At 57.7% G+C, this 267,500-nt stretch overlaps 1 protein-coding gene across 5 annotated transcripts; it reads right to left on the reverse strand.

The window, feature by feature from the left end:
- Positions 1–17,361: 17,361 nt before the first annotated feature.
- Positions 17,362–184,367, reverse strand: Myt1l (myelin transcription factor 1 like). Of its 5 annotated transcripts, none has more exons than XM_042666936.1 (20): positions 184,313–184,367; positions 184,104–184,137; positions 182,378–182,440; positions 154,672–155,078; positions 136,460–137,431; positions 132,123–132,257; positions 125,344–125,434; positions 123,770–123,877; positions 117,379–117,593; positions 106,776–107,026; positions 103,364–103,600; positions 98,384–98,505; positions 97,549–97,617; positions 48,154–48,216; positions 36,281–36,364; positions 34,554–34,775; positions 24,124–24,215; positions 22,338–22,441; positions 17,804–17,947; positions 17,362–17,502 (listed from the first exon to the last, which is right to left on the reverse strand). In XM_042666936.1, exons 1-20 carry the CDS (start codon positions 184,365–184,367, stop codon positions 17,362–17,364), a joined length of 3,609 nt encoding a protein of 1,202 aa, XP_042522870.1. The 5 variants fall into 5 exon arrangements, with proteins under 5 accessions (XP_042522870.1, XP_042522869.1, XP_042522868.1 ...); XM_042666935.1 differs by having other exon boundaries at positions 136,454–137,431; XM_042666934.1 differs by having other exon boundaries at positions 22,332–22,441; positions 136,454–137,431.
- Positions 184,368–267,500: the final 83,133 nt, after the last annotated feature.

The following is a 267,500-nucleotide window of genomic DNA, read 5'->3' on the forward strand; positions in this document are numbered from 1 at the left end:
CCTCGGGGCGTGGCCGCGCTCCCGGGCCGAGGCTGGGCCCCCGCGGCCGATCGAGGCCCCGAGTGGGGTCGGGGCGCTCGGAGTGGGCGGAGGCCGGGGTCGGGGGCGGAGGCCGGGGTCGGGGCGGAGGCCGGGGTCGGGGCGCCCGGGGTCGGGTGGAGGCCGGGGTCGGGTGGAGGCCGGGGTCGGAGCGGAGGCCGGGGTCGGAGCAAAGGCCGGGGTCGGAGCGGAGGCCGGGGTCGGAGCAAAGGCCGGGGTCGGAGTGGAGGCCGGGGTCGGGGCGGAGGGGCCGGGGTCGGGGCGCCCGGGGTCGGGTGGAGGCCGGGGTCGGGTGGAGGCCGGGGTCGGGGTGGAGCCGGGGTCGGAGCGGAGGCCGGGGTCGGAGTGGAGGCTGGGGTCGGGTGGAGGCCGGGGTCGGGCCGATCCTGCGCCCTTCCCCGGTGCTGCGTGACGGTTTGGCGCGGTTTCGTTGGGTTCCACGCGCCGAGAGAGCTTCCCGCCCTCGCTGCCTCCCCTCCCGCTCTTTCCTCGTTCCCCCTGGGGAAACTGAGGCCCATCTCAGGGCTCCGAGCAAACGCTGCAGATTCAGAAGCCGGCAGCTTCGGGGTGAATGGGAAGAGGCTCCGCGTCGGCCCCGCCCCCCTCCCCGCCCCTCCCCGCCCCTCCCCGCCCCTCCCCGCCCCTCCCCTCCCCTCCCTGCCTCTCCCCTCCCCGCCCCTCCCCTCCCCTCCCCTCCCCTCCCCGCCCCTCCCCTCCCCGCCCCTCCCCTCCCCTCCCCGCCTCTCCCCTCCCCTCCCCGCCCCTCCCCTCCCTGCCTCTCCCCTCCCCGCCCCTCCCCTCCCTGCCTCTCCCCCTCCCCTCCCTGCCCCTCCCGTCCCTGCCCCTCCCCTCCCCACCCCTCCCCGCCCCTCCCCTCCCCTCCCCCGCCCCTCCCCTCCCTGCCTCTCCCCTCCCCGCCCCTCCCCTCCCTGCCTCTCCCCTCCCCTCCCTGCCCCTCCCCTCCCTGCCTCTCCCCTCCCCGCCCCTCCCCTCCCGTCCCCGCCCCTCCCCTCCCCGCCCCTCCCTGCCTCTCCCCGCCCCTCCCCGCCCCGCCCCTCCCCTCCCCTTCCCTCCTCTCCCCTCCCCGCCCCTGCCCTCTCCTCCCCTCCCCTCCCCTCCCCTCCCCGCCCCTGCCCTCTCCTCCCCTCTCCTCCCCTCCCCTCCCCCCCCTGCCCTCTCCTCCCCTCCCCTCCCCTCCCCTCCCCTCCCCGCCCCTGCCCTCTCCTCCCCTCTCCTCCCCTCCCCTCCCCTCCCCTCCCCGCCCCTGCCCTCTCCTCCCCTCCCCTCCCCTCCCCTCCCCTCCCCGCCCCTGCCCTCTCCTCCCCTCTCCTCCCCTCCCCTCCCCTCCCCGCCCCTGCCCTCCCCTCCCCTCCCCTCCCCTCCTCTCCCCTCCCCGCCCCTCCCCTGCACGCGTCCCGGAAGCCAGGCCCCTCGGGGCGAGGGGCGGTGCAGTCGGGAGGAGGGAGCCCAGCAGCCACGGTGGAGGCGCAGGGCAGGTCTGGAGAGGACTCGGTGGAGGGGGAGGCCGGCCGCGTGGACGCGGCTCCGGCTCACTTTCGGGACTCCTCTCCATCCAACAACGCCCTGCGCCCCACGGATTGAAATGGCACACCGGACCCGGCTGTCCTGGGGCGCTCAGGACTTTTGTCCCACACTTAAAGCTCCGCAGGCCAGGTCTGGCCAGACTGGGGCCTGAGGTGTGTGCCTAGGAGTCCCGAGTCAGAGGGAAATCCCCCCGGAGCACACTCCTGCCCCAACACTGTCCCGAATTCCGGGGGTAAAACACATCCCTTTCTCTAAAAAGTGTATTTTGGGGCCAGTGCCGGTGGCTCCTACCTGTCATCCTAGCTCTTCAGGAGGCTGAGATCTGAGGATTGCAGTTCAAAGCCAGCCTTGGCAGAAAATTCCCCAAGAGACTCTTTATCTCTAATGAACCCCTCAAAAACCAGAACCAGAAATGGTGCTGTGGCTCAAAGTGGTAGAGGCCTAGCCTTGAGCAAAATTTGCCCAGGGATAGCACTCAGACCCTGAGTTCAAGCCCCACAACCGGCAAAGAATGGAAGTAAGTGTATTTGGGGTCATGCAGCCTATGCTCATAACCAGCAGCCTGGAAGACACTCTCTCCACAGGACTCCCCAGCCCCATCAAGTCAGAACCAAATCCCAGCCCCACTCAGGGCCCCCTCGTGGCCCCCCACGGGACACCAGCCCCCGAGCCCCTCCCTCCTTCCTTCCACCCAAATCAGTCACCATTTTGGCCCTGCCAGTTTGACCCAGGTCCCCTGGCCTGGCTCCAGCTACAGGACACAAAGGGAATGCCTGATGACCCCTTCAAGGCCCAGCTCAGTCCAGTCCCTGTGTCCCTCATGAATCCCTCCAGGACTCTGTCCTGCTCCTCCCGGCAGCCATACTTGCTTCTAGAGCAGGCCCCAGGCAAGGATGGATGCCCGTTGGCTAATTGTGTGTCCTCCTGGCTAAGCTATAAACCTAATGATTTGATCAATCCATCTAGGTGTTCCTTGGAAGCCATTTTCTAGATGTGATTAAAGTCTGTAATCAGTGGGCTTTAAGAGATATTGAGGCCAGATAGATGAGGGAAAAATGAGGGCCGATCAGCTTACAGCCAGTATGGGAGGTGTGGCTTCGTATACCTCCCTTAAGATTAGGGAGCAAAATCATTTACGGGAAAAGAAACAGGATAACTTGAGAAAAGCCCTGAAATACGGATCTAGAAACAGAGAAGTGCCATTTTGCTTCAAAGACAACTGGATACATCCCTTCCTGAGGGGTGCATTCCTCACCCCAAGAATGAACACTTGTCCAACAGGATGTATGCCTTCCTGAGAAAATTGCTTCCCCAAACTTAAGTAACCTCCTGCCAAAAATGCAGCTCGCAGGGCACCTCCTTATCTCCAGGATAAGAATCTGTTGGTGGCAGGAGGCATTCTTCCCTGGAGAGTCAGACCAGAGCACAGACAAAGCACCTATGTTTGCATAACTTTGAAGCCAGACCCCCTGCCTTTTCTCTAGAAATACTCCAACAACCCAAGGAGCTGTGTGTCTTCTCCCGGAAAGAGCACCCACTCTCTGCCCTTCGGAATGTGGGTGTGCCCGGCACTTCTGTTTGTCTTTTTTTTTTTTTGTCAGTCGCGGGGTTTGAACTCTGGGCCTGGGCGCTGTCCCTGCGCTCTTCAGCTCAAGGCAAGAGCTCTACCACTTGAGCAATAGCGTCACTTTTCTGGTGTTAATTGCAGATAAGAGTCTCCTAGGCTTTTCTGCCCTGGCTGGCTTTGAACCGCAATTCTCATATCTAAGATGACAGGTGTGAGCCATGGGCACCCGGCTTGTCTGTCTTTTTGCCTGCTTGTTTCCTCACTCAATAAAGCTCCATCAAGTTCTCTTACCATCCTGCCTTGTCCAGAAATTCTCATTCTGAGATCAAAGTCAAAGACCCAGGTGAAGAGCTCCTATCTTTAAAGGGAAGCTTCACTAAACCCTCCTGCGTGCATCCAGTGTCAACAGGACCCTCAGTCCTGGGCAGGGCCTCAGAGCTCAGCAGTAAAAGATGAGGCTTCCCACAGAAGTTCAGCTTCAGGAGTGAGCAGCAACTCTTTCCTGAGGTTTCGGTCATTGCCATCATCACGCCCGTCTCTTGACGGTCACAGTAGCTACTGGTACAGCAGCAGATGACGGGGCTGGTGGGCAGTGGAGACATTACCCTGATTGAGGTCGCAGAGACCTGGTGCTTGATGCGGCTGCTCTTACAGGAGCCGCGCTTGCCTTCTGGCAGCATGCGTCTGTCCTCCGGAGGCCACAGAAGCCCCACGGCTCCAGTGTCCTCTCTGGGGATGAATTACTCAAGACTCGGGAACACGTCTTCCCACTTCCCTCTGAGGGCCGCTCTCCAAGACCTGCCTGCAGTCCTTAATCTGATTACTTGTCCCACAGCACGCATTTCCTTCCGGAGATGCCTTACCTACTACGGTCTTTCGGTGTTTCCGATTATGCACAGAGAGGCCAAGATGCATGAAGCGACACTGCCTTCTAGTATTTCCACTCAGAACTGCGGGAGCCAAGCTCAATGCTAGGTCCTGGAGGCAAGAAAACCCGTGGCTACATTGTCTCACCCTGCCCAGGTGTGCAAATGTCATCCTCCCTTTTGCAGATGAGAGACGAGGGGAGGAGGGGAGGAGGGCGGGGAGGGGGGAAGAGCCTCATCGGGGCCTTGTCCCCCGTGTGGGCCCTGTCCTCCGTGTGGGCCCTGTCCTCCGTGTGGCCCTGTCCCACGTGTGGGCCCTGTCCTCCGCGTGTGGGCCCTGTCCTCCGTGTGGGCCCTGTCCTCCGTGTGTGGGCCCTGTCCCCCGTGTGGGCCCTGTCCTCCGCGTGTGGGCCCTGTCCTCCGTGTGGGCCCTGTCCCGCGTGTGGCCTGTCCTCCGTGTGGGCCCTGTCCTCCGCGTGTGGCCTGTCCCCCGTGTGGGCCCTGTCCCGCGTGTGGGCCCTGTCCCGCGTGTGGCCTGTCCTCCGTGTGGGCCCTGTCCTCCGCGTGTGGGCCCTGTCCTCCGTGTGGGCCCTGTCCTCCGTGTGGGCCCTGTCCTCCGCGTGTGGCCTGTCCCCCGTGTGGGCCCTGTCCCGCGTGTGGGCCCTGTCCTCCGCGTGTGGCCTGTCCTCCCTGTGGGCCCTGTCCCCCGTGTGGGCCCTGTCCCGCGTGTGGGCCCTGTCCTGCATGTCTGCTGCAAGGCGTGGAGAGGCGGCCCCCTGCTGCCCCTGGGCTCCTCCCCACCGGCCACCGGTGTGTGTGGCAGCATTCTCTAGCACGCCCTCTTCATGCAGCGCAGCCGTGGCTGGCTCTGCCCGGCAGGGCCTCTTCCGTAGCTTGCGGGCGCCCCGGGCTGAAGCCTCACCCTTGCGCAGCCTCCACTGCCTTCTCTACTCAGTGGTCCCGAGGTCTCTTCACACCGGTGCCCACCCTAGGATGGAAGGCAGATGAACTCTTCAGTGCCCTGGCCTCCTAGGTATGGGGTCGTGGCCCTTTTCTTGCTCACAAGGCTGATCCTGGGTTCTGGAACGCGACACATGGAGCAGTAGCCACGCGGCTTCCAGTTCTGTGACCTACAACTTCCTTCCTTCCCTGGACCTCGGTTTCCTTATCTGTAAACAAGGAGGGTGGCTACACAGCGAGCCCACACATTTCCTCAGCCGGCAGCCATGGACCAAGACTGTGAGAGACCATGACACCACCTCCAGAAGCTTGTTGGGATCTGCCGGACGCCAGCCTGGAGAAGGCCGAGGAGCTGCTGGTCCAATGGCGGCTTACCTCCCATAAGACCGGCGGTCTCCACTGCTCCTCCACCGGTGGCCTGGCACAGCCCAGAGCCAGAGCAGCCCTGCCTGCCTGCATCCCCCCAGCACACACACTCCTGCAAGGGGTCATCTCAGGGCAGACAGAGAGCCTGAGACCAGGCAACACAAATAACAAAAACACACCCTCCCTCCCACGGTCCTGAGCCAGAGGCCTGGGATGGAGGTCTGGCCAGCTCTTCTCCCTGGAGCTTCCCGGGAGAATCTGTCCCAGACGCTGCTTCCGGTGATGCCACCCCCTGGCTTGTCCTGTAGACCATGTAGACGCACGCGTCCCGTCCTGCCTTCCTCCCACAGCACTTCCTGGGGGCTGACACAGGCCACCCTGGACTCTCTCCAGTTTACGAATTACATCTGCCCAGACCAGTTTCCAGGCCAGGGTCCGCTGGAGCCACAGAAGGTACACAGGTGCCAGGGCCGCCATCAGGCCTGCTCCCCGAGCTCCGACAGGCCAAGGAGAAGACCAGGTGATGAACTCCATGCACAACGCGCAGAGAAAGGCAGCAGGCTCGGAGAAAGCGAAGCAAGGTTTCCTACCTTGACAGGCGAATGAGGAGAACAGCAAGCTGGCATCTCAAAAGCTGCAATCTCCCTGGCCCAAAGGGGAAAGCAGATTTGTAATGGACCGCCCAGGAGTTCCCACCCTGGAGCCCGGTCTTCTGGTTTCATGGTGCACCGCGGGTGGTAAAGTGCTGGGTTGGGGGAAGGCAGGGAATAGCACAGGGGACTGGAACTCCCCGCGAGCTAATCATTCATTCAAGATAAAGCTGATTAAAACTTTTGAAAAGTATAAAGTTAGCCGGGCGCTGGTGGCTCACGCCTGTAATCCTAGCTACTCAGGAGGCTGAGATCTGAGGATCGCGGTTCAAAGCCAGCCCGGGCAGGAGAGACCGTGAGACTCTTATCTCCAATAAACCACCAGAAAACCGGAAGTGGTGCTGTAGCTCAAGTGGTAGAGCGCTCGCCTTGAGCTGAAGAGCTGAGGGACAGCGCCCAGGCCCAGAGTTCAAGCCCCATGACCGACCAAAAAAAAAAAAAAAAAGAAAAGTATAAAGTTAATAAAGAGGTATTATCTCGATCTTAATGAACTTGAACTATAAAAATAACTTTTTTCTATTTAGAAGAATATCATACAGCTGTGACAGGTGACATGCTTCCATGGAAGAAAGAATGAAGGGCTGGGAAGGTGGCTCAGTGGTAGAGCGCTTGCCTTGCATGCGTGCGCCCTGGGTTTGATTCCTCAGCACCACATAAGCAAAAAGAAAGAAGCCGGAAGTGGTGCTGTGGCTCAAGTGGTAGAGCACTAGCCTTGAGCTGAAGAGCTGAGGGACAGCGCCCAGACCCAGAGTTCAGGCCCCACAACTGACAAAAAACAAATAGGAAGAAAGGAAGGAAGGAAGGAAGAAAGAAATGGAACTAAGGTTCTGCCCAGCCAGCTTCTCCTGGAGGGGGAGGGGTTCTGCCCAGCCAGCTTCTCCTGGAGGGGGGAGGGGGTCAGCTTCTCTCATGGGCTTTGTCTCCCAGGACTCAGCTCTGCCCCAGAGCTCAGCTCTGCTTATTGAGTAGGCATCTGAACCTCTAAGGGGAAGCAGTGCCTGCATGATGGTGGAGGTCCTTGCGCCCCCAAGTCTCTGTGCAGAGCCCGAGCAGCATATGACACAGGTGTGGTGCATTCGGGCACAGAGCCCGTGTCTGCCCAGCCGCCGCTCCCCGGGCCATGTCTGTCTTGGGAGGCTGCATCCTCTCTGTACTGTGTGCCCACGGGGCCGCAGGTCTGTCACTTGTGTATCTCCACACATACCCGGCACACAGGCTGAGTAGCAAACCCTAGCCCAGAGGTGGCTTCAGGGTGGCCCAGGACGGCACCAGCCACACAAGGAAGGTGTACGTAGGGCTTTCAAACGCAAAGTCCGTTGTCGTCAGCATCCCCTCTGAACACAGCTGCCATCTTCTTTCTGCTCAGCTGAAGGCAGCAGCCATGATGTGTTGTCTCCCAGGGCCCCCAGAATGAACTGAGCCCAGCCGGAGCCCCCCGCAACATGCGCACAATAAGTCCTGCCACCCTCAGGTGGGTTTGCCCAGTAGCTGGTTGCAGTGGCATGAGACTGACTGAGCCCGAGGCGGGCTCCTCTTTTGCTGCACCCACCAAGTGAGACAGGAGGCTGGGCTAGTCTCTGCAGACCCTCTTCTAGGCGCTGCCGTGTGTCTGCAAGCTACACGCCAAGATGGAAGTTGCCATGGGTGGCGTGCAGAGGCCCCAAGTTGTGGAAGGGATCCACATCGCTACCAAAAAGGCAAACAGCACTTGCAACAACAAGACAGAGTCTCCCGTAGAGCCCCACCCCAATTTACCCTCCAAGCCTTCAGAATATGCAGGCCTCTAGACCTTTCTGGAGATCAACAGTGCCAGGCTGCTCCATCGCAACCATCCTGAAAAGACCCCCGGAGTTCTCAGTGCAGTGGATCCCAAACCCTGGGCTGCTCGCTTATGAAAACTGTGGAGTCCAGCCTGCCTGCTCTGTGGGACACCAGCCCTGGGAACATCGCTCTGGGTGCTGCCACGGGAGGGCTGGAGTGGGAGCTCCCCTGGACCACAGATGGGACAGGAAGGGGCAGGGAGCAGCTGCTGCCAGCCACTTCACCCAGAGCTCTTACAGCTACATCTCCTTGGCCAGGCAGATGTGGGGAGGTGGGTCTGAGAGAGGCCAGCAGCCCGGGCCAGGCATTCAGGGCTGCTGTATCTGCAGGTCATGCTGGAAACAGCTGGGCCAGGCTGTTGCCAGTGAAGAAGGGGTTAAAGCCTGGCACGCTGGTCTTGGGCACAGGACTCCTTGCTGTACATTCCCACCTGGAGCAGGGCAGCCCGGCAGCTGCTTCTATGCTATAGCAACCCCGGCTCCAAGCCTCGCCCAGGGCTCTGGCCTTTATCAGGAGAACGGACAGGGAATGTGGCCAGTAGCAGCCGATGACTCTCATCTGGTGAGCCTGCGCGGGACAGTCATGGACGGCTCATGTCCACCTTGGGCCCATGGCATCCTGGGCACCCAGCTGCCATCTGTGAACAGTGGCCGTGCGTTAGGGACCAGCAGCTGAGCCAAGCTCCATACAGGGTTACTTGGTGTCTTTATGACTGAGGCTGTGTGTGTGTGTCTAACCAATCCTGTTTGACAGCTGAGGAATCAAAATCAGAGCCACGGGGCAGACTTCTAGGGTACATGACCAGTAAACACTAGTAGTGCTTCATGTGAACCCAATTTGACCACACAACCTGGCCTGCACCCCCGTTGGCCTGCATCCCCCCTTGGTTTTCATCAAGTGCCACCGTGCCCACACCACGTCTGTCCCCACCGTTCCCGTGGGAACGCTAGCCATCCTTGAAGACCCTGACCCCTGCCTTCAGGTCTCTGATTTCCCACAAGCATGCAATCCCTCTTTCTGGGCTACTGGAGTGGGGTTTGGTGTTCAGAACAGCCACCATTCCCCCTAAAATTCTCTAAGCACCTTGGATCTAACCCCCAGACTGCTTATCAAAACGCAAATCCAGGACAACCCAGGGTTGACTTTGTGCCCTGGACACACGTGAATCTCCCCCCACAAGCTCTGAGGATGACAAGTCTTCCTTCCCTTCCTGGGAGCTAGTCCAGCCCTGCTTCAGATCAACAGGGAGACGTGGAAATGGAGGGAAAGTCAATCGTGTGGTGAGCCCTGTGTAAAGTGGACGGAACTCCAAGGCCAGAGGTCACCAGGAGGCCGGGCAGAGCCGGGAAATGGGCCAACCGGAACCTAGGTGTGAAAACCAGGGCTGCAGCCATGCCAGAAGGAAAGAAACACCAGCCAAAAGGTTCCATGAGACAGGAGAGCTGAGAACAGCCAGATCGGACCCATGGGACCCCACTCCGACCCGTCTCCCAGCACCATCTCCCAATGGCCCTGACTGGCCGTGGCAGGCTCTGGCTGGGTGTCCACCCACAGAACCCCTCTTGTGCCAGCATCCAATAAACTTCTGTTTCCCCTATCTTCCTGTCTTGGGATATTCTTTTTCCAGCGATCCACCTCAGCTCGAAATACCATGACAAATACTGCAAAGAATGCCAAACGATCCTACATGTTCTGGATTTTCAAGAAATGTTAAATGCTTTCTAGATTTGAATGGCAAGAAATATAGGATACAAAATTAAAATATTACATTAGTTTGCAGTAAAGTTCATGCCTGTACTTTCACTTCTCTTGACCAATGTCTCACAAGACAGCTCTGCCCCCCGCGTGCCAGACTTCCCAGGCCTCTGCCTAGAAACAACCAGAGATAAGAGCAGGTCCTTCTGCCTAGAAAGTGCCAGACACAAGCAGGTGGGGAGGCCAGGCAGAGGGAGCCCCTGGTCCCGTCGGACCTGAGGACCTGCGGCTCTGAGGGATTGGCTCTGTGAAGGCACTGAACACCGCTGTCCTCTGGGTGTACGGCCGGCCCCAGCTCGCGCAGGACGAGATTTGGTGAAGGCCACCAGAGGCGAGCTTCTCTGTCCACCCCCAAGGGGCCCGGGGCAGGCTAGCAAAACCACCCTGACCACTGAGGCCACGCGGTGTAGCATCTGAAGCTGTTCCGGAGGGCCGCGCGGGAAAAGTCCCTGCCCACTACTTGGCAGTGGGACTTTGTCGGGCAGCTCCTCCACACCGGCCCCTCTCGTGCCCGGTCATTCAGTAGGGGACCATGCCAGACAGAGTGCAGAAGGCCCACGCGGGAACAGCCCTGGCACCCACAAACAAATACAACCCCCAGGCCAGACCCCCTGATTCAGGATCAGTGTTAAAGACACTGGGCTTGGTGAAAACCTGCCTGGCAAAGCCGCCCGGATGAGGCAGGAATGGCCTCACGGGGTCAGAAGGCAGTGTACCGCGCCCACCCCACCGCCCGCAGGACGAGCTGGGGACTGGGCCCAAGGCCTCTGCAGCACTAGAGATTCACGTTCCTCTGGAAAGGACGGGAGAAGCCGACTGAAGAACAAGAGAAAGTGAGGCCCCTCCCGGACTCTCCGCGGGGACTCTCCCCCTCCTGGACTCTCCGCGGGGATTCTCCTCCTCCTGGACTCTCCGCGGGGATTCTCCTCCTCCTGGGACTCTCACTCACAGCAACCTGGGGGCTGTTCCAGTACATTCCGTCCTGCACCCCAGAGACACTGCCAGCCCGCGGATGGGGACTCCATCTCCTCCAGCCGCCTCGCGGAACGGTGGTTTCTAGGCGAACGCTCCACCTGAGGAGCTCAGCAAGCCTCGGTGCCCACCAGCCCAACCCAGGGAGTTGCCGGAGGTCCTGGTGCCGCCGTCTGCCTGGTCCTGTGTCCTGAAAGAATTCAGGCGAGGTGGGAAATCAAAGAGACAGCCACTTGTGCCAGAGAGAGAAATGTCAGGGCCGCCACTCACGCCTGGACACCAAGGAGACGTGAGAAAGGAGGCTTGTCTGCACAGCCTGCCCCGGGAGCCGCGCGTCAGCTTCCCTGCGGCCATCTTCAGGGGCAGACGCGGGCTGTCGCTTGGGTGAGGGGCAGCGGCATGCATAAAGACTCCTAGCTGCAGCGTGCGCCGTTGGTTTGGCTCACCCCGGTTTGGTTCTCCGGCTTCCTGAGTCACTTGTGGGGAGTAAATCTAATTCCGGTGAGAGGACTCAACGGCTCCAGCCTGGCCGTTACCGTGAATGGTCCTCATTTGGGGTGGGAGGTGGGGGGAGGGGGTTCCTACCAGAGCCTGCCCGTCCTTAAGGGCAGTTTTAGTCCCTTGTCATGAAGATGTTGGCAATCACTGTCTTTCCTGGAATCCAGAGTGATGGCAAAGTGACTGGAGGAAGGACTTCCAGCAAAAACAAGATGGAGGCATGTTGCCAGGTGTTTCTCCTGCTTTTGGTAAATTGGTGGGTCGGGGGAGGAGTCACTGCTTACTAGTGAAGTGGTGTAAGAACCACTGACAAATGCACTTTCACTGGGCATAAGGTGTGTGGTTTCTGGTGTGAGAGCACGCATTTGCTCACCTGTGGGCCTTGGGTGGGGGCAGCCGCCATGCGAAGTCAGACCCACTGCAGCCCCCAGCGCAGGAGCAGCTCCTGGATTCATGCGGAGGGAGGCGCAGAGGCGTTGCTCTTCAGGCCGGGACAGAAATCCCGCTGGAGTCCATGAGCTGCCAGCTTCCTTGATTTCCTCCTGCAACAGGGCTTCTACCTGACACACTCACCGCGTCCACTCCACTATTCCTGCTGCCTTCCTTCCCTTCCCGGCCCAAAGAAGCAGCTTAAGGAAACTTAAAGGATTCAAACAGCATTGCGAAAAGAAAGACCATCCATGTAGTTTGAAACTAAGAGAGGGGGCACTTGAAGGAAGTATGGAGTCAGAGTCCAGACAGCACAGCCTCCCTGTACCAGGCTCAGAGCCAGGCCTTGCTGGACCGCGAGGCCCTGGGCGGCCCTTAGACACGGTGCACGGATGCCCAGGAGCTGGCTGTGGGTTTCCTCACTGGGCAGGCAGTTTGTCCAGCCAGCTCTGCTGTGGCGGGCCTGGTCTCTGTGCTGATTTTCCCCTTGTGTCCGTAGTTCCTGCAGTGGCTAAATCTGTGTGTGTAACTTTGCGTTTTACGTTGCTTCGGGTTTCAGATCCCAGGCTCCTCTGATTCTTGCTGTGCTGAGATGCCCTGCCTGGTGTAGCGAGGGCGGAGCTGGTCCTGCTCACCGGCTGGCTGCCCATGAGGCCCCCTGACAGGCGTGACTGCCAGTCTACTGCGCCAGGCTCAGGTGTGCAAGGGGTAGAAATGGCATCTTGTACATTTGGAAGAGCAGTTTCCTGCGATGGGGGCTGTCAGAGGACACTGTCCTGTCCACCCAACGGGAGGAGATGCAGCCAGGCTCCTGGCTCCAGCAGGACATCCCTGGACAGGCTTTGGGTGGATCCATCACCCACAGCCACCCACGGCCTGCCTGGAGGCCGTTTCCTGCTTGGCGTCTGCTCTTTTCCTGTCTCTGTGTCCTGAGTTCTCTTTACTCTGCAAACACCGAGGGGCGGGGCGGGGAGGGGGAGGGGGAGTTAGGGGGAGGGGGAGGGGCGGGGAGGGGCGGGGAGCCCACACACCCCTACACCCCTCCCCTGCATCGCCCAGCCTAGGCCTTCCTCTCTGAACGGCCAGGTGCTCCCTGTTCTCTGGCTTCTGGGTTGTCTGAGGTGGGGGAGGAGAGATGGAGTGGTCCTTCGGCTTTGTAAGGCAGGGCAGGGAGTGTACAGCCAGGAAGCCGCAGACAAAGACCAGACACAGAAGGCTTCTCCTTTCAGTTTATCTTTTTCTTTCTTCCTGGGCTGGGCTCTCCCTGGAAGTGCTTTATGCAGTGTCTAAGCTGTGACACCCACCCATCTTCTCCTTCCTCTTGTTCCAGAGGCCCCTGCCCAGACATCGTCCCTGTAACCTGGGAGGGGCAGAGCCCACTCACTCAGGACACACTCTCCGTGTATCCACAGCTCACTTGTTGACCGATGGGCCTCGTTTTAATAACCTCATACTGGTCTTCAAATATGCTTTCCTTGGGTCTTGGAACTGGGGCTTGAACTCAGGGTCTGGGCTCTGTCCCCTACCACTCAAGGCTGATGCTCTATCACTTGAGCCACAATTCTGCTAGGCTGGCTGTGAACCATGATCCTCAGATCCAGACTCCTGAGAAGCTGGGGTTTCGGGTGTACGCCACTGGTGCCTGGCTTTCCAGTGTGCATTCGTAATCTGTTTACTTGTTCTAACAGGATATCATAGCTTCAAATTTTACTTTGGTTCATTAAAAAACCGTTGGCTATTTTAAGCATACACTTGGGGGAATATTGAACTAAAATAATTTTTCTAAGATTTTTGGGAATAATTTTAACGGGCTGGGAAGGTGGCTCAGTGGTAGAGCGCTTGCCCTGCGTGCATAAGGCCCTGGGCCTCAGCACCATTTGAACAGAAAAAGCTGGAAGTGTTGCTGTGGCTCAAGTGGTGGAGCACTAGCTTTGAGCTGACCAAAAAAAAAAGGGGAGGCTGGGAAGGTGGCTCAGTGGTAGAGCGCTTGCCCTGCGTGCCTGAGGCCCTGGGTTCGATTCCTCAGCACCACATAAACAAAAAGAAAAAAGCCGGAAGTGGCGCTGTGGCTCAAGTGGTAGAGCGCTAGCCTTGAGCTGAAGAGCACAAGGACAGCGCCCAGACCCAGAGTTCAGGCCCACGACTGGACCAAAAACAAAAAGGTGGCACTTTTCAGGCACATTTGATGATCAGGTTGGCCCTCCCGGGATACCCACACTCACCTTGAGAATCATCTGTCCAGCAGGCATCCTTGTACCAGTCCCTGCCCTGTAACAGGAGGACGGGCTTCAGCGGCAGGCTGGAGGGCCAGTGCTGCTCCCGGCGGCCGTGCACACCGGTGGGGGAGGGGCTGCCCCGCTGGTCTGGGGTCTTGAGGCAGCAGGGCCCCCTGGGAGCAGGGGGGTCACTTTTGGAATTAACACAGAAGGTGGGGTCTCGTCTTCAAAATTTGTAGGGATGATTGGAGGGTAGTCTGGCTTTTAAATCATTCATAAAGGTAGCTCATTGTCAGTCCTATTTGAAGGGAAACGGGTCTCGTGGGTGATGCCAGTGCTTAGGTCCTTGCTTTCCTGGGAACCACGGACAGGGGACCAGTCCACAGCACCGGACACCATTGGGCCGGCCCTGGAAGTGCCCGAGCTGTGGGAGAGGCAGGAACACTAGGCGCTGTCCCAGAATAAGGGAAGCAAAGGCACTGGGGCAGACAACGCCCCAGGTGCCAGCACGTGCCCCTGAACCAACCCGAAGGAAAACCTGGGTGGGGGGGGGCGCTAGCTTTAGTACAGACACCCCTAGGTCCAGACCTGCGCTCTATGGAAGCGCGTTGTTTTGTGGTGGTGTCTGTGCTATGGCGGGCGGGAGGATTTCTGTCACTCAGGGGACAGCTGCCTCACAAAGCATGGTCAGACTCACACTTCTATCAGCCTGGGATGGAGAGGAACAATAAACGCCACACGGGTAGAAGCATCACTCCAAGAAAGTAGGGCCTGGTCAGCTCAGGGTCCAAGTACTCAGAGAGGGAAGTCATTGACTCCGGTGTACCTGGGGCTTGGGGTCAAACACTCCGATATGCCTCAAGGTTCCCGTCGAACACAGCCATGGAAACAAAGACAAGTAAATTTGCTGTAGGGGTGGGGTAGGGAGGGAGGGGAGAGGGAATTGGGGCCCCAGGTGGCATTTCCAGGCTCCATTGAAGATCCAGACACAGCGAGAGATCGTTCGTGCTACAAACGTGGCAACACCTTTTTATTCAGAGTAAGATGTGTTCACATCAGCATGACAAAGTTTGTACAAAGTTCACAATTTAAAAATGAAGTATCACAGGAACTTGTGATTTCACACATTTATAGCAAAATTAAAGTGTCAACAAACCCATGCCGTGTAGTACAAAAATAAATCAAACTTCAGTTCCACAGAGAGCACAATAAATAGTTTATACAAAATTCTGTCTTAATAAATGATTACTTAAATTAACTTAGAAATGAATATGAACAATAAGTTATAATAAATAAGCTCTGATGAGTCACGATAACCCCGTGTGGAAGTCAGCATTCTAACATGTGACACTTGGTGATCCCTATATAATATCACAGATAACTTTTGATTTGATAGCATGTCCCAACGTTACATGAGCAGCAGATTTGTGCTTAGAGTCCCTTTCCATTGTACATAGGTGATAACGATAAGAATCCAAACTGATACTACCTATTACTCTACTAAAAGCGTTACTACATCGGCCAGGAAGCTGCAGAGGAGACCAGTGGGAAGTGCATGTGCTAGTGTGAACAAGGTCCTGGGGAGAGGCGGGGCCGCCGGCCGGCCGAGGCCGCCCCCGCAGTATGGCCTCAGGTGTCGGGAAGCACCTTGCTTCGGCTCTCAGAAAAGGCAATTCCGAGCACGGCAGCTACGACTAATCGCACAACAGAAAGGGGGCGCTGTACAGACAAGGTCCTGCAGAGCCCCAAAGTAATTACATAATCCTTTTTTGTTTTTTGTTTTCCCCCCCAGCTAGTTATTAAAGTCCTCGTGGAAAACTGTAAGCTTTTGTACACTGAACAGTATAAAGTGCCGCTGGGGTATTCATATATTTATACATATATATATATTTATATATTATACCGAGGTCGAGTATTGTATCAGAATGTTTGTCGTGAGATCCCTGTAGTCTCCCTTAGCCACTGTGTGGGTCAGCCGTGAGGGCCTCCGCCATGCTTCGTCCAGCTTCAGTGTGGAGAGGCGACTGACTCGGGGGTGCACACCTCTGTGCGGGTGGAGAGGACAGGGAAGTGCAAATCGCCAACTGGCACATCGTGGGGCAATGACCCTGTAAGTCCTGTTCTGCTAAAAATAGTTTTATATTTTACAAAACCCATCTTTTATTTCATAACAAAATCTCGAAGTACTTCCGTACTTCCTGCATAACATCAGACATGGAAGGGAGGGGGCGCTTCTAAAAGGAAACACAGGAGACACAACACGGAGTCGAAGGACCACTACTCAGGAGGGGACGCGGCAGTCAAAAGTGGTCTTATGCATACATATAGTGCAGTCGTTTGGAATAAAACAATCAAATCTTGAAGGTATAAATAAGTCTAAGATGATCTAGTTTAAAGCAAAAAAGTGCCGAAGTATATTTCATTAACTTTTAATAATCTGATTGCATTCATTCTTAGAGTAGGTCTCGATCAACCCCACAGGCTATGCAAATGCTACGTAGTAGGTCCTTTCCAAGTGCTCTGAGCGGGACCCAAGGCTAGTTCAAAGTCAGTGCCAGGCGGGGTGGGGCGGAAACCTGTACCCACCCCAGCCCTGTCCAGCAGAGAATTCTGTCCAGCGACCAGAACACTCACAGCCAGTAGCCTTTACCCCTCAACATAGGAAGCAAGAGTAACAAGAGTGGGTTTTTTTTTTAAGTGAAAAGGGGAAATAAATGCTCTTAAATGCTCTTTTCGCTCAAATCAGAAACGCTCAGCTCCTGAGAGGTGAGGTGCGGGTGCAGAGGGGCAGCAGCGGTGCTGGGAGAGGAAGGAGCAAGGGAAATCTTCGTGTTGTCCACCTCTGACACGGGCCTGTCTTATGGAGGGTCCATCATCACACCATGTAATGCTTAGGAGTTAATTAAAAGTGCTGTGTAAGCTGCTTTGAATCTTCTGCCAAGTTTCCATGGTTTGATGTTGTCTTACAATAAATTACTTTATTTCTTACAGTTAATCCATTTCCTTGGAATGCAAAAAAACCTCACTTTTACAGTCCCCACCACACACCATCCTCCTAAAACAAACAAACAAAAAAGTCACATAATATTTCCAGGCATTGTTCAAAAATAAAGCATTTCTGCAACCAATTCTTCGCTATGAAACAATATGCACACAAAAGGTATTTCTTTAATTCCATAAAGTCCTCCAACATGAGGAAAATGGTCATCTAAAAAGTGGCCAGGGCCACAGCATGGTCAGACAAAGCTGTGTGTGTGTGTATGTGTGTGTGTGTGTTTCTTTTTCTTTTTTTGTCCATTTCAGTTCAAAATACTAAAACGTTTAATCACTAAAGCATTAAAAAGAATTTACACTCTATCCATTTTTCATCAGCTTACCTCTTCAGAAATATATATAGATATAGATATATATACCCCCCATGTGCATACAGGAGCATCTATAAACATCACATGATATGTCACACGATGTCAGCTCATATGAAAACGTACAAAATGTGAATGTATTCAAAAACTATTCTGCAGGTACTATCTTTAAAGCAAGACATAAACCATTATGAAGTCTTGTAAGCATCACACTGTTCCAACAGAGATAAATAGATAACACTTTCTGGTTAAGTACAGCAGCAAAAAACAAGAGGCATCCTTTTTAAGCAGGAGAGTCAGCGTTAGAGCCGCTGTTCACACCTGAATTCCTCTCACAGCCTGCTTTACATTTTCCAGTAGGGCTTTATTTTCTGGACTCTGATAACGATCTTGATTTGTATACATTTCCGTCAAAGTAGTCACGTAAGCATCAAAATTTTGTTCATTGATTGGATCCTACGAGATATTAAATAGTAGTTCATATACAACTTTTACTTCCGGAATATTCACAAAAGCATCAAACAGTATCACAGCATAGAGCCGGGGCGGAGCACCGACTGGCGGGACAGCGCACGCTTAGCTTTATGGAAGCCCCACCGATGTGTCTAGCGGTTAATGTTATGGCTTGGGGGAGGTGACCAAAAACATCCAAAGGTCGAAGAACCATGGGGTAATGATTAAAAAAAAAAAGAGAGAGATCTACGTTATGAGGCGGTGAGGAGGACGGTGCGTCCGTCCTGCAGGCTCAGTCACTTACCATGTGTGGGAGCTGGATGTTAGCCAGGCTGTGGATCAGGGACTGGCTCAGGCTGGCCAGCTCGTGCAGGAGGGACTCGTTCTGCTGCTCGATGACCTTGTTCTCCTCTTCGATCGTCTTCAGGTTGCTCTCCATGGTGGTGATCTGAAACACACAAGTGCACGGGGCATGTAACAGGAGGCCGGGCTGAGCGTGCGCTCCCGCAGCGATTGTGGGATGGGTGTGCTTGGGGCCCAAAGGTGCAGGGGGCGGGCCCTGCGTGGCCCGCGGAGCCCCGGGACCCCCCCCCCGCGCGAGGTCTGGGCTTTGGGTTCTCGCTCTGTGCCTTTGGGAGTGGCCGCGTCCCGGGGGCTCCGGTGGCCCTGCTGTCTGCTGGCTTCGGGGACGGCGTCAGTTCTGGGCTACACTACTCATTCTTCGCAGGCTGACCCAACTCCCGCTTGGTCAAGTCCTCTCTGCCTCCGTTCCTCAGTGAGGTGTTGGCTCTGAGGGGTGCCAGGTGCCACACCTGTGCCCTGACCCAGCCGGCCCTGCGCCTGCACCTCCCCGGAAGTCCCAGGGGCACTGTCCTGGGCACAGGCTCTGTGTCTCCATACCAGCGCTGACAGAGGCGACTCGTGCTCTTCTAGAGAGAAGGCCACCTCACGTGGATCTGATTTCCAAGCCTGGGTATCACGTAGGGAAGGGGCAGGGCCTCAGGGTCCTGTCTCTCAGGGAGAGACAGAGCAGAGGGCAGGAGCGGCGCTCCCCACATGTGCCCCCGAGGGCCCTGCCTGCTGACGGGCCACACCAGGGGTCCAGAGCCCCATTTCCCCCGCCCCCACCTCCCAGTGCCCAGGGACCCACGGCCTCCAGGGGGTGGCCTTCAAGCCTCTGCATGCCTCCACCCTGCTCCTCTCTGCGTCTGGTCCTGGCCAGTCTCCAGTCCTTCATTCACAGTCCAGGCTGCCCACTGCAGGGAAAGGGCCTCAAGAGAGACCCGAACCGCAGACCCCGCCCGGCCCCTCTGCCAGCACCCACAGCACTCGGTCACCTTCTCCTCCTGGCCTGTGTCCTCCGCTCCAGGGACTGGTCCCTCCAAGGAGGTCAAGGAGCTCAACCCGTCCCAGGGCCGCACTGAGCCCCACACCCAGCTGGGTGCTCCGTGCACTGACCCAGGACCTGCCACCTGCTCTCTGCTCTAGGTAGTGCAAATGTCCTGTGCTTCACTCGGCAGGGGGGGAATTCCCAGAGACCAGTGAGCATCAGGCCAAGGTTACGAAGGCCTCTTGTGTGTGTGTTTGTGGCCAAGGGCGCTGAGCCCAGCCTGGCATCTGGAAGTGGCGGGGTCAGTGCCGGACACCACACCTCCCTTCCCAGAACAGTCTCAGTCTCTGACTATAAGCTAGCGGCATCATCTGCAGACTCAGTCCCCTGCCTGAAGCCTTGCCAGGACGGACTCCTCAGGAGCTGTCAGCCTGTGCTTTCCTGGGCTAGGCAGACAAACGGGCTGTTTAAGCAGGAGCCTCCTGTGGATGTGTGCGGCTTGTAGGGAGCACTCAGGACTCGCCTAGAGACGTGCCGGAGGGCACGCCCCTCCTGAGACAGGCCTGGGGCGGGGCTGCTGCCCAGAGCCACCTTGGCCCTCCGGGAAGAGGGATGCTGGCTCCTGGCCCTAGCGTTCATGCCCGCAGGAATCTGAGTTCTGAGGACCGCCTGGTCCCCTGTGGCAAGGACAGGAGCCCCTGGGACGGGCGGCTGGCACGTGGGAGCCCCAGGACGGGCCGCTGGCACAGGGGAGCCCCGGGACGGGCTGCTGGCACAGGGAGCCCCGGGACGGGCCGCTGGCACGCGGGAGCCCCGGGGACAGGACGCTCACACACGGGAGCCCCGGGACGGACCACTGGCACAGGGGAGCCCCGGGACAGGATGTTCACACACGGGAGCCCCGGGACGGACCACTGGCACAGGGGAGCCCCGGGACGGGCCGCTGGCACAGGGGAGCCCCGGGACAGGATGTTCACACACGGGAGCCCCGGGACGGGCCACTGGCACAGGGGAGCCCCGGGACGGGCCACTGGCACAGGGAGCCCCGGGACGGGCCACTGGCACAGGGAGCCCCGGGACGGGCCGCTGGCACGCGGGAGCCCCCGGGACGGGATGCTCACACACGGGAGCCCCGGGACGGGCCGCTGGCACAGGGGAGCCCTGGGACGGGCCGCTGGCACAGGGGAGCCCCGGGACGGGCCACTGGCACAGGGGAGCCCCGGGACGGGCCACTGGCACAGGGAGCCCCGGGACGGGCCGCTGGCACGCGGGAGCCCCCGGGACGGGATGCTCACACACGGGAGCCCCGGGACGGGCCGCTGGCACAGGGGAGCCCCGGGATGGGCCGCTGGCACACGGTTCCTCCTGAGGAGCCCTCCGTGCTTGCCACAGCCAGCCGTGCGTCCAGGCCAGGACTGGGCGTTTGCTGTGTGTCCTGCACCATCTCCCTCTGGCGTGAATGTCTGGCGAGGAGTTGCTAAAGGTCAAACTCGGCCTGAGCTGGGCTTTGAAGGCTATGACTGGCGTCGCTTCTTTGGATGGCTAGAGGAATGACAGACCACGTGTGGTAATTCTACCGAGAGCCAAGGCCAGGACGTGGAGGTCTGAGGACAGACAGTTCGGGAATAAAGAAATTCTGGGGTCTCCATGTCAACCACTGGGTGGGTGCAGAAGTTCGCACCTGCCACCCCAGTGACCAAAGGAAGTGCGGATGGAAAGAATGGGAAGATCTCAGCGCAGGCCAGCCTGACTCAAAGCAAGACCCTCCCCTGAAAATAACCAACGCAGAAAGGCGCGTGTGCGCAGGCCAGGGGTAGAGTGCCTACTTAGCAAGCCCAAGGGCTGGAGTTCAGACTGCTGCTGTCAGCAACTCAAAAGGATGACACTATTTGTGACACACACACACGGGCCACCGTCAGCTCACATTCCACGCTGAGCCCCTCAGGCAGCAGACCGGCCACACCACGGGTGCCCTGAGGAGGCTCCGCGCCAGGCCGGGCAACTCTGAGAGGCTTTTGTTAACCTTACCTGTTCTGCAGAAAGGGGGTGCGGGGAGATGCACAGGGCAGGGCGCGGGAGGGCGGGGCGCGGGAGGGCGGGCCGCGGGAGGGCGGGGCGCGGGAGGGCGGGGCGCGGGAGGGCGGGGCGCGGGAGGGCGGGCCGCGGGAGGGCGGGGCGCGGGAGGGCGGGGCGCGGGAGGGCGGGGCGCGGGAGGGCAGGGCACCGAGGGCGGGGCGCGGGAGCTCAGGGCTGCCTCCCTCAGTGGCTACACCCACACCAGCTTCCTACAGGACGGCTGCCGGCAGGTGCGGGAGGGCCGTGGGACCCTGGCCTCCCTGAGCTGGCCAGGTGACAGCAGAGAGGGCCAGCCACCCCGAGCCCCCATTCAGGCCTGTTAGCTTGTCACAACCCCTGTGCCCTGTGCAGCAGGGACAGTGAGTCATGTCTGGGAGGGGCAGCTCGGAGCTGGCTCTGAATGGACATGGGGGAGGGGCAGCTCGGAGCTGGCTCTGAATGGACATGGGGGAGGGGCAGCTCGGAGCTGGCTCTGAATGGACATGGGGGAGGGGCAGCTCGGAGCTGGCTCTGAATGGACATGGGGAGGGGGAGGGGCAGCTTGGTGTGGCTCTGAATAGACATGGTGTGTGCTCCCCACAACAGGCCGGGGAGTCCCCTGGGAGTGCTCACCACAACAGGCCGGGGAGCCCCTGGGAGTGCTCCCCACAACAGGCCGGGGAGCCCCTGGGAGTGCTCCCCACAACAGGCCGGGGAGCCCCTGGGAGTGCTCCCCACAGGCCGGGGAGTCCCTGGGAGTGCTCCCCACAACACGCTGGGGAGCCCCTGGGAGTGCTCCCCACAATAGGCCAGGGAGTCCCTGGGAGTGCTCCCCACAATAGGCCGGGGAGTCCCTGGGAGTGCTCCCCACAGGCCGGGGAGCCCCTGGGAGTGCTCCCCACAGGCCAGGGAGCCCCTGGGAGTGCTTCCCACAACAGGCCGGGGAGTCCCTGGGAGTGCTTCCCACAACAGGCCGGGGAGTCCCTGGGAGTGCTCCCCACAGGCCAGGGAGCCCCTGGGAGTGCTCCCCACAACAGGCCGGGGAGTCCCTGGGAGTGCTTCCCACAACAGGCCGGGGAGTCCCTGGGAGTGCTTCCCACAATAGGCCAGGGAGTCCCTGGGAGTGCTTCCCACAACAGGCACACACAGACAAGTGGGTGGGAACAGCAAATTGTCACAACTTCAGCAGAAGACCAAGACACCAGGTAAGAAATAAAGAGAAAAGGAGCAAAGTCAAGGAGATGACATCTATCTGTCCGCTGCGTTTCCCTGTGCAGACAGCACAGGAGACCGGGAGTCTCCATTAGGACTCCATTAGCTGGGCTCCAGAACTGCACGCCAGAACCAGAGTTGAGGCTCTACACTAGAACTGGAGTTGGGGTCCCGTGTTGGAACTGGGAGCTAGAACTGGGACACCACACTGGGCTGGGATTGGGGTTCCACACACTGTTACCTGAGTTCTGAGTTTGATCATATCAGCCTCCATCTGGGAATTGGATTCATTTAGCTCCTTGATTTCTTCGTCTAACTGTTTGATTTCTTCATCGTTCTCGATTCCTGTAACAGCAAGATGAGCGTGTCATCACAGTCATGCCTGAATGCGCAGGAGCTAGGATTTTGTGTTTTCTTCTTGAGTTTTCCTCGTCCTTTTGATGTTTTGTATTGAACTTGTTTAGGAAATATTCCCTCGAATGAACGAAAAGGTAGGATGAACAATCTTCATGTCTTCTGGGCTTGTGGGAGCCTCCAAGACACCGAGAGAGAGGGAGGGAGACCTGAGCCAGAAGCTGGCGCTGGCAGGCTGGGCCCCGGTTCACAGCCAGGTGGGAAGCTCCAGGCCTGCCCTTTGACCCTGGCCTGCTGCCCGGTGGTGGGAGCTCTGTGCTCAGCCCTGCCTCCCCCCTCCCCCAGTAGGTCCGCCCGGGTCTCATCCACACCACGCTCCGGACCCAAGCAGGGTTGAACCTGACTGCTGGGTGGTCGAGTGGGCAGGGCAGGCAGGCCCAGCCTCCTGGCCAGCCCAGGCCCACGACAGGGCCCGTATGGACGGAGGGGCCCGGCAGCTCCGTGGCTGCTGAGCTGTGGTGGCCGCAGAGCCCTGCGCCTGAGGACGGTGGCAGTCCCTTCTGCCTGTGGTCTTGTGGCCTTGTGAGCAGGTTGCTCACAGAAGGAAGGAGGGGCTGTGACAGCTCCTTCCGTTCCGTGGAGATGGAGATGGAGAGAGCACTGGCAGCTTGGCCCGGCAGGGCTGTGGTGAGCCCACTGCGGCTTGGCAGCTCGGCCCGGCAGGGCCGGGGTAAGCCTGACGCATCCCAGCAGCTCAGCCTGGCAGGGCCGTGGTGAGCCCGACACAGCCCGGCAGCTCAGCGTTCCTTCAGGGCACTAGCATGCACAGAGCCCTGGCTTTCTTTTTGGTGTGTGTGTGTGCGTGCGTGTGGCCTCTGGGTACCTTGCTCTTGTCAGCTGACCAACAATTCATTGTGTACCATGGGTGTGTGTATCTGATTAAACTCCCCCGGTGCATGTCTTTTGCTCATGGATTGACCCTGCACAGCACCAGAGGAAAGCGCATCTGGCGCTCTTGGTTTCCTCCACGAGCTACGTCACAGCTGCTTAACCTCAGGAGCCTAGACAGTGTGGACTGCCGTGACGAGGGGCCTCTTCTCACAAGATGCAAAGGGTGTTGCTAAACGGACCACGTGAGCAAGGCTGCTCACAGTGGGAGAGCGGATGCTGGAGCTCGGAGCATCGCCCGGTTCTGAGTGGAACTGGAACCAGAGCCTCAGCAGGGAACAGCCCTGGATAACCACAGAAGTGCTACAAGCTGGTGCTGTGGCATTGGAGTCATGCCCGGGGCCTGCTCACAGTGCATTGTCTTTCCAGACCTTTGGTTCTCTCTTAACTTCGCATAAGGGAAACAGGTGACAGCAGCACAGACACCTGGAAGTTGCTTTCCTTTGCAAAGGAATTCAGTAAATCAGGCACTGGGCGAACTGGGGGTGCTGAGAGGTGAGAGGTCGGGGGGGAGATCTGGGGAGAGTGCAGTGTGTGTGTGTGTGTGCGCGCACACGTGCATGTGCTTGTGAGCACTGGAAGCCTCTCCTGGCCAGGGCCTGGGTCTGAGGGCGCCAGCAGGAAAGGGGGCACCATGGGTGTCAGGAGCAGCCGCCCAGCCCTGGAGACCCTGTGGGCTGTGGGTCATGGCAGGCTGGGCCACTCGGGTTCTGCCGCGTGGTTACCATTGCTGGCCCGCTGCTTGATCGTCAGCATCTGCTCTCCAGACAGCTTGGCCTTCTTCATGGCTGACGTGGCCCTTGGACACCCCGACAAGCTGCGGAAGGACAGAAGGTGGCCGTTAGCACTGAGGACCCGCTGGCTTCCGCCAACACTCAACAAGATCAAGAAGACAATCAAGAGGAGGCCCCGGCAGGGACCCCTCGGACCCATCCCCGGTGCGTGGTCCGGGAGAGGACCAACTCCTGACCAGGCCCAGCAACATGGTGTCTGACGCTGCCATCTGGGCAGCTGTCCTGGTTCTCCTGCCTGGCTGTTGGCTGAGCCTCTCTATGCTCTGCCTGCCCATGGCCCTCTACCTCCGGGCTTTCTTTCCTGCCCAGCCCTGTTCACCTCACTGCCTGACTCACACAGAGCTGTGCAGACCATGGCGGTCCTGCTCCAGGAAGCCGCCTGCCTGGTCCTGTGGTGCAGCCATCCCAGGCTCCTTCTCCCCAATGGGGATCCGGCCCTACCCATCCCCCTGCCAGCTCAGGCCGCAAGGTGGGCACACTGCTAGCTGTCAGTGGTTCTGGCGTTTGTGTCAGTGACACTGCGTGAAGTAGCACGCTCCTTCAGCAGCTCTGCCCCGAGAGCTGTGAGTGCTGTCAGGGCAGACCCGCATTCCTCTTCAGATTTCAAAGCTGTTGGGTGGTAGAGATCACCAACACTCCCAGGGCGCGTGCTGTCCAGGCTGGGGCTCCCTTCTTGGGAACACAAGTTACTTAGGGTCTAGAACCTTCAGGACAAAGCTGAGATGGGCTCCGGAATCACACTGTGCCATGTTGTCTTCCTCTGTAAGATTGGCTGAAAACCAAACCAAAGCTTCCTCCTGGTCCTAGAGGTGGGGTTGTGTTAAGATGTGCTGTGCTGGTTCCAGTGGGTACTGGAGACAGGGTTGTGCTGTGCTGGTTCCAGTGGGTACTGGAGACAGGGTTGTGCTGTGCTGGTTCCAGTGGGTACTGGAGACAGAGTTGTGCTGTGCTGGTTCTCCTAGGTACTGGAGACAGGGTTGTGCTGTGCTGGTTCCAGTGGGTACTGGAGACAGGGTTGTGCTGCGCTGGTTCCAGTGGGTACTGGAGACAGGGTTGTGCTGTGCTGGTTCCAGTGGGTACAGGAGACAGGGTTGTGCTGTGCTGGTTCCAGTGGGTACTGGAGACAGGGTTGTGCTGTGCTGGTTCTCGTGGGTAGTGGAGACAGGGTTGTGCTGTGCTGGTTCCAGTGGGTACAGGAGACAGGGTTGTGCTGTGCTGGTTCTCGTGGGTAGTGGAGACAGGGTTGTGCTGTGCTGGTTCCAGTGGGTACTGGAGACAGGGTTGTGCTGTGCTGGTTCCAGTGGGTACTGGAGACAGGGTTGTGCTGTGCTGGTTCTACTGGGTACTGGAGACAGAGTTGTGCTGTGCTGGTTCTCCTAGGTACTGGAGACAGGGTTATGCTGTGCTGGTTCTCCTGGGTACTGGAGACAGGGTTGTGCTGTGCTGGTTCTCCTGGGTACTGGAGACAGGGTTGTGCTGTGCTGGTTCCAGTGGGTACTGGAGACAGGGTTGTGCTGTGCTGGTTCCAGGGGGTACTGGAGACAGGGTTGTGCTGTGCTGGTTTACACTTTCAGACGGCAAGCCTGCCAGCTGGGATGACCAACAGGGTTGTCATGGGAGGAGAACCAGGCTTGAGTGGGTTTGGGGAACTAAATTAGGAAACAAAGGCAGACCCGGAGAATGATGTGTTCCGCTCAGACGCGCCTCCCTGGGCTCCGTCCATTCCAGTCTGGTGAGTACATCGTCTCGTGGGTCAAATTTGGAAGTGAACCCCGCGGGTCCTTGTTCAGGCCTGGGCGGCGGCGGGTCTCCCTGAAGACACTGCCAGCTGGCAGTGGCCTGCGGCTCCCTTCGTGCTGCCCAGCAGCGTGGAGCGGGGTGGGGAGGAGTGGGGGGGAAGATCTGCCCTCACCACCTCCCCCAGGGAGGGAGCCAGGGCCCGCTTCTCTCAGAGGTGACGTGTGCTTCAGCCTGTGGACTGATCTCAAGGCTGGGAAGCGGTTAACAGCTCCCCCTCTCCCAGCCCGGACGTCTGGCACCAGGCACCGTGGCAGGAATTCAAGAGCAGGAGCAGCCAGGGCTTTGGTGGCTGCCCAGGGAGGGCTGGAGGCCCAGGTTTGATCAGGCTGTCAGCCCAGAGGGGCTTTTCCTGGAGAACACTGGCGGGAGACAGCCGGCCTGGTCAGCTTCCCGGGGTGGACCGGAGGACGGCCGCTCGTTGAGAGGAAAGAGCTCGGCCGTGTGGAACAGCGCACCGAGCAGACTGGGGTCCGGGCGAGGGGAGGCCCTGGTCAGAGCCCAGGAGCCCGCAGGAGCCCGCAGGAGCCCGCAGGAGCCTGCAGGAGCCCGCAGGAGCCCGCAGGAGCCTGCAGGAGCAGGCCGCGGCCGTGCCCAGGCGGGCTCCTGGTCCGGCCCACGCAGAGCCGGCTCTGTCCTCTGGCGTCCTCGGGAGCTGGGCCTCCTCTGAGCTGTGGCTCACCTTCCTGCACTTGCAGCTTCCTCGTGGTGTCCTCATGCGATGGTGTCCTCGGCGCACCATCACACAGCAGGGCCCTGCTGGCACTATCCACGCCGAGTCATCTCCATCAGAGACTGGCGGAGGGCAGCGAGCACTTGTCCATAAGTGAACACTGCCACAAGAAGAGAACACCGCTTCCCCAGTGGCCTTCTCATGGGTGAAGTCCCCATGGTGGGGGGGGCAGAGGAGCCCGGAGGGAACTCCTGCCCCGCCCGGGGCCCCGCCCCGCCCTGGGGGCCCTGCCCTGCTCTGGGGGCCCTGTCCCGCTGGGAGGGGGCCCTGCCCCACTGGGAGGGGGCCCTGTCCCGCTGAGAGGGGGCCCTGTCCCGCTGGGGGGGGCCCTGTCCCGCTGGGGGGGGCCCTGCCCCACCCCAGGGCCCCCACCCAGTCCATCCTGACGTGACCCCTTCTTGGTCTAGTACCATAATCCAGAGGATTTTCTAACCCCCACAAGTCTGTGCACAGCTGGGAGCCCTAGTACCACAGGGAGAGAGATGTTTCTAGAACAGTGTTGAAAAGCCACTGATGGAGTCTGAAGAGCTGAAACAAGCTATATCAATGGCCCAACATGGCTCAAAAATCATGATTTCAGACTAACTTGGCAGCAAGGTCCGTTCCCAGAGTGCTCAGCTTGGAGTGTCATCACAGAAACCTGGCCCCGAGTTCCAAATCTGCCACGGGCTCCCGAGGTGAGGCCACGGGCTCCCGGCGGGTCCGGTGTGGGAGGTGGCATCGTGGCTCCCGGCGGGTCCGGTGTGGGAGGTGGCATCGTGGCTCCCGGCGGGTCCGGTGTGGGACGTGGCATCGTGGCTCCCGGTGGGTCCGGTGTGGGAGGTGGCATCGTGGCTCCCGGCGGGTCCGGTGTGGGACGTGGCATCGTGGCTCCCGGCGGGTCTGGTGTGGGAGGTGGTACTCTCTGCATGGGGCTGGGTGTTGGTGTGAGTTTATCAAGGACCCTGCACCCGGTGACACACACACGGCTCGGGATCTCCAGGGCAGTGTGCACAGCTGAGGCATGCTGCGTGGCCTCCCGCGCCCCGGACGTGTCCAGGCCCCAGGCCGGGCCTCCCCACTGGCAGCACCAGGTCACAAAGTGTCTCTCAAAGCTGGAGACAACAGGGCCGCATGCAGCTCCGAGGTTGGCATGGGCCCAGATCAGTTCTGAAGCTGCTACGCTCAGCGGTGAACAGCCAACCCCCTGGGAGGTGCATGGTTTGTGCCCAAGGCAGGACTAGCGTAAGTTCTATCAGACTATCTCAAGACCAAAACCCAAACACCCTTCTAGGAAGCAGGCTGCAAGGAGACATTTTAAGCGTGGTCTTGTGGGCACTGAATGTCCTATCGGATCCTTTCCTCAGCAGTGTCCCTGCAGCACTTGCATGCGGCGGGAAAGCTGGACCAAGTGGGTCAGTTGGAATGCTGGGCCACCTGGGCCAGGACCTCGGGGGCAGGCGTGTTCCTGCACTCAGGGGGTCATCGTGGGCCCCGGGGTGGGTGAGGGACACAGGACTTTCAACAGGATTTGGGGGCTAGGAAGGTGGCTCAGTGGTAGAGCGCTTGCCTTGCATGCCTGAGGCCCTGGGTTCGATTCCTCAGCACCACATAAGCAAAAAGAAAAAAGCCGGAAGTGGCGCTGTGGCTCACGTGGTAGAGTGCTAGCCTTGAGCTGAAGAGCTGAGGGGCAGCGCCCAGGCCCAGGGTTCAGGCCCCACGACTGACCAAAACAAAACAACAGGATTTTGCCCTCAAGGTGCTTGTGTCTCATGACAGCCACCGACTCCTATTTTTTATGGCGGCCTCATTTCCACAAGGCCATCTACACCGCGGTGTGGCTACATTCTCAGGGGCAGCCTTGGCATGGGGGCCAGAGCTGAACACCAGGATCTTGATTTTGGGTGTGATCTGGGTCGAGTGATCCTGGAGCTGTGAAGGAGGGCCAGGGGCCTGAACGGGGTCAGACTTCCCTGCAGGGACCCAGCAGGAGGGAGCATTTGGTGAGGCCTGCTGGGAGAAGGGGGGGACATTTTCTGCTGGAAGACTCACACCTGTGGCCCCGCGCCTGCACCGCTGGTGGCATTGGCCCCTATGCTCACATGGTCTTTTGACCTTAAATCGGTATCAGCTGAAATCAAACAACTTGGCTGGCTCTCTTTCCCCAGACCCAAATTTTAAGGGCCCAGAGGCTTCTGAGCCTGAGGATGGGCATCCGGCCTGCAGGTCTGGGGTCTCTTGGCTCCATAGGGAGGCCATGGTGGCCATGGTGACGATGGCTTGCCCTTGAGCCCTTGAGACTGATTCCAAGCAGAGAGGCTCCTCCCCTCAAATAGCAGCAGGCTGGGCTCATTAAAGACCACACGGGGGATGCGGTAGTGGAGCCTTCATAGATGGCATCTCGCTCACGCTGTCAGATGTCGGATCCAGCCCACTAGGTGTTTTCTCTGCTTCAGGCAGGGCTTTCAGAGTGGGCAGTGCTCCACTGTGGGGCAGCAATATTTCCAGATGTTCTATACAGAGGCTGGACAGAGGAAACTCACAGGAGCAGACTGACAGAGGTCTGGCCAGGGAGACTGAGACAAGGCCCAGGATCATCTCTGCCCCGGGAGACTGAGATGAGGTCCAGGATCAGGGCTGCCCAGGGAGATGGAGACGAGGTCCAGGACTAGCTCTGGATCAGGGAGATGGAGACGAGGTCCAGGACTAGCTCTGGATCAGGGAGATGGAGACGAGGTTCAGGACTAGCTCTGGATCAGGGAGATGGGGATGAGGTCCAGGATCAGCCCTGGCCAGGGAGATGGAGATGAGGTCCAGGATCAGCTCTGGATCAGGGAGATGGAGATGAGGTCCAGGAGCCGCTCTGGGTGAGGGAGATGGAGATGAGGTCCAGGATCAGCTCTGCAGGGAGATGGGAGACAAGGTCCAGGATCAGCCCTGACCAGGGAGATGGAGACGAGGTCCAGGATCAGCCCTGGCCAGGGAGATGGAGACGAGGTCCAGGATCAGCTCTGGATCAGGGAGATGGAGACGAGGTCCAGGATCAGCTCTGGATCAGGGAGATGGAGATGAGGTCCAGGAGCAGCTCTAGATCAGGGAGATGGAGATGAGGTCCAGGAGCAGCTCTGGATCAGGGAGATGGAGATGAGGTCCAGGAGCAGCTCTGGGTCAGGGAGATGGAGACGAGGTCCAGGATCAGCCCTGTCCAGGGAGATGGAGACGAGGTCTAGGAGCAGCTCTGCTCTTGAGCAAACCTCAGGCTCTGTAGGCAAAGCTTGTACAAACAATTCTGCAAATGCTGGCGAGGGTCCTGAATCTAGGCAGGACACGTCCAAAGGCCGCCTTTTGCTGGATGTGGGTGGACTCCAGGTGAGAAGGAGGAGGGCATTTTTATGAGGGAGTTGTGCACAGATCCCGCTGGTTTCTAGAGAAGGTTGATGGGAGTCTAAGTGGGAGCTGCTCTTTGTTCCTTCCCTGTAAGCCCTGTTGCCTACCTGCCAGTCTGGGAGCAGGGAAGAGGAGCTGGATCCAGGGCTTGGCTGTGTCTTAGCTGCTGCACGTGCCTTGTTCCCATCTATGGATCGCGCCATCATCTTCCCTCGAGGAACACCGTCAGGGGTGAAAATCAGGGAAAAGGTTGAGAGAATTCCAGGCTGAGGCTGTGGGGCTGCTGGTCCAGAGATGGCATGGACGCCTGTTCCGGAGCCATGGGGGAGGTCCGGGGGAAGGGCAGGAGATGGGGAGCAGCCGTGCCGGGATGGAGGTGCCTGGCACTCGCCTGCAGTCACGGAGCTGCAGAGACGGAGCTAGAGAGCGGGGCTTCTGGCCGCATCGGCCTCAGGAGCTTCTCACTGCCAGGGAGGCCTGGGGTCTGGGGCACAGCAGCATCGGAGAGGCCGCACTGCCCACTTCCGGTGGAGCGGAGAGGCCGTGGGGCTTGGCGAGGAGAGAGGGAAGGAGCAGCGGCATGACGGAGGACCACAGGGAGTAAGGACACTCCAAAGGCGGCCCCTTGCTCCGGGGTTGGGAGGGGAAGAGGCGCCAGTCTCCAGAGGTGAAAGCGTCATTTGCGGTGCTGGGCTCAAACTCGGGGCTCACGCGAGCCAGGCGCGGACTCGACCACGGACCTGCCCCTCGTCCCCAGAGCCCCAAGAATGCTAAAGGTCAGAGTCTCCATCTGTTTCTTGGAGATAAAGCATCTTGAGTGCACGTTGGTTTTTCCCATAAAACGAGAACAGGGGCATGGTCGAAGGCTCTGCCGACGCCTCTGTGTTTCTCCGGCATCGCCGGGGCTCCGGCATGGCCGTGTGCCGGACGCCTTGCTGCCTGGGCAGAGGAGGACCAGGCCACAGATGAGACCCGTGGCCTCTGGCATCCGTGCGGTCCTGCAGGATGCACAGGGGAGACTTTTCTCTCCCCAAAGCTTTCTGTCAGACACTAAAACTGCTGAGCTGAGAGGAGCAGAATGCTGGGGCAGGTGCAGAGGTGGCGTGGCGACCGGGGCTTCGGGAGCCTGCGGTGGGCCCCCCGGCCACGGAGCCCTGGGGAGCAGAGTGGGAGCTGGCCCCAGAGTTAATGGATGCAGGTGTCCCACAGGCCTCCTCAGAATGACGGACTGACGGCGCAGCCATTTGTGCAGCCGGGGAGGGGGAGATGGAGTGAAGCTGGGGGGCAGTGTGCATTCTCGGCATCCACAGCACTCACGGCCCCTCCCCGGCGGGTGGCGGGGAAGGGTGTCCCTGCAAGAGCCGACGAGTTCCGGCCCCGTGAGGCGTCACGGTGAGCTTAGAGGATGTCTCTGCTGGGCTTTGAGTGGACGCCGCCCGTCCAGCCTCCCGCAGCAACCAGACCCATGCAGGACCGGCCAAGGGCCTGTGGGGCATGGCTTCCGTCTCCGCCGTGGACGGGGCTCCCTGGTCAGACGGAGGCAGGGCTGATCTGCGGGTCGTCTGGGGAGGGAGGGAAGGTGTGGGGGGCATAGCCAGGCCCGGGGATCTGCCCGTGGCAGGGATCCGAGTCCCAGACGCAGGGATCGTACAAACCCCAGGCTGCTGCGGGACCTGGAGGCTTCCAGAGGACTCCTGGGTGGAGAAGATGTGGAGTGTGCTCGGTGTCCCCGGTCTGCGTGTGTGGTCCAGCCGGGATGGCCGCAGCCTTCACCCTGCCAGGCTGGGGAGGGCCCACCTTCACGACGGCCTGGGAGGAGACCGGCTGTCCTGCGGGCACCTCCAGGCCTCTGTGCTTGCAGCGGAAAGCAGGAGCCTAGCAGGAAGTTGTGTGAGCTCAGAAGTGGCCGAGGAGGGGCACGTGCTGTCAGACAGGCAGGCCCATTCCTGGGCTCCCCCTCTGCTGGGGGATGGACGACCGTTGAAGCTATGTGACAGCGTAAAAACAACTCCAGAAGAAGTGCTGCACGTGGCAATCCGGTCTCCCTGTGGTTCTTGAGGGAAATATGAAGAAAACCACACATCCCTGTGGCCCAGCCCGCACGTGGGATGGCTGCCGTGAACGGAAAGTGGGCCGCGGCACGGCAGCTGAGGGGAATGCCCGCCGGTCAAGGCTTCTCCACGCCGGGACCTGCTCCTGGAAACAATCCTCAGAGGGAGGGTGGAAGCTTCCTGAGTTTCCTTCGGGGGGAGGAGGCTCGAGAGACGGGTCTCTCCTTCGGACTCCTTCCAGGAGTCAGCCCTTCCCTCGGCACCCGGGGCGTCCGGCCTCTGCTGCCATGATGCCACAGCTCTCCCAGGTGGGTGAGTGCCAGCGTGGGCTGTCCCAGACCCCTCCTGCCAGGCCTGGTCCAGACAGCAGCAGATCAGGCGAGGCTCTGGGCAGAACCCGCTCTCTCAGGGGCTCCTCCTTCTGGCTCCCCCATTTCCAGATGCCTAATGAATGTGCCTCACAAATCTCAAATGAAAATATCGACGACCAAACCATCACGGATCCCCTGTTACGGCCTAATGTCGGGGTCCCGCAGGAGACAAGCACTTAACAAGATCATTAAGGTCCGACAAGGTCATAAGGCGCCCGGAACCGATACTAACAGAGGCCTCCCATGCAAGTCAGGAGTGAACTTCCCTGGAGCCCCTCCTGCTGGGCCTGGGTCTCCCACCACAGCCCCCAGAGCCCCGAGAGACTGCTGTGCCCCAGGGGCCTTTGCTGGTAAATCGCACAGCCTGGACCTTCTGCTGGGGCGCAAGTCCCTGGCGGCCACTCCCTCCCCGCTTCTTCCTCTGGCGCCCTTGCTTTGCTGTGCAAACCTTTCTCAAGCCTTCCTCCCCCAGGTGCAGTCGCAGTCCCAGAGCCTCAGCAAGGCTGCGGCCCACGTCTGCCTCTCAAAGATGTGCTCCTCCTCCTTCAGCACTGGTCTCTGGTGTCCCGACTCCTCCACACCCAGGGACCAGGGGCCTCAGAGACCCTGGTGCGGGCCCTGCTGTGGCCGCCGCCACCAGGTTACACTCCCCTCCTGAATTAGGAAAACAGAGGCCCTTTGGCCTCTTCTTGAGGCTGGGGAAGCTTTCCTCCAACGCACATTGAGAGCACAGCTGTTTTGAGAGACAGATTTCCATGGAATTCTGTTAAGACCCAGCAATTCCCGAAGTCAAAACGAAGGGGTTCCTCTTAAGATCAGCTCAGGAGACCCCCAGCTTCGGTGTCAAGAGGCAGGGGTTGCTCCGGACGGCCTGAGGCTGGGCTGAGCGGTGGGGACCTGGGATGTGTGGAGGAGTGGCTTCAGGCACAGCAGGCCCGGGGGCTGCGGACATTGCTCTGTTTCTGGTCCCTGCTTGTGCGCCGGGGAGGCGAGGCGCATCTCCGCGTCTGCATCTCCGCTGGGGAGACGTGTGAAGAGGGAAGGGGTGGGCTCCCCACCCGTGGGGGTGGGGGTGGGGGCCCTCCGCGCCTGCAGAGCCAGGTGGCTGTGACACTCCCCTGGGATTGCAGGAGGGCCAGCACCTAGTCAGCCTCTCTGCGGTTCGATCCACACCGGCACACACGGTCCTGCTTTTCCTCCCGGGACTCAGTGGCCAGCGGCCAGGGACTCTGTGCCTGAATGTGACTTGGAGCCTGTGTCTGGCTCTACTGCAGGGCGCCACACTGGACACGGCGTCTGTCTGCGATAGAACGGGGGTCGCTCTGGCTCCCCGTCCCACACAAGTCCTAGTCTACCTCCTTCCCGGCACCTGCTGCCACCCGACCATCATTGGGTTGGGGTGCGGCCACTGCGCCATTCCCTGGACGTCGTGGTCCCCATAGACCTGGGGCCCAAAAGGGGATCGGCTGAGCCCCGGGTGCGGGGCGCCCACAGGGAGCAGCCGCGGAACCTGGCTGAGGTGCAGATGCGTTTCCAGCCTGCATGCAGAGTTTGTTAAGATGTGTCTGAGTCTCTGTCAGCTACTGGGGTGAGGAACAGGACAGGCATTCAAACCTCACAATGCCCAGCGCCATCTTCTCTGCACGCTGGGCTGCCTTTTAGTTGTAGTCAAGATGAATGCTGCCCTCCACAGAGAGCCCCTGGGTGCCGGCGGGCACCTGCAGGCTTAAAATCTGCTTCTTACAGCCGATCCCTTGAAGACACTGCCCAACAGGGTTGGAGGGCTCTGTGGTTTTCAAACACACTGAGAGCTTTGCCATCCTCTCCTAAACATCCCAGGTTTGCTGCAACCTGCGCTGGGTTTCCAGGGGGAGATGCACCAGGGACCCTTTCTACCCAGCACCAGCAAGGCCAGGTCTCCCAGCAGGACTCAGGGCCAGGACCCCCACAGGAAGGACCCTGGCCAGGCTCGGACCCCACCTGCAGTGTCAGGATGACCCCTGTGGTGGGTCAGGATGACCCCTCCCCGCCCCGCACCCTCACCTGCGGTGCGTCAGGAAGGACCCGCTGACGTGCCCAGAGCCGTCGCAGCCCGGGGTGGGGCAGGACATGCCCTCGGTCTTCACGGACTTCCAGGAGAACTGCGAGCCGTTGAGGTACCCGTCCTTCTGCCGCTTGGCGGCCAGCGGGCAGCCGGAGGCGCTGCGGTGGGACGCGTACTTGCCCGTGATGTGGCCCTGCCCGTCACAGCCGGGCACCGGACACCTGTGGGGACACGGACGGACCGCGTTAGCCTCCTGGCCTGACTTCCGGGGCCGAAGGAAGCCAGCTGGTGTGGGAGGAATCGAACCCCTGTCCTCCCAGCCCAGAGAAGAGGAGGACACAGCAGAAAGAGGGCCCAAGGCACCCCCTAGTGGGAACATGAAGTATTACTCCGTGGGGAGAAGGTTCTGGAAGGGGTCTGGCTTTGAGGGGCCCCTGGTGTAGAGGCTGTGAGGGTGGCTGGACAGAGCCAGGGCAGGGAAGGCGTGGGGTGTGGCCAAGGCCAGCCCATGGGTAGAATTACCACCAGAGGGGCCTGCTACACGTGGCCACCAAGAGCTGGAGAGCGCTCTGGAGGACACAATGCCCCAGGGGGCCGCGGGATCATAGGTCCTCCCTGAGGCCCGGGGATGGAGGGGCAGAGGCAGGGGATGAGCTGGGCAGGGGCGGGGCTGGGGTGTCCAGCTGCAGCTGCAAGCTCGCTAGGCAGATTTCCTGGCCCTGGGCAGGGGCTGAGGTGCCGGCTAGGAAGATGACTTCCTTTGTGTCTCTCTTCATGGCTCTGGTGACCTAGCCCACACATTTACCTGCATTTCTTTTCTTTCTCTCTCTCTCTCTCTCTCCTTCTCTTTCTTTCTTTCTTTCTTTCTTTCTTTCTTTCTTTCTCTCTCTCTCTCTTTCTCTTTCTTTCTTTCATCTTGGGGTCTGAACTCTGGGCCTAGGCACTGTCCCTCAGCTCTTCAGCTCAAGGCTAGTGTTCTACCACTTGAGCCACAGCGCCACTTCTGGCTTTTTCTGTGTATGTGGTGCTGAAGAATCGAACCCAGGGCCTCGTGCATGCGAGGCAAGCGCTCTACCGCTGAGCCACCTTCCCAGCCCCTGCTTTTTTCTTTTTGCTTATGTGGTGCTGAGGAATCGAACCCAGGCCCTCAGGCATGCGAGGCGAGCGCTCTACCGCTGAACCACCTTCCCAGCCCTGCATTTCTTTCGATCATCTGTGTTATCATTCCACAGCAACTCGTATTTCCTAGGCATTTTGATACGCTTTAATTTCTCTTACCTCTTAACTTTTAGACTAATATTTGTCTCTAAAGCTATTGAGATGGACATTCCAGGAAGCCCCCCAGCTCTTCTTGTGGGTTTCTGAGACACAGCCACACAGGCTCGGACAGGGCCGGCACTCGCTCGGGGAGGGGGGGGGCCTCCGTGAGTCAGCCTTCATGGGGTGTCATGCTTAGTCCCTCTTTCAAGAGTCTGATGTCCCCAGGAAACCCTGTTGGGGGTGGCAGAGTCTTATGGTTTGGGGTACACAAACACTAGTGGGCAATGTCACTGCTTCTCAGCCCGCCGGCAGGCACCCTCTGCGTTTCCCGGCCTACTAGCCTAGTGAAAGCCCAGTCAGTGCCTGCTGTGGCCTGCCCACTGTGTTTTCTGGGACTTCACCGGGTGCTTCCACATCCCAGCCTCCACGTCCTGGCCTCTACATCCTGGCCTCACTGGCCACATACCTGATGGGCTCCTGGTCTTCCTTGTCTTCTTTGCTCTGTGCTATCCGAATGCCACTTTTCTTGGCCCTCGGGCATCCTGAAAGGCTAAAGGTAAAACATGTTTTAGAAACAGCCCACCTGCAGATTTGGCACCGTCTCCTAGCCTGGCCTGGCTCTAGCTCAAGTTTCTGGGGAGACAGGATGGAGGTCCAGAGAGATGAGTTTCATCTGCTGCTCCTGGAGGCCAGGAGCCTGGGGAGCTGGGTGCCGCACTCAGGGCAAAACAAATGGCCTTGAAACGGGAGCCGTTGGTGGACCACCTCTGTAATCCCAGCCGCTCAGAAGGCTGAGGTCTGAGAACCATGGAACCGGCCTGGACAGACAAACACACAAGACTCATGTCCAGGTAAGCAGCAAAAAGCTGGAAGTGAAGATGTGGCTCAAGTGTTAGTGTGAGCCTTGAGTGAAAAAGCCAAGAGGGAGAGCAAAGAAGTTGGTGAGCTGAGACTGGCCAGAAAAGATGTCAGGAGAATGGTTCCCCAGGGAGACAGGGGAGGAGGCGGAGCCAGAGCACAGCCCCAGGACTGGGAGGGGGCGGAGCCAGAGTACAGCCCCAGGACTGGGAGGGGGCGGAGCCAGAGTACAGCCCCAGGACTGGGAGGGGCGGAGTCAGAGCACAGCCCAGGACTGGGAGGGGCGGAGCCAGAGCACAGCCCAGGACTGGGAGGGGCGGAGTCAGAGCACACAGCCCCAGGACTGGGAGGGGCGGAGCCAGAGCACAGCCCAGGACTGGGAGGGGCGGAGCCAGAGCACAGCCCCAGGGAGACAGGGGAGGGGGCGGAGCCAGAGCACAGCCCAGGACTGGGAGGGGCGGAGCCAGAGCACAGCCCAGGACTGGGAGGGGCGGAGCCAGAGCACAGCCCAGGACTGGGAGGGGCGGAGCCAGAGCACAGCCCAGGACTGGGAGGGGCGGAGTCAGAGCACAGCCCCAGGGAGACAGGGGAGGGGGCGGGGTCAGAGCACAGCCCAGGACTGGGAGGGGCGGAGTCAGAGCACACAGCCCAGGACTGGGAGGGGCGGAGTCAGAGCACAGCCCAGGACTGGGAGGGGCGGAGCCAGAGCACAGCCCCAGGGAGACAGGGGAGGGGGCGGAGCCAGAGCACAGCCCAGGACTGGGAGGGGCGGAGCCAGAGCACAGCCCCAGGACTGGGAGGGGCGGAGCCAGAGCACAGCCCAGGACTGGGAGGGGCGGAGTCAGAGCACACAGCCCAGGACTGGGAGGGGCGGAGCCAGAGCACAGCCCAGGACTGGGAGGGGCGGAGTCAGAGCACAGCCCAGGACTGGGAGGGGCGGAGCCAGAGCACAGCCCAGGACTGGGAGGGGGCGGAGCCAGAGCACAGCCCAGGACTGGGAGGGGCGGAGCCAGAGCACAGCCCAGGACTGGGAGGGGCGGGGCCAGAGCACAGCCCCAGGGAGACAGGGGAGGGGGCGGAGCCAGAGCACAGCCCAGGACTGGGAGGGGCGGAGCCAGAGCACAGCCCAGGACTGGGAGGGGCGGAGCCAGAGCACAGCCCAGGACTGGGAGGGGCGGGGTCAGAGCACAGCCCCAGGACTGGGAGGGGCGGAGCCAGAGCACAGCCCCAGGACTGGGAGGGGCGGAGCCAGAGCACAGCCCAGGACTGGGAGGGGCGGAGCCAGAGCACAGCCCAGGACTGGGAGGGGCGGAGCCAGAGCACAGCCCAGGACTGGGAGGGGCGGAGCCAGAGCACAGCCCCAGGACTGGGAGGGGCGGAGCCAGAGCACAGCCCAGGACTGGGAGGGGCGTGGCCAGAGCACAGCCCCAGGGAGACAGGGGAGGGGGCGGAGCCAGAGCACAGCCCAGGACTGGGAGGGGCGGAGCCAGAGCACAGCCCAGGACTGGGAGGGGCGGAGCCAGAGCACAGCCCAGGACTGGGAGGGGCGGGGCCAGAGCACAGCCCAGGACTGGGAGGGGCGGAGTCAGAGCACAGCCCAGGACTGGGAGGGGCGGGGCCAGAGCACAGCCCAGGACTGGGAGGGGCGGAGCCAGAGCACAGCCCAGGACTGGGAGGGGCGGAGCCAGAGCACAGCCCAGGACTGGGAGGGGCGGAGCCAGAGCACAGCCCAGGACTGGGAGGGGCGGAGCCAGAGCACAGCCCAGGACTGGGAGGGGCGGAGCCAGAGCACAGCCCAGGACTGGGAGGGGCGGAGCCAGAGCACAGCCCAGGACTGGGAGGGGCGGAGTCAGAGCACACAGCCCAGGACTGGGAGGGGCGGAGCCAGAGCACAGCCCAGGACTGGGAGGGGCGGAGCCAGAGCACAGCCCAGGACTGGGAGGGGCGGAGTCAGAGCACAGCCCAGGACTGGGAGGGGCGGAGCCAGAGCACAGCCCAGGACTGGGAGGGGCGGAGCCAGAGCACAGCCCAGGACTGGGAGGGGCGGAGCCAGAGCACAGCCCAGGACTGGGAGGGGCGGAGCCAGAGCACAGCCCCAGGGAGACAGGGGAGGAGGCGGAGCCAGAGCACAGCCCAGGACTGGGAGGGGCGGGGCCAGAGCACAGCCCAGGACTGGGAGGGGCGGGGCCAGAGCACAGCCCAGGACTGGGAGGGGCGGAGCCAGAGCACAGCCCCAGGACTGGGAGGGGCGGGGCCAGAGCACAGCCCCAGGGCTGGGAGGGGCGGGGCCAGAGCACAGCCCAGGACTGGGAGGGGCGGGGCCAGAGCACAGCCCCAGGGCTGGGAGGGGCGGAGCCAGAGCACAGCCCCAGGGCTGGGAGGGGGCGGAGCCAGAGCATAGCCCCAGGACTGGGAGGGGCGGGGCCAGAGCACAGCCCCAGGGCTGGGAGGGGCGGAGCCAGAGCACAGCCCCAGGGCTGGGAGGGGCGGGGCCAGAGCACAGCCCAGGACTGGGAGGGGCGGGGCCAGAGCACAGCTCCAGGGCTGGGAGGGGCGGAGCCAGAGCACAGCCCCAGGGCTGGGAGGGGCGGAGCCAGAGCACAGCCCCAGGGCTGGGAGGGGGCGGAGCCAGAGCATAGCCCCAGGACTGGGAGGGGCGGGGCCAGAGCACAGCCCCAGGGCTGGGAGGGGCGGAGCCAGAGCACAGCCCCAGGGCTTGTCCCTCAGGGGACCCTGGAGGCTGAAGCCACTTATTTCCTTGCTGGTTTTCCCTCCTGTATCGCCTTGTCCACCCTGCCCAGGTAGCGCAGATGCTGACCCCTAGAGCTCCTGGTTGGGGGCAGCGTGGCCTCTCCCAAGGGTGCCGTTCATCGTGGTGCCCCGCCCCCACGCATCCGGTCCGAGCGTCACTCTCCGCTCTGCTGACCGCTGACATGCTTTCTCCCCCAACCCTTCATCCCGCCGGCCTCCCGCCCGAGTCTGGGTGCCCTTCCCTATGCTGTCCCCTGCCTTGGAGTTGGATCCTCCAAGGCGCCTGCAGCCTCCCTACTTTGAGAGTGCCACGAGGCCCTGCAAAGCCCGCCCTCTGTTCTCAGGGTCCTCAGCCAAGGGAGGCGAAGCCTCTGGTGCCCGAGCCCAGGCCAGCTTCCCTCCCCCCTCCCGGCACAGCAGGCTGACCGCGCCCGCCGCGACCACCGGTGGCACCGGAAGGACCTCAGAGTCCTTTCTGCTGCTGGCAGAGGTGCGCCTTCTGAGAACATGGTGCTAAAATGACAAGGCAGCGGCCTGACAGGTCCACCACGGCCCCAGGTTTGAGCCCCCCAGGAAGTGGCCTGTTCTGTCCTGGCGGCTCTGGGGGTGTCCAGGTTCTGTGCTCTAGGGGCGAGAGAGAGGTTCCTGCCCGCTGGAGCTCACGGCCCCGTGTGAGGCTCCTATCAGCACCAGGGTCCATCTCTATTTCCTCTGTGACTCGCGGCCTCCTCCCCTCCCCCCTTCTCTCTCCACTCGCCTCTGTTGTAGGCCCCAGCCTTTTTCTTTTTGTTTTTCCTCGCCAGTCCTGGGTCTTGAACTCAGGGCCTGGGCGTTGTCCCTGAGCTTCTTTGGCTCAAAGCTAGTGCTCTCCCACGTGAGGTGAGCCACAGCCCCACTTCCAGCTTTTTCTGCATATGTGGTACTGAGGACTTGAACCCAGGGCTTCATGCATGCTAGGCGAGCGCTCTACCACTGAGCCACCTTCCCAGCCTGGCCCCAGCCTTTTTCAACACACTTGTTTGCTTTCCTGCCCTGCCCTCCAGTGGTCATCTGTGGAGGCAGGGGTACTCTGAGACGCCACACTTTCCTAGCGTCTGGTGGATAAACAGCTGGGGGATGTACTCGGTTTCTAGAATTCTGTGTGGACATTTGGAATGATCCCAGATTTCCCAAAGAGACACTGCTGGCCACAGTTCACTGTTTTCATGTACGGTCCCAGTATGTATCTACATTTTCACGTGAGATGTAGGTGCTCGACTCACTGAGGACGTTACAGAGGTCACTCGGTGTTGGAGGACGTTACAGAGGTCACTCGGTGTTGGAGGACGTTACAGAGGTCACTCGGTGTTGGAGGACGTTACAGAGGTCACTCGGTGTCATGAGGACGTTACAGAGGTCACTCGGTGTCATGAGGATGTTACAGAGGTCACTCGGTGTTCAGAGTATTGGTGTTTATGGCTGTTCCTGCAGCAGACCCCAGTACTCCAGGGTAAAAGTCAAAATGGAGTCACTTTCATAAGTTCAGGTCCCCAGTGGGAGAGGGCTGCTTCTGTGACCTGAGGTCAGGGATTAGACACCGCAGCACTGTGATCTGTGACCTGTGGTCAGGGATTAGACACCCCAGCACTGTGATCTGTGACCTGTGGTCTGGGATTACACTGTGATCTGTGACCTGTGGTCTGGGATTACACTGTGATCTGTGACCTGAGGTCAGGGATTAGACACTGCAGTGCTGTGATCTGTGACCTGTGGTCAGGGATTAGACACCGCAGCACTGTGATCTGTGACCTGTGGTCTGGGATTACACTGTGATCTGTGACCTGTGGTCTGGGATTACACTGTGATCTGTGACCTGAGGTCAGGGGTTAGACACTGCAGTGCTGTGATCTGTGACCTGTGGTCAGGGATTAGACACCGCAGCACTGTGATCTGTGACCTGTGGTCTGGGATTACACTGTGATCTGTGACCTGTGGTCTGGGATTACACTGTGATCTGTGACCTGAGGTCAGGGGTTAGACACTGCAGTGCTGTGATCTGTGACCTGTGGTCAGGGATTAGACACCGCAGCACTGTGATCTGTGACCTGTGGTCTGGGATTACACTGTGATCTGTGACCTGTGGTCTGGGATTACACTGTGATCTGTGACCTGTGGTCTGGGATTAGACATGGTAGCACTGTGATCTGTGACCCGTGGTCAGGGATTACACTGTGATCTGTGACCTATGGTCAGGGATTACACTGTGATCTGTGACCTGTGGTCAGGGATTACACTGTGATCTGTGACCTGTGGTCTGGGATTACACTGTGATCTGTGACCTGTGGTCTGGGATTACACTGTGATCTGTGACCTGTGGTCTGGGATTAGACATGGTAGCACTGTGATCTGTGATCTGTGGTCAGGGATTACACTGTGATCTGTGACCTATGGTCAGGGATTACACTGTGATCTGTGACCTGTGGTCAGGGATTACACTGTGATCTGTGACCTATGGTCAGGGATTACACTGTGATCTGTGACCTGAGGTCAGGGATTACACTGTGATCTGTGACCTGTGGTCTGGGATTAGACATGGTAGCACTGTGATCTGTGATCTGTGGTCAGGGATTACACTGTGATCTGTGACCTGAGGTCAGGGATTACACTGTGATCTGTGATCTGTGGTCAGGGATTACACTGTGATCTGTGACCTGAGGTCAGGGATTACACTGTGATCTGTGACCTGAGGTCAGGGATTACACTGTGATCTGTGACCTGAGGTCAGGGATTACACTGTGATCTGTGATCTGTGGTCAGGGATTAGACATGGCAGCGCTGTGATCTGTGACCCGTGGTCAGGGATTAGACATGGCAGCGCTGTGATCTGTGACCCGTGGTCAGGGATTAGACATGGCAGCGCTGTGATCTGTGACCCGTGGTCAGGGATTAGACATGGCAGCGCTGTGATCTGTGACCCGTGGTCAGACACCACAGTGCAGCCCCTCTGCCTGGCCCCCACAGCTGGGAGACATGCGAATCCTTGTTGTGCTCCCGCCTTCCAGGAGACCCGAGCTCATGGGCCTCTGCCTCCCAGCCTCTGGCCGCTCGAGCGCTGCTGTTTGTGGGGTGACGTCACACAACCCTGGAGCTGACGTAAGGCCAGTTAGGACCTTTAGTGGCGGTGTCCACCATAGACAGCGCTAAGTGTCTGGGACACCTGCCGTCTGTGGGTGAGAGACAGCCTGGGGCCTTGGTGGCCCACAGCTCCAGATGGGGTGAGGAGAAGCTGCGGGAGCTGGAGGCCGGAGGCCGGAGGCCGGCTTCTATGCCCCGCAGAGGACTCACATGCACAGGCCGGCAATGCTTCTGGGCTGGCCGTCAACATGGGCAGAGGGCAGAGGCAGCACGGGCCGTGAGCAGGCCCAGAGTGGTGGATGCAGCAGCACGGGCCGTGAGCAGGCCCAGAGCGGTGGACGCAGCGGCGCAGGCTATGAACAGGCACAGAGCAGTGGACGCAGTACAGGCCGTGAGCAGGCCCAGAGTGGTGGACGCAGCAGCGCGGGCCGTGAGCAGGCCCAGAGCGGTGGACGCAGCAGTGCAGGCCGTGAGCAGGCCCAGAGCGGTGGATGCAATGCAGGCTGTGAACAGCAGGCCCAGAGCGGTGGACGCAGCAGTGCAGGCTGTGAACAGCAGGCCCAGAGCGGTGGATGCAATGCAGGCTGTGAACAGCAGACCCTAGTCATGAAGACTTTTCCTGTCTCCTGGCTGTCTCAAGCCTGGTGTTTCATTGTCCCAAGATGTCTGCTTACAACAGGACTTAGGATTTTCCAGGGACACAGGAGAGACTGCCCACTTTCAGACGGAGCCCAGGACAGGGTCCAGGACGGGAGGAGGAGTGGTAGAGAGGACGGGGGAGGGGGGCTCCCTGCCTTTGTGTCTCCTGGGCAGGTAGGACAGCAGTGACCCTGAGGAGGGGACGCACATGGTGAGAAGCTACTGCAGGCTGGCCAGTGGCCAGCGCTCGGTGGGCCGTCTCCTGTGCCGGCGGCAAGCACTCGGTGGGCCGTCTCCTGTGCCGGCGGCCAGCGCTCGGTGGCTAGTCTCCTGTGCAGGTAGTAAGCGCTCTGTGGCTAGTCTCCTGTGCAGGTAGTAAGCGCTCTGTGGCTAGTCTCCTGTGCGGGTGGTAAGTGCTCTGTGGCTGGTCTCCTGTGCGGGTAGTAAGCGCTCTGTGGCTTGTGTCCTGTGCGGGTAGTAAGCGCTCTGTGGCTAGTCTTCTGTGCGGGTAGTAAGTGCTCTGTGGCTTGTGTCCTGTGCGGGTGGTAAGCGCTCTGTGGCTTGTGTCCTGTGCAGGTAGTAAGTGCTCTGTGTCTAGTCATCTGTGCGGGTGGTAAGTGCTCTGTAGCTAGTCTCCTGTGGGGGTAGTAAGTGCTCTGTGGCTAGTCTTCTGTGCGGGTGGTAAGGGCTCTGTGGCTAGTTTTCTGTGCAGGTAGTAAGCGCTCTGTGGCTTGTGTCCTGTGCGGGTAGTAAGCGCTCTGTGGCTTGTCTCCTGTGCGGGTGGTAAGCGCTCTGTGGCTTGTCTCCTGTGCGGGTGGTAAGCGCTCTGTGGCTTGTGTCCTGTGCGGGTAGTAAGCGCTCTGTGGCTTGTGTCCTGTGCGGGTGGTAAGCGCTCTGTGGCTTGTGTCCTGTGCGGGTGGTAAGCGCTCTGTGGCTTGTGTCCTGTGCGGGTAGTAAGCACTCTGTGGCTTGTGTCCTGTGCGGGTGGTAAGCGCTCTGTGGCTTGTGTCCTGTGCGGGTGGTAAGCGCTCTGTGGCTTGTGTCCTGTGCGGGTGGTAAGTGCTCTGTGGCTAGTCTCCTGTGCGGGTGGTAAGCGCTCTGTGGCTTGTGTCCTGTGCGGGTAGTAAGTGCTCTGTGGCTTGTGTCCTGTGCGGGTGGTAAGTGCTCTGTGGCTTGTGTCCTGTGCGGGTAGTAAGCGCTCTGTGGTTTGTGTCCTGTGCGGGTGGTAAGCGCTCTGTGGCTAATCTCCTGTGCGGGTAGTAAGTGCTCTGTGACTAGTCTCCTGTGCAGGTAGTAAGCGCTCTGTGGCTGGTCTTCTGTGCAGGTGGTAAGCGCTCTGTGGCTTGTGTCCTATGCAGGTGGTAAGTGCTCTGTGGCTAATCTCCTGTGCGGGTAGTAAGTGCTCTGTGACTAGTCTCCTGTGCAGGTGGTAAGCGCTCTGTGGCTTGTGTCCTATGCAGGTGGTAAGTGCTCTGTGGCTAATCTCCTGTGCGGGTAGTAAGTGCTCTGTGGCTGGTCTTCTGTGCGGGTGGTAAGCGCTCTGTGGCTAGTCTCCTGTGCGGGTAGTAAGCGCTCTGTGGCTAATCTCCTGTGCGGGTAGTAAGCGCTCTGTGGCTAGTCTTCTGTGGGGGTGGTAAGCGCTCTGTGGCTAATCTCCTGTGGGGGTAGTAAGTGCTCTGTGGCTAGTCTCCTGTGCGGGTAGTAAGCGCTCTGTGGCTAATCTCCTGTGGGGGTAGTAAGTGCTCTGTGGCTAGTCTCCTGTGCGGGTGGTAAGCGCTCTGTGGCTAATCTGTGCGGGTAGTAAGCGCTCTGTGGCTGGTCTGTTTCTGAGGCTGTGCCAGAAGCCAGGCATGGGCATCAGGAGCAGGCAGCCTTTGCTGGGAGCTTTGTGGCTGTGGAGCCTGGCCCAGGGCCTTGAGGTCCGTTCTGTGTGTGTGTGGTGCTGTTGGAAGGCCAGTGGGCAGTGGTTCTGCGTGGGGGCATTCCTGGAGAGTTCACGCTGACCACGAGGAAAGAGAAGACCCAAGGCAGGGTGGGGAAAGATGTGCACAGCAGCCCGAGGAGAGGTAGGGCTGCCTGCGTCTGCCGGGCAGCAAGCCTGCTGGAGACGGAGCTGAAGTGTGTGGCCTGGCGTCTCCCTGCTTTGCTGAGGACCAGGCGCTGGGGAACCCTGCCCGGTGGAGCGCAGGAAACGTCACAGACTCCGTAGATGTTTGTTAAAGTCATGGGAGGAGTTCCAGATCAGAGGTGGAGATGGAAAGCTGCGCCATCATTAAGAAACGCCCTTTGTAGCCCCCAAGGGCTCAGGGTCCAGCTGGAGGCAGAGCTCAGGCTTGAGTTCCAGCTTTTCTTCACTTCTGAGTCTCAGTCTCCTTGGTGTCAGACGCAGTGGGCTCACCTTTGGTGGGCAGGAAGGGCAGGCCTGGCGGGCCTGGACAGCTCCGGCACGAGGAAGAGCAAGCCTGCGTCCTCCACGGCCCCAGTCCGGGATCAGAAGCGTCCTGTGGGTCAACCGTTTGTCCAGAGCGGCATGAGCTCTAGGTACCAGGAGGGCTGGAGAGGGCTCTGCGGCCCCGGGGCCGGGGTGCGCCTTCTGGGACCTCACCCCTCACCGGCGTGCACAGGGGTGCAGGGCTCTGGGCTCAGCAGGCGACGCACTGCTGCCTGCGTGGACTGGTCCAGGTGGCTCCTGCAGTGTGTGGGCCCAGCTCGAGCTCCCGGGAGGAGTGCCAGCGTGGCAGGAAATTCTCTGCCGTGCCAGGGCCGCTGGAGCGGGCCTGGGGAAGGGCGTCTGTGTGCTCTGCGCAGCCGATTCACACGGACCTCTGCTGGCGACCCTGGGCCTGTCTTTCTGTTGACTGAAGGTGACGCGTTTGCATAACAAAGTGTCCAACCGCATCGAACGCCAGAATTAGCAATATTTCAATGTACTCTATCTCCTATAGGCCAAAACCCCGGCAGGGCTATATTTGCCCCAAACGAAATAAAATTTACAATCCTCGGGTCACTCAGTCCAGTGCAGATCGTGTGTCATACGGGCGGACGCACATGCACACCCACCTCAGCCTGCATCGGTGTTGCATTTATGGCTGTCTGAGAGTTTTCCAACGCAGCTTTAGCTGGCCTCTTCAGTTATGACCCCTTCTAGCCCTCCCCAAGGCTAGCTCTAAATATATTCCAGTAACACAATCATGCCATGCAAAATCACAACACTCCAAAACACCTAAGAGACATGAATTATAATATGTACACTCCCTTATGACTAAACTTCTATGACACCAAAAAAGTCAAGAGAGGAGCAGACACTGGACTTGACAGAGCCCTCCAACACCCACTTCCAGCTGTGTAGACTGACAAAATGCTACAAGCACTAGCTGTGTGAGGATGGAGGTACTGATTTCCTAGGGTATTAGAATAAAAACCAGTACAGAATGTGCTTGGCTTTTTATAGTTATCTCAAGTGTTACTGTTCCATAAGCTAAATAGTCATCTACCCTGGAACCCTTTTTGGACTGGACTCACTGGGTCCTGCGTGCCCAGAGGCCCAGGGGCAGCCTCTCCCGAGCCCCGCCTGCGGATGGAGACCCCGGAACTGCATAGTGGACCCTGGTGCCTAAGACAGGCCCTGCCACAGAGAATTATCGGCCCCCAAAGGCCTGCGGTGGCCAAGAGCCTGGGCCGGCCACTGCGCAGAGCTGGCCACAAGTCAATTCCTTCCGTACTCTTCCCCAACACACACCGCTTCTGCCTGACACCAGCACATGGTCCAAGCAGAGCTCCCGAGTGACTGGACAGGACTTCAGGGGACAGGAAGCAAGCAGTGCGTCCCCAAGGCCAAGCGCTCGTGGCCCGCATCCAGACAGGCCCAACCTCACCCCAGCTCCGCGCCAAGATCTGGACACTCAGGCAGGAAACGGCTGGCAAGACGTCTCCACGGCCAGGCTGTGCTCGGGACAGCAAGGTTTCCTGACTTCTGACCCTCACTGAGCTCCCTCCCGTCCTCCCTCCCATACTTCCTCCCTCCCTTCTTCCCTCCCTCCCTCCCTCCCTCATCTCCATTCCTCCCTCCCTCCCTCCCTCCCTCCCTTCTTTCCTTCCTTTTGCCTTCCCTCTCTCCCGCCCTTCCTCTCTCTCTTCCTTCCTTCCTCTCTTTCTTCCTCTCTCCCTGCCTTCCTTCCTCCCTTTCTTCGTCCCTCCCTCCCTCCTTCCCTTCCTCCCTCCCTCCCTCCTTCCCTTTCTCCCTCCCTCCTCCCTCCTTCCTCCCTCCCTCCCTCCCTCCCTCCTGTCCTCCCTTTCCTGTCTGAATCCCACTCCTTGCTTGCAGGCCCTGTTTGCTGTCTTTGAGGAATCAAGTGTGGGCTGGCCTCCCTTCTTCACGGGGAGGCTGGAGAGCAGAGGTCCCCAAACCTGTCTCCAGTGGTTCCCTTGAGCACAGCCAGGCTTGCCATCTTTAGCGAGCGTTTAGATACTCTCTTCACTACACCACGAGTTCCTTTCCAGTCTCTTCTAACACGGGGCCGTCAGGAGAGGGTGTCTGTACAACGCTCCCCACATGGCAGGAGGTGAGGCGTTCCTCACCCGGCGGCGCCTCCGTGTCTACGTTGGACTCTTCCCTTGCTTTGGGAGGCTGGGGTTGTTACAGGGAACCCTTTCTGCAGCATTCGGCTTTGTGTCCTTGAATAACCACGGCGCAGCTCTGCGGCTCAGATCCTAATGCTACGGATAAGCCCCACTGGGAATGGCTGCCTCTCCATAGCTGCTCTCAGAGATGTCACCCTTCTCCTCCACGCTTTCCATTTGGAGAGAAGTCCTGTTGTAAGACTAGAAGTGTTTCCCTGGGGGTGCCAGTGCCCCAGAAAGACATCTGGGGTGTCCTAGGAGCACAGCGGCTCGAGGAGGATGCTAGAATCCAGATTCTCAGCCTGCTGGAGCCAACTTGGCTCCAGCACCCACTCCGAGAAGAGCCCCCATACGCACCTTCGATGAGAAGCGTAGTTGCCAGTGATGTGTCCGGAGCCATCGCAGCCAGGCGTAGGGCACCTGGAAGTAGAAATGCAGACAGGGAAGCTTACTTGGAGGGAGTGTGGATCCTGGGCATTTAGCTTTCCTCTTCTCCAAAAGGCCAAGTCTTTCCGCTCAGCCTGGTGGCTGAGAGAGGCTGGCTGAGCTGGGAAGTCCCCAGGCACACCACTGCTTCCTCCCCGACAAGGCCTTGCCACAGGGCCTTGAATTCTGCAGCTACTTCAGACTCCATGGTCTCTGGGACGTCTGTCTAGCGTCCGTGGTCATGAGGCTGTGGATCCCCGCATACCCATCCCCTCCAAGTACCCACTTCCTTCCCTTGTTATTTAGGTTTGTCACAGGTGTGTGCTCACACCAGTCCATACATGAAGCAGGCTAGCACATGGAAGATGCACACCCTGCTGGGGTACGGTCGCACAGATCTTCCACTCCCAAGCTGTGCCGTCTCCTCCCCTCCCTGACCAGCCGGGGCCCCCGGCGCCCAGCAGCCTGAAAATGTACTCATCGCCCCTGGACCCCTGAAGTCTTCCCGTTCACCACGTGAGGGCCACGTGGAAGGACCCGGACTCCAGGCCGGGGGCTCCCGCTTGCGTGGGCACAGCAGGGCCTGGTCTACCTTCTCACCACAGCCGCCCCAGGGCTGGCGCAGGAGACAGAGTCCCGGCCGCTCTGCCCTCCGAGTAACTTTTAAACTATGCCATTGGGGAAGAAGCAGAAAGCACGACACAAACACAGAGCTCTTTCACTGCTTTTCTTCCACAATAAAGGGGGAAAAATTAAGGGACAAAATTCAGAAAAGAAATTATCTTTCACTTAAATTAGTGAGGCTTCCTCAATAACCAGCGTGAAGTGATTGAGTAAAATGACCACCTAGGACTAAGGCGTAAGCTATGCATTCTCTGAATTCCTACCCCAGGAGAGCCTGAATGGCTGGGCTGCTGCGGGGGGGGGGGGGGGGGGGAGGGGGGGCACGGGGGGGGCGGGCAAAGGGCAAAGGGCAAAGGCCGCAGCCTCCAAAGATCTCCCATTCCAGCTCTGGGCTCTCTCCAGGCCGAGTGTCCTGGAGCAAGGCAGGGAGCAGGCCTAGGACACATCACAAGGATAAGAATGTTGAGTTGGATATTTGGGTGTGTTAAACACTGAGGCCATTTTCAGTGTTCAGAAGTTTTCTAATTTCCCTCCCACCAGCCCTAAAAATGGGAATGTGATTCAGAGCAGAAGATATTGGTATCTTCCCTATCATGTCCCACACGAGGCCCGAGCCATGGGAGGGTAAAAACAGGAAAGGAAGGGAGCGGAAGAGGCCGTGTGCTCCTGTGGGTGCTCCGCTCACCAGGACGGGGAGACTGGATTTTGCTGGGGAGCAGAGGGAACGTTAGTTTTCCAGCAGCAACTGAGCCCCAGTCCTGTGCCGTTTCCTGACATTCACACTTCAGTCCTAAGGCCACGTGGGCAACAGCTCAGTACTTCCTAAATAAGAACTTACATGACTGAAGCCGATTTTCCAAATGATGCCACAGGTGTTCAGCCCCTGCCGGGATGCTTACTGGTAGAAAAACTTGGGGGTATTATTATCATTGTCACCAACATAATGTCTGGTGTGGAAATGTGTTTCTACCAGCCTATGTTCAAGGAAAATGATTCTTAAACTCTTCCTAATTTAAGCACCTCTTAAAGGTGACTTTGAAATTTACTCACTTTAATAGGAGACCACATTTTGCATGCCCTCTTTTGGGTGGAGCTGCTCAGATTCAAGGTGAGATATTACAACCAGAATAATGCAATGGGGACCAGATTTTACTACCTATAAAAAGGAGTCAGTTTTGTGTAATTCATCATTTAGTAAGAAAAGAGGTGTTTAAATGTCATTCTCCTTCATGAAAACAACCAAAAAACTCACAATCTTATTCATTTTCTGTTTTTTCTGTGTTGGAAAAACAGCACAGGAAAGACGTTTTTCTTTCTCTCAAGAGTCGCTCTTATTTTCAGGTTTCTAACAGGGCAGATGGGTCTGCACCCTGGCTCTGGGGCCTGCCAGGCACCGAGACTGTGGGGCTGCTCGGCTGCACCAGCGTGTGCTTGGATTAGAAGGGATTTGTGAGGCGGAAGCAGGGGAGAGGCTCTCCCCTGAATCCTGGGAAAGAGTGGGGCTGCCAGCTGTGCGTCCCGTGGCCTCACTGCGGGCACAGGTGAGCCGAGGCTGCTGATTGCTCCGAGTCGCTCTTCAACGTCTCGTCGCTAGGTGGCGGCCTTGGACTGTGAATGACGGCTCCAAGGCCGGCTGTCTCCTCAGCTCTCAGGCATTCATCTCTACGTGATTCTCAAGATGTTGAATCTTTTAAAACCTCAGATGGACATATAAATTTCCCAGCTTTTAGGAACCTCAACGTTGAAAAACCACAAACTTCGGCAGTCATGAAAGAATGAGGATTCGCGTGACCGGGGAGCTCACTGGCCGGGGTGGGACCGGCCCTGTCTACGGAGCACATCTGGCCCACGAAGAGGGGCCCACGCGGGACAGTCAAGGCCCCGTGGGTGGATGGAATTGGAGGCAGCCTGTGCTCACAGCTTGGGTTTTGCAACGGCAGAAGAGACAGGCTGGGTTTCCATGGAAACAGCCCTGGGCTGGCTCTCAGTGCAGAAGTGCGGAGGCCACGGCGGCTGCTCCAGGACCCTGGCTTTCCTGACAGCCACTGCCAGCGACAGCACCTGGGCTATTCTAAGCTCCTGTCTTCGAGGATGTCAAGTTGTGTTAAACAAAGCATTGGCTTCCCCTCTTTTCTACTCCAAAGGCACTATGGGCAAAAACACAGAGAGGAAACGATGAATAATCTATGCTTGCTGCCTTGCAGATAGATTTGAGGCAAAAATATCCTTGATCTTTATCTCTGTTTCGTGTTTACTTTGATTGATTAAGCAATGTGAAGAGAAGATAATTTTGGCAATGCACAGCGCCATCCAGCTGGGAAAATGGGTCAAGAATGGTGATGGAAAATCACAGCACAGGGTTCTAAACGGTGCTTCACTGGGATGGCAGGTGGATTCAGAGGAAAAGTCTTAACAAGAACAAGAACAAAACCGTCAGCAGCAGCCAGACGGGAGCTCTAACCTTGGGCTGGGACCTTTCCAGCCAGGCAGCGGTGTCTCTGTTGCCGCTGTGGGTCTGAGGCCCTTCATTAATCACTACTAAAGAAGCACTGACTTTGGTAAGAATCACCGCTGACCGCTGGGTGGCTAGGTAGGGAGCAGATGTACCTGAGCAGCAGAAGCTAATTTGATGTTGTGAATCAACTGCGTAATCAGAAAACCATTGACTTGTGCGTCGCACACCTCTGGAAGACAGAGCACTGGCCGACACCGCTCGGGTCTGCCTGGACCTTGTCTGTCCTCAGAGGACGCAAACCCTCTGCCCAGCACCATTTGGTCCCCCTTTTATAAATCCCACCCCAAATGGACACAGTGCAAATGGGAATGTTTATCTACTGGCCTAAGCCTTATTGGATAACTTTGTAAAAATGTCTTAGAAACATTTCCTCGATGTTCTCTCCCTCGTCCAAGGAAAGGAAACCTTTCTTGAGGATTAAATCAATGCTCAAAACGGTGTAAGAAGTGCCAACTATGACACTGTGTGGATGGAGTGCTCTCTGGCAGAGTGACCGGAGCTGCCTGGGGTGGGCTTCCGCGGACCCACGCCGGGCTGACCACTTCCTAAGCCAGAAACTGCTGGAAGAGTCCAGAATGCATCTGGCATGGTTTGCAGGGGTTGCATGAGCCCCTGTGCTCTTGATGGACACAACATGGTGAACTGTGAGTCTTCAGGGCTGCCCGGAGCAGTGGGCCACGCCAGGGCTGCTGGGAAGATGCCTCGGGGGCAGGCCCAGACCGGGCCTGGGTGAGTCTGACCTCTCACACCCACCGGGCCAGAGAGAGCCGTACCATGCCGCAGACCCCACAGGCAGCACAGCAGGCAGCATCTGGATGTGGCACAGACGTCTGGTTCTGAGAGAGGCAAGTGCTCGTTTTAAGACTTATAGCAAAAGCTGCACACACTGCTGGCATGGCTGAGCTTGGCCTGGACCAGGCTCCGCTGAGCCTCCTCCAAGGCTGGCCTTCGGAGAAGCTGACGGGCTGGCGGCTGAGATGCACGGAAACACGGGGATGGGGTAATGAACAGGTGCCGGGCAGATGGACTTTGCAGACTCTGATGGATGTCACAGAGAGCTGCTTGAACAGACTTTTTTTACTCTTCTTTGTTTTGGGGTAACCCTATGTCAACAAGTATAAATAAAACAAAAAACTCCACACTGAGTTAGTGCCTTAAAATTTAAAAGAAATTATACAAAGTGGAATTGGAGGTGAGGGCTCACATGTAGCGTGTAGCGTGTATAGCAGTGTGAGGAGCTGAGCCGAGGGCTCACGTGTAGTGCGTAGCATGTGCAGCGGTGTGAGGAGCTGAGCTGAGGGCGCAGCATGTGGCGTGTAGCGTGTGCCGCGGTGTGAGGAGCTGAGCCGAGGGCTCACGTGTAGCATGTAGCGTGTGCAGCGGTGTGAGGAGCTGAGCCGAGGGCTCACGTGTAGCGTGTAGCGTGTGCAGCGGTGTGAGGAGCTGAGCTGAGGGCTCAGCATGTAGCGTGTAGCGTGTGCAGCGGTGTGAGGAGCTGAGCCGAGGGCTCACGTGTAGCGTGTAGCATGTAGTGTGCAGCAGTGTGAGGAGCTGAGCTGAGGGCTCACGTGTAGCGTGTAGCGTGTGCAGCAGTGCGAGGAGCTGAGCTGAGGGCTCACGTGTAGCGTGTGCAGCGGTGTGAGGAGCTGAGCCGAGGGCTCAGCGTGTAGCATGTAGTGTGCAGCGGTGTGAGGAGCTGAGCCGAGGGCTCACGTGTAGCGTGTAGCGTGTGCAGCAGTGTGAGGAGCTGAGCTGAGGGCTCATGTGTAGCGTGTGCAGCAGTGTGAGGAGCTGAGCTGAGCGCTCACGTGTAGCACGTGCAGCGGTGTGAGGAGCTGAACCGAGGGCTCACGTGTAGCGTGTAGCGTGTGCAGCGGTGTGAGGAGCTGAGCCGAGGGCTCACGTGTAGCATGTGCAGCAGTGTGAGGAGCTGAGCCGAGCGCTCACGTGTAGCGCGTGCAGCGGTGTGAGGAGCTGAGCCGAGGGCTCAGCGTATAGCGTGTAGCGTGTGCAGCAGTGTGAGGAGCTGAGCCGAGGGCTCACGTGTAGCGTGTGCAGCGGTGTGAGGAGCTGAGCCGAGGGCTCACGTGTAGCGTGTGCAGTGGTATGAGGAGCTGAGCCGAGGGCTCACGTGTAGCGTGTGCAGCGGTGTGAGGAGCTGAGCCGAGGGCTCATGTGTAGCGCGTAGCGTGTCCGTGCAGCAGTGTGAGCAGGGGAGGGGTAGTCCAGTGCTGCTTCGTACAAGCAGCACGCGGCTGCCAGGAGGCGTATCTTCTACAGTCACGGCACATGCGTGTGCCTGCAGCCCTGTGGCCACGCGTGTCAGCCTCTGTCCCTGCATGCACCGTTTCGATCCCCCGTGTCAGGGTTTGCTCTGGCCTCTGTCTCTTTAATTTCACAAGAGTCTTGGTCATGTTGGTGGGGGCACAGTAAGATGGAAAAGGCACATTCACTCTTATGGTAGAGTGCCAACAACGTCTCTACAAAACAGAAGGAAAGCCGGGCGCCGGTGGCTCAGGCCTGTCATCCCAGCTACTCAGGAGGCTGAGATCCAAGGATCATGGTTCAAAGCCAGCCCAGGCAGGAATGTCTGTGAGACTCTTATCTCCAATAAACCACCAGAAAAAAATGGAAGTGGCGCTGTGGCTCAAGTGGTGGAGTGCTCGCCTTGAGCGAAGAGCTGAGGGACAGCGCCCAGGCCCAGAGTTCAAGCCCCACGACCGACCAAAAAACCTCAAACCCAACAACAAAAACTAAAAACACAAAAGAGAGGGTAAACAGCCTGCTTATAAGCAATAGGTATGTCTCCTGGCCACATATTATCTAAACATCAGGGAAAAGCAACGTCCTGTAGGTTGTTTACCAGTCTGTAAGATAGTGATTTTTCTCTTTTCATGAAATTAGGCGTGCACAACTGGAGTTTCTCTCCTGCTCCATGGAGACAGCACAGGCCGTGTCATGCCTGAGCCTCCGGAGAGACAGGCTGCCCCCCCCTCCTGGGGAGCCAGCCCCGGCCGCCACCCCTTCCTTCCAGGGTCCTATCGGGAAGGGATATGCGGGCTCCACGGGGAGAAATCTGAACGGCACAGAGGACTGCCGAGCCAGGCCCAGCCACGGCTGCCTGAGACCTGAGGGCTCTGAGGGAGCCGGTGTTGGGAAACCTCCCCTTCAAGACCACAGTGGCTGCACCCGCAGCCCTCAGTGAAAGGGTTTTATCTGACACAGTCATGTGCAGACGCAAAACACCTCTGTGCTACCACGTATTTCCCCCTTGTAATGACACTTAAAGCTCAAGATACACATGAAAAACACTTGAAAATTTCCTTCCCGTGGTTTTAAAATTATTTTCCCCTTGGTGACTTAGGACTCCGGGAACTAAGGAAATGTGATGCAGACACAGTTCAGACTCTGCTGCTAGTGGCCCACGGCTGGTGGAGTCCGGGGCAGCAGCTGCTAGTGGCCCAGCAGCGGCTGAGGTGTGTGCCTGGCTGTCACTGACACGGGGATGTGTGGGGAAGCGTCCTCCAGCGATTCGTGCTCAACACCCTGGACTTCTGTGAGCAGCTCAGGGGGCCACACGCCCGGGCTGTCAGGTGTGTGCGTGTGGTCTGCTCGACCCCAGACCTGCACGCCTGTGTGGCATGTGGCCATCCACAGTAAGCCTGTGTGCGTGTGACCATGCTAGAACACAGAACCAGAGCGGCAAACACGCTGAGCAACAGGAGAGCGTCAGCTCCCGGACTCGGTGGAAGGAACCACCACAGAAGATGGGGTCGGCCCAAACTTCGCTCCGCAGCACACGGACAAGTGTCGTGGCCAGATGCGTGTGGTATTGTCACACCCAAGCACAACAGGCTTTCCGCACAAGCCATCAGAGGTAGCCGTGTGACTCTGACTGAGGGAATCATGCATCTGCTGTGAGCATCAGGTGACTTTTGACCCCGCTGAGTGGACCCAGTCCTACCCAGGTCCCCGGAGGGTGTGAGCCGCCCCGCCTCTGGTGTGAGGGCTGCGGGCCCCTGTGGGACGGAGGGGAGCGCGGGCCGCCGTGGGTCTGGCCTGTTCCTGAGCCGGCGGAGCTCGCGTGTGGCTCCTGGCGGCACCGGGCTGTGCGGTCCGGGTTCTCACATTCCAGGCATGTGGGCTGCAAGTCTGAACTCAGAGGTCATCTGTGCGGACCGCGCCGGCCCCGGGTCCCCGGGGGAATCTCAGTGCCAGCACCGTGACCCCGCCGCGTGGGCGGAGGGCACCGGGCGCGGGGCGGTGGCCGTCAGTGTGGCAGCACGTACCTAGCACATCCTGACGTCCCATTCCCTGGACGGGTGCGTCCATGGGGGCTGCTGCCGGAGCACATGCACGCCCAGCAGCAGGGGGCAGCTAAGCAAGAGGCCGGCGGCTGCCGTCACAACTGAGTTGGACGCGGATGACCCATGCAAGAAAACAAATACAAAAGGTGACTGGTGCGGCGCGCCAAGAAGACAGACACCACATTCCTGACCTCCGCCCGAGCGGCCGCCGCGGCTCCGACGTGCAGAGGGCTGGCCGCTGGGCTGGGCGAGGCCGGGCCGAGGGGGGACCCGTACTCACCTTCGGCTGGTGACACATGGGCAGAGACCAGGGCCGGGGTCCCTCAGACAGGGGAGGGAAAGACTCCCCCAGCGCGGCGGGGTGCGGACCTAGCCACACGTACTCTACACAACACGACCCCACGCGGCCAGAACTGTCCCTCGCCCGTGAGTGCAAGGGCGCGTGGGAACACGTCCCATGTGCTTCACACTGAGCGGCCAGTCAGGGAAGGACCGTGGATCACAGGGCCAGGGGGAGGAGGGCTTCGTGGGGGCCACTCCCGCATTGTGCCCAGCAACACCAAAATATGGATGCACTCAAGACAGATGGACATCCACACATCCACCTCCTCCCTGCCCCTACTGCAGCCAGTACAGGCCGCTCCCACGCCACCATGACCACACACCTCTGCCGGGATCACTACACACCTCTCACACACCTGCACCACGACTGCGACCATGTACACACTGCACCACCACGATGCACACGCTGCTCACACACCTGCACCACGACGATGCACACACCGCTCACACACCTGCACCACCACCACTGCAACCATTCACACACCTGCACCATGACGATGCACACACTGCTCACACACCTGCACCACAACCACTGCAACCATGTACACACCTGTACCACGATGATGCACATTGCTTATACACCTGCACCACCACCACCGCAACCATTCACACACCTGCACCACGATGATGCACACTGCTCATACACCTGCACCACCACCACCACAACCATTCACACACCTGCACCATGGCAATGCACACACCACCACGATGATGCACACACCGCTCACACACCTGTACCACCACCGCAACCATGCACAACCATGCACACACCTGCACCATGACGATGCACACGCCGCTCACACACCTGCACCACCACGATGCACACACCGCTCATATACCTGCACCACGACGATGCACACACTGCTCACACACCTGCACCACGACCACCGCACACATTCACACACCTGCACCATGACGATGCACACGCCGCTCACACACCTGCACCACCACCACTGCAATCATGTACACACCTATACCACGATGATGCACACACTACTCACACGCCTGTACCACCACCACCATGCACACACCTGCACCATGACGATGCACACACGCTGCCATGAGGATGCACAGACCACTCACACACCCACACCAGCACCACTGTGACCGTGCAAACACCGCGCACAGCCTGGCTCTGAGGGCGGAGGAACACAGCAGGCCTGGCTGGCTCCACACTCAGCTCAGACGAGGCCTTACAGATGTGTGGATGGAGTCCCCGGGGCTTTGGGTGCTTCCCACCGTTCACGGGACAAACTGTCCTGGTCAGCTAGTGCAGCGGGAGCTCTGTCACAGAGCCAGCTCGGTCACACAGCTCCGGCTCAGCCCGCACGGGGCCAGGCAGGGGTCCTGGACGGCGGGCGGCAGGGAGGGCTGGAGGGTGCCGTCCTGTGGTTTTTGTGCTGAGTGTTGCTTTCTACTTGATTTTCTCTTCTATTTCCCCCTCTGTTTGTGGAAGCTTATTAGTTTAGCTTAAAAAAAGGTTTTTGTTTTTGACTCTCACGAGCCCAGATCCCTCAGATTCTCGGCCTCCCAGTGTGGGGTTACAGGCATGTACACCGCAGCACACGGGGGGGCCTTGTCGCCCTAGCCGGGGGGAGGATGGGCCTCACCCTCTGCGCCTCTGCACCCCGGCCTCCTGCACCCCACATTCTGGGTCCTTCATCATCAGCTGCCCCTCTTTTGCAGGTTGTATTTTCCTCTTTCAGTCTCTTAGACAAAACAAGAAGCATGTTTTACCTTTGCCCCGTGAAGTCTTTTCCACTCATTTCAAATACTGTTGTGTGTGTGTGTGTGTGTGTGTGTGTGTGTGTGTGTGTGCGCATGCGCATGTGCGTGGTTTGTGTGTGTGGTGTGCATGTGTATAATGAATGTATGTATATAGGAATGTATGTATATATGAATGTATGTAAGTGTCTATGTTTCAACCTGACAAGGATTTCCCAGCCTTAGTTTTGGGAGAGGACTTATAACTAGATTCATCAGATAGCCTTATTTCACAGGCAAGGAAATTTCTCCAGCTAGCGCTACTGTCTCCTCGAAGGCCCTGCGGGCCTCTCTTCCTGCCTGTCAGCCTCGCTCTGTGGCCTCAGTGGCCTCCCGCCTCAGTCTTCTGAATGTGGGGATTACAGGCCTGGCCCCCAGTGCCCCTGTGCTCTGTCCACAGTGCTGTCCTTGGTGGTCTCTGGACACCTCTCTGTCCACAGTCCCCACAGAGCCCATCCTTGTCTGGGTTCGTGTGCCCTCTGCCTGCCCCCCCGCCCCCGCTGTCCTCTGTCCTCCCAATTTCACAGAGCAGAGAGTGTATCAAGGATAGACCCTGGGGTCGGGGAGCTGTGTGGGACCGTCAGGAGTGGGGGGGGGAAGGAAGGAGCGGTGTGAGAGGAAGCCCACGGTTTTCAGAGAGGACTGAACGTGTGGGTGGTGTGCACAGGACAGAGGGACACGTTTTCTCCTCTGCGTGTGGAAGTGCATCAGTCCCTGCTCTGATGTCTTGGAGAGAAAAACTCTGCTGCGCAAGGTCCCAGGGTGGGTGCCGGGTACCCCGTGCCCCCAGGGCTGCAGCCCTGCCACGTCTCAGCAGGCCGGCCACTGCAGCCGCGCCCCTGGCCGGAGCAAAGAGCAAGCCAGGGGAATGACCGAGTGAGCAAAGATGCACGTGGAACAGGACAGACGGCGGCTGTGGGAGCAACTGCGGCAGCTGCTGTCGGGGTGGTCGCACAAGAGAAGACGCCAGGACGAGACCTGCACCGCTGGCTCTCCTCCACGAGCGGTAGAAAGCCGGGCTCCAGGGGGGAGAGCTGCCCGCCTGCACAAGCATGGTCTAGAGGCACAGGAAGACACCACGGCCCAGCCACATGGCCAGGGACAAGAAGGAACACGAAGGAAACAAGCCATCATGTAAGGAACACAAAGGTGCCCCTCTGTGAGGGCCAGAGCGGGCTGGCAGGAAGTACTCTCTACCGGACCGCTGACCGGTGGCCTGGGGTGGCCAAGAACAGTGAGAGACAGCGAAGTAGCTCCGGGGCTCACAGCATGGACGGCAGCGAAGCCCCAGAGACGCCCTGGGACCCGGTCTCAGCCTTCTCACAGCCAGACAGCAGGAGGACAGCAGGAGGAGGAGGAGGAAAGCAGGAGGAGGACAGCAGGAGGAGGACAGCAGCAGGAGGAGGACAGCAGCAGGAGGAGGAGGAGGAAAGCAGGAGGAGGACAGCAGGAAGAGGACAGCAGGAGGAGGACAGCAGGAGGAGGACAGCAGGAGGAGGAGGACAGCAGCAGGAGGAGGACAGCAGGAGGAGGAGGAGGAAAGCAGGAGGAGGACAGCAGGAGGAGGACAGCAGGAGGAGGAGGACAGCAGCAGGAGGAGGACAGCAGGAGGAGGAGGACAGCAGGAGGAGGACAGCAGGAGGAGGAGGAGGAAAGCAGGAGGAGGACAGCAGCAGGAGGAGGACAGCAGCAGGAGGAGGACAGCAGGAGGAGGAGGACAGCAGCAGGAGGAGGACAGCAGGAGGAGGACACCAGGAGGAGGACAGCAGGAGGAGGACAGCAGCAGGAGGAGGAGGAGGAAAGCAGGAGGAGGACAGCAGGAGGAGGACAGCAGGAGGAGGAGGACAGCAGCAGGAGGAGGACAGCAGGAGGAGGACAGCAGGAGGAGGAGGACAGCAGCAGGAGGAGGAGGAGGAAAGCAGGAGGAGGACAGCAGGAGGAGGAGGACAGCAGCAGGAGGAGGACAGCAGCAGGAGGAGGACAGCAGCAGGAGGAGGACAGCAGGAGGAGGACAGCAGGAGGAGGACAGCAGCAGGAGGAGGACAGCAGGAGGAGGACAGCAGCAGGAGGAGGACAGCAGCAGGAGGAGGACAGCAGGAGGAGGACAGCAGCAGGAGGAGGACAGCAGGAGGAGGACAGCAGCAGGAGGACAGCAGGAGGAGGACAGCAGCAGGAGGAGGACAGCAGCAGGAGGAGGACAGCAGGAGGAGGACAGCAGCAGGAGGAGGACAGCAGGAGGAGGACAGCAGCAGGAGGAGGACAGCAGCAGGAGGAGGACAGCAGGAGGAGGAGGACAGCAGCAGGAGGAGGACAGCAGGAGGAGGAGGACAGCAGCAGGAGGAGGACAGCAGGAGGAGGAGGACAGCAGGAGGAGGAGGACAGCAGCAGGAGGAGGACAGCAGCAGGAGGAGGACAGCAGCAGGAGGACAGCAGCAGAAGGAGGGCAGCAGCAGGAGGAGGACAGCAGGAGGAGGACAGCAGGAGGAGGACAGCAGCAGGAGGAGGACAGCAGGAGGAGGACAGCAGGAGGAGGACAGCAGGAGGAGGACAGCAGGAGGAGGACAGCAGCAGGAGGAGGACAGCAGGAGGAGGACAGCAGGAGGAGGACAGCAGCAGGAGGAGGACAGCAGGAGGAGGACAGCAGGAGGAGGACAGCAGCAGGAGGAGGACAGCAGGAGGAGGACAGCAGCAGGAGGAGGACAGCAGGAGGAGGAGGACAGCAGCAGGAGGAGGACAGCAGGAGGAGGAGGACAGCAGCAGGAGGAGGACAGCAGGAGGAGGAGGACAGCAGCAGGAGGAGGACAGCAGGAGGAGGAGGACAGCAGGAGGAGGACAGCAGCAGAAGGAGGGCAGCAGCAGGAGGAGGACAGCAGGAGGAGGACAGCAGGAGGAGGACAGCAGGAGGAGGACAGCAGGAGGAGGACAGCAGGAGGAGGACAGCAGCAGGAGGAGGACAGCAGCAGGAGGAGGACAGCAAGAGGAGGAGGACAGCAGGAGGAGGACAGCAGTAGGAGGACAGCAGCAGGAGGAGGACAGCAGGAGGAGGACAGCAGCAGGAGGAGGAGGACAGCAGCAGGAGGAGGACAGCAGGAGGAGGAGGACAGCAGGAGGAGGAGGACAGCAGGAGGAGGACAGCAGGAGGAGGAGGACAGCAGGAGGAGGAGGACAGCAGGAGGAGGAGGACAGTAGGAGGAGGAGGACAGCAGGAGGAGGACAGCAGCAGGAGGAGGAGGACAGCAGGAGGAGGACAGCAGGAGGAGGAGGACAGCAGGAGGAGGAGGACAGCAGGAGGAGGACAGCAGGAGGAGGAGGACAGCAGGAGGAGGACAGCAGGAGGAGGAGGACAGCAGGAGGAGGACAGCAGGAGGAGGAGGACAGCAGGAGGAGGACAGCAGCAGGAGGAGGAGGACAGCAGGAGGAGGAGGACAGCAGGAGGAGGACAGCAGCAGGAGGAGGAGGACAGCAGGAGGAGGACAGCAGGAGGAGGAGGACAGCAGGAGGAGGAGGACAGCAGGAGGAGGACAGCAGGAGGAGGACAGCAGCAGGAGGAGGACAGCAGGAGGAGGAGGGCAGCAGGAGGAGGGCAGCAGTGGGAGATGACCATGCTCCTGACTGAGTGCTGGAGGCTCGATGTCCCCAGGGCAGAGGTGTCCCCAAGCCCCTCCTGAGAACTTGAGGAGCAGTGGCCCGTACCCCAGGTGTAAAGCCCCTGGCTCAGGGAGCCACTAGTGTCCCTGGAGCCTTCCCGCACGGCCGCTGTCACTTGGGCCTGTCTGAGCCTTGGGCACGCCTGTCCTCCGCTTCCTCTCCCTCCTGCTCAGCCTTCCTTAAGCTCTGGCCTGTCCTGTGGGCCTGGCGCGAGTTCAGGCCTTGGGCCTGGCGTTGCTCATGGTAATCAGGAACTCCTCCACGACTTCTCCCGCAGGGCCGGGGAGTGCCGAGGGAAAGGGTCTTCTTTCCTTCCATCTGCGGTGTCCTGTTCTGATTTCTAGCTGAGTTCAGGGGCTCTGTGTGTGTGTGTGCATGCACATGTGTGTGCATGTGTGTGCACATATGTGTATTTTACTTGTCCGCAAGGTAGCTCCTGGGGCCAGGCTGGGGAGTGATGTCGGATAGGAAGCGAGGTGCTGGAGTTCACAGAACCGGTCATTCGACTGCAGCTTGGTCCCTGGGCCTCCTGTGTCCTCTGTAACTGAGGGTCGCCCCTTGGGCTTAGCGGAGCTGCGAGCTGTTCTGTCATTGCGTTGATGCCGGGGTCCCTGCTTTGTGGTTCTGTAGTGCTGTAAGCCGAGTTTCCTGTTGTTTGTGGTTTTAAGGTGCTGTGACGGAGTCCTCTCCTCACCACATTGCTGTTTGTGGTTCTGGGTGCTGGGCTCCTGCTACTTCCTGCAGAAGGCGGTGAGCTGTGAGACTAAGGTGCGGGTCCAGGCTTGGCTCCTGGCGTCTGGGTCAAGGCTGGGCTGGAGGTGGGGGTAGGAAAGTGGAGGCCGCCCGCCAGGTGTCTAGCAGGGCTCTGGGTCATGGTCAGCGCCGCGTGGGCTTGCCTTTGTTTCCTGGCTAGGCTGCAGAGGCTTTGGTGACGGCGCAGAGCCGGCGCAGCTCCGGAGCGGAGGGTGTTGCATGATAGGCCCGTGCCCAAGGAGCCCGCACGCCCGCTCTGCAGCGACGCGCCTGGTCCAGGCAACCTCGTGGCAAGCACCACGTCACGGTGCCCTGTGCCCATGGTTGGCATTCTCCTCGTTCCCCCGCGCATGCGTGTTCTCCAGAGGGCACAGCACGGTGCCCTGTAGTGATCTGCCAAGGCGTGGGGCGTGTGCTGTCGGTGCAGATGAACGAGAGGGGCTGGGACAGCTTGGGGCAGAGCCAGGCTAGGGCCTCGGGGGGGGGGGGTAGAGGGGGAGGGGAAGGGGAAGGGGCCAGCAAGAGCTGAGCCCGGGGTGGGGCCGGGCAGGGAGGGCCGTGTGCATACTGGATAGGGAAAGGCACCGCTGGCAGGGGGGAGGGAGAGGCGTGGTGGGCACGTGGTCATATCCCAGGCCTGGGCCTCCCTGGTGGCTGTAAAGATGGTGAGTGAGGGACAGAGGGAGGTCCTGCAGCGGGCCGGCAGCGCAGTGGGAGGAGACGGCCTCTGGCCAGCCCACCCTACTAATGCAGAGCAGGCGCAATGCGGAGGGGGAGGCCCTGAGCCAGAGAGGCCCCGAGCACAAGCCAGAGGCGGAGGCTCTGCCTGACTCTCGGTGCCCAATGCCCACGTCTACTCCCATCCCATCACTAGAGGTTTGGGTCAGACGTGGCCAGGTTTTCCAAACTGTCAGTCACTCAGTTGAGACAGCGGTCCTCATCCTCCAGGGAGAAGCAGCTTGTCTGAGAGGGGCGGCGTGTTCTGTGGCAGGGAGATGGTAGGGTGGGGGCAGGAGGGGCAGAGCTCACGCCGGAGCGGGGACAGCCTCCTGGGCCCTCCGACCAGGGCCTGCGCTGCTTTACGCACTGTGCAGCCCCCACTGGGGGCAGGGGCTGTGTGCAGCGGAGGTCTGGTGATTAACTACGGGTGCCCTCATCCATGCAGAGGCGTGCACGGGCCACTGGGGGCCGGAACCTCCACCGGCGGCGTCCCCCACAGACATGGAGACCTGAGGCCGCTCCACCGGAGACAGCACCGCCGGAGCAGCCTCTGCCTGTGTGCACTGGCCTCTCTGGGGCCTTGCCTCCAGTTTTAAGAAATTTGCTCCAGAAACGCGGTTGCCTCTGTTCACTTGCTTAAAACAAACAAAAAAAATGTGTTCTTAGGAAAAGAACCACATTAAAAAATGATTTACTGCTATGAGCACTGTGAAAGAATAGAAACAGCTTTGGGGAGGGAGAAGGAAGGAAGGAGGGAGAGGAGAGAGGGTAAAAGGGAGGAGGGAAGGAAGGCAAGAGGGAGGGAAGATGGGAAGGAGGGAGGAGGGAGCCCTGTGTGCTGGTATTCTCGGGAGGAAAGGTGATATCTGACCCTCAATCTTCTCAGAGACCTAGTGGAGCAGCCTCTGGAGACTCCTTCCCACTTGAAAATCAGGGTGGGTCCTGCCTGCCTGGAGGAGAGGCTTTGAAGGCCCCTGCTGGTGGTGGTGTTTTGCGGCCTGCCTGCTCTGGGCACAGCACAGAGGCCTGCCCTGGGGCTGTGAAGGGAGGCAGGACAGGAGTGAGTTGCCTAGCAACCCAGTTGCCAGGCTCCAGCTCCCGCCCTCATCGCCGAGGTGCGGGCGGTCTGTGACGTGGCTCAGCTCCCTGGGTGCTGAGCAGCTGGCACTGTGGGGGGAGGCCGCCCAGCGTGGGGTGGCTTGGGACTGGGGGTACGGGCAGTGGGCAGTGTGGTGAGGACGGGCAGGCCAGGGACCGTTCAGACATGCACGCCAGTCCTCAGGGAGGCCCTGCAGAACCCCGGCCTCGGAGACTCCAGGAACAGTCTGCCCTGAGTGAGGGCGGCCGTGGCACGGGCGGCCGTGGCACAGGAGGCCGTGGCAGGGGCTGCCAGGGGGAGGCCCACCCCATGGACACACCCATCGCCCAAACAGAGTAACCTCCAGGGGAGGTGTGCACAGCCTTCTGGGAAGGGCTCTGTGACTGTAGGCTCCCTGTGTGCTAGGTGGGTGGGTGTGCCATCCAGTACCACGCCCATGCACCCATGCACATCACGTTTGCACGTTATGCACTCTTCATGGATGCATAAATGGTGTGCTGGTGCAGCTGAGCACGTGCGTGTGTGCACATGTGTGTGTGCACGTGTGTGTGCACTTGTGCGTGTGCACAGCTTCCCCCAACCACCACCGCGGGCTTTTCATACTTCACCGGGGCACACACCGTCTGTGCTGAGGGACCTCTTCCAGAGCCGGAGGGAAGTGGGAAGTGGTCCGCCACCTCACGTAGACACCCTTCCTTCCTGAATCTGGTCTCATTGATCTGTAATTTCCCAGGCACAGCATCAGGTATTTAAATGCTAACTAGTGAGTCCGTCCTTATCTCAAGCTTGGAAGATGACTGCTGTCAACATCGCATCATTAGACCCGCTTCACGACAACCGGGAACCAGTAGAGGTGGCCTGCCTTCCTGGCTGCCAGCCCTGGGTGTGCACACCTGGTGTGCACCGCCCGAGGTGGCCGGCGCATTCCTCACCATGCTACCAGCGTCTTTGCTTCGTATACCAGAAACCCTGAGATCCACCGCTGTGCTCCCAGAGCTTACTGCGCACTAAAGATCAACATGGCTGGAGTGCTGTGCGCCGGCAGGCTGCTGAGGAGTGGCCCCCGGTCCCTCCACGCAGACCAGTCAGACGTGCGGAGTGTTACATTGTACTTCATGTGCCACCAAGCCTTAATCTGTGGCTGGAGAGCTGATTGGATAAGCAAGGCTTTCTTCCCAGGGCCATGGGGCAACATTTCACCACAGTGCAGAGAAGATGGTGTCTCTGGCAGAGACACCAGGAGTAGCCATGCCGGGCCAGCTCAGCTCTGTGGTCTGTGGCACGGTCTTGCAGCCGCCTTGTGTTTGAGCGCTGGCCTTCGTCTCCCCTGGGTGAGGACGTGGGCAGGGAGCACCCCTGTGTGGGCCAGGGCGCAGGGGCCCTGCGTCTGCCTCAGGAACCAGTGCTGACTCTGCTGTGAGCTGGTTTGCATCGGAGGCCCGCTCTGGCTGGAGGGGGTGGCGTCCTCTGGGCAGCGCGGGGCGGGCCGGGCCCCCTGGAGACGCCCAGCGGAGGGCACGGCTGTAGGGGACTTCGGGAGGGGCGCTGCGGGTGACGTGGGGTCAGCAGGGCGCGGCTGGTGGGGAGCGTGCCTCCACGTGGCGTTTCTCCTCACGGAGGACCGGGCTGGTCTGTGTGTGTGTGGAGCAGATGCGGTGCCAAGTCACCGACTCGGAGAAGCCCCCTCCCGGTCTCAGCTGTGGACACAGTGCCGGGGTCGGAAACCCTCAAGCCCCGCCAGCAAGGTCATTTCAAGGGCACGCGCCTGCTTGGCACCTGTGAATGCGCCAGGCGCCTTGGTTCCGGTTCCCTGCTCTGCCTTCCACCTCTACCCACGCTGCCCTCCGCCACAGCCGTTCACTGGTGAAACCAACATTTAAAACCATCGCTGCGTGGCCAGGCGCCCAGGGGAGTGGCTGGGCTGGATGGAGCCCACGGTGGAGTGGCATCCTGGGCAGTGGGCTCCTCCACACTTTGGCCCTTCCTGGCCATGTGTTTCCCAAAATGTGCCTCAGACTTCAGAACTGCCCTTCGTAAGATGCTGTGGAATCAAATGACCTCTAACCCAAAGCTACCCATACTTGGGGTGAGGAAGAGACCACCGCGGGAAGACTCTGCCCAGGATGGGTGGGGCGGCGGGTGGGCGGCCCCCGTAGCTCTGCCCCACCTCTGATGGAGATGCCACTGCCCACTCCCAAGAGGACCAGCGCGGGTCTCTCCAGCCTGGCAGTCTGTGGCAGTGGGGGAAGATACGTTGTTGCTTCCTCTAGACTAGACACTGGAATTGGGAAAGCCAGTATGCCTATGGCCAGTGCAAAGGGCCTGCGCCCAGGGCCGCCGGGTCCCCCCCATTCACAGGGGAAAGCAGCGGACCCCAGGACAGCTGGGGTCCCCACGCGGCGTGTGCCACAGAGTGGACACTTCTCATAAGTACTTGCTGATGAGGTGGTGTATAGATCAAATGACACTGCCCATTTTGAAAGAGCTGAAGAACTGGGCACTATAAGATGGCAGATTCTTCACTGCGGGGCTCCGGAGGGAAGCCGGCAGGGTCACTTCGGAGAGGATGCTGGTCATGCAGCCCTGCCTCGAAGACCACTGCTGAGGCCACAGCAGGAAAAGCCAAAGCAGACTTCGCAGGAGATGGGACACACGCAGGAACGATGCAGCACCTGCACCGGGGGTGACAGTCCCCAAGGAGAAGATGGTGCAGGAGCTGGAAGGGCCGGAGTCAGGCCGGGAGAGCCGAGTTGGTCTGCTGTGTAACTGCCGGCCTGGAAAAGGCCAGGCTTGCAATCTACAGAAGACAGGATTTCTCACGGTCTCTGACACTGTCTGACCTACCCTGACTCACAAGGAATAAAAAGCACCCCTGTTTCTATTACGGTCTCATCTCCAAAACACATATCATCCAAAAAAGGCAAGCGAAGTGAAGCAAGAACTCAAGAGTAGCTCGAGAAATAAAGACATGACAGAGAATAAAGACGGTCAAAATATGCCAGTTGGGAAAATGTGTCTGAATGCAGACGGCCGTGGGAGGAGAGTAGAATTAGCAAATGCGGATTAGATCTGAAGGGAATTTGATGGGCATTTGTATTTGATGATTTTAAATATGATTTGCAAGTCTGATATAAGTATCTTTAAATTGTACCACATTAGACAAGAGCGAGCAAAGGACATATTAGGAAAATGGAATTCTTTTATCTTTGAAATATTTTGATCTTGGTTGTTAGAGTTTCAAATGTAAGAAGTTTTATTTCATTCCTTGTTGGAATTAGGTTAAATTTTCGCTTGTTAGTTGTTTCTGCTTCTTTTCTCCTGATACCCTTCCTCCTTGTGGTTGGTCTCTGAGCTCCTATAGCCTGGCCCTCCTTGTTGCTCATGGCTGGGGTTGTGTGGTCTTGAGTCTATCAGTGCGCAAATAAATGTGTACACAGCTGCCCTGGACTCCAGGTGCTACACGGAGTGCTTTGTGTACCCACTTTATGATGGCTGGGGGAAGTGTCTCTGTGCAGTCCCCTCTTGTGGATTAGGGAGGCTGGCTAGGATTTGCAGGACCTGGGTGGCCAAGTGTGCATGCAACACAGGGACACCTGGGCTCTGGTCCCTGCTCTCGCTCTGGCCTTTAGCCGGGGGCTGGGACCCCAGTGGATGATTGCCACTCCACATGTTGGGAGACAACCAAAAGGTGTCGAAGATCTCCAGGTCTTGAGAAATCTTTATCAATTCAGTTTAAATGTTCTGACTAGACTTAAAAAATAGTTCAAATGACACAGATACTAGACTCTATATATGTGCAATGAAACAAAAGTAAAAATTAGATCAATTCCAGTTTAGTCTGAACAGCTGCTCTGTTTGATATCCCTGGGGAATAACAGGTGTGTTTTCTATGGTAAAAATTCTGGTCAAGACATGAAAGAAGAGACATTAGAAACTTGCTAGAGAGCCCAGAGCCCAAGGCAGTCCTTGAGGAGGAGCTGTGCCAGAGCCACAGTCAGGCACACACACCACCATTCAGTCAGACACACACACCACCATTCAGTCAGACACACACGCCACCATTCAGTCAGACACACACGCCACCATTCAGTCAGACACACACACCACAGCTCAGGCACATGGTGACACCATTCAATCAGACACATGGCAACACCATTCAGCCAGACACAAGCACACTGTTCAGTCAGACACATGGTGACACCATTCAATCAGACACATGGCAACACCATTCAGTCAGACACAAGCACACTGTTCAGTCAGACACATGGTGACACCATTCAATCAGACACATGCACCACAGCTCAGACACATAGTGACACTGTTCACTCAGACACACGGTGTCACCATTAAGTCAGGTACAGAGCGCCACTGTTCTGTCAGGCACACAGTGCCACTGTTCTGTCAGGCACACAGCATCACTGTTCTGTCAGGTACAGAGCGCCACTGTTCTGTCAGGCACACAGCATTACTGTTCTGTCAGGCACACAGTGTCACTGTTCTGTCAGGCAAACAGCATCACCGTTCTGTCAGGAACACAGCATTAGTGTTCTGTCAGGCACACAGCATCACTGTTCTGTCAGGCACACAGCATTACTGTTCTGTCAGGCACACAGCGTCACTGTTCTGTCAGGCACACAGCATTACTGTTCTGTCAGGCACACAGCACCACTGTTGTGTCAGGCACACAGCGTCACTGTTCTGTCAGGCACACAGCACCACTGTTCTGTCAGGCACACAGCATCACTGTTCTGTCAGGCACACAGCGTCACTGTTGTGTTAGGCACACAGCGCCACTGTTGTGTCAGGCACACAGCGCCATTGTTGTGTCAGGCACACAGCGTCACTGTTCTGTCAGGCACACAGCATCACTGTTCTGTCAGGAACACAGCGCCACAGATCTGTCAGGCACACAGCATCACCGTTCTGTCAGGAACACAGCATTACTGTTCTGTCAGGCACACAGCGTCACTGTTCTGTCAGGCACACAGCGCCATTGTTGTGTTAGGCACACAGCGCCACTGTTGTGTCAGGCATACAGCGCCACTGTTGTGTCAGGCATACAGCGCCACAGTTTTGTCAGGCACACAGCATCACCATTCTGTTTTCTCCGAGGCTGGGTGTCCCCGCTCAGGGGATGACAGATTTTGTCTCCAGCACAGGAGGAGGGTTGCACTGTGTCACTGCAGTGGCTGCCCCTGGGGCCCTGGGCCGCCACCCTCACATTCTTGTCCCTGCTCAAATGGCGATGGGTGAGCACGCTATCAGCCTTCCCTCCCTGCACTCTCGGGCTGAGTCCCAACTCGCATGACTCCTGCAGTCTCCCCGACACTCACGCTCCAACTCGCACGACTCCTGCAGTCTCCCCGACACTCACGCTCCAACTCGCACGACTCCTGCAGTCTCCCCGACACTCACGCTCCAACTCGCACGACTCCTGCAGTCTCACTGACACGCTCCAACTCGCACGAATCCTGCAGTCTCCCCGACACTCACGCTCCAACTCGCATGACTCCTGCAGTCTCCCCGACACTCACGCTCCAACTCGCACGACTCCTGCAGTCTGACACTCACGCTCCAACTCGCACGACTCCTGCAGTCTCACTGACACTCACGCTCCAACTCGCACGACTCCTGCAGTCTCACCAACACTCACGCTCCAACTCGCACGACTCCTGCAGTCTGACACTCACGCTCCAACTCGCACGACTCCTGCAGTCTCACTGACACTCACGCTCCAACTCGCACGACTCCTGCAGTCTCACCAACACTCACGCTCCAACTCGCACGACTCCTGCAGTCTGACACTCACGCTCCAACTCGCACGACTCCTGCAGTCTCACACTCACGCTCCAACTCGCACGACTCCTGCAGTCTCACCAACACTCACGCTCCAACTCGCACGACTCCTGCAGTCTCACTGACACGCTCCAACTCGCACGACTCCTGCAGTCTCCCCAACACTCAGGCTCCAACTCGCACGACTCCTGCAGTCTCCCCGACACTCACGCTCCAACTCGCACGACTCCTGCAGTCTCCCCGACACTCACGCTCCAACTCGCACGACTCCTGCAGTCTCACTGACACGCTCCAACTCGCACGACTCCTGCAGTCTCACCGACACTCACGCTCCAACTCGCACGACTCCTGCAGTCTCACCAACACTCACGCTCCAACTCGCACGACTCCTGCAGTCTCACCGACACTCACGCTCCAACTCGCACGACTCCTGCAGTCTCACCAACACTCACGCTCCAACTCGCACGACTCCTGCAGTCTCACTGACACGCTCCAACTCGCACGACTCCTGCAGTCTCACCAACACTCACGCTCCAACTCGCACGACTCCTGCAGTCTCACCGACACTCACGCTCCAACTCGCACGACTCCTGCAGTCTGACACTCACGCTCCAACTCGCACGACTCCTGCAGTCTCCCCGACATGCTCCAACTCGCACGACTCCTGCAGTCTCACTGACACTCACGCTCCAACTCGCACGACTCCTGCAGTCTCACCGACACTCACGCTCCAACTCACACGACTCCTGCAGTCTCCCCGACACTCACGCTCCAACTCGCACGACTCCTGCAGTCTCCCCGACACTCACGCTCCAACTCGCACGACTCCTGCAGTCTGACACTCACGCTCCAACTCGCACGACTCCTGCAGTCTCCCCGACACTCACGCTCCAACTCGCACGACTCCTGCAGTCTCACCAACACTCACGCTCCAACTCGCACGACTCCTGCAGTCTCACTGACACGCTCCAACTCGCACGACTCCTGCAGTCTCACCGACACTCACGCTCCAACTCGCACGACTCCTGCAGTCTCCCCGACACGCTCCAACTCGCACGACTCCTGCAGTCTCACCGACACTCACGCTCCAACTCGCACGACTCCTGCAGTCTCACTGACACTCACGCTCCAACTCGCACGACTCCTGCAGTCTCACTGACACGCTCCAACTCGCACGACTCCTGCAGTCTCACCGACACTCACGCTCCAACTCGCACGACTCCTGCAGTCTCCCCGACACGCTCCAACTCGCACGACTCCTGCAGTCTCACCGACACGCTCCAACTCGCACGACTCCTGCAGTCTCACTGACACTCACGCTCCAACTCGCACGACTCCTGCAGTCTCACTGACACTCACGCTCCAACTCGCACGACTCCTGCAGTCTCACCGACACTCACGCTCCAACTCGCACGACTCCTGCAGTCTCACCAACACTCACGCTCCAACTCGCACGACTCCTGCAGTCTCACCAACACTCACGCTCCAACTCGCACGACTCCTGCAGTCTCACCGACACTCACGCTCCAAGCAGCGGCCTCTGTGAGGGGCGTCAACTGGCTGCCCATCCATGGCCCCACCGGCTGCCTGAGTAGCTCTCCACGCAGGGATTTTGGTGTTCTTACAAACAAGCATATTCGGGGCTGGGAAGATGGCTTAGTGGCAGAGTGCTTGACTAGCATGCACAAAGCCCTGGGTTCAATTCCTCAGTACCACATATACAGAAAAAGCTGGAAGTGGTGCACTGGCTCAAGTGGTAAAGCGCTAGCCTTGATCACAGAGAGGCTCAAGGGCAGAGCTCAGGCCCTGAATTCAAGCCCCAGGACTGGCCAACCCCCCAAAAAACAAAAATAAAAACAAAAACAAAAAAACCCCAAACAAGCCTATTCTCATTTACTCATTAGCTTAGTCAGTCAGCTGGAGGATTTACAGCAAGAGGGAAAGATTGGTGGGTGTGCTACAGCAGGGCCAGGGCCGGGGCAGGGCAGGGCAGGGACCAGACAGGGACAGGGGCAGGGCAGGGCAGGGCAGGGGCAGGGACAGGGACAGGGGCAGGGCAGGGCAGGGCAGGGCAGGGCAGGGCAGGGCAGGGCAGGGCAGGCAGGGCAGGGCAGGGCAGGGCAGGGCAGGGGCAGGGCAGGCAGGGCAGGGGCAGGGCAGGGGCAGGGCAGGGGCAGGGCAGGGCAGGGCAGGTCAGGGGCAGGGCAGGCAGGGCAGGACAGGGTAGGGCAGGGCAGGGCAGGGCAGGACAGGGCAGGGCAGGGGCAGGGCAGGGCAGGGGCAGGGACAGGGGCAGGACAGGGGCAGGGCAGGACAGGGCAGGGCAGGGGCAGGGCAGGGCAGGGGCAGGGCAGGCAGGGCAGGACAGGGTAGGGCAGGACAGGGCAGGGCAGGGGCAGGGCAGGGCAGGGGCAGGGCAGGCAGGGCAGGGCAGGGCAGGGCAGGGCAGGACAGGGTAGGGCAGGGCAGGACAGGGCAGGGCAGGGCAGGACAGGGCAGGGCAGGGCAGGGCAGGGGCAGGGCAGGACAGGGCAGGGCAGGGGCAAGGCTTCGGCCTGTCTCCCAGCTCACACTCCACAGCACAGCACACATAAATGCAGATGGCCATGGACCAACACTGGCCAGCCCGGAGTGGAAGTCTGCTCTGTGGTTGTGAGTGTGGGATGAGGGGCTGCAGGAGGCTGGGTGGGTAGCTGACCAGGCTGTCACTGGGCCTGCAAGCTGGGTCAATTTTGGCAAACAGTCAAGGAAGGAGGGTGGAGGGGGCAGGAGCCGCAGGGGTGGACAGACTTCGCAAGGGGAGCTGTGCATGCTTCAAGTGCTATTCTAAGAACGAAGGCAGATACTTCCTATTTCTCAAGCTATTGCCCAATGTCAAAGGTCAAACACTGCATCCCTGGAGCCTGGTAGATCCACCCTCTTATAGGAGAAATGGAAGGGATTCGTCCCACAGAAGGTATAGGCGTGAACTCCCTTTCCCGTGAGCGGAGGCTGGAGCGCAGGCCGCCTTCTGGGAAGGTGCTGGGGGATTCCAGGTGATTCACCCATGGTGCATCATCACACTGAAATCCTCCCCCAGAAAGGAGGATTCAGAGTGCTGAACCCAAGAAGAGGCATGGTGGTCACGTGACCTCCAACAAGACTTCTCTAGATGCCAGCCACATCCTAACAACACTGCAGTCCCACAGCAACGGACATCCATGCCCACACCACACCTGGCTCTGTCTTCTTCTGTGTGCACACCGCCCTCCATCTGCTCCTGTGTGCACACCGCCCTCCGTCTGCTCCTGTGTGCACACGGCCCTCCGTCTGCTCCTGTGTGCACACCGCCCTCCGTCTGCTCCTGTGTGCACACCGCCCTCCGTCTGCTCCTGTGTGCACACCGCCCTCCGTCTGCTCCTGTGTGCACACCGCCCTCCGTCTGCTCCTGTGTGCACACCGCCCTCTGTCTGCTCCTGTGTGCACACCGCCCTCCATCTGCTCTTTGCCATACTACAACTTCCATGGTCTCCCTCCACACTCCCTTCTCCATCTGCTCCCGTCCACATGCCTTCCTCTACGTTCTCTTCTGTATACTCTGTGGTCTGTCTAGTCCTGGCCACCTCTCTCTTCTCTTTCTACTCCTATCCACACATTGTCTTCTCTCTGAGACTTACACCCATCCCACCTTCCCCTGGCCATTATGGCTATGTTCATCATTTCCTGTCCACCCCACCCCACTCTGTCTACCTCTGTTTTTTTTTTTTTTTTTTTAACTCCAGTTGCATTGCAGACAAGGTTTTTGCTGTGGTAATTCAAACAATTCTACATCGGGTGATGCCATTTTTTCTTGGAAACTCTCCATGGACAAATCTACATTCTACCAGATTGAAAGGTCCTACTTGGGCACCATACTTCAGTCAGTCTAGAACTTTTTTTTTGTGGTCATGGGGCTTGAACTCTGGTCCTGGGCACTGTCCTGAGGTCTTTAGCCCAAGACTAGTGCACTACCACTTGAGCTGCAGTGACACTTCTGCTTTTTCTGCTTATGTGGTGCTGAGGAATAGAACCCAGGACCTCATGCATGCAAGGCCAGCACTGCAGCACTGTACCACTGAGCTACCTTCCCAACCCTAGTCTAGAACTTTCTACCAGCCCTTCTTCCATTAGCCTCACCAGGATATTCTAGTCCTGCAAGAATTAGTATTCTGCTCTTTCTAGAGTTCTGAGGACCCAGAGTTCTGGGATGAGTTTTGTGCACTGTGGCTGGGACTTTCCTAAAGATGAATCTGATACAAACGATAGGAGGCTGAGAGCTAGACTGTGGTTTCAGACTTTCTATACAAGAATGCCCTCTTCAGAAAGCAAAGTTCTTTCCTTGGTTTGCCCATGGCGTTGACAACGATAGAGAGATACCCTTGTCTCTTCTTGGCAGGCCAGAGGTCAGCCATGGAGGGCAGGCCTGGAGGGCAGGCTTGGAGGGCAGGCCTGGAGGGCAGGCTAGAGGTCAGCCATGGAGAGCAGGCCTGGAGGGCAGGCCAGGGGGCAGGCCTGGAAGGCAGGCCAGGGGGCAGGCCTGGAGGGCAGCCCTGCCACCAATGGCTGGGGCTTGAGATTGTTGCTGCTGTTTATGACTGAAGCTACAAAGGCTGTTTCCCTTGAGATATAATACATCTATGAAATAAGAGTGTATAACCCATATGTTTAGCAGAAAGACAGGCTTCTAAATTATAGATACACTAAGTAAATAAAAATGCCACAGAGCTATAGCGAAGTGGGTTATACATATTTTTCTTTTCTTTAGTTTCTCAAGTTTTTAAATTTATATTAAGTTTATGAACAGAAAGTCATTTTAAGACTGGCTGACACTGGACACCAGTGGCTCATGCTGTAATCCTAACTACTCAGGAGGCTGAGATCTGAGGATTATGGTTCAAAGCCAGCCTGGACAGCAAAGTTTGTGAGATACTCATCTCCAATTAACCACCAGAAAACCAGAAGTGATTCTGTGGCTCAAAGTGGTAGAGAGCTAGCCTTGAGTAAAAGAGCTCAGGGACAGCACCCAGGCCCTGAGTTCAAGTCCTGTGACTGATACATAAACAAATTTGCTCGCATAATGAGTTATATTTTCTCTAAGCTAAGAAGAAACGTATATCATACATGTGTACACCTGTTCATGTTTACATATACACTATAAATATATTAGTTTAATATAATAGGATTTACACAATACAATCAGACATCATTAGTTCTGGCCAGCAGAGCACCGAGAAGGGACTGTTCTCACTGTGTGCTGGGGTGGTAGGTGGTGGCTACAGCAGAGGCTCCCATATTTGAGCAGGTTAAAAGTTACCTGAATCCAGTCACCTACTTTATCCAGAGTCGTAAAACAATGTGTAGCATAATGATAGCTTCATAATTCAATCAGGAGCGGGATGCTGTGTGCCTGCAGTGTCCTGCCCTGTCCTGGCTCACTGGCCCCAAAGCTTGGAAGGAAGAACCCAAGATGAGGGAGGAAGCAGCTTCCAACAGCCCCAAAGCCTCAGGGTTTTCATTGTCTGGTGATTGGCCAGCGTCCCCAGTCACAGGAGAGGGGGCTCCTGGCCACCCGGCGCTGAGCTTCCCCACCCCACCCCACGTTTCCAATCCTGTGAGCTTGCTTACACCGATGACTGCTCTACCAGCCCAGGAAGCCATTCTCCCTTTACTCCATATTTACTATGTGTGCACCATCCTGCAAGCACTGAAACTCTGAAATTTATGCCAAATGTGAATCTGTCTACAAACTACAGCGATGGGAAACAGAGAACAGCTTATAAATAAGAAGCATTAATTTAATTGTCAATGGCTTAATAGTATAACAAAAATATTGAGAATGAGGCTGCCAAGAACCATGTAAACTGCTCAGATGCAGGAATAAGCATTAGGAATCAATATTCCTGAGCATTTATTAGAAGGTAGAAAAAATACACACCAAGGACAACTTTGGGTCTATGGGCCATTTCTAATATGTGCGTACACTTGATACAGGTGAGCACTTAAATTTGAATTAATCAACATTAATCATGACTAGGCATTCACTTCACAGGTTGGGAAGCTTCATCAAGTGGCTCATGGCTGCCTTGTGGGTCATGGCAGAAGAAGCATTCCATCATTCCAGAAGGTTCTTCTAGATAGTTAGTAGGCACTCCTTTCACACAGATAAATGCTATTTTCACTTTGATCAACAGAAAGAAATGGCTTTGATATTAAAAAAAAAACCAGGTAAGCTAGCTAGGTGTTTGTGGCTTACACCTGTAATCCTAGCTACTCAGGAGGCTGAGATCAGAGGATCTCAGTTCAAAGCCAGCGCAAACAGAAAAGCTTATGAGACTTATTTACAGTTAACCACCAAAACACTAGAAGTAGGAGTGTGGCTTAAGTAGTAAAGCAACACTCGAAGTAGAGGTGTGGCTTAAGTGGTAAAGCACCAGTCTTGAGAGAAAAAGATAACCATTAACAAAAGGCAGAGTTAACATCATGAAAATGGCAATACTGCCCAAAGCAATTTACAAGTTAATGCAATACCATCAAAATTCCAACAGCATTCTTCAGTGAGATTGAGGAACCAGTCCAAAACTCTGTATAGAATAACAAAAGACCCTGTATAGCAAGAGCAATCCTTAGCAGGAAGAGCAGTGTTGGAGAAATAACAATACCAACCTTCAATCTCTAGTACAAAGCCATAGTAATAAAAACAACTTGGTATTGGCACAAGAACAGATCTGAGAACCAATGGAACAGAATAGAAGGCCCAGGAATGAACCCACAGACCTATTAGCTATCTAATATTTGGCAAGGGAGCCAAAAACATAGGTTGTAAGAACGACAAACTCTTCAACAAATAGTGCTGGTAAAATTGGATGTAGAAAACTGAAACTGGATACTTATATATCATCTTGAACCACCATCAATTCAAAATGGATCATTGAAGACCTCAATGTAAGACTGGAAACCATGAAATCTATATAGAATATGTAGGGAAAATACTATGGATTCTGGACACAGGTTGAAACTTTCTAAGATCCAGTAACAACAAATCAAAGACAGGCTTGATCAGTGGGATTGCATCACTCTTGAGAGTTTCTGCACAGCAAAGGACAAAGTCGACAAGCTAGAAAAAAAGTCCACAGAATGTGAGAGTACCAGCTATGCATATCAGAAAAGGGCCTAGTTATCTAGCATATACTTAGAGCTAGAAAAAATGAAATCCTCAAAAATTAAACACTCACAAAAACAACCACCCAATTAATAAATGGTCTAAAAACATAAACAGAGACTTCTCAGAAGAAGTAAGAATGGCCAATAGACACATGAAGACATGCTCCACATCTCTAGCCATAAAGGAAATGCAAATCAAAACAACACTGAGATTCCACCTCACCCCAGTTACAATGGTTATCATCAAGAAAACAATCAATAACAGATGCTGGCACAGATCCAGCCATAAAGGAATGCTATTACACTGTGGGAATGTGAGCTTATTCAGCCACTCTGGAAAACAGTATGGAAGTTCCTCTAAAAACTTAAACATAGAACTACCCTATAATCCAGCAATTCTACTCTGGGAATTTATCTAATAGAACACAAACCAGGTTATAGTAAAGCCACCAGCACAACCATGTTCTTTGCAGTACTATGCATCATAACCAAGATATGGAATCAGCCCAGAAGCTCCTCCGTTTGTGAATAGAACAAGAAAAAAAAATTATATATATATATATATATATATATATATATATATATATATATATATATACACACACACACAATGGAATTCCAATCATCCATTAGAAATAGTATTGTACCATCCATAAGGAAATGGAAAGACCTGGAAAACATTATATTAACTGAAGTAAGCCGGGTCCAGAGAAACAAAGGTCGTATATTTTCCCTCATTTGTGGCAGATAGAATGTGCCTATAAACCTGTAAGTAAATACGTCGGGTAGTATGCAAGGGGTTACAGATGAATTAATGGAAGGATAATAGACTGTATGGTAGCTCAAATAGTATAATCTTCTAGAAAGACTAGGCCAAAGCCCAACAAAATCAAATGTTGAAAGGGTAGCACAAGACTCATTCTGGGGCTGGGAAGCTGGCTCAGTGGTAGAGTGCTTGCCTTGCATGCATGAGGCCCTGGGTTCAATTCCTCAGCACCACATAAGCAAAAAAAAAAAAGAAAAAAGCCAGAAGTGGTGCTGTGGCTCAAGTGGTAGTGCACTAGCCTTGAGCTGAAGAGCTGAGGGACAGCACCCAGGCCTAGAGTTCAGGCCCCATGACCGGACCCCCCCCCCAAAAAAAAGACTCATTCTGTTCACAAACTGCTTTGTCAAATAGCACCTCCTTTGTACAACGACTTAAAGGTAATTTTAAAAAAAGGCAAAAAGCCCCGAGTTTGATCCCCAGTACTAGTACAAAATTCAATAAGGTGAAAACCAAGGCTGGAGGCATGGCTGTGCAGTTCCACATCAGCCTGGCAAGGGTGGGGTTCTGAGTTCACACCCCAAGTACCAAAAACAGCAAGAGTGGGGTTCTGAGATCACACCCCAAGTACCAAAAACAGCAGCAAACCCAGGTAGGAATAGAATTGCTTTACAGTATTAGGGATTTTTTTTCTACTTGTGTGGTCCTGGGGCCTGAACTCAGGGCCTGGGTAATGTCTCTAAGCTATTTGTTCTCAAGGCTGATGCCCTGCCACTTGAGCTACAGTTCCACTTCTGCTTTTTTTTTTTTTTTTTGGTTTTTAACTGGAGATAAGAGTCTCATGGACTTTCCTGCCTGGGCTGGCTTCAAACCTTCATCTTCAGACCTCAGACACTTGAGTAGCTAGGATTACAGGGATGAGGCACTGGTGCCTGGCTTATTAGGAAATCCTTCACTTCTCTTTGTACGTAGGTAGGGTGTTTCTGTCTCATCAATTTAAGAAGAAAGAAGAAAATTTAAGCAGCAGTAGAACTCAGATAATTCTAAGTAGAATTAGATAAGTTAGCAGTGCTGGGTCAGACATCTTCTTGTAAAAGTGCAGAGACCATGTGATTCCCCAGGATTGTCCCTTTGGGGAGATCACAGACCACGCCAAAGAGTATATCTAACAGTAGTGAAATGTATAGATGGTCAGGTCTGCGGATGTGGCCTGGGGGCTGTCCTGCCTGGGCCTGTGCGGCCACAAACAGCCCTCAGTCCCTTCCTGTCCCCTGATCAAGAAAGAGCCCCAGAGAGAATGATTCTCTCTTCTGAAATTGCCAGGGAAACACGTCCTCCAAAATCCTTGTCAATGATTTTCCTGAGGGATCATCTACTTTATTTCTAGTTTCATTCATTTTGCTCTAGGGAACTGTAAGTTAGTGAAGTGTTTCCTAAATTTAAACCTCAAATTTACCATTAAAGGCAGGGGGACCCCCATGTTGCTACCCAGGCCTCTCCTCGTAAGAGAATGCTGGTCTTCCTTCACCTAGGCCCGGGAAGGCCCAGGGTGGACCTGTGTGTGTCCAGTGTGGACCTGTGTGTGTGGCTGGTGTGGATGTGTGTGTGTCCAGTGTGGATGTGTGTGTGTCCAGTGTGGATGTGTGTGTGTCCAGAGTGGACCTGTGTATGTGTCCGGTGTGGACGTGTGTGTGTCTAGTGTGGATGTGTGTGTGTCCAGTGTGGATCCGTGTGTGTGTCCGGTGTGGATGTGTGTGTGTGTCCAGTGTGGATGTGTGTGTCTGATGTGGATCCATGTGTGTCCAGTGTGGATGTGTGTATCTGGTGTGGACGTGTGTGTGTCCAGTGTGGACCTGTGTGTGTGTGTCTGGTGTGGACCTGTGTGTGTGTGTCTGGTGTGGACGTGTGTGTGTCCAGTGTGGACCTGTGTGTGTGTGTCTGGTGTGGACCCGTGTGTGTCCAGTGTGGACCTGTGTGTGTGTGTGTGGTGTGGACCCGTGTGTGTCCAGTGTGGACCTGTGTGTGTGTGTCTGGTGTGGACGTGTGTGTGTCCGGTGTGAACCTGTGTGTGTGTCTGGTATGGACCCGTGTGTGTCCAGTGTGGACCTGTGTGTGTGTGTCCAGTGTGGATCAGTGTGTGTGTGTGTGTGTGTGTGTGTGTGTGGTGTGGACGTGTGTCTGGTGTGGACCTGTGTGTGTGTGTGTCTGATGTGGACCTGTGTGTGTCCAGTGTGGACCTGTGTGTGTGTCTGGTGTGGACCCGTGTGTGTCTGGTGTGGGCGTGTGTGTGTCCAGTGTGGACCCGTGTGTGTCCAGTGTGGACCTGTGTGTGTGTGTCCGGTGTGGACCCGTGTGTGTGTGTGTGTGTGTGTGTCTGGTGTGGATGTGTGTGTGTCCGGTGTGGACCCGTGTGTGTGTGTGTGTGTGTGGTGTGGACGTGTGTCTGGTGTGGACCTGTGTGTGTGTGTGTCTGATGTGGACCTGTGTGTGTCCAGTGTGGACCTGTGTGTGTGTTTGGTGTGGACCTGTGTGTGTCTGGTGTGGGCGTGTGTGTCCGGTGTGGACCCGTGTGTGTCCGGTGTGGACCCGTGTGTGTCCAGTGTGGACATGTGTGTGTCCAGTGGGCTCTGCCTGTGTCTAGTGAGGCTGTCATCCTTGGGGCTTTTCAGTCATAATCTCCCAGAGAGCATGATGACAGGAAAATGGAGCCATTCCCAGTAATTCAACCTGCCATGAAGTATGAATGAATGTGTGTCATGGAAGGAAACTGGTATGGCTTGAATTTGAGCTTCATAACAGCTCTGTGTGTGTGTGTGTGTGTATGTGTGTGTGTGTGTGTGTGTGTGTGTGTGTGTAGCTTATATACATATTTATACACATGTATTTACATATATGTTCATTAATCTGCAGGTACATAAAACGTCTTTATGGCTGCAGTACTTAAAACTATATTAAAGTAAGCTCTTCACATAGCTCGCGTGTAGCAACTAGGTGGTGAAGGCCCTGGAGGAAAAGCCAGCCGCTCCCTAGAAGGAGTTCCCTGTCGGGAGCCAAAAGTTGAGTCTCTCAACATGATAGGCTTGACTATCTCACTGGAACATCTTGAGGCTGAGTTTACAGAATCCGACCCTCATCCTGCCCTAAGCAAACATCCTGCAGCTGCTAGACCACCCTTTCCCCCTGCCCTAAGTAAACATCCTGCAACTGTTAACGACCACCCTTTCCTCCTGCCCTAAGCAAACATCCTGCAGCTGCTAACGACCACCCTTTCCCCCTGCCCTAAGCAAACATCCTGCAACTGTTAACGACCACCCTTTCCTCCTGCCCTAAGCAAACATCCTGCAGCTGCTAACGACCACCCTTTCCCCCTGCCCTAAGCAAACATCCTGCAACTGCTAACGACCACCCTTTCCCCCTGCCCTAAGCAAACATCCTGCAGCTGCTACGGCCAATGAAAAAGCTTCCTTAACGGCCAATGAAAAAGCTTCCTTATTCCAAGCATATAAATACCCCTGTGTGAAAAATAAAAATTGGCAGCTTGGTCAGAATCCCTGTCTTGCTGCCATTCTTCGTGTCTCTTGTCCCTTCATTCCTTCTCGCTTAGGTTACTGCCCTCGTTGACGTCCTGCGGGTCGGGACAACTGGTGCCCAACGTGGGGCTCGAGCCTCTGACTGAGGAAGGAACGCCGTCCTCCGGGAAAACTTGGCCAAGTACAGTCCGAGATCGTGAGATCGCCTCGACAGACCCCGCCGAGAGACAGATCCAGGAGGAGAGTGGGGATGGCGCAAGGTGAGTGACCCACTATGGGACAAGCAATTCGTCACATGATCTATTTTTGTCAGACCTCAAGGAGGCCTTCAAGACAGGGGGAACGCGGGTTAAGAAAAAGGATTTAGAATTATTTTTCTCATTCATAGAGGACTTGTGTCCTTGGTTCCCCCTTGAAGGAACCATAGACGCAAAAAGATGGCAAAATGTAGGAGATTGTTTAAAAGATTATTATGAAACCTTTGGTCCGGAAAAGGTTCCTGCTACCGCCTTTTCCTATTGGAATTTGATTAATGAAATTTTAAAATGTTCTCTATTTGATAATGGAATTTTAAAACTTGTAAAAACGGGAGAGGAGGTTCACCAACATGTCTCTCGGCCCCCCGCGGCTTGCCCATCGGTTGTATTAGATGTGCCTTCTGGTCCATTTACTGAAAATCCTGTTCAAGAATCTAAAACCTCCCTAAAAAATCTTGAAACTCCCTCTAAAAAGGTAGAAGAACATTTTTATCCTGTACTCCAGGCTGCCCATTCCCCTCAGAATAATTTAAATCCCAAGGAGGAGGCCACCCTGGAAGAGGAGGTGGCCCAATATAGTCAGCCTGATTGGCCCCCCTTACTCAGTCACCCCCTACCTCAGACTAAACCCTCTACCCCAAATATTCCGCATCCCTCCTATGCGCCCCCTTCCTTTTGTGGCCCGGCCCTTCAAGGGCCCACTGCCCCTCCAGATGTTTTTTCTCTCCCCCCCCCCTTACCTAACCTGGCCCCTTTACACGAGGCCCTTCAACATAGGCAAGAACACCTTCAACTTTTAAAAGAACTGCGGTGTCTTGATTATGAACTCTGCACACTGGCCGTGGCCGATACACCAAAACCGCCTAATAAAATTAAGGTTAGATCACGCCATCAATCAGTCCTTGCCTTTCCAGTAACTCGGAGCCAGACAGATAGGACCTCAGAGGGTGAGGAGGACGAATCAGAAGAGGAGGAAAAGGAGGATGAGGAACAGGATACTGGGGATGAAGAGGAACAACCCACCCAGGGAAAAGGCCAACAAGAGTATAAGAGGCTTAGCCTCCGGTTTGTTGAAAAGCTTAAAAATGCATGTGCCCAATATGGCCTGACTGCACCTTATACGTTAGCCTTGTTAGAAAACCAAAGTGCGCGCTGGCTCACACCCTAATGATTGGAAGTTCCTGGCCCACGCCACCCTTAGTGGGGGTGATTTTGTTTTATGGAATGGGGACTTTAAGGAACGATGTAGAGAGACCGCACAACCTGGACCTATACTAAACTTTTGGGTAATGCGCCCTTTGATACCAATGCTAAACAGGCGTGCTTTCCTACTGGACTTTTGGCACAAATTCAGAACGCTGGCCTTTATGCTTGGAAGCGTCTCCCTCAAAAGGGATCGGCTACTACTTCCCTGGCAAAAGTTAGACAGGGGCCAGAGGAACCCTACAGTGACTTTGTCTCACGGCTTAACTTGGCTGCGGAAAGGATTCTGGGGCCGAGTGAAAGTGAAAGTGCCTTTGTTAAACATCTTGCCTTTGAAAATGCTAACCCCGCACGTCAAGAAGTCCTCTGGCCACATAAAAACAAGGGTGACCTCTCTGAGTTCGTCAGGCTTTGTGCTGGAGTAGGAACCGCCCACGCCATGGGACTCGCCATAGGTGCCGCCTTTACCAAGGCATTTCAAAGTTCAGTCCCCAGCTTGCGTACTTGCTTTAATTGTAAACAACCTGGCCGTTTTGCGCGCGAATGTCCCATCGGCAAACAAAGTCAAGGGGCAGTGCCCTCCCAAGCTACAGGTAGACCACTCCCTGCCCCTCTTTGTCCCAAATGTGGTAAGGGCTGTCATTGGGCCAACGAATGTAGATCCAAAACAAATGCCCTTGAGCAACCCATTCTCTCTCGTGGTTCGGGAAACTTCCCTCGGGGCCAGCCTCTGGCCCCAACTATCCCCAAGACAAGCCCAGGGGCGATAGGGTTTGTCCCCTCCCAAACTCCCAGTCCTACACAAGCCCCCCACCTCTCTCCACAATTGCCTCCCTCCAGCGGGCAACCCCAGGCAGTGCAGGACTGGACCGCTGTGCCGCCACCGACACAGTACTAGACTCTGTACAAGGACCTCAAATAATAGCCACTGGACATATGTGTGCCCTTATTCTTGGAAGAGCCTCTGCTATTGATAATGATTATACAGGCAGCCTATCACTCAAAAAAGACCCACCCTCACCCTGTGAATTGAAGGAAGGGAGTTTCAGGGAATTTTGGATACTGGTGTAGATGCCACAGTTATTTCCCAAAAATATTGGCCACCAAGTTGGCCCCTTACCTCGTCCCTAACTGACCTTAAAGGCATAGGGCAGTCAAAAAACCTTTTGGTCAGCTCCAGGGTTCTTAACTGGACTAACAAAGAGGGCAATAAGGGAACTGTTACTCCTTTTGTTGTTCCTGACCTTCCTGTTAACCTATGGGGTCGGGATATCTTGACCCAGATGAAAGTTATCCTTGCTAGTCCCAATTCTGTGGTTACACATCAAATGCTCCATATGGATTTTGTCCCCGGTATGGGTCTTGGAAAATCAGGACAAGGAATCGTTGAGCCCAACCAAGCTACCCAAAAAACAGATAAACATGCACTTAGGTGTTTGGATTTTTAGTAATGGCCCCAAGGTGGCTGCCAGAAAGCTTGATAAAACAGGTGAATGGCTTACCACTACCCAGGGTTGGAAAACTTCCCCCTGAGGATGATGCCTTTTCTCTTACAGATGCAGCTAGAACTCCAGACATGGACCCTCCTGTTTGAATTTATTAAATAACAGATTAATCTCTTGGCTTCTAAGCCCATACAGGTTCATCACCATCGCCTTGATATGGCAGAACAAGGCATGGAGATATAGGATTTACCCCAGGCTTTTAATTAGTGTTTTGCCATGAGCTTGTTCCAGTGGGAACCCTCCCCTTCTTTTTTCTTATTTAGAAAACCCTTCTCCTTATTCATAACTCCTGACCACTCAACGGGCAAGACCTATTGCCATAAGGGATAGGTTCGCCCCTCCTCCTATAGGCCCCTCCGCTTGGGGGAGGATGCACCTATGAGAGAAAAAAATGCTCAAATCAAGGGTGCAGGTAAGACTGCAGGGGGATGGATCCACGAGATCCCAAAACCCAAGACCCCTGAGTGGCAAGCTCTGGTGCATGACGGTTGGCATGCATACCCACAAGCCGTCTCCTCAAAAAACATGCCAAGGCCTGTAAAACTCCCCTCTCCAGTGAGGACGCTCACTCGGGAGCGGAGAAAAATCCTGGGCCCTTAGAGGAACAGAGCCTCTGTCACCCCCTCAAAAAGAGCAGCCAACAACTGATGGTCAATTTTCTAAATGAGAAAGGGGGAGATGCCGGGAGCCAAAAGTTGAGTCTCTCAACATGATAGGCTTGACTATCTCACTGGAACATCTTGAGGCTGAGTTTACAGAATCCGACCCTCATCCTGCCCTAAGAAACATCCTGCAGCTGCTACGGCCAATGAAAAAGCTTCCTTAACGGCCAATGAAAAAGCTTCCTTATTCCAAGCATATAAATACCCTTCTGTGAAAAATAAAAATTGGCAGCTAGATCAGAACTCTTGTCTTGCTGTCATTCTTCGTGTCTCTTGTCCCTTCATTCCTTCTTGCTTAGGTTCACGGCCCTTGTTGACGTCCTGCGGGTCGGGACAGTTCCCGCTGCACAGCTGTGTCCAGGCTCACAGTGCTCACACAGTGAGCCTAGCTCACAGTTTATGGATACATCGCTCAAGCGCAGAGATGGGAAATGGGGCAGATCAAAGACTGGAAGGACAGCAGTGCCCGGCGGGCGCAGCGGTCTGGGAGAATGCGGGCTGTTCTGCGGGCCTCCCTCCTGCTATCCTCCTGCCTCTGGGAGGCCCTGACCACGCTCAGCTTCCACTGCCCAAGGCCGAGGCACTCTCCTCTGCCTTCCTGGCGATTAATCTGGTCTTTGTGGAAATGGATAACAGGACATAAATAAAAACATGAGCCTTGGGTCCTGTGTGGGAGGCTGAGGATGCCCACACGGCGGCTGGCAGGCCCTTCTGCGTTCACAGGCCGCTGGTGTGGAAGGCTGCATGCCTGCCAGATATGGCTGTCTGCGGTGTCCCGCAAGGAGACGCCGGGGAAGTGCTGGCCTGCCTGCTGTTTGCTGAAGTCCTCTCCCCTGGCCGCACGGCCCAGCCAGGCACCGTGTCAGCTCTGGGGTGCTGGGATGCACGCGTGCCCTCCCTCCCGTGAAGGGCCCTGAACCACTTCCCAACCTGCACCGTGCCCCTTCCCGGGGCTGCCTGGGGCCCCTTTGCCCCCCCTTCTCTGCAGGCCACTCTGCCACGGTGAGCCCGGCTGGCAGTCCGTGAGGCCTTGCTGAGTTTCAGAAGGTGTGCCACCTGCAGCCCTGGCTGTCTATTCCCAGGTGACACCTCCGTGTCCTTACTCCAGGCCGCACCATTGCCTGTCCTGCCTGTGTCTGGGACGCCCTGCTCTGTGTGCACCCTTGCCTGCGGGGCCAGGCAGATGCCAGCCAGGGCCACCCTCCCCATCCCGCCATCCCGGCTGCCCGCCTGCGTGCCTCTCAGCAGCTGGAGGGGCTCCTCTCCGCCGCCGCGAGTCTGGATTTACCGTACTTCCTGTTGGTCTGCTTTAAATACACGGGCACGAATTCCTGGAGAAAATACTTTATCACGGAGCCGACTAGAGGTTTCCAAAATGAAGGAATGACAACATATTAGTCATGATGTCCCTGGGACATCATGGCTCTGCTTCCATGGAGAGTGAGCAAGCTTGAGGGCTTCTAGAAGTATCCTGGGATCTGAGGACAGAGATAAGGGGAGTGCGGTGGACTCTGGGTGTGAACGGAAGGCACAAAGGCCATAACGCACGCCGTAACACTCACAAAGGCCATAACGCACGCCGTAACACTCACAAAGGCCATAACGCACGCCGTAACACTCACAAAGGCACGCACGCCATAACACTCACAAAGACACGCACGCCGTAACACTCACAAAGGCCATAACGCACGCCGTAACACTCACAAAGGCACGCACGCCATAACACTCACAAAGACATGCACGCCGTAACACTCACAAAGGCAAACCGTACAGCACCGCAGAAGGAGCCTGTGGGGGAGACCCTGCAGGGGGGCCCTGTGGGGGGTCCTGTGGGGGGCCCTGTGGGGTGCCCTGCGGGGGTGCTGTGGGGGGCCCTGTGGGGGGCCCTGCGGGGGTGCTGTGGGGGGTCCTGTGGGGGACCCTGCGGGGGTCCTGTGGGGGGGTCCTGTGGGGGTGCTGTGGGGGGGTCCTGTGGGGGGCCCTGTGGGGGGTCCTGTGGGGGGCCCTGCGGGGGTGCTGTGGGGGGTCCTGTGGGGGACCCTGCGGGGGTCCTGTGGGGGGGTCCTGTGGGGGGCCCTGTGGGGGGGTCCTGTGGGAGGCCCTGTGGGGGGGTCCTGTGGGGGGTCCTGTGGGGGGTCCTGTGGGGGGGTCCTGTGGGGGGCCCTGTGGGGGGGTCCTGTGGGGGGCCCTGTGGGGGGGTCCTGTGGGGGGTCCTGTGGGGGGTCCTGTGGGGGGCCCTGCGGGGGTCCTGTGGGGGGCCGCCCACAGAGCATGGAGGGGCGTCCTGCAGCGTCCATCCCCTGCTTACATGAGCGACATGGAGCCTCCCAACGTCAACAGCTGAAAGCTGCTTGAGTGGCGTTCTCATTCCCACACCGGCGGGGAAGGCGGGGCCAGGCCGTTCAGAACGCGTTCTCATTCCCACACCGGCGGGGAAGGTGGGGCCAGGCCGTTCAGAACGCGTTCTCATTCCCACACCGGCGGGGAAGGCCGGGCCAGGCCGTTCAGAACGCGTTCTCATTCCCACACCGGCGGGGAAGGCCGGGCCAGGCCGTTCAGAGTGCGTTCTGGTCTGCCGCACTGGAGTTGAGCTGGGGGCTGTGTACCTGCTAGGCAGGCCCTCTACCTCTAGAGCCAGACGCTAGAAATGGTAACTTGTGCAGTTCCCTTCTTTTGTTGATGCATTCACCACGCACATAAGCTACCCACTCTGGGACTTCTGTGCACGAATAACATCTACCAAATGCCTATAGCAGCAGTGTCGGCCATTTCACAGACAAGGACGCGGAGGTGGGACATGAGACACTCACTACTCTGCCGGAGGGCCTGTGTGGGCCTCTCCTCTTGCAGCATGCTGACTTGGCTGGGGGCCTACACACCGTCTCTGCCTACTTTCCTTCATCACTGAATCTGGAATTTCACCCAGCCTGCAGTGAACCCCTGGAGACAGCAAGTGATTTCCAAACATCAAACCTGAGCTGCACTTTGCTCCTGGCTGTGGGAGTCTCTGGGGGGTTGTGGGGGGCTCTGGGGGGCCATGGGGATCTGGAGGGCCGTGGGGGTCTCTGGAGGGCCGTGGGGGTCTCTGGAGGGCCGTGGGGTCTCTGGAGGGCCATGGGGGTCTCTGGAGGGCCGTGGGGGCTCTGAAGGGCCGTGGGGGAATCTGGAGGGTTATGGGGAGCACAGGAGGGCAGTGGGGGTCTCTGGAGGGTAGTGGGGGTCTCTGGAGGGCAGTGGGGGGCTCTGGAGGGCAGTGGGGGGATCTGGAGGACAATGGGGGATCAAGAGGGACGTGGGAGTCTCTGGAGGGCAGTGGAGGTCTCTGGAGGGCAGTGGGGGATCTGGAGGGCAGTGGGGGTCTCTGGAGGGCAGTGGGGGATCTGGAGGACAATGGGGGATCAAGAGGGATGTGGGAGTCTCTGGAGGGCAGTGGGGGATCTGGAGGACAGTGGGGGATCTGGAGGGCAGTGGGGGATTAGGAGGGCCGTGGGAGTCTCTGGAGGGCCGTAGGGGTCTCTGGAGGGCTGTGGGGGTCTCTGGAGGGTGGTGGGGGCTCTGTAGCTCTGTGAGGGCTGGCCAGGAGCAGGTGTCTTTCCGGTGTTTGGTTGCTTCTATGGACTCGAGGATTAGGATGAGCCCAGCCCCTCCCTGCCTGGAGCAGTCACTTAGGAGAAGAATAAAGAACAGCCCACACCATAAGGATTTGTGCAGCCAGCCAGTGTCCTGGCTGTACCTCCGGGGGTTCCAGCTCAGAGGGCTCCCCAAGGGGACAGAAAGGGAGACTCTTCTACTTTGGCTCAGTGAGCCAGGGCCTGCCCTGTACTCTCCCTTCAGTCTTCAGTGACTGGTGTACATGTCCACCATGTGTGTGCACACGTGTGTGGCTGTGGCCACAGTCACACACATGCCTCCTCAGGCGTGGCGGCTTCGAGAGGGAAGGCCAGCGTGCACACAGCTCAGCTCGGCTCATGTTTGTCTCTGATGCTGATCAGCTGAGCACCCCAGTCCAGGCTAGGCACCACCTCCACCGAGTGGGCCTGTGCCTCCTGAGGCCTAAGGAGCAGAAGCACAGCCCACCTGGGACCCCGGTATACGTCCCAGCGCAAGCAGGGGTCTCGGGCCGGGGGAAGGCTCGGGCAGAGGCGGGACCTGGCTGTGCAGGGCTGTGGCCCTGGGCAGGCCACGTGCCTGCGGGGGGTGTGCACCGTCCCTCCCAGACCCCACCTCTCATCCTGACACCCATCTTCCACCCAAGGGGCTCCACCAAGATGGAAGAAAATGCCAGAGGGGTGGATAATTGCTAAGAATATCCTCTCCCTAAACAATAGTGTTCTGTGCCTGCCCCGCACCTGCCGGTACTCATGGCTGAACCCAGAGACCCGAGCACAGCTTTCCTACGTTGGCCCAAGTTCAAGTTTTTAATTGTTTGACTTACATTTAAAATAAATGTAACCAGTTATTTTGATATTGTACGTAACTAAAATTCCCGAATGCCTAAGTTAAAGATAGTTAGGAGATACTACAGAGCTCCCAAGAGAGTATCTAGAGGTACAAAGGGGCCCCATATCATGATGATGAACCAAAGGTCAAGTGTCGGAAGCAAGGCTAAGCCACAGCCTAAAATCCTTCCCACAGTAGTCATGACACCAGGACCCCCAAGATGAAGGCCCCAATAAGAAGATGCCTATGTTCTGCCCACCAAAATGCAAATAGCAGCTAGTTTGGGCCCTGCTGTAAGAGCTGATGGTATGTGACATCAGATTGGTTTCTAGGGTGGCTAACGCCCCTCTGGGCAGCAGAGCAGCCTCTGGAGGGGAGAAGAAGCCCTCTCCAGGACTGAGCTTGCCCAGGCAGAGCCCAGCCTGACAGTGGCAGGCTCAGCCAAATTCACGAGAGGAAGACATTCCCCTTGTCAGAGAGTTCTCCCCCAAAGCTCACATTCGCAGCTTATTCTTTTTTGCTTGCTTTCTGGCCAGTGGCCTCAGTGTCACGGCAGGCCATCGTGGGATGTGTGGGGCCATCCTGGACTGTGTCTGCGGAGCTCCATCCTCCCTCCCTGAGCAGCGGCTGAGGAAGCTTTTACACCAGGTGGATAAAGGACCAAGGACGGAAGAGATCAGTGCTCCAAGGTTTGGATCAGGCTCATAGACACAGTACAATTTAATACATGTTTAGTTTACACACTGTACACAATTAGACACAAGATTATTAATTTCTTTTACAACTATCTAATCTTGGTATCCGAGTGTCACCTCAGGCAGTCTATGTGCTTTTGACCTACACTTTAGCTGGTGAAATTCATCTGGTCCAGAGTCAAGATGGCTTACTAATGGACACCTACAAACTCAATGTTGGAAACAAGAAGGAAATGTCCAGAAAATTCCGTGTGTTAGTTGAGGCATAAGAGAGAGCACTCAGGAGTAACTGGGATGTACTTCCTCTTAGGAGTAAGTGAGCAGTGAAGTGACTTTCCTCTCTCAGGCAGGAAGGGACCTCAGGTTCACAAGAAGGCCTGAGTGCGGATTACTCCTGGGGAAGCTGTATCCATGCTAGAGGGCCAGGCTGCTACTCTGCCTGGGAGAGGCATGTGGCACACCTTTCTCTGATCAAATGGTGACAAATGGAGTTCCCCAGTTCAAAGGTCAGAGGGAAAAATTACTAGGAAGATCCATGGTTTCTCAGGTTAGAAAGACACACTGTCAGGTTCAATGTCAGTCTCTTTATAGCAAACATTGGTGGGGTGTTCTTAGTTTTCAAGACCCAGGAACAGAAATAGGTGACTTCTGGCCACTAGTCAAGGTTAGCTTTCACAGCAGGGGTCAAGCAAGGGCAAGTTACTTGCAAGGTCAAGCTTAGAAATGTACGTGCTTAAAAACCTCCAAATCGCGCAAGGACAGGCGAAGGAGTATGAGCGCGCTGAAGAAGCAGCAGGACTGCTGGGGTTTCAGAGCCACATGGATGCCAGCGCGACGTCCAGGGCGCAAACGTGTGGAGCTGACCGCGGGGAGGGACCGCGGGGGGCGCGCGCTGCCTGGGGGCTACGAGGGGAGGGACCGCGGGGGCGCGCGCTGCCTGGGGGAGGGACCGCGGGGGCGCGCGCTGCCTGGGGGCTACGAGGGGAGGGACTGCGGGGGGCGCGCGCTGGCCTTGGGGAGGGACCGCGGGGGACATGCGCTGCCTGGGGGCTACGAGGGGAGGGACCGCGGGGGACATGCGCTGCCTGGGGGCTACGAGGGGAGGGACCGCGGGGGCGCGCGCTGCCTGGGGGCTACGAGGGGAGGGACCGCGGGGGCGCGCGCTGCCTGGGGGCTACGAGGGGAGGGACCGCGGGGGCGCGCGCTGCCTGGGGGCTACGAGGGGAGGGACCGCGGGGGCGCGCGCTGCCTGGGGGCTACGAGGGGAGGGACCGCGGGGGGCGCGCGCTGGCCTTGGGGAGGGACCGCGGGGGCGCGCGCTGCCCGGGACTATGCTGCGGGGACTTGCCCTGCTCCCGCAGTCAGACCTGAGCAACCGGAAGTGGCACTAAATGGAAGAAGTGCCATCATGGCCAGAAGTGAGACCACGGCCGGAAGTGCTAACACAGCCGGAAGTACGATCACGGCCGGAAGTGCCACCACGGATGGAAGTGCGACGACAGCCGGAAGTGCTCCCATGGATGGAAGTGCGACATGGCCGGAAGTGCGATCACGGATGGAAGTGCGACCATGGCCGGAAGTGCCACCATGGATGGAAGTGCGACCATGGCCGGAAGTGCCACCATGGATGGAAGTGCGACTGTGGCTGGAAGCGCCACCGCAGATGGAAGTGCCACCACGGCCGGAAGTGCCACCACAGCTGGAAGTGCGATCATGGCCGGAAGTGCTAACACAGCCGGAAATACGATCACAGCCAGAAGTGCCACCGCGGATGGAAGTGCGACCACGGCCGGAAGTGCCCCATGGATGGAAGTGCCACCACGGCCGGAAGTGCCACCGTGGGTGGAAGTGCCACCACGGCCAGAAGTGTGACCATGGCCAGAAGTGTGACGACAGCAGGAAGTGTGACCAGGGCTGCAAGTGCTACCACGGATGGAAGTGCTACCACGGCCGGAAGTGCCACCACGGCCGGAAGTGCGACCAGAGCCGGAAGCGCCACCCGGCCAGAAGCGCCGCGAAGGCCCCGTCCTTGTCCCTGCCGGCCGGGTAAGCTCCTCCCCCGGGAGCGCTGAGAACCGTCGTGGTCAGGCGGAGCGCAGCCGCGCGGCCACCCCAGGGGCCGGGCCGGGCGCGCCGCGGCCCGCGTGCCCGCAGGGCCGTCCGTCCCGGAGCGGGCGCTAGAGCGCCAGAGGCGAGGGACGCCCGCGCGGCAGGGTCCTCGGAGGTCGCTGGGAGCCCGCGTGGGAGCTGGCTCAGAAGTCCCTGACCAGGAGCAGGTGAGCTAGGGCGCCAGGGCGCTGGGCAGGGCTCCTGCAAGACACGACGGGACGTGGGATAGCCCCGCGGGGGGCCGTGGCGGGGCGCGGGCAGGGGCGCGGGCGCGGGGCAGCACAGCGCGGGCGCGGGGCGCAGGCGCGGGCGCGGGACACAGGCATGGGGCGCGGGGCACAGGCATGGGGTGCGGGGCACAGGCATGGGGTGCGGGGCACAGGCATGGGGTGCGGGGCACAGGCATGGGGCGTGGGACACAGGCATGGGGTGCGGGACACAGGCATGGGGTGCGGGACACAGGCACGGGGTGCGGGGCACAGGCATGGGGTGCGGGACACAGGCATGGGGTGCGGGACACAGGCATGGGGCGTGGGACACAGGCATGGGGTGCGGGACACAGGCATGGGGTGCGGGACACAGGCGCGGGGCGTGGGACACAGGCATGGGGTGCAGGGCACAGGCGCGGGGCGTGGGACACAGGCATGGGGTGCGGGGCACAGGCATGGGGTGCGGGACACAGGCACGGGGTGCGGGGCACAGGCATGGGGTGCGGGGCACAGGCACGAGGCGCGGGACACAGGCATGGGGCGTGGGACACAGGCATGGGGTGCGGGGCACAGGCATGGGGTGCGGGGCACAGGCATGGGGTGCGGGGCACAGGCACGGGGCGCGGGACACAGGCATGGGGCGTGGGGCACAGGCATGGGGTGCGGGGCACAGGCATGGGGTGCGGGGCACAGGCACGGGGCGTGGGACACAGGCACGGGGCGTGGGACACAGGCACGGGGCGCGGGACACAGGCACGGGGCGCGGGACACAGGCACGGGGTGCGGGACACAGGCACGGGGCGCGGGACACAGGCGCGGGGCGCGGGACACAGGCATGGGGTGCGGGGCACAGGCGCGGGGCGTGGGACACAGGCACGGGGTGCGGGGCACAGGCACGGGGTGCGGGACACAGGCACGGGGTGCGGGGCACAGGCACGGGGTGCGGGACACAGGCACGGGGTGCAGGGCACAGGCATGGGGCGCGGGACACAGGCATGGGGCATGGGACACAGGCATGGGGCATGGGACACAGGCATGGGGCGTGGGACACAGGCATGGGGTGCGGGACACAGGGTGCGGGACACAGGCACGGGGCGCGGGACACAGGCACGGGGCGCGGGACACAGGCACGGGGCGCGGGACACAGGCACGGGGCGCGGGACACAGGCACGGGGCGTGGGACACAGGCATGGGGCGCGGGACACAGGCGCGGGGCGCGGGACACAGGCGCGGGGTGCGGGGCACAGGAATGGGGTGCGGGGCACAGGCATGGGGCGCGGGGCACAGGCATGGGGTGCGGGGCACAGGCATGGGGCGTGGGGCACAGGCATGGGGTGCGGGACACAGGTGCGGGGCGTGGGACACAGGCGCGGGGCGTGGGACACAGGCATGGGGCGTGGGGCACAGGCATGGTGTGCGGGGCACAGGCGCGGGGCACAGGCGCGGGGCGTGGGACACAGGCATGGGGTGCGGGACACAGGCATGGGGTGCGGGGCACAGGCGCGGGGCGTGGGACACAGGCATGGGGTGCGGGACACAGGCGCGGGGCGTGGGACACAGGCATGGGGTGCGGGACACAGGCACGGGGTGCGGGACACAGGCGCGGGGCGTGGGACACAGGCGCGGGGCGTGGGACACAGGCATGGGGTGCGGGACACAGGCGCGGGGCGCGGGACACAGGCATGGGGTGCGGGACACAGGCATGGGGTGCGGGACACAGGCGCGGGGCGTGGGACACAGGCGCGGGGCGTGGGACACAGGCATGGGGCGTGGGACACAGGCATGGGGTGCGGGGCACAGGCGCGGGGCGTGGGACACAGGCATGGGGCGTGGGACACAGGCATGGGGTGCGGGGCACAGGCGCGGGGCGTGGGACACAGGCATGGGGTGCGGGGCACAGGCATGGGGTGCGGGACACAGGCGCGGGGCGTGGGACACAGGCATGGGGCGTGGGACACAGGCATGGGGTGCGGGGCACAGGCGCGGGGCGTGGGACACAGGCATGGGGCGTGGGACACAGGCATGGGGTGCGGGGCACAGGCGCGGGGCGTGGGACACAGGCATGGGGTGCGGGGCACAGGCATGGGGTGCGGGACACAGGCGCGGGGCGCGGGACACAGGCATGGGGTGCGGGACACAGGCATGGGGTGCGGGGCACAGGCATGGGGTGCGGGACACAGGCGCGGGGCGTGGGACACAGGCGTGGGGCGTGGGGCACAGGCATGGGGTGCGGGGCACAGGCGCGGGGCGTGGGGCGCGGGACACAGGCATGGGGTGCGGGACACAGGCATGGGGTGCGGGGCACAGGCATGGGGCGTGGGACACAGGCATGGGGCGCGGGGCACAGGCATGGGGCGCGGGACACAGGCATGGGGTGCGGGGCACAGGCATGGGGCGCGGGACACAGGCATGGGGTGCGGGACACAGGCATGGGGTGCGGGGCACAGGCATGGGGTGCGGGACACAGGCGCGGGGCGTGGGGCACAGGCGCGGGGCGCGGGGCACAGGCGCGGGGCGCGGGACACAGGCGCGGGGTGCGGGGCACAGGCATGGGGCGTGGGACACAGGCATGGGGCGTGGGACACAGGCATGGGGTGCGGGACACAGGCATGGGGTGCGGGGCACAGGCATGGGGTGCGGGACACAGGCGCGGGGCGTGGGGCACAGGCGCGGGGCGCGGGGCACAGGCGCGGGGCGCGGGGCACAGGCGCGGGGCGCGGGGCACAGGCATGGGGCGCGGGACACAGGCATGGGGCGCGGGACACAGGCATGGGGCGCGGGGCACAGGCATGGGGTGCGGGGCACAGGCATGGGGCGCGGGGCACAGGCATGGGGCGCGGGACACAGGCATGGGGCGTGGGGCACAGGCATGGGGTGCGGGGCACAGGCATGGGGTGCGGGGCACAGGCATGGGGTGCGGGGCACAGGCATGGGGTGTGGGGTGCAGGCGCGGGGCACAGGTGCGGGGCACAGGCATGGGGTGTGGGGTGCAGGCGCGGGGCACAGGTGCGGGGCACAGGCATGGGATGTGGGGTGCAGGCGTGGGGCACAGGTGCGGGGCACAGGCATGGGATGTGGGGTGCAGGCGTGGGGCACAGGTGCGGGGCACAGGCATGGGGTGTGGGGTGCAGGCGCGGGGCACAGGCATGGGGTGCGGGGCACAGGCATGGGGTGTGGGGCGCAGGTGCGGGGCGCGGGGCACAGGCATGGGGCGCGGGACACAGGCATGGGGTGCGGGGCACAGGCATGGGGTGTGGGGTGCAGGCGCGGGGCACAGGTGCGGGGCACAGGCATGGGATGTGGGGTGCAGGCGCGGGGCACAGGCATGGGGTGTGGGGTGCAGGCGCGGGGCACAGGCGCGGGGCACAGGCATGGGGTGTGGGGCGCAGTTGCGGGGCGCGGGGCACAGGCATGGGGTGTGGGGCGCAGGTGCGGGGCGCTGGGCACAGGCATGGGGTGTGGGGTGCAGGCGCGGGGCACAGGCGCGGGGCAAAGGCATGGGGTGTGGGGCGCAGGTGCGGGGCGCGGGGCACAGGCGCGGTGTGTCCAGGCGCGGGTCGTGGGTCGCGGGGCACAGGCGCGGGGCATGGGGCGCGGGCACGGGGCGGCGGAGAGCGGGCGCGGGGCGCAGGATGCCTAGCGATGGAAACTGAGCATCTGACACCGGGCGCGGCGGCGCAGACCCGGAACTGGGCCATCCCAGAGACCCCTGGTTCTCCTCTTCCTGCGGGACAGGCTGTCTGGCCGCCCCTTACCACACCTGAAGTCCTAACCAGAGTGAAGGGTTTAGGTGGTATTTCTGAAGCTCCCTCCTGCTCCTTGCAACACCTGCCTGGGGCTGGATGTGGGCTCTGACGCAGAGCAGAGAAGCCAGCCTGGTGTGCACATGGGCCACCATTTTCTAGGTTTACACTTAACACTCACAGGCACAGAAGTGGGGCAACTATCAGGAAAGTGTGTGTGTGAGTGTGTGAGTGAGCATAAGGTGTGTGTGAACGGACGGTATGTGTGTGGTTTGTACATGGTGTGTGTGTGTGTGAGTGAGCATAAGGTGTGTGTGAACGGACGGTATGTGTGTGGTTTGTACACGGTGTGTGTGTGTGTGAGTGAGCATAAGGTGTGTGTGAACGGACGGTATGTGTGTGGTTTGTACACGGTGTGTGTGTGTGTATGAGTGAGCATAAGGTGTATGTGAACGGACGGTATGTGTGTGGTTTGTACACGGTGTGTGTGTGTGTGTGTGTGTGAGCATAAGGTGTATGTGAACGGACGGTATGTGTGTGGTTTGTACACGGTGTGTGTGTGTGTGAGTGAGCATAAGGTGTATGTGAACGGACGGTATGTGTGTGGTTTGTACATGGTGTGTGTGTGTGTGAGTGAGCATAAGGAGTATGTGAACGGACGGTATGTGTGTGGTTTGTACATGGTGTGTGTGTGTGTGAGTGAGCATAAGGTGTATGTGAACGGACGGTATGTGTGTGGTTTGTACATGGTGTGTGTGTGTGTGTGATGACACCAAGGCTACATAGGCTTGTGAACTACATCATCATTTCCCCGAGCAGTGTTAGTGACTAAGACCACATTTAGAGGAACTGTCCTCATCATGGTAGAAATTGTTTTTATCCTTAGTGCTATTTAAGTATTCATATTTTGAATGATTATATTCCTCTCTGACTATTAAAGCTTAATTTGAATGTTTAAAATTTTCATTTCTAAAGGTTGGAGTTCATGCAAATCTGAAGAGAAATACCTATGCTTTAGAAAGTTCCAGACAGAAGGATGTGATATAAAAGAACTAGGATAAATGTGAGGAAACAGGTAAGGTGGATGTGAGGGGAAAAGGCAGGCAGGCAGGCAGGATGGATGGATGGACAGGAGGATGGATAGATGGATGTGGAAAGAAGGCAGGCAGGATGGATAGATGTGAGGATAGATGGGCAGATGGATAGATGGATGTGGGGAGAAGGCAGGCAGGATGGATGGTTGGATAGATGGATGAGAGGGAAGAGGGCGGCAGGATGGATGGATGGATGGATGTGGGGAGAAGGCAGCATGCTTTCTCTGGAAGGGCCCTGTCCTGCATGCTACATCATACCACTGTCACAGGAGCTCTGGTCAAGGTACTTTTTCTTTTCATCAACACTCGATTTTTTGTGAACTACCCGTGACCACATTTTCAAAAGCGAAAGTTGTCCAGAAGGCTTACTTGAGTTCTTGTGAGCTGGTGGCCAGCATGCTTCGGATGCTTTTGTCCGCCAGTGGGCAGCCAGACAGACTGTAAGACAGGCCAGGAGGGGCAGTGAGTGACCCTCCAGGTGCAGGCCCGCCCGCCCGCACAGACACCACACAGTTGGGTTGGGAGGCCAGCGGTGTGAGCAAGCGTGGCCAGAAGCCGGGCTGCCGGTGCCCTTGGCCCCGGGGTCAGGGGCAGCAGGTGGGCAGACGCCGAGTAAGCTGGAGACAAGGAGCGGAAGGGCATGCGCGCGGACAGGACACGCCGCGCCCCGGGCTGGCCCAGCATCCCAGTGCCTTGCGGGTTGGGAGCACTTTTCCAGAAACTTTCACTGTCTCCAGTTTAGCTGCAACGTCTGCGAGGGGCGTGAGCGGCCGAGAGAGTGGCCGGCCGGGGCGGCGGGGGCCGAGGGTCAGCGGAGGCGGAGGTCAGCCGCGCGGCCCGCCGGCGCGCATGCCCAGACGGCCAGCGCCTCCCGCTCCGCACCTGACCGCGGCCTGGGAGCCGGACGCCGCTGGCGCGCATGCCCAGACGGCCGCTCCTCCACCAGACCGCGGCCTGGGAGCCGGGCGCCGCTGGCGCGCATGCCCAGACGGCCAGCGCCTCCCGCTCCGCACCTGACCGCGGCCTGGGAGCCGGACGCCGCTGGCGCGCATGCCCAGACGGCCGCTCCTCCACCAGACCGCGGCCTGGGAGCCGGGCGCCGCTGGCGCGCATGCCCAGATGGCCAGGCAGGTGCAGGTCCCGGCTTCGGAAAGAAGCTTCGGGAAGGGGGAGCTAGGGAGCGTCGGCGCCGCCGCGCGCTTACGTTATGAGGTCCTTCTTGCTCTCCTTGCACTGGGGGTACTTGGGCTTGGGGCTGGGGATGGTCACCTCCCCGGGGTACCTCCTCTCCTCCAGCGCCTCCTGGAACGGGTCCAAGTCTTCTGGCTGCGGGGGAAACCAGCTTCAGAGCGCGGGGGGGCGCGGGGGGCGCGGGGGGAACGGGGGCGCGGGGGGGTGCGGGGGGTGCGGGGGGCGCGGGGGGGGCAGGGGGGGCGGAGGGGGCGGGGGAGGCGCGGGGGGGGGCGGGGGGGCGGGGGGTGCGGGGGGCGCGGGGGGGGGGCGGGGGGGGCAGGGGGGCCGAGGGGGCGGGGGAGGCGCGGGGGGCGCGGGGGGGGGGGCAGGGGGGGCGGGAGGGCGGGGGAGGCGCGGGGGGAACGGGGGGGCACGGGGGGCGGGGGGGTCGGGGGGGGCGGGGGGCGGGGGGGCGGGGGGGGGTGGGGGGGCCGCGGGGGCGGGGGAGGCGCGGGGAGGGGCGGGGGGGGGGCGGGGGGCGGGGGGGCGGAGGGGGCGGGGGAGGCGCGGGGGTCGTGGAGGGGCGCGGGGCGCGGGGGGGGCACTCTGGGGGCGCGGTAGGGGGCGCGGGGGGGGGGGGGGGCGAAGGGGGTGCGGGGGGAAGAGGGGCGCGCGGGGGGGGGGGGCGAGGGGGACGAAGGGGGGCGCAGGGGGGGGCGAAGGGGGGCGCTGGGGGACGAGGGTGGCGAGGGGGGGCGGGGGGGCGAGTGGGGTGAGGGGGGCAGGGGCGAGGGGGGCACAGGGGGGGCACAGGGGGTGAGGGGGGTGGGGAGGAGGGGCGTGGGTGCAGGGGGTACGGGGGGCGTGAGGGGGGTGGGGAGGAGGGGCGTGGGTGCTGGGGGTACGGGGGGCGTGAGGGGGGCGTGGGTGCTGGGGGTACGGTGGGCATGAGTGGGGTGGGGAGGAGGGGCGTGGGTGCTGGGGGTACGGGGGCGTGAGGGGGGTGGGGAGGAGGGGCGTGGGTGCTGGGGGTACGGGGGCGTGAGGGGGGTGGGGAGGAGGGGCGTGGGTGCTGGGGGTATGGGGGGCGTGAGTGGGGAGGGGAGGAGGGGCGTGGGTGCTGGGGGTACGGGGGGCGTGAGTGGGGAGGGGAGGAGGGGCGTGGGTGCTGGGGGTACGGGGGGCGCGAGTGGGGAGGGGAGGAGGGGCGTGGGTGCTGGGGGTACGGGGGGCGCGAGTGGGGAGGGGAGGAGGGGCGTGGGTGCTGGGGGTACGGTGGGCATGAGTGGGGAGGGGAGGAGGGGCGTGGGTGCTGGGGGTACGGGGGCGTGAGGGGGGTGGGGAGGAGGGGCGTGGGTGCTGGGGGTATGGGGGGCGTGAGTGGGGAGGGGAGGAGGGGCGTGGGTGCTGGGGGTACGGGGGCGCGAGTGGGGAGGGGAGGAGGGGCGTGGGTGCTGGGGGTACGGTGGGCATGAGTGGGGAGGGGAGGAGGGGCATGGGTACTGGGGGTATGGTGGGCATGAGGGGGGTGGGGAGGAGGGGCGTGGGTGCTGGGGGTACGGTGGGCATGAGGGGGGAGAGGAGGAGGGGTGCGGGGTGCTGGGGGTATGGGGGGCGCGAGGGGGGCGGGGAGGAGGGGCGCGGGGGGGGGGGGGGGCTGCGGGTCGGGGTCGGGCAGGGTCGTGCTGCACAGTCCAATGCCGCTGGGTACGGGACAGTGACAGCCAACCCGCATCAACTGGAAGGAAGGGCCTCACCCAGTAGGCCTGCGCCCAGGCTCCAGTCCCTCTGTCCCTCTGTCCTTTTTTTTTTTTTTGTCGGCCGTGGGGCCTGAACTCTGGGCCTGGGTGCTGTCCCTCAGCTCTTCAGCTCAAGGCTAGCACTCTACCACTTGAGCCACAGCACCACTTCCAGCTTTTTTCTTTTTTTGCTTATGTGGTGCTGAGGAATCGAACCCAGGGCCTCAAGCATGCAAGGCAAGCGCTCTACCACTGAGCCACCTTCCCAGCCCCCGCCCCTCCTGTCTCTGTCTCTGTCTCCTCTGTCCCTCTGTCTCCTCTGTCCCTCTGTCTCCTCTGTCCCTCTGTCTCTCTATCTCTTCTCTGTCTCTCTGTCTCCTCTGTCCCTGTCTCCTCTGTCTCTGTCCCTCTGTCTCTCTCTCTGTCTCTCTGTCTCCTCTGTCTCTCTCTCTGTCTCCTCTGTCTCTCTCTCTGTCTCTTCTGTCTGTCTCCTCTGTCTGTCTGTCTCCTCTGTCCCTCTGTCTCTCTCTGTCTGTCTGTTCTCTGTCTCCTCTGTCCCTCTGTCCCTCTGTCCCTCTGTCTCTCTGTCTCCTCTGTCTCTCTCTCTGTCTCTTCTGTCTGTCTCCTCTGTCTGTCTCCTCTGTCCCTCTGTCTCTCTCTGTCTGTCTGTTCTCTGTCTCCTCTGTCCCTCTGTCTCCTCTGTCCCTCTGTCTCTCTGTCTCCTCTGTCTCTCTCTCTGTCTCCTCTGTCTCTCTCTCTGTCTCTTCTGTCTGTCTCCTCTGTCTGTCTGTCTCCTCTGTCCCTCTGTCTCTCTCTGTCTGTCTGTTCTCTGTCTCCTCTGTCCCTCTGTCCCTCTGTCCCTCTGTCCCTCTGTCTCTCTGTCTCTGTCTCCTCTGTCCCTCTGTCCCTCTGTCCCTCTGTCCCTCTGTCTCTCTGTCTCTGTCTCCTCTGTCCCTCTATCTCTCTGTCTCCTCTGTCTCTCTCTCTGTCTCCTCTGTCTCTCTCTCTGTCTCTTCTGTCTGTCTCCTCTGTCTGTCTGTCTCCTCTGTCCCTCTGTCTCTCTCTGTCTGTCTGTTCTCTGTCTCCTCTGTCCCTCTGTCTCCTCTGTCCCTCTGTCTCTCTATCTCTTCTCTGTCTCTCTGTCTCCTCTGTCCCTGTATCTCTGTCTCTGTCTCTTCTGTCTCCTCTGTCTCTCTGTCCCTCTGTCTCTCTGTCCCTCTGTCCCTCTGTCTCCTCTGTCTCCTCTGTCCCTCTGTCTCTCTGTCTCCTCTGTCTCTCTCTGTCTCCTCTGTCTCTCTCTCTGTCTCTTCTGTCTGTCTCCTCTGTCTGTCTGTCTCCTCTGTCCCTCTGTCTCTCTCTGTCTATCTGTTCTCTGTCTCCTCTGTCTCTCTGTCTCCTCTGTCTCTCTCTCTGTCTCCTCTGTCTCTTCTGTCTCTCTGTCTCCTCTGTCTGTCTGTCTGTCTCCTCTGTCCCTCTGTCTCTCTCTGTCTGTCTGTTCTCTGTCTCCTCTGTCTCTCTGTCTCTTCTGTCTCCTCTGTCCCTCTGTCTGTCTGTCTCTGTCTCTGTCTCTGTCTCTTCTGTCTCCTCTCTCTGTCTCTGTCTCTTCTATGTGTCTTTGCCTCTGTCTCCCTCTGTCTGTCTGTCTGTGTCCCCCTCTGTCTCTTTGTCTCCTCTGTCTTTCTCTGTCTCCCTTAGTCTCCCTCTGCCTCTCTGTTTCCCTCTGTCTCTGTCTCTGACTTGAAGAAGAAAGGCACCAGGTGGGTAGGCGCCTTGCTTCCATCCCCACCAAAGACTTCACTCGGCAGATGTTTCTCCACATTCTGCTTCTGCAACCCACACTGCATTTGATGCCACCTCCCATTTCACTCAGTATTGTTTTTTGTTTCTTTCTTTGTTCCCCCTTGTGAATAAAGAGTCATTATTTGCTGGGCATTGGAGGCTCAAGCCTGTCATCCTAGCTACTCAGGAGGCTGAGATCTGAGGATGGAAGTTCAAAGCCAATCTGGGCAGAAAAGCCCATGAGATTCTTTGCTTCAATTAGCTACCAAAAAAGCTGGAAGTGGAGTTGTGTCTCAAGTGGTAGAGTGTTGGCCTTGGGTAGAACACACCAAATGAGAGAGAAAGGTCCTGTGGTCAAGCCTCAGTACTGGCTTGTGTGCATACATATCCATACACAAAAGGTACCATAATTTTCAAGCTTACACATGGATGAAAATGTCCATCAAAAATGAAGTGATTTTTAGCCCAAGAGTCATTACATCTACCTTAGTGATTTGAATTTGACAATTTGAACTAATGCATGTCCCTGACGTAAGTGCTTATGTGCCATTGTTGATTCAGTCAAGTCTGGAATACAGTCTTCTGAACATTGGGTTCTTAGAGAAGAGACACTCTTGTTTTCAGAGAAAAGGGTTGAATTAGCTTCTCCTCCTTCTCCTTCTGTCAGTTGTGGGGTTGAACTCAGGGCTGGGTGCTGTTCCTGAGCTTTTTCACACAAGGCCAGTGCTCTATCACTTTGAACCACAGCCACTTCTGGGTTTCTGGTGGTTAGTTGGCCATAAGAATCTCATGGACTTTCTTGCCTGGGGCTGGCTTCAAACCCAGATCCTCAGATTTCAGTCTCCTGAGTAGCTAGGATTACAGGCATGAGCCACAGTACCCAGCTTTCTCTTCTTCGCAAGGCAGACTCTCTCTATGTCAGCCAGGCTGGCCTAGAACTTGAGGTCCTCATGCATAATGCCCCCGTGATGCCAGCAGCGGTCAGCCGCCGCACCTGTGGATGCCATTATTTAAGACTTACATAACTCTCTACTTACAAAGAAAACCGTTTCCTTTGAGAATGAACCTTATACATTTTCCTAGATAAATCATTTGTAAGGAAACATACTTGCTAGAAATAAAACTCTGCAAGAATCAGCAGTCTGTTTCAGTGAAAATGATGTCGGTCAGACTTTTCCCTGGGCCATCCAAGTCCATTCCAAGTCCTTGTCAGCTGAGGTTGTGTTTAAAGAGGGAGCTTGTTTTCTGCTAGGGCCAGGGCTCTGCTTAGGGCCCCCGAGTCAACATGGGCAGGGGAGGCAGGGGGAGGTGGTGGGAGGCAGGGGGAGGGAGGCAGGAGGCAGAGGAGGCTAAGGGGAGAGCCGGGGAAGGGGCTGGAGGAGGGGGGAGGGAGAGGTAAGGAGGTAGGCGAGGGGGGGAGGCAGAGTGGGGGGAAGTGGAGGTAGGGGAGGAGTGGGGGAGGCGGGGGTGGGGGGAGGCCTGGGAGCACTCACCGTGATGTCCTTGGGGTCGTCCTCGTCCACCCGCCGGGGCTTCATCTTGGTGTAGTCCACCGGCAGGTCCCAGCAGTCGCCCTCGCTCAGCTGGAAGCACCGGCTGCCCATCACGGCCTGCTGCTGCGGGGACATGGGCTCCAGGGGCGTCAGGACCGGGCAGCAGCTGTCCCTCGGCCTCTGCTTGTTCATGCTGAGGTCCAGGGTGCCGTTCTCGTCCACCTCCATGTCGGGGTTCTGCGGGCAGAGAGACGTGTGAGCCACAGGCTCACTTCCCAGCCCCCGGAGGGAGGGTGGCTGTGCCGGGGAGCTCCGCGCTCCCGCAGAATCTCTCGGAAGACAGTTCTATGTTCCACCACCATCTTCTCCCCCACCCCACCTCTTCCCTCCAGCACTTAGTTTTGTTTCCAGTTCAGATGCCTATATGACCAAATGCATGTGTGTGTGTTGTCTGCACACGTGTTTGTGAATGTACACGTGCATATACAGGTGCTCAAGGCACCCCTGCAAGTCTATGCATGTGCGCACACATGTGAACAGGCACACCAGGCATATTCACACGTATGTAAATATATCCACACAAGCCTTTGCATGTATGTTCAGGTGCTCACACGACCACATAAGTATGACCAATATGTTAGTGTATGCATGTGGAATGCATATGTGTGCATAAATATGCATCTGCTTAAAGTATTCCTTTAGTTTTGCTGATGATAATAGTTCAAGAAGTAGAGGAGAAGCGGGGAGGGTAGCTCAGCAGTTGCCTGGATTCTATCTAAACATGGCAAGTCAAACAAAAGGAGTTAGAAGGAGTGGAGAGAGGCTGGCACTTCTGTTCTATGGACTCCGGAGTCGAGGGGGTGCCCACCCCGAGAGGAGGCACCTCCAGGCCCTGCAGCAACGGTCTGGCCTGCTGGAGGAATCTGCACCTCCACCACTCTGCCAGGAGAGACTTAAGGAAGCACAGTGGTGTCTTCACACTGGCCAGAGCTGCTGAGAGTGGACCCGGTCAGGGCAGGTGAGGGACAGTGAGCCTGGAGAACCCCATTTTTCCCATTGTTCTCTCTCTCTGGCAAAAATGCAGCCCCAGAGCTGGAGTGCGGCTGTGGGGTCCCCACAGGGGACCAGGGCCAGGAAGTCCTCCCCCAGTGGGAACTGCTCCATGGATACATCCTGCAGGGCCAGGCTGCCTAGCGCCATCAACATGCAGTCCTGATTTCAAGCTTCGGAAATGATGCTGCTGGAATTGCTCTCTCATTCTTAGTACAATTTTGAGAAAGTAAAAAAGGAATGGAGAGGGCTTCCTGTCTTTTATTTTTGCCGTGGATTCCTCTTTCTGGCTATTTTTGGTTTTTAGCAGCCTGATCACCCCAAAAATCACTGTCTTGGAGTTGCTGCGCTGTCTGAGAATAAACAAATCAAAGGACAAAGCATTTGCCAAAACGTGGGGCTGCTGGCCTCTCAGTTCACACAGACGAGGAACTGTTGTGCGGGCGGGCAGTGTGCAGTCTTGGGTGCCCCAGGACACGGGTGCCCAGCCCAGAACCGCCTGCCCCAGGACACGGGCGCCCAGCCCAGAACTGCCTGCCCCAGGGCACAGTGCCCAGCCAGAGCCGCCTGCTCCTGGGCACGGGTGCCCAGCCTAGAGCCGCCTGCCCCAGGACACGGGCACCCAGCCCAGAGCCGCCTGCCCCTGGGCACAGTGCCCAGCCAGAGCCGCCTGCCCCAGGACACGGGCACCCAGCCCAGAGCCGCCTGCCCCTGGGCACAGTGCCCAGCCAGAGCCACCTGCCCCAGGACATGGTGCCCAGCCCAGAGCCGCCTGCCCCTGGGCACAGTGCCCAGCCCAGAGCCACCTGCCCCAGGACACGGTGCCCAGCCCAGAACCGCCTGCCCCTGGGCACAGTGCCCAGCCCAGAGCCGCCTGCCCCTGGGCACGGTGCCCAGCCCAGAGCCACCTGCCCCTGGGCACAGTGCCCAGCCAGAGCCGCCTGCCCCAGGACATGGTGCCCAGCCCAGAACTGCCTGCCCCTGGGCACAGTGCCCAGCCAGAGCCGCCTGCCCCAGGACACAGGCGCCCAGCCCAGAGCCGCCTGCCCCTGGGTCTGGGTGCCCAGCCAGAGCCGCCTGCCCCTGGGCACAGTGCCCAGCCCAGAGCCGCCTGCCCCAGGGCACAGTGCCCAGCCAGAGCCGCCTGCCCCAGGGCACAGTGCCCAGCCAGAGCCGCCTGCCCCTGGGCACAGTGCCCAGCCAGAGCCGCCTGCCCCAGGGCACAGTGCCCAGCCTGACCCGGGCGGCTGGGCTTCCCTCGGGCCACCCTGCGGCCGGCCGGGCAGCTGACCCCTTCTCTGCTGCTCTGGTGCTGCACAGGGACACCGCAACAAACGTAACGCTCCCTGCCGACCCCGGCCAGCCGTGGGACCTTGAGCTCACCGGGGCCACCGGCGTCCGAGGGGAAGAGGCGCGATGCCCTTCCTTACTACCCATCTTCCCGACCCAGAATAAACCAGTCCTGGTGTGGGGGCCGTGCGGGGAGGTGCGCGTGTCGACGTCTGGGTGGGCGTCTAAGGGCGTGGCCTGGCCGGGTGGGCGGGGCCCCTGCTGGGGTGGGCGTGACTTAGGTGATGCAGGGGTATCTTGACCAGGTGGGTGTGGCTGTGCACGGCAGGCTGGGATTTTGCATAAAGTAAGCCAATGTAAGGTGGCCTGGCATAGTGGGTGTGGCCCAACCCCAAAGGCTCTGCCTTCCTGTGGGCGTGGCCGAGTGTAGGCATGGATTGGGCACTGTGGGTGGGGCCTGGTCTGGGACGTGGCCTGGAACAGAAGCTGTGACCGGGTTTGGGGTGTGGCCTATCCCGGCGGTGTGGCCCTCCCTGGGGGCTTGGACTGTCCGGGGGAGGGGGCTTGGCTTGTCCCAGGGCGTGGCCTGTCTCAGGGACCTGTCCTGTCCTGAGGGCATGGCATGTCCAGGGGGCGTGGCCTGTCCCAGGGACGTGGACTGTCCTGGAGGCGTGGCCTGTCCGGGGAGGGGCGTGGCCCGTCCCAGGGGCGTGGCCTGCCCGGGGAGGAACGTGGCTGTCCCGGGGGCATGCCCTGTCCGGGGATGGACGTGGCCCATTCCGGGGACGTGGCCTGCCTGGAGGCGTGGCCTGTCCCAGGGACGTGGACTGTCCCGGGGTGTGGCCGTCCCGGGGGCGTGGCCTGTCCCAGGGGCGTGGACTGTCCCAGGGGTGTGGCCTGTCAGGGAGGGGCGTGGCCCGTCCCGGGGGCGTAGCCTGCCGGGGCGTGGCCGTCCCAGGGGTGTGGCCTGTCGGGAAGGGGCGTGGCCGTCCCGGGGGCGTGGCCTGCCGGGGCGTGGCCGTCCCAGGGGTGTGGCCTGTCGGGAAGGGGCGTGGCCGTCCCGGGGGCGTACCCGCGTGGCGCACAGGTCCTGCGGCTTGGTGGACAGGTTCTGCGGCATCTCTCGGCAGCGCGTGGACAGGTTGAGGATGGCGGTGGCCGCCATGTGCGCCGCCTCCATGTCGTGCGTGTAGTCGAAGCTGCTCTTGCTGCAGGTGCTGCTGGCGCTGCTGCCGCCGCCGCAGCTCAGGTTGCTGCTGCTGCTGGGCGCGTAGCTGCTGGTGGTGCTGCTGCTGGGGCTGGCGTTCTTGCAGTACCGCTTGGCTGCGGGGACAGGGCGGCGGTCAGTGCGGCGCGGCGGCCGGCGGCCAGCCCGGCGCGCCCCCTCCCGCCTGATCACGGAGGCGACCCCGGGCTCTGCTCCCAGCCCGCGGACCCGAGCCGGCGCCCCGGGAGCCCGGCCGGGCACGGGCCATGCAGAGGCAGGCCTCACCCTGCCTGCTGCCCGCTGTCAGGGTCCACCCGGACCTCCGGGGCACAGGGCAGCCTGCAGGTGACCCCCAGGGAGCGCTGACCGCACTGGGTGAGTGTCACAAAGACACAGCCTGGTCACAGCCCCTGAACAGCTCCGAGCGCTGACCACACCGGGTGAGTGTTACAAAGACATGGCCTGGTCACAGCCCCTGGACAGCTCCAAACGCTGACCACACCAGGTGTCATGAAGACACGGCCTGGTCACAGCCCCTGGACAGCTCCAAACGCTGACCACACCAGGTGTCATGAAGACACGGCCTGGTCACAGCCCCTGGACAGCTCCGAACGCTGACCACACCGGGTGAGTGTTACAAAGACACGGCCTGGTCACAGCCCCTGGACAGCTCCAAACGCTGACCACACCAGGTGTCATGAAGACACGGCCTGGTCACAGCCCCTGGACAGCTCCAAACGCTGACCACACCAGGTGTCATGAAGACACGGCCTGGTCACAGCCCCTGGACAGCTCCGAACGCTGACCACACCGGGTGAGTGTTACAAAGACACGGCCTGGTCACAGCCCCTGGACAGCTCCAAACGCTGACCACACCAGGTGTCATGAAGACACGGCCTGGTCACAGCCCCTGGACAGCTCCAAACGCTGACCACACCAGGTGTCATGAAGACACGGCCTGGTCACAGCCCCTGGACAGCTCCAAACGCTGACCACACCAGGTGTCATGAAGACACGGCCTGGTCACAGCCCCTGGACAGCTCCAAACGCTGACCACACCAGGTGTCATGAAGACACGGCCTGGTCACAGCCCCTGGACAGCTCCAAACGCTGACCACACCAGGTGTCATGAAGACACGGCCTGGTCACAGCCCCTGGACAGCTCCAAACGCTGACCACACCAGGTGTCATGAAGACACGGCCTGGTCACAGCCCCTGGACAGCTCCAAACGCTGACCACACCAGGTGTCATGAAGACACGGCCTGGTCACAGCCCCTGGACAGCTCCGAACGCTGACCACACCGGGTGAGTGTTACAAAGACATGGCCTGGTCACAGTCCCCTGGACAACTCCAAACGCTGACCACACCAGGTGTCATGAAGACACGGCCTGGTCACAGCCCCTGAACAGCTCCGAGCGCTGACCACACTGGGTGTCATGGAGACACGGCCTGGTCACAGCCCCTGAACAGCTCCGAGCGCTGACCATACGGGTGTCATGAAGACACAGCCTGGTCACAGCCCCTGGACAGCTCCGAGCGCTAACCACACCGGGTGTCATGAAGACATGGCCTGGTCACAGCCCCTGGACAGCTCCGAGCGCTAACCACACCGGGTGTCATGAAGACACGGCCTGGTCACAGCCCCTGGACAGCTCTGAGGGAAGATGCCCTGGATCCAGCCCCCTGGACAGCTCTGAGGGAAGATGCCCTGGATCCAGCCCCCTGGACAGCTCTGAGGGAAGATGCCCTGGATCGCTGTGGCACCGGGCCTGCTCTGGTCACGGCTCTCGGGGGCCTGCTCTGGTCACGGCTCTTGGGGGCCTGCTTTGGCTGGTCTCTGCACAGCGACCAGCAGCTTGTTCTGGGAGGCCGACTCAGTGCTCTCCTCCCAGGAGGAGGGACAAACCCAAACATTAACCAACCACTCATCCAGCCCCACAGGCTCAACGAACAATCCAGGGAGCAAACCCACACCCTCACTTGCAATACAAAGAAAAACCAGAATGGAGTCACCGCTGGCCACCTGAGCTGGGATTCCCACCAAATGCTGCACTCGTAGGATGTTAAGGAGAGGGATGCCATTGGCAACATGTTACACGCTCAGTCCACCCTGACCAACAGAGCCCCAGGTGGGAGCTGGCCATTTCATACCCAGCCCAAAACTTGGAAGCAAGAGACCACTGTTTAGCCTGACCTTGAAAGGTCAGGCTCCCTCAGGAGTGGCGAAATGCATGGAGCCACCTGTGAACAGCCTTGCTCCTGCAGTGCTAGTCCACCTCAGCTGGGCCCTGGAGACCCACTTGCATGCATACACTGGGCACCAGCAGTCAAGGAGGCCCGGGGCCGGGGCTGCTCTGAAAGCCCTGTGCAGGGGGCAGAATGGAACATGGAGTGGGGTGAGTCTAGCACAGCCCATGGCCAGGCTCTGACCCGAACTCCAAGGAGGTGCTGGACCGCAGGGGGCCGGCAGGACACAGCAGCGGCTGCTGCTGTCCCCTGGGCATTGTGGCCACATTGTGATGCCACCCAACCTATCTCTGTCTGTGAAGCAAGGCTCACAATTCTACATCATTTCAAATCTCATATAAAAAGTAAGAATAACTGGACACTGGTGGCTTGTGCCTGTAAGCTGAGTTATCCAGGAGGCTGAGATTTGAGGGTCATGGTTCAAAACCAGCTGGTCAGGAAAGTCTGTGAGATTCATCTCCAATTAACTACCACAAAGCTAGAAGTGGAGCCATGGTAGTGCACTCTACTTGAGGAAAAAATAAAGCTCAGTGCCCAGTCCCCGAGATCAAGCCTCAAGACTAGCTTGCACGCACACACGGAAAATGAGAATTAGAAAGTTAAAGACCATATAGAGGGTTTTTCTTCCTAAAATCTGTTAGTACTGGGGTTTGAGCCCAGAGCATCTTGCCTGCTAGGTGGGTGCTCTACCCCTTGAGCCACCTCTCCAGCCCATTTTTGCCTTACCTGGCCTCAGCCCATTGTCCTCCTACCTACAGACTCCTGAGTAGCATAGGTGTAAATTGCTGAGTCCATCTTTATAGATGGACCTGGAGCATTGCCAACTTTTACCAGGCCGGCCTTGAGCCCAGCTCTCTCAGTCTCTGCCTTCTAATTACAGGTGTGGCTGCTCATAGCTATCTTTCTACTAAAAGAATTGTTATTTTTTTAAGATGAACAAGTATCTGACTTTAAATCATTAATAACATTTCCTGTCTGTGATGGCGCATGGTGGGTGGAGCTGGTATTGTGTGTGCTGAGTCCGGCTCTGGCTTTCCTGTCTGTGATGCCGCGTGGCGGGTAGAGCTGGTGTTGGTGCTCTGAGTCCCACGCTGGCTCGTGGCTGAGGGCACGTGAGCTTGCTGCAGTGCAGTTGACAGCTGGGTGCCTGGCCACCCTTCTCCTTCAGGCCTGACGGAGCCGTGGCTCTGTCAGTGGCACACATGTGTGTCTGTTCCTGAGCGGACGAGCATTTGCCGCACTTGCGGTGCCCCGCGGGGGGACTCTGGGGGAGTGGGTCTGCTTCTCTGCTAGAGGCCAGCAGGTGCTGAGGGCTGGGCAGCAGCTGGCTCGTTAGCACATCCAGCGCCGTGGCCGCAGCGTCCTGTGGCTGGCATGGGCAGACTGCAGTGTCCTGTGGCAGACGTGGGCAGGCTGCAGCCACACTTCTAGGCATTAAGTATGGCTGCCCAGGCAGATGGAAAACCCAGGGCCAAACTGCCAACCAGAACCTTCCGTTGGCCTCTCTACTGAGGTCCACAAACAGTGCTGGCACATCAGTTTCCTTGAGCTCTAGAGACCCCTGCAGGGGCAGACAAGGCTATCCAGAGGGTGGGCAGGCGGGAAGGCGAGGGCTGGGTCCCGCTGAAGCCAGGTGTGTCCGCTGGGGCTGCAGTCACCCTGGGCGGTCTGGGCCTCACCTCCGCTGGTGTCCTCACTCTGTCGGTGCACCACAATCCAGGGTTCCAGGGACACAGGAAGCCTGGCGTTCTGGCAGCACACCGTGGGCTAGGACCTGCAGGGCAGAGGGTGCTCTGGTGGGGTCTGGATTTCCGTCCATCAGCTGCAGGGCCCTGGACACGGTGATGCCTCATGTGGCTCGAGGACCGGACCTCCGCCCACTGGGGCTCACTCTGCGGGGACGGCAGGGTGTCCGCTGGAGGCGTGAGCTGGGGCTGGGTGGGACACGGAGCTCCCTGGGGGCTGCAGAGACTGCCGTCCTGTGTCTCCATTGCGTGTCTCTGTGGAGGGCAGGGCAGGGGCCTGCAGGGCGGCAGGGGTCAGTTGGAGAACCTCTGCGGAGAGTCTGCTGGCAGCTCACTGGGGAGGGAGGGGGCTGCCCGGGGCCAGGAAGCCCTGGGGTTGATGACCTGAATGCAGGCAGGGTGGTGGCTGGCAGGGTGAGAGGGCGGACGGAGAGTGCGGGTGGAGTTCGTGTCTGGAACCTTCCATCTCCTGGGTCTGTGTCTGTGAGATCCCGTGGGGCAGCCCAGGACAGATGAGCGGAGCTGGTTTAGACCAGTTCAGCAGCTCTGCCTGGTGGACCTGAGGCTGTGGGGTTGTCGCTGTGGCTGCTGGGCTCTGCGTGGTCCGGCCGAGGTCTCAGGAGAGCAGGAGGGGCCACGGGCCACTAACGGTGGCCACGGAGGTTTGCCTGTCACCGTTTCCACATGTCCTAAGACATTTTCTTTTCTTCTTCAACTATCTAACGTTATAAACGCCATTTTTTTCCTCAGTAATACTGGGGTTTGAACTCAGGGCCTTGCAAGTGCTCTACCATCTGAGCCACATTCTGCTTTCAGTTCATTTTTCAGAGAGGATCTTGTGTTCTGTACAAGGCTAGCCTTGGGATTTCATTTTGCTCATCAGCCTCATGAACAGCTAGAGTTAGAGCCAGGCACCATCATCCCTCTCTTCCTTTTGAGCAGAGTTGTGTAAACTTTGTCCTACTGGCTTTGAACTATGGCCCTCCTATTGCTGCTCCCCCCGAGTGGCTAGTTCCTAGGATTATAGACATGACCCTTAAGAGCATTCTGTTTTGATTTTGTGTGTGTGTGTGCCAGGACTGGGGCCATAGCTCAAGGCCTTGTGATCTTGCTCAGTTTTTCTTCTCATAGTTGCCACTCTACCACACTCCCATGTCTGGCTCTTTGCTGGTTAACGGGATAAGAGTCTCTTTGATTTGTCTGGGCTGGCCTCAAATCAAGACCACTAGATCTCAGCCTCCAGAGTTGCTGGGATTATAGGTGTGAGCCTCTGGCACCTGCTCATGAGCCATTCTTAGTTCACCACAGGACAAGGGGAGGGAGGTGGGGTCTCGGGTGTGGCCTTCTTGCCTGCACGCCTGTCCACGTCCGCTTCCCACAGAGGTGCTGGAGCTCCACAGAGAGGCAGGTAGGGAAGCAGTTTCCTGTCCGTCCCACAGCCGAGCCCCACTCTCTTCCCAGCCCGGCAGACCACAGGCCCCTGCCCCCACATAGTCCATCCGTCTCAGGACAGCCTCCCACCGTCCCCTTGGTGGGGTGCATCCTCTTCCTCCGTCTGGCATAGGGGCCCTGCAGCTCTGGGCCTGGGCTTGATACACGCTCTCTGTGCAGGTGAGGGCTTCTGACAGACTGACATGTGGGCAGACACTGCAATCTCAGCCATGTCTACAAAGGCAGACGGCTGGAGGAGCCTTCGCTCATCAGGAAGGAGGCTGGCTTTGATCCTACAGCCTGGGAGGTTTAGGAGATGATGCTCAGGCCGCCCACTTCTCTCCTCCATTCTGTCTCCATGGCCTGCCTGTCCCCCTAAGAATGAGGTTTTCTGAGGCAGGTTCAGCCTTCGGTTTCTTCAAGGAGCAGAGGGTTCTTTTCTTCTGCACCGAAGGGAGGCTTGAGGGAGACATCGGAAGTTCTGCCATGACCAGTGGTGCCGGTAACAAAGACCGCTCCCTTGGGCCACAGCCAGGCCTGCAGTCCTGTCCTCATCCTGACCTCTGACCTGCCGTCAGTCCCGTCCTCAGTTGGGTCCTGTCCTCAGTCCTGTCCTCAGTCCTGTCCTGTCCTCAGTCCTGTCCTCAGTCCTGCCCTCAGTCCTGTCCTCAGTCCTGTCCTCAGTCCTGTCCTGTCCTCAGTCCTGTCCTGTCCTCAGTCCTGTCCTCAGTCCTGTCCTCTGTCCTGTCCTCAGTCCTGCCCTCAGTCCTGTCCTGTCCTCAGTCCTGTCCTGTCCTCAGTCCTGTCCTGCCCTCAGTCCTGCCCTCAGTCCTGCCCTCAGTCCTGTCCTCAGTCCTGTCCTCAGTCCTGCCCTCAGTCCTGACCTCAGTCCTGTCCTCAGTCCTGTCCTCAGTCCTGCCCTCAGTCCTGTCCTGTCCTCAGTCCTGTCCTGTCCTCAGTCCTGTCCTGTCCTCAGTCCTGCCCTCAGTCCTGTCCTCAGTCCTGCCCTCAGTCCTGTCCTGTCCTCAGTCCTGTCCTCAGTCCTGTCCTGTCCTCAGTCCTATCCTCAGTCCTGTCCTTAGTCCTGCCCTCAGTCCTGCCCTCAGTCCTGTCCTCAGTCCTGTCCTGTCCTCAGTCCTGTCCTCAGTCCTGCCCTCAGTCCTGTCCTCAGTCCTGTCCTCAGTCCTGCCCTCAGTCCTGCCCTCAGTCCTGTCCTCAGTCCTGTCCTGTCCTCAGTCCTGTCCTGTCCTCAGTCCTGTCCTGTCCTCAGTCCTGCCCTCAGTCCTGTCCTGTCCTCAGTCCTGCCCTCAGTCCTGTCCTCAGTCCTGCCCTCAGTCCTGTCCTGTCCTCAGTCCAGCCCTCAGTCCTGTCCTCAGTCCTGTCCTCAGTCCTGTCCTGTCCTCAGTCCTGCCCTCAGTCCTGTCCTCAGTCCTGCCCTCAGTCCTGCCCTCAGTCCTGTCCTCAGTCCTGTCCTCAGTCCTGTCCTCAGTCCTGTCCTCAGTCCTATCCTCAGTCCTGTCCTCAGTCCTGCCCTCAGTCCTGTCCTCAGTTCTGTCCTGTCCTCAGTCATGTCCTCAGTCCTGTCCTGTCCTCAGTCCTGTCCTCAGTCCTGCCCTCAGTCCTGCCCTCAGTCCTGTCCTTAGTCCTGTCCTGTCCTCAGTCCTGCCCTCAGTCCTGCCCTCAGTCCTGTCCTCAGTCCTGCCCTCAGTCCTGCCCTCAGTCCTGTCCTTAGTCCTGTCCTGTCCTCAGTCCTGTCCTCAGTCCTGCCCTCAGTCCTGCCCTCAGTCCTGCCCTCAGTCCTGTCCTCAGTCCTGTCCTGTCCTCAGTCCTGCCCTCAGTCCTGCCCTCAGTCCTGTCCTGTCCTCAGTCCTGTCCTCAGTCCTGTCCTGTCCTCAGTCCTGCCCTCAGTCCTGCCCTCAGTCCTGTCCTCAGTCCTGTCCTCAGTCCTGTCCTGTCCTCAGTCCTGTCCTCAGTCCTGTCCTCAGTCCTGTCCTGTCCTCAGTCCTGCCCTCAGTCCTGACCTCAGTCCTGTCCTCAGTCCTGTCCTCAGTCCTATCCTCAGTCCTGTCCTCAGTCCTGTCCTCAGTCCTGCCCTCAGTCCTGCCCTCAGTCCTGCCCTCAGTCCTGTCCTGTCCTCAGTCCTGTCTTCAGTCCTGTCCTCAGTCCTGCCCTCAGTCCTGTCCTCAGTCCTGTCCTGTCCTCAGTCCTGTCCTCAGTCCTGTCCTCAGTCCTGTCCTGCCCTCAGTCCTGTCCTCAGTCCTGTCCTCAGTCCTGTCCTCAGTCCTGCCCTCAGTCCTGTCCTCAGTCCTGTCCTCAGTCCTGTCCTCAGTCCTGTCCTCAGTCCTGTCCTGTCCTCAGTCCTGCCCTCAGTCCTGCCCTCAGTCCTGTCCTCAGTCCTGTCCTCAGTCCTGTCCTCAGTCCTATCCTCAGTCCTGTCCTCAGTCCTGCCCTCAGTCCTGTCCTCAGTTCTGTCCTGTCCTCAGTCCTGTCCTCAGTCCTGTCCTCAGTCCTGTCCTCAGTCCTGTCCTGTCCTCAGTCCTGCCCTCAGTCCTGCCCTCAGTCCTGTCCTCAGTCCTGTCCTGTCCTCAGTCCTGTCCTCTGTCCTGTCCTCAGTCCTGCCCTCAGTCCTGTCCTCAGTCCTGTCCTTAGTCCTGTCCTGTCCTCAGTCCTGCCCTTAGTCCTGTCCTCAGTCCTGTCCTCAGTCCTGTTCTGTCCTCAGTCCTGTCCTCAGTCCTGTCCTCAGTCCTGTCCTGTCCTCAGTCCTGCCTTCAGTCCTGTCCTGTCCTCAGTCCTGTCCTCAGTCCTGCCCTCAGTCCTGTCCTGTCCTCAGTCCTGCCCTCAGTCCTGTCCTCAGTCCTGTCCTGTCCTCAGTCCTGCCCTCAGTCCTGTCCTCTGCTGCCCTTCCTGGGTCTCTCTAAAGTCTGTCAGACCAGCAGAATGCAGTAAGACTTGAGTTGTGTGTGTGTTTTCTTGGCAGGCTGGGGTAAGGTGCAGCCCGTCTTTGCTCTGGGTCTTGGAGATCTCGGGCGGAGGTAGAGTTGCGCATTAGCAATGGTGTTTGTTTTCTGGTGGATCAAGGGAAACATGGTGCAGCCCGAGTTTCCCAGGCAGAAGCTGTGTGGGTGAGGGCGTGCTGGGATAGATGGTATCATATGTCTCTTGCTTTGCAGTTGGCAGAGAATCTACACATGGCCTCACCACCATCAACCTTCACAAAGCCCTGCTGGGAAGCTCTCGGCATTTCCCTGGCCATGAGGGGATGGAGAAGATCCATTCAGGCATCGGGAAGCTTCCACACAGCAGGGCTGAGCAGGACTGACAGACTTGCCCTCATCGGTGTGGCCCCCCATGCTCTCCTCTGGCGTCCTCTGCCCAGAAGCCCTCTTCATGCTAAACCTAGAGACCAACCATGGCGATGAGGCCCGGACAGCAGGCCATGCAGAGTAACCACAACGCAGGTTTCTAAAAATGAACACCTAGTAGAAGAACTAATTGAAAGACATCAATGGATTGGAGATTATACTAACAGAATCTTCAATTATATAAATGCAATTTCTTTTTGATCCTTCTCTTGCAATGGAAGGAATGCAATTATAGCAAGAAGATCTGAAATTGGCAATTAATTATTACCAAGCAAACAACAAAACACAAGTAATTATTTCTATTATACACAGCCACTCCTTTCCCCCACGTATATCTGTTTCTGAATTTTAAAAGATTGACGCGCAAGGATAATTGATGTGGTATTTCAAAGAATTATTGAATTTTACTCATCATATACATTCTTATCATTGTAAGACATAACATAGCTAAGAAAGGTGTGCAGCAACTTCTGCTGAATTGAAAAACGGTTTCAGAATGCTATAAACATCCATTTACATATGTTTTCCTGTGGGTTTGTGATTTTGATAAAATACCTTTTTCAGAAGGGAATTCTAAAACTTTCACAACTAACTCCCTCCCTCTGCTGGAGGGCGCCAAGGTGACTTTCAAATGACCTTCAGGCTGCTGCCATTTGTGACCCCAGTGTGCGGAGGTCAGCAGGTGGCTGGGAGCTCAGGGCTGGGCTGTGTGCACAGAGGCTGCCTTCCTCCAGCCCGTCTTTCAGATAGAGAATGAGCCCGGACATAGGCCCTGGCTTGGCAGGCTCTGGCCAGGTGGAGGGCACCAGCGGAGGCTGCTTATTGGTCACCTGGGAATCTTTCTAGAAAGTTGCCCTGGGAGTTTCCAGCTATCCCAGAGCAATTGTTCTGAGGCACAGACTGGGCACAGGAATGTGAGAAAGCCATCTCCTGACATAACTTAAATGCATACCCAGAACAGAGAGCATCCATGAGACGCAGAACAAACTGGTCCTCCCTGGTGCTTGTCTTAGGTCCTGCCTGGTACTTATCCTGGGTCCTGCCTGGTACTTGTCCCGAGCTCTCCCTGGTACTTGTCCTGGGTCCTGCCTGGTACTTGTCCTGGGTCCTGCCTGGTACTTGTCCCGAGCTCTCCCTGGTACTTGTCCTGGGTCCTCCCTGGTACTTGTCCTGAGCCCTCCCTGGTACTTGTTCTGGGTCTTCTCTGGCACTTGTGCTAGGCCTTCCTTGATACTTGTCCTAGGTTCTAACTGGTACTTGTCCTAGGTCCTCCCTGGTACTTGTCCTGGGTCCTCCCTGGTGCTTGTCCTGGGTCTTCCCTGGTACTTGTCCTAGGTCCTCCTTGGTACTTGTCCTGGGTCCTCCCTGGTACTTGTCCTGGGTCCTCCCTGGTGCTTGTCCGGGCTTCCATCTGAAGGGCACTCTCTCACACAGAAGGGCCCTTGGTTTCCCCTTCCACTTCCACAGCCAACCAGGGCACACTGCTGTGGAGTCACTGTGGAAAACATCCTCCTTCCAACCACAGCCTTGCCAGCCCTGCCACGCGCGGCCTCGGGCTGGCCCAGCGCGCCTCTGCCACCCGCTGAGCGCCCCCTGGTGCTGGGGGCGGGACATGGGCACACACAACAACAACATCAGCATGGCGACGCATCTCCCATGTAGAAGAGTGTGCACCTCCTACCATCATCGCATCCTCTGGGGGATATGTCCCTGGTTTGCACCTTGGGAGCTATGGCCCGCTTGCCGTACGTATGGTTGTCGTAGCTGTTGTATTCAAATGACGTCTTGGAGTATTTCTCGAGCTCCTTGGCCAGGTTGGAGCGGGGCGTGGTGGTGGGGACATTGTTTCTGTAGCCATACTGAGGAATCTCCAGCTGCTTCACAAAGCACATGGGCCTGGAAATGAAGGAGACAACAAAAGGGAGCTAGTTTTCTCACGGGCATGCGGACAGCTGTGCACACAGGACTCCTGCGTCTGAATTCCCACACAGCAAGGACACGGCAACTTCATTTCCCGCGGAAAGGACAAAGCTTGCAAAGTGTTACCTGCAAGTAACACCGGGGTAAAAGGGCCCAGAGGGAAAGCAATGGGCGCTGGCTCCTTTTCTCTTTCTCCTCTGCGGCCCGCTGTGCAGGAGGCAGTCCTGTGCTATGCGGAGGAGGGGAAGCTGACATACAGACTTGGTCTTTGTGGGGAGAGGAAAACGTCCGGGAAATCAAGAAGAAATAAAGAAGCATTCCCAGGGGGATCGGCTGAGAGGAAACCACGCGAACACGCGGTAAACCATTTGGCTATGTGCTTCTATAACATGTTCTTATTTTTCAGCTACTGACTAGCAGGTACCATCTGAGCCTTTGGGGTAAACTCTTGCGGGGAGGAAGACCTCAGGAATCTGCCCACTGGTGTCTTGTTTTGTGCGTTCCCGTCTGGGTGGATAGCAGGCTTGGGAGTGAATTCTTGAACGTCTCACTTGGAATGTCTTTTTACATTTGGTTCTTCCTCCAACTTCTGTTTTGCTGATATAGACATGTGTTTACACATGGGATATCTATAATCTGCTTAGCCTTTTAACACCTGGTGTTAAGGCATATAATTACAAAATACATAAAGGCTTACGTGCAGGTTTTGCTGTGCAAGTACCACAGAAAATTCAAGACACTGGTTCCTGGTGATCCCTTCACTTGTGAGTTTATACAACATGTTTAACAAACGAAGACCCAAGAAAGGCAGGTGTCTCAGTAGGAGCACAGAAGACCATGGTGAGTCATTGTGGGAGGGACAATGTTCCCAGTGGGTCCTCTCCTCCACCAGTGGGGAGGAGTTCTGCCTGCACCTCAAGCACACCCTCGGATTAGGACACGGCAGGTGCAAAGGTCAACAGGGCAAGCAGGAATCCAAGGGACATCCTGCCTGTGCCTGGGGTCTGGCCTGCTCCCATCCTGGTTTATGTTCCGTTGGGCGTGGCTGTCTGTCTGACAAACGAATCCTCTTTCTCAACCACATGCATGTTCAAACAGAGAGAGCATCTGGGCTTATTTTAGGGATTAAAAACGTTAAAACCTCTGCGTTGGGTTTTATAATTATGAATGCATTAAGTGATTCACTGAAAAATGTTTAGGAAATACAAACTTTTAGAACAATCACCTATAATTCTTTCAGAGATGAAAAATGGTTAAGATTTTGGTGTATTTTCCTGGTTGTTTTAGTATTTATTTAACTAGATATGATTATTGTATTTCCTTAAACACCTTAGATGTAAGATTTTTACGTATTTTACACTTTGTTTTGCCTGTCCTCTAATTTTCCTTTGAGTTGCTTGGCTTTAACATCAGTTCTTAGCAACTGTAGGGCATTAGAACCAATGAGTGCAGCACTACTCAAATGTTTTCCATCTTTGATTATTACAATTACAAATTGTGCCACGACTGTGACTTACTTAATATGCATCCATACATAAACCTCTTTCTTCTCTTTCTTAGAAATTAACGTTGGTTTAGAGTAGCTGCAACATTGTGATAACTGCATTTTCAATGGGGGACCATGGCTGTCTCTGCTGTTTAGAGGACAGTGTGATAAAATACCCAAATGTCAACCTGTGTATTCTGATCTCCCTCCTCTTTCTTATTTTCCTCTTGTGGAAGAAACAGAACGATGACAATTGGTTGTCTGCTTGGGGGCCTTCTGCGTGGCCGTGTGGAGGCTGGCAGGAGCAGCAGGCCAGCCTTTGCAGGACAACGTCACGCGAGATCTCAGACTGTGTTGAGTGCAGGGGACTTGAGGTGGGCAGGCCAGGCTGGGTGCAGCTGGGTCATGATGAGAAGGATCGGAAGGAGATACTGCAGCACAGTTCACATTGAGGTTAGGGGCAAGAGAGAAGTCTAGAAAAAAGACACCAAACCCTGTGGAACCTCAAGGTGAGGAGGTGGAGAGGGTAAACGCATTCCAGGGCATTCCGGGAGAGACCCAGGGCCCAGCTCGGGGCTGCAATGCGCATTCTCCTGTGGGTCAGGCTGGAGGGCTGGTGGCAGAACTGTCATCTCTAAGCCCGGGAAAGCTTAGCATCCAACAAGAGGGGTGGAGGCGGGTGGGCAGGCCCGGGGAAGGGGGGTCATGGGAGACTGCGTGTGGGGTGCAGGAGGTAGAGTTGGAGTCCCATGAGAGAGGAAGCGCTTCCAAGTCTGATGGAGAACTTACCTGAAGACTTAAAAACAAACCCACTTCAATCACTTAAATGACAATAGATACAGACTACTTCCCCGTTCCTTCCTGTCCATATGGAGATGTGGGAATACAGTGCTGGACAGATCCTGGCCAGCTGGGGCTCACATGGGCACCTTGGGCAAGGCCTGTGGAGTTGGAGGGCTTGCAGGAGCCCTAGAGTGAACGCCATGCATCTCCAGAGGGTTGAGGCAAGGCTGGGCAGTGGGCAGCTCCCACGGCCTGGGCTAGGGCTGGGCTGGGCCAGGGCTGGGCCTGGGCTGGGGCTGGGCCAGGGCTGGGCTGGGCCAGGGCTGGGCTTGGGCTGGCCTGGGCTGGGCCTGGGCTGGGCTGGGCTGGGCTGGGCTGGGCTGGGCCTGGGCTGGGCTGAGGCTGGGCTGGGCTGGGGCTGGGCTGGGCCTGGGCTGGGCTGAGGCTGGGCTGGGCTGGGCTGGGCTGGGCTGGGCCTGGGCTGGGCTGAGGCTGGGCTGGGCTGAGGCTGGGCTGGGCTGGGCTGGGCTGGGCTGGGCTGGGCCTGGGCTGGGCTGAGGCTGGGCTGGGCTGGGCCTGGGCTGGCTGGGGCTGGGCTGGGCCTGGGCTGGCTGGGGCTGGGCTGGGCCGGGGCTGGGCCTGGGCTGGCTGGGGCTGGGCTGGGCCTGGGCTGGGCCTGGGCTGGGCTGGGCCTGGGCTGGGCTGGGCTGGGCTGGGCTGGGTTGGGCTGGGCTGGCTGGGGCTGGGCTGGGCTGGGGCTGGGGCTGGGCTGGGCTGGGGCTGGGGCTGGGGCTGGGCTGGGCTGGGGCTTGTGGGCTGGGCTGGGGCTGGGCTGGGGCTGGGCTGGGGCTAGGCTGGGGCTGGTGGGCTGGGCTGGGTTGGGCTGGGCTGGGCTGGGCTGGGTTGGGCTGGGCTGGCTGGGGCTAGGCTGGGGCTAGGCTGGGGCTAGGCTGGGGCTGGGCTGGGCTGGGGCTGGGGCTGGGGCTAGGCTGGGGCTGGGCTGGGGCTGGGGTGGTGGACAGTACCTATGGCCCGTGCTGGCTCTTGGCTTGTCCAGATCAACTGGACTGAGCCTTCTTTCTGTTCTAGACTCTGTCCCCAGCTGGCACTCATGCCAGCCAGAGGCTCGTAGGAAGATGGCTGGTCCGTCACACTGGCCAGTCCATGGCCTTCTGGTTGCAGCAATACAGCTTCCCAGCCCTCAGCCAGGGCCCCGGGCCCGGGTATCACAACCAAGGCCTGGGTTTGAAGAGGTGGCCTACAATCCCAACACACCTGGCTGGCCACTGCAGCCCAACCTCAGCGGCTGTCTGAAGACACCCTGTGTGGGGCTTCAGGAAGGGCAGGCACAGGGTGCTTTCTAGCCTTAGGGGTCTGACCAAAGCAGGCAGAGGGAAATTAATAATCCCTTCAGGTACAAATTTCCTTCCCCTGTTCTCTAACATGCCCTTGGCATGGCTGCTCTGTCTGCATCGCTGTCCGTGTCTTAGGGTAGGAGGGGTCCTCATGTTGCCCATGACTACTGTGGGTGGGGAGAGGGGGAGTCAGCCCTGGAGCTCTGTGCTGTGTGCTGTGTGCTGTGTGGTGTGTGGTGTGTGGTGTGTGGTGTGTGGTGTGTGGTGTGTGGTGCTGTGTGCTGTGTGCTGTGTGCTGTGTGCTGTGTGGTGTGTGGTGCTGTGTGCTGTGTGCTGTGTGGTGTGTGGTGCTGTGTGCTGTGTGCTGTGTGCTGTGTGCTGTGTGCTGTGTGGTGCTCTGTGCTGTGTGCTGTGTGGTGCTGTGTGCTGTGTGGTGCTCTGTAGTTTGTGGTGCTCTGTTCTGTGTGCTGTGTGGTGCTGTGTGCTGTGTGGTGCTCTGTGCTGTGTGGTGCTCTGTGCTGTGTGCTGTGTGCTGTGTGCTGTGTGGTGCTGTGTGCTATGTGCTGTGTGGTGCTGTGTGCTGTGTGGTGCTCTGTGCTGTGTGGTGCTCTGTGCTGTGTGCTGTGTGCTGTGTGCTGTGTGGTGCTGTGTGCTATGTGCTGTGTGGTGCTGTGTGCTGTGTGCTGTGTGGTGCTGTGTGCTGTGTGGTGCTGTGTGCTGTGTGCTGTGTGGTGCTGTGTGCTGTGTGGTGCTGTGTGCTGTGTGCTGTGTGCTGTGTGGTGCTGTGTGCTGTGTGCTGTGTGCTGTGTGCTGTGTGGTGCTGTGTGCTGTGTGGTACTGTGTGCTGTGTGCTGTGTGGTGCTGTGTGCTGTGTGGTGCTGTGTGCTGTGTGCTGTGTGCTGTGTGCTGTGTGGTGCTGTGTGCTGTGTGGTGCTGTGTGCTGTGTGCTGTGTGGTGCTGTGTGCTGTGTGGTGCTGTGTGCTGTGTGGTATGTGGTGCTGTGTGCTGTGTGGTGCTGTGTGCTGTGTGGTGCTGTGTGCTGTGTGCTGTGTGGTGCTGTGTGCTGTGTGGTGCTGTGTGCTGTGTGCTGTGTGCTGTGTGGTGCTGTGTGCTGTGTGCTGTGTGCTGTGTGGTGCTGTGTGCTGTGTGGTGATGTGTGCTGTGTGCTGTGTGGTGCTCTGTGCTGTGTGCTGTGTGCTGTGTGGTGCTGTGTGCTGTGTGCTGTGTGGTGCTGTGTGCTGTGTGGTGCTGTGTGCTGTGTGGTGCTGTGTGCTGTGTGGTATGTGGTGCTGTGTGCTGTGTGGTGCTGTGTGCTGTGTGGTGCTGTGTGCTGTGTGGTGCTGTGTGCTGTGTGCTGTGTGTTGTGTGGTGCTGTGTGCTGTGTGCTGTGTGCTGTGTGGTGCTGTGTGCTGTGTGGTGATGTGTGCTGTGTGCTGTGTGGTGCTGTGTGCTGTGTGCTGTGTGCTGTGTGGTGCTGTGTGCTGTGTGCTGTGTGGTGCTGTGTGCTGTGTGGTGCTGTGTGCTGTGTGGTGCTGTGTGCTGTGTGCTGTGTGGTGCTGTGTGCTGTGTGGTGCTGTGTGCTGTGTGCTGTGTGGTGCTGTGTGCTGTGTGGTGCTGTGTGCTGTGTGGTGCTGTGTGCTGTGTGGTGCTGTGTGGTGCTGTGTGCTGTGTGGTGCTGTGTGCTGTGTGGTGCTGTGTGCTGTGTGGTGCTGTGTGCTGTGTGCTGTGTGCTGTGTGGTGCTGTGTGCTGTGTGGTGCTGTGTGCTGTGTGCTGTGTGGTGCTGTGTGCTGTGTGCTGTGTGGTGCTGTGTGGTGCTGTGTGCTGTGTGGTGCTGTGTGCTGTGTGGTGCTGTGTGCTGTGTGGTGCTCTGTGCTCTGGGCTAATGACTGTCAAGGTTTCACATGGTGGAGGGTGTGAATTCCACATGGAGGCTGTGAGGTGAGGCTTCCTCCTCAGCTCAAGGAGATAGCTGTGCTTCCTCTCCCTGACAGAACAGGGGTGCAGCCCCTGCCCTGGGTCTCTCCCAGTCTCTGCACTCCGAGTGTCTTTCTTCGCGTGTCAGATGCAGTGGTTCCGCCCCTTCCCTGTGCCCCTGGGCGTCTGAGGGTAAACGGAGACCACGGCTTTGATGGTCTCACGAAGCTCACATGCATGCCAGGCGCACTTGGCTCTCGCATGCTCAGAAACAGGGTCCTGCGGTTGGCACCAAGCTCCCGCCCCAGATCCAGACGCCGTCACCTCGGGCACTGTGTTCATGCCCTAGCTCCCTTCATCAGCCTTCAGAGCACTAGGGAGGGTCAGGTTCCGAGAGGACCCGAGACCCCGGTAACCGTGGGGCTGGGCCCACAGGGACGGGAGCGGGCTGTCCTCCAGGGACCCGAGACGTTGCTCATGCGCGGGGTGGGGGGACACTCAGGCTTCCGGCCTGGCCCCCCTTCCCCCGTGGCCCGGCATGCGTGTCCGCCCCATGGAACACACCCTGGGCACGGCCCCGGCGGCCCCACACCCGCGCGCTCCCGTCGGGTACCTGAGGACGCGGTCCGAGGCCTGGTTGGACTTGGACACCTCACAGCTCTGGTGCTTTTCCTGGGCCTTGGCCAATTTCTCTGCCGCAGCAATAGGGCATCCAGAGAGGCTGCAAGGACAGAAATCGGGTTAGTCGTCCTGTCTCCGATGGCTGCACAATATGCTGATCTAACTGCCACTTCCTCTCCCTCAGCCACGAGGAGCCGGGGGCGGGGCCTGGGAGTGGGGTAGGCCCCAACCCACTGTGGGCAGCCGCGACCAAGGGAAGTGGTTGGAAATGACCTAGCACGGAGGGCCGCAGGGAGGGCCGCAGGGTCGGAGGGTGTGACCCTCTCCAGGGACGGCCGGTCCCGTGTTGTAAGAGGCCGTGGGCCAGTTGCAACCCAGAGGCTCTGTTCTGGAACATTCCCCTCTTCTGGAGAAGAGGCAGCAATGTCTCCTGGAAGATGAGCTTCTCTTCTGAGAGAGGCAACTAATGGGTTGGGCCAGGAGACGGAGCCCAGGCTGGCCCTGAGCGGCAGTGTCACCGGCCTTGGTGCTCTTTCAAGAAAGAAAACAGAACTGCGGAGAGAACTGTTTGCAGGGCTGTGCTCCAGTGCACTTCCTTGGGGTTAATAAGGAAGGGGAGGCTGATGGGAGTGTGTTGGAGCTGCTCCCACGGAATGAGGGCGTCTGCGCGGCGTGCCCGGTGCCTGCAGCCCCATGCCCACGTCGTTGCCAGGTGTGAGCAGCCCAGAACAACCGCCCAGAAGGGACCTCTCCAGTCTCTGCCTTGTCCTCCTACAGATAATGCACCAGGAAAAGCGTGGACTGGCACAGGGTGCAATGTAAATGGAGGACAAGTAACCGTGTTTATCAGGCACACAAACAGAAATCGAAGAGAACAGTTCCCACATTTGGATATAGTCTCTTAGGAGCATGAAAAACAGACCCCGCAGATGGCAGGATGAGTGTGAACCAAGTCTCTTTCCTGCTACTGAAATAAAGAAGTATCTGATATAAACTGAATACTATGGAAACAATATCACTAGCGAGATGCAAAAAGGATAGGAAAGGAGAGCTAGAATGTCCTACACCAAAGCACGCAGCCATGGTAGAAGCTACTCAGCTGGGTAGAACCGTCACCGTGTTTGGGACACCACCAACTATGTCTCTGCTCCTGGCCTGGGGCCCGCAGGAGGTAATGTCCCGTGACACGGTTCGCCGTGCCACACGGCGGCTGCGGTCCTCCTCTCTGTGTGGGGCTGGTAGAGGCTGGCCTCATGCTAGCTGGTGCTGTGTTTGGCTGGGGTCCCATCTCAGATGTCCTACGGGGAGGGCACGGCATGAGGGGTGGAGCCCCGTCAGCATGGGGTAGGTAAGACAAGAGAGACAGCCCGTCTACAAGAAGAGCATCAGAACACGGACCTTTTCTGGTGCTGTGTGACCCAACCGTGTCCCTTGGAAGCCGCTGCCAGGGCTGTTGGGAGTTTGGGGTTTCTCTCGGGGAGAGAGGGGGGCGTGTGGCAGGGCGGCTCCGTGGAGGGGGCTGTGGACAGTCGCTGCCCGCGTGGAGCCCGGCCGTGCGTGGCTTACCTTCTGTGAGAGTTCCTGTTGCTATTCACATGACCGCGCCCCGTGCAGCCCGGAGTGGGACACTTGAGAACATTTTCGTGCATGGCAAGAACTTGACAAGGAGAGGCAGAGAAAACAGCCAGCATTAAAACGGAGAATCGGAGGGCGAGAAGACAAGAACATGCAGTCACGTTCACAGAGGCTGGTCAGTTCACAACATCCTACAAACGTCTGTGATGGCATGATCAGGAGGCGGGGGGGTGGGGGGCCAGGGCATGTTGCCAAGCAGGTGTGCGCGAGAGCCGGCCGGCCGAGCGGGGCTGAGTGAAGCCAGGGCCTCCCGGGGACCCCACGGTGAGCTGTGCACACAGGCGGCCAGGGAGCAGTGCAGCTGTGCCCAGGAGGCCCAGCGCCCCAAAGCCTCCGGCCAGGAGGGAGCGCAAGCCCCACACACTACTTTTGAAAAGAGAAATTTAAATCTCCTTTCAGCTAGGAAATCGTCCTTTGTTGTTCTCTGAGTAGAGTGAGTTGGAGTCCTGAGTGTTGCTGTGCGGGACAGCAGATGACCTCTGTGCGTGAGGCTGCCTGGACTGGCTGGGGAACGCTGGCTCGGCCGGAGCAGCACCCTGGTGCTCTCCTAAGTGCGCTTGTTTATTTACCACTCCGCCTAATTTTCTCTAGTGCAATGTCTTCCCTGGAGAGAGCCAATGCCTTCCAGCCTGGCTATGGTGTGTGGGATGTTGAATGTCTGCCTTCTGTTAAATGGAGGTTGGCCTGGGGTGATCTACCCTGGTTGTGGGATGTGCACACCTGCCGTGGGGTCTGCACACTGGCCCTGGGGTCTGCACATTGATGTGCACACTGGCCCTGGGGTCTGCACATTGATGTGCACACTGGCTCTGGGGTCTGCACCCTGCACACTGGTGTGCACACTGGTCCTGGGGTCTGCACACTGGCTCTGGGGTCTGCACACTGCACACTGGTGTGCACACTGGCCCTGGGGTCTGCACCCTGCACACTGGTATGCACACTGGCCCTGGGGTCTGCACACTGATATGCACACTGGCCCTGGGGTCTGCACCCTGCACACTGGTGTGCACATTGGTCCTGGGGTCTGTGCACTGCACACTGGTATGCACACTGGTCCTGGGGCCTGTACACTGCACACTGGTGTGCACACTGGTCCTGGGGCCTGTACACTGGTGTGCACACTGGTCCTGGGATCTGCACACTGGCTCTGGGGTGTGCACACCAGTGTGCACACTGGCTCTGGGGTCTGCACATTGATATGCACACTGGCCCTGGGGTCTGCACATTGATATGCACACTGGCCCTGGGGTCTGCACCCTGCACACTGGTGTGCACACTGGTCCTGGGGTCTGTACACTGCACACTGGTGTGCACACTGGTCCTGGGATCTGCACACTGGCTCTGGGGTGTGCACACTGGCTCTGGGGTCTGCACACTGGCTCTGGGGTCTGCACACTGGCTCTGGGGTCTGCACACCGGTGTGCACACTGGATCTGGAGCCTGCACACTGGTGTGCACACTGGCTCTGGGGTCTGCACACTGGCTCTGGGGTCTGCACACCAGTGTGCACACTGGCTCTGGGGTCTGCACACTGGCTCTGAAGCCTGCACACTGGTATGCACACTGGCTCTGGGGTCTGTACACTGGCTCTGGAGCCTGCACACCGGTATGCACACTGGCTCTGGGGTCTGCACACTGGCTCTGGGGTCTGCACACTGGTGTGCACATTGGCTCTGGAGCCTGCACACCAGTATGCACACTGGCTCTGGGGTCTGCACACTGGCTCTGGGGTCTGCACACTGGTGTGCACATTGGCTCTGGAGCCTGCACACCGGTATGCACACTGGCTCTGGGGTCTGCACACTGGCTCTGGGGTCTGCACACTGGTGTGCACATTGGCTCTGGAGCCTGCACACCGGTATGCACACTGGCTCTGGGGTCTGCACACTGGCTCTGGCGTCTGCACACTAGCTCTGGCATCTGCACACTGGCTCTGGGGCCTGCATACCAGTGTGCACACTGGCTCTAGATTCTGCACACTGGCTCTGGAGCCTGCACACCGGTATGCACACTGGCTCTGGGGTCTGCACACTGGCTCTGGCGTCTGCACACTAGCTCTGGCATCTGCACACTGGCTCTGGGGCCTGCATACCAGTGTGCACACTGGCTCTAGAGTCTGCACACTGGCTCTGGAGCCTGCACACTGGTGTGCACACTGGCTCTGGGGTCTGCACACTGGCTCTGGGGTGTGCACACTGGCTCTGGGGTCTGCACACTGGTGTGCACACTGGCTCTGGGGTCTGCACACTGGCTCTGGGGTCTGCACACTGGTGTGCACACTGGCTCTGGGGTCTGCACATTGGCTCTGGAGCTGCACACCGGTGTGCACACTGGCTCTGGGGTCTGCACACTGGCTCTGGAGCTGCACACCGGTGTGCACACTGGCCCTGGGGTCTGCACACTGGCTCTGGAGCCTGCATACCGGTGTGCACACTGGCTCTGGGGTCTGCACACTGGCTCTGGAGCTGCACACCGGTGTGCACACTGGCCCTGGGGTCTGCACACTGGCTCTGGAGCTTGCATACCGGTGTGCACACTGGCTCTGGGGTCTGCACACTGGCTCTGGAGCCTGCATATCGGTGTGCACACTGGCTCTGGGGTCTGCACACTGGCTCTGGGGTCTGCACACTGGCTCTGGAGCCTGCACACTGGTGTGCACACTGGCTCTGGGGTCTGCACACTGGCTCTGGCATCTGCACACTGGTGTGCACAATGGCCCTGGGGTCTGCACACTGGCTCTGGGGTCTGCACACTGGCTCTGGGGTCTGCACACTGGCTCTGAAGCCTGCACACTGGTATGCACACTGGCTCTGGGGTCTGCACACTGGCTCTGGAGCCTGCACACCGGTATGCACACTGGCCCTGAGGTCTGCACACTGGCTCTAGGGACTGCACACTGGCTCTGGAGCCTGCACACCGGTATGCACACTGGCCCTGAGGTCTGCACACTGGCTCTGGGGTCTGCACACTGGCCCTGGGGTCTGCACACTGGCTCTGGAGCCTGCACACTGGTGTGCACACTGGCTCTGGGGTCCGCACACTGGCTCTGGAGCCTGCACACCGGTATGCACACTGGCTCTCGGGTCTGCACACTGGCCCTGGGTTCTGCACACTGGCTCTGGGGTCTGCACACTGGCTCTGGGGTCTGCACACTGCCTCTGGGGTCTGCACACTGGCCCTGGGGTCTGCACACTGGCTCTGGAGCCTGCACACTGGTGTGCACACTGGCTCTGGGGTCTGCACACTGGCTCTGGCATCTGCACACTGGTGTGCACAATGGCCCTGGGGTCTGCACACTGGCTCTGGGGTCTGCACACTGGCTCTGGGGTCTGCACACTGGCTCTGGGGTCTGCACACTGGTGTGCACACTGGCTCTGGGGTCTGCACACTGGCTCTGGGGTCTGCACACTGGTGTGCACACTGGCTCTGGGGTCTGCACACTGGCTCTGGGGTCTGCACACTGGCTCTGGAGCCTGCACACCGGCATGCACACTGGCCCTGAGGTCTGCACACTGGCTCTGGGGACTGCACACTGCCTCTGAAGTCTGCACACTGGCCTTGGGGTCTGCACACTGGCCCTAGGGTCTGCACACTGGCTCTGGGGTCTGCACACTGGCTCTGGGGTCTGCACACTGGCTCTGGGGTCTGCACACTGCCTCTGGGGTCTGCACACTGCCTCTGGGGTCTGCACACTGCCTCTGGGGTCTGCACACTGGCTCTGGAGCCTGCACACTGGTGTGCACACTGGCTCTGGGGTCTGCACACTGGCTCTGGAGCCTGCACACCGGTATGCACACTGGCCCTGGGGTCTGCACACTGGCCCTGGGGTCTGCACATTGGCTCTGGGGTCTGCACACTGCCTCTGGGGTCTGCTCTTCTCCTGCCGCTCCTTCTCTTGAGCTGACTGGTATCTGACCTGTGTCCCCTGCTTTCACAGTGCTGCTGCAGACCTCGCCATGCTCCTCCCCAGGTCTCTAGAACTGCAGCCTTTCCTCTTGGGCCCCCTTGAAACCTAAGTGTGGCCTCCAGACCTGGGGCTTTTGCAGAGACACCCTCCCCTCCTGGTTTTCTGGTTCTTCTGCCCTTGGCCTTCCAGCTTCTCTTTCTCATCTTCCTGCCTCTGCATCCTTGGGGGCAAGCTTCCCATACTTGGCTTTTTAACCTCCTGCTTTGTGCCTTTTCTCAGGCCATTCAGTCAGTTTCCCACAATGCCCAGCCCTCAGCTCTCCTGACCAGCACGCCCAAAGCCTGCTGGGAGCATCGCAGAGCCAGTTAAAGGCAAAGCGCATCCCAGGTCCTCTCCCTGCTCTCAGCCCGGCCTGCGGCCCTCCCCCTAACAGAGCCATGGGCGCTGTGCCCTCATGCCTGCTGTCCTGTGTGCTGTGGCCCCGCGTCCGGCCAGCTGGTCTCTGGGCTGTCCCCCCATCTTGTCTGTCTCTCTTGTCTCTGTCTCTCCCTCCTCTGTGTCCTGGTTTTGTGTGGACTCTGCCATTAGCCTCCAGGAAGTGCGGTGGCCCCGTTCTATGCGACATGCAGCTGCTACACTGCCTCAGGGACTCCAAGGTCCTGGTCACCGTGACCTGGAAGCTGTGTGCAGTATCCAGTGTGTGCAGCAGGGTGGGGGCTGCCAGGACGGAGGCCGGGCTGGGGCGGCGGAGGGGTACAGGGGTGGGGGGGCAGGGGAGGCAGGGCAGGGGGGACAGGGCGGGGGCGGGGGCAGGGTGGAAGGGGGGACGGGGGGGGGGGGCGGGGGAGGGGTATGGGGGCGGGGGGCAGGGCAGGGGGGGCAGGGCGGGGGCGGGGGGCAGGGCTCCGCTGCCTGTGGTGCCCTCTGCAGGCCCAGTGCAGCACAGACTCCAGGGCACAGAAACAGCGGCCAGAGCAGCTAGTCCGGAAAAATACAACAATGCCGGGATGGAGTCTTTCCACTGCTAAGAACATTTTTGTGGTACTATAAAGAACTGAGGAGCAAATCCTCAGGATACTCAGGAATGTGCAGTGCTCAGCCTGTCAGAGCCCGGTCCGTGTTCCTCTTAGGTCATCTAGACTGTTCTAGGCACATGTGGATCAGGAACATTTCTCGTTTCTAGTGAGGGTCCAACTCTGCCTTGAAGGCGGCCCATCCGGGCCCTGAAGATGACTCACAGGTAGGACCTCTCCCCCTAAGCTTTGGCTCTCAGCTCTAAGGCTTCGTGCTGTCTGGGGAACGGGAGAGAAGCCCGGGCCACACTGGCTGGGGAACGGGAGAGAAGCCCGGGCCACACTGGCTGGGGCTGAGGAACCGAAGCCCCGCTTTCCTGGCCACAGGCCCAGCCCCACTACTCGCTCGCGGCAGGTGGCTGCTGTCTGGGCGGCTCATCCCAGTACTGCGCCCCTCAGCTGCAAGCCTCTGCGCTGACCCCAGGAGAGGGAGGGGCAGCCTCCCAGTCCCGTCTCGTTGTCTGAAAACCACGGCCAACACTTCCGGTGGGGGTTGATTCTGGGCATCGGATGAATTAGTGCGAGCCAAGCCCGGCCCCTGTGTGTGGGCCGTGTCGTACACCATGCTTCTCCCTGTCATGTAACACACGGGATTGTTCTCACTCCTGAATTTGTTCATTTGCACCACGTTTGTGCTTGTTCTCAAGAGTTAAGAGAAACATGAGCTTATTATTTTTAGTAGACATTTGCAAACCCTTGTAGCCACAAGAGCGCCTACAAAGGCTCACTCGCCTGCTTCCTGAGCTCCAGTACCTCCTCTGACAGATTTGCTCTGCAAGGATTTCATGTATCATTTCTACGGGGTCACTCAGTACTCCTCGGTTGGCAGGTCAGCGTCCTCCCTGAAACTGCAGAGGAACTCACTCTGTGTGCGCGAGGCTTGAAGTCGGGCTCGGAGACCCATTCCTTTCTGAAAATGCTCCTGTGCCCCGAAGAGCAGATTCTGATCAACGTTACGTGGATGGCACACTTGACCGCCACAAGAGAGATCAACCAAAAGAGGTGTATGTCAACCCAGTTCTGGAAAGAAATTAATTTTTTTTCTACAGATTTTTTTTTCCTGTACTACCAGACCCTATCCATCCAAAAGTGCATAAAATCAAAACCCACCTGACTTGAACCTGCTTACTTAAGATTCTCTAGTGTGGAAATACCAGGGTGACTGATAGGAAACTGGCTCTACCAGAAATATGCACAACACCTCTGCCCTCAGTGCTGTTTGGACGATGCGGAGAAGTCTGGTGTCTGGCAGGAGGTACCTCAAGGCCCCTTCCCCTGAGAGTCTACATTGGATGGGGTATCTGAGAGATAGAGAGAGGGGGGGAGAGAAAGAGAGAGAGACAGAAAAAGAGACAGAGAGACAGAGAGAGAGAGAGACAGAGGGGGAGGGGGAGACGGTCTCATTCACTTCTGTACTTGGTGACGAGTAGCAGGGAGATGACCTTCCTGAGGTCATGGAGGGAGTTGAACTGAGGTCAGGACCAGAACCTCCTTCCAGAGAGGGGCTGCAGGGCGGCACTACTCTCCAGGGGGGGTGGAGCGGGCAGAGGTACCCAGAAATCGGGGGCTCTGGGAGAAGGACTCAGAGCCTGCCGTGTCCTGGGGCCTGCCTGCCAGGACCAGGGGCCTGACCAGCTACGGCTGCACCGTGAAGTGCGATGGAGATGAGGTTGGGAGTGACAGACAGAGCCAGGGCTTGCACGCTGGGGAGCGGCGAGGTGTGGACTTACTTTCTGGAGGGACCCTATCTTTGTGCGGGCATCCGGATAGACTGCGGTGATGCGGATAAAGCCCAGTTACATGGCCGGTTCCATCACAGCCGGGGGTTGGACACTTGCTCTCTTTCTTTTCTGTTCTTGAGGGATCTAAAAGTGACAACAGGTGCCGAGAGAATGAGTGTTTACCAACCGAAGACAAATGTGGTTATTCAGCAATCTGAAGAGACCGTGGCTAAACAAGGAAATAAAGCAGGAGTCAGGGCCGGATGGGTCGGCGGACTGTTGCCTGGGTGTCCTCGGCACGTGGGCCATCTGCTCCCTTACACAACGGAGTCACGAATCAGAAAGAGCTTCCGCTTTTATCCGAAAGAAAAAGAAAAGCCTATCCCTGACCTTCCCTCTTGATTAATTGATTTCCCGTGTGTTACATGATAATAAGCTGTGTTGCTCAAAGAAATCAATAGAAATAGTGATGAGACAGTTGCCTTCTTAGAGAACAAACTCCACGCCACTGTCAGTCAGCAATTGCTGGTGAGATTCAACCAGAGGGTGAGATCTGCTCAAAAACCCTTGCGCTGAGTTCCTTCTGATGCAGAGCTCTGGCCGCCTCCGATATCAGCCACGGAATTTGCCTGGCATTGACATCAAGCCCGCTGTTTCTCAGCGCAGCCATTCAGCACGTTTCGTTTTCGTTTTTGTAAGTGAACTGAACTCTCAGAAGGCACTGTAAGCAAATGACCAAAAGGGTGGAAATCCCACCTGGCAGAGGTGGTGGTAATCAAAAATGCTTCAGAAGCCGCCAGAGCAGCCATTGGTTTTGATTTCTTCGTCTGTACTGTGAACCAGAGGAAGGCCCGTGTACGCTGTGCGTGCATGCACAAAATTAAGAGGAAATGCTTGCCTAGAGCCTGGGAGCCCCCCGCGGTGCAGGTCAAGGGCCAGTCAGAGCAGACGTTTGGTCCAGAATTGAATGCTAGATGCCAGAAATGTGACGATATTGCTAATAAAATCATTTCTACACCCAGAATTGACCGCACAGTTCACAATCATGCAGTACAACAGCTCCAGAGAATAGCCCTGATGCGGACCAAACGCTATGTCTGCGTGTGAGGTTGCTTTTGAAAACCAGTTGCTCAGATCACCAATGCAGAGTGGCTGTCATGGTTTGGTCTGGGGAATGGCAGTTCAATTTTCAGCAATTTAATCTTTTACATGGATACTGCATCAACCTGGCCAATCGTGATGGTTAGAATTGTTAACAATTGTTAACAGTTCACTTATTTCAAGGAAAAGCATTCTTGATTTTGAATTTTGTGCCTCTTGGGCTTTGCTCTTAGTCACTTATGAGCCCTGGGGCTTGGTGTATGACTCCTGGCACCTGCCAGTGCTGTGGTGCTCACAGCAAGGCTGGGATCCGGCTGCTGGTCCGTCCTGCATGGTGCAGCCGTCCAGGCTGAGCCTGTCTAGCGAGGCAGCATTGGCTTCTGTCCCGCACGCTGGCTTCACAGCCTCTGCAGACAAGCCTGATACTACGTGGCCATGCCTCGGTTTCTACTATGGCACACATGCGAACTAACTAGCCAGCATTTTGCTGCCTTACAGTGATTTCATAATCATATTTGTGAGATTTAATCAATATGACTATAAAATAGTAATGGTTCCAAAGGAAAGGATTATTTAGAATCATAAGCTGGAGAAGAGAATTTTAACTGGCTCTAAGAGACCATGATTAATCATTAATTTTTAATCATTAAGTGATTGCCTTTAACAGGATCCTTATGAATTCTCGCAAATTATTTTCAAAGTGCTTTGGAATTAAGTACAAATTTCCACAAAAAGCCATGTGGCTCAAAAGTGCTTCTGGCTTTGGAAGACAACAGGTCATGATCTCCTCCCGGTGGGCGAGGCCCGGCTGCCCGTCTGCTCATCTCCATCTCTTATCTGTTCAGATTCCACTTAGTCTTTAAAGGAACACAAAACAACTAAGCACACAGGAGACCAACGTTTAACAAAAGCCTGTCACAACCTATAGGAACAAAAGGTGCGCTGGATTTGGCTTGTGCTCCTGGGTGGAAAAGGCACAGGGTGTCTTTTCTTAGCAGCTAAAACCTCTGGAAATTTCCATCCAGATTTGCACTATCTTTGAGGACTGTGGCAAAGGGTGATGTGGAAGGTGCTGTCTGATCTCTGCTGTAGGAGCAGAGGCTGGTGACACTTTCGACTGTGTGCACATGTGCGTGTGTGTGCATGTGTGTGAGTCATGGTCGCTGCCGTTCAGCGCAGAGGGGATCCCGTGACTGGGTCGTTTTTAAGGAATCTGCATCCGTTTACTTTGCTGGACTCTATTTGGCCCTGATATAGCTACAGACCCATGCAAAAGACACTTGGGAAGACGTGGAAAATACTGATAGAAGACAGATCAACTGCTCTTGTCAGTGGCAGAAGATGGAGACAGAGCGGACGAGGCACGTGCCAGTGCTTTCCAGCTGTGGGAGCATTCCTCCCGCCCCGCCCCACGCCAGCAGGGCAGGGCTGCTCCCCCTCACTTTTTAACGTTACTCCTCATCCCTGTCCCCACTTATTTACAAAGGGGAGACAAACGGTTTAAATGCCATTGCTTGCAAAATAACACTAGAACAAAAAGCTGTCAGAATTTGCTGAATTTGGAGACCAACAGAGACCAAGGAAGCGGAGGCCACACAGGCTCTGCAGGGTCCTCCCCATGCACAAACTCTCAGCACTGACCGGAGAGACAGCACTGTCTGTGATTCCAAAGCAGAAGCTAACACGTGCTCATCTAACAGCAACCACTGCGGGCGCGAGACAAAAGGCACTACTCCTTCCTTGAAGTGCTTGGCTCCTGCATGATTCTCAAAAATCCAACTAGAAACTTCCAATGGATGGTTTGAGCCAATCTTACTCACAATGATAGCTCCACAATTCAGTGCATGGATGCTATGTTTACAGTCTTCCCAAGGCCCCTAGCAAGCCTGAAGCTTCGCCGGGCCAGGACACACACCCCTGCCTCACACCCCACACCTCCAGGGCTCTAGACTTTGTGTCTCCCGCGCCCACACACTGGCCAGCCGGGAGCCGTGTGCTCTGGCGCAGGCTTGTCTCCTGCTTGGATGTGGTCATGGGTTTTCTAGTGGGCCACAGAGCTACGTGCACATCCAGAGGAGAATGCACACCTGTGCCCCCATCGAAATGATGCCTTTTTTTTTTTCTGGTCCTTTGAACTTTCTATAGCAACTGATTTTCAAACTAAATTCCTGAGTCTTGTTATGAGATCCACAGAGAGAAAACTCAGTATTCATAATTCACAGAATTAAACGCAAGACAGAAGAAAGGAACATTTTTGGTGCAAATATAGAAAGATTTAAGAAGTTACCAATTTCATTCTTAAAACTTTTCCTTACTGAGTTCCAAAGGCATCTTGTGCATGAGATACATACGATGCCACGCTTCTACCTGAAGCGGAGGCCTCAAGAAACCCAGGGTCCTTGGTTCAGGTTGGACATCCACGCATGTTACACTTACTGCAGATGTGTATAATGTATGTGTGTGTAGTTAATTCTGTAGATGGATACAGCTACATGCCCGTATGCCTTGCAGAACAAAACTCAGCCGAAGCGATCATGTTGGGTAGTTTTGAGTGTCCCATAACAAGCGATATTTGAGGAAGGAAGATACCGGCTTCTACCGTGCAAAGGGGTCTGTGGGGGGAGGGGTACACTAAAGAAACTGCTATGGATTTCAGCCGAGCCCATGCCGTGGCTTGCATAGCAAATGGTTTCCGTTCCCTGACTGTCTGCGATAATGAATGTGCGGTGCTGACCTTATCTGAAGCCATTGCTCATCCTGCGGTTCGGTTTCTATCAGGGGTGTTTTCCATGGGGGCAGTTTCACCAAGAACTGTCGCTGGGTGATAATTTTATAAATCACACGGCCACCTATCTAATCCAGTTTATCAGGTGTGCGCGCCTCACCTCTGGTTAGCTAATGGCTACAGGACTTCCGTCATTGAACAGGGCTCTCGGCCCGAGGCAGCCCAGGCTGCCCTGCTGCCCTCTAACATGAGTGTGCGGGTGCTTTGGCCTGCCTCCTCCCACTGAGTGTCCTGTGGTGCGTCTGCTCTACCAACAGCACAGAGCGCTGCCTCGTGTGTATCTCCACACAGGTTTCACTTGCTCTCCTGGGATGCTGTCACCGACTAGAGCTGTGGCATAGACTGTCAAAGTGTGCATTAGGGAGAAAACTCGGTGTGGCTGGTACTGCAGGCATTCTCTGCCGCGCTTAGCTCATGTGCTCACGAGGCAACTTACGTTAGGTAGAAATATTACCTTTACCATAGTATGGCTTTTTGACATGACTGTCACTGGACTTGGGCCTCCTGTCCTCCCCAGACGGCTGGCGTGGAGACTGGTCCTCAAAGGGTCTCATGGCGTCCCTCCGCCCGGCGTCCAGGGCCATCTTCTCCCGCATGGCCTTGGCCCGCTCCGTTTCCAGGGCAATGGCCTTCTCCAGCAGGGTCAGGTTGCCCTTGGTCATGTCAAACACCTCCTCAGACCGGTCGGAGTTCACGGAGGCCGTGTCATCCTCCCTGTCCGGACACCCGTCCTCCTTCGCACAGCTGGAGAACGTTCTAGACCGGGGGCTGAGCTGCTCCTCCAGCCGCATGAGGTTCATCATGTCTGAGTAGCTGCGGTCTGGCGTCCTCCCCGGGAAGTCATCCTCAGGCCGCCCGTGCTGGCGCAGGCTGGCGCCGGCCGGCTGGCCCCGGTCCTGCGGGTTGGTCTCGCTGAGCTTCCTGGCCAGGTCGAAGCACTGATTCCGCAGGCACTCCAGGCTGCTCAGACACACCTCCTCGTCGCTCTCCTCCACCACCTTCTCCATCAGCCCGTTGCTCATGGGCTTCCCCAGCATGGCGTAGTTCAGACTCCTGCCGTCCTGCGGGGCCGCGCCGTCCGCATAGCTGCGCTCGCCCAGGCTTTCCGAGAGCACCACCCCGTGGCCCTGGGCCAGCAGCTTCAGCGAGTCCACGGTCTCGCGCACCACGTCGCTGTCCAGGTCCAGGCTCAGCTCGCCCTTCCGCCCCAGGCTGTCGTTCTTGTCGCTGTCGCCCCCCAGGCTGTTGGAGGTGCTGCTGTTCATCTCCGACTCGGTCCTGGCCCGGTGCGCCGCGTCCTCGGCGATCTTGCCCAGGTTCAGCAGGGACTTGGCCACCAGCTCGTCGTAGTTCTCGTACTCGTCGTTGTTGTTGTCATCCTTCTCTGGGTCCTGCCCGACGCGAGAGCTGTGACAGCTCACCGGATGCTCATCTGCAGGCAGAGAGAAGACAGAGAGGAGGAGAAAGGGAAAAGTGGCTCTCGCGGGGCGCTTCCCACAACAGCACGGGCCGCGCGGGGACAGCGCGCCCCACGCACCCGTCCGCAGCCGGGTGGAGTCTGCGGACGGGCCCAAGAACCTGAGGCCCCTTAAGACCGTCATCATGAGCTGCTGGCTCCTGAACTAACCCAGAGGCCACACAGGGGAGCAGCAAGCATCGCTTCCAAGGGCACAGCGCTGTTCTCATCCCCCCCAACCCCCCATCACAGCGCTGTCTAAGGGTTCACGGACTTCCTTTCTTCAGCCTCTGGAACAGATGTTTGCAGCGACTGCTTTGAATGGCTGATTCTCGCAGTCGTACTTAGCCAAGACAGAGGAGAGCCCCAGGCTCCTGAGCCTCTCAGGAGGACCCCGCATGCGCAGAGCCCCCAGCAGGGGGCAGTGTGAGAGCCGAGCCCAGCCGAGGCCTGCCGGCTGGCCGGGCCGCGGTGAAGCAGCCTGCTCTGTGGGGAAGCGCGGCCGTGGAGGACCAGCTCCGGCTGCAGGCTGGGAAGCGGGCAGAGGCACAAGGTCATCCAAGACAGGGCTGGGAGGCTGGTGTGACCGCCACACGTACGCCGTGCCGTTTAACTGGCCGTGTGCTGGTGGAAATCTGCGTGAGGCAGGGAAAGTGGGCATGAAGTCTTACTCACGCCTCTTTATTTCGGAGTGCCATGCTCAACCTCAAGTGCTTGCGGAGCCCCCTCTCCCCACACTATCAGAGCCCCGGCTCCCACCGGCGCGCATCTCCAGCATTTTGTGTGATACCGGCCACAGTGGAAGGCTTCTCTGCTGGTCCGCTCAGCTAGGCTAGCTGTCCACCCTTTCACAGCTCACTTTTCCTCCCACGACTCAAAAAGCATAGTGGGAATTGTCTACATCTAATGCTGATCTGAAGGAATGAGGTACATGGACTTGTAGGAAATGCTGGTGCTCAGTTGTGGATCTTATATGGAAAAAGTTTTTGTAAGTGAAAAAAGAAGGATTTGGAGCTGAGTGTAGCAATCATAGAAAACATCTTTGTTTTCTGCCTAGGACCAGCAGATATCCCAAACCCCAGCAGGCTGGTCACCACGTGTCACTCACTCTCTGAAGAGAGACAGAGTCTTTTAGACAATTACTACAGATCATTTTCCTTATTATAAAGATAAACATAGCCCCAAAGGGCAGCAAGAAGACAGGAAGAGAACAAGGCCATCAAACAAGATCAGAGCACGCGCCTGGCCCCTGGGCCGCTGCCCAGCTCCCGGGAGCGAGGTGATCCTCATCTAAGGAGCGTTAGCAGCGCCTGGCCCCTGGGCCGCTGCCCAGCTCCCGGGAGCGAGGTGATCCTCATCTAAGGAGCGTTAGCAGCGCCTGGCCCCTGGGCCCTGCCCAGCTCCCGGGAGCGAGGTGATCCTCATCTAAGGAGCGTTAGCAGCGCCTGGCCCCTGGGCCGCTGCCCAGCTCCCGGGAGCGAGGTGATCCTCATCTAAGGAGCGTTAGCAGCGACTGGCCCCTGGGCCCTGCCCAGCTCCCGGGAGCGAGGTGATCCTCATCTAAGGAGCGTTAGCAGCGCCTGGCCCCTGGGCCGCTGCCCAGCTCCCGGGAGCGAGGTGATCCTCATCTAAGGAGCGTTAGCAGCGCCTGGCCCCTGGGCCCTGCCCAGCTCCCGGGAGCGAGGTGATCCTCATCTAAGGAGCGTTAGCAGCGCCTGGCCCCTGGGCCGCTGCCCAGCTCCCGGGAGCGAGGTGATCCTCATCTAAGGAGCGTTAGCAGCGCCTGGCCCCTGGGCCCTGCCCAGCTCCCGGGAGCGAGGTGATCCTCATCTAAGGAGCGTTAGCAGCGCCTGGCCCCTGGGCCCTGCCCAGCTCCCGGGAGCGAGGTGATCCTCATCTAAGGAGCGTTAGCAGCGCCTGGCCCCTGGGCCGCTGCCCAGCTCCCGGGAGCGAGGTGATCCTCATCTAAGGAGCGTTAGCAGCGCCTGGCCCCTGGGCCCTGCCCAGCTCCCGGGAGCGAGGTGATCCTCATCTAACGGAGCGTTAGCAGCGCCTGGCCCCTGGGCCCTGCCCAGCTCCCGGGAGTGAGGTGATCCTCATCTAAGGAGCGTTAGCAGCGCCTGGCCCCTGGGCCCTGCCCAGCTCCCGGGAGCGAGGTGATCCTCATCTAAGGAGCGTTAGCAGCGCCTGGCCCCTGGGCCCTGCCCAGCTCCCGGGAGCGAGGTGATCCTCATCTAACGGAGCGTTAGCAGCGCCTGGCCCCTGGGCCCTGCCCAGCTCCCGGGAGCGAGGTGATCCTCATCTAACGGAGCGTTAGCAGCGCTTTATGCCGCACCCCTGGCAGCACCCGTGGATGACAGCAGGAGTACCGTGTACCCCTGTGCCTATGGTGGGTCTCACACACAGGGTCTCTGGGCCCGGGCAGCTGATCGGATCAACTTAGATACGAGAGGACCCGTGAGAGTTGGATCAGGAAGCAGCCACGGCCAGGCAGGAGTTCTGTTCCCCAGACTTCGAACTCTTCACTGGGTCCTGGGGCATCAGAAGGAAGGCGTCGTTGGCCCTGGTGAGCCGCACAAGAAAGTCCCGCAGCTCCTCTCTGCTGCCCACACCGAGGCGCGGGGCCCTGGGCCTCCCTCCCCTTGCCATGGGTGCGGAGGCTCAGGCTGGGTCCCGGGCGGGCTGCCCCCACCCGCCTTCCACTCCCCACTCCCCACCTGCACCTGCTCCGCCGTGTGGCTGAGGGTCAGCCTCACCTCGATACGAGTCTTCCCAATGCGCCGCCGGGGGAAGACGGAAGGGAGACGGACAACTTCCCATGGCTACCCAGTGGATCCATGCAGTGGGAACAGGCTGTGGAGGGAGGTCCTTCGCTGCCTGGGGCCGGCGCGCAGGGGAGCCACTCTGCCGTGATGGGCCAGCGTGACATCATGGGGCCCTCCACCGTCCTGGGCCAGGGCCCAAGCCTTCAGAGCCCACCGTCCTGGGCCAGGGCCCAAGCCTTCAGAGCCCAGTGGCTCATCTGACAGGTGAGGCTGGCAGGGCTGCCTGGGCCTCCCTGCACCCCCGTAAGAACTCCAACAAGCCTGTAATCCTAGCTCCCAGAAGGCTAAGATCTGAGGATTGTGGTTCCAAGTCAAGCCTGGGCAGGAAGATTCTAATCTAATCTCCAGTTAACCATGAAAAAGCTCAAAGTGGAGCTGTGACTCAAGTGGTAGAGTGCTAGCCTTGAGCAAAACTGGTCAGACAGTGCTCAGGCCCTGAGTTCAAGTGGAGAACCAGCACACACACACACACACACACACACACACACACACGAATTCCATCACTGGGACACCCTGCAGGCTCCATTTCTAAGCCCAGCACAGGTGGTAGCTGTGTTATAATGCCAAGGAACAGGAGCTTGTTTGTTGAAGGAATCTGGAAACACAGGCACAGCATGAGTTGGCTTTTCCCTGAGATCAACATCTTGCAGCTGACAGCAGGGAGAAGGGAATGGCTGTAAAGATGGCAGGTGTGGCCCTAGACTTACAGGCCACAGGCAGCCTCAAGTTACCAGTGTGGAGCGGGTTCAGAAGTGAGGCCTTGCCTGGAACTGGGGCCGCTCGGGGAGCTCTGGCTCCTCACTTTCACCCAAGTTGTCTTCCTAGTTATGGCTTCTCTGAGGCTAATAATGAAATGAGTCACACGCAGACAAGGGCTTTGGCAAATAGATCAGAATTTCCTGTGCCAGACAGGATTAAAATATGCTACAAAAGCTCCACGAAATGAGCATTCCAGCCATGAAGTTTCAAGCGTGGCTGGTCTCTATTGAGTGCCTGGTGTTCTATCCCAGAGCACGCTTTTCATGAAGCTAACGTTCATGTGTGTGTGAGCTGGGGGCAGGGCTGTTTAGATAGACGGCCACAGGGACGTCAAAACCCTTCATCTTCCTGCTTGGGCTTTGGAAACCCCCCACTCAGCAGAGCTCCAGGCTCAGACTCTGAACCTCACCCTCTAGCAGAACCCCACAATTGGATTATGGCAGAGTCAGTCTTAGTGGGTGACAGCAGTTCTCCAGGGAATGGCAGAGCTGTCACACTGAGATGGAAATTCTGGATGTTCTGATCCTGCTACCCCCAGATAATGAGACAGAGCCCAGAGCTCAGAGTCCCCCGTGGCTGGGCCTGGGTGACCTCAGCAGAGACTCACCTCCGTTTTATTGCTATAACTCGGGTGATCTTAATCCTCAGGGGAGCTTTATCAAGTAATTACAGAGCTGAACCATCTCCTCTGAGTCAGGTTTTATGAGCAATTTATGCTCTGATGATGCAACCAGTCTGAAGATTTCCCTGCAGTCTCTGTCAGATGCTTCTCCTCCACCTCCAGGTGAGGGCCCGGCGTGAACAAACGGTATGAGCTGGAACTGCCGCAGCCCCCAAGTGCCTCAGAGCCTTAAAGGTAGCTGCTTTCTAAACCAGCATTGGATTGGCCTCAGAAATGAGTATCTAAGTGGGCACCAGGGCCTCAGTCTGTAGCCCATTACTTGGGAGGCTGAGGTCAGAAGGATTCCAGTTCAAGGCCAGCCTGCTCAGGAGAAGCCCAGGGCTATGTGGTGTGCAAGCCTTCCTAGCTGCACGGGGAGCTGGGATGAGGACTGGCTCTAGCCTCAGTCTGGAAAGTCTTCCGACTCAATTTCCCTGGGGGGAAGCTGGTGCGGGCCACGCCTGGCTCCTAGCCGCCACGGAAGCCGGAAGTAGGTGGCCTGCGGCTCAGCCTTGGGGAGGCTGCAAAGCCTCATACAAACGTCTAGTGGAAAACAAGTCTGGAGGCCTTTTAGTGCTAGCTTAACAAGCACAGGGCTGAGCTCAAACCCACCCTGCACAGAACCGTACGAGAGAGGAGAGGAAGGAGAGAAGAGAGGGAAGAGGGAGAAGGAGGAGGGGAGAGAGAAGAGAGAATGAAATATAGACCAGCATCAGACTCTGACTTACAGTGCCGAGATTTGATAGGCCATTGGAAGATGGTGGGAAGGGGGAGATGCTCCAGGAGCAGCTGCGGTAATGGGAGAGGAGAGCTGGTGCGCGGCACAGATGTGTGGTACGGGCCACGCCCCCTGGACCGTGGCGCGCGGTGCCCCTGTGCATTAAGTGACGTTGTCGGGGCAGACAATGCCTGGGCCGTGCGGACCCAGGTGTTGGGGCAGATCTGTCACCGCTGGTGCTCCCGAGGGGCGGGTGCCGGGAGGGCGGGCGCCAGGATGGGGGGCACAGGGCTGGGCACAGGACTCAGCCTCCCTCCACCCTTCGTCCCTGCAGCCTGGACATCCCGGTCCTTGACATAACCTTCCTTCCAGCTCAGGATGAGAGTGCCAGTCCTGCTGGCCGCCTTGCCTTCATCCTCGGTGGACGGGCGAGACTCAGCGGGAGGTCTCCTGAGCTCATGCACTCTGGAGACGCGGGAGGGGGCTCTGGCTGGCAGCCAGTTTCCTCCAACCCAACCCCGTGGCTGGTGGGTTTCCCGGGGTCACGGGAGACTCCGGAGGTGCAGGGCAGGGAGGGAGCTCTGTGTGCCAGGCTAGAGGTACCTGGTCAGTCAGCTGCCACCACGTCCCGGTCAGCTGCCACCGCTCTGTCCAGCAGCGTTTTCATCACACACAGACCCCCCCCCCGCCACCATTTGGAGGGGGTAGGTAGTCTGAGACGGCAAAGCAGAGTTACAGCAAACCCAGATTTCCAAGAAACAGGATCTGCTTCAACGGGAGAGGCCAGCCTGAGCCTGTGTCCATCCTGAGAGCGGATCGGCCAGGACACAGGCCTGCTGCACGCCTTCGTGCACTGCAGCTCCCCCGTCGAGGGAGAGCTCGGGGGTACTGAAGGGAGGGCTCGCCTCCACACCAAGACCAAAGCCACACGTTCTAGCTCTTCCCACTTCCAAGCTACTAGAAGAGCCTCTCTGGCCTGGCTGAGCTTCTTTAGTGCTGGCGGGTGTCCCCAGCCGGCCTGGGTCCCTGCGAGGCCCGGCCCTGGCTCCGCGGATGTGGCTCCAGCCCAATTCTGCCTTCTCTGTCTCTTACGTTCTCTCCTAAACCACAGGGCGGGTCTGCCGCCGCCCGGCTCTGCACTCAGTGTCAAGAGTGGAAACGGCACTCTCGTGAGGGCGCAGGGGTGTGCGGCCAGCTCCCAGGCACGGGTGCCAGGGTGCTGGGGGCCATGACCGGAGGAGGCATCAAATCTGCTCTTGGACACTAGTCAAAGGCCCCAAGGTGTCTCCTAAAAGCCGTTTACAATGAATGGTGGACATCTAGGATAGATTTTCCTACAGCCTGCAAAAGCTATTAACAGACTCAAGCAAGCAATCTTCCTGATTGGACGGCTGGACTGACCAGAAGGCCCCCACGCTCTGCAGGCTCCATGAGCCACCTCCCCTGACATCTGGCGGTGTGCACAACTGTCCTCTGCCCGCACACCGGCTGAGGAACACGACCCGCAGTTACAGCTTCCGGGCCGGCCCGGCGAGGCCAGCCTCCCTGCGGCCAGGCCTCTGTCCCGCTCCCGCCGTGGGGAAGAGCGCCGCGGGCAGGCGGACACGCGGGGCGCACGTGGCCAGGGCAGCATCAGAGCCGGAAGAGGGTTGCCCGTGGCCCCTCCGGCCTGCCCTCCTCTCGAGGCCTGTCTGCGCCATGCTGGCTGTGTGGCTTCTTCCCACAGTAGTGCCTGCTCTTGTGGGGTGAAGCCTGTGGGCGTGGGTCATGTGCAATTGCTTCAGACATCTCTGGCCCGTTTTCCCAATGTTGGGTCAGCCCCCCTGCGGCTATTTCTGGGCTTTGGCCTCTGTGCCCTGAATACCTAACTGGGAAAGCGCCGCTTGCTTATCCGCTGGTGCAGCACACACTGGCCTTGAGTCACTTTGCTCCAACTGCTTGCCGCTGCCTGGTGCCGCTCCCCCCACCCCCCTTGGTAAGTCAACCCCTCCGGAGCAGCCGCCGGCCCCAGGCCCCAGGCCAGGGCTGGGCCTCAACACCCCCCCCCCACCCCCAGCAGCGGCTGGCGGACAAACAGGCAGCACACAGCCGCCTCTTGCAGGAAGGTGCCTCCCCCGAAACATCGACTGACTCTGGCTCCTGTCGGGGCCTGAGGGGAAGTCCACGGCCTGCAGGCGCCAGGCCCCCACTCATGCTGACTGAGCTAACAGCCGCCTGAGAAACGCTGCTGGAGAAATGTCTCTCACAAGAACTCCCTAACACCAGAAATGGTGTCACGGAGCCCTAAGAGAGGACACTTGGCTGTCTCTTCACGGTGAAGCTCATTCCTGAGTGGAACGTGGTCATTTCCAGGAGACAGCCAAAGGAAACCCGCAGAGCGTCCGGAGGGGACCCGCCCCGCCCTCCCCCCCAACGCGGCACGGTCACGGCTTTGCAGGAGGATCCCGCTGCCCCAGGGCAGCGGTGAGCACCAACGCTACTCGTCTGCTCACGTCCACCCCCGTCCGTGGAGTCCCACGGATGCCGCACCCTGTGGTCCGTGAAGACCAGCACGAGTAGAAAACAAACACACAGGGAAGCAGATGGGAAGGCAGGGTCTGGGAGGAGCTCCTGGGGGACCCCGAGCAGAGACGGGAAGGAGAGGAGGGAGGTCTGCTGGGGATGGCACTCAGCGTGCACGAAGGCTGGAGGTGGGCGGTGCTCGTGGGGCCGTGGACGGCCACACAGCAGCGCAGCGTGCGGAAGGGCGGCGGCGGTCAGTGAGGACGGGGATGTGGGCAGAGCCAGAGCGTACCACTGTCAAGATGCTGACCTCCGCCCGCTGACGCCAGGGAAGGTGGCCATGACCTGGGCAGAGAGGTGTCCAGTGTGGAGCTAGTCCCACTGCGTGGACTGCTCTGGGTAGTCTCTGGGTGGTCTCTGGGTGGTCTGTTCTGGGTAGTCTCTGGGTGGTCTCTGTGTGGACTGCTCTGGGTGGTCTCTGGGTGGTCTCTGGGTAGACTGCTCTGGGTGGTTTCTGGGTGGTCTGTGTGTGGTCTGTTCTGGGTGGTCTTTGGGTGGTCTCTGTGTGGTCTCTGTGTGGACTGCTCTGGGTGGTCTCTGGGTGGTCTGCTCTGGGTGGTCTCTGGGTGGTCTGTTCTGGGTGGTCTCTGTGTGGTCTCTGGGTGGTCTGTTCTGGGTGGTCTCTGGGTGGTCTCTGGGTGGTCTGTTCTGGGTGGTCTCTGGGTGGTCTCTGTGTGGACTGCTCTGGGTGGTCTCTGGGTGGTCTCTGGGTAGACTGCTCTGGGTGGTCTCTGGGTGGTCTCTGGGTGGTCTGTTCTGGGTAGTCTCTGGGTGGTCTCTGTGTGGACTGCTCTGGGTGGTCTCTGGGTGGTCTCTGGGTAGACTGCTCTGGGTGGTCTCTGGGTGGTCTCTGGGTGGTCTGTTCTGGGTAGTCTCTGGGTGGTCTCTGGGTGGTCTGCTCTGGGTGGTCTCTGGGTGGTCTCTGGGTGGTCTGTTCTGGGTGGTCTCTGGGTGGTCTCTGGGTGGTCTGTTCTGGGTGGTCTCTGGGTGGTCTGTTCTGGGTGGTCTCTGGGTGGTCTCTGTGTGGACTGCTCTGGGTGGTCTCTGGGTGGTCTCTGGGTAGACTGCTCTGGGTGGTCTCTGTGTGGACTGCTCTGGGTGGTCTCTGGGTGGTCTCTGGGTGGACTGCTCTGGGTGGTCTCTGGGTGGTCTCTGTGTGGACTGCTCTGGGTGGTCTCTGGGTGGTCTGTTCTGGGTGGTCTCTGGGTGGTCTGTTCTGGGTGGTCTCTGGGTGGTCTGTTCTGGGTGGTCTCTGTGTGGTCTCTGGGTGGTCTGTTCTGGGTAGTCTCTGGGTGGTCTCTGGGTGGTCTGTTCTGGGTGGTCTCTGGGTGGTCTCTGTGTGGACTGCTCAGGGTGGTCTCTCGGTGGTCTGTTCTGGGTGGTCTCTGGGTGGCCTGCTCTGGGTCTCCATGACTTATAACACATATGCCACTGTCTGTTTGCAGAGGAAGGAAGGGACCTGGGGTTCTGCTTATGGTTTTAGGGATGAGCATGGGCCCAGCCTCCCTGTGACTCTGAGTTACACTGGGTTGTGTCACCATCCTGCTAATGACCAGCTGCTCCTGCTGGCCTGTCTCCAGTCAACCAGCTCTTCTAGACAGTCCTCATGGGGGAGGGGCCAGCGGAGCCAGGAAGCCAGCCCAGCCCAGCCCCACAGTCCAGCCCAGCCCAGCCCAGCCCAGCCTAGTCCCCCAGCCCAGCCTAGTCCCCCAGCCCAGCCTAGTCTCCCAGCCTAGCCCAGCCCAGCCCAGCCCAGTCCTGCAGCCCAGCCTAGTCCCCCAGCCCAGCCTAGTCTCCAAGCCTAGCCCAGCCCAGCCCAGCCCAGTCCTGCAGCCCAGCCTAGTCCCCCAGCCCAGCCTAGTCTCCCAGCCCAGCAACCCAGCCTAGCCCAGCCCCACAGTCCAGCCCAGCCCAGTCCCGCAGCCCAGCCTAGCCCAGCCCCACAGCAGCTCTGCTTCTGCTCTATGTGTGGCCAGGAGCAGAGACTCAGAGACTCTAGGTTCCTTCAACAGCACAGCATTGGCCGTGGACACCGAGTACATGCCCCAAACAGTGAGCAGCAGGGGTGTGGGGAGGTCCTGACTTGAACCTGCTGAAATCTCTGGTTCTTCTTCAAGCCCTTTAAGGCAGTAGGCCATTTTGGACTCCACAGGAGAGAAAAACAATACAACTAGTGACCACAGACAAGGCCATCTGAACCCGCAAGCCAGAGTAGCTCTCCCATGATTGTGTCACAATAGTAGAAAGCTGGGAATAGAGCAGGAGTCCGTGCACAAGGAGGGGGCCCTGCCGCTCCACTGTGAACTCTGCTCATCCAGCTCCGCTACGCCCATCTGCAGGGCAAAACCGGCTGTCTCCAGACCGGACCCTCTCCATGTCAGGGCCATCTCCAGACTGACCCTCTCCATGCCAGGACTGTCTCTAGACTGACCCTCCCCATGCCAGGACTGTCTCTAGACTGACCCTCTCCACGTCCAGGGCTGTGTCTAGACGGGACCCTCTCCATGCCAGGACTGTCTCTAGACTGACCCTCTCCACGTCCAGGGCTGTCTCTTGAGCAGACCATTAGGCAGACAGGATGGACAGGGTGGGGGAAATCACTTCACTGGTTTTAAATGCTACCTTGTATAAGTTAGCCAGGATCTAAAAATCTTCATTAAAACTAAGTTAGGTGGCTGGGTGGGGCGAGGGGGGGGCAGGGTAAGGGGGGAGGTGGGAAGGGATAAGGAGGGGAAACAAAGGAGGAGGCAACTATGCTTGATAAGAAATGCATTCATTACCTTGCCCGTGTAATTGTAACCCTTCTGTATGGTCTTTTCACAATAGAAAAAAAAAAAACTAAGTGAGGTAAACTAAAGAATAAGAAAACCAACAATGCTCACAAGGGGACCAAGTTGCACAGAGACTTCTAACTTAGAAACTGAGTTATGTTCACTTGGTAAGGTTTTCATTCATTAGGGATCTCAATGAATGGAGAGTGGCTGAATGAAAGCTTGTTTGCTCATATGTTTTGAGGGTGTTTTTCTGGTGTCATTTAGGTATGGGGTTTATCTAAATGTGGGGACTTAAATAAGGTACAGCGGCCTCTGCTCCAGCTGCCAGCTCCGAGGTCACCGGGGACATGCCACCCAGCTCTCTTTCATGTACTTCTGCTTTCTGTCACAGTGTCTGAGTCTGTGTGTCTGCATGTGTGTGTGTGCGTGTGTGTGCCTGCACACAGCCACGAGCGTGCACACACGCACACACACACGCATGTGTGTGTCAGAGCTTCCCGTTCTCTGGCTGGCCTTCAGCAGCACTGGCCCTGCAGGGTGAATCTGCACTGCTACGTTAGCCCGGGCGGGGGGTGGGAGCGTCCCTGAGGAGGGGCACGGCCCGCGGCTCTCACCCCTCCCTGGCCCAGAGCCACCTGGCGGAGGGCAGGGCCGCGTCACTGAGGGCGTCACCAGCATGCCCTCACTGCCTCGCTGTCTGCACCGGTCCACCTGCATCTCAGTCACAGCACACTAGCGCTGCCCTCGTCACGAACGGTGCCATGCCCTTTCACGAGCACACCCGGGCTGTGAACGCGCAGCTTCTGCCGACCCTCAGCATGGCGCGGGCAGGGCTGTGTCAGGTGAGCCCGGCGCTCCGAGGCCGGGACTGCTGTGGCCGTTAGTGCGCGCATGGCGCACCTGGACGGGAGGAGGACTGTCCGCAGGCAGGGCGCCCAGGCCTGGTGCGGCATCGGTGCCTGCTGAGCTCAGGGCTGCGCCTCCCCTAGGCTGTGGAGATGGGGGGGCCGGGCCTCACACCCGGGTCTGCCGGCCTCACACACTGAAGTTCAGGGAGACTCTCAAGATGGGCAGTGGAGCCTGAGCCTGGAACCCACTGCCATCCTAGTTGGCACCCACTCTGAAACACGCGAATGCTGAGAGCAAAGATCCGAAGCCAGGACGCCAGGATTCCTCACAGCGGGCCTCAGTGTCCACCGCAATAGCATCACGTCAGACGCACTATTTTTCACATACAAAGCCTTCCTCTGGCGCGGCACGAGCGCCGTTTGCCTCCTATACAAATGCTGCACTAAAGCTCCAAGTTTCCTGGTGCATACTGAAGTACCCAAACCTTCATGAGATATATGCAATAATTATATGCTATAATGAGGAAGAATTAGCGTGCACATTGCAAGTTTTACCCTGGCTGGATCCCTAGAAAGATCTCACTGTAGAATGATCCACTCCGCAGCCCCGGCCCGCGCATCAAGGAGCCCTCATTCTCTCTGCAGACTCAGGGAGGGGTTAATTTCTAAGATGATCAAATTCCATCCTTTTCTTTCTCCCCACGGTGTCTGCAGCCTCTCCCTGGCGGAAGCCTTGCATACTAAACACATCATCTTTGTTCTGTGCTGGTCTCAGAATGCTCGCTTTTTCTGCTGACTGCAGTAGAAACCGGTCGGCTAATTCTGATTTTCACAGTCTGTCTGCACGTCAGCCCGCTCCCTCATCGGGGCATTTCCCCGAGGAAGACATAAGGGGATAATTGGCTAATCAATATGGAGGGCAGCATCCTAAGGGGAGCGAGGGATTCAGAGGCCGGGGCGCAGCCTGCTCATCACCTTCCCAGCTCTTCCCTTGGGCGCGCCTGCCAGCTACCCCAAGTCATCAAGACACGGTAGCAACCAGGGGCCTGTTTGAAAGAAAGGGTATCCCAGGAATCTCACCATTCAAACTGTTCCAGTAGAAGGAATTTGCATGGTATTGTTTCTGCCTCAAGTTCCTTTAATGGAGTTACTGCAGCGAGGCAGCGCCCTGCTGGAAGACTGTCTCCCGAAAGCTGAGGGAGCAGGTCGGGGCCATCCCAGTTACTTCGGTCGGAGGGAATCCTGTCACACCTGCCCAGCACAGGCCGCACCCCCAGCCCACATTGCTGTCCTGGCTCTGGTCAGCTGCTTTGCCTTGCCTGGGCAGTCTTAGCAGAACTATTCAAGGTTTGGTTCCTTCAAACACCCGCTCCTCCTCATGGGGGTGGAGGTGGGGCAAATAGAGCTGCTAATCTCTACACAGAGCTGCTAATCTCACAGAGCTGCTAATCTACACAGGGGCTGGCTGAGCATCGGCAGTTCTCGTGATGGGCCGGCACAGGTCGGGGCAGCCTGGCGCTGCAGCGGGCAGCTGAAACGAGGAAGCCTCTGAAGGCTGTGTGTCCAAGGAGGCAGCGCACACGCCTTCGATCTGGACGCACCCTCTGCACTCCACAGAGAGCTGTCATGTCCACGTATGGGGAATAAACACGTATCCCAAAGTATGTGCACACACACGCAGATAGAAACATGTATGTGAAGATGTGTGTGCATACTTATGTATTCAAATAATTATTCTTTTTGTTGGATTACCTGGTGAAAACAAAGTATAACTTATGGACATTTTATATCCATTTAATCTACACTTCTATCATAGGAAATCCCTAAAGACATTTGTCAAAATATATTCAAAAATCTGCTAATGAACAATATGTTGACATTGGGATGAGGGAATTTAATCATGTGAAATTAACCACCCCCATGGATATTTTGAAAATAGAATTCTTCGTGTGAAAGACCAATCTATGATAGGTCAACTTTATACTAAAGATGTACTGATTAATTATGAGCTCAGGGTCGTCTGAGATATTCAGCACCTGCGTAAATCCCTGTTATCCTTGTTGTTCAAATTTGCTGCTGTTCAAACACACAGAAATTGTAAAAGAACTTGAGTTCTGTAATAAGAAAAGCTATCAGCTGAGTCTGGCTATATAGCCCCCACTTTCAGAAAATAGTTCAGGACGTGCTTCTAATTAACACAAAGAGAAAACTAGTCTCTGCCCCACTTACCCCATACAATCAACAGAAAGATCAAACACAGCACTTCACATAACTGTGCGCACAGCAAATGCACAGAGTTATTTTGGTTTATGTGCAACTGCGATGCTTAAGGATCTTTGGAGTTAAAAGAAATAATTCACAAGTCTTAAATAATGTTCCTTCCATAATCTATGAGCTCCTGTGGTAATAATTTGATAATTTGTGCAAATTTGTTTTATCCAAAACAAAACCTCTCAATAAACTCCTCATTTCACTTTATAATCGAGGCGGCATCATGGCAGGGATTGGATCATGATGGCGGACGCCCGGCTGCCCCCTGTGGGGCCTGGCGGCCCTCACTTAGGGTCTGGGGGGTGTTGGCCTCCCTGCTCACAGCCCAGGCCCTGTGCTCCTGCTTTTCCTACTTTCCATAGTGCCCCTGTGTGCTGGGAATGAGGCCGGATGGCAGCAGCTGGGGCCTGCAGCTGGCTCCAGGGTCGACAGAGGCCTGGGACCCACCTCAAGACCGCACCAGACAGGGAGACCGGTGCGGAGTACATGGGCCCCGCTCTGTGCCCACGAGCTGGCGTGTGCTGACTGACTTGATGTCCCTTCAACAGGGAGCCAGGTGGAATGCACTCCATGATGAAAACAGGCGGGCCTTCGAAGTCTTACTGCAGTGAATGAACACACCTGGGACTATGCACGTGAACCCTGGCTGCGTGATCCACAGAGCACGGCCGGTCTTTGATCTAGACTCTTCCTGGAGATTCCCGACTCTGGCCGGCAAGGAAGTACCTGAGTGTGACCCACTTGGGCTGTAAGCGGGAGACAGCCACGTGGGCCCGTGGGCTCCTGTGACTGGCTTCACAGCCCCCAGGATCAGGCACTCACAGAAATGTATTCCCAGGAGAAAGTCACAGGCCTAGGTCACAAGAGCCACCACTGCTAACTCTGGATGTCCCCAGACTCTCAGGGAGGCCATCCAAAAGGGGTCAGGCCTGCGCTTTCTACCCAAGAAATCTAGCCATGTGGATGTCTTTGCAGACAGTCCAGCCTCACAGCAGCTCACATTTGAATTCTACTTGAGTCTCCTAGGTGGTCCCCATAAGGTCTCCTGATGTGACTGAGAGGTGGCAGATGCTAACCAAGGACTCTGAACCAGCATCCTGTGGTCAGCTTGGAGCCCTGTGGTCAGTCTCGGAGCCCTGTGGTCAGCTTGGAGCCCTGTGGTCAGCTCGGAGCCCTGTGGTCAGCTTGGAGTCCTGTGGTCAGCTCGGAGCCCTGTGGTCAGTCTCGGAGCCCTGTGGTCAGCTTGGAGCCCTGTGGTCAGCTTGGAGCCCTGTGGTCAGCTCAGGGCACTCCGGTTAGCTTGGAGCCCTGTGGTCAACTTGGAGCCCTGTGGTCAGCTTGGAGCCCTGTGGTCAGTCTCGGGGCCCTGTGGTTAGCTTGGAGCCCTGTGGTCAGCTCAGGGCACTCTGGTTAACTCGGAGCCCTGTGGTCAGTTTGGAGCACTCTGGTCAGCTTGGAGCCCTGTGGTCAGCTCAGAGCCCTGTGGTCAGTCTCGGAGCCCTGTGGTCAGCTTGGAGCCCTGTGGTCAGTCTTGGAGCCCTGTGGTCAGCTTGGAGCCCTGTGGTCAGTCTCGGAGCCCTGTGGTCAGCTCGGAGCCCTGTGGTCAGTCTCGGAGCCCTGTGGTCAGCTTGGAGCCCTGTGGTCAGTCTTGGGGCCCTGTGGTCAGCTCGGAGCCCTGTGGTCAGCTCAGGGCATTCCGGTTAGCTCGGAGCCCTGTGGTCAGCATGGAGAACTGCAGCCGATCTGTGTGCGTCTTTGTGTGCACACAGTCAGCACACACCCGGTGCCCAGTGCAGTGCCCGGCAGGGTCAGGGCTCAGGCGCCCTCAGACACCGCAGCTGCTCATCTGATGCTCCTCTCACGCATCCATAAGCTGTGAGCACATATGGAGTTAGTCCAGCAGCAATGCTACCTGCCTCACTAAGCCATCGTCCTCTCAGCCATCAGATCCTCAGTTTAGAACAAACTGGCATTGTACTGACACATTCTAAAATGCCCTCAGTGGCTTAAAGAAAGGGCAGCACCTTGCATAGTTAAAGGTAAACTACTTAAGGTCTGACCCTAAAGAAACTAAAACCAGAAGTAGTTTCTATGAAAAGCAAAGCCCAAACTTGAAGACTCCTAGTTCAATCCAGCACACACAAAAATACTTCATAATTCCAAGCGTTAATGTCTATCACCTCCCACACGAGCTGAGGATGTAAAACAATGTGATTTTACGCCGTCTGAGCAGTGATCCCAGGCAAGATGTAAATGGCCCGTCGGTCTCGACAATTAATGTCACCCAGCCACCGCAGCCACCGCACGGCGATACCATGTCCAGAAACAGTTTGTGTGAACTGGCCCCCTTTCTGGCCCTCCACGTGTCTCCTGACTCAGACAGGTGCGCTACTTCTCAGCCTCGCGTCAATGAGATGGCACGTCTGTCCAGGCCTGGCTGGGCAGAGCCAGCACTGATTGTTGGCCATGCTCAATTGTACCTCATTAGGCTTTTGCTTGTCATGCTCTCTAACATAAAGCAGAACTGTCGGGAGAATAAACACTAACTTATTCAATATATGTGTATGCAGAGATACAGAAACATATATGCATGCAAATATAAGCAGCAAATTGTTCTCATAAGAATCTGTGTGTGTGTGTGTGTACCAGTGGTTTGCCTTGAACTTAGGTCCTAGGTGCTGTCCCTTGGCTTTTGCTCAATGTTAGTGCTCTACCATATGAACTCCAGCTCCATACCTTGGTGGTTAAATGGAGATGAGAGTCACATGGATTTTCCTGCCTTGGCTGGCTTTGGCCTACTATCCTCAGATCTCAGCCTTCTGAGTAGCTTCGATTGCAAGTATGAGCCACTGATGTCTGTGAAGATCTTAACCAACTCTGACCATCCAGGAGTGTGGCCTGGCTTCTAAAAGCACACACTCAGACTGCACACAGAAGTGTCAACGCATGTGTGGTGGGAAGCCGTCCCTTCGTTGGTGGAGGTGATGGCATCCCAGGACTGACTCTTGAGTGCAAGGAAGAAGGGTAAGAAGGAAAACCTCCTTCCACACTTCCATCATTTTGTGGCATTTCTCTGAGTGAGCTCTACACTGATAAAGACTCACTTCTTTCTAGAAAAAGTAACCTTTAGAACATCATCGTTTTGAGTCCTGTATGAACAGAAGACGACATACAAAATGAGGCAGCTGTTTGGGAAATGCCCTGCTCTCCAAAGAGACTTCTCTGATTGTGTGTCTCACAAGTGCCAGGCCAGAAACACGGATCTCAAAGCCCAAGGCCCTGGGCCTTCCCGTCCACCATGTTGCAGTTCGTCTTGATCACATGACAGTCTTTCATCTAGATCACATGACAGTCACCGCAGCAGAGCTTCGGCGACTGATGGACAGAACCCCCTTCCCCAGCACGCGCCCACTCACCCCACAGCTGCGTGCCAGCCACACCCACAACACTACAGGGCCTGGGCCAGGGAGGCTACCCCTTGGAGAGGACGCTCAGACAAACCCAGAAGTCCACAAATGCTACACTAGTCCTCTGGCTAAAGTTTGCTTCTCTAATCAAATATGTGTACCATAAATATCTCAGAAAATTGCTATGACAACCCATCTGAATAACAATTTGAGACAAAATCTAAAGTTGAGCAGATCATTTAAAGAAATTCTTTAAGACAAAGGCTAAGCCTGCATAAACAGCTGATGTTTTCAGTATTGAGCAAGTAGACCCAGCGTACCATGGAAAAATAGCCCCAGAAAACTCACATGGAACTCAGACTGGACACTTGACTAGTATTTTAAAGATTACCATTTTCTTCTTCTTCCTCTTCCTCTTCCTCCTCCTCCTCTTCCTCCTCCTCCTCCTCTTCCTCCTCCACATCATCTCCGTCTTCATCATCGTCATCATCATCTTCCTCATCGATCTCCTCCTCCTCCTCCTCCTCCTCCTCGTCCTCCTCTCTGTCCACCTCCTCCTCCTCGTCATCTTCATCCCCTTGCTCATCATCGTTGTCCTCCGAGAACTCCTCCTCCTCCTCCTCCTCCTCCTCCTCCTCCTCCTCCTTCTCGTCCATGTCTTCAGAGACGTCGCTCTCATAGCATTCGTCCACTGAGGAGCTGTCTGCCTTCACCGTGAGCGGCTTGCGCTTGGGAGCCGGCTCCTGGGGCTGCTTATCTTGGCTTTTCCTTTTCTTGGCTAAGGGACAGCCATACACGCTGAAGAAACATAGATAACAAAAGAGAGAAAGAAATCTGTGTTACTGTTTTTGGCAGTCAGAGCAACAGGGGGACTGGATGGGCACTGTTGAGGCTGAGCGCCAGCGGGGTCACGTGACCACTTGGGGACCGGCCTGTGTGCCTGTCCTTACACACCAGTGCCTGCTGGCCAGGAGCTTGCCTCACCACCATTCACGTTTATGCCAAGTCCTCGCCGTCCTCCGTGCTCCAGGTACAAACGGCATGGAGATCCTGATAAAATCCCTGAGGGCGCGTGAGAGCCAACTGCACAGCATGCACCTCATACAAGCGACAAGGCAAGTTCAGCTCCCGCCGTTTACCTGACATAACCGTGCACGACGCTCATCACACGTGATGTGAAATATGAAATGCATACCCCACAATAGATTTGGATCTGTGTATTTTCTAGATAAACATATAGCTTTAGGCATGATCACCTTTAAGGAGGTAAGTCAGAGATGGGTATTAGTTTTTTTTTCTCCCCCCCAGGCCTGGGGCTTGAACTCTGGGCCGGGGCGCTGTCCCTGAGCTTCTTTTGCTCAAGGCGAGTGCTCTACCACTTGAGCCACAGCACCACTTCTGGATTTTCTGAATAGTTTATTGGAGATAAGAGTCTCACGGACTTTCCTGCCTGGGCTGGCTTTGAACCGTGATCCTCAGATCTCAGCCTCCTGAGTGGCTGGGATGACAGGCGCGCACCACGGCTGCTTAGCCCAGCTAAGGTTGGTGTTGTTGAGGAGAGCAATCACCCAAGTTCAGGCTGGGCAGACGCCTGCCGTGGCCGCTGCGAGTCTCGATTCCAGCACTGCAGAGTGACCTCACTGTTATTGGCAGTCAGCGCTAACTCAGGCCCAAATTGGCCCGGATTGGGTAAACCCTTCACTGTGCGAGGCCACAGTCTTTCCCGGAGAAAGGGCAATTTTCTGAACAGTGTTTCCAGTTTGGCTTTTTTCCTGACGTTCTTTCTGGAAATCTTACCCTTGCAGGCCAGACGTCCCGACGGAGGGGCTGTGGTGGGAGACGCTGCTGGTCCGGCACGAGCCGGTGCCCGCGGCCGCGTTGGTCCTGTGGGACTCCTGCAGGCCGGGGCTGGTTTTGGACCTAGGGATGGTGAGACTGGTCTGGGGCTGGACAGTCTTGGTGGGGTCCTGTGCCATGCAGGAGGGGCAGAGATGAGTCCCAGAGCCTATCGGGGACTTGGGGACAGCAGTGACCTCCATTTTGAGCCAAACTGTGGTGCACCCTGGTTCCTCCAGCACCGCGTGTTGGGGTGTTACAACAGGATGTGCCACACGGAGGACGGGGGAAAGCCCTCGGACGACATGCCTGACGGGCGTCTGTCACTGCCCGGTAGAGCAAGGGCAGGCGGCATGGCGACGGAGGTCCTCCAGGAAGAGGGAAGCTGGCGTGAACGCCTCGGGGTACACCGGAAACATCCGGCAGGGAGAGACACACGGCAGTGCATGCCAAGCAAGACTGCATGTGCAAAGTGTGTGCGGAACTAAGCATGTCAGCTGCACGCCTGTAATCCTAGCTACTCAGGAGCATGAGACCTTTCAAAACAACCATCAAAGAGCCAGGCTGGAGGTGTGGCTCAAGTGGTAGAACACCAGCCAAGCAAGCCAGCTGGACATCTCTCAGGCCTTCAGTTCAAACCCCAGTATGACCAAAGAAAAAAAGGAAAGGAAAGAAAAAGATGCAATAGATTCAGACAACACAAGCAGGAAGTGACACCTCTGGAGCGGACGGTGATGGAGGAAAGGAGCAGCGTGAGCAGGCGGCATCACGCGGGCCGTGGACGGCCGTGGCCCCACAGGAAGCATGGCGCACTCGAGCTCTCCCGAGTCGTGTCGGGAGGATCCGGAGAGACACCGGGCGGCACAGGGCAGCCAGGCCGTCCGTTTGAGGACCGGGCTGGGGGAGGGTCTGGAGGGCAACTCTGCAGTCAGACACACCTCGGAGGGGACACCGAGGCCCAAGGGAGCCTCTGCTTCCCCGGGGGCGAGCGGCTGCATGGGAGGACGCAGGAGGCAGGCACTGGGGACGGGCGGAAGTGTGCTCGCTCACGGCAGGGCTTATCATTGAGTGACTGTGGACGGGTGGTCGGGGAATACTGATGCAGGAATACGGGGATGCAGGAAACCCAGCCCGACGCTTGTGCTGCGTCCCGGTCTAGTGGGTGCGCTGCCGCTGGCCTTCAGTCCTGGAGGGGGCTGACAGCGTGATGCTGGGGGTCAGAGCGAGGCTCACGGGGAGAGGCCAGTTACCACATGAAGCAGCGGCGGTCAGGAAAGGCAGAGCTGTCTACTGTGTAAAAGCCACGTCCCTTGGACTTACAAAAGCAGAACCACAGCGACGGGTGACGGGAGAACTGCAGGCTGCTGCTGCCCCGGGCGCCAGGCGCGAACCCTCTGCGCTTCCCCCGTGGGCTTCCTCACAGGCTGGTGGGGCTGCAGTCCGCCTCTCCGAGGCAGCGGCCCCCACATGCTCTGGCCACACTTGAGGCCTTCCAACCAGCCCGCCACACCAGCGGCTCCTGCGCGGCGTCCCCTCCCGGAGGGACGTGCTGAATGTGCTGCCAGGCTTCAGCCAATACCCAAGACACCGCGGCTGAAAGCAGCACGCCGCCCCTCCCCGCCGCCCCCTCCCCGCCGCCCCCCTCCCTGCCGGCCCCTCCCCGCCACCCCCTCCCTGCCCCCTCCCTGCCGCCCCCCTCCCCGCCACCCCCTCCCCGCCCCCTCCCCGCCGCCCCTCCCCGTCCCTCCCCGCCGCCCCTCCCCGCCGCCCCTCCCCGCCGCCCCTCCCCGCCGCCCCCTCCCGCCCCCTCCCCGCCGCCCCAGGCTTGTGGGCCGCGCCACCACCGCGTCCTCACCACCTCACTACTGTGTCCTCACCCCGCGTCCTCACCCCGCGTCCTCGGCACCCTTCCTCTCCCGCTTGCGTGTGTCTTGAAGGAGGCACCTGCAGACACACCAGGCCCATCTCCCGGGTGCTGGCTCGATGCCTCCAGCTGGCACCCTGACAGGGCCTCCGTGGGCAGCGGGAAGACACCTCAGGGCATCTCATGTCTCAGGGAGCCCCAAGCTTGAGCTGCATAGCAACATTGCCAGCGTGGGAAGGGGCTCTGGCAGGGCCTCAGTCAGCCCGGGAGGCTGCGGGAGGACACACGGGTGCACGGAGCTGCGGGGGTGTGCGGAGGCACTGGGGCCCCACAGAGCTGCGGGGGTGTGCGGAGGCCCTGGGCCCCCACAGAGCTGCAGGGGTGTGCAGAGGCCCTGGGGCCCCACAGAGCTGCAGGGGTGTGTGGAGGCCCTGGGGCCCAGGACGCACGGAGCTGCGGGGGTGTGCGGAGGCCCTGGGGCCCCACAGAGCTGCGGGGGTGTGCGGAGGCCCTGGGCCCCCACAGAGCTGCAGGGGTGTGCAGAGGCCCTGGGGCCCCACAGAGCTGCAGGGGTGTGTGGAGGCCCTGGGGCCCAGGACGCACGGAGCTGCGGGGGTGTGCGGAGGCCCTGGGGCCCCACAGAGCTGCAGGGGTGTGCGGAGGCGCTGGGGCCCAGGACGCACGGAGCTGCGGGGGTGTGCAGAGGCACTGGGCCCACGGGGCGCACAGAGCTGCGGGGGTGTGTGGAGGTGCTGGGGCCCAGGACGCACGGAGCTGCGGGGGTGTGCGGAGGCGCTGGGGCCCAGGACGCACGGAGCTGCGGGGGTGTGCGGAGGCCCTGGGGCCCAGGACGCACGGAGCTGCGGGGGTGTGCGGAGGCCCTGGGGCCCCACAGAGCTGCAGGGGTGTGCGGAGGCGCTGGGGCCCAGGACGCACGGAGCTGCGGGGGTGTGCAGAGGCACTGGGCCCACGGGGCGCACAGAGCTGCGGGGGTGTGTGGAGGCGCTGGGGCCCAGGACGCACGGAGCTGCGGGGGTGTGCAGAGGTGCTGGGGCCGCAGGGAGCTGTGGGGGTGTGCGGAGGCGCTGGGGCCCAGGATGCATGGGTGTGCGGAGGCGCTGGGGCCCCATGGAGCTGTGGGGGTGTGCGGAGGCCCTGGGGCCGCAGGGCACACGGAGCTGCAGTGGTGTGCGGAGGCGCTGGGGCCCAGGGCGCACGGAGCTGCGGGGGTGTGCAGAGGTGCTGGGGCCATATGATGCATGGAACTGCAGAGGCGCTGGGGCTGCATGATGCACGGAGCTGCGGGGGTATGCGGAGGCACTGGGGCCCAGGGCACACGGAGCTGCATGTCTGTCATGCAGAGTCTTCGGAACAGCTTGTCTGCGGCCCAAGCAATGCAGGAAGGCCAAGTCCACATGCCGGGAAGGAAACGGAGGTTCCTCTCCAGGTTCCCGTTCCATCTTTTCCCTTTGAGGAACAGGAGGAGAGGGGCTGGAAGAGAGCCAGGGGAGCAGAAACATAGCCAATCAAGACGGAGCCTGAGTGTGGAGGCCAGCCAGGGAGGGCCCGGACCAGCGCCGGCTCTGTTCCTGCCACACAAGCACTGTGCTCTCCGCGTGGGCAGCAAGTCACCGGCCACCCGGACGCGGAAGGCAGCGTCACAGCGTGACTGTCCTGCCTGGAGCCGGGAGCTGGCCGCCAGGGTTCTCAAGTTGAAGCCCAGGCTGGGATCTGCTGGCGTCTGTCAGGTGCAAGGTAGCACTCTTCACGGTCCTGAGGGTCAAATCGCCAGGGTGTCCTTCACGTCCGCCTCATTGTTGGAACCTCTTGGTAACACCTCAAGGCTCTTCCAAACGATGTCTGCTTTTACCTGGGCTGCTCGACAGATCTGGCGCACCTCTCGTAACCACACGGGTTCAATTTGCAGCCATCGGAACTCCAGCCTTGTACGTACAGTGATTCCGGTCGTGTTATAGGATTTCTGTTCGGGACTTGCTCGGTATCCATTACTGTCAAGTGTAAGTAAAGTGCGCTTCAGCTATATACAATTCTCCCTTTGTTCCCGTCTGCCCATTGTTGCGGACCGCCAACCATCACGCTCTACTTTTAAAGAGAAAACCAAATGCCAGGCACGCTACGATTCCTCCTGTCTGCTATGCGTCCTGGCTCCAGCAAGGCTCCGAAAGCAGACGTCTGGCATATGGCAGAGGGAAGCCTTGGAAAGCGCGTCTGGGATCCGCCGGGGATGTGCAAAGCCCACAGGCCGAGGGGTCTGTGGCTGCCGGCGCCTAGAGCGGGGAGGCGGCCTGGCCCCACGCCTCTGTGCCTGGAGTTTGCAAACCCTGCGGGGCTGCGCTCCACCCGCCTCACGCCACGGGCCACGTCCAGCTCTGCGGGGCTCGCGTCTCCCTGAACACACCAGGCCTCATTACGAAATGTCCGCAGATGGGGCAACCAAGTGGGGTGCGTGGAGAGGCGAGGGCTGGGGGGGAAGCGGAGGACCCACGCTAACGCCGTGGCCTCCGTCCTCACCCTCCTCATCAGACGCTCAGGCTCGCGCGCCACGTGCGGTTCTGTCAGTGCCATCCTTACAACAGCTCCTGGGCTGTGTGGTGAGCCTGCACCGGCCGGCGTCCCCGGAGCAGCCGTGGAGGCCGGAGCCCGGCGGCGTCCTCCGGGCGAGGACAGTCTGTAGCTTGCTTCTGGGGCAGAATAAGCACTCTCCATGACCCACAGGGCCGCAGCTGCACACTGCCTTTGTCCTTCACCAGAGAGAGGGGCCCGAAAGGCCTCTGGGCCCTGTCCAACACGGTGGCCTCTCCCCACAGGCAGCCACTTAATTAAAATGGAACAAAGCTAGAAGTTGAATTCTTCTGCAGCATGGTCTCATTTCCAGCTCTATAGCTGCACGTGGCCGGCGGCTCCCTGGGGACGGGCCGGAGCACTTCCCACCCGGCACGCCGGGTCTTAGCTTGGTCTAAGCGATGTTTAGGTTGTTGTGGAGGGGGCTGTGCACAGCAGTTTCGGCCGTGGACTCACACATGTTCCGTGTCAGGTGCCACAAGGCCGGTTATCTTCGAGGTCCTGCCCTCTCTGCTTTCCTGCATCTTTGTTTTAATATGAACAGTTGCTGCTCATATTATCATACACTCTGCTGTATGGTGGGGATGGGGGGTGGGGGGGTGGGGGGGTAGGGGGTACAGGCGCACCCAGTCCCCAGAGACCCCCACACCTCCTCGTATTATAGGCCAACACACATTATCGATGTCTATATCTGTGTACTTAGGTTGCTTAAACGTGATACAGACGCTTCAGGTATTGAAACTATCTGATGAAAAATTGTTCAGGATGTTTACTTGACTCTTGCTTAGAGAATTTAGCCTCACTTTCTGGAAGGTCGATGCTTTTTATCTTTTTAAGACATCTCTACGTGACATCGCCTGTTATTAACAGCATCCTGAGCAGTCATTCAGCGTCAGATAAGGTCTGAAATCATCACTAGCTTCAACCTCTCCTGTCTCTGCAAGGCCAGCAAACAAGTCAAGGCAGCCGGTGGTCACGGCATGTCACTCCACGGTGGTAACACCTCTCGGCACGCCCAGCCATTGTCAAGCCAGAGATCCAGCTCCCTCCAGAGAAATTGTCCCCCCCATGTCTCCCGCCCTTCAAGGCTGGGCTGACCTGCTGCTCCCCGTGGACCAGCAACCACTCCCTCTCCTCAGGCCTACCCTTGCCCTCTCCCTCTTCCTTCCCACCTCTCCTTGTCAACTGCACACACCACAGTACACCTAGGTTTGCCCCCAAAGCCAACTCTGGATGGGAGATGCTCAACACTCACAGAATTGCGCCGGCCATGTCCGCGTACAGCCTCCCCGGGGAGGGCTTCCCCAGGGGCCGGAGCCTGGCACAGTGGGCTGTGAGGGGCTGTGCCCAGCCTCTCCAAGCAGCCCCTCCTCCCAACACACTCCAGTCCCCTTTGGTTCTAAAATCCCACATGAAATCACAGGCATTTTCTTGTATTACCATTTGATCAGGTCTGTCAGATTTACTTCTTCCACGTGGAGTCAGAGTCAGACCCCAGTGGCTGCTTTTCAAGGGAGATTTCATTAGCACGCAGCTGAAGGTCCGTTGCACGAGCCTCCCGCTCCCTCCCGGGGTGACTGGCCCCCCGGCTCAGCCTGTCCACCGAGGCCTTGCTGCTCACCACCTTGGCAAGATGCCGGCCTTGCTTCACCCAGGCCCGGCGCCCAGCGCTCCGGCGCCAGAGCAGCCGTACTTTGTACTTTGGCTGAGATCAAGCTGGGCTGTGATTTATTAGGCTCTTTTAGCAGGCCAGATACTGTACCGAGACTGCCTCTTCTTTCCCAAATGTTGCCCCCATATTCATGGATTTTGCATGTTCTGAAACTCCTATTGATGTGTGGATGCCCAGCTCTCCCTCGGGCGTGTCCATGCACTCCGGACTCCGACTCTGCCTTCTGTGCTTGCAGCTGCTTGCCTGGGCCAGCTGGGCTAGTCCATGCGCGTCCATCTGTCTTGAACCGGGTACCCCTGTCCTCTTGGCGGACCCGTGTGCTCTCTGGCCCGGGGTGTTCTCCCGCAGGGTCTCCTCTGGGGGGCGCCTGTCTCCCATGTTTCCGGATCTTTGAGGATCTGTGACGCCCTGGTGCTCCACCTGCCCCATATTATTGGTGTCTGATTCTGAATTGCAAAGAAGTTTCCGGATGCTTCAGTGGCCCCTCTCCCTGCATCCGGATTCTTGTGAAGCTGTCAGAACAGAGGGCTTCGATCCCTCGTACGCAGCTTCCCTTGCAGGACTTCCTGGCAGCTGGGGGCGTGTTCCTGGGACGCGGTGGCGGTCCTGCGCTTGGGCACCTGCTAATAGACGCGTGGGCTGTGTTGTGTGGCGGGGTCAGGGGAGGTTGAGGACGGCTCTGGCCCGTGGCCCTTGCTCTTTTCCTCTTCTCTTTTCTGGAGTGACGGTTTGGAAGGTGTCTCTCTGCCCAGTTCTTTTATTGTCCTCTCCTATTCTTCCCCATAATGCCTGTGTATGAGTGTGTGTGTGCGCACATGTGTGTGTACACAAGTGTATGTGCGCATGTGCGTGCACGTGTGTACATGTGTTGGTCTTGGGGCCTGGGCACCATTTCTGAGCTTTTGTGCTCAAGGCTAGCACTCTAACACTTGAGCCACAGCTTTACTTCTCACTTTTTTTGGTGGTTGATTGGAGATACAAAGTTCCACAGATGTTCCTGCCCTGGCTGGCTTTGAACCATGATCCTTGGGTCTTAGCCCAAGCAGCTAGCAGCAGAGGGGTGAGCCGCTGGCATGTGAGCCACCCTGTCCTTTGAACTGGACACTTCCTTCAACTTTCTCTTCACCCTTCTTTAGCTTTAGTTTCTTGTTTTTTTATTTTTCTAAACTTTCTAGCACCCTTAGTTATTTTCCATAAAATGACTTTTCCTTCTCTTTAAGGCGAGGATTATGTGCTTTTGGAGATTCTCAGTGTCTGTGTCCTTCTTGCTTTTGGAGATTCTCAGTGTCTGTGTCCTTCTTGCTTTTGGAGATTCTCCTCTGGGTGTCTGTGTCCTTCTTGCTTTTGGAGATTCTCAGTGTCTGTGTCCTTCTTGCTTTTGGAGATTCTCTTCTTGGTGTCTGTGTCCTTCTTGCTTTTGGAGATTCTCCTCTGGGTGTCTGTGTCTTTCTTGCTTTTGGAGATTCTCAGTGTCTGTGTCCTTCTTGCTTTTGGAGATTCTCCTCTGGGTGTCTGTGTCCTTCTTGTCTCGTGGTTTTCATGGTGGGGCGTCTTCCAGGGCTGGGCTGTGGCTGGCCACTCTTGCTGCGTGCAGGGCTGGTGGCTTGCGGGGTGCGGAGGTGGCGGTGTGGAAGCATTGGTGGCTGGGATGGCTGTGTCCACAGGAGTGGCTCTTTCAGGGCCCTGTTTAGCGGGAAGATGCCCAGGCAGAGCCTGATCCCGGAGCAGCAGGGTCCCGCTCTTCCCGCAGGGCAGGGCACCTGGAAAGCCCTCGCAAGCGTCCTGAGCCCATAGGGAGCCTGCGGAGTGTCCACCGGCGTGTAGCACCGGGGCAGAGTGGTTTCTGGCACAAAGCTTTTCTCTCCTCCAGACGCACCCACCTCTGCTTCTGGAAAGCCCTTCCGGGTCCCAGGGGCTCCTGCGCTGCCCCCGGAGGCCTGGCTTCCCTTTAGCGGGCCTGGCCTGCTGGCCCCACAGTGCCAGCTACAGCCCCACTATTTTCATAGGAACCTTTCCTTTCCCGTGTCCCCGTCCAGCGGCTTCTCTTCAGCTCAGTGCATTCTGCGAGGCTGTAGAAGACACGGGGTCTCATTTTCACCCTGGACTCAGACATATTGACAATGCTTGAGAACTTAAATTAGGCTCTACCAAAACCTGTATCATCACTAATTATGATTGCTCACGGCTCATTTAAGAAAATGTAGAAAAGCCCAAAGCTAACCTTCCCCATTCTTCTTCAATTATGTGTGAAGTCGCCATCTTTAGACACTCTAGGAGAGCTTGTAATGCTGAGGTAGGACAACGTTTCTCCATTTGGAGTCAGGTGCAGTGGCTCAGGTCTGTGCTCCTGGGTCTCAGGGATCATAGTTCAACACCAACCTGGTTATAAAAGCCAGTGAGACTTTATCCCAAGCAGTGGCTGGGTATGGTGGTGGGCACCTGTTACTCCCGCTACAGGGAAAGTGGGAGGGCCCGGGGGAGCTGGCTTGCCAGCCCTGACACAGTAAGCACACACAGGAGGATCGCAGTCCAGCACAGCCCGGCACAAAGGGAGACGCGACCTCACATCGACCAGCGCGCGAGGGCTGAGGCGAGGCCTAAAGTGTGGCCCCTCTAAGCCAAGCACAAGCTCTGCGACTGCCCCAGCCTTTCCATAAAGCACACAGGATTCTAACCCGGGGCACTGAGATCTGTAACTTTTACTTTTGACTTATTTATGGAGATATAATTGAATATCCCTAGATCAAAGAATTATAGCCTTGCTAATGATCATGTAGATATCTAATCATTATATGGACACCCATATGTTCTCTGGAAACACTATCTCTATTAAGAAGTTTGAAGCTTCTTAAATATGCATTTTTTAGTGAGTTGTGAATAGAATGTCGATAGATTGTACTTACTCCACAGAGACTTTCAAAGCTGCTGAATAGTTAGTTGACCAAGGAACCCCGCTATCTGGTCATGACCATCAGGACTTGTGTTTATGCTATGATATCCCCTTGATGTTGATTTCTGTGCCACAGTTGTTTACAAGCTGTTGCGTTTGGTCTTAGATAGCATCTTGGCTGGGCACACGTATTGTTGTTCAATTTATTTTCTTTTAAGTAACCATTAGAAAGACTTGTTGGCGGACAGCACGGGCAGAGGCCTGCTGTGTGTCAGCCTGCCACAGCGCACACCGTGGGTCCTGATGCTGCAAAACCACACCCTTTTTACCCAGCACCATCTCTTTTCTAAACTCAGTTGTTCTTGTGACAGACAACACTAGTTTTGAACAGACAACTCTCCTTCATACAAAGTAATCTGCAAAGAGAAACTGAGACTTCCTCAATTGCTTTAAATGTGGGCAGACTTGGGACATGATGGTGCCCATGTAGCTGGTGTGGGGCCCTGTCCTGAATTCCTGCTCAGAGGAGGAGAGACACTGCTGACTCCAGAGAGCTACCGCTCTATGTGTGGACATGTCTGTGAGTGTGGAGGTAGGTCTGTGTGTAGGTAGATCTGCACGTGTGTAGCTGTGTTTGTAGATTGGTCTGTGTGCACGCAGGACGGAGCACACAGGATGGAGCACACAGGGAGGAGCACACAGGACGGAACACGCAGGATGGAACACGCAGGACGGAACACACAGGACGGAACACGCAGGACGGAACACGCAGGACGGAACACGCAGGACGGAACACGCAGGACGGAACACGCAGGACGGAGCACACAGGAGGGAACACGCAGGGAGGAGCACACAGGACGGAGCACACAGGACGGAACACGCAGGACGGAACACGCAGGACGGAACACGCAGGACGGAACACGCAGGATGGAACACACGTGGGTCTCTGTGCTGTGGACACACGCTGGTCTCTGTGCTGTGGACACGCTGGACTCTGTGCTGTGGACACACACGTGGGTCTCTGTGCTGTGGACACACACGTGGGTCTCTGTACTGTGGACACATGCTGGACTCTGTGCTGTGGACACACGCTGGACTCTGTGCTGTGGACACATGCTGGACTCTGTGCTGTGGACACACGCTGGACTCTGTGCTGTGGACACACGCTGGACTCTGTACTGTGGACACATGCTGGACTCTGTGCTGTGGACACACGCTGGACTCTGTGCTGTGGACACACGCTGGACTCTGTGCTGTAGACACACGCTGGCCTCTGTGCTGTGGACACACACGCTGGACTCTGTGGTGTGGACACACACTGGACTCTGTGCTGTGGACACACACTGGACTCTGTGCTGTGGACACACGCTGGACTCTGTGCTGTGGACACACACGTGGGTCTCTGTACTGTGGACACATGCTGGACTCTGTGCTGTGGACACACGCTGGACTCTGTGCTGTAGACACACGCTGGACTCTGTGCTGTGGACACACACGCTGGACTCTGTGGTGTGGACACACACTGGACTCTGTGCTGTGGACACACACGTGGGTCTCTGTGCTGTGGACACACACGCTGGACTCTGTGCTGTGGACACACGCTGGACTCTGTGCTGTGGACACACGCTGGACTCTGTGCTGTGGACACACACGTGGGTCTCTGTGCTGTGGACACACACGCTGGACTCTGTGCTGTGGACACACACGTAGGTCTCTGTGCTGTGGACACACACGCTGGACTCTGTGCTGTGGACACACGCTGGACTCTGTGCTGTGGACACACACGTGGGTCTCTGTGCTGTGGACACACACTGGACTCTGTGCTGTGGACACACACGTGGGTCTCTGTGCTGTGGACACACACGCTGGACTCTGTGCTGTGGACACACACGTAGGTCTCTGTGCTGTGGACACACACGCTGGACTCTGTGCTGTGGACACACGCTGGACTCTGTGCTGTGGACACACACGTGGGTCTCTGTGCTGTGGACACACACTGGACTCTGTGCTGTGGACACACACGTGGGTCTCTGTGCTGTGGACACACGCTGGACTCTGTGCTGTGGACACACGCGTGGGTCTCTGTGCTGTGGACACACACGTGGGTCTCTGTGCTGTGGACACACACGCTGGTCTCTGTGGTGTGGACACACGCTGGACTCTGTGCTGTGGACACACGCTGGACTCTGTGCTGTGGACACACGCGTGGGTCTCTGTGCTGTGGACACACACGTGGGTCTCTGTGCTGTGGACACACGCTGGACTCTGTGCTGTGGACACACGCTGGACTCTGTGCTGTGGACACACACTGGATCTCCACAGCAGGCCAGGCCAGGGCAGTGTTCTCCCCTGGCGTGTCTGGGGTGTCCGCTCTCCCTGGGCTCAGGGGCAGAGGCAGGAAGGACCGGCAGCGCTAGCTGCGCAGCGCTGGCAGCCACGGAAGCAGCCGGGGAGGGGTTGCCTTTTCCAGGAAACCAAATCAGCCAGGACATTCCCGGCCCAAGCGTTTCTACACATGCAGTGTCCTGGGGGACAGAACCTACCCGCCTCAGCTCAGAGACAAAGCGCCGGGAGGCACTGGGGCTCTCAGCCGCCGCGTGGAGCAGGCAGGGAGCCTGTGGCCCGTGCGCTGCAGGGCATCGGTGGGGAGGGAGCGCTCACTGCTGCAGCACCCCGCCCCAGCCAGAGGCCACACGCAAAGCTCCGTGGCTTTGTCCCCTCTCCCTACAGTGTACCCAGTGACAGGAAAGCCGAGGCTCTGCTTCCTGCTGAAGCTGACCTCAAAGAAGCCACGCAAGCCAGAGGGCCAGGCACACAGGGTTGGGCCCAGCCCGTCAGACCACGTGGAGCGGGCATCTGGCAAGGCCGGGCTGGAGAGCAGTCAGAGCCCTGCAAGGCCAGGTTCTGCTGGGTGTTCCGCTGGGAGGGAGGGAGGGAGGGAGGGAGGGCAGGCCTGGGGAGGGAGGGAGGGTGGCAGGGGGGGAGGGCAGGCCTGGGGAGGGAGGGAGGGAGGGAGAGAGGGAGGGAGGGAGGGAGAGCAGGCCTGGGGAGGGAGGGAGGGAGGGCAGACCTGGGGAGGGAGGGAGGGAGAACAGGTCTGGGGAGGGAGGGAGAGCAGGCCTGGGGAGGGAGGGAGGGAGGGAGGGAGGGCAGGCCTGGGGAGGGAGGGAGGGAGGGGGGGCAGGCCTGGGGAGGGAGGGAGGGAGGGAGGGAAGGCAGGCCTGGGGAGGGAGGAAGGGAGGGAGGGAGGGAGGGAGGGAGGGAGGGCAGGCGTGGGGAAGTCAGCTCAAGCTCACAAAGGGGAAGAGCTGCTCACACACCGGCCAGTCCACCTTCCAGAAGGTTTTGGCAAAGGTATTGTTAAGTGAAATGACTTAACCCTTTAAAGCTAGTTCTTCTAAGTAGGACCTTTTTGATAAGGAGGAAGCGTGTTGGAAGCAACTGTAAGCCATCCTGCCCGTGCTGGCCGAGCTGCTCCCCTCTCTTCCTCCTGGGAGCACCCAGGACCAATCCATGGGAGGAACTCTGAATGTCCTGCCGTGTCCCCACCACCCACCCAGAGACCATCCTGCAGCGCTCCACCGGAGACAAACCAGGCCCTACAAACACCGGCAGAGGCCGTCCTGCAGCGCTCCACCGGAGACAGACCAGGCCCTACAAACACCGGCAGAGGCCGTCCTGCAGCGCTCCACCGGAGACAGACCAGGCCCTACAAACACCGGCAGAGGCCGTCCTGCAGCGCTCCACCGGAGACAGACCAGGCCCTACAAACACCGGCAGAGGCCGTCCTGCAGCGCTCCACCGGAGACAGACCAGGCCCTACAAACACCGGGAGAGGCCGTCCTGCAGTGCTCCACCGGAGACAGACCAGGCCCTACAAACACCGGCAGAGGCGCGTCTAGCTCATAACACAGCAAAGATACTTCTTGTTCATACTATAGCGAAATACTTTTAAACCTGAACGGTTTTCAACGCTAAGGGAACCATGTCAGTGATAGCTCAGCCTCAGAAGATCAGCCAGAAAAACAAGTATTGAAGGACATGGTTAAAGACCATACGATCAAAGAAACGTAACCTGTGTCTCCATCCTGAGACCGACACAGAGAAGAAGCACAGTGCACTAGAATCAAATGTGAACTGCGTCTGTGTCACGCTTCCGGTGCAGGGGAGCAGTGAGTGTGCTAAAACGAGGAGGTCACACGGGGTGCGGCCGCGCCAGGAGCCCAGGCGGGTCTCGCGGGGTCACGCCGGGCCATGCCGGGCCATGCCGGGCCCCGGGGCTCCCGCAGCGGGTCTCGCCGGGCCATGCCGGGCCATGCCGGGCAATGCCGGGCCACGCCGGGCCCCGGGGCTCCCGCAGCGGGTCTCGCCGGGCCATGCCGGGCCATGCCGGGCCACGCGGGGCCCTGGGGCTCCCGCAGCGGGTCTCGCCGGGCCACGCCGGGCCCCGGGGCTCCCGCAGCGGGTCTCGCGGGGCCACGCCGGGCCCCGGGGCTCCCGCAGCGGGTCTCGCGGGGCCACGCCGGGCCCCGGGGCTCCCGCAGCGGGTCTCGTCGGGCCATGCCGGGCCACGCCGGGCCCCGGGGCTCCCACAGCGGGTCTCGCAGGCCACGCCGGGCCCCGGGGCTCCCGCAGCGGGTCTCGCCGGGCCATGCCGGGCCACGTCGGGCCCCGGGGCTCCCGCAGCGGGTCTCGCCAGGCCATGCCAGGCCACGCCGGGCCCCGGGGTTCCCGCAGCGGGTCTCGCAGGCCACGGCGGGCCCCGGGGCTCCCGCAGCGGGTCTCGCGGGGCCACGCCGGGCCCCGGGGCTCCCGCAGCTCAGCCTGCCCAGAGCCTTTCCTGTCCACAGCTGTGGATGTCCTAACTCCAGGCGAGGTTCAGACTGAGCCCGTGAGCTTGTCCCACCTTTCAACAGTCTGAGCCAGCGGCCGGCCTCCTCCCCGCAAGAGCTGGGAAAGCCACTTCCTGCCATCCCTGCCCGCCGCCCACGTGCGCAGGTGTTTCCGGAATGGAGAATCCCACGGCCTTCCCAGCCTTGCTCCGTCCCCCGGCGACCACCCGAGGGAGGCTCTCGGAGTGATGTGGGGGGCCGTAGCCCTGCGCTCACTGCCCGGGGCCGGGGCCTGGGAGGGGGCAGATGTGGCAGACGGGGCTGACCCACTTCCAGGGGCTGGGCCTCCTCTTCTGGAATTTACTAGAAATCAGCTTGGGTTAACTGAAGAAGCTGCACTGCCAAAGCCACACTGGCCCCAGGACGGCCGTGCCTGGATTCCATACCTGGCTGCCACTCCGAGGTGAGCTAGGCAGCGGTCTGAGGCCCTGGATGGAAAAGGCGCTCTCTGCACCGGGTGGGGAGACCCTTGGAGAGGGAAGATGGCGGCCAAGGAGAGCGGCGAGCAGCCGGGGCGGGCGCACTCCTGCAGTGACAGAGAGGAGGTGGTGCGCCCCGTGAGCAGACGGGGCGCAGGATGGGACAGGCCTGGTCGCCGTGAAGTACCTCTTGGGGGGCAGTGCCCTCCCTGCGCTGGTTCAGGGGATTCTGGGAGCAGAATCCCGCGAGCCAGGACTCCGTGGGAGCCCACGTCCGGCCAGGCCCCCCGTGCCGGGGTCGTAGCTCGCAGGCTGCTGCGGCCCCGCGGCCCCGAGCCGTTTCCTTCATCACGTCTGCCCTGGGCAAGAGGAAGCTGGGAGAGGAGTGGGAAGAGGCCCCCGCACTCACGCATGGGCTCAGCATCTAGGCCCGTGCCAGGAGTGTCTCTAGGACTAACTGCTGGTGCCCGGGCTGCGGGGGTCGCGTGCGGGCACAGGCAGGAGGGCAGCCGCGGGCGGCAGCCGGGCACAGCACACCTCCGCCATGACTGCTGCGTGGCCTGCTGCCCGTCCACTCCGGTTCTTGCCTGCGGAGGTGAGCCAGGACGGGAGACGAGATGGTTCCACAGTCCCGAGGGTGCTCAGAGTGCCACCGCCCCTGATGGGCAGGGGAGCGGGGAGCGGGGGAGCGGCTGGCAGCGGGATGCATTATTTATGAAGGAATGTCTTCCGGGAGGCTCCCGCTTCCCCTTCGCGCTCCCTGGAGTCTTGGGAAATGAAGCCTTTTGTGTAGGAGGAATCTCTCTGGCGATGTCAAATACAGCACTAATACCATTCGCAGCCCTGCAGAGTGGCTACTAAGTGACAAAGAATCCCCAGAATTATACAAGAGGCACTCAGAGCCTCTCGACAGCAAGCCGGTGCGGTGTCCTCAGGAGCCACTAGCGGCCGCGGAGGCTCCCGGAGGCCAGCCCGGGACGTCCTGCCCCTCGGGGCCTGCGGGTGGCAGAGGAGCAGGCTCCGGCACCCAGCACGCAGCGCCCTGCTGGAAGCACCCTGCGGCAGCCTCTGCCTCCCTCTGAAGCTGCCGGCCCCGCCCTCCCCGAGAAGTCGCCTTCTGGAATGTGTTCTTTGTGGTTTGTTACCTAAATCCGAGGGGCAGATTGCGATGGGAAGATGATCCACACCCAGGTACAAGTCACTGACTGGGCCGGTCAGCGGGCTGGTCCTCCCACGGGAGGCAGTAACACGGGGGACCCCGGCAGGTGTTTGTGGCAGGCCCAGGTAGCAGTGTGGACCCCTTCCGAGTGGTGCTGGGATCTGGTGTGAGTCCCTGCTCTGAGTCCCTCTGCCTTGTGACTGCGGTGAGGTGCGCTCAGCCTCCACAAGGAGCAGGGACAGCGGGGAATGGAAGTGGGCAAGGCTGGGCCCGGGGTGCCGTCTGGTCCCCGTGGTGGCTCTCAGACCCCCCACCCCCACCCCCAGGGCCTGGTCAGCAACCTCACCAGCTCCCGACTCCCTACACACCTCGTCTGGCTGGTGATGCGCTGGCCTGTGGTTCTCAGCCTCGGGCGATGTCCCGAGGACCTGCAGCTCAAGGGCGGATGGCCAGGCCTCACCCAGTCCACCCAGTCTTGCTGCAGCAGGTGTTTAAGCCCCCGTGTGGGTTTGGGAAAGGTGGTCACCCCCAGGCTTCCGAGTTGGGTTCGCTAGCTACTAGCAGGTTCCACGGCCCGCCAGGGAAGGCTCCAGAACAATCACAGCACCTGCTGGGACCAAAGGGACCCGAGGATACCCTGGTGCCTCCAAAGCCCCTCCCCAAAGCTCTGGAAACTTCCGAAGTGCCTGGGTTGGCATCAGCTGCCTCCTATTGAGTGCAAGAGTGGGTTCTGTATTGTTTAATCGTTTTGGGTGGGGTTTCCATCCACTGCAACTGGACACAGCCTAAGAACTGTAAACTAGAAAGCTCCTTTCCTGATAAAGTTCCCACAGCATGAAGTAGACCAGGTACTGCTGGGAACAAGATTCTGATTGTTACACCCACACTGGACCCGGATAGCAGTGGCCTTCACAGACTCTGTATCAGTATACATTCTTCAGTGGCTCATCTAAACACATGGATGATGATGATGATGATGATGATGATGGTGGTGATGGTGGTGGTGGTGGTGGTGGTGGTGGTAGTGATCATGATGATGATGATGATGATCATAATGATTGTGATGATGGTAATGATGATGATGGTGGTGATGATGATCATGATGATGGTGATGGTGGTGGTGATGATGATGATCATGATGATGATCATGATGATTGTGATGATGGTGGTGGTGATGATGGTGGTGATGATGATCATGATGATTGTGTGATGATGGTGGTGGTGATGATGGTGGTGATGATGATCATGATGATGGTGATGGTGGTGGTGATGATTGGTAGTCCAGGGGGTTTGACTTCAAGCCCTCACTTACTCAGCCCTTCTGCTCAGCCACACCCCCAGCCCTTCAAACACAGGCATTCTCTTTAAACGTGGAGTTACAGGAAATACATTTAATGTTATCAAACATCAAAAATCAACGCCTTGCGGTGCAGTGCACGCTTTGTCTTGGGGACCCGGGGAGGGTGTGCGGCCAGACAGCGGCGGGCAGCGTTTGCTCAGGAGCATGGCCAGGACTCTTTTTTTTAAATCAAGGATTTATTGTGACAGTAAAGGTTAACTGCTACCACAATCCCAAACCCGTGCGCGGCCTGTGTGCTGTTCTCCCACACACACAACCCAGGGCCACGGTGACAGGACGTCTCCTGCACCCAAATAAATCCCTAGTTCTCAACAGTCTCCCTCCATATGCAGCCGGGCTGTGCTCCCAAATTAATGCTAAAATATGTGTGCCCTGACGTGTGATTTACAGGGGGAGACGGCGTGGAGAGGACAGCGCGTCGTAAAGCGTAGAGCTGGCAGCAGGTGGACCGACACCTCATAAAGAACGGAGGGCGCTATTTATTCTCGTGGACGGGGGAGTAAACAGAGCTCTGTGAGGCGGCGGCGGCAGAGTTCCCCGGAAGCGCCCTCCGCGCCCCTCGCACGGCTGTCACTCGTTAATTAGGCGCCGGCAGGCACTGCGTGTGCCTCACGCACCCAAGTGGGTCTTTGCTTTCCACGTGCAGGGCCCTCCTAATTAAAATCAGTTTTGCAATTAAACCTGAAAATGGCGTTCAACTTTCAAGCGTGCTTAGGAAAAACGCAATTATGTTGAGGGCATTTTACTTTGATGCAGATAGATTCCTATCTCCATGACGGCAGCCCGGGGAGGCAGGGGCACCCTGCTTCCAGCCTCCTTTCTTCTTCTCCCTCTCGTCCCTCTCCTCCCTCTCCAGACAGCGGACGGGGCTCGCCGTCATAACTCGCATGCTCCACTGTCTCCCAGCCAGCATCTGGCCCTGTTCCAAAGCTTTTAGTGAGCGCGCTCTGTCAGGGCATGAATAATGTCGCCCAGGCTGTTGGCAGAATCCAAATGAGGCGTGCGTGTATCAGGAAGCCAGCCCTCCACGTTAGCCCCAGAGCTAGCTCCTGCGAAGACAGGCAATTATTCACCTGCCTGCCACCCTGGCACGCACGCTGGTGGGAGGAAAGGGGCATGAAATGGAAGAGGATCTGAGCAGAGGCTCCGCACAACCAGCCAGGGAGAATCCAGCAATCTCCTAATAAAACCTCCCCCCCCACAGAAAGCCCAAGGCCACCATTGAAATGTTTAATTTTAAAGTTGCACCGAGTGATTTCTAAATTGGAGAGGTTTGAAATAACATATACTACTCACCGCCTAACTTTTGGGCATTTGTCTAGCATGTGAGAACTATCAAGCTAAATTGTAGGTTGGATGTTTTGTCAGAAGTCTACACTCAACACACAAGTAATTAGAAGTTACGGTGAAGGGTAAGTGTAAAAGGAGCCCATAAATGTCAGAAATAAATCCAAGATTAATCACCAAACAGAAATGTAAAGAATGAATCCATACTCAGAATTCCCATGCCTCCCATTCTCTTTTTCCCTCTGTGATGTACTGAAGGTTGATATAAAAATCTCTTAAAATGATAAGGAATCCAATTAATTCGAAGTGTCTCAGTATGTCTGTAACTATATTTGCAAGGAAAGCTAATATTTGAATTCCTATATACCGTTTACTATTACTCTGCAGCAAGAAATTTTACAAAATTGAAAAATTGTTCTTTATTTTTATTTTGGGGAAAACTGAAAAATCAAGTCAAAACAAAACAAAAACCTTTCTCCTGGCTCTGGAGGGTCACGCCTGTCACCCCTGCTACTCAGAAGGCTGAGATCTGAGGATGGCAGTTCAAAACTACCCTGAGCAGGAAAAGCCAAACCACCAGAGGTGGCGCTGTGGCTCACATGGCAGCGTGCTAGCCTCCTCCTGAGCAAAAAGCTCAGGGACACCACACACGCCCTGAGTTCAAGCCCCAGAATGGTCACAAAGTAAATAAAAGAAAAACCCTCAGGACAACAAAGCCGTAAGTATTCTGAGGATGAAGATAAATTCCCCTGGGAATGACAGCGGTCTCCATGCTTTTGTCAGGGCCGACCTGTGCATGCGGTGTCAGCATAGCACCCCGACTGGGCACCTGGGCCCCCTGCAGCCACCCTGCTGGCGGTGCCCCTCTGTACTTCACAGGGGCCCTGGGGGGCACAGAGACCTAGACCACCCGGTGAGCCTCTCCGCTCCGATCTGGTGCCTGGCCCAGGGACTGCTGGATGCTGTGCAGCCCCCGCCCTGTGGGGTCCTGAGGAGCAGGCGCCCGCATGCCCTCCACAGGGGAGGGAGGTGCGGGGAGGCCCGGGGGGGGGCACCGGCCCCTTGCTCCACATCCAGCCTGTGATTGCTCCCTATCCCAGCTCCCCCTATCTGCAGGGGAGCAGCAGGCAGCCAAGCAAGCCGGGCTGTGGCTGTGAAGATGCTGGCAGCTGGCATAGGAGGCAATCGCAGGGAGACGGGGCCCCAGCCACCAGCGAGCCCTCTGCAGGCTTGGGGCCGAAAGCTACACGGGGCGGCTGAGGTTTTGTTTGCTCTGGAAAATGAAGCTCTGTGATTAGACGCCACACCTGAGATGCATGCACGTCTCCCAGGCACCAAGTGTGCTGTTCACGTGCCCAGTAGAGCACAGCGCCACGCGCTCACCACGCAGCACTGCGCAGCAGACAGGAGACGCTGGACTTGAAGACGGGGCTGCTATTCTGGTTTATAGGGTACAGATTGCTCATCACCCTAATGGCAAATCTCATGGTGTTTTTGTATACGCAGAGACATGAAACTGTGAGCCAGGAAGAGAAGATGGCGGTTCACGTCTGGACACTAGAGAGAAAGAGCTGGCAGATGCCCAGGTCTGGGCACTGAGGTCCCTGAAGATAATGGTGACATTTGCCAGCTTCCGGTGAGGCCTGGCTGCACCACCCAGGTCGGGGCTGCAGACGCCGGCTGAGCTCCATCCGTGGGTGGCACTGGGCCGCACGCCGTGCGTCTGTGCTGGCTCCAGCAGAGCAGCGGACGCTGCTGCTCACTCGCTCAGGCTTTGCTCATGTGACACAGCACAGACAGGAAAAGGACGAGCGCATCTTCTCAACACTTAGCTATCGACCGGTCAGCGTGATAGTTACAAACGCTTAGCACAAGTGGGTACCTACAAGTGGAATGGTTTTGTTCAAAGACACAATACGGGAGTTAATGTGAAATGGCCACAAATCAGTCTTAGAATCTTACTCCGAAAAATTTTAGCCGGGATCTGAAATGATGAGTTCCTCCCTCAGATGACTGTTCCCTGTCTCAGGTTTGATCAGGTGGTCGGTTCTCTCTCAGGCTTTATAAATCCGCAGCTGTGTCTACACCTCCCACCCAGCAGCCGCCACAGGAAGGAGCAGCACTGTGAGCAGCAGCGCAGCCGCCGCCATGACGGCTCTCCCAGGGGAAGAATCTAGAATCCTGGCAAGTGCTTGGTTTCCATAGGAATTTCCCTCGTTATAAATAAAAGATGAAGCCATAGGCATTATGTTAACATAGTTAATTATTTCCCCCAATACGGATATTTTTGCATTATTTTTTGCATGTTCATGTTGAAGTAACTCTGTGAAGGGGGAACAAAGCTGCAGTCCTGACTCTGAGAGACAGACAGACAGACAGACAGGACAGGTACTTCCACCCAACCCAGGGCCAGATACCCTCTCTCTAAAACCAGAAACATAATCCAGGCACAACTGGAACTGTCCAAGCTTGAAATAGCAATAGTTATAAGCTGTTAAAACACAGGAATCTCATCTTGGTTTAAGAAGTTGAAATGTCATCTTTAGTTGTTACAGATAATGAGACCATATTGGAAAGTAAAAACTCAGAGACCTTCCCTGGTACCCCAAATGGACCCCAGCAAGCTGGCACGGTGACTGCTTTGTGCTCCCGAGAACCCCAGAGGGCAAAGGGCAGTCACCCCGGAGCCCTGGGGTAACTGTCCTGAGGTCCCCAGGCCCCCCCGAGCCCTGGAGTAACTGTCCTGAGGTCCCCAGCCCCCCACCCCGGAGCCCTGGGGTAACTGTCCTGAGGTCCCCAGGGGCCCCCTGAGGTCCCCAGGGCCCCCCCCCCGGAGCCCTGGGGTAACTGTCCTGAGGACCCTAGGCCCCCCTGGAGCCCTGGGTAACTGTCCTGAGGTCCCCAGGGCCCCCCGGAGCCCTGGAGTAACTGTCCTGAGGTCCCCAGGGGCCCCCCCGGAGCCCTGGGGTAACTGTCCTGAGGTCCCCAGGGGCCCCCCTCGGAGCCCTGGGGTAACTGTCCTGAGGTCCCCAGGGCCCCCCCGGAGCCCTGGGGTAACTGTCCTGAGGTCCCTAGGCCCCCCTGGAGCCCTGGATAACTGTCCTGAGGTCCCCAGGGCCCCCCGGAGCCCTGGGGTAACTGTCCTGAGGTCCCCAGGCCCCCCTGGAGCCCTGGAGTAACTGTCCTGAGGTCCCCAGGGGCCCCCCCGGAGCCCTGGGGTAACTGTCCTGAGGTCCTCAGGGCCCCCCGAGCCCTGGGGTAACTGTCCTGAGGTCCCTAGGCCCCCCTGGAGCCCTGGGGTAACTGTCCTGAGGTCCCCAGGGCCCCCCCCGGAGCCCTGGGGTAACTGTCCTGAGGTCCCCAGGGGCCCCCCCCGGAGCCCTGGGGTAACTGTCCTGAGGTCCCCAGGGGCCCCCTCGGAGCCCTGGGGTAACTGTCCTGAGGTCCCCAGGGCCCCCCCCGGAGCCCTGGGGTAACTGTCCTGAGGTCCCCAGGCCCCCCGAGCCCTGGGGTAACTGTCCTGAGGTCCCCAGGGCCCCCTGGAGCCCTGGGGTAACTGTCCTGAGGTCCCCAGGGGCCCCCCCGGAGCCCTGGGGTAACTGTCCTGAGGTCCTCAGGGCCCCCCGAGCCCTGGGGTAACTGTCCTGAGGTCCCTAGGCCCCCCTGGAGCCCTGGGGTAACTGTCCTGAGGTCCCCAGGGGCCCCCTGAGGTCCCCAGGGCCCCCCCCCCGGAGCCCTGGGGTAACTGTCCTGAGGTCCCCAGGGCCCCCTGGAGCCCTGGGGTAACTGTCCTGAGGTCCCCAGGGGCCCCCCCGGAGCCCTGGGGTAACTGTCCTGAGGTTCCCAGGGGCCCCCCGAGCCCTGGGGTAACTGTCCTGAGGTCCCCAGGGCCCCCCCCCCCGGAGCCCTGGGGTAACTGTCCTGAGGTTCCCAGGCCCCCCCGAGCCCTGGGGTAACTGTCCTGCGGTCCCCAGGGCCCCCCCCCCCGGAGCCCTGGGGTAACTGTCCTGAGGTCCTCAGGGGCCCCCCCGAGCCCTGGGGTAACTGTCCTGAGGTCCTCAGGCCCCCTGAGCCCTGGGGTAACTGTCCTGAGGTCCCCAGGGGCCCCCCTCGGAGCCCTGGGGTAACTGTCCTGAGGTCCCCAGGGGCCCCCCTCAGAGCCCTGGGGTTACTGTCCTGAGGTCCCTAGGCCCCCCCGGAGTCCTGGGGTTACTGTCCTGAGGTCCCTAGGCCCCCCCGGAGTCCTGGGGTAACTGTCCTGAGGTCCCCAGCCCCCTACCCCGGAGCCCTGGGGTAACTGTCCTGCGGTCCCTAGGCCCCCCTGGAGCCCTGGGGTAACTGTCCTGAGGTCCCCAGGGGCCCCCCCGAGCCCTGGGGTAACTGTCCTGAGGTCCCCAGGGGCCCCCCCGAGCCCTGGGGTAACTGTCCTGAGGTCCCCAGGGCCCCCCCTGGAGCCCTGGGGTAACTGTCCTGAGGTCCCTAGGCCCCCCTGGAGCCCTGGGGTAACTGTCCTGAGGTTCCCAGGGCCCCCCCCCCCGAGCCCTGGGGTAACTGTCCTGAGATCCCCAGGGGACCCCGAGCCCTGGGGTAACTGTCCTGAGATCCCCAGGGGACCCCGAGCCCTGGGGTAACTGTCCTGAGATCCCCAAGGGACCCCGAGCCCTGGGGTAACTGTCCTGAGATCCCCAGGGGACCCCGAGCCCTGGGGTAACTGTCCTGAGGTCCCCAGGGGCCCCACGGCTCACTCTTGGTTCTATCACACTTTGTGCTAAACGCTATTTATTTCTGCTAAAATATGTGGAGCCTTAGCATGACATCTGACAAAATGGTAAAAAATAAAATGAGGCAAACAAAGTGTTTGTCGGAAAGTTCGAAACTTTTCCTTCTTTGGTCCCTGGGTCCTCTCCAAGCTTTTCCCTACCGGGTCCTGGGAGTGACCAGCATCCCCGGGACACACCCAGGGTGACCAGCATCCCCGGGACACACCCAGGGTGACCAGCGTCCCCGGGACACACCCAGGGTGACCAGCATCCCCGGGACACACCCAGGGTGACCAGCGTCCCTGGCACACACCCAAGGTGACCAGCGTCCCCGGCACACACGCAAGGTGACCAGCGTCCCCGGGACACACCCAGGGTGACCAGCGTCCCCGGGACACACCCAAGATGACCAGCGTCCCCGGGACACACCCAGGGTGACCAGCATCCCTGGCACACACCCAAGGTGACCAGCGTCCCCGGGACACACCCAGGGTGACCAGCGTCCCTGGCACACACCCAAGGTGACCAGCGTCCCCGGCACACACCCAGGGTGGCCAGCATCCCCGGGACACCAGCGTCCCCGGGACACACCCAGGGTGACCAGCGTCCCCGGGACACACCCAGGGTGACCAGCGTCCCCGGGACACACCCAGGGTGGCCAGCGTCCCCGGGACACACCCAGGGTGACCAGCGTCCCCGGGACACACCCAGGGTGGCCAGCGTCCCCGGGACACACCCAAGATGACCAGCGCCCTGGCACACACGCAAGGTGACCAGCGTCCCTGGCACACACCCAAGGTGACCAGCGTCCCTGGCACACACCCAAGGTGACCAGCGTCCCCGGCACACACGCAAGGTGACCAGCGTCCCTGGCACACACGCAGGGTGACCAGCGTCCCCAGGACACACCCAAGATGACCAGCGTCCCCGGCACACACCCAGGGTGACCAGCATCCCCGGCACACACCCAGGGTGACCAGCGTCCCCGGCACACACCCAGGGTGACCAGCGCCCCCGGCACACACGCAGGGTGACCAGCGTCCCCGGCACACACCCAGGGTGACCAGCGTCCCCGGCACACACCCAGGGTGACCAGCATCCCCGGCACACACCCAAGGTGACCAGCGTCCCTGGCACACACGCAGGGTGACCAGCGTCCCCGGCACACACCCAAGGTGACCAGCGTCCCCGGCACACACCCAGGGTGACCAGCATCCCCGGCACACACCCAGGGTGACCAGCGTCCCCGGGACACACCCAAGGTGACCAGCGTCCCCGGCACACACCCAGGGTGACCAGCGTCCCCGGCACACACCCAGGGTGACCAGCGTCCCTGGCACACACGCAGGGTGACCAGCGTCCCCGGCACACACCCAGGGTGACCAGCGTCCCCGGCACACACCCAGGGTGACCAGCGTCCCCGGCACACACCCAAGGTGACCAGCGTCCCCGGGACACACCCAAGGTGACCAGCGTCCCCGGCACACACCCAGGGTGACCAGCGTCCCCGGCACACACCCAGGGTGACCAGCGTCCCCGGCACACACCCAAGGTGACCAGCGTCCCCGGCACACACGCAAGGTGACCAGCGTACCCGGCACACACACACATCAAGGTTCAGTGGAAGTGAGCCCTGCTCCTCAAACCTCTCTTGGAGACGAGCTTCAGGCAGAGAAACAGCGCTCATGGTCAGATGCCTGTATGCGTGGAGCAACACGGCACTGCACAGGGTGCGAACTGCTTTCTTCCAAAGCCACTTGACATTATAACGTCCCTTACAGGCCATATAAAACACGCAGTGCAGGTGGGCGGCTGCAGCGGCCTGCGAGAAACGGGAGAAGCATTGGGTCTGTCCTGTCCAAATGACTGAGTCCTCTGTGGCCCTGGGGCTGGATTTTCTCCACTCCGACCCTTGACCGGGAGTGTGCTAACACACAGACACCAGCACCTGCTCTGAACTTCACAATGACACGTGTTGATACAGCGAAAGCAGCGTGCTATTTGGAAACGGGAAGGTTTTTGTGCAAAACTGTGGCCTGGAAATTCCACCCATCTCATACCTAATTAAAACTTTTTTAGCCGAATTTAATAATTTCTTCTCATAACAGTCTGATAAAGTCTAACTACTCGCTAATCAAGACATGATTAAAAGAAAAAGGAGATCTCACACTCAGTTTGCTAACATGCTTTCTGCTGAACACATGATGCAGCCTTTTAAACCTCTCGATTCAGAGCTTATATTTGTACTCCTTCATAAGACAACACAGCATTTTAAGTTCTTTATCAGTTATATGACCCAGTCATTTACTATTTTTTCCTCTAATTATAATGACATGACAAACTGAATTTAATAATTTACACTGTGAAGTGCCCTGGGAAAGGGGCTGCTGTGTGCCATGGAAGATATCAGACAGGTACTCAAGAGGACCGGCTCCCGACAACAGCCCCTGCCCTGCCCGCCGGCGCGGGGCCGCAGGCCATTGGTGACTAAAGTACCATCGGAGTAACTGCTTGATTTCACCCACACACTAATGTTCACCTAAAAAGGAAATGGATCCTGAGCCTGTGAGGAGGGGGGTCCTGAGATCCACACCCATTTAGAGTGGAGGTGACGGGTCTGCCCGGGAGCCTTGTCAGACCTGAGGCCGGAATCGTCACCACCAGAGACGTGGAAACGAGCCGGAGACGCACGGTTCGCCTGGAACCCGGGAGCGAGGTGTGCACACAGACATTCACTTTGCCCGTGTGGTGGTGTGATCTGTCCTGTCTCTGCCCCCATGGGACCCCAGCCTGCAGCTCCCAGCATGCTGAGCTCCGTCTTGCCTTTCTAGGACAAGCTCTCTTACCTGGGGGAGGGGGGACAGGGCTCTTTGAGAATCACACTTTCGTTTATGCCTAAGAGCCACCATCCTGTGTCTCCAGAATGAGCAATGGTGGGAGGAGGAGGAAAAGGAGGAGAAGGAGCTGGGGAAAGGGGAAGGTGGAGGGGGAGGGGAGGAGGAGGGAAAGAGGAGGGGGAGGGGGAGGAGGGGGAGGGGGAGGGGGAGGGGAGGAGGGGCGGTGGCACGGCCCTTCCCTGGAGCAGTGGACGGCCTGGCAGTGTCTGAGCACTGAGCCCCGTTCACTCAGACAGTGGGGGCGAGTCGTAGCGTGTGTCGTCTGTGCCTCTGCAGCTTTGCCTGCACTCGCTTGCAATGGCTTATGCTTTGAGGACTTGTACAGGGACAAAGCTCTTTTGAAGCGCTCAGAGGTGTGAGAGGATGGAAGACGGCGCGGCATGCGCGGCTCTCCAGGGACCACGTGCGCCCTCACCATTGCAGTGGGGTCTCTGAGCGAGTTACCTGAGATGGCATGTGTGAAAAATGCAGGCATTACCTTCTGTGTCGTGCGTATTTGCCACTGACGTGTCCACTGCCATCACAGCCAGGAGTAGGGCAGCTGCAACAGGACAGAGCCGGTCACACAGGAGGGCCAGCAGGGGGGACGGCCACCTCCGCCCCACCCAGACAGGAGACCGCCACGTGCATGCATTGTGCATATGTGTGCTGCACCCACACACATGTGCGTGCAGGACAGCTGGTCACACAGGAGGGGCGCTCTGCAGGGGGGACGGCCACCTCTACCCCTGCTCACAGAGGAGAGCACCATGTGTGTGCAGACATGTGTATGGCACACACACGTGAGTACAAGTGTGAACATGAGTATGCATACAGCTGAGTGTATGTATGTATGTGCACACACGTGCATGTGTTCTCTGTGAGGGTGCATGAATTTGTGTGTGAACGTGCAGGTGCATTCATCTGAGTGCATGTATGTGCACACATGTGTATGTATTCTCTGTGAGTGTGTATAAGTTCATGTGTGAACTTGAAGGTGCATCTATCTGCATGTATGTATGTATGTGCACACATGTGCATGTTCTATGTGAGTGTGCATGAGTTCATGTGTGAACTTGAAGGTACATTTATCTGAGTATGTGCACATGAGTACACATGTGCATGTGTTCTCTGTGAGTGTGCATGAGGTCATGTGTGAGCGTGTAGGTACATTCATCTGAATGTATGTGCATGTGTGCACATATGTGTATGTATTTTCTGAGAGTGTGCATGAGTTCATGTGTGAACTCGAAGGAGCATTCATCTGAGTGTATGTGCATGTGTTCTCTGGGTGTGCATGAATTCATATGTGAACTTGAGGTGCATTCATCTGTGTGTATGTATGTGCACACACGTGCATGTGTTCTCTGTAAGGGTGCATGCGTTTGCATGTGAGCATGCAGGTGCATTTATCTGAGTGTATTATGTGCACATGTGCATGTGTTCTCTGTGAGGGTGCATGCGTTTGCATGTGAGCATGCAGGTCATGTCTGAGTGTATGTGTGCATGAGTGCACACATGTGCATGTGTTCTCTGTGAGGGTGCATGCGTTTGCATGTGAGCATGCAGGTCATGTCTGAGTGTATGTGTGCATGAGTGCACACATGTGCATGTGTTCTCTGTGAAGGTGCATGCTTTTGCATGTGAGCATGCAGGTACATTTATCTGAGTGTATTATGTGCACACATGTGTATGTGTTCTCTGTGAGAGTGTATGCGTTTGCATGTGAGCATGCAGGTGCATGTCTATGTGTGCATGGGTGCACATGTGCATGTGTTCTCTGTGAGGATGCATGCTTTTGCATGTGAGCATGCATGTGCATTTATCTGAGTGTATTATGTGCACATGTGCATGTGCTCTCTGTGAGGGTGCATGCGTTTGCATGCGAGCGTGCAGGTGCATTTATCTGAGTGTATTATGTGCACATGTGCATGTGCTCTCTGTGAGGGTGCATGCGTTTGCATGTGAGCATGCAGGTCATGTCTGAGTGTATGTGTGCATGAGTGCACATGTGCATGTGTTCTCTGTGAGGGAGCATGAGTTCGTGTGTGAGTGTGCATGCATGTGTGACATGAAATGCTCTGCACAAGCAGACCTCTGGGGGTTAATTTCATCCATGCAGTAGGGCGTGAGCAAGCTGTGTGAGCTGGGGATCCGTTTGCCCATTAACGGGCACGGCTTTTCCAGATTGCTAGCAAGGATTCGTTTCACCACAGAGCACTAACCTGAACAGCTCTTGTATGGCTGGCTCCACGGGAACTGCAGAGAGATAGAGAATAGATAAAAATGTATCATCCATTGCAATCATACTCTTCCACAGAAAGTTACCCACAGGGCCATGCTGTGGGGCGGGGCAGGTCAGTGTGAATGGTCACGGTGTTTGGGGGACCACGGGGGTCCCGTGGGACTCGAGACTCGGGACACACGGACGTACCTCGAACCCCCTTGGACCGCGTGCGGTGGCGCTTCTCCTCGGCGTCCAGGTCCATCTGGGGACAGAGTAGCATGTGGTCAGTGTCCTTGTCCTGCCAGTGTGGACGGCCATGCGCGGGCCGCCTGCTGTCCCCGGCCGGCGGTCTCCAACGGCCCTCCGTCCCGCGCGGCCCTGCTCCTCTGTGCTGGAGGCCCCGCCAGGGCAGAGCGAGACCAGGGCCAGGCCATCTCACTGTGCTATTTACAAATAGTAAGCGGACCTCGCTCTCCCAGGGAAAGCTCAATCAGGAGCCTGTGTGCTCTGCAGTGGGGGATGCTGGCGGGTCCCAAAGGACAATCTGATTACTCTCTTCTCAAGGATTTGATTAGGACATATCTGGGCGATTCCGAGGTATACTTTGTAACAAGGCTATAACCGAGAGCTATTAAGTTTATATGCAGACAAAACACGTCTCCTTGTAACTGGAAGGTTGCATGTGATTAGGCATGAACAGGAGAGGGGGCAGGGTTCAGGCCCTTTCTCCCGTGAGGGGTGTCCTCCCAGTGCGGCCGAATTCCTGCTGTGGACTGGCCCTCATTCCGCCAGACCTGCACCTGCCCTCGACCTGCATCAGCGGGCACTCGCAAATCCACAGGAACCACCCCCCCTCCCGGGTCCTCAGAGCGGCCTCCAAGGAACGAGAAGGTGAGAACTTAGACCCTGTGACCTGACCCAGTACTGTGGACAGAGGGTTTCAGGAGGGAGGACTCTAGATCTCAGCTGTTTGTAAGTAAGTGTGACACTAGCTGTGCTAGTGTAATTAATGCTCACCACGCATTTCCCCCACATATTTCCCCATTCAGGCTGCACCCACGGAGGCTGACAAGCACAGACAGTGCAAGCATAGCTCCTGACACGCTGTGGAACAACCTCTCGGTGCCACCGCATTCCCATCCCTCCCAGCACAGCCAGGCTGCACAGAGCATCAGACACGGCCATCCACGGTCACGCCAGCACGCGGGGCATTGAAGCCACTTTCTATGGGGTTTATGAGAAGAAAGTTTGAATGGACCAAGAGGGCCGTGGTCAGACACACACAGCCCTGCTGGGCCCAGGCAGGGGTGAGTTTGCCTCTTATGGAGCTGTGAGCATGGGCACTGCCTCTGGACCAGTGCTGCTAAGGAGGGGAGGGACCGCAGAGACGCGGGCAGCGCCATTCAGTGCTCAGATCACCCAGACACTCAACATGTGCAGTCAGCACACTCTCAGGATAAAGAAGCACAAACTCACTCAGCGCAGGGGACGCATACGTGATGTGCGTTCAATGCTATAATGAAGACACTATCCTGACTTGAATGGGGAAGAATTCAGACAAAGTGACTGGCGTCCCAGGGAATATCCCAGAGAGCTGCGACTGGTGACCAGAGCCACGTGTTCCGTGAGCCACGTGTTCATGTGGAAGGAAGAGGAGACTAGCTCTACCTCACGTGAAGACACTTAAAACACTGATGGAATGGATGGAAGAGTGGGAAGATGGATGGCTAGACTCATTTGTTGCAAACAGCTGAGATCTGAGGATCGTGGTTCAAAGCCAGCCCAGGCAGGAACGTCCCTGACACTTATCCCACATGAACCACCAGAAAACGGGACGTGGAGCTGTGGCCCAAACTGGACAAAAAGCCCAGAGCACCCCATCTCCGAGTTCAAGCCCCGTGACCATCACCACCACCAACAAAAATGCAGACTAGGAGTCAGAAGGAGGCGGGTGGCATATGGAAAAGAGCAAGGGGCTGGAGAGGAGCAGGAAGGACAGATGGCCGAGCTGAAGGCCGCGGAGACGGGGCGGTGGGACAGAGGAGGCCGTCATTCCACAGCGGTCTGGTTGACTAGAGTATTTTAGAGGATGTCTAACAGGGTGGAGGCGGGCGGGTTGGGGCAGTGTGTGGTCATGGAGAGGAACAGGCCAGGAAAGCTGCCTCAAGGAATCAGCCCCAAACCAGTAGCACTGTTACTCAAGTCCTGGGACACAGCGGAGACGTCAGAAGCCCGCAGGAACAGGAAAATGTTATTTAACCTCTAGCAGCAATGGTGCATTTCCCGAGGTCCTGGAGGTTGTCCCAGGGCTGGGGTGCAGCCCTGAATTGGGAAGAGTTAAAATCCTGAAGCGGGAGAGGTAAGTCGAGGCATCATGCCAGTGGGATAGGGTGGAGGCTGCGGTCCCGCTGGGTTCTCAGGATTCCCGGGACATTTCAGGTCAGAGCAGGAGCAGAGGCCAGATCTGTGCTGGCCCGGCCCTGCCTTCAGGTAGAGTGGCCTGGGAAGCAGGGCCGGGCAGGAGCTCACCACGGCTGGATGGGCTCGGGAACTCTCCTCCCTCCGGCCCCGGCCTGCCCCGTGCTCATCTTGTGTGGGTGACATGCGCTCATGTGTCTCGCTCTCCAGTTACTCTCTCCTGCTGCCAGGATTGCTCCTTACAATTTACAAAACAACGTCCCGCGTCCTATCCAACACACAGCAGACCCTAAATAACCCCCCTTTCTCTTTCAGCCACGGGAAACACACGGAAGAGTTTCTCATCTGTGTTGCATTTCACTTTCAGATGTGTTTCAGTAAGGGCACAGGGTGGGCCAATCACGTGTCCAGAATTCCCCAGCGTGTCACATCGAGGTGTGGTCACAGGCCAGCTGCACTGCTGTCCACCCCTAGCTCCCGTCCCCTCCCCACCCAGCCACCCCTCCCCAGCTCCTTCTCCAGGGACCCCTCTGTCTTCCTGGACAGGCTTTCCTCCAGCACGTGGCTGGTAAGGAGACGTGGGAGGCACAGAGGAGGGCAGAGCTCTGCAGACAAGTCTGCCTCGGCAGAGGGAAGGCCTGGGTGGGGGGGCGTGGGCTCCAGGCCTCCTGGCCCCAGGCCCCAGCTCAGCACGCTGGCTTTGGGTGCTGCCCGGTGCTTGCCCTCCAGAGAGCAGTGGCCCCACTTGAAATCACCGGCTGTCTGATGATGCCTAAAACCATCTTCAAAATGCCACCGTAACGCCAAATCTTTTCTCTTGTGCTTAGTATTGTGTTTTTAAATGAATTATGTAGTTGCTATCCTGGTTTTACACATAAAGTCTTGAATTTAAGGAATATATTTGACCAGCAATGGTGTATTGAAGAGAAAGCAGGGGATTATTTTATAATGCGTAAACGTGACGGTCAGTATTTATTCTGATTACCTTGGTCTTCATTCCCTTCTCCCACTAAAATGTGTGCTTTCCCCAAGTTGAGTCTCAGTGAGGAAAACATAAATGTGTAAAATGCAGTGGAGTCTCAGCCATTGAAATCCCCAGCAGGCTGCTTTCCGACATTCCCCTGTGCAGATGACCCTGGGTGGCGGGAGCTGGGCTCTGAGTCCGAGGACCCTGGGTGTCACTCAATTCTTCACAGGGGATCTGCTCTCCCTCTACGGGCTAGCCTGGACCACTGGCTGGGGGTGGACGGTCCGGCCTGCCCCCGAGCACCTGTGCCCTGGCTCCCCTCAGTTCTTGGGGAAGCAATCATCCACACCGCTGGTCAGCTGGCCCTATTGGTCAGCTCCTGCTATTCAAAGTTGTCTGTTTGGCTGCCGATTGCCGCTGTTGGGAGGGTGGACGGAGGAAGTGCGGGGCCTAAGTTCCCTTCATCAGGTTTGTGATGGGGCAGATGTCTGTGGAAAGATCTGATGAAGACAAGTGAGAAGTCCCAGCAGAAGATGCACGTGGTTTCAACCCTGCACAGGTGTCTCCCATGAGCCCCTGCTCTGCGGCCTGCTGTCCCCCAGGCAACTAAGACCAGACATCCGCACACATCTGCAGGGCAGGAATCAGTTCCGTGTTTCAGTGCAGACTGTAGCAATTTTGAGATGTAAATTCCACGTGTGGAGGCCAGCAGGAATCAGAGTCTGTATGTTCTAATCATCACAGGAAGTATTTAAACAAGGTTCCACGACAATTTAAAGTTGCTTTCCAAAAGGTGACGAAACTTTCCACTCTTTAAGGAGTGTATGTAGGGCAAGTACATAGATATTCAGGGTTTAGGGTTTGTATCTGATATTCAGAATAAAGGCAGCTATGATGATCTAGTGGTGGCAGAAGACCGCGATTCTCGTACCACCATGATTCTTAATTGTGCACGTTCACTATTCCAACCTCAGAGGACGGCAGTCAGGAGAAATGACACAGAACCCCCTGGCGTCTCTGCTCCCAGCTTTCCTTGGCCTCCTCCCTCCTCACAATCATAGGTGGGGGGCTAAGGAGCCAAACTGCCTTCCAAGGAAAGAAGCAGAGCCCTGAGCCTCCTGCCCCAGGACCTGTACACTGGCACAAGGAAGAAGATAGAGCAACAAAGAAGGGGGTGACCAGCAGGGGTGACCAGCAGGGGTGACCAGCAGGGGTGACCAGCAGGGGTGACCAGCAGGCCCCAGGACACAGAGCGTGGCAGCCTGGGAGGGAGCAATGTGAAGTCACTCCCTGTAAGGCCAAAATAAAGGTGACTCTGCAAATAGCATTTTTTAAAAAAGAAAATAAAGAACAAAGAACACGACATACAAGAAAACTTGACACCCATTAGCATGTGATTTAGAGGCAAACAGTTTTAAGAAGAGTTCAGAGAGTTTTTTTTGGGTCCGGTCGTGGGGCCTGAACTCTGGGCCTGGTTGCTGTCCCTCAGCTCTTCAGCTCAAGGCTAGCACTCTACCTCTTGAGCCACAGCACCACTTCTGGCTTTTTTCTTTTTGCTTATGTGGTGCTGAGGAATCGAACCCAGGGCCTCAGGCATGCAAGGCAAGCACTCTACCACTGAGCCACCTTCCCAGCCCCTGGCTTAATTGTTTTAGAAAGTCTTCTTGGCTGATACTGCAGGAGCACCCCTGTGTTGGGGTCCCTCTGGTCCATTCCAAACGCAAGAGAGTGAGCTGTGAGATCAAGATTCTCTTGGCCTTGAGGTCTCACTGCATCCGCCCAGATTCTGGTGACCAAGCATCGGCCTCTCTCTCTGTGTCCCCAGATCGTTTCTGACAGCAGCTCCTGGGTGCTGGGCCCGCAGCACATGCGGAGGTCCACATGGGCCTGTGCTCCTGGGTGTGCAAGTCTGCCCACTGGCCGCGCGACTTCTCGAGAGGCCCACTGTCTGACGGGAGGCCTCTGGCGCCTCAGGACCAGGCCACACTCACAGCCACAGGGCACGTTCCGAAGGCTGCCACGCCAGCACCACGCCTCCCCGCTTCACCTGGCTGGAGCTCACAGCACCCTAGGTGGCTGGTTCAGTCTACAGATAAAGACTGATCTACTGAGGTCAAGGTGCACAGCCCCAGGTCACGGCCAGAAGAGACAGGACAGGCAGGCCCAGATCCAACCTGTGTGGTTGGTCCTCACCCCGGGCAGCCCTGCCCAGGGCCTGTCCTCCACCGCCCTCTGGAGGCCAGGACCTGCCCCCTCCCTCCTCACCGGGCTCTCTCCCATTCCACGGGTACAGGCCCCACACATGCGTGGATTTCACGGTCCGTGTCAGCAACGGTCAGCTCGCTCCTCCCCTGCCCCTAAGTCTCTCTGGGTTTTGCAGCTCCATCTGGCCCTGACTTCCCAGAATGCCCCTTCTGGCAGGCACCCTTGGAGCCCGCCGGGGACACCCACTCGTCCTCAAGGGTCCGTCTGTCTCTGGGGAGGCGTGGATGCTCTCAGTCCCTTTCCCCAAGTTCTCCCTCCCGAGTGCTCGCGTGTCTCCGGCCGAGGCCCCAGGCTGTCTGTCCTCAGCTTGCCACTCACCTGACCTCTGGGACCTCACTCGCCATCTCCAGAGCGTAACACGGAGCCCATTCAGGGCCGTGTCACTGCGTTCCTCGCACTCCTCCCACCGTCCCACACAGACTGTCCCCGCCCTCCCTGGCACGGCGTAAATTTCCGTCGGGCTCTGTGCCCGAGGATCCGCATGGGGTCCAGGGTACCCCGGCATCGGTGCCCGGCTCTCCAGACATTGACTGAATAAACCAAACCCTTTCTAGCTGAGGACAAAAGCACACTAAAAGAGCTCTCTGCATGATAGGACGGTGACATAAAAAGCCTCATGTAAGAAGGGAGAACGTTCTGGAAGATGTGAGGAGCAGTGAGGCGCGCTAGGTGGTGGCTGCAGGCTCGGTGTGGAGGAGCGATGGCGTGGACCCTGGGGACCGGGGAGGGTGGCCCCCAGCTCGGGGCCTGGGCCCTGCCCCGTCTTGTATGGGATCAGGGCCCAAGGCTCCCCCGGGGCAGTTGGAGGGGCTGCTCTGTGCCCTGCCCTCCCTGCCGAGGCCTCTGTGCGGAGAGCCAGTGCACTGTGGCCAGGCGGCCCGTGCCATCCGCGCGGGCCGGGCCGGGGCCCCTCCGGTGCACGGCAGCTCCACCTGGGCACAGTGCTAAAAGGCACGCGGCCTGCAGACCCGGCCTACCTTGCAGAAAGCCTTCTCTCCCAAGGACGGAGGCAGGGTGGCGCCGTGGGCAGGACGCAGGCCCAGGGCCGGGTGCGCAGGCTCTCTCCCTGGGCCTTCCCAGCCTGGACCGCAGCAAACTCACTTAATTTCCGTGTACCTCCATTCCTCCATCTGCAACATAAAGAACAGCGTGAGCCCCTCGGGGCTTCTGGGCTTTTGTAGCACCACCTTTCACTGTCTAATGATTTGAGTTTTCCATCTTAAAATTTTTATCTTTCTGGTCTGGTCTCAAGTACCGTATGGTAAGAGCTCTGCCACCTGAGCCATGGCTTGTGTCTGCTTATTTCTGATAAGATCTTGCTTTTTGCCCAGCTGGCCTTAAAGAGCAACCTCCTAAAGCCTTCTGAGCACACAGGGCTGCAGGGTTGAGCATACTTAGCCGAGCATACCGCCTTATAAGTATTACTTTCCCATAATTGTTATTTTCTAAATGAGAAAATGCACAAGAAGTATCTAGCTTATCATTAAATGTTCAGTAAATAGCAATAAGCAATGATGCTGTCACTGTATACCAATTTGTTGGAATACATAATAGACCCATATACATTGTATCTCTCCATTTCAACTTCTCATTTAAATGCAATGGTGTCAGCGAAAGGCCAAGGCTCCGTATGGAGCTCTGGCTCCCTTGGCCAGACTTTCAGCCTGGGATGGCTGTGCACTGTGATCCTCGGATCTCAGCCTAGGTATGGGAGCGGGCATTAATCAGTTCAGCAAGTTCACTAGCGACCGTCTTTGTGGGGCTCTGTTAAAGACTGTAACTCAAGGTGAAGCAAGATAGATTAGATACTGCTACACAAATTACAGCCAAGTTAAAAAATAACAGCGGCTGGGCAACCCAGGTGCAGTCTTAAATGTGCAGAGTAATTCTGGGCATGAGAAAAGTAGGAAGTTCCAAAAGAACAGAAAGGAAAAGTTTATAAAATGATTCTTGAGTAAAAGAGAAAACCCAGAACCACCATTAAATGTATCCTTAAATAAGCAACACAGGAGAAAAAATAAAATTACTATTATTAAGAAAATACTGACAAGCAGGGTGCTGGTAGACTGAGATCTGAGGATCACAGTGCACAGCCATCCTAGGCTGAAAAGTCTGTGAGACTTTCAGCTCCAATTCACCACCAAAAAGAGAAGGTGGAGCTACGGCACAAGGGGTAGAATGCTAGCCTTGAACAACAACAACACACCAAACAAACAGTAACAACAAAAACTCAGGGATAGCGCCCAGGACCCGAGTTTAAGCCTCAGGATCGGTGTGTGTGCGTGCACGCACATATACACACCCATGCACATATGCGCATGCACATACGCATAATTACTAATTAATGTGCTAGTGTCACACTCGGCTGTAATGTGTCTTTTTAGTAAAATCTTTTGTAAAACTAAAGTTATTCAAAGGAGCATTTTGCAATCATTGACGATTCCTCTAACTGTTAATAATATTATCAAGCAATATCAGATGAATGGATAAAGAAAATGTGGTATATGGATACAATGGGGGTGTTTTTCAACCATAAAGAAACAGGATAACCCATTGTAACAACGAGATGTACACGACACTATGTTGAAGATGAACTTCACAACTTTGGGGGAAGGAAGGGGGAGTTGGAGATGTGTGGAGGGAAATAATGGTAGGGGAAAAACAAAGGAGGGGGTAACAATGCTCGATAGGAAATGGACTCACGTAACTGTAACTCCTCTGACTATAGTATCTTTACAATAAAAATATATTAAAAACAAAACAAAACCAAAACAAAAAAAGAAAAATGAAATCATGTTATTTGCAGGGAAACAGATGGAAGGAATGGTAAATCATCATGTAAAGTAAAATAAGTCAGACTTAGAAAGACAAATGTCACATGTTTTCTCTGAAATCTAGGTTTACAAAAAAGACCTGACCCGGCAGTAGAAGAGGGACTAGTTGGGTGAAGGGAAGACCAGAGGAGGGGGGAGGAGGAGAGCGAGAGTGGGGGGGGAGGGGAAGGAAATGGCCACATGACCCAAGTACATAGCATGTACCTGTAAACATAGCATTAGGAAACACATTTGATGATTTAATAAAAGAGAAATAGAAACACAGGCAAGTAGCTCAGAATATTTAAAATAAACCAATTATTGATAGGTGACAAGCAAAGGACAAATTGTGCTACCCTATTTTGGGGCATGCGTCAGATTAGGGGTTCCTATCTGCAAAGTCGTCACAGGAGATACGGTTTATGAGGTGAACAGACTATGTTAGCCAATGTCCTATGAGCGAAGACATGGGGGAACAAGCCTAGGACTGCGACCATTCCTGCCTGAACCTGCTGCTCACGAGCTCCCTTGGCAGGTGGCCATGAGAGACCCGGAATGAGCCACAGCCCCTGCAAAGCCTGTGGCCGGAGTGAGGCTCGGGACCAGTGCCGCTCAGCCTCCTGGGGACGGAGGGGCAGGATCAGCCCAGCCTTGACCTACAGCCCCAACTGACCACTTGCAGTCCTGTCCCCAGCGGTGGGAAAACAGCCTCTCAAAATTCTTCCCTGATCTTAACTCCATTTTAGTTTTTATTTATTAAATTCACTTTCTTGTATTCCAGAGGCTCCTCGCTGCAGGGCAAGCATTCATCTACCTGAGCCTCCACACCCTGCCGTTCCCTTTTCTAAGATTCTGATCATGAGACAGGGTCTTCCTACCTGTTCACCTGGGTGAGCCCTGAACTCGAGAGTCTCCTGCCTCTGTCTCCTGAGTAGCTAGGATTCCAGGTGTGTACCACCATGCCTGACTCTCATTTGTTTTCAATGAATCCCATGTCAAGAATTCTCTCTGGGAAATTGATGTCAGGACAGCCAGACCTCAGGGTGAATCTTTCTGTTCATGTGCACTCACAGTTCTGGCCCAGGACTGTGGCTGGCAGGGGGTCAGCTGAGGCTTGAGGAAGCCATGCAGGGCTGGGAGGGTATGCTCAGCTCACCCCATACATCTTCCCAGACCACCCAGAGAACAGACTGGAGTAGGCTGACCGGGAGGGGTGATCTGAGTGGGATCTCATGAGTCACACACGCAGCCCTCTGTCCAGCAGCACCGGCACATGCAGGGTTGCCATACACCAGGTGTAACATGCCCCACATTGGCCCGAAACTGTGAACTTGTAGCAGAACACAGAATGGTAAATCTTCATGACCTCGGGTGTTACCAAGGGTTCTTAGCTATGATGCCAAAAGTGAGAGCAACAACGTGAGAACAGGTAAATTGAACAAAAAAGAATTCCACCTGCTCCAGATACGCCACAACAGAGTAAATTGACACCGACCACAGAGAACACACTTGCATGTCAAATATCACTCAAGGACTTTCTATCTAGATGATAGAGTTCATTTGTACAATCCAATAACAAAAAGCCGATGACAACAGCAGGTGGAAAGGTGTACATAGATATTTCTCTAGAGAAGCCGTCTGGGCCACCAGCACGTGTGTGGAAAGGTGTCTACTCCTGAGTTATCAGAGCCGTGCAGATCTCAGCCAAAGAGACTGGCCGGCGTAGGTCAGAGCATGGCAGGTGCCCGTCGGCCAGGGTGGGGGGGGAGGTCAGGCCTCTCCCTGTTCTGCAGCTGGGGAGAAATGGCCCGGCCACTTTAGAGAACAATCCAGCAGCTCCTCGCACGACTCCAGGGAGAGTTACAGTGAGAGAGCAAGAAATGGAAGCCTGAAGCCTCCAGGACCTGGGCATGGACAGCATTGGGGTCCGGCCTATCCAGATGAGCAGGGTTGGGGTGCCGGTGCCCGTTGTGATGGCACCCTGGTAGGTGAAAACGAGCAACCCCCGGAGCCGGCGGGCCCCTGCTAGTGTGCCTGCCCGGCCTGGGGTGGGCGTGCCCGAGCCCTGGAGGCAGCGGGCCCCTGCTAGTGTGCCTGCCCAGCCTGGGGTGAGTGTGCCTGGGCCCTGGCTTCCTGCCCACGGCTCTATCCGCTCACGGCGGGGGGTGGGGTGGGGGGGAGTCCGACTTCCACAGCGGCCTCCATCCTTCCAGGCCGCCTTCCTGGGGCTGCCTCCACATTCCTTCCTTCCTTCCAGACAGACAGACAGGTCGCTGGTGCCCTGTGCCAAGCATAACTGGCTTCTGTGCCCACGGCCCAGCAAGACCTCCATCTTTGGGAAACTCAGTTGACCCCAGAGTCAAGGAGGGAGGGGCCTCATCCCTTCACCCTGGTCACTGCTGACCCCAGGAAGAGTGAACTGCCCAGGAGGGCCAGCTCGAAAGACCCTGTCCCGATGGCACCCCTCCCCTGCCCATAGCACCGCCATGGACTTGGCCAGAGCCAAGGGAAGCAGGGAAGCAGGGACAGACGGGAGGACGAGGTGTCAGCACTGGGCAGAGCATCTGGCCCCGGAGCCGGGGCTGAGGGAGGGAGCTGCAGCAGGGGGAGCTGAGAGGGCAGGAAGGAGAGACGCCTGGAATGGTCCAGAAAGGGCATGGTCCTGAGGCGGGTGGCAGGTGGAAGGCGTCCCAGGAGTCAAGGTGTTTGAAGGCCAGGGTGGGCCGGCTAGCCGGGGCGGGGCTGCATGTGGGAGGCTGAGGTCCGAGCGGAGGGGGAAAGCAGACCAAGAGACCGCCACGGCCAGGAAGGAGACCTGGCCACGTGAGCGGCCACACACGTCCTTCTCCCCTCCCCTCCCCATCCCAGAGCCAGGCCGAGGCGAGCACCGGCTCACCCCGGGCTCTCAGCTGCCAAGGGCGCCTCGGGAACAACACCCCAGAGAGCGGGTGCTGCTGGGGAGGGAGTTGAACCCAGCATCGGGCCAGCGCCGTGGAGTGGAGAGAGCCGACCTCAGGAGATGATGAGACAGAGTGACACCCAGAACTGACAGGCAGAAGGGGCCTACTGGACAGGTAAAGGAAAGCAGGCGACAGGCCCCACGGCCCACCTCCCACCCTGCTCAGGACCAGTGCTCCGGGTCCCCGCACAGTCCCGGGTCCCCGCACAGTCCCGGGTCCCCGCACAGTCCCGGGTCCCCGCAGTCCCGGGTCCCCGCAGTCCCGGGCCCCCGCAGTCCCGGGTCCATGCACAGTCCCGGGCCCCCGCAGTCCCGGGTCCATGCACAGTCCCGGGTCCCCGCACAGTCCCGGGTCCCCGCACAGTCCCGGGTCCCCGCACAGTCCCGGGTCCCCGCAGTCCCAGGTCCCCGCAGTCCCGGGTCCCCACAGTCCCAGGTCCATGCACAGTCCCGGGTCCCCGCACAGTCCCGGGTCCCCGCAGTCCCAGGTCCCCGCAGTCCCGGGTCCCCGCAGTCCCGGGTCCCCGCAGTCCCGGGTCCCCGCAGTCCCGGGTCCCCGCAGTCCCGGGTCCCCGCAGTCCCGGGTCCCCGCAGTCCCGGGCCCCCGCAGTCCCCGGTCCCCGCAGTCCCGGGTCCCCGCAGTCCCCGGTCCATGCACAGTCCCGGGTCCCCGCACAGTCCCAGGTCCATGCACAGTCCCGGGTCCCCGCACAGTCCCAGGTCCATGCACAGTCCCGGGTCCCCGCACAGTCCCGGGTCCCCGCAGTCCCGGGTCCCCGCAGTCCCGGGTCCCCGCAGTCCCGGGTCCCCGCAGTCCCGGGTCCCCGCAGTCCCGGGTCCCCGCAGTCCCGGGTCCCCGCAGTCCCGGGTCCCCGCAGTCCCAGGTCCCCGCAGTCCCGGGTCTCCGCACAGTCCCGGGTCTCCGCACAGTCCCGGGTCCCCGCAGTCCCGGGTCCCCGCAGTCCCGGGCCCCCGCAGTCCCGGGTCCCCGCAGTCCCGGGTCCCCGCACAGTCAGGACTGTGGTCAGGCCCGCGTCTGTCCCGCACAGCCTGCCCATGGTAAGTGGAAGCAGACCTGCCCGAGCCCGCGTCGCACCTCACAGACAAACTTACAAAGCAGAAACCCACCTGTGGGGGGACGGTGGAAGGGAGACGAGGACCAAGCCTGGCTGAGGGCTGCATGACCCGCCGCCCGCAGCTGCCCGCTCACCAGAGGGACATCGCCGCCGGCTGCCCGGGCCGCAGGGATTCAAGGCCCAGCTGGAGACAAGCATGGCTGCTTTGATCACAGACAGCAGGGACTCAGCACTGCGCACAGACGTGCGGCCACTGTGCTGTGTTCTGTGCACACCCTGCTCTGTGCTGTGTGTTCTGTGCACACTCTGCTCTGTGCTGTGTGTTCTGTGCACACTCTGCTCTGTGCTGTGTGTTCTGTGCACACTCTGCTCTGTGCTGTGTATTCTGTGCACACTCTGCTCTGTGCTGTGTTCTGTGCACACTCTGCTCTGTGCTGTGTTCTCTGCACACTCTGCTCTGTGCTGTGTGTTCTGTGCACACTCTGCTCTGTGCTGTGTGTTCTGTGCACACCCTGCTCTGTGCTGTGTTCTGTGCACACTCTGCTCTGTGCTGTGTGTTCTGTGCACACTCTGCTCTGTGCTGTGTTCTGTGCACACTCTGCTCTGTGCTGTGTTCTGTGCACACTCTGCTCTGTGCTGTGTGTTCTGTGCACACTCTGCTCTGTGCTGTGTGTTCTGTGCACACCCTGCTCTGTGCTGTGTTCTGTGCACACTCTGCTCTGTGCTGTGTGTTCTGTGCACACTCTGCTCTGTGCTGTGTGTTCTGTGCACACCCTGCTCTGTGCTGTGTGTTCTGTGCACACTCTGCTCTGTGCTGTGCGTTCTGTGCACACTCTGCTCTGTACTGTGTGTTCTGTGCACACTCTGCTCTGTGCTGTGTATTCTGGGCACACTGTGCTCTGTGCTGTGTTCTGTGCACACTCTGCTCTGTGCTGTGTTCTGTGCACACTCTGCTCTGTGCTGTGTGTTCTGTGCACACTCTGCTCTGTGCTGTGTTCTGTGCACACTCTGCTCTGTGCTGTGTGTTCTGTGCACACTCTGCTCTGTGCTGTGTGTCCTGTGCACACTCTGCTCTGTGCTGTGTTCTGTGCACACTCTGCTCTGTGCTGTGTGCTCTGTGCACACTCTGCTCTGTGCTGTATTCTGTGCACACTCTGCTCTGTGCTGTGTGTTCTGTGCACACCCTGCTCTGTGCTGTGTGTTCTGTGCACACCCTGCTCTGTGCTGTGTGTTCTGTGCACACTCTGCTCTGTGCTGTGTTCTGTGCACACTCTGCTCTGTGCTGTGTTCTGTGCACACTCTGCTCTGTGCTGTGTGTTCTGTGCACACTGCTCTCTGCTGTGTTCTGTGCACACTCTGCTCTGTGCTGTGTTCTGTGCACACTCTGCTCTGTGCTGTGTGTTCTGTGCACACTCTGCTCTGTGCTGTGTTCTGTGCACACTCTGCTCCGTGCTGTGTGTTCTGTGCACACCCTGCTCTGTGCTGTGTTCTGTGCACACTCTGCTCTGTGCTGTGTTCTGTGCACACTCTGCTCTGTGCTGTGTGTTCTGTGCACACCCTGCTCTGTGCTGTGTTCTGTGCACACCCTGCACTGTGCTGTGTGTTCTGTGCACACTCTGCTCTGTGTGTTCTGTGCACACTCTGCTCTGTGCTGTGTGTTCTGTGCACACTCTGCTCTGTGATGTGTTCTGTGCACACTCTGCTCTGTGCTGTGTGTTCTGTGCACACCCTGCTCTGTGCTGTGTTCTGTGCACACTCTGCTCTGTGCTGTGTTCTGTGCACACTCTGCTCTGTGCTCTGTGTTCTGTGCACACCCTGCTCTGTGCTGTGTTCTGTGCACACCCTGCTCTGTGCTGTGTGTTCTGTGCACACTCTGCTCTGTGCTGTGTGTTCTGTGCACACTCTGCTCTGTGCTGTGTGTTCTGTGCACACTCTGCTCTGTGCTGTGTTCTGTGCACACTCTGCTCTGTGCTGTGTGTTCTGTGCACACTCTGCTCTGTGCTGTGTGTTCTGTGCACACTCTGCTCTGTGCTGTGTTCTGTGCACACTCTGCTCTGTGCTGTGTGTTCTGTGCACACTCCGCTCTGTGCTGTGTTCTGTGCACACTCTGCTCTGTGCTGTGTGTTCTGTGCACACCCTGCTCTGTGCTGTGTGTTCTGTGCACACTCTGCTCTGTGCTGTGTGTTTTGTGCACACTCTGCTCTGTGCTGTGTGTTCTGTGCACACTCTGCTCTGTGCTGTGTGTTCTGTGCACACTCTGCTCTGTGCTGTGTGTTCTGTGCACACTCTGCTCTGTGCTGTGTTCTGTGCACACTCTGCTCTGTGCTGTGTGTTCTGTGCACAATCTGCTCTGTGCTGTGTTCTGTGCACACTCTGCTCTGTGATGTGTGTTCTGTGCAAAATCTGCTCTGTGCTGTGTTCTGTGCACACTCTGCTCTGTGCTGTGTGTACTGTGCACACCCTGCTCTGTGCTGTGTGTTCTGTGCACACTCTTCTCTGTGCTGTGTGTTCTGTGCACACTCTGCTCTGTGCTGTGTTCTGTGCACACTCTGCTCTGTGCTGTGTGTTCTGTGCACACTCTGCTCTGTGCTGTGTGTTATGTGCACACTCTGCTCTGTGCTGTGTGTTCTGTGCACACTCTGCTCTGTGCTGTGTGTTATGTGCACACTCTGCTCTGTGCTGTGTGTTCTGTGCACACTCTGCTCTGTGCTGTGTTCTGTGCACACTCTGCTCTGTGATGTGTGTTCTGTGCACACCCTGCTCTGTGCTGTGTGTTCTGTGCACACTCTGCTCTGTGCTGTGTTCTGTGCACACCCTGATCTGTGCTGTGTTCTGTGTACACCCTGCTCTGTGCTGTGTTTTGTGCACACTCTGCTCTGTGCTGTGTTCTGTGCACACTCTGCTCTGTGCTGTGTTCTGTGCACACTCTGCTCTGTGCTGTGTTTTGTGCACACTCTGCTCTGTGCTGTGTTCTGTGCACACTCTGCTCTGTGCTGTGTTCTGTGCACACCCTGCTCTTTGCTGTGTGCTCTGTGCACACTCTGCTCTGTGCTGTGTGTTCTGTGCACACTCTGCTCTGTGCTGTGTGTTCTGTGCACACTCTGCTCTGTGCTGTGTGTTCTGTGCACACTCTGCTCTGTGCTGTGTGTTCTGTGCACACTCTGCTCTGTGCTGTGTTCTGTGCACACTCTGCTCTGTGCTGTGTTCTGTGCACACTCTGCTCTGTGCTGTGTTCTGTGCACACTCTGCTCTGTGCTGTGTGTTCTGTGCACACCCTGCTCTGTGCTGTGTTCTGTGCACACTCTGCTCTGTGCTGTGTTCTGTGCACACTCTGCTCTGTGCTGTGTGTTCTGTGCACACTCTGCTCTGTGCTGTGTGTTCTGTGCACACCCTGCTCTGTGCTGTGTTCTGTGCACACTCTGCTCTGTGCTGTGTGTTCTGTGCACACTCTGCTCTGTGCTGTGTTCTGTGCACACTCTGCTCTGTGCTGTGTGTTCTGTGCACAATCTGCTCTGTGCTGTGTTCTGTGCACACTCTGCTCTGTGCTGTGTGTTCTGTGCACACCCTGCTCTGTGCTGTGTGTTCTGTGCACACTCTGCTCTGTGCTGTGTTCTGTGCACACTCTGCTCTGTGCTGTGTTCTGTGCACACTCTGCTCTGTGCTGTGTTCTGTGCACACTCTGCTCTGTGCTGTGTTCTGTGCACACTCTGCTCTGTGCTGTGTTCTGTGCACACTCTGCTCTGTGCTGTGTGTTCTGTGCACACTCTGCTCTGTGCTGTGTTCTGTGCACACTCTGCTCTGTGCTGTGTGTTCTGTGCACACTCTGCTCTGTGCTGTGTGTTCTGTGCACACTCTGCTCTGTGCTGTGTTCTGTGCACACTCTGCTCTGTCCTGTGTGTTCTGTGCACACCCTGCTCTGTGCTGTGTGTTCTGTGCACACTCTGCTCTGTGCTGTGGGTTTTGTGCACACTCTGCTCTGTGCTGTGTGTTCTGTGTACACTCTGCTCTGTGCTGTGTGTTCTGTGCACACTCTGCTCTGTCCTGTGTGTTCTGTGCACACTCTGCTCTGTGCTGTGTGTTATGTGCACACTCTGCTCTGTGCTGTGTGTTCTGTGCACACTCTGCTCTGTGCTGTGTTCTGTGCACACTCTGCTCTGTGATGTGTGTTCTGTGCACACCCTGCTCTGTGCTGTGTGTTCTGTGCACACTCTGCTCTGTGCTGTGTTCTGTGTACACCCTGCTCTGTGCTGTGTTCTGTGTACACCCTGCTCTGTGCTGTGTTTTGTGCACACTCTGCTCTGTGCTGTGTTCTGTGCACACTCTGCTCTGTGCTGTGTTCTGTGCACACTCTGCTCTGTGCTGTGTTTTGTGCACACTCTGCTCTGTGCTGTGTTCTGTGCACACTCTGCTCTGTGCTGTGTTCTGTGCACACTCTGCTCTGTGCTGTGTGTTCTGTGCACACTCTGCTCTGTGCTGTGTGTTCTGTGCACACTCTGCTCTGTGCTGTGTTCTGTGCACACTCTGCTCTGTGCTGTGTTCTGTGCACATTCTGCTCTGTGCTGTGTTCTGTGCACACTCTGCTCTGTGCTGTGTGTTCCGTGCACACCCTGCTCTGTGCTGTGTTCTGTGCACACTCTGCTCTGTGCTGTGTTCTGTGCACACTCTGCTCTGTGCTGTGTGTTCTGTGCACAATCTGCTCTGTGCTGTGTTCTGTGCACACTCTGCTCTGTGCTGTGTGTTCTGTGCACACCCTGCTCTGTGCTGTGTGTTTTGTGCACACTCTGCTCTGTGCTGTGTTCTGTGCACACTCTGCTCTGTGCTGTGTTCTGTGCACACCCTGCTCTTTGCTGTGTGCTCTGTGCACACTCTGCTCTGTGCTGTGTGTTCTGTGCACACCCTGCTCTGTGCTGTGTGTTCTGTGCACACTCTGCTCTGTGCTGTGTGTTCTGTGCACACCCTGCTCTGTGCTGTGTGTTCTGTGCACACTCTGCTCTGTGCTGTGTTCTGTGCACACTCTGCTCTGTGCTGTGTTCTGTGCACACTCTGCTCTGTGCTGTGTGTTCTGTGCACACTCTGCTCTGTGCTGTGTTCTGTGCACACTCTGCTCTGTGCTGTGTGTTCTGTGCACACCCTGCTCTGTGCTGTGTTCTGTGCACACTCTGCTCTGTGCTGTGTTCTGTGCACACTCTGCTCTGTGCTGTGTGTTCTGTGCACAATCTGCTCTGTGCTGTGTTCTGTGCACACTCTGCTCTGTGCTGTGTGTTCTGTGCACACCCTGCTCTGTGCTGTGTTTTGTGCACACTCTGCTCTGTGCTGTGTTCTGTGCACACTCTGCTCTGTGCTGTGTGTATTGTGCACACTCTGCTCTGTGCTGTGTGTTCTGTGCACACTCTGCTCTGTGCTGTGTGTTCTGTGCACACTCTGCTCTGTGCTGTGTGTTCTGTGCACACTCTGCTCTGTGCTGTGTTCTGTGCACACTCTGCTCTGTGCTGTGTGTTCTGTGCACAATCTGCTCTGTGCTGTGTTCTGTGCACACTCTGCTCTGTGATGTGTGTTCTGTGCAAAATCTGCTCTGTGCTGTGTTCTGTGCACACTCTGCTCTGTGCTGTGTGTTCTGTGCACACCCTGCTCTGTGCTCTGTGTTCTGTGCACACTCTTCTCTGTGCTGTGTGTTCTGTGCACACTCTGCTCTGTGCTGTGTTCTGTGCACACTCTGCTCTGTGCTGTGTGTTCTGTGCACACTCTGCTCTGTGCTGTGTGTTATGTGCACACTCTGCTCTGTGCTGTGTGTTCTGTGCACACTCTGCTCTGTGCTGTGTTCTGTGCACACTCTGCTCTGTGATGTGTGTTCTGTGCACACCCTGCTCTGTGCTGTGTGTTCTGTGCACACACTGCTCTGTGCTGTGTTCTGTGTACACCCTGCTCTGTGCTGTGTTCTGTGTACACCCTGCTCTGTGCTGTGTTTTGTGCACACTCTGCTCTGTGTTGTGTTCTGTGCACACTCTGCTCTGTGCTGTGTTCTGTGCACACTCTGCTCTGTGCTGTGTTTTGTGCACACTCTGCTCTGTGCTGTGTTCTGTGCACACTCTGCTCTGTGCTGTGTTCTGTGCACACCCTGCTCTTTGCTGTGTGCTCTGTGCACACTCTGCTCTGTGCTGTGTGTTCTGTGCACACTCTGCTCTGTGCTGGGTGTTCTGTGCACACTCTGCTCTGTGCTCTGTGTTCTGTGCACACTCTGCTCTGTGCTGTGTGTTCTGTGCACACTCTGCTCTGTGCTGTGTTCTGTGCACACTCTGCTCTGTGCTGTGTTCTGTGCACACTCTGCTCTGTGCTGTGTTCTGTGCACACTCTGCTCTGTGCTGTGTGTTCTGTGCACACCCTGCTCTGTGCTGTGTTCTGTGCACACTCTGCTCTGTGCTGTGTTCTGTGCACACTCTGCTCTGTGCTGTGTGTTCTGTGCACACTCTGCTCTGTGCTGTGTGTTCTGTGCACACTCTGCTCTGTGCTGTGTTCTGTGCACACTCTGCTCTGTGCTGTGTGTTCTGTGCACACTCCGCTCTGTGCTGTGTTCTGTGCACACTCTGCTCTGTGCTGTGTGTTCTGTGCACACCCTGCTCTGTGCTGTGTGTTCTGTGCACACTCTGCTCTGTGCTGTGTGTTTTGTGCACACTCTGCTCTGTGCTGTGTGTTCTGTGCACACTCTGCTCTGTACTGTGTTCTGTGCACACTCTGCTCTGTGCTGTGTGTTCTGTGCACACTCTGCTCTGTGCTGTGTGTTCTGTGCACAATCTGCTCTGTGCTGTGTTCTGTGCACACTCTGCTCTGTGCTGTGTGTTCTGTGCACACCCTGCTCTGTGCTGTGTTCTGTGCACACTCTGCTCTGTGCTGTGTTCTGTGCACACTCTGCTCTGTGCTGTGTGTATTGTGCACACTCTGCTCTGTGCTGTGTGTTCTGTGCACACTCTGCTCTGTGCTGTGTTCTGTGCACACTCTGCTCTGTGCTGTGTGTTCTGTGCACAATCTGCTCTGTGCTGTGTTCTGTGCACACTCTGCTCTGTGATGTGTGTTCTGTGCAAAATCTGCTCTGTGCTGTGTTCTGTGCACACTCTGCTCTGTGCTGTGTTTTGTGCACACTCTGCTCTGTGCTGTGTTCTGTGCACACTCTGCTCTGTGCTGTGTTCTGTGCACACCCTGCTCTTTGCTGTGTGCTCTGTGCACACTCTGCTCTGTGCTGTGTGTTCTGTGCACACTCTGCTCTGTGCTGTGTGTTCTGTGCACACTCTGCTCTGTGCTGTGTGTTCTGTGCACACTCTGCTCTGTGCTGTGTGTTCTGTGCACACTCTGCTCTGTGCTGTGTTCTGTGCACACTCTGCTCTGTGCTGTGTTCTGTGCACACTCTGCTCTGTGCTGTGTTCTGTGCACACTCTGCTCTGTGCTGTGTGTTCTGTGCACACCCTGCTCTGTGCTGTGTTCTGTGCACACTCTGCTCTGTGCTGTGTTCTGTGCACACTCTGCTCTGTGCTGTGTGTTCTGTGCACACTCTGCTCTGTGCTGTGTGTTCTGTGCACACCCTGCTCTGTGCTGTGTTCTGTGCACACTCTGCTCTGTGCTGTGTGTTCTGTGCACACTCTGCTCTGTGCTGTGTTCTGTGCACACTCTGCTCTGTGCTGTGTGTTCTGTGCACAATCTGCTCTGTGCTGTGTTCTGTGCACACTCTGCTCTGTGCTGTGTGTTCTGTGCACACCCTGCTCTGTGCTGTGTGTTCTGTGCACACTCTGCTCTGTGCTGTGTTCTGTGCACACTCTGCTCTGTGCTGTGTTCTGTGCACACTCTGCTCTGTGCTGTGTTCTGTGCACACTCTGCTCTGTGCTGTGTTCTGTGCACACTCTGCTCTGTGCTGTGTTCTGTGCACACTCTGCTCTGTGCTGTGTGTTCTGTGCACACTCTGCTCTGTGCTGTGTTCTGTGCACACTCTGCTCTGTGCTGTGTGTTCTGTGCACACTCTGCTCTGTGCTGTGTGTTCTGTGCACACTCTGCTCTGTGCTGTGTTCTGTGCACACTCTGCTCTGTCCTGTGTGTTCTGTGCACACCCTGCTCTGTGCTGTGTGTTCTGTGCACACTCTGCTCTGTGCTGTGGGTTTTGTGCACACTCTGCTCTGTGCTGTGTGTTCTGTGTACACTCTGCTCTGTGCTGTGTGTTCTGTGCACACTCTGCTCTGTCCTGTGTGTTCTGTGCACACTCTGCTCTGTGCTGTGTGTTATGTGCACACTCTGCTCTGTGCTGTGTGTTCTGTGCACACTCTGCTCTGTGCTGTGTTCTGTGCACACTCTGCTCTGTGATGTGTGTTCTGTGCACACCCTGCTCTGTGCTGTGTGTTCTGTGCACACTCTGCTCTGTGCTGTGTTCTGTGTACACCCTGCTCTGTGCTGTGTTCTGTGTACACCCTGCTCTGTGCTGTGTTTTGTGCACACTCTGCTCTGTGCTGTGTTCTGTGCACACTCTGCTCTGTGCTGTGTTCTGTGCACACTCTGCTCTGTGCTGTGTTTTGTGCACACTCTGCTCTGTGCTGTGTTCTGTGCACACTCTGCTCTGTGCTGTGTTCTGTGCACACTCTGCTCTGTGCTGTGTGTTCTGTGCACACTCTGCTCTGTGCTGTGTGTTCTGTGCACACTCTGCTCTGTGCTGTGTTCTGTGCACACTCTGCTCTGTGCTGTGTTCTGTGCACATTCTGCTCTGTGCTGTGTTCTGTGCACACTCTGCTCTGTGCTGTGTGTTCCGTGCACACCCTGCTCTGTGCTGTGTTCTGTGCACACTCTGCTCTGTGCTGTGTTCTGTGCACACTCTGCTCTGTGCTGTGTGTTCTGTGCACAATCTGCTCTGTGCTGTGTTCTGTGCACACTCTGCTCTGTGCTGTGTGTTCTGTGCACACCCTGCTCTGTGCTGTGTGTTTTGTGCACACTCTGCTCTGTGCTGTGTTCTGTGCACACTCTGCTCTGTGCTGTGTTCTGTGCACACCCTGCTCTTTGCTGTGTGCTCTGTGCACACTCTGCTCTGTGCTGTGTGTTCTGTGCACACCCTGCTCTGTGCTGTGTGTTCTGTGCACACTCTGCTCTGTGCTGTGTGTTCTGTGCACACCCTGCTCTGTGCTGTGTGTTCTGTGCACACTCTGCTCTGTGCTGTGTTCTGTGCACACTCTGCTCTGTGCTGTGTTCTGTGCACACTCTGCTCTGTGCTGTGTGTTCTGTGCACACTCTGCTCTGTGCTGTGTTCTGTGCACACTCTGCTCTGTGCTGTGTGTTCTGTGCACACCCTGCTCTGTGCTGTGTTCTGTGCACACTCTGCTCTGTGCTGTGTTCTGTGCACACTCTGCTCTGTGCTGTGTGTTCTGTGCACAATCTGCTCTGTGCTGTGTTCTGTGCACACTCTGCTCTGTGCTGTGTGTTCTGTGCACACCCTGCTCTGTGCTGTGTTTTGTGCACACTCTGCTCTGTGCTGTGTTCTGTGCACACTCTGCTCTGTGCTGTGTGTATTGTGCACACTCTGCTCTGTGCTGTGTGTTCTGTGCACACTCTGCTCTGTGCTGTGTGTTCTGTGCACACTCTGCTCTGTGCTGTGTGTTCTGTGCACACTCTGCTCTGTGCTGTGTTCTGTGCACACTCTGCTCTGTGCTGTGTGTTCTGTGCACAATCTGCTCTGTGCTGTGTTCTGTGCACACTCTGCTCTGTGATGTGTGTTCTGTGCAAAATCTGCTCTGTGCTGTGTTCTGTGCACACTCTGCTCTGTGCTGTGTGTTCTGTGCACACCCTGCTCTGTGCTCTGTGTTCTGTGCACACTCTTCTCTGTGCTGTGTGTTCTGTGCACACTCTGCTCTGTGCTGTGTTCTGTGCACACTCTGCTCTGTGCTGTGTGTTCTGTGCACACTCTGCTCTGTGCTGTGTGTTATGTGCACACTCTGCTCTGTGCTGTGTGTTCTGTGCACACTCTGCTCTGTGCTGTGTTCTGTGCACACTCTGCTCTGTGATGTGTGTTCTGTGCACACCCTGCTCTGTGCTGTGTGTTCTGTGCACACACTGCTCTGTGCTGTGTTCTGTGTACACCCTGCTCTGTGCTGTGTTCTGTGTACACCCTGCTCTGTGCTGTGTTTTGTGCACACTCTGCTCTGTGTTGTGTTCTGTGCACACTCTGCTCTGTGCTGTGTTCTGTGCACACTCTGCTCTGTGCTGTGTTTTGTGCACACTCTGCTCTGTGCTGTGTTCTGTGCACACTCTGCTCTGTGCTGTGTTCTGTGCACACTCTGCTCTGTGCTGTGTGTTCTGTGCACACTCTGCTCTGTGCTGGGTGTTCTGTGCACACTCTGCTCTGTGCTCTGTGTTCTGTGCACACTCTGCTCTGTGCTGTGTGTTCTGTGCACACTCTGCTCTGTGCTGTGTTCTGTGCACACTCTGCTCTGTGCTGTGTTCTGTGCACACTCTGCTCTGTGCTGTGTTCTGTGCACACTCTGCTCTGTGCTGTGTGTTCTGTGCACACCCTGCTCTGTGCTGTGTTCTGTGCACACTCTGCTCTGTGCTGTGTTCTGTGCACACTCTGCTCTGTGCTGTGTGTTCTGTGCACACTCTGCTCTGTGCTGTGTGTTCTGTGCACACTCTGCTCTGTGCTGTGTTCTGTGCACACTCTGCTCTGTGCTGTGTGTTCTGTGCACACTCCGCTCTGTGCTGTGTTCTGTGCACACTCTGCTCTGTGCTGTGTGTTCTGTGCACACCCTGCTCTGTGCTGTGTGTTCTGTGCACACTCTGCTCTGTGCTGTGTGTTTTGTGCACACTCTGCTCTGTGCTGTGTGTTCTGTGCACACTCTGCTCTGTACTGTGTTCTGTGCACACTCTGCTCTGTGCTGTGTGTTCTGTGCACACTCTGCTCTGTGCTGTGTGTTCTGTGCACAATCTGCTCTGTGCTGTGTTCTGTGCACACTCTGCTCTGTGCTGTGTGTTCTGTGCACACCCTGCTCTGTGCTGTGTTCTGTGCACACTCTGCTCTGTGCTGTGTTCTGTGCACACTCTGCTCTGTGCTGTGTGTATTGTGCACACTCTGCTCTGTGCTGTGTGTTCTGTGCACACTCTGCTCTGTGCTGTGTTCTGTGCACACTCTGCTCTGTGCTGTGTGTTCTGTGCACAATCTGCTCTGTGCTGTGTTCTGTGCACACTCTGCTCTGTGATGTGTGTTCTGTGCAAAATCTGCTCTGTGCTGTGTTCTGTGCACACTCTGCTCTGTGCTGTGTGTTCTGTGCACACCCTGCTCTGTGCTCTGTGTTCTGTGCACACTCTTCTCTGTGCTGTGTGTTCTGTGCACACTCTGCTCTGTGCTGTGTTCTGTGCACACTCTGCTCTGTGCTGTGTGTTCTGTGCACACTCTGCTCTGTGCTGTGTGTTATGTGCACACTCTGCTCTGTGCTGTGTGTTCTGTGCACACTCTGCTCTGTGCTGTGTTCTGTGCACACTCTGCTCTGTGATGTGTGTTCTGTGCACACCCTGCTCTGTGCTGTGTGTTCTGTGCACACTCTGCTCTGTGCTGTGTTCTGTGTACACCCTGCTCTGTGCTGTGTTCTGTGTACACCCTGCTCTGTGCTGTGTTTTGTGCACACTCTGCTCTGTGCTGTGTTCTGTGCACACTCTGCTCTGTGCTGTGTTCTGTGCACACTCTGCTCTGTGCTGTGTTTTGTGCACACTCTGCTCTGTGCTGTGTTCTGTGCACACTCTGCTCTGTGCTGTGTTCTGTGCACACCCTGCTCTTTGCTGTGTGCTCTGTGCACACTCTGCTCTGTGCTGTGTGTTCTGTGCACACTCTGCTCTGTGCTGGGTGTTCTGTGCACACTCTGCTCTGTGCTCTGTGTTCTGTGCACACTCTGCTCTGTGCTGTGTGTTCTGTGCACACTCTGCTCTGTGCTGTGTTCTGTGCACACTCTGCTCTGTGCTGTGTTCTGTGCACACTCTGCTCTGTGCTGTGTTCTGTGCACACTCTGCTCTGTGCTGTGTGTTCTGTGCACACCCTGCTCTGTGCTGTGTTCTGTGCACACTCTGCTCTGTGCTGTGTTCTGTGCACACTCTGCTCTGTGCTGTGTGTTCTGTGCACACTCTGCTCTGTGCTGTGTGTTCTGTGCACACTCTGCTCTGTGCTGTGTTCTGTGCACACTCTGCTCTGTGCTGTGTGTTCTGTGCACACTCCGCTCTGTGCTGTGTTCTGTGCACACTCTGCTCTGTGCTGTGTGTTCTGTGCACACCCTGCTCTGTGCTGTGTGTTCTGTGCACACTCTGCTCTGTGCTGTGTGTTCTGTGCACACTCTGCTCTGTGCTGTGTGTTCTGTGCACACTCTGCTCTGTGCTGTGTGTTCTGTGCACACTCTGCTCTGTGCTGTGTGTTCTGTGCACACTCTGCTCTGTGCTGTGTTCTGTGCACACTCTGCTCTGTGCTGTGTGTTCTGTGCACAATCTGCTCTGTGCTGTGTTCTGTGCACACTCTGCTCTGTGCTGTGTGTTCTGTGCACACCCTGCTCTGTGCTGTGTGTTCTGTGCACACTCTGCTCTGTGCTGTGTGTTCTGTGCACACCCTGCTCTGTGCTGTGTTCTGTGCACACCCTGCTCTGTGCTGTGTTCTGTGCACACTCTGCTCTGTGCTGTGTTCTGTGCACACTCTGCTCTGTGCTGTGTGTTCTGTGCACACTCTGCTCTGTGCTGTGTGTCCTGTGCACACTCTGCTCTGTGCTGTGTGTTCTGTGCACACTCTGCTCTGTGCTGTGTGTTCTGTGCACACTCTGCTCTGTGCTGTGTGTTCTGTGCACACTCTGCTCTGTGCTGTGTGTTCTGTGCACACTCTGCTCTGTGCTGTGTTCTGTGCACACTCTGCTCTGTGCTGTGTGTTCTGTGCACAATCTGCTCTGTGCTGTGTTCTGTGCACACTCTGCTCTGTGCTGTGTGTTCTGTGCACACCCTGCTCTGTGCTGTGTGTTCTGTGCACACTCTGCTCTGTGCTGTGTGTTCTGTGCACACCCTGCTCTGTGCTGTGTTCTGTGCACACCCTGCTCTGTGCTGTGTTCTGTGCACACTCTGCTCTGTGCTGTGTTCTGTGCACACTCTGCTCTGTGCTGTGTGTTCTGTGCACACTCTGCTCTGTGCTGTGTTCTGTGCACACTCTGCTCTGTGCTGTGTTCTGTGCACACCCTGCTCTGTGCTGTGTGTTCTGTGCACACTCTGCTCTGTGCTGTGTGTTTTCTGCACACTCTGCTCTGTGCTGTGTGTTCTGTGCACACTCTGCTCTGTGCTGTGTGTTCTGTGCACACTCTGCTCTGTGCTGTGTGTTCTGTGCACACTCTGCTCTGTGCTGTGTTCTGTGCACACTCTGCTCTGTGCTGTGTGTTCTGTGCACAATCTGCTCTGTGCTGTGTTCTGTGCACACTCTGCTCTGTGATGTGTGTTCTGTGCAAAATCTGCTCTGTGCTGTGTTCTGTGCACACTCTGCTCTGTGCTGTGTGTTCTGTGCACACCCTGCTCTGTGCTGTGTTCTGTGCACACTCTGCTCTGTGCTGTGTTCTGTGCACACTCTGCTCTGTGCTGTGTGTTCTGTGCACACTCTGCTCTGTGCTGTGTTCTGTGCACACTCTGCTCTGTGATGTGTGTTCTGTGCACACTCTGCTCTGTGCTGTGTGTTTTGTGCACACTCTGCTCTGTGCTGTGTTCTGTGCACACTCTGCTCTGTGCTGTGTTCTGTGCACACTCTGCTCTGTGCTGTGTTCTGTGCACACTCTGCTCTGTGATGTGTGTTCTGTGCACACTCTGCTCTGTGCTGTGTTCTGTGCACACTCTGCTCTGTGCTGTGTTCTGTGCACACTCTGCTCTGTGCTGTGTTCTGTGCACACTCTGCTCTGTGCTGTGTGTTTTGTGCACACTCTGCTCTGTGCTGTGTGTTCTGTGCACACTCTGCTCTGTGCTGTGTTCTGTGCACACTCTGCTCTGTGCTGTGTGTTCTGTGCACACTCTGCTCTGTGCTGTGTGTTCTGTGCACACTCTGCTCTGTTCTGTGTGTTCTGTGCACACTCTGCTCTGTGCTGTGTTCTGTGCACACTCTGCTCTGTGCTGTGTGTTCTGTGCACACTCTGCTCTGTGCTGTGTGTTCTGTGCACACCCTGCTCTGTGCTGTGTGTTCTGTGCACACTCTGCTCTGCGCTGTGTTCTGTGCACACTCTGCTCTGTGCTGTGTTCTGTGCACACTCTGCTCTGTGCTGTGTTCTGTGCACACTCTGCTCTGTGCTGTGTGTTCTGTGCACACTCTGCTCTGTGCTGTTTTCTGTGCACACTCTGCTCTGTGCTGTGTTCTGTGCACACTCTGCTCTGTGCTGTGTTCTGTACACACTCTGCTCTGTGATGTGTGTTCTGTGCACACTCTGCTCTGTGCTGTGTGTTCTGTGCACACTCTGCTCTGTGCTGTTTTCTGTGCACACCCTGCTCTGTGCTGTGTTCTGTTCACACTCTGCTCTGTGCTGTGTGTTCTGTGCACACTCTGCTCTGTGCTGTGTTCTGTGCACACTCTGCTCTGTGCTGTGTTCTCTGCGCACTCTGCTCTGTGCTGTGTGTTCTGTGCACACTCTGCTCTGTGCTGTGTGTTCTGTGCACACCTGCTCTGTGCTGTGTGTTCTGTGCACACTCTGCTCTGTGCTGTGTGTTCTGTGCACACTCTGCTCTGTGCTGTGCGTTCTGTGCACACTCTGCTCTGTGCTGTGTGTTCTGTGCACACTCTGCTCTGTGCTGTGTGTTCTGTGCACACTGTGCTCTGTGCTGTGTTCTGTGCACACTCTGCTCTGTGCTGTGTTCTGTGCACACTCTGCTCTGTGCTGTGTGTTCTGTGCACACTCTGCTCTGTGCTGTGTTCTGTGCACACTCTGCTCTGTGCTGTGTGTTCTGTGCACACCCTGTTCTGTGCTGTGTGTTTTGTGCACACTCTGCTCTGTGCTGTGTTCTGTGCACACCCTGCTCTGTGCTGTGTTCTGTGCACACTCTGCTCTGTGCTGTGTGTTCTGTGCACACTCTGCTCTGTGCTGTGTGTCCTGTGCACACTCTGCTCTGTGCTGTGTGTTCTGTGCACACTCTGCTCTGTGCTGTGTGTTCTGTGCACACTCTGCTCTGTGCTGTGTGTTCTGTGCACACTCTGCTCTGTGCTGTGTTCTGTGCACACTCTGCTCTGTGCTGTGTGCTCTGTGCACACTCTGCTCTGTGCTGTGTTCTGTGCACACTCTGCTCTGTGCTGTGTGTTCTGTGCACACTCTGCTCTGTGCTGTGTGTTCTGTGCACACCCTGCTCTGTGCTGTGTGTTCTGTGCACACTCTGCTCTGTGCTGTGTTCTGTGCACACTCTGCTCTGTGCTGTGTTCTGTGCACACTCTGCTCTGTGCTGTGTGTTCTGTGCACACTGCTCTCTGCTGTGTTCTGTGCACACTCTCCTCTGTGCTGTGTTCTGTGCACACTCTGCTCTGTGCTGTGTGTTCTGTGTACACTCTGCTCTGTGCTGTGTTCTGTGCACACTCTGCTCCGTGCTGTGTGTTCTGTGCACACCCTGCTCTGTGCTGTGTTCTGTGCACACTCTGCTCTGTGCTGTGTTCTGTGCACACTCTGCTCTGTGCTGTGTGTTCTGTGCACACCCTGCTCTGTGCTGTGTTCTGTGCACACCCTGCTCTGTGCTGTGTGTTCTGTGCACACTCTGCTCTGTGTGTTCTGTGCACACTCTGCTCTGTGCTGTGTGTTCTGTGCACACTCTGCTCTGTGCTGTGTTCTGTGCACACTCTGCTCCGTGCTGTGTGTTCTGTGCACACCCTGCTCTGTGCTGTGTTCTGTGCACACTCTGCTCTGTGCTGTGTTCTGTGCACACTCTGCTCTGTGCTGTGTGTTCTGTGCACACCCTGCTCTGTGCTGTGTTCTGTGCACACCCTGCTCTGTGCTGTGTGTTCTGTGCACACTCTGCTCTGTGCTGTGTGTTCTGTGCACACTCTGCTCTGTGCTGTGTGTTCTGTGCACACTCTGCTCTGTGCTGTGTGTTCTGTGCACACTCTGCTCTGTGCTGTGTGTTCTGTGCACACTCTGCTCTGTGCTGTGTTCTGTGCACACTCTGCTCTGTGCTGTGTGTTCTGTACACAATCTGCTCTGTGCTGTGTTCTGTGCACACTCTGCTCTGTGATGTGTGTTCTGTGCAAAATCTGCTCTGTGCTGTGTTCTGTGCACACTCTGCTCTGTGCTGTGTGTTCTGTGCACACCCTGCTCTGTGCTGTGTGTTCTGTGCACACTCTGCTCTGTGCTGTGTGTTCTGTGCACACCCTGCTCTGTGCTGTGTTCTGTGCACACCCTGCTCTGTGCTGTGTTCTGTGCACACTCTGCTCTGTGCTGTGTGTTCTGTGCACAATCTGCTCTGTGCTGTGTTCTGTGCACACTCTGCTCTGTGCTGTGTTCTGTGCACACTCTGCTCTGTGCTGTGTGTTCTGTGCACACTCTGCTCTGTGCTGTGTTCTGTGCACACTCTGCTCTGTGCTGTGTGTTCTGTGCACACCCTGCTCTGTGCTGTGTGTTCTGTGCACACTCTGCTCTGTGCTGTGTGTTTTGTGCACACTCTGCTCTGTGCTGTGTGTTCTGTGCACACTCTGCTCTGTGCTGTGTGTTCTGTGCACACTCTGCTCTGTGCTGTGTGTTCTGTGCACACTCTCCTCTGTGCTGTGTTCTGTGCACACTCTGCTCTGTGCTGTGTGTTCTGTGCACAATCTGCTCTGTGCTGTGTTCTGTGCACACTCTGCTCTGTGATGTGTGTTCTGTGCAAAATCTGCTCTGTGCTGTGTTCTGTGCACACTCTGCTCTGTGCTGTGTGTTCTGTGCACACCCTGCTCTGTGCTGTGTGTTCTGTGCACACTCTGCTCTGTGCTGTGTGTTCTGTGCACACCCTGCTCTGTGCTGTGTTCTGTGCACACCCTGCTCTGTGCTGTGTTCTGTGCACACTGTGCTCTGTGCTGTGTGTTCTGTGCACAATCTGCTCTGTGCTGTGTTCTGTGCACACTCTGCTCTGTGCTGTGTTCTGTGCACACTCTGCTCTGTGCTGTGTGTTCTGTGCACACTCTGCTCTGTGCTGTGTTCTGTGCACACTCTGCTCTGTGCTGTGTTCTGTGCACACTCTGCTCTGTGCTGTGTTCTGTGCACACTCTGCTCTGTGCTGTGTTCTGTGCACACCCTGCTCTGTGCTGTGTGTTCTGTGCACACCCTGCTCTGTGCTGTGTTCTGTGCACACTCTGCTCTGTGATGTGTGTTCTGTGCACACTCTGCTCTGTGCTGTGTTCTGTGCACACTCTGCTCTGTGATGTGTGTTCTGTGCACACTCTGCTCTGTGCTGTGTGTTCTGTGCACACTCTGCTCTGTGCTGTGTTCTGTGCACACTCTGCTCTGTGCTGTGTTCTGTGCACACTCTGCTCTGTGCTGTGTTCTGTTCACACTCTGCTCTGTGCTGTGTTCTGTGCACATTCTGCTCTGTGCTGTGTGTTCTGTGCACACTCTGCTCTGTGCTGTGTTCTGTGCACACTCTGCTCTGTGCTGTGTGTTCTGTGCACACTCTGCTCTGTGCTGTGTTCTGTGCACACTCTGCTCTGTGATGTGTGTTCTGTGCACACTCTGCTCTGTGCTGTGTGTTTTGTGCACACTCTGCTCTGTGCTGTGTTCTGTGCACACTCTGCTCTGTGCTGTGTTCTGTGCACACTCTGCTCTGTGCTGTGTTCTGTGCACACTCTGCTCTGTGATGTGTGTTCTGTGCACACTCTGCTCTGTGCTGTGTTCTTTGCACACTCTGCTCTGTGCTGTGTTCTGTGCACACTCTGCTCTGTTCTGTGTGTTCTGTGCACACTCTGCTCTGTGCTGTGTTCTGTGCACACTCTGCTCTGTGCTGTGTGTTCTGTGCACACTCTGCTCTGTGCTGTGTGTTCTGTGCACACCCTGCTCTGTGCTGTGTGTTCTGTGCACACTCTGCTCTGCGCTGTGTTCTGTGCACACTCTACTCTGTGCTGTGTTCTGTGCACACTCTGCTCTGTGCTGTGTTCTGTGCACACTCTGCTCTGTGCTGTGTGTTCTGTGCACACTCTGCTCTGTGCTGTGTTCTGTGCACACTCTGCTCTGTGCTGTGTTCTGTGCACACTCTGCTCAGTGCTGTGTTCTGTGCACACTCTGCTCTGTGATGTGTGTTCTGTGCACACTCTGCTCTGTGCTGTGTGTTCTGTGCACACTCTGCTGTGTGCTGTGTGTTCTGTGCACACTCTGCTCTGTGCTGTGTTCTGTGCACACTCTGCTCTGTGCTGTGTTCTGTGCACACTCTGCTCTGTGCTGTGTTCTGTGCACACTCTGCTCTGTGATGTGTGTTCTGTGCACACTATGCTCTGTGCTGTGTGTTCTGTGCACACTCTGCTCTGTGCTGTGTTCTGTGCACACCCTGCTCTGTGCTGTGTTCTGTTCACACTCTGCTCTGTGCTGTGTGTTCTGTGCACACTCTGCTCTGTGCTGTGTTCTGTGCACACTCTGCTCTGTGCTGTGTTCTGTGCGCACTCTGCTCTGTGCTGTGTGTTCTGTGCACACTCTGCTCTGTGCTGTGTGTTCTGTGCACACCCTGCTCTGTGCTGTGTGTTCTGTGCACACTCTGCTCTGTGCTGTGTGTTCTGTGCACACTCTGCTCTGTGCTGTGCGTTCTGTGCACACTCTGCTCTGTGCTGTGTGTTCTGTGCACACTCTGCTCTGTGCTGTGTGTTCTGGGCACACTGTGCTCTGTGCTGTGTTCTGTGCACACTCTGCTCTGTGCTGTGTTCTGTGCACACTCTGCTCTGTGCTGTGTGTTCTGTGCACACTCTGCTCTGTGCTGTGTTCTGTGCACACTCTGCTCTGTGCTGTGTGTTCTGTGCACACTCTGCTCTGTGCTGTGTGTCCTGTGCACACTCTGCTCTGTGCTGTGTGTTCTGTGCACACTCTGCTCTGTGCTGTGTGTTCTGTGCACACTCTGCTCTGTGCTGTGTGTTCTGTGCACACTCTGCTCTGTGCTGTGTTCTGTGCACACTCTGCTCTGTGCTGTGTGCTCTGTGCACACTCTGCTCTGTGCTGTGTTCTGTGCACACTCTGCTCTGTGCTGTGTGTTCTGTGCACACTCTGCTCTGTGCTGTGTGTTCTGTGCACACCCTGCTCTGTGCTGTGTGTTCTGTGCACACTCTGCTCTGTGCTGTGTTCTGTGCACACTCTGCTCTGTGCTGTGTTCTGTGCACACTCTGCTCTGTGCTGTGTGTTCTGTGCACACTGCTCTCTGCTGTGTTCTGTGCACACTCTGCTCTGTGCTGTGTTCTGTGCACACTCTGCTCTGTGCTGTGTGTTCTGTGCACACTCTGCTCTGTGCTGTGTTCTGTGCACACTCTGCTCCGTGCTGTGTGTTCTGTGCACACCCTGCTCTGTGCTGTGTTCTGTGCACACTCTGCTCTGTGCTGTGTTCTGTGCACACTCTGCTCTGTGCTGTGTGTTCTGTGCACACCCTGCTCTGTGCTGTGTTCTGTGCACACCCTGCTCTGTGCTGTGTGTTCTGTGCACACTCTGCTCTGTGTGTTCTGTGCACACTCTGCTCTGTGCTGTGTGTTCTGTGCACACTCTGCTCTGTGCTGTGTTCTGTGCACACTCTGCTCCGTGCTGTGTGTTCTGTGCACACCCTGCTCTGTGCTGTGTTCTGTGCACACTCTGCTCTGTGCTGTGTTCTGTGCACACTCTGCTCTGTGCTGTGTGTTCTGTGCACACCCTGCTCTGTGCTGTGTTCTGTGCACACCCTGCTCTGTGCTGTGTGTTCTGTGCACACTCTGCTCTGTGCTGTGTGTTCTGTGCACACTCTGCTCTGTGCTGTGTGTTCTGTGCACACTCTGCTCTGTGCTGTGTGTTCTGTGCACACTCTGCTCTGTGCTGTGTTCTGTGCACACTCTGCTCTGTGCTGTGTGTTCTGTGCACACTCTGCTCTGTGCTGTGTGTTCTGTGCACACTCTGCTCTGTGCTGTGTTCTGTGCACACTCTGCTCTGTGCTGTGTGTTCTGTGCACACTCCGCTCTGTGCTGTGTTCTGTGCACACTCTGCTCTGTGCTGTGTGTTCTGTGCACACTCTGCTCTGTGCTGTGTGTTCTGTGCACACTCTGCTCTGTGCTGTGTTCTGTGCACACTCTGCTCTGTGCTGTGTGTTCTGTGCACACTCTGCTCTGTGCTGTGTGTTATGTGCACACTCTGCTCTGTGCTGTGTGTTCTGTGCACACTCTGCTCTGTGCTGTGTTCTGTGCACACTCTGCTCTGTGATGTGTGTTCTGTGCACACCCTGCTCTGTGCTGTGTGTTCTGTGCACACTCTGCTCTGTGCTGTGTTCTGTGCACACCCTGCTCTGTGCTGTGTTCTGTGTACACCCTGCTCTGTGCTGTGTTTTGTGCACACTCTGCTCTGTGCTGTGTTCTGTGCACACTCTGCTCGGTGCTGTGTTCTGTGCACACTCTGCTCTGTGCTGTGTTCTGTGCACACTCTGTGCTGTGTTCTGTGCACACTCTGCTCTGTGCTGTGTTCTGTGCACACCCTGCTCTTTGCTGTGTGCTCTGTGCACATTCTGCTCTGTGCTGTGTGTTCTGTGCACACTCTGCTCTGTGCTGTGTGTTCTGTGCACACTCTGCTCTGTGCTGTGTTCTGTGCACACTCTGCTCTGTGCTGTGTTCTGTGCACACTCTGCTCTGTGCTGTGTGTTCTGTGCACACCCTGCTCTGTGCTGTGTTCTGTGCACACTCTGCTCTGTGCTGTGTTCTGTGCACACTCTGCTCTGTGCTGTGTGTTCTGTGCACAATCTGCTCTGTGCTGTGTTCTGTGCACACTCTGCTCTGTGCTGTGTGTTCTGTGCACACCCTGCTCTGTGCTGTGTTCTGTGCACACTCTGCTCTGTGCTGTGTTCTGTGCACACTCTGCTCTGTGCTGTGTGTTCTGTGCACACTCTGCTCTGTGCTGTGTGTTCTGTGCACACTCTGCTCTGTGCTGTGTGTTCTGTGCACAATCTGCTCTGTGCTGTGTTCTGTGCACACTCTGCTCTGTGCTGTGTGTTCTGTGCACACCCTGCTCTGTGCTGTGTGTTCTGTGCACACTCTGCTCTGTGCTGTGTTCTGTGCACACTCTGCTCTGTGCTGTGTTCTGTGCACACTCTGCTCTCTGCTGTGTTCTGTGCACACTCTGCTCTGTGCTGTGTTCTGTGCACACTCTGCTCTGTGCTGTGTTCTGTGCACACTCTGCTCCGTGCTGTGTTCTGTGCACACTCTGCTCTGTGCTGTGTGTTCTGTGCACACTCTGCTCTGTGCTGTGTTCTGTGCACACTCTGCTCTGTGCTGTGTGTTATGTGCACACTCTGCTCTGTGCTGTGTTCTGTGCACACTCTGCTCTGTGCTGTGTGTTCTGTGCACACTCTGCTCTGTGCTGTGTGTTCTGTGCACACTCTGCTCTGTGCTGTGTTCTGTGCACACTCTGCTCTGTGCTGTGTTCTGTGCACACTCTGCTCTGTGCTGTGTTCTGTGCACACCCTGCTCTGTGCTGTGTTCTGTGCACACTCTGCTCTGTGCTGTGTTCTGTGCACATTCTGCTCTGTGCTGTGTGTTCTGTGCACACTCTGCTCTGTGCTGTGTGTTCTGTGCACACTCTGCTCTGTGCTGTGTGTTCTGTGCACACTGCTCTGTGCTGTGTGTTCTGTGCACACTCTGCTCTGTGCTGTGTTCTGTGCACACTCTGCTCTGTGCTGTGTTCTGTGCACATTCTGCTCTGTGCTGTGTGTTCTGTGCACACTCTGCTCTGTGCTGTGTGTTCTTTGCACACTCTGCTCTGTGCTGTGTGTTCTGTGCACACTCTGCTCTGTGCTGTGTTCTGTGCACACCCTGCTCTGTGCTGTGTTCTGTGCACACCCTGCTCTGTGCTGTGTTCTGTGCACACTCTGCTCTGTGCTGTGTGTTCTGTGCACAATCTGCTCTGTGCTGTGTTCCGTGCACACTCTGCTCTGTGCTGTGTTCTGTGCACACTCTGCTCTGTGCTGTGTGTTCTGTGCACACTCTACTCTGTGCTGTGTTCTGTGCACACTCTGCTCTGTGCTGTGTTCTGTGCACACTGTGCTCTGTGCTGTGTTCTGTGCACACTCTGCTCTGTGATGTGTGTTTTGTGCACACCCTGCTCTGTGCTGTGTTCTGTGCACACTCTGCTCTGTGCTGTGTTCTGTGCACATTCTGCTCTGTGCTGTGTGTTCTGTGCACACTCTGCTCTGTGCTGTGTTCTGTGCACACTCTGCTCTGTGCTGTGTGTTCTGTGCACACTCTGCTCTGTGCTGTGTTCTGTGCACACTCTGCTCTGTGATGTGTGTTTTGTCCACACTCTGCTCTGTGCTGTGTTCTGTGCACACTCTGCTCTGTGCTGTGTTCTGTGCACACTCTGCTCTCTGCTGTGTTCTGTGCACACTCTGGTCTGTGATGTGTGTTTTGTCCACACTCTGCTCTGTGCTGTGTTCTGTGCACACTCTGCTCTGTGCTGTGTTCTGTGCACACTCTGCTCTGTGCTGTGTTCTGTGCACATTCTGCTCTGTGCTGTGTGTTCTGTGCACACTCTGGTCTGTGCTGTGTTCTGTGCACACTCTGCTCTGTGCTGTGTGTTCTGTGCACACTCTGCTCTGTGCTGTGTTCTGTGCACACTCTGCTCTGTGATGTGTGTTCTGTGCACACTCTGCTCTGTGCTGTGTGTTTTGTACACACTCTGCTCTGTGCTGTGTTCTGTGCACACTCTGCTCTGTGCTGTGTTCTGTGCACACTCTGCTCTGTGCTGTGTTCTGTGCACACTCTGCTCTGTGATGTGTGTTCTGTGCACACTCTGCTCTGTGCTGTGTGTTCTGTGCACACTCTGCTCTGTGCTGTGTTCTGTGCACACTCTGCTCTGTGCTGTGTTCTGTGCACACTCTGCTCTGTTCTGTGTGTTCTGTGCACACTCTGCTCTGTGCTGTGTTCTGTGCACACTCTGCTCTGTGCTGTGTGTTCTGTGCACACTCTGCTCTGTGCTGTGTGTTCTGTGCACACCCTGCTCTGTGCTATGTGTTCTGTGCACACTCTGCTCTGCGCTGTGTTCTGTGCACACTCTGCTCTGTGCTGTGTTCTGTGCACACTCTGCTCTGTGCTGTGTTCTGTGCACACTCTGCTCTGTGCTGTGTGTTCTGTGCACACTCTGCTCTGTGCTGTGTTCTGTGCACACTCTGCTCTGTGCTGTGTTCTGTTCCCACTCTGCTCAGTGCTGTGTTCTGTGCACACTCTGCTCTGTGATGTGTGTTCTGTGCACACTCTGCTCTGTGCTGTGTGTTCTGTGCACACTCTGCTCTGTGATGTGTGTTCTGTGCACACTCTGCTCTGTGCTGTGTTCTGTGCACACTCTGCTCTGTGCTGTGTTCTGTGCACACTCTGCTCTGTGCTGTGTTCTGTGCACACTCTGCTCTGTGATGTGTGTTCTGTGCACACTCTGCTCTGTGCTGTGTGTTCTGTGCACACTCTGCTCTGTGCTGTGATCTGTGCACACTCTGCTCTGTGCTGTGTTCTGTGCACACTCTGCTCTGTGCTGTGTTCTGTGCACACTCTGCTCTGTGCTGTGTGTTCTGTGCACACCCTGCTCTGTGCTGTGTTCTGTGTACACCCTGCTCTGTGCTGTGTTCTGTGCACACTCTGCTCTGTGCTGTGTGTTCTGTGAACACTCTGCTCTGTGCTGTGTACTGTGCACACCCTGCTCTGTGCTGTGTTCTGTGTACACCCTGCTCTGTGCTGTGTTTTGTGCACACTCTGCTCTGTGCTGTGTTCTGTGCACACTCTGCTCTGTGCTGTGTTCTGTGCACACCCTGCTCTTTGCTGTGTGCTCTGTGCACACTCTGCTCTGTGCTGTGTGTTCTGTGCACACTCTGCTCTGTGCTGTGTGTTCTGTGCACACTCTGCTCTGTGCTGTGTTCTGTGCACACTCTGCTCTGTGCTGTGTTCTGTGCACACTCTGCTCTGTGCTGTGTGTTCTGTGCACACCCTGCTCTGTGCTGTGTTCTGTGCACACTCTGCTCTGTGCTGTGTTCTGTGCACACTCTGCTCTGTGCTGTGTGTTCTGTGCACAATCTGCTCTGTGCTGTGTTCTGTGCACACTCTGCTCTGTGCTGTGTGTTCTGTGCACACCCTGTTCTGTGCTGTGTTCTGTGCACACTCTGCTCTGTGCTGTGTTCTGCGCACACTCTGCTCTGTGCTGTGTTCTGCGCACACTCTGCTCTGTGCTGTGTTCTGCGCACACTCTGCTCTGTGCTGTGTTCTGTGCACACTCTGCTCTGTGCTGTGTTCTGTGCACACTCTGCTCTGTGCTGTGTTCTGTGCACATTCTGCTCTGTGCTGTGTGTTCTGTGCACACTCTGCTCTGTGCTGTGTGTTCTGTGCACACTCTGCTCTGTGCTGTGTGTTCTGTGCACACTGCTCTGTGCTTTGTGTTCTGTGCACACTCTGCTCTGTGCTGTGTTCTGTGCACACTCTGCTCTGTGCTGTGTTCTGTGCACATTCTGCTCTGTGCTGTGTGTTCTGTGCACACTCTGCTCTGTGCTGTGTGTTCTGTGCACACACTGCTCTGTGCTGTGTGTTCTGTGCACACTCTGCTCTGTGCTGTGTTCTGTACACACACTGCTCTGTGCTGAGTTCTGTGCACACCCTGCTCTGTGCTGTGTTCTGTGCACACTCTGCTCTGTGCTGTGTTCTGTGCACAATCTGCTCTGTGCTGTGTTCTGTGCACACTCTGCTCTGTGCTGTGTTCTGTGCACACTCTGCTCTGTGCTGTGTGGTCTGTGCACACTCTGCTCTGTGCTGTGTTCTGTGCACACTCTGCTCTGTGCTGTGTTCTGTGCACACTCTGCTCTGTGCTGTGTTCTGTGCACACTCTGCTCTGTGATGTGTGTTTTGTGCACACCTTGCTCTGTGCTGTGTTCTGTGCACACTCTGCTCTGTGCTGTGTTCTGTGCACAATCTGCTCTGTGCTGTGTGTTCTGTGCACACTCTGCTCTGTGCTGTGTTCTGTGCACACTCTGCTCTGTGCTGTGTGTTCTGTGCACACTCTGCTCTGTGCTGTGTTCTGTGCACACTCTGCTCTGTGATGTGTGTTTTGTGCACACTCTGCTCTGTGCTGTGTTCTGTGCACACTCTGCTCTGTGCTGTGTTCTGTGCACTCTGCTCTGTGCTGTGTTCTGTGCACATTCTGCTCTGTGCTGTGTGTTCTGTGCACACTCTGCTCTGTGCTGTGTTCTGTGCACACTCTGCTCTGTGCTGTGTGTTCTGTGCACACTCTGCTCTTTGCTGTGTTCTGTGCACACTCTGCTCTGTGATGTGTGTTCTGTGCACACTCTGCTCTGTGCTGTGTGTTTTGTGCACACTCTGCTCTGTGCTGTGTTCTGTGCACACTCTGCTCTGTGCTGTGTTCTGTGCACACTCTGCTCTGTGCTGTGTTCTGTGCACACTCTGCTCTGTGATGTGTGTTCTGTGCACACTCTGCTCTGTGCTGTGTGTTCTGTGCACACTCTGCTCTGTGCTGTGTTCTGTGCACACTCTGCTTTGTGCTGTGTTCTGTGCACACTCTGCTCTGTTCTGTGTGTTCTGTGCACACTCTGCTCTGTGCTGTGTTCTGTGCACACTCTGCTCTGTGCTGTGTGTTCTGTGCACACTCTGCTCTGTGCTGTGTGTTCTGTGCACACCCTGCTCTGTGGTGTGTGTTCTGTGCACACTCTGCTCTGCGCTGTGTTCTGTGCACACTCTGCTCTGTGCTGTGTTCTGTGCACACTCTGCTCTGTGCTGTGTTCTGTGCACACTCTGCTCTGTGATGTGTGTTCTGTGCACACTCTGCTCTGTGCTGTGTTCTGTGCACACTCTGCTCTGTGCTGTGTTCTGTGCACACTCTGCTCAGTGCTGTGTTCTGTGCACACTCTGCTCTGTGATGTGTGTTCTGTGCACACTCTGCTCTGTGCTGTGTGTTCTGTGCACACTCTGCTCTGTGCTGTGTGTTCTGTGCACACTCTGCTCTGTGCTGTGTTCTGTGCACACTCTGCTCTGTGCTGTGTTCTGTGCACACTCTGCTCTGTGCTGTGTTCTGTGCACACTCTGCTCTGTGATGTGTGTTCTGTGCACACTCTGCTCTGTTCTGTGTGTTCTGTGCACACTCTGTCCTGTGCTGTGTTCTGTGCACACCCTGCTCTGTGCTGTGTTCTGTTCACACTCTGCTCTGTGCTGTGTGTTCTGTGCACACTCTGCTCTGTGCTGTGTTCTGTGCACACTCTGCTCTGTGCTGTGTTCTGTGCACACTCTGCTCTGTGCTGTGTTCTGTGCACACTCTGCTCTGTGATGTGTGTTTTGTGCACACTCTGCTCTGTGCTGTGTGTTCTGTGCACACTCTGCTCTGTGCTGTGTTCAGTGCACACTCTGCTCTGTGATGTGTGTTTTGTGCACACTCTGCTCTGTGCTGTGTTCTGTGCACACTCTGCTCTGTGCTGTGTTCTGTGCACACTCTGCTCTGTGCTGTGTTCTGTGCACATTCTGCTCTGTGCTGTGTGTTTTGTGCACACTCTGCTCTGTGCTGTGTTCTGTGCACACTCTGCTCTGTGCTGTGTTCTGTGCACACTCTGCTCTGTGCTGTGTTCTGTGCACATTCTGCTCTGTGCTGTGTGTTCTGTGCACACTCTGCTCTGTGCTGTGTTCTGTGCACACTCTGCTCTGTGCTGTGTGTTCTGTGCACACTCTGCTCTGTGCTGTGTTCTGTGCACACTCTGCTCTGTGATGTGTGTTCTGTGCACACTCTGCTCTGTGCTGTGTGTTTTGTGCACACTCTGCTCTGTGCTGTGTTCTGTGCACACTCTGCTCTGTGCTGTGTTCTGTGCACACTCTGCTCTGTGCTGTGTGTTCTGTGCACACTCTGCTCTGTGCTGTGTTCTGTGCACACTCTGCTCTGTGCTGTGTTCTGTGCACACTCTGCTCTGTGCTGTGTTCTGTGCACACTCTGCTCTGTGATGTGTGTTCTGTGCACACTCTGCTCTGTGCTGTGTGTTCTGTGCACACTCTGCTCTGTGCTGTGTTCTGTGCACACTCTGCTCTGTGCTGTGTTCTGTGCACACTCTGCTCTGTGCTGTGTTCTGTGCACATTCTGCTCTGTGCTGTGTGTTCTGTGCACACTCTGCTCTGTGCTGTGTTCTGTGCACACTCTGCTCTGTGCTGTGTGTTCTGTGCACACTCTGCTCTGTGCTGTGTTCTGTGCACACTCTGCTCTGTGCTGTGTTCTGTGCACACTCTGCTCAGTGCTGTGTTCTGTGCACACTCTGCTCTGTGATGTGTGTTCTGTGCACACTCTGCTCTGTGCTGTGTGTTCTGTGCACACTCTGCTCTGTGCTGTGTGTTCTGTGCACACTCTGCTCTGTGCTGTGTTCTGTGCACACTCTGCTCTGTGCTGTGTTCTGTGCACACTCTGCTCTGTGCTGTGTTCTGTGCACACTCTGCTCTGTGCTGTGTATTCTGTGCACACTCTGCTCTGTGCTGTGTGTTCTGTGCACACTCTGCTCTGTGCTGTGTTCTGTGCACACTCTGCTCTGTGCTGTGTTCTGTTCACACTCTGCTCTGTGCTGTGTGTTCTGTGCACACCCTGCTCTGTGCTGTGTTCTGTTCACACTCTGCTCTGTGCTGTGTGTTCTGTGCACACTCTGCTCTGTGCTGTGTTCTGTGCACACTCTGCTCTGTGCTGTGTTCTGTGCACACTCTGCTCTGTGCTGTGTGTTCTGTGCACACTCTGCTCTGTGCTGTGTTCTGTGCACACTCTGCTCTGTGCTGTGTTCTGTGCACACTCTGCTCTGTGCTGTGTGTTCTGTGCACACTCTGCTCTGTGCTGTGTGTTCTGTGCACACTCTGCTCTGTGCTGTGTTCTGTGCACACTCTGCTCTGTGCTGTGTGTTCTGTGCACACTCTGCTCTGTGCTGTGTTCTGTGCACACTCTGCTCTGTGCTGTGTTCTGTGCACACTCTGCTCTGTGCTGTGTTCTGTGCACACCCTGCTCTGTGCTGTGTTCTGTGCACACTCTGCTCTGTGCTGTGTTCTGTGCACATTCTGCTCTGTGCTGTGTGTTCTGTGCACACTCTGCTCTGTGCTGTGTGTTCTGTGCACACTCTGCTCTGTGCTCTGTGTTCTGTGCACACTGCTCTGTGCTGTGTGTTCTGTGCACACTCTGCTCTGTGCTGTGTTCTGTGCACACTCTGCTCTGTGCTGTATTCTGTGCACATTCTGCTCTGTGCTGTGTGTTCTGTGCACACTCTGCTCTGTGCTGTGTGTTCTGTGCACACTCTGCTCTGTGCTGTCTGTTCTGTGCACACTCTGCTCTGTGCTGTGTTCTGTGCACACCCTGCTCTGTGCTGTGTTCTGTGCACACCCTGCTCTGTGCTGTGTTCTGTGCACACTCTGCTCTGTGCTGTGTTCTGTGCACAATCTGCTCTGTGCTGTGTTCTGTGCACACTCTGCTCTGTGCTGTGTTCTGTGCACACTCTGCTCTGTGCTGTGTGGTCTGTGCACACTCTGCTCTGTGCTGTGTTCTGTGCACACTCTGCTCTGTGCTGTGTTCTGTGCACACTCTGCTCTGTGCTGTGTTCTGTGCACACTCTGCTCTGTGATGTGTGTTTTGTGCACACCTTGCTCTGTGCTGTGTTCTGTGCACACTCTGCTCTGTGCTGTGTTCTGTGCACATTCTGCTCTGTGCTGTGTGTTCTGTGCACACTCTGCTCTGTGCTGTGTTCTGTGCACACTCTGCTCTGTGCTGTGTGTTCTGTGCACACTCTGCTCTGTGCTGTGTTCTGTGCACACTCTGCTCTGTGATGTGTGTTTTGTGCACACTCTGCTCTGTGCTGTGTTCTGTGCACACTCTGCTCTGTGCTGTGTTCTGTGCACTCTGCTCTGTGCTGTGTTCTGTGCACATTCTGCTCTGTGCTGTGTGTTCTGTGCACACTCTGCTCTGTGCTGTGTTCTGTGCACACTCTGCTCTGTGCTGTGTGTTCTGTGCACACTCTGCTCTTTGCTGTGTTCTGTGCACACTCTGCTCTGTGATGTGTGTTCTGTGCACACTCTGCTCTGTGCTGTGTGTTTTGTGCACACTCTGCTCTGTGCTGTGTTCTGTGCACACTCTGCTCTGTGCTGTGTTCTGTGCACACTCTGCTCTGTGCTGTGTTCTGTGCACACTCTGCTCTGTGATGTGTGTTCTGTGCACACTCTGCTCTGTGCTGTGTGTTCTGTGCACACTCTGCTCTGTGCTGTGTTCTGTGCACACTCTGCTTTGTGCTGTGTTCTGTGCACACTCTGCTCTGTTCTGTGTGTTCTGTGCACACTCTGCTCTGTGCTGTGTTCTGTGCACACTCTGCTCTGTGCTGTGTGTTCTGTGCACACTCTGCTCTGTGCTGTGTGTTCTGTGCACACCCTGCTCTGTGGTGTGTGTTCTGTGCACACTCTGCTCTGCGCTGTGTTCTGTGCACACTCTGCTCTGTGCTGTGTTCTGTGCACACTCTGCTCTGTGCTGTGTTCTGTGCACACTCTGCTCTGTGCTGTGTGTTCTGTGCACACTGTGCTCTGTGCTGTGTTCTGTGCACACTCTGCTCTGTGCTGTGTTCTGTGCACACTCTGCTCTGTGCTGTGTTCTGTGCACACTCTGCTCTGTGATTGTGTTCTGTGCACACTCTGCTCTGTGCTGTGTGTTCTGTGCACACTCTGCTCTGTGCTGTGTTCTGTGCACACTCTGCTCTGTGCTGTGTGTTTTGTGCACACTCTGCTCTGTGCTGTGTTCTGTGCACACTCTGCTCTGTGCTGTGTTCTGTGCACACTCTGCTCTGTGCTGTGTTCTGTGCACACTCTGCTCTGTGATGTGTGTTCTGTGCACACTCTGCTCTGTGCTGTGTGTTCTGTGCACACTCTGCTCTGTGCTGTGTTCTGTGCACACTCTGCTTTGTGCTGTGTTCTGTGCACACTCTGCTCTGTTCTGTGTGTTCTGTGCACACTCTGCTCTGTGCTGTGTTCTGTGCACACTCTGCTCTGTGCTGTGTGTTCTGTGCACACTCTGCTCTGTGCTGTGTGTTCTGTGCACACCCTGCTCTGTGGTGTGTGTTCTGTGCACACTCTGCTCTGCGCTGTGTTCTGTGCACACTCTGCTCTGTGCTGTGTTCTGTGCACACTCTGCTCTGTGCTGTGTTCTGTGCACACTCTGCTCTGTGCTGTGTGTTCTGTGCACACTGTGCTCTGTGCTGTGTTCTGTGCACACTCTGCTCTGTGCTGTGTTCTGTGCACACTCTGCTCTGTGCTGTGTTCTGTGCACACTCTGCTCTGTGATTGTGTTCTGTGCACACTCTGCTCTGTGCTGTGTGTTCTGTGCACACTCTGCTCTGTGCTGTGTTCTGTGCACACTCTGCTCTGTGCTGTGTTCTGTGCACACTCTGCTCTGTGCTGTGTGTTCTGTGCACACTGTGCTCTGTGCTGTGTTCTGTGCACACTCTGCTCTGTGCTGTGTTCTGTGCACACTCTGCTCTGTGCTGTGTTCTGTGCACACTCTGCTCTGTGCTGTGTGTTCTGTGCACACTCTGTCCTGTGCTGTGTTCTGTGCACACCCTGCTCTGTGCTGTGTTCTGTTCACACTCTGCTCTGTGCTGTGTGTTCTGTGCACACTCTGCTCTGTGCTGTGTTCTGTGCACACTCTGCTCTGTGCTGTGTTCTGTGCACACTCTGCTCTGTGCTGTGTTCTGTGCACACTCTGCTCTGTGATGTGTGTTTTGTGCACACTCTGCTCTGTGCTGTGTGTTCTGTGCACACTCTGCTCTGTGCTGTGTTCTGTGCACACTCTGCTCTGTGATGTGTGTTTTGTGCACACTCTGCTCTGTGCTGTGTTCTGTGCACACTCTGCTCTGTGCTGTGTTCTGTGCACACTCTGCTCTGTGCTGTGTTCTGTGCACATTCTGCTCTGTGCTGTGTGTTCTGTGCACACTCTGCTCTGTGCTGTGTTCTGTGCACACTCTGCTCTGTGCTGTGTGTTCTGTGCACACTCTGCTCTGTGCTGTGTTCTGTGCACACTCTGCTCTGTGCTGTGTTCTGTGCACACTCTGCTCTGTGCTGTGTGTTTTGTGCACACTCTGCTCTGTGCTGTGTTCTGTGCACACTCTGCTCTGTGCTGTGTTCTGTGCACACTCTGCTCTGTGCTGTGTGTTCTGTGCACACTCTGCTCTGTGCTGTGTTCTGTGCACACTCTGCTCTGTGCTGTGTTCTGTGCACACTCTGCTCTGTGCTGTGTTCTGTGCACACTCTGCTCTGTGATGTGTGTTCTGTGCACACTCTGCTCTGTGCTGTGTGTTCTGTGCACACTCTGCTCTGTGCTGTGTTCTGTGCACACTCTGCTCTGTGCTGTGTTCTGTGCACACTCTGCTCTGTGCTGTGTTCTGTGCACATTCTGCTCTGTGCTGTGTGTTCTGTGCACACTCTGCTCTGTGCTGTGTTCTGTGCACACTCTGCTCTGTGCTGTGTGTTCTGTGCACACTCTGCTCTGTGCTGTGTTCTGTGCACACTCTGCTCTGTGCTGTGTTCTGTGCACACTCTGCTCAGTGCTGTGTTCTGTGCACACTCTGCTCTGTGATGTGTGTTCTGTGCACACTCTGCTCTGTGCTGTGTGTTCTGTGCACACTCTGCTCTGTGCTGTGTGTTCTGTGCACACTCTGCTCTGTGCTGTGTTCTGTGCACACTCTGCTCTGTGCTGTGTTCTGTGCACACTCTGCTCTGTGCTGTGTTCTGTGCACACTCTGCTCTGTGATATGTGTTCTGTGCACACTCTGCTCTGTGCTGTGTGTTCTGTGCACACTCTGCTCTGTGCTGTGTTCTGTGCACACTCTGCTCTGTGCTGTGTTCTGTGCACACTCTGCTCAGTGCTGTGTTCTGTGCACACTCTGCTCTGTGATGTGTGTTCTGTGCACACTCTGCTCTGTGCTGTGTGTTCTGTGCACACTCTGCTGTGTGCTGTGTGTTCTGTGCACACTCTGCTCTGTGCTGTGTTCTGTGCACACTCTGCTCTGTGCTGTGTTCTGTGCACACTCTGCTCTGTGCTGTGTTCTGTGCACACTCTGCTCTGTGATGTGTGTTCTGTGCACACTCTGCTCTGTGCTGTGTGTTCTGTGCACACTCTGCTCTGTGCTGTGTTCTGTGCACACCCTGCTCTGTGCTGTGTTCTGTTCACACTCTGCTCTGTGCTGTGTGTTCTGTGCACACTCTGCTCTGTGCTGTGTTCTGTGCACACTCTGCTCTGTGCTGTGTTCTGTGCGCACTCTGCTCTGTGCTGTGTGTTCTGTGCACACTCTGCTCTGTGCTGTGTGTTCTGTGCACACCCTGCTCTGTGCTGTGTGTTCTGTGCACACTCTGCTCTGTGCTGTGTGTTCTGTGCACACTCTGCTCTGTGCTGTGCGTTCTGTGCACACTCTGCTCTGTGCTGTGTGTTCTGTGCACACTCTGCTCTGTGCTGTGTGTTCTGGGCACACTGTGCTCTGTGCTGTGTTCTGTGCACACTCTGCTCTGTGCTGTGTTCTGTGCACACTCTGCTCTGTGCTGTGTGTTCTGTGCACACTCTGCTCTGTGCTGTGTTCTGTGCACACTCTGCTCTGTGCTGTGTGTTCTGTGCACACTCTGCTCTGTGCTGTGTGTCCTGTGCACACTCTGCTCTGTGCTGTGTGTTCTGTGCACACTCTGCTCTGTGCTGTGTGTTCTGTGCACACTCTGCTCTGTGCTGTGTGTTCTGTGCACACTCTGCTCTGTGCTGTGTTCTGTGCACACTCTGCTCTGTGCTGTGTGCTCTGTGCACACTCTGCTCTGTGCTGTGTTCTGTGCACACTCTGCTCTGTGCTGTGTGTTCTGTGCACACTCTGCTCTGTGCTGTGTGTTCTGTGCACACCCTGCTCTGTGCTGTGTGTTCTGTGCACACTCTGCTCTGTGCTGTGTTCTGTGCACACTCTGCTCTGTGCTGTGTTCTGTGCACACTCTGCTCTGTGCTGTGTGTTCTGTGCACACTGCTCTCTGCTGTGTTCTGTGCACACTCTGCTCTGTGCTGTGTTCTGTGCACACTCTGCTCTGTGCTGTGTGTTCTGTGCACACTCTGCTCTGTGCTGTGTTCTGTGCACACTCTGCTCCGTGCTGTGTGTTCTGTGCACACCCTGCTCTGTGCTGTGTTCTGTGCACACTCTGCTCTGTGCTGTGTTCTGTGCACACTCTGCTCTGTGCTGTGTGTTCTGTGCACACCCTGCTCTGTGCTGTGTTCTGTGCACACCCTGCTCTGTGCTGTGTGTTCTGTGCACACTCTGCTCTGTGTGTTCTGTGCACACTCTGCTCTGTGCTGTGTGTTCTGTGCACACTCTGCTCTGTGCTGTGTTCTGTGCACACTCTGCTCCGTGCTGTGTGTTCTGTGCACACCCTGCTCTGTGCTGTGTTCTGTGCACACTCTGCTCTGTGCTGTGTTCTGTGCACACTCTGCTCTGTGCTGTGTGTTCTGTGCACACCCTGCTCTGTGCTGTGTTCTGTGCACACCCTGCTCTGTGCTGTGTGTTCTGTGCACACTCTGCTCTGTGCTGTGTGTTCTGTGCACACTCTGCTCTGTGCTGTGTGTTCTGTGCACACTCTGCTCTGTGCTGTGTGTTCTGTGCACACTCTGCTCTGTGCTGTGTTCTGTGCACACTCTGCTCTGTGCTGTGTGTTCTGTGCACACTCTGCTCTGTGCTGTGTGTTCTGTGCACACTCTGCTCTGTGCTGTGTTCTGTGCACACTCTGCTCTGTGCTGTGTGTTCTGTGCACACTCCGCTCTGTGCTGTGTTCTGTGCACACTCTGCTCTGTGCTGTGTGTTCTGTGCACACTCTGCTCTGTGCTGTGTGTTCTGTGCACACTCTGCTCTGTGCTGTGTTCTGTGCACACTCTGCTCTGTGCTGTGTGTTCTGTGCACACTCTGCTCTGTGCTGTGTGTTATGTGCACACTCTGCTCTGTGCTGTGTGTTCTGTGCACACTCTGCTCTGTGCTGTGTTCTGTGCACACTCTGCTCTGTGATGTGTGTTCTGTGCACACCCTGCTCTGTGCTGTGTGTTCTGTGCACACTCTGCTCTGTGCTGTGTTCTGTGCACACCCTGCTCTGTGCTGTGTTCTGTGTACACCCTGCTCTGTGCTGTGTTTTGTGCACACTCTGCTCTGTGCTGTGTTCTGTGCACACTCTGCTCGGTGCTGTGTTCTGTGCACACTCTGCTCTGTGCTGTGTTTTGTGCACACTCTGTGCTGTGTTCTGTGCACACTCTGCTCTGTGCTGTGTTCTGTGCACACCCTGCTCTTTGCTGTGTGCTCTGTGCACATTCTGCTCTGTGCTGTGTGTTCTGTGCACACTCTGCTCTGTGCTGTGTGTTCTGTGCACACTCTGCTCTGTGCTGTGTTCTGTGCACACTCTGCTCTGTGCTGTGTTCTGTGCACACTCTGCTCTGTGCTGTGTGTTCTGTGCACACCCTGCTCTGTGCTGTGTTCTGTGCACACTCTGCTCTGTGCTGTGTTCTGTGCACACTCTGCTCTGTGCTGTGTGTTCTGTGCACAATCTGCTCTGTGCTGTGTTCTGTGCACACTCTGCTCTGTGCTGTGTGTTCTGTGCACACCCTGCTCTGTGCTGTGTTCTGTGCACACTCTGCTCTGTGCTGTGTTCTGTGCACACTCTGCTCTGTGCTGTGTGTTCTGTGCACACTCTGCTCTGTGCTGTGTGTTCTGTGCACACTCTGCTCTGTGCTGTGTGTTCTGTGCACAATCTGCTCTGTGCTGTGTTCTGTGCACACTCTGCTCTGTGCTGTGTGTTCTGTGCACACCCTGCTCTGTGCTGTGTGTTCTGTGCACACTCTGCTCTGTGCTGTGTTCTGTGCACACTCTGCTCTGTGCTGTGTTCTGTGCACACTCTGCTCTCTGCTGTGTTCTGTGCACACTCTGCTCTGTGCTGTGTTCTGTGCACACTCTGCTCTGTGCTGTGTTCTGTGCACACTCTGCTCCGTGCTGTGTTCTGTGCACACTCTGCTCTGTGCTGTGTGTTCTGTGCACACTCTGCTCTGTGCTGTGTTCTGTGCACACTCTGCTCTGTGCTGTGTGTTATGTGCACACTCTGCTCTGTGCTGTGTTCTGTGCACACTCTGCTCTGTGCTGTGTGTTCTGTGCACACTCTGCTCTGTGCTGTGTGTTCTGTGCACACTCTGCTCTGTGCTGTGTTCTGTGCACACTCTGCTCTGTGCTGTGTTCTGTGCACACTCTGCTCTGTGCTGTGTTCTGTGCACACCCTGCTCTGTGCTGTGTTCTGTGCACACTCTGCTCTGTGCTGTGTTCTGTGCACATTCTGCTCTGTGCTGTGTGTTCTGTGCACACTCTGCTCTGTGCTGTGTGTTCTGTGCACACTCTGCTCTGTGCTGTGTGTTCTGTGCACACTGCTCTGTGCTGTGTGTTCTGTGCACACTCTGCTCTGTGCTGTGTTCTGTGCACACTCTGCTCTGTGCTGTGTTCTGTGCACATTCTGCTCTGTGCTGTGTGTTCTGTGCACACTCTGCTCTGTGCTGTGTGTTCTTTGCACACTCTGCTCTGTGCTGTGTGTTCTGTGCACACTCTGCTCTGTGCTGTGTTCTGTGCACACCCTGCTCTGTGCTGTGTTCTGTGCACACCCTGCTCTGTGCTGTGTTCTGTGCACACTCTGCTCTGTGCTGTGTGTTCTGTGCACAATCTGCTCTGTGCTGTGTTCCGTGCACACTCTGCTCTGTGCTGTGTTCTGTGCACACTCTGCTCTGTGCTGTGTGTTCTGTGCACACTCTACTCTGTGCTGTGTTCTGTGCACACTCTGCTCTGTGCTGTGTTCTGTGCACACTGTGCTCTGTGCTGTGTTCTGTGCACACTCTGCTCTGTGATGTGTGTTTTGTGCACACCCTGCTCTGTGCTGTGTTCTGTGCACACTCTGCTCTGTGCTGTGTTCTGTGCACATTCTGCTCTGTGCTGTGTGTTCTGTGCACACTCTGCTCTGTGCTGTGTTCTGTGCACACTCTGCTCTGTGCTGTGTGTTCTGTGCACACTCTGCTCTGTGCTGTGTTCTGTGCACACTCTGCTCTGTGATGTGTGTTTTGTCCACACTCTGCTCTGTGCTGTGTTCTGTGCACACTCTGCTCTGTGCTGTGTTCTGTGCACACTCTGCTCTCTGCTGTGTTCTGTGCACACTCTGGTCTGTGATGTGTGTTTTGTCCACACTCTGCTCTGTGCTGTGTTCTGTGCACACTCTGCTCTGTGCTGTGTTCTGTGCACACTCTGCTCTGTGCTGTGTTCTGTGCACATTCTGCTCTGTGCTGTGTGTTCTGTGCACACTCTGGTCTGTGCTGTGTTCTGTGCACACTCTGCTCTGTGCTGTGTGTTCTGTGCACACTCTGCTCTGTGCTGTGTTCTGTGCACACTCTGCTCTGTGATGTGTGTTCTGTGCACACTCTGCTCTGTGCTGTGTGTTTTGTACACACTCTGCTCTGTGCTGTGTTCTGTGCACACTCTGCTCTGTGCTGTGTTCTGTGCACACTCTGCTCTGTGCTGTGTTCTGTGCACACTCTGCTCTGTGATGTGTGTTCTGTGCACACTCTGCTCTGTGCTGTGTGTTCTGTGCACACTCTGCTCTGTGCTGTGTTCTGTGCACACTCTGCTCTGTGCTGTGTTCTGTGCACACTCTGCTCTGTTCTGTGTGTTCTGTGCACACTCTGCTCTGTGCTGTGTTCTGTGCACACTCTGCTCTGTGCTGTGTGTTCTGTGCACACTCTGCTCTGTGCTGTGTTCTGTGCACACTCTGCTCTGTGCTGTGTGTTCTGTGCACACTCTGCTCTGTGCTGTGTTCTGTGCACACTCTGCTCTGTGCTGTGTTCTGTTCCCACTCTGCTCAGTGCTGTGTTCTGTGCACACTCTGCTCTGTGATGTGTGTTCTGTGCACACTCTGCTCTGTGCTGTGTGTTCTGTGCACACTCTGCTCTGTGATGTGTGTTCTGTGCACACTCTGCTCTGTGCTGTGTTCTGTGCACACTCTGCTCTGTGCTGTGTTCTGTGCACACTCTGCTCTGTGCTGTGTTCTGTGCACACTCTGCTCTGTGATGTGTGTTCTGTGCACACTCTGCTCTGTGCTGTGTGTTCTGTGCACACTCTGCTCTGTGCTGTGATCTGTGCACACTCTGCTCTGTGCTGTGTTCTGTGCACACTCTGCTCTGTGCTGTGTTCTGTGCACACTCTGCTCTGTGCTGTGTGTTCTGTGCACACCCTGCTCTGTGCTGTGTTCTGTGTACACCCTGCTCTGTGCTGTGTTCTGTGCACACTCTGCTCTGTGCTGTGTGTTCTGTGAACACTCTGCTCTGTGCTGTGTACTGTGCACACCCTGCTCTGTGCTGTGTTCTGTGTACACCCTGCTCTGTGCTGTGTTTTGTGCACACTCTGCTCTGTGCTGTGTTCTGTGCACACTCTGCTCTGTGCTGTGTTCTGTGCACACCCTGCTCTTTGCTGTGTGCTCTGTGCACACTCTGCTCTGTGCTGTGTGTTCTGTGCACACTCTGCTCTGTGCTGTGTGTTCTGTGCACACTCTGCTCTGTGCTGTGTTCTGTGCACACTCTGCTCTGTGCTGTGTTCTGTGCACACTCTGCTCTGTGCTGTGTGTTCTGTGCACACCCTGCTCTGTGCTGTGTTCTGTGCACACTCTGCTCTGTGCTGTGTTCTGTGCACACTCTGCTCTGTGCTGTGTGTTCTGTGCACAATCTGCTCTGTGCTGTGTTCTGTGCACACTCTGCTCTGTGCTGTGTGTTCTGTGCACACCCTGTTCTGTGCTGTGTTCTGTGCACACTCTGCTCTGTGCTGTGTTCTGCGCACACTCTGCTCTGTGCTGTGTTCTGCGCACACTCTGCTCTGTGCTGTGTTCTGCGCACACTCTGCTCTGTGCTGTGTTCTGTGCACACTCTGCTCTGTGCTGTGTTCTGTGCACACTCTGCTCTGTGCTGTGTTCTGTGCACATTCTGCTCTGTGCTGTGTGTTCTGTGCACACTCTGCTCTGTGCTGTGTGTTCTGTGCACACTCTGCTCTGTGCTGTGTGTTCTGTGCACACTGCTCTGTGCTTTGTGTTCTGTGCACACTCTGCTCTGTGCTGTGTTCTGTGCACACTCTGCTCTGTGCTGTGTTCTGTGCACATTCTGCTCTGTGCTGTGTGTTCTGTGCACACTCTGCTCTGTGCTGTGTGTTCTGTGCACACACTGCTCTGTGCTGTGTGTTCTGTGCACACTCTGCTCTGTGCTGTGTTCTGTACACACACTGCTCTGTGCTGAGTTCTGTGCACACCCTGCTCTGTGCTGTGTTCTGTGCACACTCTGCTCTGTGCTGTGTTCTGTGCACAATCTGCTCTGTGCTGTGTTCTGTGCACACTCTGCTCTGTGCTGTGTTCTGTGCACACTCTGCTCTGTGCTGTGTGGTCTGTGCACACTCTGCTCTGTGCTGTGTTCTGTGCACACTCTGCTCTGTGCTGTGTTCTGTGCACACTCTGCTCTGTGCTGTGTTCTGTGCACACTCTGCTCTGTGATGTGTGTTTTGTGCACACCTTGCTCTGTGCTGTGTTCTGTGCACACTCTGCTCTGTGCTGTGTTCTGTGCACAATCTGCTCTGTGCTGTGTGTTCTGTGCACACTCTGCTCTGTGCTGTGTTCTGTGCACACTCTGCTCTGTGCTGTGTGTTCTGTGCACACTCTGCTCTGTGCTGTGTTCTGTGCACACTCTGCTCTGTGATGTGTGTTTTGTGCACACTCTGCTCTGTGCTGTGTTCTGTGCACACTCTGCTCTGTGCTGTGTTCTGTGCACTCTGCTCTGTGCTGTGTTCTGTGCACATTCTGCTCTGTGCTGTGTGTTCTGTGCACACTCTGCTCTGTGCTGTGTTCTGTGCACACTCTGCTCTGTGCTGTGTGTTCTGTGCACACTCTGCTCTTTGCTGTGTTCTGTGCACACTCTGCTCTGTGATGTGTGTTCTGTGCACACTCTGCTCTGTGCTGTGTGTTTTGTGCACACTCTGCTCTGTGCTGTGTTCTGTGCACACTCTGCTCTGTGCTGTGTTCTGTGCACACTCTGCTCTGTGCTGTGTTCTGTGCACACTCTGCTCTGTGATGTGTGTTCTGTGCACACTCTGCTCTGTGCTGTGTGTTCTGTGCACACTCTGCTCTGTGCTGTGTTCTGTGCACACTCTGCTTTGTGCTGTGTTCTGTGCACACTCTGCTCTGTTCTGTGTGTTCTGTGCACACTCTGCTCTGTGCTGTGTTCTGTGCACACTCTGCTCTGTGCTGTGTGTTCTGTGCACACTCTGCTCTGTGCTGTGTGTTCTGTGCACACCCTGCTCTGTGGTGTGTGTTCTGTGCACACTCTGCTCTGCGCTGTGTTCTGTGCACACTCTGCTCTGTGCTGTGTTCTGTGCACACTCTGCTCTGTGCTGTGTTCTGTGCACACTCTGCTCTGTGATGTGTGTTCTGTGCACACTCTGCTCTGTGCTGTGTTCTGTGCACACTCTGCTCTGTGCTGTGTTCTGTGCACACTCTGCTCAGTGCTGTGTTCTGTGCACACTCTGCTCTGTGATGTGTGTTCTGTGCACACTCTGCTCTGTGCTGTGTGTTCTGTGCACACTCTGCTCTGTGCTGTGTGTTCTGTGCACACTCTGCTCTGTGCTGTGTTCTGTGCACACTCTGCTCTGTGCTGTGTTCTGTGCACACTCTGCTCTGTGCTGTGTTCTGTGCACACTCTGCTCTGTGATGTGTGTTCTGTGCACACTCTGCTCTGTTCTGTGTGTTCTGTGCACACTCTGTCCTGTGCTGTGTTCTGTGCACACCCTGCTCTGTGCTGTGTTCTGTTCACACTCTGCTCTGTGCTGTGTGTTCTGTGCACACTCTGCTCTGTGCTGTGTTCTGTGCACACTCTGCTCTGTGCTGTGTTCTGTGCACACTCTGCTCTGTGCTGTGTTCTGTGCACACTCTGCTCTGTGATGTGTGTTTTGTGCACACTCTGCTCTGTGCTGTGTGTTCTGTGCACACTCTGCTCTGTGCTGTGTTCAGTGCACACTCTGCTCTGTGATGTGTGTTTTGTGCACACTCTGCTCTGTGCTGTGTTCTGTGCACACTCTGCTCTGTGCTGTGTTCTGTGCACACTCTGCTCTGTGCTGTGTTCTGTGCACATTCTGCTCTGTGCTGTGTGTTCTGTGCACACTCTGCTCTGTGCTGTGTTCTGTGCACACTCTGCTCTGTGCTGTGTTCTGTGCACACTCTGCTCTGTGCTGTGTTCTGTGCACATTCTGCTCTGTGCTGTGTGTTCTGTGCACACTCTGCTCTGTGCTGTGTTCTGTGCACACTCTGCTCTGTGCTGTGTGTTCTGTGCACACTCTGCTCTGTGCTGTGTTCTGTGCACACTCTGCTCTGTGATGTGTGTTCTGTGCACACTCTGCTCTGTGCTGTGTGTTTTGTGCACACTCTGCTCTGTGCTGTGTTCTGTGCACACTCTGCTCTGTGCTGTGTTCTGTGCACACTCTGCTCTGTGCTGTGTGTTCTGTGCACACTCTGCTCTGTGCTGTGTTCTGTGCACACTCTGCTCTGTGCTGTGTTCTGTGCACACTCTGCTCTGTGCTGTGTTCTGTGCACACTCTGCTCTGTGATGTGTGTTCTGTGCACACTCTGCTCTGTGCTGTGTGTTCTGTGCACACTCTGCTCTGTGCTGTGTTCTGTGCACACTCTGCTCTGTGCTGTGTTCTGTGCACACTCTGCTCTGTGCTGTGTTCTGTGCACATTCTGCTCTGTGCTGTGTGTTCTGTGCACACTCTGCTCTGTGCTGTGTTCTGTGCACACTCTGCTCTGTGCTGTGTGTTCTGTGCACACTCTGCTCTGTGCTGTGTTCTGTGCACACTCTGCTCTGTGCTGTGTTCTGTGCACACTCTGCTCAGTGCTGTGTTCTGTGCACACTCTGCTCTGTGATGTGTGTTCTGTGCACACTCTGCTCTGTGCTGTGTGTTCTGTGCACACTCTGCTCTGTGCTGTGTGTTCTGTGCACACTCTGCTCTGTGCTGTGTTCTGTGCACACTCTGCTCTGTGCTGTGTTCTGTGCACACTCTGCTCTGTGCTGTGTTCTGTGCACACTCTGCTCTGTGCTGTGTGTTCTGTGCACACTCTGCTCTGTGCTGTGTGTTCTGTGCACACTCTGCTCTGTGCTGTGTTCTGTGCACACTCTGCTCTGTGCTGTGTTCTGTTCACACTCTGCTCTGTGCTGTGTGTTCTGTGCACACCCTGCTCTGTGCTGTGTTCTGTTCACACTCTGCTCTGTGCTGTGTGTTCTGTGCACACTCTGCTCTGTGCTGTGTTCTGTGCACACTCTGCTCTGTGCTGTGTTCTGTGCACACTCTGCTCTGTGCTGTGTGTTCTGTGCACACTCTGCTCTGTGCTGTGTTCTGTGCACACTCTGCTCTGTGCTGTGTTCTGTGCACACTCTGCTCTGTGCTGTGTGTTCTGTGCACACTCTGCTCTGTGCTGTGTGTTCTGTGCACACTCTGCTCTGTGCTGTGTTCTGTGCACACTCTGCTCTGTGCTGTGTGTTCTGTGCACACTCTGCTCTGTGCTGTGTTCTGTGCACACTCTGCTCTGTGCTGTGTTCTGTGCACACTCTGCTCTGTGCTGTGTTCTGTGCACACCCTGCTCTGTGCTGTGTTCTGTGCACACTCTGCTCTGTGCTGTGTTCTGTGCACATTCTGCTCTGTGCTGTGTGTTCTGTGCACACTCTGCTCTGTGCTGTGTGTTCTGTGCACACTCTGCTCTGTGCTCTGTGTTCTGTGCACACTGCTCTGTGCTGTGTGTTCTGTGCACACTCTGCTCTGTGCTGTGTTCTGTGCACACTCTGCTCTGTGCTGTATTCTGTGCACATTCTGCTCTGTGCTGTGTGTTCTGTGCACACTCTGCTCTGTGCTGTGTGTTCTGTGCACACTCTGCTCTGTGCTGTCTGTTCTGTGCACACTCTGCTCTGTGCTGTGTTCTGTGCACACCCTGCTCTGTGCTGTGTTCTGTGCACACCCTGCTCTGTGCTGTGTTCTGTGCACACTCTGCTCTGTGCTGTGTTCTGTGCACAATCTGCTCTGTGCTGTGTTCTGTGCACACTCTGCTCTGTGCTGTGTTCTGTGCACACTCTGCTCTGTGCTGTGTGGTCTGTGCACACTCTGCTCTGTGCTGTGTTCTGTGCACACTCTGCTCTGTGCTGTGTTCTGTGCACACTCTGCTCTGTGCTGTGTTCTGTGCACACTGTGCTCTGTGATGTGTGTTTTGTGCACACCTTGCTCTGTGCTGTGTTCTGTGCACACTCTGCTCTGTGCTGTGTTCTGTGCACATTCTGCTCTGTGCTGTGTGTTCTGTGCACACTCTGCTCTGTGCTGTGTTCTGTGCACACTCTGCTCTGTGCTGTGTGTTCTGTGCACACTCTGCTCTGTGCTGTGTTCTGTGCACACTCTGCTCTGTGATGTGTGTTTTGTGCACACTCTGCTCTGTGCTGTGTTCTGTGCACACTCTGCTCTGTGCTGTGTTCTGTGCACTCTGCTCTGTGCTGTGTTCTGTGCACATTCTGCTCTGTGCTGTGTGTTCTGTGCACACTCTGCTCTGTGCTGTGTTCTGTGCACACTCTGCTCTGTGCTGTGTGTTCTGTGCACACTCTGCTCTTTGCTGTGTTCTGTGCACACTCTGCTCTGTGATGTGTGTTCTGTGCACACTCTGCTCTGTGCTGTGTGTTTTGTGCACACTCTGCTCTGTGCTGTGTTCTGTGCACACTCTGCTCTGTGCTGTGTTCTGTGCACACTCTGCTCTGTGCTGTGTTCTGTGCACACTCTGCTCTGTGATGTGTGTTCTGTGCACACTCTGCTCTGTGCTGTGTGTTCTGTGCACACTCTGCTCTGTGCTGTGTTCTGTGCACACTCTGCTTTGTGCTGTGTTCTGTGCACACTCTGCTCTGTTCTGTGTGTTCTGTGCACACTCTGCTCTGTGCTGTGTTCTGTGCACACTCTGCTCTGTGCTGTGTGTTCTGTGCACACTCTGCTCTGTGCTGTGTGTTCTGTGCACACCCTGCTCTGTGGTGTGTGTTCTGTGCACACTCTGCTCTGCGCTGTGTTCTGTGCACACTCTGCTCTGTGCTGTGTTCTGTGCACACTCTGCTCTGTGCTGTGTTCTGTGCACACTCTGCTCTGTGCTGTGTGTTCTGTGCACACTGTGCTCTGTGCTGTGTTCTGTGCACACTCTGCTCTGTGCTGTGTTCTGTGCACACTCTGCTCTGTGCTGTGTTCTGTGCACACTCTGCTCTGTGATTGTGTTCTGTGCACACTCTGCTCTGTGCTGTGTGTTCTGTGCACACTCTGCTCTGTGCTGTGTTCTGTGCACACTCTGCTCTGTGCTGTGTGTTTTGTGCACACTCTGCTCTGTGCTGTGTTCTGTGCACACTCTGCTCTGTGCTGTGTTCTGTGCACACTCTGCTCTGTGCTGTGTTCTGTGCACACTCTGCTCTGTGATGTGTGTTCTGTGCACACTCTGCTCTGTGCTGTGTGTTCTGTGCACACTCTGCTCTGTGCTGTGTTCTGTGCACACTCTGCTTTGTGCTGTGTTCTGTGCACACTCTGCTCTGTTCTGTGTGTTCTGTGCACACTCTGCTCTGTGCTGTGTTCTGTGCACACTCTGCTCTGTGCTGTGTGTTCTGTGCACACTCTGCTCTGTGCTGTGTGTTCTGTGCACACCCTGCTCTGTGGTGTGTGTTCTGTGCACACTCTGCTCTGCGCTGTGTTCTGTGCACACTCTGCTCTGTGCTGTGTTCTGTGCACACTCTGCTCTGTGCTGTGTTCTGTGCACACTCTGCTCTGTGCTGTGTGTTCTGTGCACACTGTGCTCTGTGCTGTGTTCTGTGCACACTCTGCTCTGTGCTGTGTTCTGTGCACACTCTGCTCTGTGCTGTGTTCTGTGCACACTCTGCTCTGTGATTGTGTTCTGTGCACACTCTGCTCTGTGCTGTGTGTTCTGTGCACACTCTGCTCTGTGCTGTGTTCTGTGCACACTCTGCTCTGTGCTGTGTTCTGTGCACACTCTGCTCTGTGCTGTGTGTTCTGTGCACACTGTGCTCTGTGCTGTGTTCTGTGCACACTCTGCTCTGTGCTGTGTTCTGTGCACACTCTGCTCTGTGCTGTGTTCTGTGCACACTCTGCTCTGTGCTGTGTGTTCTGTGCACACTCTGTCCTGTGCTGTGTTCTGTGCACACCCTGCTCTGTGCTGTGTTCTGTTCACACTCTGCTCTGTGCTGTGTGTTCTGTGCACACTCTGCTCTGTGCTGTGTTCTGTGCACACTCTGCTCTGTGCTGTGTTCTGTGCACACTCTGCTCTGTGCTGTGTTCTGTGCACACTCTGCTCTGTGATGTGTGTTTTGTGCACACTCTGCTCTGTGCTGTGTGTTCTGTGCACACTCTGCTCTGTGCTGTGTTCTGTGCACACTCTGCTCTGTGATGTGTGTTTTGTGCACACTCTGCTCTGTGCTGTGTTCTGTGCACACTCTGCTCTGTGCTGTGTTCTGTGCACACTCTGCTCTGTGCTGTGTTCTGTGCACATTCTGCTCTGTGCTGTGTGTTCTGTGCACACTCTGCTCTGTGCTGTGTTCTGTGCACACTCTGCTCTGTGCTGTGTGTTCTGTGCACACTCTGCTCTGTGCTGTGTTCTGTGCACACTCTGCTCTGTGCTGTGTTCTGTGCACACTCTGCTCTGTGCTGTGTGTTTTGTGCACACTCTGCTCTGTGCTGTGTTCTGTGCACACTCTGCTCTGTGCTGTGTTCTGTGCACACTCTGCTCTGTGCTGTGTGTTCTGTGCACACTCTGCTCTGTGCTGTGTTCTGTGCACACTCTTCTCTGTGCTGTGTTCTGTGCACACTCTGCTCTGTGCTGTGTTCTGTGCACACTCTGCTCTGTGATGTGTGTTCTGTGCACACTCTGCTCTGTGCTGTGTGTTCTGTGCACACTCTGCTCTGTGCTGTGTTCTGTGCACACTCTGCTCTGTGCTGTGTTCTGTGCACACTCTGCTCTGTGCTGTGTTCTGTGCACATTCTGCTCTGTGCTGTGTGTTCTGTGCACACTCTGCTCTGTGCTGTGTGTTCTGTGCACACTCTGCTCTGTGCTGTGTTCTGTGCACACTCTGCTCTGTGCTTTGTGTTCTGTGCACAATCTGCTCTGTGCTGTGTTCTGTGCACACTCTGCTCTGTGATGTGTGTTCTGTGCAAAATCTGCTCTGTGCTGTGTTCTGTGCACACTCTGCTCTGTGCTGTGTGTTCTGTGCACACCCTGCTCTGTGCTGTGTGTTCTGTGCACACTCTGCTCTGTGCTGTGTGTTCTGTGCACACTCTGCTCTGTGCTGTGTTCTGTGCACACTCTTCTCTGTGCTGTGTGTTCTGTGCACACTCTGCTCTGTGCTGTGTGTTATGTGCACACTCTGCTCTGTGCTGTGTGTTCTGTGCACACTCTGCTCTGTGCTGTGTTCTGTGCACACTCTGCTCTGTGATGTGTGTTCTGTGCACACCCTGCTCTGTGCTGTGTGTTCTGTGCACACTCTGCTCTGTGCTTTGTTCTGTGCACACTCTGCTCTGTGCTGTGTTCTGTGTACACCCTGCTCTGTGCTGTGTTCTGTGCACACTCTGCTCTGTGCTGTGTTCTGTGCACACTCTGTTTTGTGCTGTGTTCTGTGCACACCCTGCTCTTTGCTGTGTGCTCTGTGCACACTCTGCTCTGTGCTGTGTGTTCTGTGCACACTCTGCTCTGTGCTGTGTTCTGTGCACACTCTGCTGTGTGCTGTGTTCTGTGCACACTCTGCTCTGTGCTGTGTTCTGTGCACACTCTGCTCTGTGCTGTGTTCTGTGCACACTCTGCTCTGTGCTGTGTGTTCTGTGCACACTCTGCTCTGTGCTGTGTTCTGTGCACACCCTGCTCTGTGCTGTGTTCTGTGCACACTCTGCTCTGTGCTGTGTTTTGTGCACACTCTGCTCTGTGCTGTGTGTTCTGTGCACAATCTGCTCTGTGCTGTGTTCTGTGCACACTCTGCTCTGTGCTGTGTGTTCTGTGCACACCCTGCTCTGTGCTGTGTGTTTTGTGCACACTCTGCTCTGTGCTGTGTTCTGTGCACACTCTGCTCTCTGCTGTGTTCTGTGCACACTCTGCTCTGTGCTGTGTGTTCTGTGCACACCCTGCTCTGTGCTGTGTGTTTTGTGCACACTCTGCTCTGTGCTGTGTGTTCTGTGCACACTCTGCTCTGTGCTGTGTTCTGTGCACACTCTGCTCTGTGCTGTGTGTTCTGTGCACACCCTGCTCTGTGCTGTGTTCTGTGCACACTCTGCTCTGTGCTGTGTTCTGTGCACACTCTGCTCTGTGCTGTGTTCTGTGCACACTCTGCTCTGTGCTGTGTGTTCTGTGCACACTCTGCTCTGTGCTGTGTTCTGTGCACACTCTGCTCTGTGCTGTGTGTTCTGTGCACACTCTGCTCTGTGCTGTGTTCTGTGCACACTCTGCTCTGTGCTGTGTGTTCTGTGCACACTCTGCTCTGTGCTGTGTGTCCTGTGCACATTCTGCTCTGTGCTGTGTTCTGTGCACACTCTGCTCTGTGCTGTGTTCTGTGCACACTCTGCTCTGTGCTGTGTCCTGTGCACACTCTGCTCTGTGCTGTGTTCTGTGCACACTCTGCTCTGTGCTGTGTGTTCTGTGCACACTCTGCTCTGTGCTGTGTGTTCTGTGCACACCCTGTTCTGTGCTGTGTTCTGTGCACAGTCTGCTCTGTGCTGTGTGTTCTGTGCACACTCTGCTCTGTGCTGTGTTCTGTGCACACTCTGCTCTGTGCTGTGTGTTCTGTGCACACTCTGCTCTGTGCTGTGTTCTGTGCACACTCTGCTCTGTGCTGTGTGTTCTGTGCACACTCTGCTCTGTGTTGTGTTCTGTGCACACTCTTCTCTGTGCTGTGTGTTCTGTGCACACCCTGCTGTGTGCTGTGTGTTCTGTGCACATCCCCGCTCTGAGCTCTGTGTTCTGGGCTCATTCCTGGAGTGTATGTGACATAGAAGACTAGGCGAATAAATCAAAGTCCAAGAATTCCCATATATCTTCCCTCGATCTTTCTGTAGCTTGTATGTTGTACAGAGATGCTCATGGCATCCTTGAATACAGGTTTTATTCTCCAGTATTGAAACCTCTGTACCTTTATCCTTCTCTTGGAAATTAATAGCATGAAATGGAGTCCTAAGGGACCTGAGTAGTCCTTCACTACAAACATCCCCTTTCTGCCCCTCCCCTGCCCAGAGCACACTTGTGCCCGCAGGCCTCACCCCTTTCCGCCCCTCCCCTGCCCAGAGCACAGGCGCTTGCCTACAGGCCTCACAGGGGCACTGTCTGTTCCTCAGGGGCGGCAGTCTGAAGTCTGAGGAGCCTGAGGTGCAGGGCAGCCCTGCCCCCGCCCCCGCCCCCCGCCCCTCCCCCCCTGCCTCCCGCCCCTCCCCCCCCCGCCCCCCCCCCCCCCCCCCCCCCCCCCCGTGCTGACGGATGAGGCAGACAACAGGAGGGACTGTCTTATGCACCTGGCAAGGCTCACAGATGTCTTTCCCCCCCTCCCCTGCGTCTCACACTCCCTCCACAAGTGCCTGGCGCTCTGTTTGACAGGGAGCAGTTCTTGCTTGGCCTGGAGTCGCAGAGCATCTGGGGTGGAAGCCAGTGGGGGGGGGAAACACAACTGAAGGACCTCACAGGGGCGCAGGAAGCAGAGGAAGAGCAAGAGAGGGGCGTGAAGGAGGTGATAAGCACGTGTGTGGATATCCAAAAGGAACTCCTCGGTATAATTAACCAACGCTAATAAAAACTAAAGGTCAAACCCAGGTGAAGTGAATTACAAAAGCCTTGATTAAAACAAAAATTCAGGGCAGAATTATTTAGCGAGCTCACCTTCTCTGCATCTCGAAAACTTGGATTCTTCTATGAGAAGAAATTTTACACGGGTTTTAAAATACTTCCTTCCAATGCCAATCTCAGAAAATTCTGGATTTTAAAACTCATGACTATAACCTAAAAATAGCCGTATTCTGTCTGCCTTCTGCGAGGATTGCTCCGGAAGGACGGCAGCTCTCGCACCCGCCCCACCCCGAGCTCACCCAGGGCCAGGGACTCTCTGCGGGCTGGGAAAGCCACCTCTCCAAGCTCAAGCTGTCGGTCCTCCTCCTCCCTCCCCGACGCGGCCCCAGGATTCTGCACTTGAAGTCCCCCTTCAACCTGGGCACTCGTATTGAACTGCCTTCTAATCACAGAGCTGGCCCGCAAGCCTGCTCCACCTGACGCCCAGGGGCTGTGTCCGCCCCGCGGTGGCCTACAGTGGGGTTCACGCCCTCTCCCCACACTCAGCGCCCCCTCCCCCTCCGTCTTCCCAGCTCCCTCTCCTGAAACCAGAAACTCTTCCGACAGTGCTGCACTTGGCATGGGTCACAAGGCCCGTGTCTTTTCTGTCTTCGGCGCTGGAGGGGTTGCCGTCCATCTCCCGGAGCGCTCCCTCTTCTCAGCCTCCTCACGCCTCCATACCAGCTCGCCCTGCGCACTAGCGCTCACTCACCGCGGCCATTTCATAATCTACGCAAACACCCACCATGCACCAGGCTGGAAATCGAGACTCTGCATGGGGCCGGGGCCTGGATTTTGCTTGTTTCCCCGAATTGGCTATGCTACTTCCCCAGAGCCCCGGGCTCAGGCACACAGCTGGCGCCGGTCACGATTCCAGAGCAATACCCCCCAAGCCGACAGCCGCACAGGACGGCCAGCCTGTCACGATCCCAGAGCGACCCCCCCAAGCCAACAGCCGCACAGGACGGCCAGCCTGTCACTCACGATCCCAGAGCGACCCCCCCAAGCCAACAGCCGCACAGGACGGCCAGCCTGTCACTCACGATCCCAGAGCGACCCCCCCAAGCCAACAGCCGCACAGGACGGCCAGCCTGTGATCCCGGCTCACTCCACACGGCCCTCCAAGCCCTCAGAGTCCCCGGCGTGCCGCTCTGATGGGAGGCTGCGTTCGGTTTGCCTGGCTTGGTGTTCTGTGTGGAACACTGGGTGGAAACCCATGGTACAATGACCAGGCTTACTGAGTACAGAGAGGCAGATGATGTTTCAAGGCCGAAAGTTTGCAAGACACCGTGGAACCAGTGGGATCCTGGACGCAGAACTGTGGTGTCACTCCAGCCACGCCGGGGGACATCAACAGGACGGCAGGCCAGGCAGCCAGGGCATCTGTGCAAAACCCTATTTGAGAAGTAACTAAAGCCCAGGTGGGCTAGGGGTGTGATTTAGGTGGCAAAGGGCTTGTGCAGGCAGCAGGAGACCCTCTAGAACCCCCAAATCACACAACAAACAACTAGCAAGCGTTAAGACACCTGCAGACAGCTGTGTGTAGGAAAAAGCACCAGGGCAGGCGGGCAGTACGGAGGGCTGGGAGATCTGTGGCCCTGGGAAAGGGACTTCCCTGTGCCCTGAGAGCTGGGCCGGCACCAGCTCCCCTGGGACTGGCCGGCGGTGTCTGCCGGGTGGTGCTGGGACAGCGGATACTCTTTGTGTAGCTCTACATGTATCATTCCTTTCCCATGTTCCGAGTCAGCAGTGGATAACTCCTTTTTAAAAGGTAGCCTGACCCATTGCAATTATATTCACACTCAATATTCAGAGAAAGATACGTGAGGCAAAACAAAAATCAAAACCAAGCAATGAGATGCCTGATTAGTGTGAAGACAGAGCCCGGCGTCCATGAGATCTACAGCCACACCACCGCCCCCAACACCAGCCCAGACATTGCTCACCCACTCAACACACAGACCGAGCACCACCCTGCTTCATGCAAGGCTCCTGTGTCGGCAGTTTCAGTTCATCCTTGGAATACAATTGTGGCATCCCCAGTGTACAAATACCGCATAAATGGGGCATGGTGGCTAGCATGGTGGCTGGGTGGCAAGCACAGCGGCTGGGTGGCTAGCATGGCTGGGTGGCTAGCATGGCTGGGTGGCTAGCATGGCTGGGTGGCTAGCATGGCTGGGTGGCTAGCACGGCAGCTGCGTGGCTAGCATGGCTGGGTGGCTAGCATGGTGGCTGGGTGGCTAGCATGGTGGTTGGGTGGCTAGCATGGTGGCTGGGTGGCTAGCATGGCTGGGTGGCTAGCACAGCGGCTGGGTGGCTAGCATGGTGGCTGGGTGGCTAGCACAGTGGCTGGGTGGCTAGCATGGCTGGGTGGCTAGCATGGCTGGCTGGCGGGGCGGGGGGCTACTGCGGGGGGGCTGGCGGGGCGGGGGGCTGGCGGGGCGGGGGGCTGGCGGGGCGGAGGGCTGCTGCGGGGGGGCTGGCGGGGCGGGGGGCTGGCGGGGTGGGGGGCTGCTGTGGGGGGGCTGGCGGGGCGGGGGGCTGCTGTGGGGGGGCTGGCGGGGCGGGGGGCTGGGGGGGCGGGGGGCTGCTGCGGGGGGGCTGGCGGGGGGGGGGGCTGGCGGGGCAGGGGGCTGCTGCGGGGGGGCTGGCGGGGCGGGGGGCTGCTGTGGGGGGACTGGCGGGGCGGGGGGCTGGCGGGGCGGGGGGCTGCTGTGGGGGGGCTGGCGGGGCAGGAGGCTGCTGTGGGGGGGCTGGTGGGGCGGGGGGCTGGCGGGGCGGGGGGCTGGCGGGGCGGGGGGCTGCTGCGGGGGGGCGGGCGGGGCGGGGGGCTGGCGGGGCGGGGGGCTGCTGCGGGGGGGCTGGCGGGGCAGGGGGCTGCTGTGGGGGGGCTGGCGGGGCGGGGGGCTGCTGTGGGGGGGCTGGCGGGGCGGGGGGCTGGCGGGGCGGGGGGCTGCTGTGGGGGGGCTGACGGGGCGGGGGGCTGGCGGGGCGGGGGGCTGCTGTGGGGGGGCTGACGGGGCGGGGGGCTGGCGGGGCGGGGGGCTGCTGTGGGGGGGCTGGCGGGGCGGGGGGCTGGCGGGGCGGGGGGCTGCTGTGGGGGGGCTGACGGGGCGGGGGGCTGCTGTGGGGGGGCTGGCGGGGCGGGGGGCTGGCGGGGCGGGGGGCTGCTGTGGGGGGGCTGGCGGGGCGGGGGGCTGCTGTGGGGGGGCTGGCGGGGCGGGGGGCTGCTGTGGGGGGGCTGGCGGGGCGGGAGGCTGGCGGGGCGGGGGGCTGCTGTGGGGGGGCTGGCGGGGCGGGGGGCTGGCGGGGCGGGGGGCTGCTGTGGGGGGGCTGGCGGGGCGGGGGGCTGGCGGGGCGGGGGGCTGCTGTGGGGGGGCTGGCGGGGCGGGGGGCTGGCGGGGCGGGGGCTGCTGTGGGGGGGCTGGCGGGGCAGGAGGCTGCTGTGGGGGGCTGGCGGGGCAGGAGGCTGCTGTGGGGAGGCTGCTGTGGGGGGGCTGGCGGGGTGGGGGGCTGCTGTGGGGGGCTGCTGTGGGGGGGCTGGCGGGGCGGGGGGCTGGCGGGGCAGGGGTCTGCTGTGGGGGGGGCTGGCGGGGCGGGGGGCTGGCGGGGCGGGAGGCTGCTGTGGGGGGGCTGGCGGGGCGGGGGGCTGGCGGGGCGGGGGGCTGCTGCGGGGGGGCGGGCGGGGCGGGGGGCTGGCGGGGCGGGGGGCTGCTGTGGGGGGGCTGGCGGGGCGGGGGGCTGCTGCGGGGGGCTGGTGGGGCGGGGGGCTGCTGTGGGGGGGCTGGCGGGGCGGGGGGCTGCTGCGGGGGGGTTGGCGGGGCAGGGGGCTGGCGGGGCAGGGGGCTGCTGTGGGGGGGCTGGCGGGGCGGGGGGCTGCTGTGGGGGGCTGGCGGGGCGGGGGGCTGCTGTGGGGGGGCTGGCGGGGTGGGGGGCTGGCGGGGTGGGGGGCTGGTGGCAGGGGGGAGGGCTGCTGCGGGGGGCTGGTGGGGCGGGGGGCTGCTGCGGGGGGCTGGTGGGGTCCTGGGGCTGGTGCGGGAGGGGAGGGTGGACACGGGTGGGGACTTGGCTGAACTCGGGGCGTCCTCCCGCACACAGTGATGACACAGCCACGTGCCCCTGTCACAGGCAGCTGAATAAGACGACGCACCGCACGGTTTTCCTGCGTATTTTCAAGTTCAGACCTGGGCCTTGCCGGGGGGAAAGCGTGCTTTTGAGTGTAAATAACAACTTGGCCTCCTTTCGGGGAAAATTCCAGAGGTGGTTTGTGAGGCAGCGTGGACACTTTAGTGTCTGTCCGTCCTCAGGAGCGAATCGGTGCTGCTGGCCCTGGCTGGTATTTGGGCGCCGTTACTTGGACCTTTGAGGTGAACGTATTTTCCTGGCAGCTGCCCAGCCTGCCAGCCTTCAAACCCAGGCCAAAGCCCCTCAGTAAGCAAGCCATTCCTATGGCATTTGTGAACGCACTAAGCTCACCAGAGGGCTCAGGTAAGGACCGGGCCTCTCCAGGGGCCGTGCGTGTGCGCGGGACATATTCATGTCACACGGCACACTCCTGACAGCTCACAGGGCAGGCGAGTCGAAGAGCGTGTGACCGTCGGGACAACTGGACCCTTCCAACCTGGTCCAGAGGCTCCGTTCTCATAGCTCGCCAGGCGACCCCTCTGTCCAACAACTTAAAGATAACGAAGACAACAATAAAACACGGGGCTGGTGCACTCACAAGTTTGTTTCTGTAGCTTGAAAATGTGACTTAAACTTAATCTCGGGAGTAAGTGTGGACTGAACTATCGGTGTGAGGAGCTGAAGACTGAAGTTGCTGCTTTCCAGCCAGGTCAAGACCAGCTGCAAATCCAGCTAAGCCTGCTCCTCTGATGCAGGAGGCCCTCTCCCTTCCGAGGAGGAGGAGGAGGAGGAGGAGGAGGAGGAGGAGGAGGAGGAGGAGGGGGGGGGGAAGGAGGGGGAGGGGGAGGGGGAGGGGGAGGAGGGGGAGGGGGAGGAGGAGGAGGAGGAGGAGGGGGGGAGGAAGGGGAGGGGGAGGAGGAACAGGAGGGGGAGGGGGAGGAGGGGGAGGGGGAAGGGGAAGGAAGAGGAGGAGGAGGAGGAGGAGGAGGAACAGGAGGAGGTCTGCTGGCTCTGCTTAGGCTTTGCCTCGGAATTAGACCATTCCCCAATTACTCAACGGCTTTTCAAGATATCCCTTCTCTTTGTCACGTGACCAGACATCCTGGTCCTGCAGCCACCTGCGCTGCCCACCTGCTGGCCCCAGGGCCCTTGCCTCTGTTCACTCCTCAGGCCCCTTCCAGGACTTCTGGAAAGCGGGGAAGGAATCTGCGGCTGCACATCCCACTTTAATCCTTACGAACAGGACCTTGCACTCAGCTTCTCTGGCTGGAGAAGGTCCTCCCCTCTTGGGAGATCGCCCTGGAAAGGCCCCAGACAGAGTCACGGGGCTTCCTGCCTTACCCCTGGCTCTTACCAGGAAGCCTTGTGGATGGGCTCGTGCCCGAGGAGCCTGGGAATGCCCTGTCTGTGCACTGGCCTCTGGACACGTAGCATGCAAATCCACGCAAGCGTGACCTGCACGGCACAGGCCACGGTAAGCGTCATTTCTTTACTGAAAGTCGTGATGTGACAAATACTAAATTTAGTCGCACGGATCTGTTTCCACAAAGACCACTCTAACACATTACCTCCAGTTAATGCAACAGTGCAGCAGAAATCCCGTGAAATCAGTCATTATCTTCTTATTGATTGTTGGCAGAAATGGAAAAGAGGCTTTGCAAGTCCTGCCTGGTACCTGGCGCTGCGCCCCTCCTTCGTGTTCCTGGGGGCTGGACACCCGCCGCTCACCTCCTCCTGACACCCGCTGCTCACCTCCTCCTGACACCCGCTGCTCACCTCCTCCTGACACCCGCTGCTCACCTCCTCCTGACACCCGCTGCTCACCTCCTCCTGAGCCGGGTGCACACAGCCCCCCTGGTGTGGGGCTGGAGGACGCAGGTGTGCACCGCTTCCTTCCAGCCTGGAGCCTCCGCCCACGAGAGCCTCACCCAGCCTCCCTGGCCTTGAACCTCAGTTCCGCAGCCGCCTGGAGGTGTCCTGGCCCCCGAGCCCAGGGAGCCCCTCCCGCCTCGCTCAGTCATGTCCCCAATGTCCTGCAGCACTCACGACTCTCTACCTCACACCAACCTCCCCTCCCAAGCCTTGACTTGCAGGCCATGTAAGTCCCGCCTCTTGTCACACCGTGAATGTGGGTGTGGCGACACTGGTGTCCCCCTGGAACCCTGGTCTCACCTTCCTGGCTGCCTCCCTCCCACATCCTGACTCCAGGGAGCCTTTGAGCCACCGCACCAGAGCTGTACCTGGTGCCATCACCACCTTCCCACTGACCCCCCCCACCGTGGGTCCGTGTGCACCCCAGGAGGCTTGGGATCCCAGGCCATGTTATGCCGTGAGCCTGGGGACTGAGGCTGGAAGAAAGACCTAAAGACCAGAGCAGGTGCGTGGCACCTCCTGACGCCAGCAGGCGTGTGGGTGGCATCTCCTGACGCCAGCAGGTGTGTGGCATCTCCTGACATCAGCAGGTGTGTGGGTGGCATCTCCTGACGCCAGCAGGTGTGTGGGTGGCATCTCCTGACACCAGCAGGTGTGTGGCATCTCCTGACACCAGCAGGTGCGTGGCATCTCCTGACATCAGCAGGTGCGTGGCATCTCCTGACACCAGCAGGTGTGTGGCATCTCCTGACACCAGCAGGTGCGTGGCATCTCCTGACGACGGCAGGTGTGTGCGTGGCATCTCCTGACATCAGCAGGTGTGTGGGTGGCATCTCCTGACATCAGCAGGTGCGTGGCATCTCCTGACGACGGCAGGTGTGTGCGTGGCATCTCCTGACATCAGCAGGTGTGTGTGTGGCATCTCCTGACATCAGCAGGCGTGTGTGTGGCATCTCCTGACATCAGCAGGCGTGTGTGTGGCATCTCCTGACGCCAGCAGGTGTGTGTGTGGCATCTCCTGACGCCAGCAGGTGTGTGTGTGGCATCTCCTGACGCCAGCAGGTGTGTGTGTGGCATCTCCTGACGCCAGCAGGTGCGTGGCATCTCCTGACGCCAGCAGGTGCGTGGCATCTCCTGACATCAGCAGGTGTGTGTGTGGCATCTCCTGACATCAGCAGGTGTGTGTGTGGCATCTCCTGACACCAGCAGGTGTGTGTGTGGCATCTCCTGACGCCAGCAGGCATGTGTGTGGCATCTCCTGACACCAGCAGGTGTGTGTGTGGCATCTCCTGACGCCAGCAGGTGCGTGGCATCTCCTGACACCAGCAGGTGTGTGTGTGGCATCTCCTGACGCCAGCAGGTGTGTGTGTGGCATCTCCTGACACCAGCAGGTGTGTGTGTGGCATCTCCTGACACCAGCAGGTGTGTGTGTGGCATCTCCTGACGCCAGCAGGTGCGTGGCATCTCCTGACGCCAGCAGGTGTGTGTGTGGCATCTCCTGACGCCAGCAGGTGTGTGTGTGGCATCTCCTGACGCCAGCAGGTGCGTGGCATCTCCTGACGCCAGCAGGTGTGTGTGTGGCATCTCCTGACGCCAGCAGGTGCGTGGCACCTCCTGACACCAGCAGGTGTGTGTGTGGCATCTCCTGACGCCAGCAGGTGTGTGTGTGGCATCTCCTGACGCCAGCAGGTGCGTGGCATCTCCTGACACCAGCAGGTGTGTGTGTGGCATCTCCTGACGCCAGCAGGTGCGTGGCATCTCCTGACATCAGCAGGTGTGTGTGTGGCATCTCCTGACGCCAGCAGGCGTGTGTGTGGCATCTCCTGACGCCAGCAGGTGTGTGTGTGGCATCTCCTGACATCAGCAGGTGTGTGTGTGGCATCTCCTGACACCAGCAGGTGCGTGTGTGGCATCTCCTGACGCCAGCAGGTGTGTGTGTGGCATCTCCTGACGCCAGCAGGTGTGTGCGTGGCACCTCCTGACGACGGCAGGTGCGTGGCATCTCCTGACGCCAGCAGGTGTGTGTGTGGCATCTCCTGACGCCAGCAGGTGCGTGGCATCTCCTGACATCAGCAGGTGTGTGTGTGGCATCTCCTGACGCCAGCAGGTGTGTGTGTGGCATCTCCTGACACCAGCAGGTGTGTGTGTGGCATCTCCTGACGCCAGCAGGTGCGTGGCATCTCCTGACATCAGCAGGTGTGTGTGTGGCATCTCCGGACGCCAGCAGGCGTGTGTGTGGCATCTCCTGACGCCAGCAGGTGTGTGTGTGGCATCTCCTGACATCAGCAGGTGTGTGTGTGGCATCTCCTGACACCAGCAGGTGCGTGTGTGGCATCTCCTGACGCCAGCAGGTGTGTGTGTGGCATCTCCTGACGCCAGCAGGTGTGTGCGTGGCACCTCCTGACGACGGCAGGTGCGTGGCATCTCCTGACGCCAGCAGGTGTGTGTGTGGCATCTCCTGACGCCAGCAGGTGCGTGGCATCTCCTGACATCAGCAGGTGTGTGTGTGGCATCTCCTGACGCCAGCAGGTGTGTGTGTGGCATCTCCTGACACCAGCAGGTGTGTGTGTGGCATCTCCTGACGCCAGCAGGTGCGTGGCATCTCCTGACATCAGCAGGTGTGTGTGTGGCATCTCTGGACGCCAGCAGGCGTGTGTGTGGCATCTCCTGACGCCAGCAGGTGTGTGTGTGGCATCTCCTGACATCAGCAGGTGTGTGTGTGGCATCTCCTGACACCAGCAGGTGCGTGTGTGGCATCTCCTGACGCCAGCAGGTGTGTGTGTGGCATCTCCTGACGCCAGCAGGTGTGTGCGTGGCACCTCCTGACGACGGCAGGTGCGTGGCATCTCCTGACATCAGCAGGTGTGTGTGTGGCATCTCCTGACACCAGCAGGTGTGTGTGTGGCATCTCCTGACATCAGCAGGTGTGTGTGTGGCATCTCCTGACGCCAGCAGGTGTGTGTGTGGCATCTCCTGACACCAGCAGGTGTGTGTGTGGCATCTCCTGACGCCAGCAGGTGCGTGGCATCTCCTGACGCCAGCAGGTGTGTGTGTGGCATCTCCTGACGCCAGCAGGTGCGTGGCATCTCCTGACATCAGCAGGCGTGTGTGTGGCATCTCCTGACGACGGCAGGTGCGTGGCATCTCCTGACGACGGCAGGTGCGTGGCATCTCCTGACGACGGCAGGTGCGTGGCATCTCCTGACATCAGCAGGTGTGTGTGTGGCATCTCCTGACGCCAGCAGGTGTGTGTGTGGCATCTCCTGACGCCAGCAGGTGCGTGGCATCTCCTGACATCAGCAGGTGTGTGTGTGGCATCTCCTGACACCAGCAGGTGTGTGTGTGGCATCTCCTGACGCCAGCAGGCGTGTGTGTGGCATCTCCTGACACCAGCAGGTGTGTGTGTGGCATCTCCTGACGCCAGCAGGTGCGTGGCATCTCCTGACGCCAGCAGGTGTGTGTGTGGCATCTCCTGACGCCAGCAGGTGTGTGTGTGGCATCTCCTGACACCAGCAGGTGTGTGTGTGGCATCTCCTGACGCCAGCAGGTGCGTGGCATCTCCTGACATCAGCAGGTGTGTGTGTGGCATCTCCTGACGCCAGCAGGCGTGTGTGTGGCATCTCCTGACGCCAGCAGGTGTGTGTGTGGCATCTCCTGACATCAGCAGGTGTGTGTGTGGCATCTCCTGACACCAGCAGGTGCGTGTGTGGCATCTCCTGACGCCAGCAGGTGTGTGCGTGGCACCTCCTGACGACGGCAGGTGCGTGGCATCTCCTGACGCCAGCAGGTGTGTGTGTGGCATCTCCTGACGCCAGCAGGTGCGTGGCATCTCCTGACATCAGCAGGTGTGTGTGTGGCATCTCCTGACGCCAGCAGGTGTGTGTGTGGCATCTCCTGACACCAGCAGGTGTGTGTGTGGCATCTCCTGACGCCAGCAGGTGCGTGGCATCTCCTGACGCCAGCAGGTGTGTGTGTGGCATCTCCTGACGCCAGCAGGTGCGTGGCATCTCCTGACATCAGCAGGCGTGTGTGTGGCATCTCCTGACGACGGCAGGTGCGTGGCATCTCCTGACGACGGCAGGTGCGTGGTATCTCCTGACGACGGCAGGTGCGTGGCATCTCCTGACATCAGCAGGTGTGTGTGTGGCATCTCCTGACGCCAGCAGGTGTGTGTGTGGCATCTCCTGACGCCAGCAGGTGCGTGGCATCTCCTGACATCAGCAGGTGTGTGTGTGGCATCTCCTGACACCAGCAGGTGTGTGTGTGGCATCTCCTGACGCCAGCAGGCGTGTGTGTGGCATCTCCTGACACCAGCAGGTGTGTGTGTGGCATCTCCTGACGCCAGCAGGTGCGTGGCATCTCCTGACGCCAGCAGGTGTGTGGCATCTCCTGACGCCAGCAGGTGCGTGGCATCTCCTGACATCAGCAGGTGTGTGTGTGGCATCTCCTGACACCAGCAGGTGTGTGTGTGGCATCTCCTGACGCCAGCAGGCGTGTGTGTGGCATCTCCTGACACCAGCAGGTGTGTGTGTGGCATCTCCTGACGCCAGCAGGTGCGTGGCATCTCCTGACGCCAGCAGGTGTGTGGCATCTCCTGACGCCAGCAGGTGCGTGGCATCTCCTGACATCAGCAGGTGCGTGTGTGGCATCTCCTGACGCCAGCAGGTGTGTGCGTGGCATCTCCTGACGCCAGCAGGTGCGTGGCATCTCCTGACGTCAGCAGGTGTGTGTGTGGCATCTCCTGACGCCAGCAGGCGTGTGTGTGGCATCTCCTGACACCAGCAGGTGTGTGCGTGGCATCTCCTGACGCCAGCAGGTGCGTGGCATCTCCTGACGCCAGCAGGCGTGTGTGTGGCATCTCCTGACACCAGCAGGTGTGTGTGTGGCATCTCCTGACGCCAGCAGGTGCGTGGCATCTCCTGACGCCAGCAGGTGTGTGTGTGGCATCTCCTGACGCCAGCAGGCGTGTGTGTGGCATCTCCTGACGCCAGCAGGTGTGTGTGTGGCATCTCCTGACATCAGCAGGCGTGTGTGTGGCATCTCCTGACGACGGCAGGTGCGTGGCATCTCCTGACGCCAGCAGGTGTGTGTGTGGCATCTCCTGACGCCAGCAGGTGTGTGTGTGGCATCTCCTGACGCCAGCAGGTGCGTGGCATCTCCTGACGCCAGCAGGTGTGTGTGTGGCATCTCCTGACGACGGCAGGTGTGTGTGTGGCATCTCCTGACGCCAGCAGGTGTGTGTGTGGCATCTCCTGACGCCAGCAGGTGTGTGTGTGGCACCTCCTGGCAGCCAGACACGTGCCCATCACTCCTTCCTGCCCCTCTTGCTGTCTGAAACACACCCAGTCCCCTCACCTCCCTTGTCCCTCACCACCAGTGATGGCCACAGCCTCTAGGAAATGCGGCCGGAGGGAAGGGGCCTGAGCTGTGATGTCTGGGGCAGGTCCCTCCACCCTCCCGCCTCCCCCGTCCCAGCGGCAGGGGCCCGGCGTTCAGGGCCCCACGCCCGTCCCCATCCCAGCTCTGCGCCTCCCCAGCCTCACAGAGCGCACAGAGTGGCACGCCTCCAGACATCAGCATGCCCGTCTGGAGCTGCGCGGGCCACCGAGGCCGCTTCTTGCCCTCCCGTGCCCTCCTGCCCGCTGCCCGCCAGACATGCGCCTCCCCACCTTCCTGGAGACAGGCAGGCGGCATCTGGGCTTTGTCCCCGTGTGGGGGACTGTGAGGCAGACTGTGAGCGGGCGTGAGCAGGCGTGAGTGGATGTGAGTGGGTGTGGGTGGGTGTGAGTGGTTGTGGGTGGGTGTGAGTGGATGTGAGTAGGTGTGGGTGGGTGTGAGTGGTTGTGGGTGGGTGAGGGTGTGAGTGGGTGTGGGTGAGTGTGAGTGGGTGTGGGTGGGTGTGAGTGGTTGTGGGTGGGTGTGGGTGTGAGGGTGTGAGTGGGTGTGGGTGGGTGTGAGTGGGTGTGAGTGGGTGTGTGGATGTGAGTGAGTGTGAGTGGATGTGGGTGGGTGAGTGGGTGTGGGTGGGTGTGAGTGGTTGTGGGTGGGTGTGAGTGGGAGTGGGAGTGAGTGGGTGTGGGTGGGTGTGAGTGGTTGTGGGTGGCTGTGGGTGTGAGTGGGTGTGCGTGGATGTGGGTGGGTGTGAGTGGGTGTGAGTGGGTGTGGGTGGGTGTGAGTGGGTGTGGGTGGGTGTGAGTGTGAGTGGATGTGGGTGGGTATGAGTGTGAGTGGATGTGGGTGGGTGTGGGTGGGTGTGAGTGGATATGGGTGTGTGTGTGTGGGTGTGAGTGGATGTGGGTGTATGTGTGTGGGTGTGGGTGTGAGTGGGTGTGGGTGGGTGTGAGTGGTTGTGGGTGGGTGTGAGTGGGTGTGAGTGGGTGTGGGTGGGTGTGAGTAGGTGTGGGTGAGTGGATGTGAGTGGGTGTGCGTGGGTATGCGTGGATGTGAGTGGGTGTAGGATGTAGTGGGTGTGATGGATGTGGGTGGGTATGAGTGGGTGTGAGTGTGAGTGGGTGTGCGTGGGTGTGAGTAGATGTGAGTGGGTATAGGATGTGAGTGGGTGTGAGTGGATGTGAGTGGGTGTGAGTGGGTGAGTGGATGAGGGTGGGTGTGGGTGTGGGTGGGTGTGAGTGGGTGTGGGTGGGTGTGGGTGGGTGTGGGTGTGAGTGGGGGTGGGTGGGTGTGAGTGGGTGTGTGTGGATGTGAGTGGGTATGGGTGGATGTGGATGGGTGAGTGGGTGTGAGTGGGTGTGAGTGGATGTGAGTGGGTGTGAGAGTGGATGTGAGTGGGTGTGAGTGGGTGTGTGTGGGTGTGTGTAGGATGTGAGTGGATGTGGTTGAATGTGAGTGGGTGTGAGTGGGTGTGAGGGGATGTGGGTGGATGTGTGTAGGATGTGTGTGTGTGTGTGAGTGGATGTGGGTGGATGTGTGTGGGTGTGAGTGGGTATGAGTGGGTGTGTGTAGGATGTGAGTGGATGTGGGTGGTGTGTGTGGGTGTGAGTGGGTGGGTGTGAGTAGGATGTGTGTGTGTGTGTGCGTGGATGTGGGTGGATGTGTGTGGGTGTGAGTGGGTATGAGTGGGTGTGTGTAGGATGTGAGTGGATGTGGGTGGTGTGTGTGGGTGTGAGTGGGTGTGAGTGGGTGGGTGTGAGTAGGTGTGAGTGTGTGTGAGTGGGTGTGGGTGGCTGTGAGTGGATGTGGGTGTGAGTGGGTGTGAGTGGGTGTAAGTGGGTGTGTAGGATGAGTGGATGTGAGTGGGTGTGGGTGGGTGTGGGTGGGTGTGAGTGGGTGTGGGTGGGTGTGGGTGGGTGTGAGTGGGTGTGGGTGGCTGTGAGTGGATGTGGGTGTGAGTGGGTGTGAGTGGGTGTAAGTGGGTGTGTAGGATGAGTGGATGTGAGTGGGTGTGAGTGGGTGTGGGTGGGTATGAGTGGGTGTGGGTGGGTGTGAGTGGGTGTGGGTGGGTGTGGGTGGGTGTGAGTGGGTGTGGGTGGCTGTGAGTGGATGTGGGTGTGAGTGGGTGTGAGTGGGTGTAAGTGGGTGTGTAGGATGAGTGGATGTGAGTGGGTGTGAGTGGGTGTGGGTGGGTATGAGTGGGTGTGGGTGGGTGTGAGTGGGTGTGGGTGGGTGTGGGTGGGTGTGAGTGGGTGTGGGTGGCTGTGAGTGGATGTGGGTGTGAGAGTGTGTGTGTGTGGGTGTGAGTGGGTGTGAGCGGGTGTGTGTGGATGTGTGTAGGATGTGAGTGGGTGTGAGTGGGTGTGAGGGGATGTGGGTGGATGTGAGTGGGGTGAGTGGACAGAGGTGTGAGTGTGGTGCACACTCATCGAGCTGACCCTTGAGCAGCAGAGGTCTCTCTGACACACTCTGTGGGGGTGGGGTGGCTGGCCGGGAGCCCATGAACATGGGAACTGGTTGGTTAGAGAGCAGGACACCATTGTCCCATTCTGGTGGCCTGAGGCAGGCCGCGTCCATGAAACAGATGCTTGCACTATTGTTGCTAGTGCAGCGATTAGGACAGAAAGCTGCTCGGGAAGGCTGCCCGCTCCCACCGTGGGCTGCAGGAATGGAGCGTCTTCCTGAATGATCTGGACGCGGGGCCACGGCATGCTCGCTCGCTCGCTCGCTTGCTGAATGATCTGGACGCGGGGCCACGGCATGCTCGCTCGCTCGCTGGGTTTCTGCCCCAGAGCCACGGCTCAGGATGGCTTTTTACGGATTGTTTGGGGATGTGGAGGACAGTGGATGCTTCTGCGCCACCCGGCTTTGACGCTGGATCCTCCTGCCCTCAGCCTCCCGAGCAGCTGGGACCACAGGCGTGAGCCACGGGGCCCACTGTGGACAAAAGCCTCCCGTGTGCTGTGTGGCCTCTCCCGTCCTGTGATTGTCGCCATTCTGACACGTGGCTGTGGCCGCCGCACACCCTCCTTCACCGCCCTGTGCTCACTGCCATCCTTGCTCTGTGCTCCTCACCCGCCCCGGAGCTGCAGCGTCCCACCCTGGCCTCTTCTGTCCAGGTCGCGCCACCTCCAGGCCCCAACCAGCCATGGTGTAAGCATTACGAACAACAACACAGCCAGGCACCGGTGGCTCCCGCCTGTCATCCTAGCAACTCAGGAGGCTGAGATCTGAGGATCACGGTTCAGAGCCAGCCCGGGCAGGAAAGTCCGTGAGACTCTTATCTCCAATAAACCACCAGAAAACGAAGTGGTGCTGTGGTGCCAGTGGTAGAGCGCTGGCCTTGAGCTGAAGAGCCGAGGGACAGCGCCCAGGCCCAGAGTTTGAGCCCCACAACCGACAAAACAAACAAACCAAAACAAAAACAACAGAGAACCACACAAGCGCCCTTCCAGACGGTGCCGTCCGCCCTGGTCGGCGCTGGAGGTTTCCTCCTCCAGCCTCCGGTGAGCGTTTGTGCTGGGATCATGGGGGGGGCGGCCGGCCGCGGCTGTGGTCCACCCTCCCCTGACCCATCTGGCTTTCCGTGGCGCTGTCTTTAGGAAGGACAGGCATCTACAGTCGGGTCAAAAATAATTCCTTCACAGCAAGGACTCCGTGTCCCACCCTCCGCCCGCTGCTATTCTGCGACGCGGGCTGTCACCGCAAACGGCACGGCATCCACAGCGGGGCCACCGGCACGTGGACGTGTGCACTGGGGTTGCTGGCTCGCAGCGGAGGGGTTAAAGGCCGAGGGCAGAGCGTTGACGGTCCGTCTCCATGTGAGCCAAGGGAGAGCTCTCGGAGCCCAGCTGCCGCAAACACAACAAAGCCCCAAGCCAGAGCAGGAGAACCTACGCATGGCCACGGAGCCCAGCATTCTCCTCGCATGCATGCAAGTGTCAGAAACGCCATCAGCCCTGTGCACAGAAACCCCACGGAGCCACCACCAGAGCCCGCCCTGCTCCCCTCCCCTCCCCCGCCACCGCTGAGCCCACGGTCTCTGGGCAGCTTCCGCCGGAAGGCAGCTTCCCCGAGCCTGGGGCCCTGCAGCACACCCAGCCAGAGCCTGGTCCTCACCCAGCCAGGCGGTGGAGACCCTGTGTCCAGTGCTTTGCCCAGCATCATCTAGCCATCACCCACACCACCCACTTGCTCAAAAGGAAGGGAAATAAAACAGAAAGCCCCATCCTGAGTCCTGTAGACCTTCCCTGATTTTAATTCTTTTCCCTCAAAGGAGGAGAGGCAGAAATTATAAGCAAGTTTCCAGTAACCAATGGTCCCAACTGTCCTGTCTCTGGCCCATAGAGCTGTGTGACAGATGTGTGCGCCAGAAGTTAGATCACCTCCTTCCCAGGGGCTGCGGGCTCCTGCCTCTGTGCCTTTGCTCGTGCTGGCTGGTAGAAGCCGCTCTCTCCAGGACTTTCAAACGCATGGGAAACGTGAGGTCTCTGGGCAGCTTCTTGCCCACGAGGCCTGGCTCTGTGGCTGGTGCAGGTGACATCGTGCTACCCCTTCCTTCCCGTGTGGCCCCGGCTCAGTCCCCCACAACAGGCAAAATGTACGTCCTCACCGCGCTGAGGCCCTGGCTCCCCACAGCCTCTGCCAGCTTGTATCTTGGGGTGTCTGTAGATTCCCCATAGCGTCTACATGAACACCAGTACACACATGCAACAATGGTGGAAAGTGGAGTTCAGACGTAGGTATCACCGAGTTCTCAAAACATCAGCAGGTAGACTGCATGGAGAACTTCCTCCTAGCTCCACATCCAGTTCTTTCTCTCTGAGGCAGGCCACCCATTTTTCCCCGAGGGCTCTCTTTCCCTACATAACACCCAGGTATAAACGTGCTTTTTATACACACAGAGCATCCATGATTCCACCCGCTGCAGAATTCTCTGAATACTTGATCTCTCACTGAGAAAGATGCCCAAGCCCTGGCAGTGGGTCAGGAGACCCCTTGTCGGTGGTATTGCCTAGACTCAGAGGTGGACAGGGGCTGTTTGGGGCGAGGATAACAGCGGCCAGAGCACAGGTTAAGCGTTCCATCCCTCGAGCAGTTCATGCTGCATTTGACCAGTCTCCTATGGACGCGCACGCACCTCCCTTCCAAAGTATCTGTCTGCAGTCCTCCTCGCGGTCTACCCCGTGGTCTTCCCCCGTGGTCTGCCCCACGGTCGGTCTGCCCCTGGTCTGCCCTGCAGTCTTCCTCGTGGTCTACCCCGTGGTCTTCCCCCGTGGTCTACCCCGTGGTCTTCCCCCGTGGTCTGCCCCACGGTCTGCCCCTGGTCTGCCCTGCAGTCCTCCTCGCGGTCTACCCCGTGGTCTTCCCCCGTGGTCTGCCCCACGGTCTGCCCCTGGTCTGCCCTGCAGTCTTCCTCGTGGTCTACCCCGTGGTCTACCCCGTGGTCTTCCTCGTGGTCTACCCTGTGGTCTGCCCCACGGTCTGCCCCTGGTCTGCCCTGCAGTCTTCCTCGTGGTCTACCCTGTGGTCTGCCCCACAGTCTGCCCTGTGGTCGGCCCTGTGGTGCCCTCCCCCCCTCGCCGCCCTGGGTGCTCTGCGGGAAGCTCGAGGCCTGGCTGCTCTGGACGCAGAGCGTGCGGGCAGCTGCTCCCCGCGCACGAAGGCCCTGGGCGTGGAGACACTGGCACGTTCTGGGTCTCACAGGCGTGGCTCACAACCGCAGCACACCCCCACTCCCAGCGGGTGGGCAAGGCCGGGTACGGTAGCACATGGCCGCCGTCAGGCCGGCGGGTGGGGGCATCTTCTCACGCGTGGGATCCATGCGTGTTCTCTCCAGTGTCTTCCCACGTCTTTGCCCGCTCTTAGCATTTCTGTTAGGTGAGTGTGCTGCGGTGTGACCGCACGATCACACACGCGTTTGCACGTGGGTGTCACTGCAGCGGCGCTGTGTGTCGGGCTGCGGGTGAGTGCTGCGTGAGAGCAATGCCTGCCCGTCTTTCAGCTGCGTCCTGACGTGCTCCCAGAGGGCAGACTCGCTTGTAGGCCTTCTCTGTTATCTGCGGTCAGCCTAGCGCTCTTTCTGGGACCTCAGTCCTTCACCATGCCTGGACAGATCTTTTCATTCCCGCCCACAGCCTTCTCCCTGGGTTCCCAGGCTCTGTCTCGGAGAAGAGCAAATGTGATTTTCATCCCGGCCACATTCGAGGGTGAATGGAAATGACATACACGAGGGCAGTGTTCCCCTGCATGCACCTCAAGGTACCAGAACCTGGAACTCCTCCCCCTGCATGCACCTCAAGGGTACCTGGATCTAGAACCTTCATTATCCCCTGTGTGCACTTCCAAGAGTACCTGGAGCTAGAACCACAAGGGCACCTGGATCTAGAACCCCACCTTCCCCTGCAGGTACCTCCAAGGATATTGGGATCTAGAACCCCCATCATCCCCTGCAAGTACCTCTAAGGGTACCAGAACCCATACTCCCCTCATATGTACCTCAAGATTACCTGAATCTGAAACCTTAATTCTCCCCACTGCATGCACTTCCAAGAGTACCTGGATCTAGAACCTTCATCCCCCTGTGCACTTCCAAGAGTACCTGGATCTAGAACCCCCATTCCCAGTGCATATACCTCAAGAGTATGGGAATCTAGAACCCTACCCTCTCCCTGCATGCACCTCAAGGGTGCCTGAACCTGGAGCCTCCACCCCCCTACATGTACCTCAAGGGTATTTGCATCTAGAACCCTAATTTTCCCTTACACACACCTCAAGGGTACTTGGATCTAGAATCCTAGTCCCCCCTGAATATACCTCAGGGGTAGCAGAACCTAGAACCCCACTCCCCCATGTGTACCTCAAAGGTACCTAGATCTAGAACCTTCATTATCTCCCTGTGCACTTCCAAGAGTACCTGGAGCTAGCACCCCACTCCCCATGCCTATACCTCAAGGGTAGTGGAATCTGGAACCCTTCTCTCCCCCTGCACGCACCTCAAGGGTACCTGGATCTAGAACCCAGTCCCCCCCTGCCTCGAGTGTGTGCTGCAGCATGACATCTTAGTCCAGAGGGCTGCAGAGCTCTATTCCGAGGGGACATGCCTGCGAGCTGGCAAGCTGTGGCCTCGGTTCCAGGCTGCCCAGGGCCTGCTGTCCTTGCTGGAGCCCCACCTATGGGCCCTGAGAGCTCTGCGTGGCTTCTCCACCTCCCTGTGGGCACGGTGCGAGCTCTGCTCTGCTCTGCAAGCAGCCCCGGGCCATTGGTCTCCACTGCAGCTGGCCTCCTCCGCCGGAGGAAGAGGACTCCTCTCTGGTGATAGGCCCGCTTCCCCTGGAGGGCTCCAAGCTGACTCCCCCATAACACCACTGCCCTTTGAGCCGGGTCCCCCCGACTAGTGGACCCACAGTGGTCAGCTTTCCAACTTTGCCTCAGTCGTACATAGATACCACCGCAGGTTGGCGTCCATGGGGCTGGGCAAAGGGGGAGAAGATGGGGAGGGGTGGAGGATAGGACAGGAGGGGAGAAGAGGGAGGGGTGGGGCAGGAGGGGACAGGACAGGGCGGGACGGAGGACGGGACAGGAGGGGACAGGACAAGGCCATAGTGGTAGCTTCCTTCCAAAAGAGTGCTGGTTGGTGACTGGATGGTGGGAATCAGAGGAAGACAGCATACTGGTTCTTAAGATAAATTGCTGGTTCTTAAGATAAATTGTCTCTTTTATCTTTAACTCTGCATAGTGCTTTGTAGTCGCGCACTGTATTATAGCACATGACATTGTACACACAGCGGTGTTTATACACGTGTTATGGAATGGCGGGAATGAGGGAAAACGACCGCGAGTGGCTCTGCAGAGCAAACCCAGTGTTATGGATGGGGTCTGAAGTGAAATTTCCTGCCGTGTTTTGATCCTGTCAGGGCCATTTGCAAGCTTTGGTGTCTAGCTTCTGTAGACAGCCTTTCTGGTAATATGGTAAGGAAGACCGTGCCAGCTTATGGGGTATCTTGAGGAAGACATAAACCGCAGGGTATATTAGGACAAATCTTTGTACACAGTGGACCCTTAGTAAAAGTTTAGCTACTATTATTCTCTATGTGGCTCATACCGGGGTTTATGTAATACATCTCATTTAACCTGTGCTTCGGCCAATTAGGACACTCCCAAAGGTGAAGGTTATAGGTAGTACCAGAATCCAACCTCCTGACATTGGTTATCTGCTGTTACATACATGTCCCCAGAAGGTGACAGCACAGATTGATAGCGTTGAAACCATTTCTGCAGATTTCTCCTTCGGGACAGGCCATCCCCTGACAGTCACCATTCAGAGCACAGCTCCTGTCTTTCGGGAAGCAGACATGGATTTTATTTTCGGTCAGGTCTTTAGCATGGAAATGGGTCGCAGAGCAAACGCTTCTTCTCTGAGCTCTGGTGCAGGGAGATTGGGTTTTGTCGGCACCAGCTGCAGCACGCCACAGATGCTTGCTGCTCAGCCTGGTGACTAGCCAGGACACAAGGACAGGAAAATGCCCTAAATCAAATCTGATTCTATGGCACTTTTAGAGCTGCCGTAAGAGCAAGCCCAGAGTCCTTGTAACGTGGAGTGACGCAGCTGGGAGGGACGGGAGCAGGCAGAGCAGGGACGCGGGGACAGCACACCCAGGATGTGTGTTACACGGCCGACCAGGGTCACGCTGCACAATGCACAGCTGACCAGGACACAGCTGACCAGGGACACAGCTGACCAGGACACAGCTGACCAATGACACAGCTGACCAGGGACACAGCTGACCAATGACACAGCTGAACAGGGACACAGCTGACCAGGGACACAGCTGACCAGGGACACAGCTGACCAGGACACAGCTGACCAGGGACACAGCTGACCAATGACACAGCTGACCAATGACACAGCTGACCAATGACACAGCTGACCAGGGACACAGCTGACCAGGGACACAGCTGACCAATGACACAGCTGACCAATGACACAGCTGACCAGGGACACAGCTGACCAATGACACAGCTGACCAGGGACACAGCTGACCAATGACACAGCTGACCAATGACACAGCTGACCAGGGACACAGCTGACCAATGACACAGCTGACCAATGACACAGCTGACCAGGGACACAGCTGACCAATGACACAGCTGACCAGGACACAGCTGACCAGGGACACAGCTGACCAATGACACAGCTGACCAATGACACAGCTGAACAGGGACACAGCTGACCAGTGACACAGCTGACCAATGACACAGCTGACCAATGACACAGCTGACCAATGACATAGCTGACCAGGGACACAGCTGACCAGGACACAGCTGACCAAGGACACAGCTGACCAATGACACAGCTGACCAATGACACAGCTGACCAATGACACAGCTGACCAGAGACACAGCTGACCAGGACACAGCTGACCAATGACACAGCTGGCCAATGACACAGCTGACCAATGACACAGCTGACAAATGACACAGCTGACCAGGGACACAGCTGACCAATGACACAGCTGACCAATGACACAGCTGACCAGAGACACAGCTGACCAGAGACACAGTTGACCAGGACACAGCTGACCAGGGACACAGCTGACCAAGGTCACAGCTGTACAATGACACAGCTGACCAGGACACAGCTGACCAGGGACACAGCTGACCAATGACACAGCTGACCAGGGACACAGCTGACCAGTGACACAGCTGACCAATGACACAGCTGACCAGGACACAGCTGACCAGGACACAGCTGACCAGGGACACAGCTGACCAGGGACACAGCTGACCAATGACACAGCTGACCAATGACACAGCTGACCAATGACACAGCTGACCAGGACACAGCTGACCAATGACACAGCTGACCAATGACACAGCTGACCAGGACACAGCTGACCAATGACACAGCTGACCAATGACACAGCTGGCCAATGACACAGCTGACCAATGACACAGCTGACCAAAGACACAGCTGACCAGGGACACAGCTGACCAATGACACAGCTGACCAATGACACAGCTGACCAGAGACACAGCTGACCAGAGACACAGCTGACCAGGACACAGCTGACCAGGGACACAGCTGACCAAGGTCACAGCTGTACAATGACACAGCTGACCAGGACACAGCTGACCAGGGACACAGCTGACCAATGACACAGCTGACCAGGGACACAGCTGACCAGTGACACAGCTGACCAATGACACAGCTGACCAATGACACAGCTGACCAATGACACAGCTGACCAATGACACAGCTGGCCAGAGACACAGCTGACCAATGACACAGCTGACCAGGACACAGCTGGCCAATGACACAGCTGACCAATGACAAAGCTGACCAGGGACACAGCTGACCAGTGACACAGCTGACCAGTGACACAGCTGACCAATGACACAGCTGGCCAGAGACACAGCTGACCAATGAGACAGCTGACCAATGATACAGCTGAACAGAGACACAGCTGACCAATGACACAGCTGACCAATGACACAGCTGACCAATGACACAGCTGACCAGGACACAGCTGACCAATGACACAGCTGACCAATGACACAGCTGACCACGACACAGCTGACCAGGACACAGCTGACCAATGACACATCTGACCAATGACACAGCTGACCAGGGACACAGCTGACCACGACACAGCTGACCAATGACACAGCTGATCAATGACACAGCTGACCAATGACACAGCTTCCCAGGGACACAGCTGACCAGGGACCTGCTCCCAGGGACATGAGTGTCCTGGGCATGGCCCCCAGGGACAGGACTGCCCAGCAAGATGTAGGTGCTGGGGCCTCCTACCAGTTGCTCTGAGACCCCTGTGGATGGGACCCACAGTACAGCAAGAAGCTAGGATTCAGCCCATGGGCCCTGGGCTGGCCGGTGGCCCTCAGATAAGAGGACGGCGGTCCCTGCCCTGGCTAGGACCTCGGGACTCCGGGTCCTTCAATGAGCATCAGATGCCGGAGGAGGCCAGGCCACGTCCCAGCACCCAGAGCCACGCAGCCTCGTGGAGAGCCCACAGTGCACCCGGGGTCCTGGGAGACCCCCCAGGCTCCTGGAAGGAAGCGAACGAGATACAGAGGCATCACAGGCAGTACCCGGGGTGGCCTCAGACCCTCACCAGCCTTCTCGGCGCCTCTGGGCACCTTGGGGCCAATGGCCTGTCCTGCTTGCTCTTCATCTCCGGATACTGGAGCAGCTCCTGGCCCAAGACAGATGCTGCACTGGTCCCTAGCAGGGGCGACGGGGGGCGGGGGGGGGGGGGGGGGGGTGAACACACGCTTGGAATTCAGCCCCGACAGAGGCCCGTCCTGAACCGGGCTTCATGAGAACTACACGGTTTGTGGTACCCTTTCTGAGGGGAGCTGTTGAACGTTTTTCTTAGCTTGAACACAGACTTGAAG

The sequence above is a fragment of the Dipodomys spectabilis genome, unplaced genomic scaffold (assembly GCF_019054845.1).
Source record: "Dipodomys spectabilis isolate Male_0828 unplaced genomic scaffold, ASM1905484v1 ptg000371l, whole genome shotgun sequence".
In the NCBI taxonomy this organism is placed as follows: domain Eukaryota; kingdom Metazoa; phylum Chordata; class Mammalia; order Rodentia; family Heteromyidae; genus Dipodomys; species Dipodomys spectabilis.

Excerpts from the sequence above, each read along its gene's own strand:
- Myt1l (XM_042666934.1), bottom strand. The coding sequence starts at position 184,367 with ATGGACCTGGACGCCGAGGAGAAGCGCCACCGCACGCGGTCCAAGGGG. Across the intron at positions 137,432-154,671 it reads AGAGGAAGAAGAAGAAAATG|ATGAGCATCCGGTGAGCTGT; the intron begins GTAATCTTTAAA and ends CTCTGCCTGCAG. Across the intron at positions 17,948-22,331 it reads AACTCAGAACTCAGGTAACA|ATCACCACCATGGAGAGCAA; the intron begins GTGTGTGGAACC and ends TGTGTGTTTCAG.